Source organism: Falco biarmicus, chromosome 4 (assembly GCF_023638135.1).
Source record: "Falco biarmicus isolate bFalBia1 chromosome 4, bFalBia1.pri, whole genome shotgun sequence".
Taxonomy (NCBI): Eukaryota; Metazoa; Chordata; class Aves; order Falconiformes; family Falconidae; genus Falco; species Falco biarmicus.
In genome coordinates this window covers 100,219,351-100,507,708 of record NC_079291.1, presented here as the reverse complement: position 1 = coordinate 100,507,708, position 288,358 = coordinate 100,219,351, and the positions used below count along the sequence as shown (strand labels likewise).

General features: G+C 43.1%; 9 protein-coding genes and 2 long non-coding RNA genes across 15 annotated transcripts; 4 read left to right on the top strand and 7 right to left on the bottom strand.

Annotated features, from left to right (window-relative positions):
- Positions 1 to 60,412: 60,412 nt before the first annotated feature.
- Positions 60,413 to 74,442, bottom strand: KLF15 (KLF transcription factor 15). Of its 2 annotated transcripts, none has more exons than XM_056337215.1 (3): positions 74,081 to 74,442; positions 68,623 to 69,730; positions 60,413 to 62,496 (listed from the first exon to the last, which is right to left on the bottom strand). In XM_056337215.1, exons 2-3 carry the CDS (start codon positions 69,663 to 69,665, stop codon positions 62,328 to 62,330), a joined length of 1,212 nt encoding a protein of 403 aa, XP_056193190.1. In that variant the 5' UTR covers positions 69,666 to 69,730; positions 74,081 to 74,442; the 3' UTR covers positions 60,413 to 62,327. The 2 variants fall into 2 exon arrangements, with proteins under 2 accessions (XP_056193190.1, XP_056193192.1); XM_056337217.1 differs by lacking the exon at positions 74,081 to 74,442 and adding an exon at positions 71,837 to 72,591.
- Positions 74,443 to 74,983: 541 nt separating this feature from the next.
- On the bottom strand, positions 74,984 to 84,484 carry LOC130148703 (uncharacterized). Its single transcript, XR_008821626.1, has 2 exons — positions 76,239 to 84,484; positions 74,984 to 75,326 (listed from the first exon to the last, which is right to left on the bottom strand). It is a non-coding gene; the product is annotated as an uncharacterized LOC130148703 (long non-coding RNA).
- A 401-nt stretch (positions 84,485 to 84,885) lies between these two features.
- On the bottom strand, positions 84,886 to 94,071 carry LOC130148702 (uncharacterized). The gene is made up of 4 exons (XR_008821625.1): positions 93,626 to 94,071; positions 91,814 to 93,284; positions 87,920 to 88,021; positions 84,886 to 85,405 (listed from the first exon to the last, which is right to left on the bottom strand). It is a non-coding gene; the product is annotated as an uncharacterized LOC130148702 (long non-coding RNA).
- A 2,426-nt stretch (positions 94,072 to 96,497) lies between these two features.
- Positions 96,498 to 110,535, top strand: CFAP100 (cilia and flagella associated protein 100). 2 transcript variants are annotated; one of them, XM_056338689.1, is made up of 15 exons: positions 96,498 to 96,604; positions 98,637 to 98,846; positions 99,234 to 99,334; positions 100,712 to 100,901; positions 101,543 to 101,610; positions 102,266 to 102,429; positions 103,001 to 103,081; positions 103,645 to 103,817; positions 103,896 to 104,052; positions 105,539 to 105,587; positions 106,117 to 106,274; positions 107,096 to 107,231; positions 107,709 to 107,911; positions 109,430 to 109,523; positions 110,101 to 110,535. In XM_056338689.1, the coding sequence occupies exons 2-15, from the start codon at positions 98,741 to 98,743 to the stop codon at positions 110,212 to 110,214; spliced, it is 1,794 nt and encodes a 597-aa protein (XP_056194664.1). In that variant the 5' UTR covers positions 96,498 to 96,604; positions 98,637 to 98,740; the 3' UTR covers positions 110,215 to 110,535. The 2 variants fall into 2 exon arrangements, with proteins under 2 accessions (XP_056194664.1, XP_056194663.1); XM_056338688.1 differs by having other exon boundaries at positions 103,645 to 104,052.
- A 241-nt stretch (positions 110,536 to 110,776) lies between these two features.
- Positions 110,777 to 127,432, bottom strand: ZXDC (ZXD family zinc finger C). The gene is made up of 10 exons (XM_056334429.1): positions 122,514 to 127,432; positions 121,941 to 122,093; positions 120,891 to 120,969; positions 120,647 to 120,777; positions 119,501 to 119,671; positions 118,234 to 118,919; positions 117,412 to 117,496; positions 115,458 to 115,630; positions 114,063 to 114,164; positions 110,777 to 113,009 (listed from the first exon to the last, which is right to left on the bottom strand). Exons 1-10 carry the CDS (start codon positions 123,586 to 123,588, stop codon positions 112,923 to 112,925), a joined length of 2,742 nt encoding a protein of 913 aa, XP_056190404.1. The 5' UTR covers positions 123,589 to 127,432; the 3' UTR covers positions 110,777 to 112,922.
- Positions 127,433 to 127,750: 318 nt separating this feature from the next.
- Positions 127,751 to 172,876, bottom strand: UROC1 (urocanate hydratase 1). Its single transcript, XM_056334431.1, has 20 exons — positions 172,575 to 172,876; positions 164,059 to 164,189; positions 161,251 to 161,344; positions 160,072 to 160,131; positions 156,806 to 156,934; positions 156,064 to 156,125; positions 155,004 to 155,070; positions 154,276 to 154,419; positions 150,430 to 150,518; positions 149,885 to 149,947; positions 148,994 to 149,173; positions 147,444 to 147,541; positions 147,125 to 147,197; positions 145,664 to 145,785; positions 141,242 to 141,312; positions 140,179 to 140,277; positions 138,352 to 138,451; positions 135,384 to 135,465; positions 130,092 to 130,191; positions 127,751 to 127,993 (listed from the first exon to the last, which is right to left on the bottom strand). The coding sequence occupies exons 1-20, from the start codon at positions 172,698 to 172,700 to the stop codon at positions 127,853 to 127,855; spliced, it is 2,031 nt and encodes a 676-aa protein (XP_056190406.1). The 5' UTR covers positions 172,701 to 172,876; the 3' UTR covers positions 127,751 to 127,852.
- Positions 172,877 to 175,073: 2,197 nt separating this feature from the next.
- On the top strand, positions 175,074 to 231,053 carry LOC130148778 (netrin-4-like). Its single transcript, XM_056337737.1, has 10 exons — positions 175,074 to 176,338; positions 183,023 to 183,564; positions 196,733 to 196,996; positions 213,077 to 213,203; positions 213,733 to 213,921; positions 221,659 to 221,872; positions 222,644 to 222,780; positions 223,790 to 223,858; positions 224,609 to 224,779; positions 227,683 to 231,053. Exons 1-10 carry the CDS (start codon positions 176,272 to 176,274, stop codon positions 227,817 to 227,819), a joined length of 1,917 nt encoding a protein of 638 aa, XP_056193712.1. The 5' UTR covers positions 175,074 to 176,271; the 3' UTR covers positions 227,820 to 231,053.
- A 6,757-nt stretch (positions 231,054 to 237,810) lies between these two features.
- Positions 237,811 to 248,628, bottom strand: CHCHD4 (coiled-coil-helix-coiled-coil-helix domain containing 4). The gene is made up of 3 exons (XM_056334101.1): positions 248,457 to 248,628; positions 246,310 to 246,408; positions 237,811 to 238,964 (listed from the first exon to the last, which is right to left on the bottom strand). Exons 1-3 carry the CDS (start codon positions 248,476 to 248,478, stop codon positions 238,669 to 238,671), a joined length of 417 nt encoding a protein of 138 aa, XP_056190076.1. The 5' UTR covers positions 248,479 to 248,628; the 3' UTR covers positions 237,811 to 238,668.
- A 146-nt stretch (positions 248,629 to 248,774) lies between these two features.
- On the top strand, positions 248,775 to 265,828 carry TMEM43 (transmembrane protein 43). Its single transcript, XM_056334100.1, has 12 exons — positions 248,775 to 248,921; positions 249,688 to 249,837; positions 252,008 to 252,142; positions 252,859 to 252,953; positions 254,826 to 254,875; positions 258,152 to 258,221; positions 260,076 to 260,146; positions 260,312 to 260,433; positions 261,041 to 261,115; positions 261,191 to 261,292; positions 262,812 to 262,929; positions 263,912 to 265,828. Exons 1-12 carry the CDS (start codon positions 248,910 to 248,912, stop codon positions 264,112 to 264,114), a joined length of 1,203 nt encoding a protein of 400 aa, XP_056190075.1. The 5' UTR covers positions 248,775 to 248,909; the 3' UTR covers positions 264,115 to 265,828.
- A 1,287-nt stretch (positions 265,829 to 267,115) lies between these two features.
- Positions 267,116 to 280,041, bottom strand: XPC (XPC complex subunit, DNA damage recognition and repair factor). Of its 3 annotated transcripts, none has more exons than XM_056334096.1 (16): positions 279,886 to 280,040; positions 278,987 to 279,188; positions 277,960 to 278,087; positions 277,029 to 277,152; positions 276,088 to 276,172; positions 275,420 to 275,577; positions 275,098 to 275,218; positions 273,662 to 273,751; positions 272,278 to 273,213; positions 271,646 to 271,806; positions 271,299 to 271,380; positions 270,750 to 270,884; positions 270,095 to 270,264; positions 269,781 to 269,874; positions 269,138 to 269,227; positions 267,116 to 268,507 (listed from the first exon to the last, which is right to left on the bottom strand). In XM_056334096.1, the coding sequence occupies exons 1-16, from the start codon at positions 279,980 to 279,982 to the stop codon at positions 268,295 to 268,297; spliced, it is 2,886 nt and encodes a 961-aa protein (XP_056190071.1). In that variant the 5' UTR covers positions 279,983 to 280,040; the 3' UTR covers positions 267,116 to 268,294. The 3 variants fall into 3 exon arrangements, with proteins under 3 accessions (XP_056190071.1, XP_056190072.1, XP_056190074.1); XM_056334097.1 differs by having other exon boundaries at positions 278,987 to 279,185; positions 279,886 to 280,018; XM_056334099.1 differs by lacking the exons at positions 267,116 to 268,507; positions 269,138 to 269,227 and having other exon boundaries at positions 269,781 to 269,906; positions 279,886 to 280,041.
- Positions 280,036 to 283,105, top strand: LSM3 (LSM3 homolog, U6 small nuclear RNA and mRNA degradation associated). Its single transcript, XM_056334102.1, has 4 exons — positions 280,036 to 280,127; positions 281,019 to 281,129; positions 282,323 to 282,418; positions 282,714 to 283,105. Exons 1-4 carry the CDS (start codon positions 280,107 to 280,109, stop codon positions 282,792 to 282,794), a joined length of 309 nt encoding a protein of 102 aa, XP_056190077.1. The 5' UTR covers positions 280,036 to 280,106; the 3' UTR covers positions 282,795 to 283,105.
- The last annotated feature ends 5,253 nt before the right edge of the window (positions 283,106 to 288,358 follow it).

Here is a 288,358-nt window from a genome sequence, read left to right as displayed (position 1 = left end):
TTTTAAAGCAAAGTATGTATTCAGGACAGGGTTCTAGCAAATCCTTGCACTTAAAATTTATCCCCCCTTCCTGCCCCAAACTATTAATACCAACAGTCAAATGCTGAAGGACAAAAGAACACAGTTTGGCTTCAGTCAGACTGGTGAAAATCTGGAGCAACTCAGCTGAGGCCAGCATACTGAGATCAGAATTTGGCCCAGACTCAATAAACTAAGCCAAATTCATTACCACACTCTTTCCCTACATGTCTGCATATTAAAGAGCATGTTTTTAGGGCTTTTTCTCTTTTTTTTCTTCTTCTTAAGTGCACATTTCAGCCAGTCTAAAAGTACATTCTGTAATTGTGACAAAAATGCCAACTGACGTAAAGAAGCTCCACAAAGTTAATAATATTTTGCTTGGAAATGGGCGTAGATATGCATGCATTTTCTAATCCAATGTGCCTTGGCTCTGAGCTGTAGGAAACACCTTTCTGAGAAGCAAGAAAAGGGAAACTTTTCTCCCACACAGAAAGCTTCAGCAAAGATTTCAGCAATGACAATTATTTTTATCAACTTGGACATTTTATTTAGTGCCTAGACAAAGACAATTTAATCAAGATGTACAAACGAAAAGCAGACAGAAAAGAGAGCAGAAGATTTAGGCACATATATCAGTCCAACATGAAAACCTTTCTTCCTGACATCTTCTACTGTTATCAATTAAATACTTTGTATGTCCCAGCCCACTAAGTGTCAGAGCACTGGATGAAATAAAGTAGTTATCTGTCTGCCTCTGGTCTTCTCTCAAGAGAAGAAATTAAAAACTTGCCAAGTTCTTCTCCCACGTAAGCAAGTTCTTTGCTAGTCAGTCTTGGTCCATATTCATGAACATGGGCTGTAAAAAGCCTGGGCACTGCTCTGAACCCAAACGAAGCAAGGGGAAGGGGCCATACCTACACAGCTATGAATGCACACAGCAATGATGGAAGGGGATGGATGCCTTCATCCCTTCGCACCACCCATCCCTGTACAATGTGGCACGATCAGACTTTACAGTTTCAAGCACTAAGACAGCGCTATACCAGACAGTTATTTTGGATTCAGACAACAGCAACTAAAATCAGAATCCAGCTCCCACAGCCAATATACAGTTTTCTCAGCAGCAACAGAATCATTCAATTTGCTTCTCAAGAACAAGAGAGGTTATTTATTTCATTTTCTTTTGTGGTGCAACAAATTCTGGAGGGGGTGATTGGTATCTACAGCAGTGTCAGCTGAGGGAGCATTCTGGAGAACCTTCAGAAGAATCAGATTTATGGTCAGTTTGTCTTTTTTACTCTATTACTTCAGGTTTTCCCATTACCTCAAGGATTCACCCTCCTTATGCATACACCCTCAGGACACTCACATACCTCTCCTTCTATGCATACTCCATCCACACAATAGCTGTGGCCTGATCCACTGCTCCTGCCCACCTTCTCCCACGCATCTCCACATACCTCGCTTCCCTTCATCAGATCCCAGCCTGGACCTGCTAAGCTGCTGGAGTGGAAAAGAAGGGGCATCCACATCTGCCCAAGAAGGGAATTATATCTATGCCAGAGTACCATGGAGCACAGGTACAGACTGCCACCTTCAAGGTGTGAAGGAAATGGGTGGCAGGGGCACCAACCCATCTACCGTTCTTCAACCCCAGCAGCTGCGGAGGTGGAAGGAGATGGTACTATTTGCTGCAGCATGCTGTAATCCTCCCTTTGGCTTAGGCAAAGAAGTGATTTGCTGCTCAGTGCAGCTCCTGAACCACCTACCACTGAAGCCAGCAGTCAGCCCTAGTGTCACACTTGAGACCATTAGCCCAGCTCATGTGCATACCGAGGTGCATTTACACAGCTGTGGCCTCAAAGTCAGCACTGGTGACTTTTACATTCACTTTAAGGCTGCCAGATGTTCTCAAAGTGACTGTGGAGTAAATTAAGTCTGGGCTTAATAAAGCCTATTTATGCTGTCTCATTTAGCAATGCTTATATTTATGGGGATTTATTAGGCACTTAACTGCATGAAAGAGGAAAATATTTGCTTGTAATTTCAATTGCTCTGTATGGCACTGACTCAGTGGCCTCTGAAAGCACACAAATATTTTCCAATAGACAAAGAACTGGTTCAAACTGCTGCCCATTGGAAATGAGAGACTGAACACAAACAGATTTGATTCGTAAGCTTCCCCCCACACACAAAAAGAAAAAAAAAATTGAAAGGATCCAACTATTTTTTTACTGTAATGTGACAAAAGTCTTCAGTTTGGGTATCTACACAGTCCAGTGACTCCTTTAGTCCTCAAGGAGGAAGTGACTTAACTAGTGAAACACAGCATTAAGTTTGCTGCTGTAATAATCTCAAAAGTAAACCTCACGTGTTCATCATTTTGACTCCTACTGCTAACCAGCTTCAGTAAAGATTGAACCATTGATTTCTCACATGCAAGCATCTTCCAGACTGAATCCAGGTGTAAAACTATTAGCAAGTGACTTTTCTGTGTAGGACAAGTTCATATACATGTGCAGCCACATGAACAGGACCCAAAGAACTCTCAATAACAGAGAATAACTGGAAATCATAAACCCAAGCAATAGCTAAGTAACTCTACTCACTGTGTCAGATTAGTGACTAGGCTGAATAGGCAAAAAAAAGTAATCAATGGAGTCAAAGAAACTGACCACCTACATCAAGAACAAGATGTTTCATTATCATTAAGGCTCCTTGTTTCTTTGTCAACAGTGACTGCAGCAAGTTTACTCAACAATTGCTATTGGCTTTCCATTTTCAAGCTGGCCAAAAGCTTTTTAGCCCAGCTGCCAGCATGCTAATTTCACCTACTAATTATGTCAATAATTTTTTAGATTTTTCTTGCTTTGTACCTAGTTCTCCTAGGTACAACTCCCTTCTGAATACAGAACAGCCAAGGTACAAGCCAAAATGTCAAACTATTTGTAGGCCAGCATACTCACTTGTGTTTTCTCATCAAACATTACTCTTGGCCTTGAACTGGTATTTGCAGGCATTCATGCTGGATTATATCTCCTCCTCCACTCCCTGTATTTTTGTATGTTCCCCTCTCGATATACCTTGAAATTTTCAACTAAAGCCAATGAAACTCGGCCTAGACTCAAAGTCAGGCTTCATCCACTCTTTCAAGATAATCACTCTTAATCATTTGGGAGGGTGTGGAAAGGTGGGTGTTAACCATTTTGGTTTTGGGGAGTTTTGTTTGGGTTTGTTTTTGGTTTTTTTTTTAGATATTTTTCATTTACTTTGCTAGGTCTTTCAGACTTAAATTTACTGCCAATATAAGAATCATATACAAATTTACAAACCGATCAAAGTATGAAATGTTAAACTTTATTCAGAGACTATTCATTATATTATATCTGTGGGATCACAATACATGCAGAACTCTGGAAACTGATTGACAAGTGACTTGACCTTAGACAGACATAGAAAAAAAAATATTTGCAAATGAAAAGCCCTCAGAACTCCCTCAATTTTGACAGCCACAGTCAACCGCCTCATTTTCTCTCAGCATTTATTTTACACCTTAGTAAGCCATATTTCCTTTGCAGAGTGCAGTTTCTATACATGAAATACTCAGAGTGATTGATAGGATAAGCTGTTTCAGTTAATCATATCAGTGGGTTTAAATATAGAAATCAGATTTAGAGAAGTTATGAATAACTTGATACTCTGGGAATGAAGAAACTACAAAACAAAAACATTACTAGCATTACAGCTTACAGAATATTTAACAAGCTATATATTAACGCTGGCACCAGTATCTGCTGAACAGACTCTTATGTCCCCCTAGGAACGGATTTCTGTATCTGTTTGCTCTTAATACCACAGGGCATCTGTCCAAAACTCTGTATTAGGAAAACTGTGCACATTTTTGCATCCCTAAGAATTGTGAAAAATCTTCTATATGTCAAAAGTGTCCTTCCTGAACTATTTCAATCAGTTGCTTCCTGGTTTATTTTTAACAAAGGAATCTGATATTTCATTATGACCTTGCTCATCACATAATTGAGGCAAGCTGCCTCTTTCTTCTCCTGACTGTTTTCAGTGGGAAACAGGGTCTCTAAATCAACTTTTGTGTGAAAAAGTTGCTCATTAAAAACTAACATTTTTTTAAGGAAGCTTCTAGATTCAAGGCAAAAAAGTATTAGTTTTTCCTTTTTTGACAGAAGACAGAATTTCCTCTCCCCCCCAGTGGAAAATTTTCAAAATTTTCAGCAGCAATAACATCTTAACTCTGGATTGAGAGAGATCTTATTTCTCTGGAAATAGTTTTCTCAGAGGATTAAGTGTTTAGAACAAAACGAGAAATCATATTGAGAAAAAAACAGTGAAATTCTACAACACACAGCTTTCCACTTACTTCCATTTAAAACAAAGGCAGCGAGTTTCTTTTGTATAGTGGCATTTTCTGTTGAGAAATACTGCTTAAGGAAACAAAATTAGCTTCCCACCAAGTGACATACATTTAACATTTTCAATACAGAAAATATGAGAAGCTCAAATAGGACCTGCTTGATGAGTGATACAATTGTCCCTGCTCAGGAGCTTCTTTATGTCCAGTTTCTTCCCATAACTGCTGATTTGTCAGGTAGCACAATTACCAGGGAAGGAGAATGACATTAAGAGCCTGCAGGGACTGACACCTCTATACCAGGAGGTATACTGACTGCTAACCTGCTCCCACCAAAACAACATTATCTAGTGTTCACATTCATTTCTCACAGGGAAACCATTACCAGTAATACTTAAACCTCTTCTTGGGTTGCTATTATTCTTAGGCCAGTTCCTGAGCTGTATGATTTTTCTCTTACATTTATTATACATCAGCATATTAACATAAGATTTCCTGCATCATCCTTAGCATAATGTCAAGATTAAGCACTGCACACAACGGTGGGAGAAGACTTATATGTGGAGCATAAGGTTGGCACAACCCAAGTGTTTTACATATTGCCTTTTGATTTTAGAGGATTATCACCATGAGGAAGCCTCTTTCAGTTATGTATCATTTCTCCCCTTTAAGAGATTACAACAAACTGGGATCTTTACCATGGACTATGAATCATATAAAGTTATGCTACATTCTGGAAAGTCCTACTGTTAAAGGAGGAAAAAAAATGTCTGCCTTCACAGCATTGCAAATCTCACAATTTCATCTTGGAGCCTGTGATCAGCTCTCAGTCTTGTGATTACCAAAAGTTCCAGCTTCTTCTTCAGAAAGTCAAGTGTCTAGTTTCACTGTCCATAGAGAACAGCATAATCCTACGGTACCCTTAAATCCCAAATGGTTCAAAGACTAAGCCACAGGATGCAATATTTTTTGTGAGGAAAATAAACCCAAACAAACAAAAAACCAGACGACTTTTCACTGTACTTTGGTGTTAAAATCATTTACCATTGCTTTTCATGATTTGTGGATAATTTATCTTTCAAAAAAATGATTTTAGAAAACACATTTTGAAACATTGAAAGCTCTTCTGAATTACAAAAGCTACATTCTTTTTTTTTTTCTTACAGTTCTGCCACGGTTTTTCATTACTCAATGTTCCGATAGTCACAGCCAACAGTATTTAAGAAGGACTTAAAGCACTATTGAAAAAATTTAACTAATGTTCTTGAATATACATAAGAATGAAAGACTCATATTTTCACTTTTGGAACAGTCACTACATATAAACGCTAAGCTTTGTGTCACTAAGTTACAAGGAAGTCTTAATTTAAGATCTTGTATTACCTGGTAACTGTAGCTTTTTAGAAAAAAAATTGTTCCTTTATGAAAAAAGCAGCCTGCAGATGAAAAAAAGACTTATATGTCAAGTGGCATTTATTTCCTTCCCTTTTCTGACACCTCAAACTCAGATCATTGTTGTAAACTATACTTAGAGTTATTGGAATGGACTTACTCCTAATTGAGGAAATCATCACTGTGGATTTTACTGACCAGAAATGAAAAAAGCAGCCTTGAAGAGCATGATTGGGCTTCCTCTGCTCTAAGATCACGTAGACTTAGAAATTATCTTTTCATTTATACCCAGAAATTATCTTTTCATTTATATCCATTGTTTTGAAGATCAAATATTCTCTTAGACAATAATCTAAAGATCAGGGTTTTTTAAATAAATTCTTTACATGATTCACCTTACATTTATCTTAACAAAATTCTCTCTACAACACTTACAGCAAAAGGGACTAGAGCCTTACACTTAGCATATGTCCCAAATTGTCACTGTTTGAAGCTTAAGCGGCAGAAAGGATAAAATTCTCCTTTCCCTTTAAAAGAAGGCAAAACAACAAACTGACAGAATTAAGAGAATTCCCTGCAGCTGCTTTCATCTTGGAAAGTTCAGTAATTCAGATTCAGTTTAGTACCAAAAGTGATAGATAGGAACACTAGCAGTGTATAAAACTCTAAGAGCAATATTTTTGACGGTATTATACTAAATTAGACTGGAAAAAACCCCAAGTTCTGAACAGGTCTAGATAAAGCTAGAATTCCAGGCCTGATAAAAACACATACATGAAGCAAATTAGATTTTAGACATTGGCAACAAGTAGTCTAGTCTCAAAACTAGTTCAAGGGATGACTCAGTCAAATGTTATACAAAACCATCGGAGTTAAACTGCACAGATCAGCTGAAAAGCTTTACATTTACAGTAATGGTTTGTATGCATCTATGCCCTAACATTCTTTCTACAGTGCTCCCCCATGCAGAAACTCCTAACTTCAAAGCAAAGACTACTCCACCAGCTGAAAACAGAGGGGAAGTAAAAACAGGATTATGTAAATTTCCATCTGGGCAGGGGTCTGGGATTAGACACAGGGAGAGCACTCCAAAAGTCTGACTCTCTATCTGCTGATCTCATCGTTACAATTCCTCCCACCTACCTTCAAGATCTTGCCCTAAAAAACACCCCAAAACATAACGATGAGGTCATAGCCAAAATGTATGTTTATTTCAAAACTCTCAACACGGCCTTTACATAAACAGTTCCTGTAGACACTACTGGAAATTCCACTGTTACAACCAAGAAGGAAATGCCAATATTGGACTCTCCAGTATCACATCCAGCAACTTTCAGGGTCCTCAAAATGCCTTGCCCAACTTCTCAGGACAGAACTATCTTTATTTCCACATTCTGTAATGTTCTGAGATAGCCAAAATAATTAATTCCAACTCCTTGAGACAAGCACCTTATTTCAGAGACAAAAAAGCTCCAGCTCTGCTTTTGCAGCGATGCTAGAAGTGGCAAAGCCCCTTAAACATGAAGGAAGATGGGAAAGAGAAAGGACAGTTCAGAAGAGTATCACTGTCAGTTTAAAAGGGTTGCCACACAAACAAGTCACTTCATCTTGAAAAAGACAAAATTGCCAATTTTGACTTAGGTGGACGGGCCACCTTTACTTAACTTGGAAAAGGAACATGTATAACTATATATATATCTGTGTGTGTTTGATAAGTAGCCCCATGCCAGCTGTGGTGAAAGGTGAGGGGGTAAACAGCTTTACTGATCCAAACAATATGGTCATTTTCCTTTTTTCTTACTCATGGCCTACTGTGAAAGGAATGCAGCTGTCTGACATCCTAATGGGTTGGTTTGTTTTGCATCAGATAATTCTTCTTTTAAGCTTCACTACCTCCTTTGTGTTATTTGCACTGTCCAGGGTAACACACAAGGCTAGCAGGACTGAAACTCAACCAGCTCACTCTTTATAGCTATTCTGAGCTGCAGTGTAACAGCAGAGAGCACTCTAGCCCTACAGCCAACGTTAAATGTCCCCAAATCACCCAACATCAAAGTTCTTCCTTCTGCATGCCTTCCCCCAAGTTCAATGCTGCCGCACCTCAACCATCCTTGAAGTAGAGGTTTCAACCATCTACAGCATAAAGAACAGAAGAGATTCTCATTTCATACAATCACATCCAAAGCTCTGCTCTGCCAGAAGCACTGATCTTGTACCCCAAAATGGGGCAGGAGAGTAGAATCTCCTGAAGAGACAGGGACAGTCAAATAATTCCCACCTTGAAAACTTAAGCAGTTGAACCTAGCAGCCATGGCAAGTCCCAACACCTCTCTGCATCAGCCCTGGTTGTAATGAGGCCTACAGAGGCACTTTTATATTTAGTCACAGATTAAATTTGTAACAAGCTGAATGGTTGCCCTTTCGGCATAGTTCTGATTCAGTTTCACTCCCAGGTAAAACCATACTGTTTCATTCTGGTAAAACAATTCTTTTATGAGTAAGAAGCAGGTTTAAAAGGCATCTGCTTATGGGTTCCATGACTTCCAACCAGTTCAGTAGAAAACAGAATAGGGGCACCCTCTCAGGAACCAGAAGTTCTTCCCAAAGAATATCAGGTTTTAGTCAAACTGTTACTCAAAAGCATGTAATAGGGTTTTGTTTTAGTTCAGTTTTGGGTTCATAGTATCAGAAGCTTTAAAATGAGAGGTCAGACTGAAGCTGTGGTTCCACAGACATTTCCACCACAGTTGTCCCCTCCACTTCCCCAGGATCTGCTACCATATCTATGGCCCATCAAGATCAATCAGGTGAGGGGGATCCACAAGCATTAGATACACCAGCATCACGATGACTTCTTCACACTTCCCAAGCTGCTGAGCAGCGTGAACCAGTCTAAACAGCATAGCCACTGCAGGCAACCTGTATTCAGGAGAAAACAGCTCTGTAGGACCCCACACCCTGAATCCGGCATTATTTTCAGGACATGAATATATCAGCTGAGGAGCATGTACACTTTTTTTTTTTTTTTTAATACAACTGCTCTGCCTGTTGGTATTGTAGGTTGTTTATCCAGGCCAGATACAAGGAAGACCTGTGTCCTGAAGTCCCCAGGCACAGCACAGTAGAGGAATTAACCAGTAGCCACGAAGGCTGCTCAAGCATACTAATGCTCTAGCTGCTTGGAAGAACAGATCTGAGCAGGAACATCAAGCTCCTGGGTGTTCTAGCCCTATCTACAGGATGTTCTTCCTGCTTTTCTTCACTTCTTTTTTTTGTGGAAGGGCTACATTTGAAATACCATCCTTAGGCACACCTGATGTGTCAGAAAACTACCGCCATCACTTTGTTTCTGCTTCTCCCATATTTTTTATACCCGTGCACCAAACTCTGTACCCAGAAATCACTCCAACTCTTCCCTCCAAGCTAGAGCCAAAGGCAGCATCTGCCAACATGAGCATGCACATGGCAGTGGCAGACAATGTTGCAGCCCCTCTACTTTGCCCTTTAAAACACATCCAGGTTCCTGGGTTTCCCTACTCTTGGGACTCTGCATAAGACTTTTCCAGTTTTCTGTTTTTTGTTGTTTGTGTTTTTTAAAAAATAAAAAAAGGAGGGAGGAAGGGGGAAAAAAAAAAATCTTGCTCAGACTGCACCTTCATTGCTCCAGAAGTTACAGGCAGTTTGCCTGTCAGTACTAAAGCAAGCAAGGTCTGTCTTTCTAAACCTCTTACTTAGCATTAATTTCCTCTTGATCTAGCTCCTCCAGACCAAGACAGAAATAAAGAGTTTAAACTTCTTAAGTTTAAAGGGACAAGAAGTACTTCCTACCACCTTATGCTTGCCTCTATTTTTGCCCTTTTTGCTTAGCCCTGTAGCTGCATCTTATCCTGGCCTGAACCATCCTTCTTTTCTCTGCCCCCATTCCCTTTTACAGCTATTCCTGCATCAATCAGATTTCTCCTGAATAGCTTCCGTTAATCTGACAGCTCAGCAGGGACTAACCTCATCACTTCCTGCCTAAAGATAAATATCTGCCTCAGCATAAAACCTGAACAGAGAAGGAAGGGATGCTCTAAGTCAACAGCTATCTTCATAGCATTGAGGGGGTGGGGACAACAGAGGAAGAGAAAAAAAAACAACTCAAGCAGTATCTTTACTACCAAAACAACTGCTCTGCAATATGGACAAGAGGTCAATCATGTCTACCTATCCCCTGGACAACATCAGAACTGCTGCTGAATGTGGCACACAGGCTTTACTAAAGCCTAGTGTGGATCTTCGCTATTTAACTGTTTCAAATTTTTTCTTTTATTGACCATTATTATTCCATTTTACACTCTCAATAAGGCATCCAACCAGCTATCATGGCCTGAACAGTGATAATCTTGAAAGCTTACAAGCTTCATGTTAAGGGACAAAAAGCCAACACAGAAAACTTAACCTAGTACTTTCAAGTCTAGCAGAATAGGTTCATACCCTCATTTCTTTTTCAGCCCCTGCTCTTGATGCACTTTTCAGGAGGTCAGTTTACTGTGAATAGAAGCAGGAGGTGAGAAGACAACTGGGTTGTGAGTACTTTGTGGTGACAGCTTACCCTATTAAGCTGAGTCATACCACATCATATCACATCAGAGGTGCCACACAGCTCACACTTACATTCAACCTCAAGTTGTCAGCCTGAGGGTATCAAGAAAAAACAGAAGGAAGCCCAGATGTATTATGTTCAAATGATCACACCTTAAGGCACATCCAAGCCTGATACATGATTTGAGAATGGCAGGAGCAGATGCTGTAAAAACACATTTAAAGAACAACATGTAATTGTGATAGCTCATAACACCTTTCCTTCAACTGGCTGCATTTGCCATAAATCCTCCTGCTTTTTCATTCCCCTGGCAGGCAGTGGGAAGCCTTACCTTCCAATGGAGTATCTGTGCTATTAGCTACCCTCCACCAACTACTGGTCTCAAATGACAGTGATACCTGGAATAAGCACCCCATCAAGAAACTCAGAAGGTGGTTACTGATGTGTTTACAGAAACAGACACAGACTCCAGTGTCAAATGACAGAGCAGAAAGAGAAGCCAACTGCTTTGGTCCACTGGGAGCACGTGGCTAGTCACTGGGTAGCCAATGTTTCTGGGCTTGCTCCCTGACTTCAGTCTTTTCCTTTACACTCTATTCTCCCACCCAAACCCCTACTGATACTGAGAATGAGGCCAGCCTGGCCTAGGGAGACATGGCAGAAGCAAACCAGCAATGAACAGTGACATCCACAAACAGGGGTGGGCCTGTCTGTTTACAAGCAAAAGCTGAAAACAATCAAGACATACCATCACACACAGATGAGGTGTCACTGGTAGCAACCAAGCAGAGGTTTAGAGACTGGGGGACATCTAGTCCCCACCACAGCAGCCTCCAGTGGGCCCTGCCAGCCCACAGACACAGCTTGAGGCCAGTTCTTAAAATATGCATTTGCAAATGTCACACACGGGGGAAAACAGTGCCAGCTTCAAGTCTGTTTTAAGAACAGAGGAATGCAATTCTTTCTTCCTGTCATAGCTGGCTTCAATCTCTCCTTTCCAAGATCACATCCTAGAGGGAATAATCAGCATCTCCTATTGCTAGAAAAGATGCTCAGTCTTGGTTTCCTCTTGGCTGACTGTAATTCCAAGGAAGACCACTGCGAAATCTTATCGCATACCTAGCTGTGCATCAGAGATAACAACACCGACCACAGGGGAAATGCACACTGATACATCTTCTCATCAGCAACCTGATGATTTTGCTGACTGTTGAGCTGTACATGACCATTTGAAGGAGACTGTAGTCTTGCCCTGGGCTCAGATTCCCTCCTATCTCATTATTTCTCAAAGAAACCACAAAATACAACCTAATGCAGCAGCCTCCCAGAGAAATCAGGCAAATTCTGCCTATGGATTCCTGCCTTTGCTACAGAAAAGGCTGCATTTTTAAAAACTTATGGGTAACTGTCACGTTACCAATTGCAAATATAAAAATACAGCAAGGACCATGTACTGATTTATCACACAGTTAGTTTGGCTGGAAAGTTTACATCATAACTTCATCTTGGAAAAGCTGATGTGCCTTGTTACTCAGGAAAGGAGGTGTATCAACAATACTCTGAAGTCTACGGAGAAACTGTTTTAAGTACTCATTACCATTCTGTGCCTTTGAAATATCTCATTTTATGGTTGCACCAGGCCTGGGAAATGAGAAAGGGGGTAGAAATTCAACGGGACAGCCTCCTCCCTCTGTCATTAAACATACTGCAGCAGTAACACAGCACCGGGATGTATATTGGGGGTGGGAGGTGGGGGAGCGGCGAGTACAAAAGCTCTGCACACTACAAGAATCTGAATGTCAGTCAACTATAATGCAGGCTCATGAATGAGGCAGCCTTTGTGACCTGCTGCAACACCTTTTTCTCCTCCCTCGCACCATACTAAGCAGGGTAACCTCAGGAGGTAGGCAACAGAAAAAAAATCTGCTTCCTCCTTTAATATGCTCTCACATCAATTTCTATAATCTTTTCAGTCTCCCCTACCTCTTCTGTATGCAGTACATACATCTTTCTTTGGTTATCAAGAAATTCAAAGGAGCACTGAAGCAAGCCACATGACAACTGCAAACACATCAAAATTATGGAGTAGGAACCAGGAGCTAAACAATTTGACCTTAACAGTACTCATTTCAGAGGAGTGAGACAACTCTGAGGCAGACCCCTAAAAAGGCAGGTTAAGTAAACAATGGGCGTAATTTCGTAGCTGTTGGTTATATGTCAGCATTTGAATTCATTTGCCTGACAAAAGCCACTTACATACTACAGTGATCAAGCAAGGTCACAATGACATCTGGCCCTTTCAGAGTGGCTAGTTGCTCCTCTAACCCCTTCCTCACCGGGCTACTCACAACAGCTTTGGTTTCAGCCACTTTGATAATCAGCTATCTGAGCTACAGAGCTTCATATCCAAACAGAATCTGCCCTCAGGCTTTTAAAATACACCTGCAGCTGACTGAATGCAAGACTCTGACAATGTGCACTGTTGGAGCCTACTTTCATCAAGAGAAGCTGGGAAATGCAGACACACAAGGCAAATTGAATTCCAACCACAGATTTCAGCAGAAACCCAGTAGAGTTAGTTGTGTAATTTGCGACAAGTTCACTAACACATGAGAAAACAAAATAACAAAAACCTTCCTGGTTCATCTCCTAGTGCACACATTTCTTCAGAATTTGAGAGGCCAGAATTTGAAGGACACCAAACCTCTCTGCACTGAAGAGGTAATCTGGCATCTCTTTCTACAAAGCTGAGCCTTCAAACAGAATGAGGGATGGAAGGTACTGAATCAGGACACCCTGAAGTCAAGGGGACATCAGGGTGGTTGGTACCTCATGCAAGGCATGCATACCTGAGCAGGACAGGACTAGTTATGCAACTTCATTCCGCAGCATTCAAAACTAAGAGCAGAGCTTTATGCAGATGAACAAATATTTCAATTGCTTCTAACTTCACCTGTACTATACTTTCTCCTATCAGGCTTTTACCACTTTGGTTGCTTATAAACATCTCAGTTCACTAAGCCTAAAGATTTAATGTTTTGACCTTTGGGTCATACACAGAGACACTTTCCCACTGTGTTAACGTAAAGGTGCTTTTTCAGCGTGTTTTCCCACTTTGGCCTGCCTCAGAAATGGTATGCCGCCTCTCACATGAGACACTCTGGGAACAGCCAACAGGAGAACTATCCAGAAAATCTACATGGGAAAGACAGATGTTTATATGGAACAAGAACTACCACTAATCACAGCTATTACAGCACTGAAAGCTATCAGTACAAGTCCATGTTTAATGGAACAATATGTTAGGTACAAATCATCCTACAGTAAGATACCAAGGCTTGATCTGACCTAATTCCCAGAAGCTGTACTTTATTAACAAGTGTTATTAACTTCAGTGCAATTACTCACACAGACAAGGGTATCCACAGGCAAGTCCTGATTCAGCAACCTCTATAATATGACTATAGTTCTGGTATGTGGGTAGTCAGCATTATTTAGGATGACTCAGGTCACTCTAAATATAAGATACCCACTTTGTCTTATAGCTTTAGAGATTTTAAAACCATATGTAAAGTGATCTCACCATGTGCTGCTTTGCATCTTATTGCTCAATCAGGTATTGCTAAACAGGAATGTTAAGTAATCCATTGTATAGTACTACACAGTACTCCGTAGTACTACACAGTACATAGAACTCCACTATTATTCCAGCAGCAGTTTGCTATGCAGTTTCTGGTACAGGCAATAAATTCCTGTGTCCTGTATACTTCACATTTTAAGGGGTGCAAAGAAGAATGCATTGCATAATCAATGACAGATGTTAGACAGTAAGTTACTTTGATTCTTAGATGGTCAGAGAAGCTTCTGATGTTCAGCATGCAAAAGGCCACTACAGAACCATCCCTCTATCATTTAACTTCTTTATTACTGGCCAGTGACAGATCTGATAAAACTGAGATAATGTGATATGTAAAAGGAGGAGAGGGAAGATGCATGCAAGTCTGAACTGGGTCAAAGTCAGTTAGTGGAGTTAATTTATACCAGCCAAGATTTGGTCTTGTAATTGTGCACACAAAGTATTACTCAGAATATAACTCTCCTCAGATTAAGAATTCAGTTCTGGTGTTAAAACCTTCTTGCCATCAAGAAGGTCACGGTTTCAACCTTAGCAAGTCAGGGGAAGAAAGGGAAAAGATGCATGAGCCATAATTCTTCCTATTTCAGCTGCCTTTTTTTGGTATTTGAAAGTGTCTCAGATCTCATTGCCCCTTGACTGATTCCTTGTGTTGAGGTGGATGAGATAAATTAGCATTCCTGTGCTTCAGACACACCAAAGGTTTACTGTTGCAGCTATTCTGTGGGTATTAGAATCTGAAACATCTTCCTTTACCTAAAGCCAGTAATTGTTAAAGGAAGAGCCCAGAAGAATTCACTATGAAAGCAATCACCTAAAAGAGAATTATGCCTTCTGATGCATGCTGAAGTTCTGCATAAACTTGTCTGTTTCCTCTAGCTCTAAGGGAAATCCTTTGCTCCAAGCAGGATGCCAGCACCATGAGGAATCCCACCCCTCATCTGGCCATGGAGCTGTTACTCCTTAGCTGACTCAGACTCAGCAAGGAGACCTATGCAGTACAGAACACATTGCTCTTGCCACCGATCTACTTTTCCTTTGCATAAGAGCAGGAAGGTCTTTAGTGAATCGAAAGTGGCAGAAACCCCTGCGTAAGCTCCCATCAGTTGTGCTAGGCAGGAAGTAGGTAGCATATACCCTTGGGAGACAACAAGGATACAAGCCCATCCAGAAGAGACTTTATCTATCGCTTGGTATCTGTCACTTTTAAGAAGGGACCAGTCTGGATGGAATCCACTCCTGGATTCAAGTCTTATAACTCTTTGGCTAACAATCTGTACCTTACAGCAGGCTACAACACAGAACAAAATGCTACTAAAAAAAATGCAGGGTCTTCAAACAGAAGGCTAGTTCATTGAGAGTGCCAAACCCTGAGGTGTTTTCATCCATTTCCTAGACTCTACTACAAGAATTTGCTTTATTACCTCTTTGTATGGAATAAACACCCTAAATTTTCAGAATGAGGTGAAGTACCACCACTCCAAGTGACACTAAGTTCTGCAAACACTTTCATAAACTGCCTTTGCCACTGAAGACAGTCTTGCCCTTCAGGCCTGATGCCTTTTGCCTTCCCCCCAGCCCCCACCCCCATCCCAAGATGAGCTTTCTTAGCCTGGTTCATTTCAATAATCAGATTTACACTGAGGCCTTACAGACGGCCACACTGACACAACCCAGCAAGAATGCACTACAGGAGAGGAGTGGGCATTGCTTGGACTAGCTTTGCCAGCCAAACCCACATTCCTACAACACCTCTCAGGTGAGCTGAAGATCTATAGACTGTTGAGCTCCTTGCTCCACCCAAGACAATACAGTTCTTGCAAACCCAGGTTAAATTACATTCAAGTTGTATGTGGTCATTTTGCTTCTGAAGTACAAAAATCATACAATATACTCCCCTCCCATGTCCATGTGAAATTTACTCCTATACTAAACCCAGCTCAAAATCTTCCATCATTCAAAAGGGCCTAGACTTCCAAGCAGTGCAAAGACTTCAGTAGCAATACAAAGCATTGCACCTACTAAATTAGGATCCAACTTGGTTAACAATTCTCTTTAGACACAGTAGAAATACCATAGCTAAAAGCTAAGGAGGGAGACAGTTTGAGGAAGGTCATGCTGGAGTTTCCTACAATTAACGGGAAATTTCCCCATTTTATTTAGGAAAAAAAGCAGCAAGAGACAAACTATTTCATTATATGCATAAGGTGACTGGTAAGAATAGGTGCACTGAAAGGCAGACCATGCTGGGAAATACTTCACCTGCAGATCAGTACACAGATTTCAGATGAGACACATGCCAGATGCAACAGTATAGAACGCTGCCCATAGATGACAGTCCATGCTATCCCCTTAGTGATCCATAGGTCCACTATCTTGTCATGCTGGCGTTACAGTCTTGTGCTATACATACCTATATTAATTGAATTGGGCTATCTGATGAGTCCTTCTCTCACTGTCATATCCAGGAAGAACCAGAAAATTTCATCACCAGTGGTACAAGGGGGACAGATTAAGGGCAACTCCTACCAGGTTTCTCCTTGCCTTAAAAGAAAACATTACCTTTACTTGTCTCAGCCACTTAAGCATGTGCCTTTTATGTGCAACAGCCTTAGGTTTTAAAGACATGCACATAAAGGGCAGGGTACAGCACGCATGCAGGTTAGGGGGTAAAAGGAAAGCAGGCTGCAGAAAAAAAAACCCCAAACATCCCACACTAATCATCACCCAGTCCATGCTTTTGTGAAGATCTTTGTTATTTGAAAAGTAGCTAGCAAATCTTTTGAGCAAACAGTTTTTAGCCTGAAGAGATCACGGACTGTTTGCTGCCCTTTATTTGTGGGTGGATAGCATTGTTTCTTCTCCACAGCTGAATGACAATGTTTTTTGAGAAATGAATTACAAAATGGGAGAATTGCAAATACTTGTCTGAGCACAAATTGCTTTGTTTGCCTGAGAGGGAAGGTGTTTACATGAAGAACAATCACTCCCGTACAGACATCCCCAGAGACAACACAAATTCACAAACACAGTTGAGTTCCCACAGCAGCTCATGAGCGAGCGCGAGCACAAGCAGCTCACTGGCCTCCAGTGAGATTAATTGAGCACTTTCTCAGTGCTCATCTCCACCCAGAAGCTGGCACTCTCAGGCCTGCAGTAAATGATCCACCACCACCCATCTGTCTTGCTGTCGTCCCCATTAAATTAAGCATGTTTTATTTCTTACCATTTACCTCGCCTTTATGCGTCACTGGAAAACAGAAGTGTACTGTTTGGGAAAATTACTCTTCTATATAATTTGAAGACTTGTGGTTGGACATAACACATTATAAGGAAAGCAGATCCAAAGTGAGTGCTCCTACAAGAACTCCTTTCCATCACCCCAGGAATTGTAATTTGGCAATGCAGGCTGGGCTTTTATGTTGGCATCTTCCACAGTCCTGCATAGGGTCCCCTGACCCTCTCCTGCAACAGCTCCCCAGCTGCGGAGACACACGCCACATACTTTCATTGCCAAGATCTTGCACAATTTACTTGCAAGTCTTTAAGGCAGACTGCTGCCTGTTCTGGGCTCTGGCTGGAGAGAAAGGGAAAGTGAACGCTCCCATTTTAGCTTCAGATTATTTTAAATACATGATGACAGATGGTCTGCAGTGGGAAGGGCCTCTGGCTGGTTCTGCAGCATGAGTGCGCACAGGCACACACGCACGTAACTGCAGGAGATCGGAGAAGAGCTCAGCACATGTTCTTGCCCAGTCAGGTGACCCTGCTGCATCCTGAACAGCACTGACACGATGTGGGTGCCAAACCGGGCATCTCCTATCTCTAGGTCACAGGTTTCCACCATCAACACCGCACGTTAAAAACCTCACAGGAATCCATTTAACATGAAAGCAACTGAAAGCTCCCTCCCTTCTTGGTATTTGTCTCCTTGTCCTCGATGCCAATGCCTGGATTGCTGAAGAATAATGACATTTGCTGCCAGGCTCCAAGGAGAAGCAACGGACACTTCTAGTGGGGGTAACCATACTGTCTTTCTTCTGCAAGCTGTTATAGGACAATCTGAAGTGGATGTAAATCCCCAAATTTGGGAAAAGAAACTTTCACAAGCAGATCTAAATATCACAGTCACTCCCCTTTCCCAGAGAGGTCTGAGCTAGCTTTGTCACCTTTTCAACTGCCAGAGCGCACTGAAGTTTGCCATGTAAGTCTGTCTTCAAATCTCCACAGCATCAGTACCTTCCATAAGCACTAACTTCCTTTAAAATGCAAGACCACACAATTTGTCCAGTATTACTGGAGGCAAGCAGCAAACAAATCCAGTCATGACACCAAAAAGGTATATCATATTCTATCAAACAAGTGTCACACTTCAGCATGGCACTGTCTTAAAGATTTCCCACAGCTTGAGGATACTGTCACTTTAAGCCTATAATCACCTCCCTACCTGTTAGTCAGCAAAGAATATAGTTTGTCTCAAGAAATCTTGCTTGACACAGGACAAGGTCGAGGATCAGAGCAGGAATATGAATTGCTAGAAACCAGCATTTCTGAAAAAGGCTTGGACACCAGGCACTACACCAGGATGTTCCTGCTGAGAAGGTGTCTACTGGCAACAAACACTGATGACAAGATGGGTCTTTGTGGGTTATGCTCCTAACTCAAAAACTGTGAGCACTGCTCCCCATTGCCTACAGAGATAGCCAGGCACATCCAAATGTTATTTCACCAAGGTCTTAATACAGGCTGAATCACCCTGCAGGTACACAGTTAGCCCTCACCAATGAGTCAAGGAAGACCTGATGAGTAACAGATACCCAATTCCTGTAGCTAGTGATAAAACTGTCATCTTTGGAAGAGTAGTAATGAAGAATTCAGTCACTTGGAAATTGCAAAATAAAAGGAAAGAAATAGAATGCACAAAAATAAAGGAAAACATTCATTTTTTTCAATTTTCTAGTTTTTTTGAAGTATGACTTTCACTGTGATCTATGACTCCATATGCAATAGATTTTTAAAAAACAACAAAAAACAAAACACAAAAAGAGGCACCAAAAAAACCCCTTGATCGACACAACCCTGTACACTTCCAATCTACAAAACTGTACTGAAAGGCAGTCTTCTGTTTCAGAGCTTCATCCCAGATCCCCAAGCTTTCCTTCAGTTGTTTTCAGCTCCAGAAATATTTTGAGATATAGACCTTGAGCACAAAGTTCCTCTACACCCATGAAATCCATTTGTCAACTACACAAGACAGCCACATACATATTTTTCAAAACCTCTCACACTGCAGAATGACACTGGCTCCGTGTCTTTATAAATTTCCTTCAGACAGGACTCAGGAAGCCCCTTCATTAGACATCCAAAGTGTCCCCAAGAAACCCACTATTCTGCTGACATCGAAGATCTCTGTCCATAAACCCCCTACATACCAAGGGATGTTTGGACAAGACAGAGGCGATTACCTTGTCAAATTAGAAACTGATCCCATCCCCTGTCAAAAAAAACTATCACAACCTAAGGGTGAACCACTTCTGTTCTCCTTCCTTTTCTTCATTGCAAAAGGACTCCCAAGCAGATACAGCAAAGTGAATGCATTTCAAGAACAAATTCAAAGCACATACACTTCAGAGGGTTAAAAGCAAAAAGCACACACTCCCTGGGACATTCGGATTCCGTTCTCTCAGGCCCCAATTCCACAAACACACATGCCTGTGCTTAATTTTAGTACAGAAACCAGCAGGTTTCTGTAGCACACTGATGGAAACTAGGGTAAGGACACTCACATCTGCAGAATCAGGACCCAAGGCCATGGCCTCTCACTGGATTGCAGGCTGGGAAGTAAGTGCCTCCACAAGATGGAAGTCAGCTGAATAAGGTCACACAATTGGAGTAGAAACTGCAGAGAAAAAAAACACCTGTTGGTAAAGAGCAATGCCACAGTGGATAGAACTGCAAGACAGTTTAATTTGGTTCTCTACTTCAGGGGAAAAAAACCCTGTAGTCTGAAAAGCTTTCTGTTTCTACCTACATTCACCACTTAAACCTTTGACTTTTTTTGCTGTAACATGTACTAATTTATACCAACACTTGTTTAAGCCTCTAATCACACAAACAGGAACTAGGGAAGGACAAGCATTCAGATGGAGAACACAAACCCAAAGCATTCCTAATCTCAGCTCAGGTATTAGAGCAGCAACTTTATGCACATGCTGTGGCCACCTTCTCACTGTTGTAAGGCTGGAATCTATTCAGCTGCATCTTGCTTCCCTGAGACAGCCCTGCAAAAAGACTGTGTTTACAATCTGGGAGGCATCTGCTCAGCAATTAATAGCACAGCATTCATTTAGCAATATCTCCTTCCTCCACCCACTCAGCCTGGGCTAAGCTTTGATCACCTCAGTCTTAAGAAGTCATCAAGATGCAAACAAGTATTCAGAGGGGAACAAGTATCTACACCTTCCCTTATATGAATCATTACAACAGGGCCTCACCATGTTAAAGTGAGTCTCAGTAAAGATGTTTTCGTGACAGGTACCTTCCAAGAACATTGAATAGAACAGCTGACTGCAACGTAGTAGCCGGCTGCATAGCCTTTTGAAATGCATCAGTCTCACCTCAAGTGCCTGGCTGTTCGGTAGGTCAAGCATCATTAGTAGGCTCGCTATTGTCCAGCTGCTCCCTTCCCAGACAGCATGACTTACACAGCAGGATTTTTTGCTGCTTCATCACAACTTAAAAGTCTCATATCGCAAACTATCATCTATGCAACTTTTTAGAGTTTCACAATTTCAGTTGAATTGCTGGTCTTCCAGAAACCTGGTATAACATGTTCACAGATGGTCTACTTGGCATTTAAAGAGCCTTACTTTTTACATTGGTCAGATTTAGGAATTTGGCCTGCCCCAGGTAGCAGCTTATTTTATTAGTTTTCTATACTGGTATAGATATCAAGGACCTCAGTCATGAGCAGTCCTGCTGAGCAGGAGCTGGATAAATGCAGAACAAAAAGACATATCCTGCTTTTTACTCCACTTTAAAATAGATTTTTAGACATCTGACAACAAGATCTTTCTCTCTCATAAACTCATGGAGCAGCATCAAGAGAGATGGCCTGCAGAAATTAAGACCTTCCATGACACTCCCCAGAGGAAAGATTTAATAGATCAGTAAGCAGGCCTAGATCAAAGCAGTCAGTGGGACACTTCTAAAAAGGGGAAAAAAGGATGGTTCTGTGTGTTTTCTCCTCCCATTACTTAAAGAGAGAACACAAATTTCACTTACCGTATTCCTACCACACTCTGATTAATTTTTTTAATACAACCATTTTTTGCTCATAAGACCAAGCGCACACACACACAAAAAAATCTGAGTTACAACCTTCCCCTTCGGGCAATGACCTTACTTGTATTATTTCTGCACACACACACACTCCTGACAACTTTGTAGTTCCTCACAATTTCCAAAAAAAAGCTCAGAATATGCTGACTAACACCATTTTTGAGGACAGTAATAAGTGATCATACAGACAGCTGTGAGACATAACCTGGTCGAAGTATGAAATTGCAAGACCAGGAGAACAGAACTCATGTACATGCCTATAGCCAGGGCTGCACACACGCCCTTGCATGCTAGCTCTTACCGTCACACATACACACTTTTTGCATTTTTGCATCAGCTGTTGCTGCGGACCTCAAATCTAAAGAGCTGCAAAAGCTATTAAATGCCTAATCACCCATGATTAATCCAAATGGAGCTTTCCCATTCACAGGAACACTCCCTGCTTCTCAATTATGTCTCAACATGCTCTATAAATTGTGATGAAAGAAGACAAGAAATTTATCCTGAAGAAAGACAACAGGCTACTGGTGTTTTAATAAGCTTGTACATTCAGTTCTTCATGAGTGTAGCCTCCTATTACCTGTGGCGAGCCAAAACTGCTAACCAGTACACGCCTCTGGGGTAGTCCCTTTAGAGCTCTCAGAGCCCACGTTAACATGCCAAACACACAAAGGTTTAATTTCACACACAAAGGTATAATTTCTCTGTGTCCGTCTTACAGTCCGGTCTGCTACTTCCTTAAAGTGAGACCCCAGTTTTAACAACAGAGAAAGATCCACACAGAGAAAGATAACATTCTGGCAAGTTTGTAGCTACATCTGCCGTTCCTTGTGTAAGCCTTTCACATTTTAGAAATGCAAGTCATGTACTTGGGAGCCTATTCTCACCTGTGCGCTACAAGGGACAAAAGCCAAGTAGGCTTCTCTGCCTTAGGCTCTAGCTTCAGGGCACACGTCAGTGGAACTATTTCCTACAGGCTTGCTTACTCAAGGAAGAAGGTGGATGCAAGGTAAGGATTTTTCCAAATATTATTCCAGACAATTCACTTCTACAGCACCCAAAATTGTGCGCTGCAAATGTACCTTTTCTCACACAGATAGGAGTGAACATCCAGAGCAGGGAGAGGGAGCAGGGGGGGTGATGACAACAAAAAAACCCAAACCAAACAAAAAACCTAACCGGACACACACCAAGCTCTATTAAAGCTCTCACACTGAGACACCCAAAATCCCCAAATCATCAGTTCTAGCAAGAGGTCACACCCAGAATCCTTAGGTGACACTCCAAGTTCTTGCAGTGATTTCATGTGTGGTCTTGGTCACTCCTTGCCTCAGTTTCCCCAGTTACACAATCATTAGTTTAATTTTTATTTACTAACACTGATAGAATGTGGATAACAGTGGTTTTGGGGGCCTGTTTTCTTACTTTAATCTGACACACTGCCCATGATTTACTGCTTGGTTTTATGCAAAAGATCTGACTGGGGTTTTTTTTCAACTCCAGGAGCTCCAACCTTGGCTTGGGACATCCACTTCCACCACAAAATGCCCAGAAATTCTCTCCCCACCCTGAAATTTCATATGGAAGAACCAAGCCAGCTGCATCTGCCAAGTTGTGCTTCTATGATCACAAACTCAAAGTGAAATACAAGGAGATGCATAAACCCAATGGGGAGAAACAAAAGCAGCTCCAGAACTGTGCCTAAGCATTAGGCAACATATGCACATTGTAACTAAACCTTTCTTGTGACATCAGATATATTAGCAAACCTCTTCATACTTCAGTTCCAGCCAATGTAAATGCACCCCCCTACCTAAAATAAGTCAGCACAACAAAAGGAGGCACCACAAGTTTCCAGGTAAGTACAAACAAACAGGAAACTAATATGGGGAAAAACAAGCGTAGTCAAAAGAAAGAAACTGAAGGTCACAACAACACATGCCAGTTGCTCCAAATACGGATGGCTCAACCCAGTGCTCCAAATACACCTTCGGGAGCGTGCCGCTGTGCTGAGGGACGGGGAAAAGCGCGGGATCGTTTCGATTGAAAAAGACCTTTAAGATCATCGAGTCCAACCGTAAACCTAGTGCTACCAAACCCACCGCTTAGCATGTCCTTAAGGGCCACATCTACACGTCTTTTGAATACCTCCAGGGATGGTGACTTCAAAACTTCCCTAAGCAGCCTGTTCCATTGCTTGACAACCCTTTCTGTGAAGAAGCTTTTCCTAATACCTGATCTAAACCTCCCCTGGCACTAGAACACTTTCTCTCTGTGTTTCACCCATGGCTGTTAATTAACTCCCCACTGAGAGAAGCACTGGTCTCTCATCACTTTCTACAAGCAGGCTCTGGAGCTTGTGGAGAAATGAGAGCGCTCCCCAGGGATGAGACTGGGGTGGGCAGAAATTCAGAAACCCCTTTCTCCTTCTGGTAAACTGCAATGTGCCTTGGGATTTGTTTTCAAAATAGCGGGGTGTTTCAGAGATCACAGGGCTTGTACTTTTGCAGTACACAAGAAGCCAAGGGCTACTGTAAAACCGCCGCCCGCTGAGGTATAACATTAGTTTGGAAACCATGAGGCACTACGAGGCCAGAGCTGAACAGACAGGACTCCACGGTTCAGGTTCTTCAGGAGTAAAAAACCCTTCTGAAACCTGCACATGCTTAGTGCAGGTTTTATAATATCACACATCCATGAGTCACTGAACATTTTTACATCCTGCAGGTGCCCTGGCCATGCTAGCAAACCATCCCTTTACCTGTCGCTTGTATTCACAGCCATCTTTTCTGTGAGTGTGAAGATAAAAGAAAGCTTTTTCAAAAAGGGAGGTTAACCTGTCTCCTCAAACAAACCAAAGAAAACAGGTGACTAGAACTGTGAGTTTTCCTGATGCATCAGAACCATCATCCAGTTTCATGGGAAGGACCACAGAGATGGTAGAAGAATTTGACCTACGTGATTACACAGGGAAGAAGCCTAAGAAGCCTTGGTGTGCATCTGCTGTAAAGTCTATCCTCCTCTGTCAAAAAAGGGAGCTATAAGACAAATAAGACTTAATTCATTCCTCTCACACATGACTCCTTTAAAGTACCAAACCACTGCCCTAGATTAATAGAGTTTATTCAGTTTTCTTCACTGTTCACAGCTTGTCTTTAGAGCTGGTAAAGTCACTTGTCCTGTAACTTGACAGTAAAATTCACCAATACAATGCACACAAGCTAACAACTGGCTGCCAGATGGCAAGAAAGACATGTGATTTCTATTAACTTTATTGGATTTGAACCTGGAAGTTGAAGAGTCCCATATCTCACAGCCAGTCCTTGGCTGAGTCCATTCCCTGCTGCTCTCCTTTCTTTGAAGATTCAAATTTCATTCAGTGAGACACCTGTCTAGCCAAATACCACCTCCAGCCCTAGCTAAACTAAATCCAGCTATCCATGTGAATGATGAGCACGAACTTAACTATGCGAATCTCTGAAATACAGCATCTGAGCAGACACTTGGAGGTGATCTCTCCTACAAGTATAGCCAAGCCACCTGCACTGCAATGATACTTATATACCAGCACTATCTTCCAGAAAAAACACTTTAAATATAGTCATGATTTTAGACTCACAGCTAAGTGTAACTGCTCACGTCACTTTGCAGATTAAAAGCCCTGAGGCAAAAGTATGTTAAGCAACCTAGATCTATGGCGAACTTGGAACAAAACCCACTCTCTCTGCTTTATGGTGTTAAGCTGTAACTAGAAACACAAGCTTCCTTTATATTAGCAGCTCCTCTGCCCAGTGTCATTGAGAATAATGAGATAAAAACTGCAGCAACATAACTGAAATGGAAATTGGTTGGTAGTCCCTGATAAGATTGTCTTCATTGCAAGGTGATACTGCTTTGTTAGTTTGCAGCTGACACACAGAGAACTAGCAATAGCCTTGTGGTCTTGCATGAAGCCTCAGATGGATGCATTCCCATTTTTTCAGTTGAACATTTAATGTCATGCATTAACTTTCTACTCCGTCCAGCGGCGTCCTTCACAACCTGGGGCCTCAGGCAGCTGGCCTGAGAGCTCACCCTGGAACTGGAGATTTTGACAGGAAAGTTCTGTTAGATGTTACACCATAACTTTGTTTGAAGGGTGTGGAGGAAATGCTGTCCAACCTGTTAACTGCGTAAAAAGTCCTTTGAACTGTAGTTACCTGTTGGCACAGAGTTCAGTTAGGCAATCTTAATTGTTTGCATTTGATTATACATATAAAGAAAATGTGAAGCTGTGTCACTTTGAACTAAGACATTTTCAAAAAGATGTGGATAAACAGCTCAGGAACACTTATAGGTCTCTGCCAGGGGAAAAAACAGATGAGAGACACCACAGGACAACCCTTTACATTCATTATCTGGTTGTTCATCCATTCATACTGTCACCAACCTCCTCTTCAGTGCCAGTGGTTTTTGGTAGAGCATAAAGAAGAAAAGTCTTGAATGGACAAAATACAAAATCAGTAACCTCATATGGTGGCCCATTCTCATATTTGGACTAGGTTCTCCCACAGCATCTACATTTTGAGAAAGTGAAGGTTCGGCCTAGATCTGGATCCACATGCATACACGCAAAAAAGTCACAGCAATGGGCAGTTATCAAGGGGATTTATGGGACTGGGGGTACCATAAAAGCACACACAAAACCCAGAAAGTATTCTGGTTACCCAAAATACAGATGTCTTGCACTCCCTATGGCCATGCTCTCAAAGGGTATTTATTATGTGTTGTGGGGGTGTTAGTAATGGAGAGACTACCAGAGATACAGAAAGGCAGTTAGTTTTGTTCACGGAAGAAACACTGTGACTGTATTGCAGAGGAAAAATATAGTGATGACTAATAGAGGGAAGACAGAAAAGGAAGAAGATATTTAATGTCAAAGGGCTTCAACGCACATCCCAATTTTTAGCATCAGCCCTTTTTGGTTTACCCACATGTATATGGAACAATTCCTGGGTAGTGAGAGAGAAAATAAATGTAGTTCTGTAGGCTATATGCCAAAATATTCATGAGAGCTGTAGATGATTTATAGCTTACCAAAGACACTGAGATCAGCACTTGGACTATATTGGCTATTTTTCTATGACAAGGCACAGGTCTACATAATGCAAAGGGATTAGGGCCTAACCATCCGTTAGAGTCACTCATGGGACATCAGGTTTCTGATGCCAGGGAAAAAAGGTCCCATTTTCTGCCTCCTGGCTCTGCCCCATGAGCTGCAGTGTGTCATATGCACCACTAGTGTTTCAGCTTCTTTGCTTACAAAGCAGATGTTTGACAAGCACAGAGATAATTCCTTCAAGATCTGTAACAGCTGTGGCCAGCATTCAGATAAGAGGCCCTATATTTCTACAGCCACCCAGCCAAGGCCTTATGCAACTTGGTTAAATTGCCCTTTGAGACACTGCCTTGCCAGCTCGAGTAAGTGGCAGACACCTCTCTATGGGAGAAGAGAATCAGTCTTTTGTTAGACGTCAATTTGCTTTTCCTTTGGGCTCAAATTTTGAAACACTTTATTTTTCCCTCTGTATTGTTTTTGGGAGGTTTTCATAATGTGGAGTCTTCATCCATCCAAACACGAGCTGCTTCTGCCCCTGCCAGCCTTCAGTGCTTTGATATGGAGGCAGGTTAGCTCTGTTTCTGTAGGAACACAGAGCTTTCTTGAGTCCCATAGTGTTGAGTGGCCATTTTCATAACCCTTGCTCTGTGCAGGGCGCAGTCTACAGTTGATGTGTGGAGTTTAAAGGATTCTCTTTCTGGAGCTAAAATATTCTGTGAGCATTACTTAAGGAAGAGAGAAGAGAAACCAGGCTGAACTCAGCAGAATCCCTTGGGTACCCCTCAATAAACACAAGAGTGTCCCAAGACATTTTTGCACACAAAATGGAAAGGTATTTGAGGAGGTATGATAAAGAGGTATTCACACTGTGTGGATGCAAGCCACCTGCAGTTGCCTAACACTGACCTGGTGTTGTACCCACTTAAAAAAGCAAACCCAGTATCAAAAATTAGTGCCTTAGTCTCAACACCACTAGGTGATGCAGATGCAGCTCTTCCTGGCTTAAATATGTTTCTGCTATAGCCCATATCTATGGTGTCATCAAAACTTCTTGGTTCACTGAAATCCAGGCTTGGCACACCTGGCTCAGAATTTAAACACAGACCCTGCATAGCCCTGTACACAAAACACCAGGCAAGAGAAAATCTACCTGGCACATTTCATGTGTGGGTTTGGGATCCTAGAAGTAATAGAATATGTGCAGATAACATGGAAGACCTGACACCAAAGCAGCCAGAACTAATCCACTGACTTTTAAATTAGAAAGGCTTTAGAAGAAATGCAGGTGTAAGAAAACCTCCATATTGTCAGTGAGGAGCTGAGAATAAAACTGAGCTTCATCAGTCCAGACATGAATTTCCTCAGGGGTGATTACCCTGGGAGTGGCCATCACAAAGGCAGATCTAGGAAACAGAACAAACATGAGTGAAGTTCAAAACAGCACATGATCACTCTGCAAAACAGGAGTCATGAAAAGCCAAAGGAACTATTAACACTTCACCCTTCTATTGCACCTCCCTTTGGAGTACTTCATTGTGCTTCACCAAAGATGTGTCAGACTGTGATGCCTTTACTCATGCACCTTGCCATATAAGTGACCTCGTTTGATTTTATGGTTCGAAGCAGTATCTTAAGTACAAAGGGATCAGATTCTTGCCCTAGCTGATGCAGTGTCAGTCATTCTAGGATTGATTTTATTGATGAAAATGCTGAGTCAGAAATTACTGCCACTTTCTCTTGTCATTAGTCTTTATATCCAGAGTCCAATGTAACACCAGTTACAAATACAGAAGTTTGATAATCAAGGTACTAGTCAAGGAGAAAATGGAAAACTACCTGAGGTGTGAAGCACTGCTCTCAGCAGTTGCTGCACTGCATATGAAAGATTATTGAATGCATTAAAAGGTTTGAAGGGCTTTGACCTATTCTTACACCTGCTTTCTCAGATTCAGATGGGGGATCATCTTAGGTGCCTCCTTACATTCACGTGAAAGGTGACCGAAGACAGGTCCACTGAGGTGTGGGTAAGCTGAATCAGGAGTCTGTTCTGCTCTACATTTTGCCCTTACTGAAAGAAAGGTCACCTACAATGGCAATTCCACAGTGGGTATAATTGAATGATCGTCATAGCGTGGCATATTCCCATTATTGTTATAGTGATCCTAGTAAAAATATTCACAAGGCTTCTCCTGGCTGTAGCTGTCATTAACAAGGATTTCCTCTTGCAACGTACTGTGGTTCAGTTAAATAATTCCACTAAGGGACAGTGTCCATATAGCAATAGTATGCATGACATGATCCTGCAGATAGTCAACATTTAAAAGAAGTAAAAATGTCTTAGAAAGTTTTATGGTCATTTCACAATAGCGAGAAATGAAATTAGATTAGATGGGATTGGATTATTTTTGTTCTGGCCTATATTCTGGGGGATTTCTGGGGGCTTGAAATCACATTGTGAATCCGTTCTTCCAAGTGGGAAGAGCTGGAGCAGAATTTCCTAGAGCTTTTCTGTTGTTTTCCTCAACTCCCAGGTGCAAATTGTGTTGTTGATGCTTCCCCTTTGGCACCTTCCTCTGAATTTGCTTAAGGGAGTGTTTTGGGAGAGCCCTGTCAAGCTCTGGCCAGGCTCATTGAAGTAGGGACTGCCTGCGTGTCCCCTGCCTATACATCACCTTTACAGCTCAAAACTAGGGCTTCTCTGCTCTGCCATAATCCCAACAACATCACTGAATACTCACTAGACTCTTACTGACTTTGTGTCATGTTCAGGTGTTGACATACCCACTACTACCAGAGATGTCTCAGTAGGCTGGTGTGGGAATCAGATCCAGTTAAACATAGTACCTTCACGTTTCAGTCACTAGCCCACACTTTGAGTCAAAGTGAGCAAGGGGAATTGGGTTCTCTCATTTGTCTATGACACAGAGCAGCTAAAACCACAGCTGCCCAAGAAGATGAGGAAGAATGCTTTGAAGCACCAGTGCAGTCCTGGGAGCTGCTTCACAGCAAATACCTTCATTAAACTGTTGCTCATTAACCAAGTATTTCCATTTCTGGTGGTTCTCATTGCTTGGTTTTTAGCTTACTGATGTTTTTCAGAATGGTTAAGTTCTTCCCCTGTACAACTGCTCAACGTGGTCACAATTTTGAGACAAACTGTACTAGTCGAGGGTAGAACCTGGACTGCCATGCCAGAATTTTGCATTCGCAACTTTTCTGCAAGCAAATTTCTTTGGTTTAACCCTCAGGTCAGACATCTAGCTGATATATATAGAAATTACTTTCCATGGACCCAACTAAAATGAATCTGAGTGTCCAGTGAGAGGATTATTGTTTGCAACCGATTGCACTCAGAGTTGCAACACAGGGGAGAGTGTTTTTTTTGGTTTTTTCTCCCTTGTCGCCTTTGGAAATTTCACAACCTTCAGTTAGCCAGACTCAGAGTCTGAGCTGAGGATCTTGCAACACTGATTTATCAATGCCACTGAAAAACAAATCTGTACAGCGTCATTACTTTCATTGATCCACCAGGTTGGATCCAAGCTGATAGCAGCTCAGATGAGATCTCAGTAAAATAAAAATCAGACTTGTTGATTCAAATTGACATGGAATTGCAGCCTAGCAGCACATAAGCCTTCTGGTTAGCAAACAGACTGCATGGCCCAAGACTTGACTCAGTACGGACTCTGACAAAGTACAGGAAAGACAGGCACCTTCTGGGCTAGGGCTCTTCTGGTCCAAGACTTTCTCTTCAAAGTCACACCTCTACTCAGAGTAACCAAGCATCCAGCAGCCAGAAAACAACTGCATGTTGACAGGAACCACAGCATGCCTTCACACTGCCTGATCGACACAAGAGATCTGAACCTGGGGAACAGTTGCCTGATGTTGTCTCATGGGCAAGGGAGAATGTGCAGAAACGCTACATACGACAGCATTCTAGTACATATATTTAAAATAAACACACAAGCATATCTCACACCGACCCTCATGGACCCACAAATCTGGTAGCTGCAGAATGTTACGAGTCCAAAGGTGGGACTGTGTTCAAAATGAGGATCATCCCATGGCTGATCTGTGGTATTAACATGAAGACCCACAACAAACTTCAGGCTTAGAAGATCCCTAAGTTGCTCCTGGCTGTAACTGGAAGGACAGACTAGCTATATCCATTTCCTTTTCTCTCTCTGCAAGTAACCACTGCTGGCCACTATCAAGTGAGAGAAGCTAAGGCCCTGACCTCAGGCAGCATGGCTAATTTTAAGTTACAGTCTAGACTTGAGCCAGTGAATCAGAATTTCCTGAAATTCCTGATATTCCACATCAGGTGCTGTAGGTGTTTACCAGGCTGCAGCAATGAGTTTTCTTTTCATAACATATCTATGTGTGCCAGATTTTATAGGCAACTGTATTTTATAGTCAGTGTGCCTCAGGAATGAAGACTGTGCAGACATTACTGACTTTCCTTCTTGCTTCTCCAAATTTTGGATTTTCTCTATAATCCAACATTGATTTGCATTGGAACAGTCAATGGAGCCTAGAGTATCTACTGTTCTCACTTCATGGCAGTAGAGCTGCATACTTTGATATTTTCTCTCTCTGCAACTTCACCAACGACCCTTGCAATACTGACACAACACAACAGGATGTTGTGCGGGTGATCTGTACAGATGTGTGAGCGCGTTGCGCAAGTGGAGGATGCCTGGGGAACACTCTAAACACTCAGCCTGCTGCAGGTCTCCAGGCAAATGTATTTTCCAGCAGTATTGTGCCGAAACAGAGAATCATTATAGGCTTGGTCATGCCTGGGGCTGAGAGTTTGAGCCTGGATCTAAGAAAGGGCTTAAGCGTGTGAGTCTTTTTGGAGGACTGTTGCTAAAACTTAAGCATGCTTGTACATGTTCTTGTTGGAGCTAGACCAGAAAACTCAGCACCACAAAGCACAAAGACATGCCACTGCAGGGCAAAAATCTAGATAATGGGAATTTTTGCTGTTGACCACAATGTTATCAGAACAAGATTCAGTATCTGTCACCACCTAAGGGTTCTCCTGCTGCTGCAAGCAAGATCGGGGAGGTGGAAGCAGTGGCTGCAGCCTGTAAGAGAGATTTAGCAGCAGCTCCCCAGGAGCAGCCAGTGTCCTTCACACCATGTCACTCCCTCATAGCAGTAATAGCTCACATGGCCTTGCAGGACAGGGCAGCCATCAGACAGCCACTGCAGGAAACTGTCTACCTTGCTCCTACCAAAAGCCAAACCTGTGAACACTGTCTTCCACTCTTTCATTGGGTAGGTAACTAAGGATTTCCATTACATTTTATAGCACTTCATTCCATCACATCCATCATCTTCTTTGCTGAACAAGGCATGTCAGCAGCAGGTTTCACCCTTGCTCATCCTTCATACTCCATCTCATCCAAGACCAGAAACACCTTGAGAGGGCCAGGAACTATGCATGACTGCATCATCTAAAAAGGCAAAGTGCCTGAGGACGCCTTTGCCTTGAGGAGGCCAAAATGGCCCCATCCCAAGGAGAGAGATGCTAGGCTCCCGAGACCTGTAGGACACAGCCAGAAGAGGCACTGCAGACTTGGTATAGTGCAGGGTCTTTGAAAGCTATAGCACAAGGCCAGGGACACAGACGCCACTCACCCAGATAACTCCAAATAATCAAGGTTCATTGGTTCTGCTCTTGCCCAGTGAGAAGAGCTTTAGAAATGCTCTCATTGTTGCTTATGGTATATGGGACCTGGGGGCTGTTGGTTTTGTGTTTTCCTCTTTGTTTTCTTTTATGACGTGAATATAGTCCTCCCCACATACACTGTTGCCTGGATCTGTCCCATGGTATTGTTAGTATGTCACATGCAGGGTTATGACCACTTGTGACAGCACAAGCAAAAATAACCTTTCAGAAGATAAGAAAGCCACTGGAAGGACTGACATACCCAGAGGCAGGAATCCTGCTTCTGTGTGACATGTTCCATGTCAACAAGCCATTAAATTGGGTGAAAAATATGAGAAGAGTAAGGAACTCTGCGTCAAGCATTAGATTATCCTTTAGATCTCATCCCAGGCTCAACAGAGAGACAAAGGATCAGGGACGTCACATTGCCGTCATCTTCTTCATTCTGTATTCCTGTCGGGAGCAAGCAAGAACGTGAGGACTGACCTTTCCTAGAACTTCTTCCGCTTTTCCTGGAAATAAGTCTTCAGTCACATGACAGTGTTTTGCTTCTCTTTAGGAATTCCAGATCCGGAATGAGGCAGACAGTAAACAAGGAAACCTGATACCTCAAGGACAGGAGAGAGAGAACAAGATGTCCATAGACACACTGGAGTGTGTTCAAGCACTGCAATGTGTTCTGTGGTTTGTTTAAAAATGTGCCTGTCTCGGGGTGTACACACACACATATATACATACACTCCTACAGAGTACACACTATCATTTTTTATCCCACATCACTAAAAGCAGCCCAGAGAGAGTCAGTCATAAACAAAGTGAGGTTCTCCAGGACAGACACTGCTCTTTCAGCCCAGTCCTGACCACAGCCCTGTCTTTGTGTCTGCAGCTCTGTGGTTTCAAACTCAGTTATTTTCCAGCACAAGGCAGGGATTGCAGGGCCTTGTTTGTGGTTGCCAGCAGGTACATGAGCACCCACAAGCTGATACTCAATACCAACTGTCTTGGCTGGCTGGTTATTAAAACCTGACTGGCTTTTAAGGAACGTAGCTGACTGTGGCTGCTGGGCATGAGACACGGGGTGGGTGCTGGAGAGCAAAGGGAGGATTTTTCGAGCAAATAAGCAGCATAATTAAAAAAGAGGTGGGACAGATTCTTCAAAAGGCACAGGGAGAAAAATAATCTTTTTGATTCTTGACACAAGGAGAATGAGGGGTAGGGGCTGAACTGGTACACCACAGCACTGAGACCCTTGCCCGAAGGGAAAAAGAACCACAGGAGAAGCCTGAACCTTTACAGTATAGCATGCTCTTTCTCCTCAGAGTCAGATGCAGTTTGCAGTCCTATGCCAAACACTCACATGAACTCCAAAGAGCTGTTTAATACCAAGACGTTTTCAGTCTTAATTTTAAGCATTTACCTCTTATCAGAAAATTAGCCTTAAACCTAATACAGCTGGAAATCTGCCATAAATGGGGTCAAAAATGGTTTTTCTCCCTCCATTTATAATAGAAAACTTTTAGAGAGTTGGAGACAAACCTTTGCTATCAAATCCTTCCCAGGTGACTGAATTTGTTGCTATTTGCAAAACGTTGATCAAAGAGCCATGTTTGCTTAATTCTTTTTTGGAGGCACAACCCTGAGTGGTACTGTGAGAGGAACATACACAATCATAGCAACCAGGCCATTAATTAAAACCTTATAAAACCTCAGCTGAAGTTACTGGAAGGATTCCCATTGATCCATTAGATTTTGGATAAGGCTTGAAATACAGCAATTGAACTGAAAAGTGTGTAGAGACCTCTTCCCTCTCTTGCTGGATTTTTCCTGTTAGTGGTATTTTCCTTTGTGTGTCCAATGCCGTAGAGATCAATGATCAAATTCTCTGCCAGAAAGTTTTATTTTGTGTGTGGTCCCTGCAGCATTGATGCTAGGACTTGGTTCGAGCTGCCAGGTGCTGTCACCCTGTCTTCCTAGTGCTGTGGTATCTCCAAGGTCTTGCAATACTAACAGTCCTGCACAGTGACATAGGTATAGCATCATCTCACAGACTAAGGAAGGAGCCTTATTGCAAATTTTGCTGTATCCCTCTGAAATGGGCTGAGCTTTACTGGTTGATTTGGACAGTAACCTCAGGGCATTTAGCTGAACAAATTCTCATAAAACTTTTCTAATGCTGCACGTGGAGCTGCTGTCCAGAGCCATTCACAGAACCTTTCCTTGGTCTTCTCCATTGTTATACACTGATTTAGCCCAGAAAGAGCCAACACCAAAATAGTTGAGTGGCATAAATATTGAAACTATTGGAAAGGAAAAACTTCACTCATCTCAAAGACTATGGCAGTATATTCCCTTGGTTAGAGAGCTGCTGGGCACTCATTTTGTTCTAGCCCTGAGCTAAGCACCTGCAAAATAATTTTTCTGCTGTAGTGTTCCTTTCTGTAAAGTAGAACTAATTACTATTATTATATGTTACTAATATGAGTTGTACCCAGCCTAAGAGGCCTAATAAATACTGGAAAATGCATGAAAAAATACACATAGACTTGCAACACAATGTTAATACTCATCATATAATTGAAAACTTCACCTCCCTCACCAAATCCATGGGGCTATGGCGTTCCTGCTGTTCCCTCCTGCCTGAGTACAGCTACACAAACAAGTCACTGCAACTTTGCCATCCTGCAAGGAGCTGCCTGTCTGCAGCTGGATATATGTCAGTGTGCTTCCTTGGCCATGAAAACATGGGAAGCTGCTTTCTACCCTCTGCAGTGTCATAGCGGGCAGCTGGGCTGTTACTGGGGAGGAACAGACAAGCCAGAAATCAGCCCCGTTTTATCTCAGGCCAACTTGTCCTTGCAGCCATAGCCTGGAGCTGCTGCAAGACACTTCTGGGCCCAAGTTTTCATTTCTGGATCCTCTGGAGATAGTTCTAATGTTCTGAAATATCTCAGAGGAAGATTAGAAAAACAGCCAACAGTGATATCTTTTGCCAATCAGCAAAATTTTTTCCTGACAATCCACCAGTGTGTGAATGCCTGATGGTTTATATCCCTTCTGATACTTCCTCTCCTATCACTTAAAACTGTGAATTCTCTCATTAGTCATACTGCATGACTTCCAGCACATCACTTAATCTTTCTTCATCAAAATACCATTTAAACAAAGATTAACCTATCTGAAATGTGGCTGCTGTCGTCACTTCCCTCTGTGCTGTTTTTATTCGCTGCTCTATTTTTTGAGGTAGTCATGCCAGGTAGCTTTTGATGAGTAACATATTGTTCACATGTTGCTGTCATGTAGCCAACAAAGCCCTAAAGATGCCATTAGAAGTAACAATAAAGCCCATTGCACCTTACTGAAATAAGCTTTTCTGAGAGTGTGTGCCCTACCCCATCAGACCGCTCTTTTCCATACCATTCTCTCAGTCCCTCTTTGGAAAACATCCTGCTCACTTGTGCAAAAAGCAAGAACAACTACTCTAGATTTCACTTGAAGGAAGCATAATTTCTTATTCGGAGTCACTTTATGAATCATTAAAAACCTAATTGCAGATAAAAGTTGTTAGGGAGCATGCAGAACGTTCCTGCTGTAGCTACAGCCACTGTAGAGAGGCAAATTGTCACTATTTCAGTTAGTGTGAGTGCATGACCATTTCTGGCTAAGTAGTCATGCATGCACTGTAGAAGTTTGCAAGCATAAGCTAACTTATGCTAATGTTGCAAATATGTTTGCAAGTGAGTATGAGTACTCAGCTTCAGAAATCTGTTCTGTTGTCTTGCTGTGTAGAAGTGGCCAGCAAAATGCACTGTACGTGCAGCACAGATATCATTTGGATCATTGCTCAATGCCCACAGGGCCAGGGTTAATAAAGCAAAAGGGAAAAGAGCAACAAAGCACTGTTGATAACTGTATGTGCACCAGAGACCATTTTATTGGCTTTGTGGAGGAGCTTTGTATCATCTTAATTGCTCAATATTCAAAGCAATACTTGATACTGCTTATCCAGAGATCTACAGTTCCAACCAGAAAAATACATAGACTGACAGAAAGGGCAGTGTTGGGAAAGTCACAGCAGGAATTACAATGAAAAAGCATCTAGCCAAAGAAAAAAATCAGTGATCAAACGCTATGAGATAAAGGTTGGTCTAGGATCTGTAATAAAACTTAAACTTTGCATAGCGAGGGTGTAATTCTGGAAGGAATTAAGAGGTCTTCAATGTAATTTGAAGTGGGCTGCATATTATTCCTGTCACAAAGGTAGGAATCAAGGTTAAGAGTCTGCCCAGCGCCACATGGCAGAGGATATATATGAGGCAAATGTGGAGCCTAGTCATGCCTCCATATGATACCATTCCCTACCAGTTATAATCCTATATGGTGTTTAGCACCTCCTGTTTATACACTTCTGAGCATCCTCAAGTTCTTTGAGAAGGAGCTTGGAGCTGGTCTGGGATGGCCAGAAGTCATTACCAAACAAATAAAGACTCTCCTTGCTTAGAACAGTAAGTTCAAACATAATTTATGAGGGTATCTGCAGAGGAAGAACTTATAAGGGGAAGATTTTAGACAAGAGTACAAGAAGGAAAAGGAGACTGAATACCTGTCGTGTTTTGCTCATGGGAGAAGTAGAAGGAGGAACCTAAGAGAAGCATGGAGCTAGGGGTGCAGGATGAGACAAGACTAGAACAAGCAAAGCTGCAAATCAGTATCAATCATCTCTGAAGGGGAGGCCTGGGAGACCCCCACATCCCCTTGTTTACCACACAGAGAGGGATTTGGGGATCTGAACTAGAGGGGACAGAGGAAGGAGGAGGAAAGAGAGACACTTGCAAGCCAGATGCAGGCAACGTGCCCCAGAGTCAGGTCCAGCTGAGGGAAGGAGGGAACCTGGCCAACCTAGGACCCAGCTGTAATTTTAACAACCAGATGGCAGGCTCGATGCCCAGGCTGCAGGCAAGAGCCTGTATGTTTTCCTCCAACAGCTAGGTCACCTTTTTGTTTCTCACCCCACACTGACAAGCTCCACTTCAGCATGATTTGCTGCCATGGAGGCATAGAGAAACCAAGCCAGACACTGCCAGATCAGAGAGCTTTGAGATGGCCATACAGTTACGCTCGTGTTGATGGGAGAGCAGTTTGAGTCAGTCTTTTACAAAGTTTAAGAACCACAGGTCAGCATCTGCTTTCTGGTCTTCAGCTCTTGCTTCTTTGTAGTAAAGGCTCACAGAGGGTCTCAGCTTGGCTGTCCTGCCTAGGCTCCCTTGCCCGAGGGAGAGAGGGGGCAGGACCTGACATGGTTTGTTTTGCACATTTTAATCAGCAGAGCAATGCTACACAAGTATTCTTGTACATGCCAGAAAAAATCCTCCTACGCAGAGTTGTCAGTGATATTAAACAGAGTGAGAAGGCAAGGAAGCCCAACCTCATATGGGTTGGAGCTGCTATTTTCAGAGTCCGATCGAGAGCCCGAGGGCTGGACTCTGACTTAGGTTAAGACTTTCCTCTCAGTTCAGTTGGACGCAGTGAACAGGCTGTGCCCAGGGGATGAGGAGGTGAGAAGGTGATGGGACCTCCCTGCAGAACCTGTGGCTTTTTATGACAAGCAGTTAAAGGCTGGTGGTTTGCACAATTCCTTGAATGCACAAGTGCATGTCTTTCCTTTGATGAGTTATTTGTCCTTCTCAGCAGTGCTAGATTGTTATACCCCTACAGCCCCATGACTGATGATAATAAGATAATGCTGAGTTTGGACAGCTGGAAGCTTATAATTACTTCTTTTTAAAGTCTGTAGAGCATATATGTGTGTGTATACACACACAGATATATGTGTAGAACACTTATATATGTGTATAGATATATGTGGATGAAGCTGTGTCTCACCTGTTGATACCCTGTACATCCTCTTTAACGGGGAGAGAAAAACAATACTGAAAGACATTGAGTAAAAAAGACAGATTGGAGAGGCTTAACCCTACTCAAGTTGCCAACCAACAACCAAAGTCCTGTCGCCTTCAGTGGGGCGGTAAGACTGGTTGTGCTTTGGTACTGTGGTGATCTGTGCCTAAAACAGTCACAGATCGATAGATCCATATCCAAGTTTGGCTTTTAAACTCTTTTGGGCAAGAAGCTCTTTTCAATGTGGCTGTAGTAATATGAAACCCCTTGTGAGCTATTAGACTAAAACCATTACCACTGATAGCAATTACTGTAATGATCAGTAGCAAACTCCTCTGGCAAAAGGCAAGAAATAGCTGCACTCTCCCCCAAAATGGTAGTAGGGAATTGCCCAGAGGTACACCTAGTCATATTCTCCTGTCATTTACCCCACTGGAAGCAGGAAGAAATGCCAACAAAGCAAATGAACCACAGTCAGGTTGGTTATTCCCCAAGACCTGCACCTACCACCAAATCAGACTGAGGTGTGCTGGTGCACAAATGGAGCATGCCACGGGAAAAGTCTTACTCCCAGCAGCTTCCTAGGACTGCCGCAGTGAGCACAAGATTTCTTGCCTGCAGGTCTGATCCTACCCAACACAAGCAGTTTGAGCACAGGCTGCTAAAGATCCCCTTGCCTTGCATGGGCTCATGATCAAGTTGTAATTGCTCAGTTATTGCATCTGTTTGTATAATTAAAACCAGCTGTCTCTGTGCTAGCTCCCATCCAAGAAATAGCTGCGTAAATACATTTTTTACTGTTAATGTAAAGAACAATTTTGTGGCCTCTGCCCTAACTGGCCCTTCAAAAGTAGCACTGGTGTTTTAATTCCTTCCAAGTTCACACAAAAATGTAACCCCCAAAACAGTCAGTTCCTGTCCTTTCTTATTATCTAGCACAAGACCTGAGACATTTCCCACTTGTATGGATTTATTGCCTAGTAATTATAGTTTGTGAAATCCATTCACAGTAAAGTGCGTCCTGGATACTCCAGCTCTTCCTGGCAAACCAAATGTTTAACATGAGGGGTATAAAAATATAAGTAATCGTGTTTGAGTCACTTTTAGTACAACAGATTAGTTTGCAGGGTCTGGCAGTGTTTATAGCATAAATCACACTTTAGAGATGGGAAAATACTCCTAGATTATCTAGTTCAACTTTTTTGCAATTATGTATTCTCTTCTGCCTTCATCCAAACTTAATTTGAGAAATAACTCTATGTATAAGATTTCCACCACTTCCCTTTGGGATTATTCAACAACTTGACAGAAGTCTCTGTTAGGAAATATATCCTGACATTTAAATCTACAGTTTCCATTGCTCAGTTTAAGCTTTTCACTCCTAATGCTCAAACTTGAGTTAGCATGCCATTCCCTTCCCTTTCTTCAACCTTCACAGCCTCCAGATATTCGCAGCTGGTTCAAATGCCCTGTAGTCATCCACCATTTCTCCCAGCTAAACCATGTATTGGTATGGACAAGGACACTTCTACAGCTCTGCTAACCTCCAGGACAGGAATCATCCTACAGCTCTTGAACACGGTTTTGCCAGCAGGAGAGAAGAGAAAGAATTGCTAAGGACAGGTCAGCAGCCAAGCCAAACACAGGCACTCTCACACAAGGGAGCCATCTCCAATATTTTGAATTATTTCACTTCTAATAGGTGTTCCCCCACCCCCCCGGTAATAGTTCAATTACTTTAACTTAACCACTCCTCTGACAAGAAAACAGGAGCAACCAACTGTGACATGTTTGGAGCTAAAGGCTGCTTCTATTTGCTTGTGTACTTTTCTTTCCCACAAAAGTGCTTGGTATGTCACGGCCTCGACACTGAGCAAGGAGAGACCATGTGTATCAGGTACATAAAGTACATATTCCCCTCCTTGGCAGAAGTCCTGTGGCAGCAGCAGCTTAATGCACAGCTCAGCACCCTAACTTCTTCCTGCCCCCCCTGCTCTGTTTTGCACTTGATACACACAAGCTCTCTCCCCTCCTCTCACCCAGAGCCATTGTGGGGATATGAGAATTGGCGTGGTGGCCCTGCCTGAAGTCAGCTCAGAATTCCCACTGACTCCTCCAAGGCCAGGATTTCCCTTTAAATGACTGTTCTTCAGAAGCAGTGAAGGATTAAAACTGTGCCACATGAGTGCACTGGTTAAAATGGAAGTCTTGCTAACCAGTTACAAGGTCCAAAAAGAGTTACAGAAGGTCAAGTTTCTGGTTGTGAACCCTGTCAGCTGTTCCAGGACACTGCCTCGCTTGAGAGAACGTCCCTTGCCATCCATACACACCAATGCAAATTAAAGACCAAGATTTCCAAAGCTCAGGGTCTTGGAGGTACAAAATCTGTTTGCTTTTATGCTGATTGGGAATCAGATTCCTACCAGACTTCAGCCTAGGAAGGCATGATCCTCACTTCTCTGAACTTGGAGGAAAGCGATCTGGATTTGACAGTGTCCAGCATTGCTACAGCACCCACAACAAATCCGCTCAACACCATGACCCACACGGCTCCTGGAAGAGGTGCCAGGTCTTCTGAGAGCCACACACCACTCCCAGAGGAGAGCCATGCTGGGAGGTGTAGTCACTGCTTTGGTGGCCCATTTCTGTACAGGAGGATCAGGCACTGATGTGACACCAGGCTGCATTGCTCCGTCTGCATCACAGACTCTTTTGGCACAGAGGAGGCTGGCAGCACGGACATCAGGGAGGGACTGACATTATTGGAAAGAGAAGCGATGAAGGAAAGAATCCAAGGAAAACAGAAAATCTTTCCTCTCCTTTTCAGTCTCTCTTTTAGGAGTTGTATATCTACTATACATGCTCATACCAGCTGAATATAAAAAAAAAAAGGCAACTTAGGGTGCATATCAGGCAGTTAACTGTGTTGCTTTACACATGCAGAGATACCTTGCAGCAAGTACTGAACTGTTTCATTGCCAAAAACGTACTCATATTTTAAATTACTGCAGAACAGAGTATCTCTTTAAAAAGGTTTGAAATGAGCACTTGGGCCAAACTAGACAACCCCTGTGCCTCTTTTACCGAGGGCAAAGCTCCTGCATGATCATCTTGCAATGCACTGTAACCTGCAGCTGGGAGGAGAACAAACCCCTTCTCCTAGAGATGTCGTGTTTATAAAACAGCGATCTGCAGCAATGGCAAGACCAACACAATTGAAAATACCAGGTTCAGCTACTTCTGTGCCCACTTTCCCAGCGTGGAAATATCACCAACGGGACAAGGTTGGAGCATAGCTAGAGAAGCATTTGAGCCCTTCCTAGAAACCCCTGTTCCTGAGGTAATTCCCTTCTTAGTCCTCAAGACATCCCTCCAAGGAGGTGAAATGCTGCTTTCCCCACCTTAGCACCTAGGAAAGGGCCCAGGTGAGGCAGGGTGTAAGAAGTAGTATGATCACAGCATGCCACAGAGTCAATGTTCAGCTGAGCTCCTGCATACACCTCCCCTGCTGACAGCCTGCTGCAGAGCCAGTCCTGCCAGTGCAACACAAGCATGGGCATGTGCCAACACCCCCATTTTGAGCAAAGAAGACCCAGCCATACAAAGCTGTACAGGGCCAAGAGGTCTTCCATCGCGCCAGCAAGCCAAATGCCCTCGCATTACCTCCGCTCCTAACGTACGCTGGGCACACTGATCGTTACTCTGAACATACACCACAAAATGCCTCTGCAGTGGCAGGATCCCAAATGTATAGCATGGAAAGGTCTTAAGATGAAAAATTCTAGACTTGAGTGAACAACCATTCTGGATGCAAACCTGAATTCAGTGCAAAGTCAGAGTTTTTCTTGCTCAAAATTTCAAATTCATGACATCATTTGTAGCATGAATATGTCAGTCAAAAAGTCCGAAGCTTCCTGACAGACCCTGGCCCATTGCAACGTGCAGCTCTCTCCCGTGAGAGTGCAGTGTGAAGATCTACACTGTGTCCTGTCATCTCTGCAAGGTATTTCATCAGTCATCAGGCTGTTCTGCAACGTGCTTAACAGCAAAATTGTGTAAGCTCAAAGACAGTGAAGGCAAAGAGCAACTTTGGCAATCCCTGTGCAGGACAGCAAAGGTGGTGAAGGCTGAGAATGGTCCTACCGTTCAGTCACATTACAGGTGGTGATTAGATATTTGGAGAGGGTTTTGCAGGTGTTTGCAATCCTGAAACAAGGAAGCAAAGGCTCTGAAAGGAGATATATGTGATCATTTTATTGCATCAAGCTGGTTGACTAAATGCAGCAAACGGTGTAGTTTCATGTCTGTGGTTTCTCCCTTTGCTGGAGCTGATACTACAAGATAAAATAGTGGTTTATAATACCTTTATAAAAAAAAAAAAAAAAAAGGTAATCAGCACTAATTGTAGTCAATGCTCCTTTGCAAAACAACAGCCAAGGAAGGGAGCTGAGGGAATGAATTTAATCAGCTTCATTGACGTTTGGCCAGATTAGTACAACTGGAACTGGTCTCCTTAACACAAGAAAGTCTTGCAAACTCACCACCCAGACTGATCATGAGATCGGTCTTCATATTAGATCAGGGGAGAACAAAAAAACCCCAGCTAACACCAAACCACATTTGTCTTGCACTTCCACAAAGCTTTTTCCTGTTCTGATTGACACTGCAAAAACTGACAGTGCCTTCCTCCTGTCCAAGTATTTCAGTTAAACAATGCCATGTGCTTCTCACCGAGTTCTCTGGAAACTGATAAGTTAGTTCACTAGAACTTGAGATGGGGCCTTTGCATCCGTGATCTTCCTTTCAGTACCTCATGCCTTTTTAAAATTTCTTTTCTTTTTCAAGCCACTTTTCTAATTTGAGGGATATACACCAAAAGCCACAGTTCCCAGGATCAGAGGCAATGCATCCAGGAATCACTACATGCAAGCAACCTGTACAAAACATGCATGCTGCTCTGAATAGGAACTTGGGATGCACCTGGATTTATTTTTTTTTTTCTTCACATGTTGAATGCATGTGAGGATTATTCCAATGAAAGGTGCTGAAGCAGGGGAGACTGAAGTCCTGTATTGATCTCCCTAACAGGCAACAGCAATGCAATGTGCCCTGACCCTGACCCGCACGACCGGCTGCAGGGGCAGCCACTCTCTCCTGAGCACTGGGCCTCCCCATTGAGAAAGGCAGTACAGAGGGCAGGTAGTGTCACCGCTCTGATGACCAGGCAGAGGACGTTTGTCTGCTGGGTATATGCACCGATTCCCATCAGGAGATCATCATGTTTAACACTGCTAAATATCTCTGAAGTACTTTCTATGGCTCATAACCTAACATTACAACCTACAGAGGAAATCGGCAGAGCGGGTGATTTTTATGGAAGGGTGGTATTAGGGCTTGCCTCTGGCAATTTCTGCAGCAGCATCTTGCCTGCTCCAGGGATACTGGAGAGAACAATATCAGTTTTCCAATCGTAATGATGTAACTAGTCCACAGGAAACTTTACCTTCAGTAAAGGTGGAATATTAAATGCTGACTCAAAGGTTTGGTGATGAGGTACAATGTCTTTTTGCCTCTAGATAACTGGTGCTAATAATACAGATTTTATGATGATGGTTGCAAAGTCATGGTAGCCTGGGTAATTCCCAGGTGAAGTGAGCCCAGTTGTCCTCAGACAGGGCTTCAGGCAATGAAAACCCCAAAGCAGTTGCCTTTAGCCAGGCCTTGTGATCTCAACTTCAGGGCGAAGGCTTGGCAATCCTGGGACAAAGACTCACCTTCAAAGATGGCTCTTCCCTGTTGAGAAGCAAACCACGTTTCTGCTATCCTCCCAACATCACAGTAGTAAAAGGTGTTTTACAGGCAGTCTTGGAGACAAGATCCCTGTGATGAGAGCTTGCAGTCAAAACAAAAATCCAGAGAAATAATTTTTTCTCCTCTTGTGTTCTCTTATAAAGCAACTGGACTGCGCTGATTGGGGTCCTTTGGGATACTCTGCTGGAGTTGTCCTCAGAACTGACAGATAATACCAGGGCTTTGACTCTGCAAACTTTTGCCAGCAGCATCCTTTGGTCCTAGTAACATAATAATCAAACACCTCAAAAAGGGCTGTCAGAGACATTTGGATTCCCTTGTGGCTAATTATAGATTTTAAATCTGTAGAGGGAGCGGGTGTTTCCCCCATAAAAAAAAGTATAGTTGTATAATTCCACATCCTCTTGCTTTCTAATGTGACGCACATAGGGAATCTCGTACATCAACTACAAAGTGCGTATTGTTCTATGTCAGCAGATAAATAATTCACCATCTGAAGACTTGGAAGCTTTTCTTTTAGTTCAGGATTATTGTTCCACTTGATGCATGAAGTTGGCAGCTTTACTTTCTTCTTCTTCCTGAGAGAATTGGATCACTCTAAGACTTGAGTAGCTTCCAGGCTAATAGCTCACCAAGATATTTTTGTGTGCACACACGCATGCATTCCTATGGTAGGAGTTAGGTAGAGAGGTGATTTCATTTGTCTTTTATTTTCATTCATTCTTAACTATATACTTTTTTTAAAAACAAACAAACAGCAACCTATGATGTTGCAACTGTTGCCTCTTGAATTTCTTCCAGCCATCTTTAAAATCTATGATGCTCTATCAGCCAAAAGTTTCAAGGAAGGAGGAAAAGGCTGTGTTGCTGGTTGAGGGTTTGTTTGTTGTTGTTTTTTAAAGGCAAAAAGTATTGGAGTGAATTTGTATTAACACATGTCTGACCAGGGTATCACTATGTGGTCATGGCTGTCCTTTATGGCAGCCCATCCCTTGCTAGACTATTCTAGCAATCAAACACATTCTTTCTGGCAGGCATGAACTAGTCTTGTACCCAATTTTTCAAACCAAGAGGAAGTCCAGTTCTTTATCCAATAACCCCTTTCCTATTTTCCATTAGTGCAGAAAAAACAAAGATCAATACAGACCTCCATCAAGAGAGCGAATTCCTAATGCGATTATGCTTTTATTCTGGTATTCTTAATAGTAATTATAATTCTTTTGAAGAGGAATGTTTTTCATTGACTTCAGCAGGCTTTGGATGGAAAACAGTCTGGAGGTTTTTGTCTAAATGCTATTTTGACAGAAAATGCAGAGTCACTGAAATTGAAACAGTTCCTGGGAAGAGCTTTCACAGTGACAGCTCAGGAAAAATGCTGTTATCTCAGGTCCATGGTGTACTTTTAAGAACCAGAGCAGGAAGAGAAAACATGAAGTAGCAAAGCACTGTTGGCCAGGCCATCCACCCTGATACAGGAGACTCAGGTCTCAGGACACAGGAATCAGCTGTGGATTTAAACGTCTCATCTTCTCCAAGAGAATCCAAGTTACTGGGGCTTTAACTAGTTTCAATGGGCTGCTTCTGTTCTCCAGTTTGGGAGCTGTCAGTCCATCTCAGCATGGAGCAGGACTATTTTTGAAGATTTCAAGTGTTCTTCAGGACAGGAAAAAAACATTTCCTGCCAGCTGTACTTTAAATCAGGCCATAAAGCTTTACATTTAAAAACAATTGTGAAGCGTGACTCAAACAAGATGCCCTCAGGGCTGCACACTAAAGAAAACAGCAGCTTTGCCATCAGCTTTGATGAGCGCTTAGCTATACATCTGTAGCCCTACATTTCATTAAAATATTTATACTTCTGTAAGAGAGAGAGAGAGAGAGGACTCTACTTAGAAAGAAAAATGTGTGTCATGCTCACATGTGCATTCTGGACCTCTGCTTGTATCAGAAATGGAGGTGCAATTGCCCAGACATAGAAAGAATTCTTGTCCTTGGAAATTAGACAGAGCGAGAACTCAAACAGTGTTAAGATTTACGTTCAGAGAAGTAAACAGTACTGGGGAGGTTTCTACTGCAAAAACAACTAGCCAAAACCTGATCTGACATGAAATGGCATACCTACAGTGAATTCAACAAGGTGATATTGATGTATGCCAGCCAAGAAGTCATCCCAGAAAGTTTCTAAAATAGGATCAGCGTTCAGGGGAAATTCTGAATGCTTTGAGTCTGGGAGAGGTCTAAGAAGAAAGGACTTTCTAGCCAGAAGTTGTATTTGAAAGGGACAGAAAAGAAGCAGCTGAGACCTGGCAAGTACTGTGTACAAGCACATGCCGGAAGCGGGGCACAGATGAATACTGTCCTTCCAGAAGTCAGCTTATATCGCACCGCGGACGCTCCACTGGTACACGGCACATTGAGGGCATGCATCTTCACAGGCCACAATTATATCATGTGCAATGATAACTCAGCAAGAAGAACAAGCAAGTCTGCCTGCTTTCTTAAAACATCACATGAATTAACACATGTCAGAGAAGAACACAAAATCTAAGATTTGTTGGAGGGTTTTTTAGGGTTTTTTTTTTTTTACCACTGCACAAGAGCTGATGGATTGGGATGGGGTTGCACAAGGATTGCATTAAACCCTATGGCACATTTCCAAGCCTTGTTTGTCTGAACAATTGACTCTGAGCACAGACACTTATCAATAGAAGCCCAAGCAAATTTCAGAACAAGCTTTATTTTTTTTTTCTCCTGACTTAAACATCAAGGTCTTCCAGGGTTGCAGTTGCTGTAGCAACAGGAAGGAGCTCATTAAATGATCAACCTGAAGGCCAAAGCTATCAGAGTTGAAATGACCAAAAGTTAATATTTAACCTAAATTCTCTTATTTGTTTAAAAACATGCAGCTCACTTTGTATTAGCAGTTGCCTTGTGGACCTACTTCAGAAATAGCTGTGGAACCTCAAGACCACTGCAATTTTCATACATTTCCCAAATATTGTCTAGTTCCTTAGTGGGGCAGGCTCCAACAGCTGCCTCCTACTAGAAATCAGGCAACAACCTACTTAGGTAGAGAGCTATTTCCCCTGATCTTCTGTATCTGACAATCACTTAATATGCATGGGTTTTTTTAATGATTTCCACAGTCTAATGGCATTATACTTTTTTTTTTTTTTGTTTCAAGAGCTAAGGAGAACGAGCGTGATCCATTTTTAGCCTCATTAGATTCTGTCCTTTGGACAACTAATCCAGGAGAGAGTTGTGCTTTGCCTTGGGCCCAGCAGGCAGAACCAAATGGAAATAGATTGCTGCAGCAAGATTATATGACCCATCCCCTACTATTGCTTAAACATGTCTAGCCTCCCTCACTGCTGTTTCAAGTGTCTGGCAGGCCACTCTTTCCACAGCTTTCAATATTAACTGCTATTTTTCATCAATGAAATAGCATCTTGGACAGCCAGGAGGGACCCATTAACTGGGGCTACTTCACGCTTGTCCACCAGTAGAACAAGGACATACTAAGGAAGGACCTCATTTGGCCAGCTTCTACTTTAGTAACAAATCAACACATCTTCAGTACACGGATGCCAAAGGATTTAGGTAGACCACTGCTTTTGGTAGATTCTTGTGGCTATGATACGGCTACACTAGGTCCCACGTGTCTCTGACAACACCCTCCCAACTGAACATAGCTCTTAAAGAAGTGGTTTTCCTCCTGGCATTTTCATTACTTCCTACTACCAATCCTGGCTCAAAGAAGGGTTCCACCCGCCCTGGAAATATTCCTCTGCCTACAGTTTCTTTCTGCGAGATCTCATTGCAAGTAGTAGCTGCTGACACAAAATGTTTGGATGCAACCAGAAACTACTAGGATAGTAATTTGTCAAGTCTGTCCTGTCCTAACACAAAGGCAGAGTTTCTGTAGGAGAGATAGGGGATGGCAACTCTATTTCACAGGATTTCTCCAGGCTGTTCAAGGCTTTCAATACACAGAAGAAATGACAGTTCACTGCTATTTGTGAACTAATTAAACATCGTTTTGTGATTCTGATTAAACAACAGGAGATCCCAGGCAGAAAATGCAGGTCATGTGGCCAAATGCAGTGACATACACATCACTTCCCCTAGATATCAAACCCAGAGCAAAGACCATGCCAGTAATTCCAGCGTTCAGGTTTTGCACATTAATAGTCAGCATAATCACCATGTAAAATAAAGCTATGAAGCATGATTATGTTAACCAACAGCTTCATAACAACAATCTTTATTGCCCCTGCTGATGGAGTGGGGGAACCCAAAGCTTTATAAATATGTTAGAGGAGCCAGGCCTAGGTACAACTGCCTGTCACAGGCTCAGACCATTTTTAGTGTGAACCTAACATCTCCTTTGCACCAGTATAGCTGGAGGCAGTTAGATGGGAGGCTTTGTCTTAATCCAATGCAAGACTATTTGATTAATTGTAAGTATATATTATCCTTAATTGAACTGCTGGGTCTCTTGCAGAGCTAGAAAACAGCATAGAAAGACTAGAGACACCCACCCACACAGCCCCAGATTTGGCCACATGGCTTAACGTGTCCCAGTTAGACAGTACCTTACTTGGGCTTTTTGTTACCCTTTTGCCCTCGTTCAGCATGTTTCAGCTGACCCTATGAGTAAGCAGAAATAGTAGTGTGGCTGGCAGAGCCGTACACCACAGCTTACAAACAGGAATGGGAAGGCAAGGAAAGGAGCCATCGCGATGGAGGCATCCACTTGGAGTCTTTTTAGCTACTCTCACCTCACAGCACATGAATGACACTTATCATTGGGACACCCTCCTCTTCCCTTCCCAGAGACCCCATGCCAGGCCCTGGCATGCCCTAGGCACATTTTACCCCAGCTTCCTCCTTTACCCCCACATTACAGCTCTGCCAGTAAATAACCATGAATCCAACCAGGAAAGGTTTGCCTTGAATCACCTCTACATTGATGCTGTTGAAAGGACTGCTCTGCAAGTCAGTGAGATACTTCTGCAAGGGTAAAGATCAGAGCATGCACTGAGCCATCCAGAGGAGCAACCCTCCAAGCAGTAAACCCCCCAAAACATAATTAAAAAAAAAAAACAAACCACAACAAAGCTCAGCTTGGCTGTTGCGCTATCTCCTGGCTGCTTTCTGAATCCAGACTCCAAAGAGGAAGTGCACTTGGATTTATATGCATATGGTCAGCACAGAGAGAGGCTGGGAAGGATGCCTGCCTGTCCCTTCTCTCAAATACACACACCACCACCACCACCACCCCCCCTGTATGATCTAACTGCAATCTGCAGCTGTCAGAGAGTCATCTCTTTCTGTGCTTGGTAATCTGAGGCTCTGCAAGCAAGCGGTAGCTGCTCGCCTTGCCTGCCTTCCTAAGGCAACACTTGCTCAGCAAACACAAATATGTTTACTGTGGAAACTTTGTACTTGCCTTACTGCCTTCACTCTTTGCCAGGTGTTTTTCTTTTTATACCCACAGGAGACATAGAGCCATGTTCTAATATAGAAATATAGGTTCATGTCCATGTGTTTATTAATAAACAGGTGGGCAAATCTATTTGCCTACTGCCTCATTTGAGTGATTTATTTAGTTATTTTTAGGCCTGTTAGACATACAGACTCAAAGCAGCAACATCAGGAACAGGCTATTGTAATATAACGAAACTACATTCACAGACTGATTTTTCCAGAGGCGGGGGGTGGGGGGGGGGGCAGGGGGAGAGCGGCCAGAGGGGAAACAAATCAAAAAACAACCACGTAGCTATAAGGGCATCCAGCAACAGTCAGCCCTTTTTCCTCTCGCTAGTTTTAAGCTGGTGTCATTATTGTCTTCCATGATGTTGCCCTGGGGATAAGGCAGCAAGAAATTCAGTCACCAGGTAGACCAGAACTCAAAGGGCTGCAGTACAGAATCATGCCTAAGCATCCTGATAGCATTACTTAGAGCAGCATATTTTTGTACTTTTAATGGAAATATATATTTGTGCACACGTGTAAGAAATCATGTTTTTATAGTCTGATATACAAAAAGGAGCTTGAGATACTGCTTTCATAGCCCCAGCTTCAGGGGAGATTGGAAACAGACTGCATAGCCCCGTAAGGAACACAATGCAGAAGGGAACAAGAAGTTGGTGTCAGTGTAAGACAATGGACTACAGCCCCAGTATCTCCCCTTATTCCCCCCACGTGAAACCTGAGAGATGCTGGGCGTGCAGCCCAAACTAACCCTCACCCTACCGAGATCAGGCTGCTCAGGGATTCTCCCAGCCAAAAATCACCTGAAAGAAATACCAATATCACTCACAAGTGAAAGAAAATAAAATGCAAAACCTTCTTTCTTTAGGGGACTGCTTCCACTTCCTGAGAACGTAGTCTTACCTAGATCCATGGGGACACACCACAAGGAGGGGACCTAACACAGTACAGCCAGACAAGAGGCTGTGAGGTTGTGACAAGGTTCATGAGATAGGCCACTAAGCAAGAGCTCCTAAATAGTTATGGGTCAGTCAGGGTCCCCCCAAAAGGTTTTGCTCCAAGACTGTTCTTGCTGGTTCCTGGGCCCTGTCTTCTTCCAAAAATTACACAGGGCCTCCCCGAGGTGGCTGTCATGGGTTTCATATCCCTCTCGGGATGCAGGCACAGCTGAACAGGCACTTTCACTGTTCCTAGCATCCTCCTGCTACCCTGTTGCAATAAGCAGAGTTGATTGTCAACTTCAGCCAAATAAGCAAGCATAAATGCCAGTAAAAGAAAACATTGCATATGTCCCTCATCTGGAAATTATTTTTGTTTGTATTTATGTTCCCACGTGTTGTCAGGGTGATGTCTGGGCTCAAGCCCACGTGTGGAAAAATCTGGACTGTGCCCTGCACTAGGAAATGCTGTAGCTCAGAAGCTAAACTGTGTTTGCTCCTTGCTTCCCAAAAAACAGCCTGTATTCTTGCCTTTATGGTTAAGAGCACAGCCTCTTTTATCCAGAGAGGAGGAAAATAAAGAATTGACAAGAGGCGCTTTTTTTTTTTTTCACATTAGGACACTAGAGCAGGACGAAGTCCTCTCTTCTGTGCCAAGAGAAGAAAAACAACAGGTTCAGAAGGGAGCATGATCCCAAGTCATACTTTGAGGCACAGCTTAGGCCCAGCCATCTGAACTGAACCAGGGACCTATGCTACATTCCCCTGAGCAAGACCAAACACAACTGGAACCCTAAGCTCAGCCACCTCAGTTACAGAGGACCTCAGCTTCCTCCTAGCCAAGCACAATTCACCACCACCTGGGCTTAAACTCCAGCAAATATTCACTAATCACCAGCCTCAAGGCTCTTTCACCCCTGAATGAACCTTCCTTCCTGAAAAAAAAACAAAAAACAAAACAAACCCAAAACACAACCCAAAACACAACCCAAACCCAGCCCAACAGGGTCACTCACGTCAGTCATAGCCTCCCCAGCATACAACCTGCTGAAGGTTCATTCTTCAAAGCATCTTGCTGCACAAGCCAACTGCTCCTTGCTGTAGTCTCCCTCCATGATCATGCCCTGGAGGTGTCTGCACCTAAAACACCTTCCTAGCCAGCCACAAACACCCCATAACCATCCCACCCACCCTCCTAGAGCTCCTCCCCTTCTCCCCTTATGGGAGCCTGGAGGTGCCCTCCACTGAGACCTCTGATTAGCCCCAGACCCAGGTGAGACTCCCAGTTCCCTCCCAGATCAACCCAGCATGCAAAGTCATTAACCCTGAGTGGGAAGGCTGCTCGAGTACAAACAGAGTGAAGTTGGGGCTCTGACAAATTCAGAAAGACTTTTCACTGACAGAGCTAAGACCACCTGAGTGAGGGCCCCCCTTTTTTTTTTTTTCTTGGTCTTTGCACACAGAACCTGAACAGGAGAGGCTCCAAATCCACGTGCTGCTTATCAACCTGGCAGCCACAGGCTTGCAGATTAAACACGAGGCAGGACATCAAAAGTTGCAAGTCTTGTTTCCACCTCTGCCAAGGAGGTACGCCTCTGTCCTTGTGCCCATCAAAAAAATGAGAGGAGCTAATACCTCTCCACTGCCTCAACAGTACCGCTGACCAGAGAAAGCAAAGCATGGTGAAGAATGGCTGGGCTTAGAAATGACTAAGAATATGACCCTGAAGATCTAAACACCTTCTCTCTGCTACAGTTTTTCCTCTTTTTCCCTCATGATGGTTGCCATCCCTTTGCAACACTAATCAGAACAATTGTTCTGTTGTTACTGCCTCCACTTGAAGGCCCTAAAGACTGTTGCTGAGCCTTCACTTATCTGCAGTGTTGCACTTCCCCCGGAGTATGAAAATGGCCATCAAATGGTCTTCATGGGTGGAATCTGTGTGCTGATGCCAGGCAAGGGGAACGGCAAATGGCTTTTATCATATGGTTGCATTTAGAGGTTGCCGCCATGGGACTGTGACATGGATCTTTTCCAAAGACAAGCAGGGAATAGTGGACATTGACACATGAAAATGTCTACAGATGTGAAAGCAGTCTGTTCCAGTGAGCTATTCATGCTTTGGTCATAACAATCACATTTCTGGGGTTGCTGAAAAGTGAAGGAAAAGTGGACTCTGAAGAGAACTGACCACACAATTCTTGAAATTCACATTTGACACACACACACACAAAAAAAAGGCATAAAAATGTTTTAGAAAAACTGAAAGAATCTGGAATTCATTTGACAGAAGAGTTTTGACTGCTGCAAGACCTTGAACTAGAAGAAGAGAGAAGTGCCAACAGCAGAGACAACTGGGTTACGGAGAGCCCTCCACTGCCTTCACACCCCATTGTCCCAGGGCTCCTCTGTTAATGTAGACCCAGATGTGGCCTCATGAGGGGTCTTCAAGGACAAACTAAGAGAAGATTCCACTCCTTGTTCTCTCTGCATAGCTGCGTGACTGCAACAAGTCCCCAAACAGCACTTCACTGAAATAAACCCCCAGCTGGCTGCGATGTTTTGCACTTGAAACTTTGTCTTTAACATTAGCTCATCAATAGTCTTTCTGGTAAAATCATAATATCCTCAGTTCACAAGGGGAGCCTCCATGGAAAGAAAACAAGGCAGAAGGAGCATCACTTCGAAACACACAACACTGGCAGGTCCAGGCATTGCATAGCCACAGCAAGGGACCAATCCAGCAGCTCTGGGAACTGAACCAGCACAGCCAGCATCCCCAGTGACTGCTTGCCATTGCCATCATATTAGCCATTCTGCTGTCTCTCCTGCTCCCTTACTCTCTCAGATCTTCTGATGAACACTGTCAATTTTTTTCGAATGAAAAGAAATTATTTTTTTCTGGGCAGTCTCTAATGTGCTTTATTTGTCCTGCACATCTTGTTAACTGCCAGGCTATCTCTTGCTCTGCAAGTATACTGCATGTATGGTACAGAGACTCTGTTTGTGAGGTTTCTTTGTGGGTTCCATATACCTACTTAGTCACTATAAGGCAAGCAGAAACCTCTCTCTCAACAGCACATTGCTCTAGCTAGTGACTAGTTACTAGTTGATCCAATAAACTTCCTTGAAAGTAATAATTAGAACTTATCACAACAAAGAGAAGAGTTTATTAAATCCCACACAAATTATCTAGTTGCAGAAGTTGAATAAAAGATCAGAATAAACAGCAGAGATTACATTGGACTAGATCTTCTGTACTAACTTTCAAAACGGGCACTCTTACGCAACCTAAAATGTTTGTGTTAATAGGTAACAGCTAGTGCATCGGCAGCTGGTCATTTTCTTTAAAACAAATGTGTTTGAGAAAAGCAGAAGGTATCAAAGTTACAGAAGGAAAAGATTGTAGGTAGCTGTATAGGAAGGTACTGCAAGGTGCAAGTTGGATTTCAGTGCAAGGAAACTCCTGAGAGTGCTCATCGGCCTCCTTTTCATAACACCACAAGGGTAAAGTCTTAAGCACCATGGAAGTGCTTTATGGGGTGATAGTCAAGGGGGGGGTGGGGAAAGTCAACCTGAACTCCTTGCTACTTACTGTGGGAGCCAACATGGCCCCAACAGAAGATGAAGAACATGAACCCATCTGCAGAAGTCATCAAGGGCCATTGCAAGGCCTCAAAAAGTCACAAGCAGATACAGCCAAGTTATTCCCTACTGCTCCCTAGGTCCTGCAGCAGCTGCAAGGGCCACAGGACACCTACGCCAACATTACCGATGCTACATCAAGATGTACATTTGCCATTTCTCATGCTTGACCTCATGCAGGTCTTAAGCCTATCCAGAGGGCTAAAAAACATTCCAACTTCTCCCGCAGTGTGCTTCAATTAATTACATCTATACATCAGTGTGTATGCATCTCAAAATCATATCAAATGATTAAGCTGTGATCAATGCCTGGGTCTGAGATGGAATTGGTACATTTGGGTTTGCTCTGCAGCTCTGCCACAAGCTCCCCAAGAACTATTGGTCAAATCATTTAAATACTTTTTCTGACTTTGCACAATAAAGGTGACAACTACTCTTCAGGGGGCTTCAAAGGCTTAATTCCCCACTGAGAATCATGTTCTGCTCCCCAGCTGGAAGACAGTAGGGAAGTGGCAAATATTATTATTAATTTAGCACAGCTAATTTGTTTCACTGAGATTAGCATGAAAATGGAGGAGCAAAGTGAGGAAGGTAGCTCCAGCTCCTCCTGGATTCACAGTCTTCCACCCACCAGGGATCTGTCACAGGGTAACAGGTAACTCACATGAAGTCATCAGGACCAGTTCTAATTTGCTAATCATTCCTTTAGCCATGACACAGATTGATTTGCCTTAAACTTTCATGGGTGTCACTGATCTCACACACAAACCTGGACTATCTGCAAGGCAGTGCCGGTGATACTGGGTGAGGGGTAAGCACTCAGGCAACCGGGCAGTGCTTCGGAAGGGCTCTTGTGAGCTTTGGTGCCAAAGAAAATCCAAGCTGTCTTGAAGGCAAATGTGTTACAAATGTGTGTTTATCAGTTGTTGGAATACCCTGTGAGGAGACTAAAGGTCCCAGGTGGCAGGTAAATGAACACCCTCCAGTTGTGCCATTAATTCCTAGGAAGCAAGAGGGAGAGTTTACCAGCAAACTTGTCAGCTGTAACTAACTCAGTTTTCTGAGAGAAGACAGACTGCTCATCACCCTGTGCTCCCCTTCCAGCCAAAGCTGACCTTCCCCAGCAGCATCTACAACTTCCAGAAGGGACAAGCTCGTACCAGAGGCCATTTCCACATCAGCCGAGGCAGAGAGATCTCCCTTACAGCAAAGGGCTCCCCACCTCAGCCCTGCCCCAGGACGCCCACATCCACGTCTCGGCTCTGAGGTGCCACAGCGTCCTAGTCAGACCCGAGAACCGGCACAGCGGAGCTGGGGTCCAGCACAGGCGCCAGCCCATGGAACTGTTCGCTGCGGCACTGCTGCCTTCAGCGCAGCTCTGGTGTTTTTCCAGCCGCTCTGGCTTCAGGACGGCCATTCTGACATAACAATATTTCCAAGCTCTTTGCCCTCCCCAATGCATTATCTGCCACTAGGGACACCCACTCTAAATGAATCTAGCTCCAGCCAACTCTCTAAGGTCCAGGACATGTTGTCCATGGAAAAACAACACACACCAAAGAAACAAAAAGTGAGAGACTACCTGGCTGCTGTTTATAGACTTCTCAGAAAAAGTCAGCGATCAACAGCCAAACTTAAATGTTCACGTCACTCCTTCACTTATGGAAGGCGAGTTTACTAAATGCCTGGATGCTTTTCAGCCCAACAGCTCAACCGCTGTATTTGCAACTAAAATGTTGGAATAACTAGCAGGGCTTAAGCTGGTGCCCGCTGGACTCAATAGGAGACACAGATGCCAGAGGCTTTTTTAGATACAGAACAGTAATCCTTTGTACCTTTCTTTTTGAGGCTTGCTGGACTCCACCCTCAGTCACATGCGAAACAATTCCTGGATAGATGTTTCCACTAAAGATCTCAGGGTGTCTTGTAATGATTGAAATTCCCAGTATCTGGATCATATGAATAAATAATATTTCTGCTTTGGGAAGTGCTAAGGCTCACTCGAGGCCACTCCAAGAATCAGCTACGGAGTCAGGAGAAAAGCAGTAAAGGAAGGGGACCTGAGGGACCAACAGCAAGCAATCCCAGCCCCTTCTTTTTATGACCACCAACTGTCCAAGGCACAACTCTCTGACTATCATTCACTAAACCCCCTGCCATAAAGCTGCTGTTGCCCCAGAGCACTGGTACACCAGCTGCTCTGACGCCGGCTGCTAGCTCAGACCACCTTCCTACTGTGCAACAAGCAGAGCCCTTTCTGCACAAAGAGACTGTCAATTTATTTGTGCTGGAAAAGACTGAACAGCACCTGTTAGGCCATGACTTTCTTCAGTTTCTGTTTTCCTTCCTCTGCTCCCTTCCAGAAAACTATAGGCCGCATTCACTTCAATTTTCTCTCCCTTTCAGGATAGTTATGAATCCAACCTGAGCAGGGGAAGAATTACCAGATGTGCACCAGTGCAAGCAAGAGGAGAACTGGGTTTCCCAACAGTCACTTGTCATTCACGTATTTCACTCCCATTTTACCTAACACCTCAGCTTGCTTCACTCAGTGGAGATGTAAACACTGCCCTCTTCTCGTGATGGCCAGAGCCTTGTCAGGTGTTGCTCTAAACTGCAGGACACTTAAATATCGAGCTGAGGCTCAGTGGGCTGCTGGCCAAGACATACATGCTCCACAGGACAGGATGGGTCAGCTGATGAAAACTCTCTGCAACAGACTTCTCCAGGGGCTGAGATTCATCCAGCCTTAGCTTTCTAGGAGATCAAGCACTTACATGGGCTTTGAGTCAGCCTAACCACAAAACCATTAGAAAAATCATATTCGGGTAGGGAATGCAGCAAGAGATGGAAGGACATGGTCCAGCTCCAGCTGGAGGAAGACCTGCACTGAGCTGGCAGAGCAGGTTGAAGCTCAGACCTGTAAAACACTGAGCACTGAGGAACTACAATCCTCACCATATAGGATCACTTGACCAGAAGACTCAGGAAGTCCCATCCCTCTAGCTGTATGCAAACACTAGATGTTAAGACTAGAAGATTCTTCACAATATCTATTTTTCACACACCACACACCTTCAAACACCACCACCCCAAAAAAACCCACAAACAAAAAAAGGCAAGAACAAAACCAAAACCAGCAGGATAAGAGATTAAAAGCCACAAAACCACAGATATCCCAGAAGAAATGAGCAAGGGAAGCCAAGGACCTGCCAGGATCTGCAGTGGCTGCCTTAGCTGGGAATTTTTTTCCCCGAATAACTCATGGCGGTCACTGTCCTTGGCTTGTGCTGAAGTCAGTGGGAGCTTAGCACAGCTCATTCTTTAAAAGCAATGTCTCTGAATAACAAGCAAGCAAACCATGGCAATCACTGAACCGAGTGAATAACGGGTTTCATAGGTGCTGTCAAAAGGGGAGAACGAAAATCCCAGCTGGGTCCAAACAGCTTTCTATGTGTGCTGGCAGGTCCTTGGTATTTCTCCCAGACAGGGAGGGAAGGTCCACGCTGAGGGCCCATGGTATGCACATCCAGGCTTACATAACCTAAGGGGCCCGGGGTAATCATTAACACCGGCTTGTTGCCACTGGCGTTGTGCTGGAGTCACCTGGCTGTTTGGATTAAATGCATAGCGGCCATTTAGACAAGGAGAAGGCTCCTGAGTCAAGGATTTAAGTGGAAACAACCCTGCAGGGAGGGTGGGAAGCAGGTGACAGTTGTAAACATGGGGTCTAAACCCAAGCACTCCTCCAGGGAGCCAGATTTGCCACCTTTCATCACACCTCCCTGCTCAATGGGCTAGTTTGCTTTCCACAGGGGTGCAGCTCCCTGAGCTCCCCCCCGGCTGCCAGGAGAAAAAGCCGCTACATAACACAGGTCAGGGGAGCAGGACCCTTCTTAAGGAGTTTTACCTTGATGACTTGCAAGTGCAACACACCAGCAAGCGAGTTCTCGTTCCCCTCTCCTTGGCATCCTTTCCAAAAGTAGACATTGTAAGCGTAGCCTGACTTCATCTTGTGCCCAGTATTTACCTTTCCTTGCTTATCTAACATCTCACTTCTGTGTCCTATTACTCTTTGCCTTCTCTAACCTGCTGTGTGTTACTGATGTGCGGTCTGTGCCACTGTCTGCGGCAAAGGAGATTTGGGACTTCTCGGTTCTGTTCCTGTTTCCCCTCTGAGTCGCTCTGGGGTCTCGGACACATCACTCCACTGCTCTGTGTTTAGCCATGGGTCACAGAAGTCAGGTCATCTTAAAGAAATACCACTTTTATTCCTTATGTTTAGTCCTTACCTTGAGTAAGACCTTCCTAGCTGATGGCTCCTCACTTGCCATAAAACTATTCCTTCACCACTAGCTCTGATGAAGAGACCATAAACAGCCAGAAATTGCCAGTAAAACCTTTTAGAAGCATACAGAGATCCCACAAGTGTTAGGAATCAGATTGTGATCAAGTGAAGGCTCTAACACTGCACACGTCCACTCACACCTCAGAAACCAAATTACAGATGTTTAAGTCAGTAAGACTCAGGTATATGTATAACGATGCCATGCTGCGCTTTGCCGTGCAGAGTTGCTGAAGCAGGAACATAATTAACCTATCTACAGTTGTGGCATCAAAGCACTTAAATATATTTTTATCTTCAGGTGGGTAAAGAGTAATCAGGCTTAAGGCAAGGCCACATTTTTCTCATGAATCTGCAAGGCCCAGGCAGGCCAGTAATCCACATAAAGCAAATATCAAAATCTCTTTTGGAGATTTCTTCTTTTTTGTGACAAACCTCTAAAAACATCATTAATTTTCATGCAGAACTAAGTCTCCTTTCACAGCAAACATAACCTTACTCTTTTGAGCAAAATGTTTCAACTTGTACATAAACTTAAATTTCCTTACAGCTACTAGCCAGAAAAACCCACACAATCCACACTCAGAAATGATACTTAAAACAGAAAAGAAAAAAAAAACCAAAGGAAAAGTAAGTGTTTCATGGAAAATATTCCAGGCTAAAACATAGCTTAGATCTTAGATTTCTGCACTGGTGTGCTCCAACAGTAGGCATTGTACATAACTCCACTTTAGCTTTAAGTATTGCCTCTTGCAGAAAAAGAACAAGTTCTGCCCCACGTGTCTTGCAAGGCAAATTGCCCAACATTACAGCAATATCAGAACTCCAGATGAGATGGGGAGGAGGCAGAGAGGCTGGTTAAAATAAAGCAGCTGGTTTAATGCATGATGTCGACAGGGTGAGAACAGAAGGGAATCAAGAGATCCTCTTGGTGCAGGCTTGCTAATTAAAGCATGTACGCGACTAGCACTCTTAAAACAGCTGTCCTTAGGACTCTGGTCTTCAGGCTACATCTCAGAAGGCAACAACAACCTGGAGTGAACAGAACTTAGTCTGCCTCATCCCTTGGTCCTCTTGCCAGACTCATAGGGGGTCTTCGGGAAAAACAGTCAGGGGTCTGGAGAGCCCTGGCCCGTCAGCTGGCAGTTTTTGGTGGCTGTTCTTCAGGGAAAGACTTTAATCCCTAGGTGCCCATTAGTCTCAGAGTGATTCTTGCAGGGAGAAGATCTGGACCCACTGCACCATTGCTCCCATGGAGACTCAGAAGTGATTTCAACACCAGTAACGTTGATGGTTTCTTCTTCCAGTGGAGGCCAAGCAATCAAAAAGCACAGAGACATCCTGGTTTGCAGATTACAAGAGCATCACGTTCATGCCCCTGTTGTCGTGAATGGGAAGCAATGGCTGTTGCAAAGCAGGGTGTCCTCTCCTTGGGCCTGAGGCATGCTTCATACCACAGATCCTTCACATCACTCTTTCAGATGTGGGATTTACAGAAGAGCCAACTGAAGCGCCTTGGCACCAAAACCTCTGCCGTGCTGAGCCTTTCTTTTGCAATCTAATCCTGTGACTACTGGTCTTACTGCTTGCTCCTTCCATCCAAGCATCACACAAACGTAAATTAAGTCCCACAGTAGCACCATAATGCATTACTGTCCCCATTTTACAGGAAAGGGAACTGCAGCACATGGCAATTGAGTCGTTTGTCCTGGGTCACACAGTGAGTCACCGTCAGTCTCAAGCAGACTCTGAAGCCCTTCCTCCTTCACACTAACCACTCACCGGAGCTTGAATTTCCTCAAAACCTGCTTGCTCTAATTTATTAACCACAGTTTTACTGCAGCTGCAAACCTGTTCCACAGCAGTCAGAAACCACAGAAGGCACTCGGGTCCCAGCGCGGCTGACAGGCGAGGCATGAGGGCTCTGGCAAAGGGAGAGCTGAAACATCTCACACCTCCCAAGGACTTTGAGATGAGAAAAACTTCTGAGGGCAACTTCAAATCTGTTGCATCATCTCCCTGTTAGCCAGCATCTGAAAAGTTAAGGTTTGATTCACCTGAAAGGTGAATCAAAATTTCAAGCACTATTGTCCTGATTACAGAGCTTGCTACAAAGAAAATTAATGAATAATAATTTCAAGAAGGGATTTAAAATTTCCATTTTCATTTTATTGTCAAAGTAAATATATTTTTATGAAGAACAAAAGAAAATATACAGAATTGTAACTTATGTACACTGGCTTTATAGGTATTTTTGTTTCCAATTTACACAAATTTGATATGTTATTAAAAGATATTTTATATAGATATGCATCTATGTACAGTTTTATTTACATACATTCATAGGATGTGATATAAACCAGTCAATAGATGATAGTTCATTTATATTAATTTCTAGAGGACAAAAGGAATGCATTTGCTTTAGCTAGACCTGCTGTTCTTGCACAGTGCGGGCTCCTGCTCTGCCTAGCACTAGAATCGCAGTCTCCTATCTCCCATTTTGCCAACAAAAAGACAAACAGATGCCATCTGTGAACGGAAAGGAAATGCAACATCCATTATAAAATCGTTTCTAATTACTGAATTCTATTTTCTTCTAAAAGCTTCTTACAATCACCAGAGTTCAAGAGAAAAACAAAACAAGAAGAAACACAAACAAAATCACTTGCCTGCTACCATCTGATTATTTGAATTCCCTTCTTAGCCACCTACCACACAACTTTGTTTCTTTTGGCTACTGTTCTCACCCATTCGCCCACCCCAGCTGCATGGAGCTCTGACATGGCTGTCAGTAAGGGAGATTAACACTGAAGACCAGCCTTGGACAGAAGATCTCATGGTGCTGTCCCACCAATCCACAGTGCCTCCCACCCCCCCAGGTACAGGTACATCCTACAAGACCCTGCAGGCCAGCAGACAGAGACTTAAGCTCCAACCAGTGAGGCGTTGACTTGCAGCGGATGCTCAGGATGCTCGGTGCTCACCAGGACCACTGAGCACCTCCAGGGCTGGTACTCTGGTTTCTCCCCCAAGATCACACAAGACGGCAGGAGCAGAGACAAGAACAAAGCTCAGCCATTCTCACAAACATCTTCCTGCTGCTTTATATGCTAGACAACAGCTCTTCTACTAAAGACAGTGGATGCTGCAAACCAGTCAAAGGAAAGTAGCGTTTCCTTCGACACATGGGCATCCTTTCACCCCATGGCAGCACAGGACAGGAGAAGCATGCACACAGTACGTGCTCAGCCACACCAAAAGGCTCCACTCCAAGCCATTTCATCCAGCCTGAGCTTCCAGGTTTGCTTGGGATATGCCTTTGCTTAAATATATATATATGTATGTATGAATATATATACATAAATATTTATATATAGCCCTAGCCAAGGAAAAGGTAAATGTGAACCAGAGAAATCAGAGAGGCGCAGAGGTGCATTCCAGCCCTCTCCATGCCTTGCCTCCCCCTGTCCCCAGCTCCCACTGTTCCTCCTCCTATGGCCAGCCCCTACACATCCTTGGCTCAGGCAACCCAAAAACAAAGGAGTTGTTTTCGTTTCAAAAGGAATTTGCTGTTTCCAAACTGGACAAATAGAGCAGCTTAATAAAAACTCACAATGAATGGCCTGTACATGAGCAAAGCCCTCAGGAATGCCAGGGCTATAATTAACTAGCAGCAAGCAACTCTTACATTTTCCTGTGCAGCAGAAAACAGCTAAAAATAAAACACTGTAATTTCCAAAAGAAGCAGCAGCAAAGAAGGGAAAGATAGAAGGAAAGGCAAATAAGATCTTGGGGAGGGGAGGGGAGGTGGGCAGGGAAGAGAATGAAAGAGAAAAAAAAAGAGAGAGACAAAAAGAAAGAAGCACCCCCCTCCCCTGACCCAAAAAGAGCTTCATTCTCAAATAATTTTTAAAGGACATAGGACGCTCGGACATGGTGTTATCAAGTAACAGCATTGACTGTTCTGTGGAGACAAATAAATTATCACTAGAAACATAGTGAGCAAAGTGCTGTCATGGGCGGTCGTAGGATGGCTGGGCGGGAAGGGGAAAGAGGGACCCATCAGTTCATGGAGCGGACGGAGCGGTTGCTTCGTGGGAACCGATGCACCTTGACATGTTTGGACAAGTGGTCGCTTCGAGCAAACTTCTTCTCACAGACGGGACACTGATAGGGTTTCACCCCTGAGTGGGAGCGCCTGTGCCGGGACAGCTCATCTGACCTGGAGAACCTGCAAGACAAGAGAAGACTTTTCAGAGAAACGTTTTCTTACCTTGCCAAGTCTCTCACAGTGGGAAAAAAAGTCCCCTCAGGCCACTGGGACACTCCACTTGTGGCAAAGCCCAAACACACAAACTGAAAGGGACACGCAACGGGGCTAGGCTGGTCCCACCAGCAGCTGGCAGCAGTGATGGAAACACACGATTGTCAACCTCATCCCGTGTCAACTCTGGACTCACAGCAACATATGGAGGCAACGTTTGTACCAACCCTAAACCCAAAAACATGGATACAGATCAACAAAACCAGCACTGCTCTTGATCACCCTCCCAATCCCCTCCAAAGCCTGTCCCACAACTTCCCTCATGCAAATTCAAGCACGGACCCTTCTCAAACAGATAACAACCAATGTCCTGCAGGTGAGGTCTGCTCCAAGCTCCCACTGACACAACCACAATGGACATCCAGTAATTGCAACTAGTTTGACACAGACCCCAGACAACAGCCAGGCATAACTACCCAGAAGCTACATCACTTATCAGATCCCTCTGAAAAATTGGGTTTTGTATGTGGTCCTGCAGGCTAAATAAAGAGCTATTAACATCTCCGTACTAGAGATGCTCAACACGGTAACAGCTGAAATCCTGGTGGGCCCCAGTGGCCATCAGTACGGTTACTTCATGGGTAAACTGAAAACATGATTGAGCCTTTAATTACCAATATTGTCTCCCAGAGTCATTTCAATATAAGCTGTTTCCTACCTTCCATCTCCACAGAAAAATCCTCAAATAGCCCCTGTGAATCCCACAGGCTTTACTGAACTCAAATAAGCTAATCCTTTGGTCTTAACAGCAGGGCTGGCTCTATTTCCAGCTTGGATGTGACTGGGAGTCACAGGGTTAATTAATAATGTCACGCTAAAACAGCCCTGTCCAGATGGGTACAAAAAATTTGCTGCCTGACAAAGGGCAATTAAGTGTTTTGTTGCCAGAGCAGTAACAAAGAGTGGCATAGAAGGAGAGCTTGCAAGAAATGGTATCAGCTGTTTATTTACAATAAATAAATGAAGTCATGGGCACTAGCTGAATAAATGGGGGAAAGAACATGTAGGAAAATGTGCCCTTCTGGAGCAAAATATCACATCACCAAAGAGTGAATACGCTATTTTTATGAAAGGGGGAAAACAGGACTGCTGGGCTTCTATGAATAAGGCCTTCATGCAAGAAAAATAAGTTTCCACATAAAGGTTTTAATTAGCTCTGATCTACCGCTGCCAGTTGAAGAACAGGACACAGGCACTGGGAAAACTGGGAATGGTTTCTTCAGTTCCCACAGCTCTTCAGTCCAATGATGCTACCCAGAGAGCATTCAGCCAGCACAAAGCAGATGCAGACACTCACTGCTGGTAAGATACAGTGTGGACACATCTCTCCCAGGGGCATTTCTAGGACAGATTCCTTCACCCATTCTCTTGCTTTTCTCCCTTTCCTTGCTTTGGTGAGAGTCACATTGACCATTAAGACCAATGGCAGGTGCCCTAATGGAGCCATCAACCTGTTCCTTGTCTGGCATGCATCTTCTTCAAGGTTTCTCTTCACCCCTAGTACCTGCACATTGGCTTTCTTTAGCACCCCTGCTCCTTCCAGCCACAGCTTCCCAAAACCATAGTCTAGAGCTGGGAGCAGCAGGGCCAGGGATTTCTCCCCAGTCCTTAGCAGTGAGCTAGTCGCAGTGCTGCATCCCTGGAGGGATGCTCTTGTAGAGCAATGGATGAGTGGGCCTAAGCATCTTTCTGGAGAGGGCAGGATGTTGTCTGTGCAGACTGCCTCAGCGGGACTCAGTGCTGGACAAGGAACAGACCTGTTGCCAGTGGTGGCAACCACATCCAGCGAAACGAGGGAGCGAAGAGGGAAAAGCACCTCCGCAAAGAGCCATCTTCTCATATACAGGCTTATCACCCAAAGGAGTAAAACCAGATGTGGCCAGGTTGCCTTGTCCCATGTCCTTGGCCAGTAAAGTCACCATCTGCAGCAGAAGCGCAGCAGCACACGGCTAATCCTGCGCAAGAGCTCCACAAGTGCATTTTGATGGGAATTGCATGGATGATGAGGGAAAAAGAGGTACATGTCAGGACTAAGCAGCTCCACTCATACCCTGGGAGCTCGGATGAGTTCATCCAACAAAAATACACTCTGCCTCATAACTATGTCCTTAGCTGAAGAGGCAGGAATGTTGCAATACTGTTCCCCAGCAGTCACAGAAAGCTCGGCTTACAGAGCCTACAGAAATAAACCTTGAGCTGTCATGTTTACAAAAAAACAACGCAAAAAGGGACAAGGAAGCCAGGAGGATCTGGTGGTCTGGCTCTACAGTGAAATGAGAGTTGCAGCACGTTCTGGCACTGATACCACCCCACGAAAACATCAAATAATCCCCAGTGGAATGCCAAATTCAAAAGAAAAACGGTACCCCCAAGGAACGCCTCACCATCCCAAGTCACTGCCATTTCCAGGAGGATTCCTCCTTCAGAAAAGAAAGGTGGAAGGATCTGGGCAATCCCACAGCAACTAGAAGAGTCTCCTTCATCCTTCTATCTGGTGGGACCCCAAAGGACCTGTAATTCCACCTCCTTTGAAGGTAAATCATAGAGCTCCCTGATAATAGGATGTGTCCTGTGTCTCCCGGCCATGCAAGGACATTGCTATGTGGCTCAGAAAGGTCATTAGCTTCAGCCTGGTACTCCATGGTCCCTACCAAGGCCACCAGTCATTGAGACTAACTCAGGCTGTACTTCTCTGCAGTGGACAGGAGGCTCTGGACCCATCCTGCCCATCCCCAAAGCTCTGCTCCGGTAAGCCAGCACACCTCCTGCACATCTGCAAACCCCTTTGCACAGCACCAGCAAAAAAGGCCAAGGCGAGACACCTGCCCTGACCTGTCCCACACATGGTCCTCCCCACACTCACTCAGTCCCATACACGCTCCTGGCCACGCTCATTACAAGCCTTTAAACCCTCCCTGCCAAACCAGGCAGAGCTCGTATTGCATGCTGTCACCTGCAGAGCCAGCTGCAAGGAAAAACCTCCTGCCAGAAGATGTGGCAGGGCATTTAAACACGATTGCCTAATCCCCCAGGCCCTACAACAACTGCAGCTTTGTACGCTGCTGCACCAGGGGAGGGAAAACAAGAGGTGCTGGTCCATGCCATAGCACAGCTGCTGGGGACTGGCCCATGCTGCAACTCAGCTTTGGTCAGGGCTGTCCCAGCAGCAGCACTAAGCAGGGGCTGCGGTGTTCCAGAGGTATAAACTGGCATGACACGGATCAGCGCATTGACCGGTACAGCGGGCTATGGAACGCAACGGGTCACCAGCCATTTATGAATGCCTCTCTGCAGCCTGCTGAAAACAGCTCTTGCCCCCGGCCAAGGAAGGACACAAGCAAACAGGGTTCAGCCTTCTCCACGGAGGTGCCTGGGGCTCTCCAGCTGTCCTAGGGGCTTGGCAAAAGGGTTTGCCGCGTGCACACCCTTACCTTGATGCATTTAAAGCAAGCAACTTCACCATAGCAGGGCTGGCCAGAGGGCTGGGAAAGCTTTAACCCCCCACAGCTCAGCCACCTTGTGCTAGGCAACACTTTGTTTTTGAAATCACTATCTTCAGCGAGGTCTGATCTTGAGTGTCTTTGGTGAAAAAATAAATATGCAAGCGCCAGAATGCAGGGAAAGGAGGAGGAAAGCAGAACCCAGCAGTGTTTTAGTGCTTAAATTCATCTGAGGTTATATAAAACTGGGAGCAAACAGAGAGTCCAGATGCATTTGACTTAAGTCATGTGAGACCACAGCTCTTGCTGAACTTCTGGAAAAAGTAAACATGCTTTACTGATGAAAGGGGACTGAGCAATTCAGCGCTCAACTGGGTCTGGCCTTTGATGTGGGAGCAGCACGTAGGGGATGGGATGTGCAGCAATTTCAGCCCAGTGCTATGGACTGTCGTAAGCACAGGGAGCAGCTCCGCAAGCGCTGCCTCTCCTGCTGGCTATAAACCTGCCCCCTTGGAGCAGGGCCCTTCCAAAGTTTGGGGTGTTGGCGTTTGGGGTACCAGCCTGGGCTGGGAAATGCACAAGACACACTGCAAGAGAGTTTCAAAAGCCCTTCCAGCAGCTGTTTGTGGACAAGACAACACAGTCATCGTAGCTAAGGGGATTAATTTCTCATCCCTGTTGGGCTCCTCATCATTAAAATGTTGTGGCTGGCTGAGAGTGAAAGTTCAGTGTGCTCCTGGTTGTGGGATCTGCACTTCTCTTGGCCCACCTTACACCTGCATCCTGCTTTTGATCCACACCATTCACTGTAACGCTGAGAAAAAGGCAGGCACCCTGGTGTAAATTAAATCTCCATCCCTTACCACTCAATATTTTTCCAAATGTTCCCCTTGGTTTTGCAGCCAGGGAAACACCAGCTCTGTAATAAGGCAGAGCTGGAGAACGTCACGCACAGGCAACCCTTCAGGCTCCTGCTCTCGAGCCACAAAAGTCACTGGGAGTGTTGGTGCAAGTCTCAGCGCGGATCAGACAAACCTGCACATGCCACGTGCATTTGTCACAAAAATGAGAGTTTTGCTCACATCCCAGCGCAAGGAAAGCCAACACGACACCCACAGGCACATTCACTGGCAGGAGGCACATCTGCTGCCTGCACACACATACTCCTGCAACCAAACGAAAGGGAGCAAGTGCCTCCACCACAGGTCAGGAGCAAACCAGCAAGCAGCTTACGGGACCGGTCAGCCAGATAACATGGCTTTCATTTCAGCGCATCCTGCGCAGCAAGCCACTGAGCCCGGCTCATGAGAAGTGCCACCAGTACACAAGGAAAGAAAATCACCACCAGTTTGTCAAGCCACCAGAAACTGAAATGGGAAAGAAAACTACCGAAGAAATTAATAGTATTGATCTGCTCATTCATTCCAAGAAGCAAACTCCCAACTGGACCAGTTGGGGAGTAGAGGATTCAGCCTCGTTCTGACCTTTTCTCTCAAGCCAATCCATCCATCTCTAACTGCTGCATGTCTCACATGCTTGCATTTTTACACAACCCTCTCCTGTTACTTTTTACCTCATCTGTTCCCCATGGTCACAACCCATGTCCTCATTAGACACTGCTTGCTGAAGCTCTGCAGGATATTCTTTGAAAGAAATCTGCTTTAATTTAATACAAGGGAGTTAAAGTTTTGTTTTCTGCCATCGTAATAGTTTGTGGTGCAGGCAGGCAGGCAAGTAATGAAGCTAACTGGAAAGAGAGAAGGCGGCTTCCACTGAAGTTTCCTTAAAATAAGAAGTTGATGTTTTTAACAAAGTATTTTCAACTAGCATTGACAATTAAAAAAAATGTAAAAAAAAATAAATCAAGAGATACCCTCTGCAAAATATTTTGCTCAATCAGACCTGCAACCTTTCATTCAAGCAACACTTAACTCCACCTCAGCCTTCTGGTTATGTTGTTACATCTGACAGCTTTTTGCAGCTCCGAGTGGCACCCACGCATTTTTCTGAATCAACGCAGAGAATAAAACCCAGAGTCTGCTGGAGTGTCACTGCCAGCATTCCCAGAAGGAGTGGGATGGAGCACATTTTTACAAAACTGCACAGAATACTGCTTTTAACCACACTCACTTATCACAGCCCTTCCGTGATCGCATTTAGCCCCGTGCAGACGGAGCCACATGCAGCAGTTCTGCCCTAAACCGCCCAGTTCACTTACAGCCCTCAGCCACTACCAGCGGCAGCTGGTGTGTTGCAACCAAACCAATGTGAACGCAAGGTACTGCCTGCAGTAACAAGCTTAATCTGACCCTCTTGGAATGAAATACAAATTACAATGGACTACTTTTATTATATTTTTTTTTAAGACGCTAAAACAGCTGATGCCAGCAGGTGATGCTCTGCTATTTCATTTATCAAAGCCCCTGGATTACATAACAGGAAGAAAAAGGTCTTAATTCTCAAACCAACCAAACAAGCTTTGGAAACAGAAACAGTTTCTAAATCAGAGTGCAAACCTACTTGCTCGGCAAGTTAGGTCAAGTGACCAAAAAAGGGGAAAGAGGATTGGGCAGTGCTGCACCCCAATACTAACCTCCATCCGCAACCCGGCCACGTGCATGCAAAAGGCTTTTCTCCTGTATGCCTCCTCAGGTGGGCTTTCAAATGGCTGCTTTTTGTGTACATCTTGGTACAACCAGGAAAAGAACACTTGTGCATTTTAATGAGTTCTGCCGCAGGGTTCTTTTGAAATTTCTGACCCATGATGATTCCCGTCTGACCCTGGATCATGCCTCCTGGCCCAATTGGCTTGGCAGCGATGGGGACGGGAGCAATGCGGACAAATTTAGAGGACAAGTTCAAATTGGATGACTGAACTATCTGAGGCACAAGGGCAAATGTCTGTCCTTGGATGTTGACTAGCAGCTGTGCAATTTTAATGTTCTCTTGTGCTGGTCCTTGGGAACTGGGGCTCGTGTTGGACTCCTGTTTGACCTGTACAGGCTGAATCTGAAGCATAACTGGTATCCCATTCTCCAGGGCCATTCCTCCATTTGAAGCTTGGCCACCTTCCGTTGAGCTGTTCAACTGTTCATTTTTACTCTCTTTTAAAGTAGCACTGGGTAACATATGGTCCTTTTGCTGTAGTGAAGCAACAGAAACTTGGCTGCAAGCTCTCAAGTCCTTGGTCTCGCTTTTAGGTCTTTCTTTGAGCTCCAACTCCATGTTCTCCTCCAGAAACTCCTCAATTTCCTCAAGTGTGGGCTGAAATGGTCCTGAGTCTTCCATATCCACAGCAAACTCAGGCAACCTAAAGTACTCCTCTTTCACTATCGGCTGAAGTCTCCTTTTGTCCCACCATGACGCAGAGGTGTTCCCCAAAGATGCCTGGGACAATAAGTAATCTAAGATGCTGTCTTGACTTTCTGCGCTGGATGTGCTTCCATAGCTGGAGCTGAGAACCTGGGAGTCAGGGCTGGAACAAGAACAAAAGCTGGACGAGTCACTGTCATCTTCCGACAGGGGAGAGGGCAGCATTTGGTAGGACCTCAGCCCTGCTGTCATGTCCCCAAAGTACCCAAGAGAAGATCTGGTAGATGAAAAGGATTCATCAGTAGGCAGCAAGTGATCCACCATTCCTGGGCGATCTCTTAGGGGTATCCCAACAGCATATACCAGGCGGCGAAAGTTCAGGTGATAGCCTGAGTGTAGGAAAACAAAACAACAACAGTCAGAAGTTGGTTTAATCATTTATCTCCATGAACTAAAGCTCGTAAAGCCCTCTAGCTCACAGGAAAGTCCAAAGCTTCCCGTCTCGCTTAGCACACATGCTGCTACACGCTTTGATATGTCTGTACCACCCCCTAAGGACTGTCAGGGCTGAAGCATTTTGCAGGATTGCACCATGTATTTGCAGAAGAATTCTTTCAGAAATCACTTCCCAACTGTGCGGGCTCTAGATTTACAGCTCCCTTCCAGAATATTACTGGCAAGAGAAAATAAATTATGGGCTTTCACCTAACAGTGAAACCTAGAGCCAAAGAAGAGAATGGAGAGAAAAAATGAAGTGTTGAAACTTCTACCACCAAAAAACCCCACAAATAAAAAAAGCAGTTTATTGTTGGTGGCCATAAAATGCAAACCTTTTCCTTATCTTGTAGCTTTCCACAACCTTATTTTTAACTTCCTCAGCTCCACAAATACAGGCTAATCAGCATAATACAAGGATCAATCTATCAGGAGCCAAAAATATTTACTGTGCTTCAGCATTTACTAGGTGGATTTTCCCCTCCAGATGTAATGAATCTGTGCCAGTGTCATCATCACCTGCACTGCCCTTAATAAGGCTGGCTCTGCACTGAGCTAATTACCATGTCCTGGCAAGCCAGCTGGTGGCGGGGTTCACCTCACCACTCTGTACTCCTCTCTGGGTACAGAGGTCGAGGTAAACTGAACCTCACACCAGCTGCTAAACTGGGAGGGCTTGTACGGACCCCCTGGCATCCCAATCTGCCATGACCTACGGTGGGCAGCCACACTCCCCCGGTTTCCCCCACACACGTTGAGGCCGTGACCAGGTAGCATCCCGCAAGCCCTCACTCATGTGAGCCGTGATCCCGCTACAACCCCACAGAGGCACAGGGGCAAAACCCATCCTTCCCAGCGCTGCCCACCACAATGCTCTCTGACAGCAGCGACTGTCCTGTGCTTTCCCAGTCTGGAAGCCAACCAGACTTCCTAGAAAGGTTTCTGGGGAGGGGAAGGCAGGAGGGGGCATCTGTGTATTTGTTTTCTTTTTTCCTCGCTCCCAGAGGCAAAAAAAAAAAAAAAAAAAAAATTGCTTACAGATGGAGACTATGCCTCTTACAGAGCAAATGCAGAGACCTCCGGATGGAGCAAACACTGGCCCTCAGTCATTCGCTCAAGGTGACTGATTGAAAACAGAGCTGTATATGTGCATAATAAAACAACTCTTTCTGTGGAAGGTATGTGGACTGCAGAGATAGAAGTCATTTGATCAGCCTATGAGGTTTTGTGTGTGTGTGAATTAGGAGGCATGTGACCCAGCGCGAAGGAAATGCCAGTCAATCTTGTTACACGCTGTCATTTTCCACAGGCTCTGCCGCTGCGCTTTGGACGCTTTGCCATGAATAGTCAATAGCTCCCAGTTTTGTGCAAGGAAGGGGATGGCTGTTACTGCTATTGCAGGGCATCCTTGCTGCCTGATCTCCAAAATTTGCCCTGTCTTTGCCTTCTCTAGAGAAGAATCAAAAGGCATCTCCGTGCTCAGTGCTGCAGTGAACGCAGAGAGAGGTATTTTGCACAACACCCTTAAAGTGCTCCATCCCGTTGGCAGCATCTATTAATATTTCACAGGAAACAGGGGGAGGAAAAACAGTATTTCTTAAAGATACAGCTTCCTCCTTCATACGCACATGGAGGAAGTAGGGGCAGGTTGAAAGAAAGACTCAAAAGTGAGATTGCACATTTTCCTGGTATGCACGGCCCCGTCAGTCAGCTATGCCTCCGAACCCAATAATGAAATACCCACATGTGCCAAACGCGAGGAAGTTCAAACAGAGGTTAGTGGCTCTGTTTTGTGACCTTAGCCTATAATCATTTCTCTACAGTAAGAGTGAAGAGTCAGAAGAGCTGAACTATTTCTAACACACAGGACTTTTGGTTTTTTTAAATCTCTGTGTTGACAGAAAGTTACTTGAGCAGAAGTGCCGGAGCTGAGCTATTCCCAGTTTTGAAACAGAAAAAAACTTCCGAGAAGTTTGTATTGGCTTCCAGTAAGAGTTCACCCAAGCAGCTTGCTTCTCTCTTGCATCAAGAACTGGTGACTGCCTTGTGAAATGCGGGGCAGAAAGGAGGACTTGCCCTCAGACAGTGTCTGATCCTCCCTCCTATGTCTGCATTGTTCCAACATGAACTCCTGGAGAATGGTGCTGTGAGTGAAATCTGGACTGCAACGCGTTTCTTTCCTAAGAAAAGCTGGCGTGCTCTGCGTGCAGGGAAAAAGCGTGCAGAGAAAAAGTGTGCACCAAAAGCAGTTGGTAAAGTTCTTTTTTTAAAAAAAAAAAAAGTTCGATTTCTATAAATGCGTATGACAACTAGGATGCCACATATCAAAGCATCCATATATTTTACTGGGAACAGAAGTAAACCCTAAGTTGAATAAGGGCTTAAAGGAGGGCAAGGGGCAGGGAGGAGGATCAACAAGCCCTTGCAACTGCTGTGAGCAAGATACCTCCGCAGAAAGCAGCCAGCACGCTTATTTCCCCGTCTCTTTTGACAGGGAGCAATGTCACTCTGTGTAACCGGAGTAATTTTAAGAAGAGAGGGCACTGTCAGCGGCAAATAGATCCAGGCACATTATGGGCCAGATCCACTTTCCGCGCACTCTCAAAACTTGCAGAACAGCCAAGAAGATTCTGGGGAATGCCTGGAATGCAGCATCGGGCCCAGGCTATATTTTATCCTAAAGGCCAGACTAACAACCAAAAGACTTTCATCCCGACTTTGCCTGAAGACACAGCCAAAACCAGAAGATTAAAAAACAAAAACAAAAAAAAAAAAAAACCAGCCAGGGCTGTGCAAGCTATTAAAACTAACGATGCTGTTTACATAAAGCACTTTCATCTCCAGGAGCCTTGAAAACACGTTAGATATGTGAGCGGAGCTGAGCACCAGCCGCTTCTGGAGTGAAATCCAGCAGCTGCCACCAGCCCACGGCAGCACGATGGGCTCTGACTTTTAAGAGTTCCCTGGGTTGTTATGATGTCCTTTCTAGCAGAAACATGTTGTTTTGTTTTCAACCTGTCCTTCTCATCACTAGCAAAAAAAAAAAAAAAAAAAAAAGGACAAAAAACCCCAAACAAACCCAACTCCAAAACAGGGGGCATATTCTGACTCTGAATAATGTTCTAATGTTCAAATGTTCAGTCCTGGGAACCTGCTGAAAGGCCGGGACATACCTCCCAGCCTGTCATTTCTGGATGGCCAGCCCAGGACAACTAATCCCAGGGCACTATATGGGCTCAGATACGCCGACAGTCATTTCCTATGTATACTGCTATAGCTTTTTCTAGTTTACGACTAATCTCTTTAGGGTTTTCTCTTGTTCCCTAGAAGATTTTAAACCTGTTCAGGCTGACTCCTGCTCCACAGACAGAGCCATAAACCAGGCAGTGGATCAGGCCCAGCATTTCGAAGAAATTAAAAAGCCTAAAAATAATAATAATAATAATAGAAAGAAGCCAAGAGTCAGGAGGAAAGCCATTTGCTCTTATCCCTTCTGCAAGGTGGCTCCGCTGCTCCTGGGACACGGAGGGGGAACAGGGGCTGGGGGGAGCGTTTAGGGTCTCTTCGTTGTTTCCTTCCAAACCCACCGCCTCCGGGAAGCTGCGGAAACGTTCCCAAAGCCTTGTTTTCTGGAAACTGCTCCCCTCCACCCCCAAACTTTGGCTTTCACAAAAGGCAGCCCTTTATCTGCAGCGCTTGCGTCCACCCCCCCGGCAGCAAATTGCCCCCAAATAACGGGGGGGGGGGGGGGGGGGGGGGGGGGGGAGGGGCGGCAATTCCCACCCCAGCACAAGCACAACCAGGTTTCCACGGCTGCAAAGCATTTGCTTGTTTCTTTTTTGGTTTGTGGATTGTTGTGTTTTTTGCCATTTTGTGGTTTTGAAAATTATTAATTTTTTTAATTGTTTTCCTGCTCCCTCCATCCCTTTTCAGGGGGGTTTGGGGGCCTGAGCTCCCCCTGGCCGCCCCCCAGCGTGGTCCCCTGGTCGAGATGACCGGGAGTAACAATTCCCCCCCCCCCCCCCCAGCCTGTCACACCATGGCACGGCACAGCTCCAGCCTGGACACAGCCCCCCGGCCCTGCACCCCCCCGCTGCACCGCCGGGGGGGTGTGGGGGGGTTTAACCTCCCCCCTTGGTGTCCCAGGAGCAGCGGCACAGCCACCAGCAGCCTCCCCCCGGGTACCGGCACCGGGGCACCGCCGGCGGGACGCGCAAACCCCCGCGCCCCACGCACCCCCTTACCTGAACAAGCCGGGGAGGGGGGAGAAAAATGCCAAGAACGGTCTGAAGAGTGCGAAAACAACACTGAAAATGAAAATATATATATATATATATAAAAACCCAACAAGACGATACAACAAAAATAAGAATAAAAAGCAAAAATAATTACAGAAATTTAAAAAACAAATAAAACCGCAAAATTAAAAAAAAAAACCAAAAAAACCAAAAAAAAACCAAAAAACAAACCAAACAACAAAACGCAGAACCCCCACGACGGTCAGAAGCAGCCCCGGCGGCAGCAGGGAGCGCGGCGCGGCGGGCGCAGCTCCCCCGGGAGGCGGTCGGGCTGCGGAGCGGCCCCGCTCCCGTAGTACTATATCCCCCTCACATGACGGGCGCCCGGCGGCGGCGGGGGAGGCCGGGGAGAGGCTCGACCGCGTCCGCCGCCCCCATTGGCCCCGCCGCGGCGGGGGCCGGCCCGACACCGGCCTCAATGGGCGCCGCCGCCCCGCCCGGCGCGGCGAGGCACGGCCCCGGGGCGGTGCGGAGGGACAGCGCACGGGCGAGCCCCGGGGGGCGCCAGGCCCCGGGCCCGCGGAGGGTCTGGGGGGGCTGGAGGGGTGCAGTCCCTGGGGGGTGCAGTCCCTGGGGATGCAGCCTTTGGGGGGGCGACGGGGGTGCAGTCCCTGGGGGGGTGCAGTCCTTTGGGGGGGCAAGGGCGGTGCAGTCCCTGGGAGGATGCAGCCCCTTGCAGGGGCGAGGGGGTTGCAGTCCCTGAGGGGTGCAGTCCCATGCCCCTTCCCTTCTGCCACCCTCGCTCCCGCCCCTTGCCTGCCTGCCTGCTGGAGCTTGAGGGGGTCATTTCCAGCATGATAGAAAGTATTAGGGTGTGGGGTCGTCCCCAAGCGTTATTACAGTCAGTACTAGTTTTTCATATAAAATACATGTGCTGACTTTATATATATACATATATATGTACATACACACACACTCCAGTCATGCATGTTTGGCCTGGACCAGGTTGCGGTTTCACTCCTGCAGGCTGCAGCCCCACTGTGGAGGCTTCCCGGGGTGCCAGCTGCAGCAGCAGTGAGTTTTTCTCCTCGATCAGTGGTTTTTTAAATTCAGTTTTTCATTTTTCAGACCCTTGGGAAGGCACCATCTGGGATACCACAATGCAGTCTCATGACAACAGGTCTGTGCACCTTTTTGAGGGCTACACAGGGCAGAGCACCATCCGTTCCCTCCCACTGTGGGGCTTGCTGTCCTGCAGGAAAAATGATTATCCTCATTTTATGACTTTATGGGGAAACTGAGGCACAGAGGGTCAAACCAAACGTCTGTGGCAGAACCAAGCCGCGGACTCCTCTCTTTTCAGCTCCAGCTCAATGCCTTAAACTGACAAAGATGTCCTCCGCCTGCATTGCTTTGGAATTGCCAGTAACACGTTTCACGGTTTGGCAAATGTAAACCAGTCTCTTCCCAAGAGGACGCTCAGCCTTGCCAAGTCATGGCAGAAACGGCCCAGGGGCAGCGCAGAGGGGACCCCGCAGCTGCCTCACCCCGGTGGGTATCACCACAGGCCCCGGGGTGCTCAGAGCACTGCCCTCGTGCACAGACCTCGCTCGTCTTCCATGTTATCTCAGTGAATAATGCATAAATACATGCTCATCAAATTCCTAGATACTATATTTATACAAATACATCAGAGCCAAACTCTGCATTAGTGTAACTTCACTGAGGTAAAAAACATTACGTTGGTAAAAACGCTGGCCTTAAATATTTTTACCCAAAATAGATTTTTGGCAAACCTTGCCTTGCTGTTTTCTCTCAATTAAAATCCCTTTGTTCCCTGAGTAGGTGGAGTTTAGCTTATTGCAATGCAAAGGGCATGAGATTTAGATCCAGCTAAAATCCCGATTCCTCAAGGCTGAGCTTAAATGGAACTTAATTTGTTGGCTGTAGAGATATGAAATTCCCTTATGATGTTTATTACTGTGAAAACAACCAAAAGTTACAATCTGAATTTTGTCATTATTATAACCTACATATGATCGGGACACATTAGAGGTTTCTGTAAATGTTGGTTTTCCACATGCAAAAGACCATTTCTTTATATTTTAGCTACAGGAGTTCCCAACTTTCAATTGCTGGAGAGGTAGTGAAATTCCATATTTACCTTTTGTGGAAATTAAATAGGCGTGTGCCGCAGTTCTGCTTCTCAAGTTTCACCCATTTTACCAGGCCCACAACCTTCCTGCTTCCCGCTCGAGGCCGGGTGTGTTGCCCACTCGGAGCTGCAGGGCTGTGCCGTGAGCGGCTGCAGAAGCTAGCGGTGCGAGGGTGAGCCTTTTGCAGTGGGCTCAAGCAGATCCAAACACGAGCTGCTGCCGGAGGAGATGCCCAGCCACCTTTCTTTGTGCCTCCTCTGTGATGGAGGAGGGATCCGATGCTTTTGCACGTTCGAAGAACTCTGCGGAGCAACTTACCCATTCGATATACGGCAACAGTGATCACTGTGAGGTGAAATGCAATGGAATTAATCAGGCAAGTGTTAACTAAGACCTCTGTATTTCACCCTGAGATTTCCCTGGGAAAAATATTAAAAATGCAGGCAAGCAGCACGGAGTGCCTGGGAAGCGAGTCCAGAGCATCCAGGACGAGCCCCTGACCTGAGCTCACTATGGGACTAGCTCTGGATGCACCAACTTTTTGCATGTGTCCAGATGCCCTTGGCCGTGCACATGGGATCAGCTGTGCTGGGAAACTTCAGCAAAGCCCTTGTGCAAATGTTCAGTGACTATGCCTTAGGCATTTCTGGGTGTCCAGCACTCTTGTAGAAATTACTGCCCTGACCAGTCTACTGGAAATCAGGACACCCTGGACAAATATCCAAAGTCCTCTTCTTCTGCCCAGAGAAAATTTCTAGGCAGAGACAAAGGACACGTTAAAAACAAACAAACAGGATATACGATAGCACGAGTTCTGATATCTCACTTCAGCACAAACTCGCCATTGTACAACAGAGAATAATGAGAAAATATGCAGAAGTCACTGTCACTTGGAGCCCCAGACTGGGGTTGTCCTTGAGAAATACGTCCAACAGCTTCATCCTCTGCAGCATCTTTTCTGAGCAGAGATTGTATCTGAGAAATTTTCTTTCCCAGGACAATGACAAAGGGCCTCAAACCACAGTCCTGGGTTTGGGGTCTGCAGGCATGCTTTGGGGTTTAACCCCAAAATTAAGAATGACAAGCTACAGTGGCAGATGCCAGCCTCTGGGCTGACTCAGCCGCTTCTCCAACGCTCCGTGATATCTGAATGCACTTCTCAAGCTGTGAACTCATTTACTGATTAGTTCTTCAGAGCCCCACAACAGTGAAAGCAAATAGACACACATCTAAGTCTTGCTCAAGATTTTGGAAACACTACAAGCTTTTATTAACAGCAGGATAAATGCACAGATCTAGACAAATATAATGACTTCTGATTAATTTTAGCTGCCAGTTTTTCATGAAAACCAGAAATGACTGTTGGGCTGAGACAGGCTTTTAGGGTTGAGTTTTTGTGCAGTTGTGACCGATGTCTCACATCCTTCATTTGGTACTGCAGCAAAACTGAGCCCGCTATGATACACATTTGTCTTTCCCCCTGCCCCATCCTTTTTGTGCATCGCTAAGAGATTTCCTTCCCTCTGTTCATCTCCTCACCAAGTCCTTTCAAGATCTACTAGTGCTTCTGCCCCTCAATCTGCTTGGGGATTTTCCATTCCTCTTTTGCCACCTTTTGGGAGAAAACTTCAGTCAAACCGATTCCTCTACTCAGACCACCTTTTTAACATTCCTACAGCCCAGTCAAACACTGGGGCTAACGTAAAGTTAAGGTCCTTTTCACTGGCTTTTGTCTGATGGCTGTGTGTTAAAGATCCAGTCAGGAAAGGCAAATAAACCTTGGCATTCAAGCCTTTTAAAATCTCCCTGAGGATAATAATAGCACTGCATTATAAAGCAAAAAGAAACCGTAGGCTGAAGGTTGTTGCCACGTTGTTATGCCACGTAGCACAGACCCATTAAAGGTGGGAAAGGCAGCAAAAGGCTCGTCCCTGCTCGACAGTTTACACCTAAGAACTGTTTGGCTCTGCACACAGTTTGCCTTTCCATATGGGGCTGTACAGAGGCCGATTTTTCCTGCCTCAAATTTTCCCATCTTCTGTACGTAGTTTGCACAGCTTTCTGTTACAAATGACCTCTCGTTTTTGAGGAGACTGGAAGGGAAAGTGTCTGAACTTCACGGATGGGCAAAAAGAGGGATTGTCTGCACGGGGTAAGTGCTCTGCTATCTTTAGAGGTCACCTGTGGCATTTCTGCCCCAGCCCCTGCTATTCCCCATTTACTGCCACAGCAACCGATTAGCAAAGTGATGAACCAACTGGCCACTTGGCAAAACAAGGGTTAGTCAGGCTGAATTGATTATTTGCACATTTCCGTGTGATTTATGGATCGAGGCTGCTCTTTTCCAAAGAAAGAAGCAAAAATAATCAGGCAAAGAAAAAAGTTAAAAGGAAGTTCAAATTATACTTTGGGATTTATTTTTTTTTTAATTAGCCTCCTGCAGACGGATCCCTTCCATGTGCCACAAAGCTGATGGCCATGTCTGGCTGAGCTCCACTGGGCTGCGGCTTTCAGCACCAGAACAGTTACATGGACACAGAGGGAACAAAAAAGCCTGTCAGACTCTCCAGTAATGTTATGATCACTTTAACTTAGCAGTCCTTGACACCCGCAGATAAGGACTGCAAGTTCTCTCGGTACTACAGAAATATTGACACAAAGAATATGTTTATCCCTGACTGTGGTTCTGCAGGACAAGGTGGAAATGGCAACAGCAATCTCGGGACTTAATTTCTTTGGCCTTGCAAGGGCATCTGTGCTGCAGGGCCAACAGTTTATTGATTTTTTTTTTTTTCTTTCCTTCACTAGTTTGGAAATGATGTTGTTTTTTCAAGTCAGACTCATACGCCTAAGGGGAGATAAGTTGGAAGAAATTAATTTTAGGATCTTTTTATGTTAATACCTTTTGGACTATTAAAGGCAGGGGGAAGTTGGGGAGAGTTTCTGATTTTCACCCAAACTTTCTGTTCATTAAGACAGTGAGAGACAAAACATCAGGTGACTTTCTGGCTGGTGTCTCTCTAGGCCATCTCTAACCAGGTCCAGCTCCAACACTGGGTGGCCCTGCAGAACCCCTGCATTTTAATCTTCTGGCAAAAGCACTCCCGAGCAGAGCTGCACCTGCCAACATTATGAATGTCCAAGGGAATTAGACCACCTTCTGCAGGGATATGGGTGTGCTGAGTGTGTGACAGACACGTTGTCCCATCACTGCCTCCTCTGCTTAGTGGTGAGACGATGCAGAAGAGCTGGGGCTCAGCTGTTTAAACCCTGGTCCTGATGCTGCACGGAAGCCGATGCCTCCAACACGATACAGGAGGCTCACTGCAAGGGGTTCAAGAGCAAAGGGAAGAGCTTAGTCCAAGCTGTCACCCCTGAAAATGACTCAGGGGCAGGCAGGTCTGTAAATGTGACAAATCCCACTGACTCACTTCGAGGCGATTCAGCACTTGCCTCTGCTCATCCAAGTTTAGGGAAGCAAACTAGACTGGAAGATGTAGAGGAAGATCTGGGACATGACGAATGTTGGCTCCTCTTCAGTAGTGGATCTGCAATAAACTGTATTCCCCTGCCCTCTCCTGGAAGGAATACGCCAGAGCTGGGTGTGTTTGTGCAGGATTCTTCTGCTGAGCACTCCAGGGAAGTGGCTCAAGGTGGTCGAGAGGAGATAGTGGTTTTGAAGACAGTGTTTACAGGAACGAACAACTATGACCATGGTGCGTCCATCGTGCATTGCCAACACCACGTCTGCCAGAAACTGGCACACCTCTTGAGAACGGGAATGTTTTCAAGGAAGAGCTGCCTGCTTGTCTGGCCGTTTGCATTGTATTGGGAAACAGAGAGGGTGACCCAACCGATGGAATCCAGAGCCTCTTACTCACCTTAAATAGTAAGCACAGAGTCTACATGAAAGCACAGGTAACCTTCGCTCAGGTCACAGAGGAGCATCGCCCGGTCAGAAATGCAACATGTTGGCACCAACAGACAGTGTTCCTGGGGGGTACCAGTGCAGAATGAGCAAGTGGGACCCCATCACTCCACCAATGATATAGTGAGAGCCCAACAGGGAGGTTGACAATCTCTGTGGAGGTTATAGCGTAGAGGCAGTGCAAAAGTACATAGTCCTCAAAATCAGGAAGATCCAGGTCTGGAGGTCTGGTCCCAAACCTTCAGCTGTGATGTTACTGTTAAGCCCCCAGACACACAGTTCTGTGAATATGACCCATTTACATAGATTCATACCGGAATATATCGGATGATTTTGCAATGCTTCCTTCTTCTCCAGTCACGTGAATTACATTCTTTTTTCTAAACACCAAACATCCAAAGCAATACTAGTCCTGTTCTACAATGGGGACTAATTAGCAAATTGCTGCTGTTGAGATAATAATGGGAGCAACAAACCACAAAAATAAAGTGTAGAAACTCTACAAATGAGTGTATAGTTCAATAGTTACAGCATACGACTATGAATCAGGAGCTCTGGAAGGGCAGGACCAACCACACGTGCACTATATAACCTCAAAATGTCTCACATACTTGGAGTTTTCTTTGTAGTTGTATTTCATCTGGTCTTTGCAAACCCAGCAAAGAGGTATGCCAAGATCCTCCAACGTGTTGGGTAGGTGAATCACCTCCTTGCTGCTGGGGTGCTGCTCACCACAGAGGAAAATGAGACTGTATGTTGTAAACAGGCTGTGAACAAATACTGGGGGGGCATTATCTTTTAAAACTTGGCTATTTGCTCTGTCTTCATGACGTGGGAGTCACCGAAGACAACAGACACTACGTAATACCTTGACCAGCTCCACAACTGGTTTCTTTCCCTGCTTCACTTGAGTGTAAGTCCCACTTGCTGGGTTCGCAATACGTTCAGTGCATTTCTTTACCCTCCTCTTCACCCTCTTATCAAAGAGATGAACAGTTCCAGCTGCCTTCAAAAGCGAGAAGGTTCCTTTTTCCTGCTTCACTACAGGGATTAAGAACAACGTTTCTGTTCATCACAGAAATAAACGTTAAATGAAAGTTGAATTACATCGCTTCTGTGACTAATATTCTAGCTTGTTTTCTAAAGTTAATTCTTCATACACTTTTTTTTTCCCCCTCTTGTTCTGTCTTACATTTGTCCAGACTCCCGTGTTCCTGAGGGACTAATTACCCACTCAGCAGTTGCTCTGAAGTCCAATTCTAATAGTTGGCAAAACTCCGTTCTTCCGTGCAAGCTTTCAAAATAATGCCTCAATTTGTTTCAAATAGCACCACTCTCTGGAGCTTCTTCCCAATTTGCATCACCCCGGACTGAGATTTATTTCACTGCTGTTGAGACCTGACTGCTTTGCTTGTCACAAGGCAGATATACTCAGCAGAATAATTAAAAACAAATAAACAAACAATAAAACCTAAAACAAATTGATTGCTCGTTTTAAAAAAATTATTCATTGTGATGTAATCTTCTATTTTTTCATCTAATGAGTCCTTAGTAGCAATGTGAGCTATGAAGAAAACACTGATTCATACCTGGATTATTCTTTCTCAAAATACAGATGTGATCATAGCAAGTGTTTTCATTCACACCAGCTTTGGACTTGTCAAAAGGTTAGGGAAAAATCTAGTCATACATCCTGTGATGTAAATATGCACATTTTGTTATTCTGTAGGTGCTTGGGAGCAAAATACTCACCCCTACTGGAGTCAAAATTAATAACAGCAAGCTAAATTCACATTACAGGCATATATTTTTCTCCGTAAACACCACTTGAGAGGAAACCATGTCCTTTCCCAATTCTGAGGTAGATATATAGATAGAGATATATATATGGCCAGAAGCAGCTCACCTCATCTCCTCGCTCTTCAGTTTCTCCACCTGTTCCCTAAGGATAATAGATTCATACAATGGTTTGGTTTGGTTGGCTTTGGTTCTTCATAGTGAAGAATGTTTTCCCTATATCTAATCTAAATTTGCCCTTTTTCAGTTTAAAGCCATTACCATGTCCTTTTGTGGGGGGCCCCAGATAACTTTGACATTATGCAGTACTGGACAAACTGGTGTTCATAAAATGCACTTGGATTGTCTGGTAAAGAATATGTAGAAAAAAAGATGATGACAAAGCCTTTTTTTCTCAGGATACCTGAATTGTGCCAATGGCACAGGGAATATGGCAGCTCCTATGAGAAGAACCTGTAATCACTGAATGGGAAAGAACATCACATCTTATTTAATGATTTCATTCTTCCATAATCTCTACTTAATGACACGCTAATTCATTTTTTCCTAGAGAAAAGATGGCTTTAAACCTCTGCACATCACCCAGTATGTGACCAAGTGAACTTGGGATGTGTCTGCTGCAGAGGCATGGCACAGCAACTGCCCTTGGCTCTAAAGCTGATTTACCCCAACGCTTGTGCAACGTTTAGATCTGGACTTTTTTTTTTTTTTTTTTTTTCCTTAAGCTTGCATTTCATTGTGGTCAACCTGTGAACTAATGCAGGCAGCAGGGCTTTTCTAGATAGCACTACAGTTCCTGTCAATTAACAGGTATCAAGTCTCTTATTACAGTTAAGCACTGATCATGCAAACTGGTCAGAGTTAGCTGAAGTTCACTATTGTAATTCTCATTGGAATTCTTGCCTAAATACCACATCCCCTAAGGTAAATACTGACTAATTTCTGCCCTGCAAAGAGCCAAGTATTGTCATGCCAGCCTTTCATCTCAGAACCTCACTAGTGTGACCAGTCAAGAAAGCTAATTTTTTCTTTTACACCCAGAAAAATAGGTAATTACCACTATCAGAGAAGATGGGAAGGGTGTTGATTCTGGGATGCCAAGTTTTTCACTTTTAGCATGCAAAATCAATTGCAATCACAAGTGTAAGTTATTTGCTGATGGGACCCACAGCAACACCAGTACTAATCAGTTTTACTGGTGGGCTCAGCAGAGGCTAAAGAAATCAAGTACAAACCTGGTTCTTTATCAGAATTGATCCAGTAATTAAATATTTACTTTCAAGACTTGTCTCAGTTCTATTTCCAGCTCAAAATAACAAGTTTTTTTAAAGATACCTTACCGCTGCTCCTGCATGTTCAAAAACAATGTCTCCTATTTTTGTAAACCTAGCAATTTTTTTTAAATACAGTCTGCTACATCTTGTAGTTCCTTCGCTTAATGAGCCATCAAAAATGTTCCTGCTAACATTACAGACTCTTTTTTCCACTTTCCCCAGGGCATCCACCCCGTGTGGCAGCACCCTGGGAGCAGCTACTGAACGGCGCGGAGCTGCCTGGAGGCAAGGGCGCTGCGCACAACCACAGGCACGCTGGAACTCCTCCTGCTGGATTTACAGCTTGGAAAATCCCAGTATTTCCAAAATCAAAACTTGGGAGCTGTTCTTAATCTGTCAGCACCTTTGTAAGAAGAACCTAAGAACTGCCTGGGCATTTGTATAAAAATTGAAACTGTCCAACACTCCTTCCTTCCCCCTGACCTATGTGCAGGGCTGTCACCATGGGCCATAGCTTGGGCCAGCACACAGCTGGCCGAATCAAAAACATCATCTCACCAGTCTAGAGCTGGAATCAGCCCGCTTCAGGCTGGGTCCGGCAGATGTGAAATGTCAGCAGCTGCCTTACCAGTGGTAGGGCTGGCAAAGGGCCGGCGAGGCGCAGGCAATGCTTGTAACCATGCCAAGAGGTTGCAACGAATCCCGTCCTGCTGAGCAGCACCACGGCATTTCACAACTCCCCTGCCCCGCCGTAGCCTCTGGGGAGTGCAGCGGGCTGGGGTGCCTGGGGACACGGGGAAGTCAGTCTGTGCTGCCCCAGGGATGTGCTGTCCTCTTCCTTCCCTACAACACTGGGAAACCTTCCCTAGTGCAAACAGTCAGGTGTAGCAGTGTATTGGTCACCCTTATTTCACCGTGGCTGGCTGGGTGCAAGCTGAGGCTGCTGCTTTCACCGTCGCCGTTGCCTTCAGCAGAGCTCAGTAGCGAGTGTTCAAAACAGCTGCGTGTAGGGCACATGCTCCTGTTCGGTGCCACGGAGGTGAGCGCCAAAGCACAGCCAGCCATGTACTGCACCCTCCGTTGTGCCGCCTGCTGCAGCTCCGCGGTGAACGGCATTTCCCTGCATCCCAAGCATGGGAGAGGCTGTCAGTTCGCTGGAGTTTCATCTGCTCACAGGTCAACATCAGAAGATACTCCTTTTAAAAACAACTTCAATTTGCTTTCAGTGAAAGCCCTCCGGAAGGCTTTTTTTTTTTTTTTGCAGGGAAGAGCCAGATATGTAAGCAGATTTCCAACGCACAAAGCCACACGGGCCACCTGGGCTGCCATTTGGTCACCTATTAACTGGGCTGCGCGGGTCGAACCGGCAGCAGCCCCGCGACTCCAAGCGCAGCTGCAGCCGCTGCAGTGGCACGTCTCCAGGCCGGGCGGGCGCTGCCAGCACTGGGAAGAGGTACAGTATTGCAGCCTTTGACGTCATTCCAGTGGGATCAAGCTCAGACGTCTGTCCTGATCGGAGATTGCGCACGGCTCCCCCAGAGAACAGACATGTTGTGCAATGCCGAAACAGACTTTACTGAGGAATCAGGGATAGCTGTGCCTGACAGCAATCGCTCAGCACCACCAGGATCAGGCCTTCAGTGTGCAGAAACGGCAAGGGTTCAAAAAACTGTTTAATAATTCATCGTCAGGCAAAAATATTTTAGAACAGGGGGGACATCACCGCACAACAGCAAAATGATGGACAAAAGAGCAATCCGCCCTCACAAGTGGGGCTGTTTGCACAGGGTGGAGGAGAGGGTTTGGACAGTGCTTGGATTTTTCCATTTTGTTTGGGCACTGCCTAGTAAAAATGGGCCTGGGCAAGAGAAATAAGGGCTACAAAAATCCCAGGGATCATCAGTCAGCATGAGTGCATGGAGGTGTTTAAGTCTTCTCTGGGGTAAGAGAATCAAGGAAGGTTCATGGGGAAGCCAAGACAGTGATGGGAGGGAGAGGAATCGGGGCGCACAATGCCGAAGGGCTCCCAGACAGCCAAGGGAGCTGGCCACAGGCAGGGACAGTGAATGCCCCGAGGGCTCCCAGGAGGCTCAGCTGGCTGCCTGGGGCAAATGGTTCAACACCAGACTCAGATGTGGGATGTCACCTCCAAGGAGAATGCTGAGGGTTAGCATTTCTGTGGAGACAATAGAAAACAAACATTGGAGGGGCCACTGGGCTCAAAGATGGATCGAAGAATCGAGAGAGATGGAGACTTTGCAGAAAGGGCGTGAGAGTCTGCAGAAGTTTTCCCAGAAAGGCTGAGCTGAGCTGTTGGCAGAGCTGCAGCCTGCCGGGGCAGAGCCCGACCGTGTCCAGGCATCCCGGGTGAGGCTCAGCTGCAGCATGGGTTTTCTGGAAACAGGGGATAGGAAGGTGGCCCAGCCATCAGAGTCCAGTGGGTGAGATGAATCCTCATAAAAACACAAGCCAGCAGAAAAGCTTCAGCAACCCAGAACAAGAGGTGCAAAAAGGAATAAAAATGCTGGAAAAGTCACCTCAAGCAGAGGCTCCTGAACCGCACTGGAAGGCAGCCTCTGCGTGGGACAGGGCCAGCCTGAGGACTTGGAACTTCTCAACCCTCTTTTGGAGCCCACTGAGACCCAGATAGGAGACAAAAAATTTTGTCAGCTCAATTACTGCAGCCTCCTCCTCCCTCATCCCCACTTTCGAGAGGAGAATGTGCCAGGAGCTGCCTTTGGCTGCCTTCAAGTCCATGTGCCTGCTGAGGAGCCACATGGGCTGCTTCAAGGGGCTGTCTTGAGCAGTCGTACATTAATGGAGCTGCAGGATTTACCTTCTGGGGAGAGGTCAAGCTGTGACCCGCCATAAGCACAGCACAAAGTCCCAGGTCTAACGCAGCGTATGGGGAGTGGAAGGTGAATCAGGAAAACTGCTGCAGGTTTCATTGGGCTTATCCCAAAACAATGCTGCATATTTGAACAGGGAAACTTAGAACAACTTCAGAGACTTTCAGTTAGGAACTAGGCTCTGTTACTTCTACTGTAACAAAACATAAATATATTGTAGTGGTAAAACTCCTTGCCTCACCATTTAACAGTGTCAAAGGCAGAAAACGATTTACAATATGCTAGAAAAATTATCAAGAAAATAAACAAGAGTCTTTTAACTCGTCCTTGATAATGGTTTAGCCATAGGCCAGACTCAGAAAGCAAGGAAACTAAATATAAGGATAACAGAAATCTAAACGCCCTTATTTTACCAGACCCTTTCCCACAGCCACCACCGATCTGAACAGCCTCAACCAGCTCCACTGGATTTTATCTGGGAAGCTTAAAAAGCAGGAACTGGCAAAAGGGGCTGGATGTGAAGGACAGGCACCAGATTGCTTTCGCTTCAGGGTGCAGTCTAGGGAAATCGGGAGCAGTAACTTTAGCTCATGTAACACACACACATGCGTGGCAGGCCACTGGAGAGGGTACAGCGTGGCAAGTGTTTTCAGCCTGTTTTCCACACCAGGGTGGTGTCCTGCTGCTGCATCAAAAAGGTTCACGGTTAAACTAAGGCCGCCAATCTGAGCTCAAAGCAAAGCTGTTCCAAAAAGAGGTAATTTACCCTGGACATGCTGTTGCTAACAGGAAGAAAAGCCATGAGCAGGCAGTAAGCAGAGTCCCTGCTGAGCCAGCCAGGGCCCCTGCGCCCCACAGAGCTGCTGCTGCTGGGATGCCCGCTGCTCTGACACGGGGCTGATCAGCGGCTTTGCCAATATTGCACAACCCCTGGGGAGATGGGGTAAGAAGGGAAACCATTGCAGTGGGCACCTGAAAGCAACTGAACCTTTCAGCAGCAGAAACGGGTCTTGTCTGCATGCCTGGCTCAGCCTCCCAGCATTGCAAAATCCCTGCTCGTATCATATGCAGGTGGTAGGGTTTCTAATTTAGAAGCCGCATTGGAACAGGAACAGGAAAGTCATTCAAGTGTGATGGCTTAACCTGGCACAAGTCTGCATTCAGCAGAGGAGCATTGATGTCACGCCTGAAAGAAACTCCCTTCGGAGGCTCTGAGCGCCGCTGTCCCCATTTTCCACAGGGAGAAGTCTGGGGTCGGTGTACACCTCACATCTCTGGGGCGTACAGGTGGAGTTAACAACCACAAAGAACAACTCAAGAAGCAATCGAGAGACTTACCCCCAGCCCAAGTGCAGCAATGCTGATGCTCTCTCCAGAGAGCTCAGCTGCAAACACCGCTCTCAGGGGACCGCAAGGGAACAGCTGCCCCAGGGGAGCACCGTACCCAACACATGGGGGGGGGGGGGGCTGCCCTGCAGAGGTGGGGGCAGGCTGCAGAAGCTCTAGTAGGAGGTTTATCTCCTTTTGGAAGAAAATGAGCCGAGTCTGAACCAGAACATGGCTGAGAGGGAAAACAGGGTGGGCAGCAGACCACCGCAGACATGGAAAGCAGTGAAGTTGGGGTGGGCGCTGAGAAGGGGAGATGCTGGCAGAACATAGGAGGTAAATATCAGGAAACAAATTTCCACGAACTTCATCTCGTAACCCCTAAATGTCTAAAACTCAGACATCAGTCAGTGTGTGAGCCATTCACCTGTGGCTGTCAGTAGTCAACAAGACACATCCAGAAGGAAGACGGGCCCTGGGAGCTCAGCACGAGAATTGAGTCAGGAATGACTTACCTAAGCCACCAGCCTCAGGCTGGAGACAGGGGGAAGGGTTTTCCCACAGGCTGAAGGGATCCATGGGAAGCCAATGTCATTTAGTAATGACGGCACTCACACCTAGGAAGAGAAAGCAGCCAAATAAGGTGAAGTTACATTAACACTAGTATTGGCAGCATAGCTGAGAGAGAAAGCCCAGGGGAGGGAAAGCAGTTTTGGGACAGTGTCCTGGCTACCCAAAAGGGGCTGGGGACTGTAAGCATTTCAGGCATGATGAACTCAGCATCACAGGAAAGGACCCTTGCCCTGGCTTGGCAAAGAGGGTCACGTCTCAGAAACATCCACCTCCACCAATGTTAGCGTCTCTCAGGAGTTAATTCCACCTGTGAGCAATGATGGGGTAAGTGATCTGCAGGGTTTTTTCAGGTGATAGGCTGTTGAGTTAATAGCAAATACAGGCAGCTGCCTGCTGTGTTAAATGAACTTCATTCCATTTGCAAAACAACGTGAGCTCTGCTCACTGCTGCTCAGGTGTCTGCTGGCTGCATCTGTCAGGTCAAACTGTGTCGGAGGGATCTGACTCACTTCTTGCATCAGACCTGCAAGAAAATGAGTCAGGGACAATTTGAAATACCTTGATCAGCCCTCTAGGCTTCCACAGATCTCCTGCCTAAATTCATCTCTCTCTTGTAATCTCTTCAGGAGCCAAATCTGAGGCTCATTCAGTGCAAGTAAGGGGTGGGAAATGGCAGTAGTTATCACTCAAGGAGGGTTGGCAAAAGAAAAAGGGGTTAAGGGATACATACTGAGGAAGCAGTGAGGAGTTTGCACTGGGGGTTGCTGTCTTTGCTGCTCTTGTTCCACTGGAAGCTGCAGCACCTTGCATTTAGATGGGAGTGCTGATGTTCAGGAAAGCATCACAGGACAGATCCCAGCGAGGATCGCCAGGCTTATGATGGACTTGGTGAGCCCATTGAAGAAACAGGATCTGGTCCTGATGGAGAAGGAGGAAACTGGGGGTGTGGGAGTGAAGGAAGTAACAGGAGCTGGGGTGTGGTGTGGGAGTAAAGCGGTAGGAAAGGACCAGGGCTTGTAGTTGTGCCAAGGGAGCCTCTGCCTGTGACAGGAGCAGGAAGCGCAGGGAACAGTGGAAGAGCCTCATTACTCAAACAATGCCTTTGCCTGATCTCTTGGGGATGAATCGGAGCCTAGGACCAGACTGAGGAACTGCCAATCTGGAACAGACCGGTGGTGCCTGCAGACAGGTACCCAGCTTCCAGCAGAGGCCAGATTTGGATGCTTTAGAGGAAAATCTTCGATAGCATCCCAGTTCCAGGAAGAGTGCTGCACATTGAGTGTTTGCTCCTGTTGGGATAGCTATGGGACCACAGCAGGGCAGACAGGCTATTTATAAGCATATCAGATGTCAGCTGAGCTCTTTGCACTTTCTGTAGATCGTATATCAAGTCTAATGAGAAGGAACACAGACTGAGGAGAACAAAAGAGCACAGGTTAAAAAAGAGGTGTCCTCTTAATACAATACATACAGGGAAGAACAGCAGCTGGCCCTGTGCCCAGCACTGCTTACAAGGCCCCTGAAAGCTGACCAAGATCACTTTACTGACAACACTGTGAGAATGCTGGTTGAGAATGCTGGTCGTGATGATGGTCCTGCATTGTTAGACAGAGAATTATTTGCTCCTGAGAAAAAGGGATCCAAACCTATTCACAGATGTTTCATTATGCTCTCCTCTAAGGACATGCTCTGCCTAACGAAATAATAAGCCAGCTGAAGGGTTAACTCTTTCTCTCTCCAAACCTACTACGAGAGAGCTAAAATACAGATTTAAGCACAGACAAAAGATAATGGCTGTTCCAATTAATGTTCCAGCTAGCATCTGCTCTTTTTAATTAGTTGAAGTCTAGTTTTGTCTGGAGATAGAACCGCTGCGCAGAACTGTGCTGGCTCCTTTTCTGCTTAGCCGACTATTCTGATCTCGCTCGGTCTTTGGAAACTTCTCCGTTTCACAGAGGCCAGAGCCTATTGTGCACTGATACTTGGTACGTACCCACAGGCTGCGTATACGTTTCACTGCAACAGGCTTCAAATCTGTGTTTCCCACAGGAGGGAAAACTGACACAGGAAGATATTTTACAGATGTCCTCTCCTTGCCCCCAGACACATATCTGTGCATTGCTTCACTGATCGGCCACTCAGTTTGCTTCTGCAAACAGGCATTTTCATAGAGCAGATGCAAGTGGATGGAGGAGGGTTCCTCAGGACCTGTTAACCTCCCTGTCTTGCTCAAAACTCGCTGATCCTTCACCTCACTCCTTGTAACAAGACCTTTGAGGATCTTCATGTTTCAGTTACACACAGATGAATAATTTACAAGTCATAGTTGTTGCAATCAACGAGCCCTTCTGCTCTGTCCAAGCACTCAACAGGCTTTTCTTAAACTTCCCTCACTTTGCTAAAACCTCCACGACTTAAGCAGCATTCAAAAACCTTTAAAGATGAGGCTGATGAGGGAAGAGCAAGGGTGGCATATCACAGCAGCTGCAAACAGCACTCACAGCAAGTATTCCTCTTATCTCTGAGCAGGGCATTGACCTGTTGTACAAACTCCAGGCAGGAAAGCCACGGGGAAAGCAACCCCAGATGTAATATTTACCTAAAAGGAGACATTGCAGTGGCAAACAAGCTACAGGATCTGCTGACATCCTGGTGGGGAGAACAGCGGGCATTCACACAGGTGCAGGCAAAGAAATAGGAATGGGATGTGGAAACTTTCTAGCATTTCCAAGTAATAAAGTTGCCGTTGCGTGAGGAGCATGTTCATGCTGTCCATGACTCCAGCTAAACAGACACGACACGTGAATTTGGGGCTCATCCCACCAAAGACCTATTGCACAGCTTCAGCAGAGTCACTTTGTCACTGTGTGCACCAGTACTCCATACTTAAAATAGAGATGCAAATAGGCAGGTCCTGCAAGAAAACAGTCAGGCTGGCACCAAACATTCCTGAATCATTGCAGCTGTTACCTAGTGATGCCTCATCCTCTGGCAAGGGGAAGCGGATCCTATGAGCTACCCTGGGGATATGAGCCACACTTTTGGATCACAGATAATGGTTCCTGTACAAGCTTCTCTGGAGAAGAATATAGACAGGACTGAAACAGCTCAGGAGCAAAGTGAATAGCAGGGTTGTTTTTATCTTTAATCCATTCCACATGAGCAGAAAGAGTTTGGAGCTGGGAAGCATGTGCTTCCTCTTGCAGCTCTTAGAAATCAGCATGACCTATAACTGTGCTTTATGAATTCTTTTTGGACTGCTCCATACACCCCTGCCTGTTGAAGGGAATTTGTGTGCAGGGCTTGCAGGATCAGCCTGTTTCACCACCACAAAGCTGCAACTCCATTACCTCCCTAAGATCATCAAAGCAGAGGTTGCCACTGAAAGGGGCAATTTCACCTTTCCCCATCCTTCCTCAAGCCATCCCGGTGATGGTGATGAAAAGGATCTTTTCCTCAGGCAGGGTATTTTTTAGCTGGATCAGTTCCCATGCAGTCACAGCAGCTCTAGTTTTGCCACAAAGCCAGGGCCAGGAAAAAGGCTGGAACTGTGCCTTAAGAGCTTAATGCAAAATCATGAAGTTGCAACCTCAGGTTCCTGGGTCATTTGTCCCTGTGAATAGCCTGGATTTATAGCCCTGGTTAGGAAAGTCTCCTTGGGTGCAGCTTTGTGGCTCTCTTTACAATGGGCCAAGTGCAAATTCCTAGGTCCCCAAAGTACTGAGCTCTGAGGGAAGTCTGGAACTAGTTACACGTTTTCAGTTTGGGATCAGGACTAAATGATTATTCAGAACTGGCCTTGAAATTGCAACCACATAATTTATTTATATACTTACCAGAGCAAACCAGTGGGGTCACCCCACTGAGCCCAAGCTCAGCCTCCCAGATCTCATCCTCCATCGTCTGGAGAGTTTATGAAATCTCCATCCTTAGAGGTTTTCAAAACAGCTGGGCAAGGCATTGAGCAGCCTGATGCAACTTTGGAGTTAGCCCTGCTTTGAGCTGGAGGCTGGACTAGAGACCTCCAGAGGTCCCTCCCAAACGGTATTATTCTGTGATTCTGCCACCTTCTGCTGCATTTGCCTCAGGCTCCGCTACATCCCCACAAGGACTGATCCAGAAGTCAGGGAGCCCGAGTCAACTGACTCTTCATGGTGTTGGCTGCGTTAGCTCAGGAGCTAGAGCAAAGCGCAGAGCTCATCTGTGTGCAGTTGTCTGAGGACAGCACTGCTGACAGTCACTACAAGAAAAACTCCTCGCCACCACAGCACACACCAGAATAAGCTTTGCATTGCTGAAGAAACTGGCCCAGAGCTGGCAAGAATCCTGAAATTAAAACTGCAGAACATTTTCTCTTCTCAGCAGGAAAGAGTCTGCGTTCTCAGCAAGAGCGAATGTTACACACAAATCACTGTGCACTTGCTGCTCCTCGTCCTTTCACAGCACCCATGCTGGCCCACAGTAAAAGGATAGATGACAGGGGCTGTCCTGTCATTTCCACGTGGCCCTTCAGAGATTTCAGCAGCTTTCATTCACTAGATTGAGATCAGATCAGTTGAAAGAGTACCACAAATACATTTTGGATGAGAGAGCCCAGGCACGCAGTGGGGTCTGGGGATCCCTGGTAGGACACGAAGACCTGGGTGAGTCCCGCTCCACCAGCCTGCTTGCAAAGATGAGAGCTGAGCTCACGGGGCGTCTTGCACAGCCCCCTTCTGGGGACACTTCTTCAACCCAGAGGATGGGCCAGTGTGTCTTGGTGCTCTCCAAGCCTGGAGTCCTCACCTACAAGGTGAAAGAGGCACGGAAAAGCATGGGATGGGGTGGGACATGTGGGTCACCGAGCCAGATCCCCAGCCCGAGCAGTACAAGGTTGCTGCCATCTCGTGGCTGCTCTGGCCGTGCAAAGGTTACGGGACACATTCTTCCAGCTGGAAAACTTCGCATTGAGATACGTTCTTTCCTATAAGCAAGCTTCAGCTGGAGGGAGCAGGGGGTAAACAGCAGTGCCAGCGGTTAGATCCCATGGGACCACAGCACTTGGGTATCACAGCGTTGCTGGTCACAGGAGGTCTCCTCCTTACCTTCTCCACCATCTGCTCGCCCCTCTTCGGGGTGGCTCCATCCCAAGCCCTACTAATCCTTTTTTCTGCCAGGCCAGCATTTCCTTGTGCCATATAACCTAAGGAGACAGGAGACATCCCTGTTGCTGTCGCGAGGCCCTGGATTTGCTGTGCACATGCAGCTGTCAACGCCTGTGGCCATTCAGCCTGGTCTTTGTGACCATCTGGAGCCGGGAAGGCAGATCTGCAGGGAAACAAGAGATATGCTGGGATCAGAGGGGATGGGTATGGTCTCTAGTACTGTTTCTTTTGGCATTTTTCATTGAGCTGTGGTTCTAATGTAGGGATTTGTACTGTGGACAGAGTACAGACGGAGGAGAACCACACGGTCACTGTTTCTCCCCCTTTTAGCCTCTCTACGGAGCTCAGCAACATGCATAGACCTTGCAAGAAGTATGCGAGCAGCCATGTATTCCCCAGGGGATCTCCATAACCATCTTGAAGCTGCTTCCCCCCAGGCAAGAGAAAGGCAGGAGAACAGTGACCCAAAGAGACCCACCAGCAGAAAAACTTTTGACAGCTCACCAGGGACCGTTCTGAAGCCTTCAGCAGAGCTCTTGTAGGTGGTGCCCTGTGGACACTTGCTTGAGGATCCCTCCTCCTTCCTTGTGTCTAAGCCTGGGAATAGGCTCTGACTTCCCCTTCTCCCTCCTGGGATGCTCTGGCTTCTGCAGCCGTACAATTCACCGAGAAACAGAGGAACAAGAGTTCAAGAGAAAGAAAAAACTGCCAATCCATTTGGTATTTCTGTGGTGTTTGCTGGTAACTGCCAGGCTTTTCTCTTTTTGTGGTACATATTGTGGCTCACATCCCAGAAACTGAAATACTTAAATAAATGAGTCCCCTTGAGAAGCCTCTGGGCAATGGGGAGATGACTGCTCAGTGACCTGTGCAGCATCCTGGGTACACAGGGAGTTTCCCGTAATGATAAGACTACAAAGGAATATTTATTTATCTAGATACTTATTCAGCTTTCATCTCTGGCAGCATTTCTCAATCAGCCATTTCAAAATGTTTTGCCAGCACTAATTAACCCTCGCAGCACCTCTGTGGTAGGGATCAGCATCCACACATCACAAATGGGGTGACTGAATGGAGAAGACAAGTAACCCCTTCACATCACAAACTGGGTGACCAAACAGTGGAGAAGACAAGTAAGCCCTTAAAGAAAGGAATGAAGGGAGCAAAGAAATAACGGTACCCTGAAATCCCAATCCTGTCTCCTAACAAAACCACCCCCTACAAGTCCCTGCATCTGCAGACATCCTGCTCGAAATGTAAGCAGCAACCTGCCGTTTTTACCATGCAAACTGCCCGTCCTTCCCAGCTGTGCACCAAGAAAGCACCATCCAGATGTTTAATGAGGCCCAAAAATGTGGTGCCCTGAAGCAACATTACACAATCCAGAAATCCCTAAGGAGCTGCAGCACAGGCCAGCTGCACAGACTGGGCCACCAGGCAGATTTTCCCATGCTGTTGCATGTGCTCTTTATCTCATTCATTAACCAAGTTAATAGTGGCTAAGACTACACCCCAGATGTCCTTCTGGCCTTAAAAACTTGCTTGCCCTCAAGGAAATGCAATGCCTAAGTGGCTTATGGCACGTATGGGACGTGAACAATGAGCCAAAGCTATGAAGAGCTTGCACATTTCCAAGAATTCACAAAATAGATCTCTGCTTTTAAATAAGCTCTGTTCCGGTTCAGGAAAGTAAGTGTTTAGCAAGGATGGCACATAACAGAGCAACGGATATAATAAAAATGTATCATTCATTGATACAGGGATTATGCCAGACAGAGCCATTGCTGTTCAAAAGTCTTAGTTTTCTGTAATCTATTTCTGTGGTGTTACCACTGCAGCAAATTTGCAATTCTGTAAAAAACTGGTATTTATGAACAAAGACCATTTGATATTGTGCCTTTAGAAAAATACATCTTAAGCACAATTTATTCCTGAATTATTTTTTTGGTAATAGAAATTATTCTGTAGTCTCATTTTTTATACATACTCCCCAATACGTTTGGGAAATTTCCCAAAACATGCTAAAGATAGCACTATGGTTTTCTGCATCACTGCTAAAAATCAAAGCATTCATGTGCAGAATAAAGAGAAATTTCTTTCTGTATAAGCATTTTCCCTCTGTTGCCTCAATCCAGTCTCTTGATAATCAGCAACTACAGAAAAGAACTATAACAATCAAATGGGAGTTTGCACTTACAGAAAATCATGCTATTTATTACACGAGTTATTCAGATGGAGAAAGCTATTTGGAAACCTATCAGTAAAGGAAAGAAACTGCTATTTCAGAAAGCTGAAATTTTATTAATAGAGAGTCTAAAGAGTCTAGAGAAAAATATGATCCGTTTGGAACTGGTTTGATCTTCTCAGAAACAGGAAAGAGTAAATGTGGGGATTTAAGGATCTTTTCCTGCATTAAAAAACATTACTCTTTTCAGCTGATATTTTAGCAAACTATCTTTGGTACTTTTTATTTTGGAAGGTCATATTTGGGTTTCCATAGCACAGTTGACTTGGGGAACCTCCGGTAAGTGACAGTTCATTCACCCATACTACACATAGTCTCCAGACTGTAACTGTTCAGACTTTACCAGCAGAAAGACCAAGGCAGAGGCTATGAAATGACAAATTATGGTCATTTCCATGATGAGGGGCTCCAACTCCCATTTCCTCAACCCACCGCTTTGCTTGCAGAGATGGGGTTGAATACCCGATTCCCAGACCTATTACTTCTCTCCTGCACTGAATTTTGGTATTACATTTGTTGGTTGCCTGAAGTGGACTGAAATAACAAATAGAATCCAGCAGGCCATGGAGACCTCTCACACCATAGTTTTCTTTCTTTTTCATCCCAATGCCTGAACTCCAGCAAGCAGCTGGTTCAGGACACCCACCGGTGTGCCTGCTCCACAGCCAGGCAGGGGATTTTGCAAAGCCTCCCCGGGACGGCCAGACACTGGGAGGACCCGCCTGGCTCAGCCCCACTCCATCAGGGCTCGTCCCGGCCGCAGGGGACCCAGGGCTAAGGGCAGAAGGGAGTGATGCATCCCTCCATCCCCCCATTCCTCCATCCCTCCAGCCCTCCCTCCTCCATCCCTCCCTCCATCCTCCCTCCTTCTATCCTCCATCCTCCCTCCCTCCTCCATCCTTCATCACTCCTTCTATCCTCCCTCCCTCCATCACTCCCTCTCTCCATCCCTCCACCCTCCCTCCCTCCTCCATCCCTCCCTCTCTCCTCCATCTATCCCTTCCTCTATCCTCCCTCTCTCCATCCCTCCCCCCTCCATCCTCCCTCCCTACTCCATCCCTCCCCCCGCCCTCCCGCCCGGCTCCGCCCGGCAGCGGGACCGCGGGTTTCCATGGCAGCGCAAACAAGAGCCGGGCCGAGCCCGCAGTTGGGCCGAGCTGCACCACGGACGCGGCTGAGCACGGCCCCGGCCCCAGGGGCCCGCAGCCCCCGCAGAGGAGCCCGCCGGAGCTCTCCTGGTGAGCCAGCCAAGGGGTGAGGGCATAACGAGCCGCTCCGGCTCCGCTTTCGCCATCAGACGCTGTGCCTCGCCCGGCCAGCGGAGCCGCTGCGTGTGTCGCCGGGGAGTCACCCCCGCTGTCCCGTCCCGTCCCCCCCCACACACACACTCCGGGTGCCCGGGGGGTCCGCGCTTGGGCTGGGGGGTCCCGGGGAGCATCACGGCGCCAGTGCCCCGGGCGTACAAAGCCGGTTTCTTTGGCTGTGTAACTCCGCCGCTCTGCCTGCTCACTCCGCCACATCCTTTCCTGCGCAGCTGCCCGAGGGTAGCGAAAAGCACTAACAAACCTCTCGGTAAATTAAACCCATGAACGCCTTATCGACCGATTCACATGCTACTGGCCGTTAGGATGTAGCTGCTGAATTATTAAAATGTCAAGAGGCGGTGAAAGATGTGCCAAATGATTCTAGCAACAAAGCAATTTTTATTTGCATTATTGAGCTTAATAATTACAATTAGCCCAACTAGCACTTCTCTAGATTTAGGCATTATTTCTAAAGTGATGTGCAAACAATCTATTAAAAAAAAAATCCCAACAACCTCAAAGAAATAATACCTTAGAAAATGAATATTTATAAGTTAATTTTAGAAACAGATTCCTATACTTCCTTAAAATTGTACTATAAAGCACTTTTATCTCAGAGGGTTGCCGTGACAATTATTTTCCACATGCCAGTATCCTCTGCCTGGTCCTGCTTTTCAGCCCCATTCCCCATAGCAGGAATTTAAACGAATCACATGAACAAGACAACTTTTACGAGAACTGGTTTAGGTTACAGAAGTCAAGGTGTGCGCTAAGAGGGCTGAACCGCTGGATCTTTGCTGCTAGTGCTCTGCATATTTCACAAAATGTATTCAACTGAACACTGCAGGTGTTTGACTGCCTTCCTATCCCTGCCCTGATGGGGTTTGCTCCAAAACCCACATCATCATCAGGGGTTATGTTGTTCCAGGATGTAGATGAGGGACCCCTTGAGAAAAATATGCCATTAAGTTACACAGAGTTCAGAGAGGTGTGAAATCTAAGCAACCAGTCAAAGAGGCTTTTGGAAAAGGTACTTCAAGAACTGAAAATGAAAGAGAAAACATTTGGGATGTATTCAAACAGCCTAAATTCTACCTCAGCCTCTGTGTCTCATCAACAGTGAAAGTTTGATGCCTCCAAAGAATAAGATACTAATTGGGCAGCTGCAGGAGTGCAGCCAATAGGAAACACAAAGCACCAAAGACGTATGTGGAAATTAGGCCAGATGAGTTTAGCTCAAAATACATTAAAACTGGAGGCTGTTCAGAGTAAAAAAATGATGCTCTAAAATAGCCTTAAAACTAGTGCAAGCGGAAGAGGATATTTTCTGCTGTGTCTCATACCAGTGCAAATCAGGAATGGTCCCAGCAGCAGAACTGCGTCAATTGAACTAATACCTCACCGGACCCAGCTTGCTGCCTTTGTTGATTAAACGATAACTTTAACAATGCTCTATCTGTTCTTTGTAAGTGAGATCATTACAATTATGCCTTTTCCCCTAGGACCCATAGCAAAGACTACAAAAAGAGTCTTGATTCAAAGAAACCAAACCCCTAACTTTCAACTAAACGCTGTTTAGTTTGCCAGCCTAAAATTAAACAGTGGAGTTCCCTACAGCAAGTCTGTGCTGTTAAACAATCCTTCAGCCTTATTGCGAGAAACCCACAGTGCTGAAGTAATTGCTGGTAAGAGCTTTAGGGAGTAAAAATATTGCTTGTGAACCAGCAATAAGAGGATGAAAAAGTATGGGTGTGGATCAGGACTGGAGATGTGGGTGGAACAAGAAGCAAGGGAGCTGAGTTGCTTGTCATCTCCAAACTTTTGTCTTTGCTTTCCCAATCAGTGTGTGTGTAAGGATGACTGTGTTTTAGACAGCTTTCACACGAGCCAGGGTTGAACATCTCGAATATGGGGTCAGAACACAAATATTTTCCAGCTTACTGAAGCTTTTTGTTAATTCCTACAGACCCAAAAGGCTCAGTGGTTAAGATCCAGCAAGCCCTGAGGCCCATCACTGCTGTAAAACCTACTGCATCAGTGACTGACAGATCCCAGCTGATTGACTTGTCTATGGTCTTCCCTGGGCCAGGATCAAAGATGCCATCTCCACATAGAGAGTCAACACCTAGAAGTCTCTCTTCCAAATCTGGAACGCAAACCCAGCTTGTGCTGTCAGGTAAGGTCACAACGCTCCAGCAGCCTTTTGTTGTTAGGTCAAAGAGGTCTGTATTCAGACTTTTCGGCCCATGATCAGATGAGGCAGGTAAAACAGCTCCAGACTTACTAAATCCCCAGCTGAAATCCTGAGCTGATCAGCAGATACGATCAAGTGACATAAACAATACAGAGGTCTCAGTTATATCACTGGCTTCTTATAAACCAAATCCAGCTCCCCGCTCTTGATTCAGTGTTGTCAGACATCTGCAGCTGTGAGCACAGCTGCCCACCCTTCAGGCATGACGCAGCAGATCAGAGTCCCTTTGCAACGGGTCCTCATATTCTGCCTTGTGTCTTCTACACCCTCATCCTTTTTTTTTTTTTTTTTGTTTTTTCTTCTTTGCAGAAAGCCCAGAAGAGGATGAAGAAAACTCAATGAAAAATCCATTTACAATCCCTCCAGATATTCGCTCGATAAGGGAGGAGGAAAGAAGAAAGGTTAAGGCGGTATGTATACATGCTTTAGGCCAATGTATACACAAGCAGTTCACTAGGGGAGGCAACCAACGAATATAATACTAAAATTCAGTGCACAAGAGAAATGATAGCTGCCAAGTTCAGCTCAAGTTCCCCCAGATCAGCGTCAAGTCCACCAAAATCCATGACAAGCGATTAACTTTACCAAGAGCAGATCTGAGCACGGGCTTGCTGGTTGCTAGTGCAAAATCTGGATATTGTCTTTGTTTATTTAGTTCAGGGTAGATTGACCACTCATTCCTGTTCCTGGAGAATATACCTGCCAGTGCTGTTAGCACCGATTTCTACATAAAGCTTTGGTGTAAGATCTCTTGCTTTCCACTTCAAAAGGTTTGGCTTTCTGTTTGAGGAGCTGTGTTCCAACGTTCGATGTGACCAATGAAACGGATGCCTAGGAAAAAGGATGACATGAGTTTCATGCCTTCAGTTTCTCTCTATAAGATAGGGAATTACAACCCACCAGACTGAGGAACTAGTTCTCAGGAATGTCCCCCTCTCCTTATTTCTGCAGTGGACTTCCCTTAGGGCATGTAATCCAAAGGGGCTGGGAAGTCATGGGGAGGTTGTCACATCTCTGAGAGGACTGATTGTTGCATGTGGTTGCAGAAGCCAGGCAGTAGTGTGAAAGCAAGAGATCTTTGCTTCTAAATCACAAAAGGAGGGCTCCAAACAAGCTTAAGCAAACCTCCTCACCTCACAATGATGACTGATGTAGTCTGGTTTTCACTTGGGTTGAAGGTCACTATGGAAGTATGGGGAAGGACTTAGGAAGGAGTGCACTAAGGATGTCTGCTGAGTAATGTCCTCAGCCTAACTGAAGCTCAAACTGTGCAGAGGGCAACGAATGACACTTCAGCCCATGTGAAAGCATTGAGCATGAACAACCTGCTACTCTCCAGAAAGCTCTGGAGTGGGTTTGAATAGATCCCTTCGATCTGACCTTGAAGGTTTACACACTTTTGTGGAAGCTGGACTGAGTTGGTACTGAGCATGGGCTGTCCTGTTGCTCCCTTTTACTTGAAGGACGAATGTCTGAAAATTTGCATTCTCTCCCAGGAATAATCCAGGAAGGAAAAAATGAGGACACTGAGTAGGTACAAACTGGCACAGCTGGTGGCCGGATGCAGAATACAAATCAACAAACTAACGAGAACAAATGCTAAGAAATTGTTTCAGTTGCCTCAAGAGAAAGTATCATTGGGGTTAGTCAGATAAACCAGACAAACATGCATCAGCAGGGTATCAGTAGCCTGCAAATTTCTAGACTCTGAATAACAAATCACGTCTTAAAAAAACACAGCAAAAAAAGCACATAACCAAGCTGTCCACATAACTGACTTCTCATAGGAACGTGAAAGGATGAAGACCAGGAAAATCCATGAGAAAATTACTTACTCCACTAAAATAAAAGCAAAGCAAAAAGGGTTCAGGAAAGCTCTGCAAAAGGAGGAAGAGGAGGTCAGAAAACAAGTAACAAATGAAGAGAGACTGAAAACTCTTCAGCAGAGTCTTTCGTGGAAGATGGCCTTTAATAAAGGTAAGGAAGAGTTACTGTCTTTGTAGTGGTGCTGCTCAGTTGAGTAAGAGCCTAAAGCAAAAACCAAAGAGGGAATGGGAGTAGCAGGTAGCTCTAGCTGATGTCGGCGAGCTCCTGCAGACACAACAGTTCCCTGCTGCATCTTGCCAGCCTCTGGGTGGCTGGGTCATTTCCACCTCATGCATTTACACAGGGAGCACGCGCCACCCCCACCGCAGTAGCCTGGGTTCCACCATCCGCATGAAGTGGAGCTGGGAGCTCTTGGGATCAGCTGGGAGTCAGCTGAGAGTTTGCAGAATCTTGTGTCATGTGGACATTTCTACTAAGCTGACCTTAAAGTTGGATTTTAGCGGGTGTGGGTCTAAATGTTTTGCCTCTGACATGAGGAGTAGCTTTGCCATTAATGTCTAGAGGACATTGACCTTTGTAAGGACCAGATTCTCCACTCCATTCTACCTGGTTTTACTCCATGAAAGCCCATATGAAATTGATCCTAAACAAGGTCAAAACTATAATAAAATAATCAGTACTGCTGGCTCCAATGCTAATCACATTTATGCTCATGGCAGCCTATATATTCACTCTGTTTTGCCTTGGCCATATTTCCCCTCTAGTCTGATCAACTTTATATCCTGTTTCAGAGTACCCATTAGAAAAGGAGACCTTCCGTGACTACATAAATGACAGAAGAGAGATATTTTTACTAGAGGTACTTGGCTTTAAGAATGTTGCTTTATATTCATTTAACTACTCTTCCCTGTGTTGCTCTGTTTTGGGTTTTTTCCCCCTGAGATCCATTGCCTAGAGGTGATACCAACCAGACCTCATAAACTGATTGTCCAAGCACTATGTTAAAGACATTGACAGTCCATAGCCCAGCAATCCCCAGCCCAGAAAGGAAGGAACACAGGTTATTCGCACCATCCAGCAGCAGCCGTACAGCTGTTTAATTTGTGAGATGCACAGACATACCGATCTTTTGGCTCCTGGTGCCCTATACATAAATTCTAGCCGGGAGCCATTCTGGACTCAAAATAAGGGAGCTGTGCTGGAGCATCCTCGTTATTCACCTCTATTCTTGTGCTGTAACACGACTGAATGAGTCTTTGCTAGCCAGAGTTAATGCAGTGGTGGGACTTCTGGATTCTGTCTTTGATTTCACTGCTTCTTTGCTATGTCACTTCTGAAATGTCTCCTGGCCTCTATGTACCTAGTTTGCACTAAGACACATACCTCGGTTTGAAATCCTTACCCTCTCCGCCCACAGCTATAAGGTAATAAGGTAACCAAGAACAAAGCTAAACCAACACAGCTTTAAAACCAACCAACCGACGTGACCATGTTGCCTTTTGGGTTTGTTTCAGTATGCCATAGCAATAAAGCGGGATGAGATTCAAAGGATGGAGGACATAGCAAAGGACGAGGAAAGAAAACTGGAAAAGGCTGAATACTACCTGGAGAAGGATGCTGCCATGTTTGACGAGTTCCTGAAGGAGAACCATAAAAACTCTGTTCAAGCCCTGAAAATGTAATGGGAATTGAAGGAACCACCCGTTGAGCTCTTTTGCTTGACCCCCGGGGGTTTTGGCTAGCAGATGTTCTGTGCCTGAGTTTGCCCAGAGTTACAGCCCCGGTGGCAGTTTCTCCCCACACATTCAGTGAAAGAGAGGAAGGAGAATAGCTGGGGAATCCCCTCACTGCAAAAGCCCTTGATTTGGCTGCAACAAGGAACCTGCTGCTGACCCCACCGCTTCCCTTCTCACATCACCCTTACGAGAGGGAGATGCTTCTGCCCAGCCCCTCACAGCCGGAACAATTCCCTCAGGGGAGCGAGTTGAGCACCAAAAGGTATTACAAGGGCAGAGCAGCAACTGATGCTCATCAGCAGCCAAATTAGGGAGGCCTTAACCTGGAAGCGTGGCTGGGACCCCCTACTGTCCTTGCCTTCAGGCAGGAGCCAGGCTCACCTGGGATACATCTACAAGAGAGATTTCTAGTGCTCCCACACACACCTTTCTCTCCGTTTTATATGCACCTCAATCCACTACACACTTACTGCTAAATTGTTTTATAGCTTATGTTTATGGATTTTTCCCTAGAAACGAAAAAGAAACCACAACAAAGACAAAGAAAATAAGAGAGATCCAAATGATCACTTCCCAAATAGAGAACCTCCAAAGGTAACGGTTGCACACTATTGCTGTCGAGCCTTTAACAGCCCCTACCGTGCTATACCTTCAGCCCTTGGGGAAAACGGCAATCAGGGAAAAAGATTTCTAAAAATGTTCAATTTTAAGACTCAAAATGTTTCAGCTTTTGTTTTCCAGATGCTGTTTAAACCAACTCAACTAGTTGTTAATGATATTTTTGAAATTATGAATATTCCAAAATTAAATGCCTAGTCTCAGGTTAAAAACAAAACAAAACTAAGTAATGCACTTTAATGGGGAAAGATGAAAAAAATAATTTGTAATTCCAAGATTTCTCATTCATTTGCAAATAAAAATTCCCAGAGTAGCAAGCCCAGTGCCATAACAAGGGTCTGACCACAGAGATGTGACCAGACAGCTTCCATGTGAAGAACCACAGGGGCAGGTTCCCACTTGTCTTTGCATGTCCCAGGAGACATGTGCCCTCTTGTCCCTTCTCTGGGTGAAACTGAATATCAAGAGTTAGAAAGAACTTGTTCAAACAGGGGCTCTCCTCCCTGCTAACAAACTTTGTCCACTTCTCTCAAACCCAGTGATATTGCCAAGTTGAAGAATACCCTGCAGGAATACAGGACGTACAGGGACTTCCTCTATCAGCTGTCTCCAAAGGAGTGGCAGGAGAAACACAGAACAAAGGAAAAGGATTTGAAGGCAGCATCCAAAGCTACTGAAGAAAGCACCTTGCCTCCCACCACCGCAGAGCAGGGTGAGTGCCAGGGAAGGGCTGCCCCCTCCTCACTGGGATGGTCCCCCCGTCTCGGTGTACATCTCTTCTTGCCTCCAGGTCTGACAGCCAGGACAAATGCTGCCGCTCTCCATAGCGCTAGTTACATAGATGTGCCAAGTTCCCTGCTGTCTTCAGAAAGTCTGGATTTCAGGTCGTTACCTGAGATCAAGCCACAGCACAGAAATTTCCTGAAGCCTCTACTGACAAGGAAACTGTAAGTACAAGACACTGCAAACAACAGACTTAAGTAGTGTAGAAAGCACCCACCTGACTGGGAGCCAGTACAGCGGAAACCTCCTCACCACCTTCGCTGTGAGCATACTGAGCTCTGGTCTTACTGGAACAAATCAAAATACCAGCAGAAAGCCATCAGGTGTGCAAGTCAGTACCTACGTACCCACTCCAACAGAGCTCCATCCTCAAATCCTCTGCTGAGAGCCTGGCCCACAGAACCTGGGCCTTGAGGTAACCCCAGGAGGAACTGTAGACCTCGGGCGCATGTCCTGGAGCAAAGTTTCTGTGTGGCCTATTTGTGGCTAAGATGCTGGTTCCCACTGTGGGTCACAGCTGCCACGCAGATAGCTCCCTGCTGCTCTGTGATTAAAGAAAGTCCAAGGTCGCTGTAGACCACATTGCATTGAGCATCTACCCTCAGTAAGAGCCTTCAGGCGGTGGGTGCTGGGATGCAGGTGGCCACTGCTGTAATGCAGGCAGGGCCAGCCTGAGAAGAGGAGAGGCAGGCAGGAGCATGAGCAATGGCTTGGAAGAGCAAAGCGTGAGGATCTGGTGAGTCTCCTGATGGCTATCAATAGAGTCTGAAGTAAGCCATTGCTTGCAGGGCCATCTCCTCTGCCTTGGAGCATTGCAGGTGCCAGGTTCTCCCATGCAGGGCTGCCCCGTGCCACCCCTCATGAAGCCACTGCAGTTACTGGGCTGCTGCCACGTGGCAGGGACAATGCAGACATGAGTGTGGCTGGCACTAAGATGATACAAATGGAGGGGTTTTCCCCCCTCCGTGGCACAGGGTGACAGGTGCAAGTGAAGGTGATGAGCAGGTTCTGCTGCCAATATCTGTCAGGCACCTCTTGCCTTGCCCTTCCAGCTCTTGTGCTGGCTTGTCCCTGGGGCTGGCAAGGAAGGAAAAGGCTGCACTGCTGGGTAATGGTACGGGCTGCGCAGAGCAAGAAGCACTCAACAGTCTTTCTCCCAGGGCAGGTAAAAACTGCAGACTCTCGTGGTGGCTACACCATGTCATCTGGGGGCAATACCATGTCCTACACAGAGCACAAGGCTTTCTCTACACTTGCTGTGCTGCTGCCTGAGCCTTTTTAATAAGGCTTTTACCTCTGCCTTCTCATGGCCCAAGAGCCAAAGCCTCCCATCGAGTTTAAAGCCATTTGGATGAACACCCTTGTTTAGGGCTCACATGTCATGTCCCCACGCCGCTGGCCAGCAGAGCCCAGAGCAGCTCAAGGGGCAGCTTGCTTGGGGGCAAACACAGCCCCCACACTGCATGTTTGTGTGACCCCCGGCTCCTACTGACCCCCACGTAGCCCACGGCCACGGGCACCAAACGTGTGAATATGCAAGGGACTGTTCAGGGGCCAACAGCAAACGACAACAGTGTTCACAGCTCAGTAGCAAGGTCTCCTTGGAGCTGTCATTTCTCTAAGGGCCTGACACACAAATTGCTTTTTCAGAAGTCCACTGGAGGATGCAGAAAGCGAAACCTGCTCAGATGAAGATGAGGTCAGGAGTCTTGTGTTGATATAATTACACTTTCTGTTTGTCCCGTGTCATTTATTGATGTTACTAATTTCTCTAACCTTCTAACCATTCATTTTGGTACTGAGGAGTTACTGTAGCCACTAATTATAAATGCATGTTTATAAATTCGTAAACGTTCATGTTTTAGCAACATGTATTGTAAACAACTTAGTTTAACTTTCCAAAAAATGTACTATCTTCTCAAAGCTTGCCATCCCCCAGCCAGGTATGACATCATATAATGGGAGATTTTGAAATTCGTGAAGTTACTACGTCTGAAATTGAAGTTTTCCCACTCACAATTGTTTACACCGCTGTTTACTCCCCAAAACGCAACTTGGTTTGGGTGTGAGCTACTGAGGCTGAGTAAAGATGTGCACATGGCAGGAGGTGGGAGACATCTGCTCATGGGAGAGCAATTGAACAGCCAGGACTGGGTCACACCAGCTTCCATGTAGTTCAATGGAACAGAAGCTAGAGGAGAACAAAACCTCACTGCATGTGTTTTCAGCTCCAGGGGCCTGAGCTGTATTTTACTGATCCCCAACAACTGCTGTCTATTTTCGCGGAGATGGAGGAAGAGAACTTGTCTTTCATCCAAAATTCCAAGGAGATTGAGGAAAGTTTGGACAAGATCCAACACACTTTCATCACCACACATGAAAGCACGTAAGCGTGATCCCACAAGTGGTGGGAAGGGGTCCCTATGCCCCAGCTTTCAAACGCAGGTGACCCCTTTTCCCCACACTAGCACCTCACCATCAGGCTGCATGCTGCAGACCACGAGTAATGCTGTTCACACAGCACACAGCAAAGAGCCTCTGTCTCATACCTTAGAGCCCAGCTGCAGCCCATCGAACTCGGCATCTTGGGAGCTCCTAGGGAAGTGTCCCATCTATGTAATTTAGGAAAAAGGACTTCAGCTTGGGACTAGTTCCTTCGTCCTCAAGGCACAGGCTGGGGAACTAATGCATTTAGCATCCTGGAGGGGACATAAGCCTGAAATACTGTGTCATTCTCATAAAGAAAGATCAAAGGAAGAAAGAAGGCAGGTGCTGGAGTGATCCAGACTAGCACCTATTTCAACTCAGTGCAAACCCTTCCTAGAGGAAACCAGCAGGGAACCCAAGTGTAATTGCAATATAGTATTTCAATGACAGGCAGACACACGTATTCCCATTTGAAGTGTAGCTTATCCCCTTGCGAAAGTTTTTAAAGGTAATCTACTTCTCCAACTATCTTATTAAAAAAATCTTCCATGTTTAGCTGTGCTACATCTCCCTCCCCCCCACCACCAGCACAGTCACTATTATACCAGAAAAATCCCCAGTTCCCTCTGCTCCCAGAGCTGTGGGTCCAAGTTCCCCAGAAATGGCATGGTGTGACCTCCATCTGCCGGCAGCAGGGATGGTCCCAGGCCAGAGAGCAGCAAAGGAGTCGTGCGCTCCACAGATGCCCTTTTGAAATACCTCCTTTCCTTTCTGGCCTAGGGAGAAGAAGTTAGCAGAGCTGAAACAGCAGGTAGCTGCCCTCAAATCCTCCATCACCAAGGAAGAAGAGAAAATAGCAGAGCTGGAGCTCAAAGTTCGCCTCTTTTACCCACGAGAATCTGAAACTGATGTCCAGGTACCTCCTGAGATCAAGGCAAGGGGGGTCAGCATGCTTAGCAATGGTTCCTCTCCACAGCCATACCCATCCTGGGAAAAATGCAAACAGTGGGTTGCACTTGGGAGGGACCAGCACTATGTCTCAGCAATGGAGCTGGAGCAAGGGCAGGTTTGGAGCACCGCTGGGGCAGCAAACTGGGGCAAATGCATCTGCTCCATGCAGCTGGTATGAGGTGGGACCAGGGCTCGCTGAGGCAACCAGGCAAGCTGCAACCTGTCCCAGGCCACAGCAAAGCCAGGAAGGTGAGACCAGCAGCAGACTGGTGCAGTGCAGCCATCTATCCCAGACACTGGTACCAAGCAGGCTGGAAGAGAAGCAATTTGGTCTTGTGGAGGGAATTAAAGTGTACTGATCTCCACTGATTTTGTAGGATTGTTGTGGTTCTTCTGGGCAGAACCCAGCCATGCCTCTCACCATATCTCCTCTCATGTCTAGGACCAAATACTCACAAGCCTGAACAAGAAGGTGCTGGAAGTCTATTGCCACTGCACTGGAGAAAGCGAGGCAAACCTGCAGACACTGCAGATGCTAATGGTGATAGAAAAACAGCTCTATGATTTACTGGACAACCTGGAGAAAATCCCACCAGAAAAGTTAGAACAGGCTCAGAAAGCCAAAAAAAAGGAATGGAGGATAAGGTAAGACAAGACCCTCTTCTGGAAATGGGGCCTCTATTTTTAAACGTTGACAGGCAAAAGCAAAGCTGCTGAAAAAGCTAAATTTGTCAGACCAACCTGTGAAAATGTAACAGTAGATTGAAACCCATGTGACCTATCCATTCCATTTTACCTCTGTAAAAGTTTCGCATTCACAGTACTTGCATCTCCCCATCAGTGAGCAGCAGCCCACAGCTGCATTGGGAAAGACCCGAAAGCTACATTAGAAAAGGGCAAAATCTGGAATAATAATAATAAAAAATCCAAAAACAAAACCACAAACAAAACCAGATTCAATGGTGCAAATAATCATTTGTAAGATGACAATTTGCAGTAACAATATTTAACTGATTAATTACAAAATCTCTCCTCTGTAGTTAGTTAACACACTCAAATCTGACATGCCCTGGTATTTTGTCAGGCTTCAAGAAGTACATAAGGGCATTTGTCAACAACACCAGCTTTCAAATGGTTCTTCTACAAAATTCCCAAGTTGTATTATTAAATTAAATAGTAGTCAATTAACACAATTCCAAGATGACACACATTCCTTTTGGCTCAGCTACACACATGAAATTTCCCCTTCCAAATAGCAAAGGTGCAGCTGGACAGCTGTATCTGGCCTATCCTCCAGTGAATCAGATCCAGCAGATAAAAAAAAAAAGAAGAATAAAATAGGGTGAGGATTTAAAGCCAGAACAGTGACATTTCCTTCCCACTTACTCTTTCTCTTCATCTTTCTTCACCTTTGTAGTAGAAAGGGTGTGATGCTTTTTCCTAATGTCCTGTGAACAGTTTTGCACTCAACTTAAAAAATGAAATAAGACACACATCTATTCTACTCTGGGACAGAGGGGGAAGGAATCTGCCCCTCCCAAATAAAAAGCAAAACCAACCAACTGAAAAAAACACCTTCAAAGAGAATTTACAATTTTCCTGAAGATCACAAGGTTAAGAATTAATTTCCTCTCTGCTGCAACGTTCCATAGCTTGAGCCCATTTCTGTTCCAGCACTTCATTTCCATAGGAAATGGGAGCCATTTAACAGTACTGACCTCTACTGTGCCCACTTAGGTGAAGCACAGCTCCATGGATGCGAAACCCTCCTACTCACATCTGTGTATTGACAGGCTTGGTTGCACTGGTGAGAACTTAGACACAAGCATCATTCACCCACAAAGTGGTGAGCATCCTGGTCAGCTGTAGAGCATAAGTCACCTGCCGAAGGTGGTACAGAGCGTCTCTGGAACAGTGAACAACTGTCTGACATCTCCATTTGCAAAGGTTGACATGTTTTCTCCACCCCTCACTCCAGTGAGAGTGTTTCCCTCCTACCACCTTCACAGCAACAAAATCCAGCATCAGCTATACCCAAATCCCTGTGCTCTGGTAGTGTTAGGTGGAAGATGCAACTTTAGACGTTGATGCTGTGTGCCAAAAGCATAATCAGTGTAGCGGCACACTGCATTTAACCCATCCTTTATTTGCTCCCTTCAAAAGGCTCAGAGAGGAAAAGCTGAGGCAACAGAAGCAGCATCAGGAGGAAAAATTGCAAAGGATTCTGGACAGATCACAGGCAACTATTAAAAAGAAGGTAAGTGCAGTAATTCATCTCAACAGCCTGCTGCAGAGAGGCTGGGGGTACTTGAACATCAAGTTTTTAAGGGAAGAGTGTTACCAGGGGCCCTGCATAGCTGGGTGGGGGTGGCACCCGTACTCAGGTGTAGCCCAGTTTACAAGACTGATGCAACTTGAGCAACTGCTGGGAGGTCAGTTATACTGCAGGTTACGGCAGCTCAGTGTCCCTCCATCATCCCCCATCCTTCCATCTTGACCGCATGGTCCTTCCCATTACTTGCCAGTTTCCTCAGTAAGCTCATTTCCACTTGTTAACCCAGCGGTATTAAAAAAAGCATGAAAAACAGCAAACGAGGAACTGGGCAGCAGCAGCAAGACACTCCCACCACCAGCAGCAAGGCCCTAGATCAGCTCGGCCATACCATCAAACCATACCTTTTTTGGCACACCCTGCATTACGCCAAACGGAGCTTTGGCCCCCCCGGAGCAGGGCTCCTGGCAGGAGGCTCGCCGGCACCCAGCAGCCCTGGCTGCATGGTTCAGACACGCCACCCAGCACCGCACTGATGCACGTGCCTCTTCTTCCTCTGTAGAGCAACAGGAGGCTGGGGCCTCGTTCCAACCCCCCTGCCACAAAAGAGGAGAAAAACCACAGCCAAGAAGAAATGGATAAGGAGAAGGAAGAACACTTGTATTATTTCACTTGACAGCACAGACTTAACCACAGCATGTAGGGCTGATGCTGCTCTAAAAAGTTTTTCATAGATCTACGTTCCATTCATCTTTGTTCAGTTGATGAACCCACGGTACCATGAAATTCCCTTCTCCTACCCTAAGATCCCAGGGAAAGTTGCTGTGTCAGGCAACCCCTTTTCCCCCCTCATTGGTCTTTTGCCTAAGAAAATAAATTAAAATTCTCTTATTTTGCTTCTAAGGCTCCTGCTAGCAACGATGTTTTTCTCATTCAGTTTTTGATGCAAGTATCACTACCCCTACAAACCTGACTAGGGAGATCTATCGCAGTCCTGGGTAACAATGCACAACTAAACCAGGCACCTGCAGACATACCATAATCACAAATCTGATGAAGGACTACGAAAACCAAAGGCTACACCTTAATGCAAAGGATGAGTTTCATGATAGACTTCACCCCACTACTGTGGAAAAGGCACAACTGAAGGAAATACACAAGCTCTGCAGCAATCAAGCTGCTAACAATTAGTTTTATGTCAGATTCATCCATATAAAGAAAAATACCCAGTGACAAACTGACCATAAAAAAAAAAAAGCTTTATTAACCCTTTTGCACCAGCAGTTCTTCAGGTATCCATTGCCAGCAATGGAGTTCAAGCCAAGTGATCCAATTTTCGGCCCCAAGAGGTTAGCACTTTACATTCACTTACAAAGCTGAGTGAGGTACATTTTCAGAAGTAGAAAGATTTGGTTGCAAGTCCCATAAAAAGATGGAGTGTTCCTTGGCCATTTTAACAGATTAAGAACTGGTATGGTCCTTGGAAACAGAATAATGCAGGCATTGGGAGCTCGAGGTGTCTCAGCTTCCAGGGAGAGCACGGTGACCACTAGAGCAAGACCCAGTAGTCCCTTTAGTATGATTCCTCCTCAACCTTTCTACCTCTCAGGAGTGGACTCCGTGCTGCATTCACAGCCACCAGGTAGAAGATTTCATCTACTTGTTTGTTTGGTTTGGAAACCCAACCTGAGAGGGTTAACAGAGTCCCTGGATATAAGTCCCAGGAAGAGAGGAACAGAGACACCTCAATGCTCAGATAAGCTAAAGATAGAAAAATAAAACTGGTTCAACCAGAGGATATAATACTGCCTACAAATCAGGATCTGAAGTTGAATGTAACCTGTATGCTTTTTTTCTCCCCAAGTCTTCAACCAAAAAAGCATTTATCTGGACACATACATAGTTCAAAAGGCACAGGAAGTAAAAGCATTTCTGAATGACCTCGCATGAATTCAACATCAGTATAACTGTAAAATAAATAAATATGTGCAAGATTAGAAAGATCACAACGTTCTCCTGCATGACATATCTTATTTTGTAAAAAAATTACACATACGTGCATACACACACCTCATTGAGAATAAAAAAACAGTACATACACCCTTTTATCAAACTCCTATACATAATTTTATAGGCATTCAGTACATCACCATAAGAAACATTTAAATTACTACCTTAAACTGTAACCAAAGGGGATTTTTTTTTCCCTATACAACCCTATACTTACTTAGGTGTCTGCAATCCAGATAAGTACAGTACATACAACCTCTTCCCCTGCCCCCCAAGAGAAACTGCAGTTTTTCAGTGGGGTAAGTCTTCTATGTAACAATTCTTCTCCTCTTATAAAATACTCTGACAACTGCATATTCTGTAAACCAGCCGGAAGCTCCACGTGCATGTGACACTCAGGGATATCAATAAAGAACAGGTTTTAACAGTGTTCAATCGGGGGGGGGGGGGGGCGGGGAACCACCACCAAAAAACCCCAAACCCCAACCCAAAATAAAAAGGTAGTGGCCAGTTTACAGGTAACTTGGCAGCAGTTTATAGATGAGATAAAATCAAGGTGCTTAAATTTACGTGACGGTCAACATTCTTCCCAAAAAAGGGAACACAAAGATAAAACGAACCTCTCTCAGATGCTGTTGGAGTCTTAGCTAATCTCTTACAGTGAGTACAGTTCTATTGCAGTTTTCTTTTTCAAGTTTTGCTGGAAGAATTCAGCAAAGTATTTGGGATGCAGGAGCAAGGAAAGGGAGAAACTCAACATGAGCTACAAACTGATTCACAGCTAAGTTAACATTTAGAATCTAGCTTTCTAAAACAAAGATTTTAGAGCATCTCATTTTCATGGCATAGGACATTAATTTTGTTACATGTGACACTTTATTCCCGTTTTCTGCCGAAACAATTTGTGTGTGTGTGTGTGTATATAAACCACTTGCAAATTTTAGCTCTTAATTCCTTGATGCCACTGGCTCCAGCAGGAGACCAGTGGAAGGAAAGTTTTAACTGTCATAGGCAGGATTATAAATTTGTACTTGTTAGCTGTAGAATACTTGCTTTCCTGTGAAAACAGTAAATATTACCTCAGTTTGAAGTTTAATACAGTACTTCTCCCTGAAACAACACTGTACGGCAGTCTGCCCCAGTTTCTCCCACCACCAGGCAGACAGGGTATCTTACACAGGCACATCAAGTGGGATTTACATTTTTTAAGAAAAGCTTTCAGTTGCAACTGTCCTCAGCAAATTGCAAAGAGTGCAACTATAATCCAGTACTCCTAGTTTTCATATTTTCCTTGGAAAAAGACCCACACATTTATCTCACTCTGTCAAGACGTGATTGCCCAGTTTGTTTTCAAGTAACTGTTCTTAACAATGGTCATTCCAGATCCTGTAAATTTATTGTGCTTCCAGTGAACTGAGAGTTATCAGAACCTGCATCGTCTTCAGTAGAATTGTGTGGTTCCTGTTAAATCAAACAGAGAGCATGAAGAGTTCAGTGCTTTCACCTCTAGATGCCTTTAATGCTTATCAGTAAGATTACCTTGACACCGATCCAACATCAGAGAAATGTTTTGAATGGTTTAGAGGAAACCCAAAGCATTCCTGCTTTGGCGACCCACTCAAACAGTGCCGCTAGAGGGTTTTTTTGGAACACTTCAGATGAGCATTACTAATGGAGATACGTTTGAAATCACTATTTGCTTTTTCCTCTATTAACTCTCTACCACGGCCAACAATCCCAGTGCTCTTCTTGTATTTCTAGGTTTATCTCAGTAGGGTGCTCCTCCTAAACAGAAAAGCTTTATCTTCTATCCAGGAGAAGCACACTTGGCAAGAATAACGGCACTGCAGAGTTTATCAAAACTGAAGCCCCACAGGGTCAAGTAGAAAACGTGATCTATGTACACGTTATCATTCATTGCTGCTCAATTCTCAGCTGCTCCTGCTCACTAACATGCCATTTACCAGAACGGCAGGTAACAAAACATTTATGCAAGAAGCTGTATGAAGCTTTCTGCATTCACACACCGCTGACGCTCAGTAGTCAACGAGGGCAAGTACTGAAACCAGCAAGACTGTAGAAGCAAGCAGGCTTTTCAATCTAACTGCCATTCCCATACAGACGCTGCCCTGAAATCTAGGCTCAAGATTTTATTTCCCACTTCCTACCCTTCCTTAGCCTGTTACATATCCATTCCGATCCTCCTCCTCGGGCCACTTAATATCTGCAGGACAGGATCAGGATGGGGCACTTCAGTAATAAATGCGTAACATTTAGTTATTCATTACTCAGTAACAGAGGAAGAAAAACAACCACCTATGACATGCCAAAGGCTGGCAACATACACAAGGTAAACCTTGCAATGCAGCTCTCTGCTTACAACTTCTTGTAAGTGAAATTAAAACTCCCAATGGAAAACAACGTATTTTCATTCAGCAGAACACTCGTGTTCACAGTAAACTGCCTTCGCTTTCAAGCTAGGCAATAAAACACAACAGCTGTGATATGCTGTACCTGAAGTATGTGAACAGGTAAATCCACTGTAAGCTGAGAATGTGATGAGGAAGACTGAGAGCTCAGTTGAAAGGGCAGATCTCCTTCTCCTGGAGAATCATCCTGCGAATGCAGAAACATAATGCAATTGCAAGACCCCCAAGCACCTCAGCACAACATTGCAGATTTCACTCAGCCTCGCAATCTTAAAAGAAATAATAAATCTGATAAAGCTAATGCACTGTACTAGTAAGGCCTAGGCCCACAAAGATATGTGGAAAGCTAACTACCACTTAAATGTGAACCTAGTATAATAGGTTGTACGCTGAGCTACCATAATCAATTCGAAAAATTGCCAAGACCTGAAAAGGAAGGAACAGTTCATCTTCCAAGGTAACATTCAGAAATATGTGACAAGTTTCATCGCATTGTGTGAAGCTGGTAATTGAAACTTACAAACGTTTACACCCATCAGATGGAGAACTCTGCCCATAGCTTCCTCCATATCACACCTTGTTAGGAATAAAGCAGAAGAAGCTTCCCCTCTCTCTGGATACTATAGATATACACCTGGCCAAAAACTTATGACTTTTCATGCTCCACTAATCAGCTTACATCGATTACTAGGTATTTTTAATAAAAAAAAAATGTTAAGCTTTACTACAACAGTTTAGAGATATAACAGCTTAGGCTGAAACTCCATTTTGCAGGAATCTTTTCATTTCTGTCTCATTTACCTTGTAAATGAGAGAGAGGTGGAGTTATAGAAGAATTTGGGGAGCTGTCAATAAAGAAAAGGACGAAGAAAAAGTCAATACTCCCGTGCACTACCTAACACATGGTAGTAATCCTTTCCTTTTGCAAGAAAAATTACCCCATGCTTTGGGACAGGAACGTACCATCTGTTTTGCTGCTCTCATAACTGCCTGTCAAATGAGGCAATTCCTAAGCCCTTGAAGGATCACAACTCTCACATGCAAAATGTAAGTTTGCTAAAACTCTTAGTTCTACTGCAGCGCTTCCTGCATCAGCTGTATCCAGCCTAGGAAGCTGAACAGGACGTTGCCTACAGTTGCAGTGCCCATATGTTTCAGACTGGCCTGTGTATTATTACTAAATCAAATAAAACCATCTTACCCATTTCCACAGTGCATCTGTTTGGGCCCCAGCAGTTGTACGATTGAGGCAGCTCTGTTTTCGAGCATTTCTGTATCTCACTAAAGCCAGTTACATACAAACTTCCCCAGAAAGCATTTCTTGCGGGAAAATGCCCCAATGGACACGGTACATACTGCAGATCTCAAGATCCCATCTAGGGGCGGCAGCACCCAAGTTCAGAGTTAGTCAGATCCTTCCGTAACTGTGCCAGTTTGGGTAACAGAGGAGAGGAGTATGTGTTTCCTTCCCAGCTCTTACCTGAAGAAGCTGAATTTGCACATACTGGGCTCCAGTGGCAGGGTCCCTTATTGTCAGCCCTCCATTTGGCAGAACTATATTGCCACCCAGTCGACTGCCAGCAGTAGATGATGAGAAGTTGGTAGGGCTTACTTTACCACCCTTGCTTTTTCTCTGACCAGAGCCAGATGCCCCTAAAAGAGACCATTTTAGTATTTAGACGGTCAGAAGCAATTTGCCGAAGTTTTCTGCTAGTATTTTTCAATTTTATGCAGTTACCTATACTACACAGCAAATGCCTGGAACAGTGCAATATAATTAACCACCATCTGATAACTGCTAAAAGGCCAGACAGCAATCAGCTGATGAATTCCATCTGCTGACTGAGCATCTTTTTACATGAATACCATTAAAACCACATCACAAACTGCTAAGCTTAGGGCTCACCCCGGTGGTAGCACAGAAATTGCAGTGTATCTGTGGAGTTACAGAAAGGAATTAGGAAGTAGAATTGCATTTTCTATTTTTAATTTTGCAACGCATTTCCTGAGAAGTCTTGTACATAATTTTTCCAAACTGTATAAAGAGCATCGTAATGCTCATCTATTTCCAGAAAGATTTCAAGGACTGTTAGGTAGAATGGGCTACAGAAGTACAACTATGATAACGTTCAGCATTTTCCAGTTTAAAACAAGACAAGCCAGCTGCTTGTATCACAAGCTGAAAACCAAAACTCTAATCAAAATATACATAAGGATACCTTCTTTTCAACTGGTTCTTTTTGGTTTGTTTTTTAATTCTACAGTAAATAAAAGGTTTGGATAACTTCTTTTCAAACACTGAACTTCCCTCTACAGTGTTCATTCAACCCAGTTGAACCAATTCGAAATACAAAACTCTCTAGACCACTGAGAAGCACATACTAGCATTAAGACAACAGCTGGTGAAAGATGGACTACTGGGAGCAGAAATAGGGATTTTCTGAGGTTATTTTAGGAGACATGCGATTAAATGCCATTCTCTTTCTAAACTATGTCCAAAAGACATGTTTGATGATAAAAGAATAGTTGGAACTAGCTTCATAAAGCTGTTATCCTTCCATGCGATGATTCACTGATCCAGACAGAATTTATTCAGGTATGCCTTTTACAAATCCAGAAACATGACAGTGCTCAATTCAGAATCAGTCTCTTAACTCACCTTAAAAATTATGACCTTAATTTGCAGAGGTGGGAAGGTCTAACAGACAGCAAGGAAGAACTAAACATATATATCTACATATATATGATATTCCACCCCAGCCCCCAGGGTAGACACAACTCAAAGGCCTGAATCTGTGCAAGTCTAGCGAGCCATGGACCATATTTGATTTGACAAAGTAATGGTGCATGATTCACATCAGACAGCTCTGAGTCAAACTGCAGTTTAAGAGAAAGAGGACACATCTGAAATCATGACCTGAACTTCACACTCACAAGAACTCCCTACAAGGCTAAAATCTGACAGAGGTTTCAATATTTCTAGGTAACTAAGAAATAAACTCCTTAGCACTGCATACAGGCTGTTACTAAGTGAAACACAACAGCAAAACAAATCCAGCTGATGTTTTCATTGCCTGTACTGAGTAAAAGAGAATGCACTATGTAAGAACAAAAGCATAAACAACAGAAAGCAAAGCTACCTTAATTTTTTTTGTTTTATTAAGAAAATAAAAAGCAGATGAAGAGATGGAGAGATAGTGTCTTGTTAATAATCATGAAACATATGGTGCAGATTTCTTCGTAAACTTACTGTGAACATGGTATTCCACAGAATGTGATTATCCCCAGTAACAGATGGTACACCACATGCGTATTTTAACTAGCAATAAACTGGATGGGATACTTAAGAATACTCAGATACCTGCTCCCATTTCACTACCAAAGAACCTAAATAATTGTATTTAGTAAATTTAACAAAATCAATAGTTTCTCACCTGTGCTGCTCCCATTCCCTTTCTGTTTTCTTTTCTTGGCTAGCTGAATGGCTCTGTAGTCTGTTCTCGCAGAGCCACTGCTTTCCTAGCAAAAAAAGAGCAAGCCAAGAAATGCAAAGGTTTTTTTGAATGCAAGAGCAAACCAAAACAATGAACACAAACTAAAGAGTTCCCAGTTGCAGTTACCTTTTACACTGCAAACACCGAATTCTAGTTTCCCATGCTCCTCTTATTAGAGTTTCAATTAATTCCCTGTACATACTTAGTAACTGGAGCTCAACTCAAAAAGAAGTTAGCACTATATTTACAAGTTTTCAGATTTTAACAGGGTAAACATTTACTTTGCAACGTAAATAAAAAGTTAAGTCTCTAGTAGCACAGTAAATCAGAACAGGAAAGGTACTTAAACCAGGAATGAACATTGAGATGAAAATGTTTCGTGTACTCTCCCAGCCCAAATCCTTCCCTGGAATGAAATGCACAAGACATACCACATATTCTTGGGTATTCTTGTAAATTCCATTTAATTCTCAGTCAGATAGTCACTTACTTTTTTAATCCCTTCTTTTGAAGGGTTCTCCTTTAACTCTCCCCACCAGAACTCTAGTATTTCTTAAGAGAACTTATCACCACACTGCATCCACTTTGGACAACATGCTATTTCAACATAACATTCTACATCCTTCATCAAAAAAAGCCAAAACCCACGATGTGCAAAATTTGAGAGAAAGGTCTCCCTATAAGGTATATGTAGCAACATGTATCTCCCCAATCAGGGCATCGCAGTCATGTAGGGGTAAAATGAATATAGTTACTGCATACCAAAAATGAGCTGCCAGTCACTGTGCCAAGATCCATTTCTTTCTGTGCACTGTAGCTCCCTGGAGGGTTGGAGAAGACAAACTGTGTCACTACTTTGCTGCCCTCTTGTTGACCAACAACATCCGAGCTAGGAAGCAAATTCCGTTCAGCTTTAGTTGGCGTCAGTAACTCAGGCACATTGGTACCGCCGAGGCTACTAGAAGGAGTCAAAGTGGCTGTGTCGATTGTTAAATTATTGCTGGACGTCAAACCGTGCATATCTTGACTGGAATTCCTCACCGACAGAGATGCTAGTGAACCCAAGGCTTCTGCATTGACAGTCTGTACATCATCCAAATTTAAAGTGCTTTGCTGTAGAACTGTTGCACTGCTTCCCAGCAAGAGAGAACTGTCCAGGCCCTGCGGCATATCGCTGCTAGCCACCAGTATCAAGGGATCAACCGCCTGGCTTAAAGAACTGTTAGTGACAGGCAGGTTTCCCCCAAGCGTTGAGCCCACCGAAGCAACATCGATCGTGACAATTCCAGAATTGACTAGCGCCATGTCTGTTGCAATTCCAGAATTGTTACTAGACATGTTGGAGAACAGGGATACAAGGTCTATGTTGCTGAGATCGCTCTGTCCTGGACTAGTGAGTTCACTGCTGGGTGTGAGGGAGCTTGTTGCTTCCAGCTGAGTTAGGAGATCTGGAAGAGAAGGGTTTGGTTATAAGACAGCCCTTTCATCAGACCAATAGGGAGGGAAAACATGAATGATCAAAGGAGAACGCTTAAAACTCTGGATTCTCAGCCTGCTGAAAACACTTCCCAACTTCCCTGAAAGCAGATTTAAGGAAAAGCAGCTTAATGAAATAAGTTCACTCCTTTACTGAGAAACGTCAGTTACAAAAGCACTTGCCAAAATACTACACTAAGGCAGTCCAGACTAAGGCAGGTTGTAGAGGGGTGGAAAAAGGAGCGCAAAAAGGAGCAGGTTCAGTCCTTGCTCATATTTTACAGATGGCATGGAGAAGGACAAGCTCTACTTGATTCAAAAAAGCTGCAATTCCTCACAATTTCACACAGATCAAGCTCAAGTCTCACTTTCTGATATTTGTTAGAGGTCCCACTGAAAAATTTTTGGTAGGAAAACCAACTCCAGTCTCAGCAAAGATTCTACCGTTTGTTCAGTGGGGCTTAGATTTCAACATCAGTAAATACACATTTTCCTTAATAAAACACTTAGTTTTTCCATTGTAGTCCCCTATAATTTGAAACAAATACTTTACCTGGGCTGAAGTTATGCTGTTTGACCATGTGCGTCTTCATACTGTGTTTGGAAGTGAACAGTTTATTACAGCTGGATACAGGACAACGAGTCTTTAATGAGTCCACATCCTGAAGATGCTTTTTGGAGTGAATATAGAGACTACTCCGTGCTGAAAATTTTGCACAACAGCCTGAAAGAAGACATACAAGGCTTGGAAGTTTCACCTAATTCAATTTGATGTTCATATTTAGTGTCTTAACAAAACAAATCAGAGTCGCTCTGCAGAACTCTACCTGCTGTTTTGCAAGCACCTGTGCATACAATCACAGGCATAAGAAGCAAGCCAAATATATTTCCTCGTTTTACATCAAAGACACCTCAGTGGGCAGAATAGTTCAACAACCTGTTTCTGACAACAAGAAACTCTTAAGTCATCCCATGAAATGAGCCACCTTTCCCTGCTATGGCATCTTAAATGTAAAATCTTCATGACGACTGCTGGCAAAGCCATTAGAAGGAGAAACAATTGCCAAGTAGAGCTGCTCTACTTTATGAAACAGAATATTCCAGATCAGACCCTAAATCTTTGTTCCTGGAGTCCTAATGAAGCGATGGAGGTGGTGCTAAGAAACCCACAGAGCATCAGCAAGGCTCCTGCGTGACCACCACAACAAGTACCACTCACACAGCCATCCACCGTCCCAGCAGCAGAGACTACCGCAGCACAACTGCTCAACATTTGAGACGACATGTCACAAATAAAGTGTGTCACAGTAAAGTGTGGCCTTGAAGGTGTGTGACAGGGCCACTTTTCCCTACGCCTGATGAAACAAGTGAAAAAGCTGAGCTACAGGAAGTATCACAGATAGGATTTTCCAGAATAAAGTAGCCCCGTTCGTCATAAAGGGGAGAGGGGAAAAAACCAACAAGAAAACAATCAAGCTAGAGCATGAGCCAATGTTTCCTCCGCAATCTGTAAATTTGACAATAATAATTCATTCAGTTACAGTGTCTTCAGTTTAGTTTTACCTCCTTAAAATCTGTTAGAAGACTCACTCCAAATTGTCCCAATCCTGTTACAAGTTTGCATTTGGGGAAAACGCACACAGCTTTAGGCAATATACACACCAATTACCAGTTAACATATACAAGAGTGGAACAATACCTTCTACTGGACACTCAAATGGTTTTGTACCGAGGTGAGTTATACTGTGGCCTTTCAAGTGTTCTGCTCTTGTGAAGGACTTCCCACAGCCTTCTACTGGGCACATGAATCTCCTGTCATCTTCATGTTTCCTACAAGGGAAGGAAATTGCCATTGCCATGATTAAATCCACTGCTACTGTAGCACCAGAACTAAAACAAACAAACAGCAAGTGACTTGGGACAGTATACTCAGAAAAGGCTACCTTTTATGCCTCAGCAGCTTGGACATACTGGTGAAAGACCAGCCACAACCTTCAAAGTCGCAGATAAAAGGCCTTTCCCCTTAGGCAAAGAAAGGTTACATTAACAACCTAATATAGAAATACACATTGCTATTAGAAAATATCAAAAGCTGCTTAAATTGAATTACTTTAAGACAAGGAAGACTCAGCCACCTTGTCCTGCAATTCACTGCAGAGAACCGTGATGCCCCTTCCCTCTGGCACAATCTTTAAGCCTTCTTTAACTCAAGGCTATTGCATCTTTCCCCGGGCATCAGGGGGCACAGATAATTATCCATCCATCTCGTATTAATCTGAGCTATTTTGAAGGTGCTTCAAAACCAGTAACAGCATTATTCAAAATAGAAACACAATCGAAATGTGTTTTCCTCTTTTCATGACCTGGGACTGTATGTTGGTTAGAATCAATACAGGGAAGCCTACGAAGGCGGTTTCCATCACACCTATGAACTTTCACTTAGCAGAAGCAACACTTTAAAAAAAACACAAAACCCAAACCCCAAGCTGTAAAGCCATGAAACCAGGAAAACAGAGGACAGTAAAGAGTACACATCATTATCTTTAAAACTTTAAAAGGCTGGATTTCAGTTTAGTGGCAGTCCTTGCAAGCCTGGAGTACTTGCTTGAGTTGAAACCTATCCTCTTGCTGTTTGAAACCTTGGTACATACGTTCCATGTGTTCTGAGAGTCTTTTAGCCCTTTGTTTTGAGCAAGATTAGGATTTGTATAATATTCTAAATGCCTATGAACTCGGGAATAGAGCTGGGATAATTTTTTTGAACCGAGTTCACACGCCAAAAGCACGTCCGTAGCTACTTCGCATTTGGCAGGTTCGTCTGGCGGACTCCTACCCCCCAAAAGGCCACGCATCAAACGTTTTCACTGACTCCAAACGACTCGTGTCACCCTGCCTCCCTTCACGACTTCCAGTTTTTGCCAGCGAACTGAAGCATGCTCTCCACGCAGGACCTTCTGTGTACATCCCCAGACACACGTCACCCTCCCGAATACCTGTGTGACTCCTCATGTGGATTTTCAACCGGCAGGCTTTGTCGTACTGCTTGTTACAGCCCGGGAAGGAACAGGAGAACTGCTCCTGCTCCCTGAAGTGGGCTCGGTTGTGGGAGAACAAGGCGCTCACCGTGATAAAGGTCCTTTCGCAGCCTGGGGAGGGAAGGGGCACAGCGTGTCAGCCCGGCACAGAACCGCAGCGGGACGGCCGCGAGGGATCCCCCGATCCATCCAGGGTGCTACACCCCAGCCCAGGGAAAAACCCAACGGTGCCATCCCAACCTACGTTACTAACTCCCAGGGACAACCGTCCGGCCGAGGCGGGCGACCGGCGCGCACAGCGCGTCCCGGGGCTCAGCACCGGCACAAGGGCACGCGTGGGCCGGGCCCACTCCCCGGTGCCGGTGCCGGTGCCGGCCGGAGCGCGGCCCACCTCCAAGCCCGGGGGGCGACCCGGGGGTGCCGCGGGGAGGCAAAGCGAGCCGGGCCGCTGCGGAAAGCCCCTCTCGGCCGGGCGAGCGAGCCTGTGCACGGCGCGGGGAGGGAAGCGAGCCCCCGGGGGCGGCGGCTTACCGGGGAAGTCGCAGCGGTAGGGCCGCTCGGGCTCCAGGTGGCTGCGGCGGCGGTGGGCGGCGAGGCGGGCGGCGCTGGGGAAGCGCTGCCCGCACGCCTCGCACTTGTGCGCCGCCTCCTGCTCGTGGGCGCGGCTGTGGGCCCGCAGGTTGTAGACGGTGGTGAAGCGCTTGGCGCAGCCCGGCGCCGCGCAGGCGAAGGGCCGCAGCTTGTCGTGCGAGTGCAGGTGCCGCCGCAGCTTGTAGGCCGTGGCGAAGGACCAGGCGCAGCCCGGCACCGGGCAGCCGAAGGGCCGCGCCGCCGCCCCCCGCCCGTCCTCGCCGCCGCCGCCGTGCGCCGAGAGGCGGTGCAGGCGCAGCTGCTGCTTGCGGGGGAAGGCCTCGCCGCAGCGCGGCTCCGGGCAGGGGAAGGCCGGCGGGGAGCGCGGCCGCGGGCCGCACGGCGGCTCGGCGGCGGGCGGCGGCGGCGGGGCGGGCGGCGGCGGGGCGGCCCCCGCGGCCTGCTCGGCGCCGGGCCCCAGCGTCAGGACGCCGTTCTCGATGCGCACCACCAGGCTCTGGTTGTTGATGGTGATGGTCCCCGAGAAGGAGCCGTCCTCCGCGCTGCCGCCATCGCCGCCGGCGGCGGGGGGCAGCGGCGGAGGCGGCGGGGGAGGAGGTGGCGGCGGCGCCGAGCCGGGGGCCTCCTCGGGCGGCTCGGCGGGCGGCGGGCCGGGCTGGGCGCGCCCCGCTTCGCCGCCGCCCGGGCCGGCCTCGGCCGCGCCGCGCACCACGTTGAAGACGAGCAGGAGCCCGTCGTTGTCGGGCGCGGGCCCCGCCGGCGGCGCGCAGGGGCTGGGCGTCGGGCCGGCTCCGGGCTCCGGCTTCTCCTCCACCAGCAGCACCGGGAAGCTCACGTAGAGGCCCGACGCGGCGGTGCTGGCGGCGGAGGAGGAGGAGGCGGCCGTGGCGGCCGGTTCCCAGGCGGGCGGCGGCGGCGGGCGGCGCGGGGCGGCGGGCGGCGCGGCAGGGCCGCCATGTTGGGCGCCGGGCCGGGCCCGGGCCGCCTCCGCGGCGGGCAGCCCCTGCGTTTCCATCTTGGGGGTCCCTGTAGCAGCGGCTGAAACCGGAGCCGCGGGGCGGGGCCGGCGCGGGCCGGCGGGGAAACCCGGAGCGCGGCGTCACGGAGCGGGCCCGGCGCGGGAGGCGCCGCGGAAACCCGGAGCGCGGAGCCGGGCGGAGCGGAGCGGGGCTCCCGCGGGCAGGAGGGGCTGCCCCGGGGCCGCTCGCCCCTTCGGTGCAGCTCGATAGCCGCAGCGGCACGGCTGGAATCCGGCCGGTCTTTGGGGATTATCCCGGCATCCATCAATTCCTGCCGGCAGCCAGGAAAGCAGCGGTGCCAGAGCAGCTCCCAGCTTGCAGCCGCGTCCCGGGCGTTGCAATGGGTGGCTATTGGCAAAATATCCCCCGCACCTTCAGCGTGATGCAGCGGCCTTGAGCGACGGGAATTCCCAGCGGGAAGCACGGCCATGACGCTGCCCCTGCGCCGCCCGGGACAGCGGGACCGGGAGGGGGAAAAGGACAAACGGAGAAAAAGCGATGGGGGGTAGGAAAGAGGCGCTCAAATGACACGCTCTTGCTTGCTGGTCAGTTGAACCTATGCAAAAAAATGCTATCAATTCAGTGAATACTCAAAACCTTTTTTTTTTTTTTCTCCATTCCTGGCAAAACTTTCTTTGGGAGAACGTTCAGCTGCCTGCTGGCTCTCCAATACTTAAGGAAATGGGGAAATTACCCTGGATTTGCCACGGAAATGACACCGGTCCCCTCCAGCTGTGGGACCAAGAGGCAGTCCCAGCAGATGGTGCTGTGAGCCTTCCGCTGCTCTGCCGGCCGCTGAGCAATTCAGCATCAGCTCTAACAGCAGGAACGCTGCTGGCCAGGCGCTCCCAGCCACCGGGAAGCTTCTCGCCATCGAGCTGTAGGCGCACCCAGAGCTCCCCTGCGCACCTTCCCAGCCCTCTCTGCTGAGCCTGAAGTCCCTGGGTGCTTGAGCTCAGCCTCCTCCGAAACCCTCCTTACCGCAGCGCTGTCACTGCATGTGAGCCATTCCCATCCTTGGCTGCCCCTAGCCATCCTCACCTCCCCAGGGAGGTCTTTGCAGTACCTTCCTTCATGTTCCTAGGAAAAGAATGGAGTTTATTGCTTAATACATAGGTGTATCCCTGGTTGAAGGATGTTAAACCTGAAGGAGAGAATAATAAAAAAAAAATAATAAAAATAATCAAGCCACAAATCCCTTATGTTTGCCACAGCCTGGAGAGATTCAACAAGACCCTGTCTAGGAGAGCTAACAGCTCTCTCATGTCACAAGCTTTATACCTTTAAAATCCACTGTAGTTGCAGACGTATGGGTGTCATGCATTAATTATCCCTCACCATCAAGGTCTTCCCTCTATCTGCAACCAGGTGCAAGCTTTTCAGGGCAAGCGGCTGCATTTTGCAGAAAGCATTAAGACACCAAGATTCACGGGAAGGTTGCTTCAGCCTGTGGCAAGCCTGAGACTTCAATACAGAAATTCACTACCTCTGCGTCCGCTGTCTTAATCTGATCTGATGCCTACAGATGGATGGCTTGAAGACTGCTCTCCCTGCATTGGATGAGGCCGGCTACCTAAGAATGATATCAGCATCCCCACGGAACAACAGCCCGTTCACAATCCCAGCTTCTCTGCACACAAGTAGCAAACAGAGGCTCAGCAGAGCTCAGAAAGGGAATCTTCGCACCAGGCTTGTCCATGGTTTCTGTGTGCTGGAAACTGCCTGCTCTTTCATCCCAGGCAGCAACAGGTTACGTTCCCCTGTGCCCTCCCAAAGCTATCATAAACAACAGTCAGTTCATATTATTCACTTTATTATCTAAATTTCAACTAGTAGCTCTTCTATAGCGCTCACACACTCAGGTTCTATGTCTCCCTACATGTAGTTCAGAGTTACAAACTCCCAGGGATTTGAGCGGCATTAAACACAGGTATACTTGCAAGGTTATGCCCTCTGGTCAATAAAGCTATGAGATGAAGAAAAGATTCCTTTTTTGTCTGGGCTGTGAAGGTGAGCATGATGGCAGGTACCCCAGTACTAAACAACACAAAGGTGAAGAACTCATAATAAGTATTTCTTCAATATTTTGTCTCTGGTGGATTTTCAACTCAGAATTAAGACGAATCTATGAAGCAGCTCTACGTTCCTTAGTACAGTAAAGCCAGGGTATTTTCTGGTGGTTCCGCTTGACAAAACAGTACCTTAGTGCTTTTGGGCTGTGAAGACTAGCGTGGTTTTCTACAATGCCAAGACACTAACTTTGGACCTAGTCCAGTGTGGTTATTAATAATAGGTAATGCATAACATACGTCAAAGCAAAGGCTGTCAAATCTGGCTGACAACTACTCACATCTCAATCGTGTAACTTGGCAATGTGGGCGTTTTTTCCATAATCTAAAGCAACTCCGATCAACTGCAGATTGCACTTCACAGAAGGTTCAGTTAGAAGCAGATGCCAAACTCTCACTATTCATCTGGAGACATATACAGTACGTGAACAGGGTGAAGAACTGATTTGTGATTCAAAATAAACGGCTTCGTTTACTTGGCAGAGGCAATACAGAGCTGCAGGGTGTGCTCCCCTGGCGAGTGCCACGGGGTCTAGCAGTTGTATAGCGTCTTCAGGACCCACAGTTCTGAGGACTGTGGCTCATCACACCTCATCTGCAGCAGCCAAAGCAGGTTTATGGGTAGCCCCTTCCCAAGGGTAACAGATACAGCACCAAGGAGGCTGAGTGACGGGCCAGATCAAGCCCGATACCACATGCACACTGGGGGAAGGGACTGCTGACGCTCTGTGTTTGTGTCTGAATGAGGCCTGTACGCAAGGGCCATGCTTAGCGTGAGACATGATAGCTAAGAATTATTTTTGTACACACACACATAATATAGATGTGTATGTAAAACACATTTCTGTAAATATATATATATGTATCTGTCAATATGTGTGTGTATAGGGGCTTCAAAGTGAGCCTCAATTTTTGATTCAGCATCACAGCTGATTACAAAAAAATACTTCAGTGATTTAATGTTAATACAAATATAATAGTAGGTTCAGGTGCAAAATATGCATTCTTTCAGTTGCATCTAGGCACACCAGGTTGGTTCTATGCCTTCCTAACTCTTACTGGGAAGAAAGAAGACCAAAAAGACCATTCTATCTCTGTTTTACTTTATAATCACCTCTTGTGTGAAGGAAGCCCACACTGTCTGGTCTTTGGTACTTCAGTTTGTTTCATATCAGTGGTGGTTTAGGAGGAATTGTTCAGAAGGAAAGTCTACACGATCATTTTGTTACATTGCTTTACTAATTGCACCACTCACATCCAAATGGGTGAGTAGCCTTTTGTTTTTTCATCATAAAGCAGCAGCCAGCACTAAGGATCTAGATTTTCTGGAGGTTTCCATCCATTTAGAAGCTGCTCAAGCACAATGGGCTTCTACAGAAGAACAGTCATCACTGTGAGGCAGCAAAGCGCACACAGCATCAGATTCAGCAGAATGGCACCATCCCTGATGCAGAATTTGGCTCCCACTAATTTATCATGTGTTGTTCCATATTTTCCTGGCCTTGCTGTAAGATGTTTGAAAATGGTCTAGTACTTACTGCCCTCAGGCTTTTCCACCCACTTACCTGGCACTGCATTCTGTTCCTGCTTGTAGTAAAAACCTTGGGTGAGAATTTCAGGGAAAAACACATGCAGGCTCACTGTGCTTAACCAGTTAATGTCACTTTCAATTGTGATCACCAAGCACCTTTATGACATTATAGAAAAGCGTGAGTCTAGCACATGTGATATCAGTACATCCCCCACTAACCAAAGAATAAGTTTGTTTACACACTCATGGCTCTTTGCTGATAGCAGCAGACTGAATTAGAAAGAAGAGTTCCAATTTCCATTCCACATCTGAACTAGCAGGCCTAAGAATCTCCTTAATTTATGAATTATCAGCAATTATTGGATTTTTTTTTTCATTTATTTTTCAGGAGCAAAATTCCAGTTCCTTTCCTTACAATGAATAGCTTCTTATTGCAAACATTGTTCCAAATATGTTGGTGAAAAGACTGTTCCTGACACCGGTGGACCTGTCACACAGATGGATACAGATTTGCCCCATTAACAAGTTAAAGGGGAAAAAAAGAGCTCACATGGAACAGGCATTTGCAACGCTTTTATCATTTGGCCAGAGAGCAAAATAGGATATCAAGGAAACAACTTCAAATGTATCTGCAAGGACAACATTGCACTTTGAATATCACTAATATTTCATAGCTTCCTCCAAGATGTTCTCGTCCACCACCTTGTGAGGGAGAGTCACCTTCAACATGGGATTCTCTTTCATTGTCTGGCAGATGGTTTCATAAGCATAGCCATTACCTGACCAGCAACGTCTGGCGACCTGTCAGACCAGAAAATCAATGGGTATAAAAACCATACACTTCTCTTGCCACATCCGTCTTACACAATATTTGTGCAAATACTGGCACCCAATTTCACGACAATAAATCTTTCAACCCTCTGCCAGTTTCTAGTTTCCTTACTGGTTTTAGAAGTAATTTTTGTAATACCTGCTTGATTTTTATGAGTAGTATTTGGGTAGACTTCATACATTTTTACGTACAAACATAACATCAGACAGGTAACATTGGTAGAGCCAGGTACCTTATAAATTTTTCAAAATTCTCTCACTAAAAGTAATTGTGCACTCCATCCCAGGTCTGTAAAACTAGCACTTGCTTTAGATAACAGTATCATTTAAGCAATTCATGCTTTTGTAGTGGGATAAATATTTTAAAAGGAAAATGTCACTCAATGCATTTTCAAACCGTGAAATCAAGGAGCCAAATTCCCTGCCAGCATGTAAGGATGAAAATCTGTGGACAGCCAGGGAACTGGTAAACCCCTCTTCCAACAGCAAAGCTCTGAGTTTTGATCTGTGTACAAGCAAGATTCCTCAGATGAAAAAAAGGTAAAGATTTGGCACAAAGGAAGTATGTCCTTCCCTCTATTCAAGGCCTTACAAATCTGTTCTGAATTGCAGATCAGTCTGAAATATTCAGACTCAAAAGTGTTCAAGAAAGAAAATACTTAGGTTCCCATTTAGAAAAATATTTAAGCATATGATTAATGTAAGGCTGATAAGTTTCCAGAATCATAGCAATAACAGCTAGAAATGACTTTTCAAGTCAACAACTCAGTTTCACTTCCACTCACCTATGATTATTCCTGGCAGTATATTTTCAAGGGTATGCTCCAGTTTCTTTCCAGCCTTGTATATAACATAGGTAGCATTCTCAGGCTGTCCTTTTTCAACATGTGTGTGGAGGAGTGGGGCTTTCGCTTGCAATAAATCAGAGCAGCAAAAGATTTATTGGGTTTTTAATAGGCTGCCTCTGATACACAGTTTTTGTTACGGGTTTGTCTTCATTACTCTAATCTACAAATTAATATAACCATCCTCCTCCTCCTTCCTTAACAGTTCACTACTGTGTTATGTCAGATCTGGGACAGGCAATATGTGCAAATTGTTCCTCCTCCTTCTCTTCTACCCCCAGTGATGCTAGGTCTTAGGGGAAGAAAAAAAAAAGTCAAAGGTCTAAGGCAAGAAGGAATACTAAAAACCTCTTGAGCAGTAAAACAGAACAGACCACGTCAGCATTGGCAAGGAGCTCCCTCAATACATCAGCCTTGTGAGGCTGCATGACAAACATGACAAGTCTTGTCCTTTAAGTGAGCTGTGCATCACTATGTTCCGTTGATTTGGTTCCCTGCAATTATTGAATCAAAACCTCTCTGCCACTTCAGAGATGGGATCCTACTCTTAAACTGAAATAGGATCATCTGGACATTAACGGCATGCAAAAACTCTTAACGGCAACAAGGGCTGAATGAACTGGCACTTGCATGAGCCGGCATAAACCTTTCAAGGTACCTAGATCTAGAAGCCAGGAATAGACAAGACTAGAAGTTCATATCGTTGTCAGTTGTATTATGTAGGCAAATAACAATGCCAACATGTCTAACAATTACAGTAACCATGCTTCCTTTTCTGCTTAAAAATAACAAAACACAAAGCGAGACACGTGGAAATTATTGGGCTCCAATACGTTGTTAAGTCAGAAAGGGTCGTCCCAGCGCTTTACAGTAAGTTCCTTACCCAAGAATTATTTAGCCTATTTTATTGATTTGAAGTTGGTTGGAGTAAAAAAAACAACCAAACCAACTGACTCATTGACTCTAGGGGAAACAGGCTCCTAACCACCCACATAAGAAGCAGTGAACAGAATGAGTCACTTAGCCCAACAGGACTATTTCTGGGATACAAAAAGCCACATCCTAAATACTCTAAATACTGCCTGAGTGCTCACACTTCCCAGTCAGTTAAAAACAAACAAACAAACAAACAAGGACACTGAAACCCAAGGACCTAAACATAGTCCTGGAGGCAGGAAAATATTAAACATATATATTAAACATATATAATGAGTTGTACTTACTCCATTGGAAACATCCCAGCTGAGCATCATCTTAGCCCTTTTTTCAGCCTCCTTGGACCCATCCAAAACCAGGCCAAATCCCCCATTCATCACTTCCCCCCTAAAAAAAAGTAAGAGAATTAATACAAAATAATTTAAACCAATCCCACAAAATTCACAGGAGCTGTACTGCAAGAAGGACAAGAACATAGAAATGTGCTGAATAAGAGACTATCAGTGACCTTTTATACTTAAAAAAAAAAAAAAAAAAGGAATTTAGCAGGGCAAAAGCCTAGTTTTGCAACCCGCAGCAAACCTATTCCACATTCCTTATAACACCCAGCTAGCAGTCAGTATCTGCACCAAGCAGGGGTGCCAAAAATCAAGCTTGTGCTGCATCTCCTGAGGATTGCGTGCTGTACTGGCTCTAGGAACAGGTAAAGAAAGGGTAGCACTTCTGGGGGGCTGCAGGGGTACCTACCTCAGGGTATTTTTAAAGGTCAAGTGTTCATGTTTGCTACACTAGAGCCTGCCATATAGATAGGATCATGAGGAGGACTGTGCACTTACTGAAACACAGATGGATCTATTTATATTCTCTCAGGACAAATGTGAGGGTGTAAGTATTTTATTTAAATAGCATTAACCACCACTTAATGCACATCTGCCTCTATCATTTCAAAAAGAGTAATTCATTTTGTATGAGATACATAGATGTTTAAAGACATCAGTGCCAGCTTTCCAGGAAGCAGACTTACTGGCAGAAGAAGAACAGAAATATGTTAAAGCTAACAGATTATACTTGGGAGAAATACCAGTCTGGTTTTAAAAGGACAGGGAAAACACTCAGAGCAAAACATCTTGTCTGACTTCAGAGCCTGGCCTGCTCAAGTTCCTGTTTTGTTGCATGCGAGGAATAGTGGTGAATGCAGTTGGATAATAATCCATTGCTGTAAATCTATGAGAGTTCTGGCATTATAACCCTATATTGGCAATACCTGAGGGCCAGGGCACATCATACTGCAACACGTGGCGTGAGAGACTACTGATGGAGGTCCCTGGAGGCAGGCTGTTATAGTTAATAAGTCTACAAAATTTAGATAGAGTAACATCAGACATATCCATGAAACAGGAGTTAGGTGTTTTCCAGTCTAGGAAGCAATCATTTCTTACTGTATATTTTCCAGCGGTAACTCAAGCGCCTGAGGAAATGAGGCTACATTGGAGCCTCACGGACCTGAGATCTACTTCCTGAAACTAGAGCTCATATTTTCTCATTTTCAAGATAATGGTGTTACTTACATAACGTTAATTCCCTTTCACTAGTTATATATGCTACCCATCTGTGAAGTAGGACCCTATCACATAACTGAGCAAGGAACTTAGAGCTCCAGGTCATGGTACCACTCTGAATTCCCTTCACTTTACCATTATTAGATGTTTTTTTATTATTATTATTATTATAAATGCATCTTCTGTTGAAAATGCACAGTCTTCTTGAAACTGACAGGTCTCACAGCAGAATGTCAGTGAATGGATCTGAATGGATCTGTTTCTTACCCTTAACAGGGAAATTTGAAACAAAGTCATGTTTTCAATTGAGATGTTTGGATATTGTAAGCCCTGACTCTTCAAAATAAAATATTTCTTTTTGATTGACACTGTCAACACTTTTCAGCTTTGAATTTGATTCCCAGGATCTTTTTACTGTGTGAAATGTTTTATTAGGTCTGCTCTTAGTCTCATTTTGGGATGAAAACAAACATCCAAATATCTGCATTTCTTACAAATTCTACTTTTTTAATAGTTCATGTTGTTACTGTCTTCTCCAGAAGAGGGGACGAGACGGGATGACAACATTACAAAAGTAATTATATCTAGACCAGGGCCAGTTACTTCACCATACTCGGCTGCTTCTGTGTATAGAGACCAAATTAGCACTGTTCTCTACCATCAAAGTAGTAAGCTAGAGTACACTTATGAACCTCAGTGATGCCATTGCAATGTAATTGGGATCACAGCACGAGCACACCTCGAGACAGGCTATTGCAGTTATCAGACAATAAGAAAATCAGACCTCTAGACCAGTGCTTCATAAAGGTACTCTGTATGGGAAGATGATGTTCTTTCAGTGGCAACGATCCTGTATTTGCACAGCATCCCAAAGAGCATCCTTTGAAGCTTAGCCATGAACAGTGAGCGTCTGATCTCATTTGCACTCCATAAATTTAGAGCCTCTCCACTGATTTCCATGAAGTTACTCCAGGGTAAATCAGAATCTGTCCTACTGTCTAAAAATCACTCATAAATTAAATGCCAGTGTTTGTTAGGATAGATTGTCCAGCAAAACCTCTCACTTTTAAAGGGGAGCTCTCTACCTTCATTAGCATTGGGTCACATTTTCAGGTAATTAAAGAAACATGTGGCATTTTGACCTAAGCTACCTCCTATAATTTCCAGATGTCTTTTTCTAAGGTGATCAAAGAAAACAAGGCCTCTCTCACAAGCGAGATGTCACACTGTCAGCAGTGCAGTTCAATTCTTAAATTGCTTCTGCCTTTTTGTTACTACAGGTTACTCAGGCTCCACGCTAATACACATTCTCCTGCAAATAAACAGGCAGCAAGAAATTAATAACATTCATTTGCTGTAATTATAGTCAAGACTATGTTAATCTTAAGTCTCTCAAACAGCACATGTGATGCAGATTCCAGCTAAATAAATCCTGCTTTTTCTGTTTGTCCCACAAGGCTGTAGCACAGAAAAATCAAAGCAGGTAAAAGGCACTTCCCTAGTCTTGTAGGGAAGACCATGGCAGATGTGTCAGCAGCTCCAGGCCAGCCCCAGCCCAGCCTCTGCAGGGAGCACCAGCAGCTGAACGCCGTGCAATGGCCGTTTCTCAACTCCCTGAACCGAAACTTGCCAGCAACAACTTGATTTTTCTCCAATCACGTGCATATTTATTTATAAATATATATAAGCCTCCACATGCACTTTCACATTTCCAAGTCAGCTGATGACGAGAAAATTTTATCAGGCACATGGAGATTTCTTTGTGGCAAAGTCAGTTGAATTTGTAGCTCTCCACAGGAAACCAAAAACAGGGTCCTAAAACCTAAAGGCATCTATCTCTTCCAGGCAAAGAAAGTAATTTGTTAGGGCTGGGGGTTTGTTTTACTTCTTTTACTACCTTTAAACTATTCCTCTTTTTCTCCTTAGAAGGCAAAGGGGTGCCAGAGCTTTAACTAGCCAGGGCGGTGCCACCATTAGTTAAGGCAAACAGAGCCACCTGTCGTGCCGTGGCTTTCAGGGGCAACCCAGACCACAGCATCTAAGGACACAACATTGTTACCACATCTGAGTCTCAGCATGGTGGCTTATTAAGGCTCATGCAGAGACAGGCCTAATTTTCAGGCTCCGCATTCTTCGCTGAAGCACAGTAATTTAGTCACCGAGGGCTATGCCTGCTCCCGAGAACAAGCTGAGCTCCACAGTGACAAGCCACTAAGCAGCCATAGGAAATGTCACAATGGATAACCAAACCCTGTTTTCCCGTTGATACTTTGGTTTCAGTGAGTAGCCACATGCTAACGTTCTGATGCATTACATAAATGGCAGCACCTCTGCTCTGCCTTGGGGAAGAGCTTCTCTCTGATGATGTAACTCCATTTAAGAAACAACTAAAACAACATAACTGCAATTGCGGTGTGGTCAGTGCCTGTTTTCCAGAAGGGCAGCCTCACCATTCAGCCAATCTCTCTTTGAATTGCTCTGAGGGCTAGAAACATGCAGGAGGGATTTGCTGCCTTACAGGGGCCAGAGAGATTGGGAACATGACCGTTTGTATCCTTTGAATTAAGCACCATTGACGCACAGAACATTCGTGGCATAAGCAATTGTTTTAGCAATCCTAATAACTATCATTAAAATATTCCAAATATTTTGCACAACAGGTAGTGGAAAGTGGTTTTCTTTGCTTGTATTTCATAAGCAGGTATTTTAAAAGTTTAAACTCAGCTTAAGGCAATTCAGACAGAACCAATCTGCTACCTCCGGAGTCAGAGATGGAGATGACCAGTGTAAGAACATATTCTGGTATTTTCCATTCAGAGTTATGGAAGCTGTGAATAAAATTCTGGTCATGGTGGTTATTATCACTGAATCAGGAAAGGCAAGTTTTCATTCCATGTGTGTAAGCCTTCAGAAAGCTTTCTTATCCCATTTTCCAATGTTGCTCCCATGTACCTGCTATTTAACAGTTACTTCACTGAAATCAAAGGGATTAGAGTGCAGAAGAGGGAATTCTCCACCTGACTTGTAGGGGTGTTTTCTAGATTCAGCTCATCCGGACAAGTAACAATTCGGTATCACGCTTCTGAGGATAACATCTGCTACAAAATCTTTGGCTTGCTGTTGGCATATTCCAGAGCTGGATGGAACAGGGAAGTGGCAGGTTCACTACAGCATTCGGTAGAGGGTTTTTTGCCTGGTGCCCCTTTTGACTGGCGACACCACCCAATGAAGACATGACTGTAAATGGAGAGGCTTTGCTGGGCTATGCTGGAAAGAACAAACCAGAACTAAAGACTGTACAGTGTAGCCAGCCTCTTCTTTTCCCTACACCTCTGCCAATCCAGAGTAACCTTTTAGTGGCACATGAAGGAGACCTATTTCCCTCTCCATATATAATATTTTTTTCCATTCTGCTTCTCAGTTTAGGCATTTCTCTTGGTTCTTCACCATATGTGAAGGAGGTGTTTAATCCAGTCCTTACTTGGCTGTGGTCTTTTATCCTACCAGGCACAAGCAAGGGGAGAAAGACCGGGAGGTTTGCTGGCACCCGAGCTGCTTTGTATCAATAACCCCTCATTGCACTTTAGCACATAAGCATTTATATTGGGGTCCTAAGGTCACAGATTTAAATACAGCTTAAGGGGAGACCTAAACATAATCCATCCACTAACACTCTGGCTGTGCATGTGTGAAGACAACTTTGGAAGCAGGATCTGTTCAAAAAGACCACAGCAGACTGTCCTTGTTTGGCAAATTAAGTTCTTCAGACTGTGCTGTGGGCAATGTCCAAAACACTTTTTCTAGACATATGGGCATTAATTAGAAAAGACTTTACCTTATAAAACCTTTACCATACTTATAAAACATCCTTTCAGCCCTTGTTTCCAAATCCCATCCTTCCCATGATCATTGTACTATTCCAGTAATAGACATATCTTTTCTGCAGTTCTCCCCACACGCATACACAGCAGTGGTAATGGGATTCAAAGTCCAGCTTTAGAAACATAAATAAATTCTTACCAGCCAACTCCACCACCGTTGTGCAACGCGACCCAGGTCGCTCCTCTGAAAGCATCTCCTACAAAGTTTTGTACCGCCATGTCTAGGAGGAGAGGAAAGATGTTACGGGTCTGACACGCTGCAGTCATTTTTTTGTTGTGCTGCCCAGGACATCTTGATTCCGGCTGTGTGAAGGCAGGGTTAACTCACAGCTTCTCTCACAGATACACACTGAACATCTCATTCCTGAGAGGAACAGGCAAGAGATTTCCCTCCCGCTCTTTGCCCCTACACTGGAGGAAGCAAATGCTGGTTTCACACTGTGGTTTGTGAGGACTCTGGCGCTTTCTGCATTTGTCACCCATTTCAGGCAGCTGAAGAACCTACCGCTCCTCAGCTGGGAGAGACCTCCTCAGGGTGGAGAGGAATAGTCTCCTCTCCTTTGGGATGCCTCAGCCATGGAACAACAGGCTAGACGCATCCATGTGGAGGGTTTCAAAACGGGGACACACACACCTGGAAAACTACACACCTTGTGGCTCTAGAAGCCTGAAGTGTTTTCAGGTCAGACTGCAGAGTTCATTCAGCCCTGGGCAGAAAGCCAGCCTAAAGCCAAGGACTTGCATTTTGGAAACAGATTTGGGAGGAAGGTGATACAGGCCCCGATTCTCTGGACATGGGGGAATTTTACCCTGAACACAAACTGCTGAAATCACACAGGAGGTTTCTTTAGTTTTTTAAAAAAGAGGAAAAATAATTAGCAGGCAAATGTAGTTTGACTAATGTCAAATGCATGATTTCCACTTAAATTTTGACTAGAATTTTGTATATTCACTACAATTTGTGCTAAACCATATACTCAGAGAGGTGGAAAAAGGTACACAGAGAGGACAAAAATTTAAAGTTTTAAATGTAAATTTTTAAATTTAAAGGTAAAATGTACTGAAAATATTTGTCCAGATGTAATTCAGGACAGATTTAATATACCATTTGCTGTCCTTTTAACAGCAAAAATAAGAGACAAACCGTAATATCCCCACCAGCCACATTTGCAGACCCGTAGTTATGTGCCTGATGGAAAAAAAGAGTTTACTTGAGCACTAACCTATGTTAAACCCTGTCAAAAGCCCCATTATGGCATCTTTTATCTGGCATTATGTCACTTTAATAACCCAATTACCATAATTACAGTGCTGTCAAGAGGGAATGGGAGAGATCAAAATCCCCATATTCTAAAATGTACAGATTTCTTCCTCAGCCACCAGCGTGATAAGAGTGAAGACTGCACAAGGAGCACAGCAAGTGGACTAAAAAGTAATAACATGCTGCTCCTTGGCTTTAATAAAGGTCAGGAACTGTGCAAATGTCTGCGCTGAAATACACTTTGCAGAGCAATGATGACCTATGTTCGCCAAGGATCAGGCTGAGGTACTTACTGTAAAACAAAACGAGACATGGAAAGACTCTGCAAAAATCCTGTGTGCTACAGAGGAGCCAATTTCACATGAACCAGCTCAAATGTGGAGTCAAAACAACAGGGAAGAAGGGACAGAGGAAGACCTAAGGTATTCGTTCTTACCTCTCAAGGCTCATCTGGTAAAACAGTTAGGTCTGGTTTCAAAGACCTGACGCTGAAATCGGTGGCCAACAGGCTTTAGATAAGCCCTTGGAGAAGGCAAATGGTTCATGTAAATCACAAAATGCAGAGAAAACCTCACAGCATGATGAGCAATAGTGTTTAGCAAGACTTGTTTTTATGGCCCTCTTTTGCGGGCATCGCCTGATATTTACTTCTGTTGCTAAGACCTTTGGTGGAGACATCACCTTGGATTGCTGTTCTCGCTGCAGCTGCGCCGTTTTCTCACAGCTTGTCAGAACCAAACACTATTTGAGGCATCTATCCATCTGGCCTATTAGAACTAGCCAACATATTCAAAAAGTGTTGAAGTGAGACTGATAGACACAGCTAAAAGCCTCATTTCATCAGGAAATCCCGTTAAGATAGCAGGGAACTTTCCTCCTTAAAATCAAGCTATAATTTGGTTCTATTATGAATTCCCATAATGGAAGTAATTCAATATGCTCAGCTACCTCTGTCATAATTTCTCCTTCTGCAGCAGCTTGTATCCTCTAATCTCATACCACTTTGTGACTGTCAGTTCATGACATGTGGAAAGACTACTGGCCTAAAGCTATCATCATAATTTCCACTTTATGGATGGAAAATTGAGGAAGATTTAGGTTAAAAATTGCTTAGTGCTTCACTAATATTTTTTTTTTCAGGTCTCCAGTCGGATATTTCTTGGGTTTCTTTCTCAAAAGCATCCTTTCACAAACTTAAAAGGAGAGTCTGGTTAGCTCAGGTCAGGTGTGCGGAAATAAAAGCTCCATTTGTACAACAAACCTACATGATCTGCCCACAATCACATTGTGTGAGCAAGCAACAGGGCTTAGAGTCTAATCCAGAATGCCTGACTTCCATTCTTACACTTTTACTATTGAAGTATATTACCTTATGACCAGAAAAGTTCCTTTCAGAAACTCCAGATTGTTTTCTTCAGCCCTCAGGCAATGAAGTGAATGCAGCTGTGAATCTTTTTCCTTTAAGCAAAATACTATTATAGACCCGATTTTGATCTTGTGGATCCCAAGGAAATACAGCTGTAATACTGCTCTGATCATCTCTTTGAAACAGCGAGGTGCAAATTAAAATGAAACCGAAGATACACCCCTCTGAGACAGACTGCTCTCCCTGAATCTGGCGCACCTTCACTGAATTTTCAGCATTGCTCTGGACTTCTCCTATGGAACTAGCTCTATGTTCATGTGTGTATCACTGTAAAGTCCCACGAAGTTTCTCAGGAAATCTGATTAATTGGGATTAAAGGGTTAAACAAAAATATTTTTAAATGTTGCATAAAGAGCAATTTCTCTTTTAAAGCAATTTCCTTGTTTGCCTGGACAGACAGGCCTCAGCTGCTCTGCTGACCTGCGCAAAAGGCTGATCCATCATAAATGTTTGACGTTTCTCTGTAAGGACTGTCGGTCCCGCTCACATCATGGTGATCTCGGCTGAGGACTACTGGAGCCTGCAAAAAGCCAAGGACAAGAACACGGAATCCTTCACAGACTCTCAATGCTACCAAGGACCATCATCTGGCGAATTCAGCTCTGTCTTACGTCAGCTTTACCCCCTTCTCCTAAACCCCCTGAAACACCTTCTCTGCCCATTATTTGTTATAAAATGGTTGTTCACATACTGTTCATGAAAGTCACCATCTTTTCATAACTAAGAATAAGAGCTTGTTTTTATGCAGATGGCATCCTCGAAGGAGGGCAGGGAGAAGAGGGGAAGCAGTAAGGTTATTTCATCTGACCACTTTTTGCTGAAATTTCAAAGTATACAAAAATCTTCATTAGAAATAGTTCTTGTTTGCTGTTGAAAATGAAAACTAACAGTAAGAAGTTTTACATTTTTCATTCTTTTGGTAGACTTCAAGACTAAAATAAGTTAGCAATGAAAATCAGTGATTTCATATAGGTCAAACAAGCCAATTCTTGATCTGGAATTTAACTGACAGTACGAATCTAGATCAGCTTGCAGGTCTTCATGATCATATGCCATGCACAGGGTTTACATAAGAATAATTTGCTCTTGGCACAGTGTGGTCTGGAATTAGCTGGCTCTGATTTATGCTGTCAATGAATTAGAAAACCATTGAAAATACACATGAGCACCCAGCTTGCAAGAGGAGGAATGGAGATATGCAGAAACAAAAAAAGGACAGAACAAAATCCGAAGGGCCTGGGAGTGTGACCTTGTCAGTCATAGCTCCAAGGGAGTGCTCTGTCTGGTCAGGTTTATTTTTTGAGAGTAGCTTGCTGTGACGTTCATTTTGAATCCTGAGAAGGTCAACAGCATTTTAAGTATTCTAACAAACATTTTCTGTGTAAAAAAATCCCAGACCTTTCCTAGCTGGGATCTATTCTAAGTTTTACTTGAGTTTGCCCCTTCAAAAAGGGTAATTGTAATTCAGCTATAAAAAAAGATGGAGATGAATGAGTGACAATGCCTTGATCTGATGCTGCTGTACACACAGCAAGTAATGGGTGTAATTACAGAGTGGTGCCTTCAGGATTTTGGCTCCCTCCAGGATGTCACATTGTACCTCTACCTACAATACTCACAAGGAACTTTGAAAATCCCTATGCAATCTTGCCCATAGCATGTATTTTTACCAGCACATATGGTCAGTGGGATTTTACCCAGATGAGTGAGAGATTACTTATGCACTAGAGTGGCAGCGTCAAGGCTAACAGTTTTCTTCATTCACATATGCAATGCAAATGAAAATTGACTGCAGAGCTGACTGTAGCTATAATATGGCTGAAAGTGAGGATAGAGGGTAAGAAGCACTGGAGAGTGGCACAGTCCCTTGTCACTTTTAATGTCTGGGGCACTGCTAAGAAGTTACAGTCCCTGCCTTGAGTTTTCAGCAAATCACAGCATGGAATGTTGTGCTTGTAGATGCCCAAAAAGAAAAAAAAAAAAAAAAAAAAAAGATTCCCAACAAAAAGCAAAGCATGGCATATTTCAGAGAGTTTCTAAACCTGCCTCTCCTATTACATAGCGCAATACTGGTGACAGGCAGAGAGGAGGACTGAGCTCTAATACATGCTAACAGAATATTGGTCCCATGTAAATGGCAGGCACTTCTGCTCTCACTGGTTGAAGCTTTGTTCTTCCCCATCTGCCACCCCAGTCTCAGATATTAAACACAATTACTGGACCATATCAAGACAAAAAAAGGCAAACCTTAATCCTTCCTTCGGAGATTGCTCGATTAATAGCCACAGCTATAGACACACGACCCCTCTGATCAGAATATAAGATTCTAGCTTGAGACCCAACAACCTGGAAAACAAAAATGCTAGAGTGATAAGGTTCACTGTGCAACTTGCTTATCTTTAGGCCCCAGATAAATGGAGTCACAGGAGTGACCCCTTCCCTTCTGTAGGAGAAAGCACAGATTATTTCTTCATCAGCATCCAGAGAAAAAGAAATGAAAATCCCTCTCTGAACTGAGTTTTATCTACACTCACACAATCAGTGAGATGTATTTCTGTATTCAGCTGTTACTGTCCAATAAATCCCACTTTTTAAATCAACCTGATTACTAGGCTGTAATCCCCCTATCAACAAATCCCTTATCAACAGCTGAGAAGCAGAGGTTTGGAAACTGGCAATGGTGGGCTGGAAAGGAAGAGAAATACGGAGACAAAGAATGGCAAGGAACATCTGTCCTGCACAGCTATGCTCCTCTCCAACTTTAACCCCACAGATCAATCTGGCTCCCAGATAAGGAGAGTATGTGTGAGCCCTACAGTGTTACCGTTTAGCTGCACACTGAGAGCCTGCCCTAAAAGAAAAACAAAGGATGCTTCACTGGCATCCCACTTCCTGCAGTGCAAAAGGATGGCAGTTCTTTGGCCTCATCACCTGTTTTGAAAAGGGTACTGGGAACGGCAGGTGTGAAGAGGCTGGGCCAAAGCAATGCCAAGAGAGACAATTTGAATAGCATTCTGAAAGAAAGGTAGTTACAAATGAGGTAGAGGGTGAATCATTAGTGTGTTTCACTCCAGATACAACAAAAGTAGATATTGATGGATTGTTTGAACATTTCCAGATGAGCAAGTGAAAGGAAAAAATGCTTCAGCTCACCCTGAAACCCTTCTGTGTAGAGAAGTTTAAGTTATCAGCCCTGGGAGTTACAGCCAGTGTTTTCATTCATGCCCACTCCTGCTTTTCACTCCAGCAATCAACAACCGCACTCTGGACCAGGAGCAGTTGCACGTGGTGAAGGAGGTTGTGCACTTACCAAGCTGTGCCTGCCAGCTTCCCGAATCCAGCGGATGTTATCATGGTACTGCTGCTTCACAGATGTGCTCACTCCCAAGAGAAAGCAAGAAAAGAGGTTTTGAAAATGAATGCAATATGCTTTAAACTGAATTTATTTCATCTGACAGCACTAGGAAGTCAAATTCTACTCTTGGATACAAGCATGCATATAGGAAATGCTATATAGAATCCTCTGTGCAGGTGATGCAGTAATATGGCACCATATATTTAGAGGTACAAGTTGTCACCCAGGAGACAGCTGGAACTGCCCAATCTTCAGCAAACTAAATTAAACCTTGCAGTGTAGTTTACACGTACTGTTAATTTCTGGTCACCTGGCTTGCTGTCTACTCCTTTTCTGAGGCTTTGCTGAGTTAGTAGCTTTAGCAAACTCCCTGACATTGGGTACTAAAGTCCAGCCTTGCACCAGGTAGTAACTCCTTTGAGCCAGCCAGTAGAAATTCTCAGAAACAGCTGGCAATACATACTTGAGGATAAAGTTACACCAACGCTGGGATATAAATTTATAGCACAGCAGTTGCTCTGTACTAAATGGCCCACGTGAATGTGTTTATCCCAAGATAAAACTGAGGTACGTTGCCTTGCATTACTAAGCACAAACTGCACAGAAAAACTTAACATGGAGTAGCTAGTTTAGGTGTAAATCCACCCTACACCTTGCTTAGATATATATATTGTTAGCTAAGAAGAGAATTATACATAATGGTTTTATACTCTCCAGCTTCTCCTCTCATTTATATCTGTGCCGTTCCATCTCAATCAGCCAAACCAAAGAGGAGTAAGAATAAAGATACTTGAAGTGACAGACAGTGAAATGCAGCATATATCAGTCAGCTAAATATTGACCTCAGTACAATCAGCTCTCTCCAAAGGCACAGCACCATCTGTAGCAAATGAGCAACGAAAGGGAGAGGGGGTATGGAACAGGACAGAAACATCATCTTACTGTCTTAATTTTGGGGGCTTTTACAGTTACGCCTTTCCATGCAGGCTGAGTGTGAGCTCAAAGAGGTTACAGTGGCTGAAGAAGTTACTGCCTGTAGGCTCTTTCTGGATGGGGTAAGCTATGTCACGTTACCTTGTCCTGAGCGCCATGGTCAGCTGCCAGGGCTCAGCCTCAGCTGGCATGCGGCAACATGCTACGCCACAGTGACTGACCTGCTCATGCATCGGAGCTTCAAGTTATAAGCAGTTCTGTAGATGCCAAGATAGCATGTTCCCCAGCACTTTCCAGCGCTCACCCATTTTCAAGTCAAACCATAATGTACATATAATTTATGTTTGAAAGTCAGCCAAACTGGAGAAACGGCACTCTGCTAACTTGAAATTGTCCCTGATAACTAAGAAAAGTGTTTAGACTACTGTCTTTCTTTCCACTAGGCAATGTCAGCAGACATGCATAGTAAAACTAAAAAAAGGGAAGAGGAAAAGGCAAGATATTATATTTAATCTGAGTTAAACACATTGTTAAAGGGAAATGTAAAATATGCTTATTCCTGCAGAGGCAGACCTTCCGTACAGAAAGCTTTAATGATCCTAAAGCACTGACAGGTCTTTTTGGGGGCTGGCTCCAAGTGATAGCTTCTAAACTCTGCAATAAGGATTAACATGTCAGCTCTCAGCTTTGCAGGGAGTGAAAGATTAAACACTTGCTAGTCCTAGTAGGATTGTGCTGCCATTCACAAGCTTTAAGGAAGCATCTTCTAGAAGGTAACGTGTAGTATTCACGTGGGTTATTATAGATGTTTAAATAGAGTTTGCAAGAGTTACCTTTAGAAAAGCAAATAGAGAATGAGTGCCTTTCTATCACTTCTATAAGCTATATCAGAGAGTACTTCCCATATTTTATACTTCACAGTGCACAGACTTATAGAAAAGATCTTACTGTCTGTTAATTCTATAGAACATATCCAGAAGAGAAGCCAGATGAGAACACTGGCTACAAGGACATATCTCAACACAGCACGTTTGTCCCTCCCAGTCACCAATAAACAGTCATATTCTCTATCCTAAACTGTGGCGCATCCAAAGTCAGATTTCACCAGCTACCCCTGGGAATCCTCCCTTTTATTTAGTCTTACTTCCTGCAATCGAAAAAAATCTTACACCTCCTTCTAGAAAGACCTTAACTTTAGAGTAGTTCCATGTGTCTCATTTGCTAAACTGCTGCCTCCACCTCCCCAAACCAACTGGAATATGTTGTGGAGTCAGGCATGCTTCTGGTGTTTCATGGGCCTTTGTACTTGTTTAGCGTTTGAAAGATACTAGAAAGCATTGTGTACTCAGAGAAACAGTCCTCATCAACACAGAGATTGGCTGTCTTTGCTCTTGGGAGATTCGTGCAAAGGCATCTCTTGTGCAAAGGCTAACTTAAAAGCTCAGGTACCTTAGGAGTGGAAGCAGATAATAAAACTAAAAACTACATAGGACTTTTTCACAGTTTGTAAGGTTTAAGCACAAAAGTTCTTCTCCACGAAAGGAGAAGAATGGTTAACATTGGACTCAAGGCCAAGTCAAAAGTTTAGATGCAGAATGCAACAGACTTCAGAGTTTTCTCTCAGTCTTTGTAACAGATTCTTTTACGAAATTCAAAGGTAGTTTCAGATTTTAGATGTCTATGTGTGTGAGGATATCCAGACCCTGGAATCTGGTCCAAGCCCAGGTCCCATAGGAAGCAGACAGTGAGTGGAATACTCAAGAATATGAATCCACAAATGGCTCTTTATTTTCTGGCCAAATTCTGCTTTTATTTCTCTTTGAAATCCTATTCGTGTTGTCCTGCCAAATTCAGAAAATCCAGTAATAGCCTTGCCCTTTAGCCTGCTTTCACTTGTTGGGATTTTTAAACGTAATTTTTCATTTAAATTAAGAAGATACATGTGAAAGTTCAATGCTTTTTGTCTGTGGAAGACACTTCTCTCCGCAGCTTTACATTACCATCTATTTAAACAGCCACATACTGTTGTGTACACAGTAACTAATTCATTTCCTAGTCTTGCAATGCAAACCATCCAAAATTTCACCCTCCCTTCAATTAAGCCAAGGGACCAGGTTTAAAAACATGGAAGTTTCAATATCCATAGAACAGGGTAGGCACTTCTGGGTCATTGCATTAAAAACACATCATGCTCCGCTGCTATTTCTTGAAAATGACTCCTAAGGAAAGTTTAGGAGAATAGACGGGACCTTGCAGGGTCAGATCCACTCTATCAATAATTCACCTCTTGGGAGGAAGAGGAGGCTGAACACCAGCCTTACATTATAGGGAGGCAACAGTAGTTTTGTTTCAAATGAGGCATATCTGAATGTGGTATATCCTTTTCAGAAATACCACCCTAGATCCTTGCAATGCTAACTGTTCCAGAACAAATAGGACAGCATTCCATTTTTTCACACTTTGATTCATATTTCAATGATGTCTTTCATGAAAGAAGCAATAAATATTTCATATGCTCTCCTCCCCATAAAATGTGCTTTAAATTTCTGATCCATTTCCTTCTGATCCCCTCCTTGATTCTGAGAAGCACAAAGCTCCAAGCTCTGGAAAGAGAAGAGCTGAGGACTTCAGTCATAGGGGACAATGTCACTTGAGTCTTTGAGTCTGCTGTCCAGTTACTTGTAAAAGTAGACAAAAAGAGAAAGGAGTAGGGTCTTCCTCTGCAGCCTGGGAGATTTGGATTCATGTCTGCTGACACAAAATTAGCTTTGCCTCAGTTCCCGTTCACAAGCAGGGGATAACAGTAGCAGCCCACTTTCAGGGATACGGAAAGACAGGGTAATCCCCAGATACTAGAGTAGCATACCAGTAGTATTCCAGACTGGTTCCACCAGTGAGTAGAAGCAGCTGTCAATTTATTAACAAATATCAAAGAAGAAAGGCCTCCACATTGTAATCACAAATGGATGATGCTGGATGGAGCACCACAGCCGTGAACCCCAGGTTTCCTGCCACCGATCTGCTTGCTAGGCTCTTAAAATCCTCCTTAGGTTGCCATGCCTCATTCACCTGTGAGACCGGGGCAAAGCAATTTGACTCCTTTAAAAAACTCTTGGAGGCCTGTTGAAAGATACTGTTTGCCTTAGAGTTTCAAGGTGACGAAGTGCAGGAAAAATCTGTGGCAAATTAAAAGAAGCGTGCTCAGCCAAAATTGCAACAATGGCTTTGGGATCAATAACCTCTCTGCATGGTGTTTTTACTTTTTACCTACTGGTTACACTCCTTACAGGGGTTTGAGAACAGCAAGGTTTCCTGCCCACAGGGAACAGGCAAGAGACTGCTTTCTGTGTTTTCAGCCAAAAGTTAACACACATTTCACAACTCTCAGACTCCTTTTCTTCCCAAAAGCACCCCCAGTGATGGGGGCACGGGATGGTGCCTTACCTCCCTGACGTATAAAGTCTTCCAGCACAGACATGGCAATTGAGTCGGTGGTAGCAAGATCCTGTGGGTCACCTGAGGTACAAACCCAGCGGAATGGCCCAAATCCCAGGGAAAAAATGTCCCTGGGAAGAGAACATGTTTCATTAAGAGATAGTTGAAATTCTTTCCTTATTTATCCTGGCTGCTAGCAGTGCTTTTCTTTCATTAGCTGGAGACGGAAGAATTTGAAACATTTTCAATGAACTAATCTAAACAGAAACATCAAGGACCATTAATTGAGAAATTTAACAGTGCTGTTTCACACAGCCATTGACTGGTGTAAAAAAATACAGTCAGGCCAGAATTCTGATAGGAATGTCAGGGAGTTCAGTCAAACAAGTGCATCATCAGATGAATTGCAATTTTTCTTTTGTTTCATCAGATATACTCTCCCTGCTGCCTGGTCTTTCATCCTTAACCAAGGCTGAGTGCATCTACACTATCAGACAAGTGTAGATTTTGAACAAGTGCCTGAGTCCAGACTCATTTGCTGTCCACATTATTTACACATAATAGTAAGACACACTTCAGTTGAGTACCAGAAGAAGAGATCTCATCTGCTGGGTGCCTTACTCTATGTTCAAGCCCCTGTTCACATGGTATAGGCAAGTTAAGCGTGAGTCAGAGGCAAAACGTGTTACAAACCCAGTGTAAATCTGAAGAGATCTCCTCAGCTCTGCTTTCCCTACAAGCAGTACGCACAGGCTGGGTAGGAGGTACAGTCCTATTTCAGATGTGGTTTTAACTTCACTGTAGGCATAAGTTTTTATGATTTGGAATTGAGCTCTACTGCTCAAGGGACAAGCTCTTGGGTTTTTTAGCACCTAGAAGTGAAGTTGCATATAGTTATAGGCTGTGACTTGACTGTTCTGTTGAGTAGAACTGCTTAAGAAAAACTGATGCAACAAAAGATAAAATGCAGGTATTCATGTAAAGGAGTGAAGACTTTTGATTTGGCAATGTTTTAGCTTACTGTTCACACATCTGGCATCTGCTTTCCTAAGACCTTTTAATCCTGAAAAGGATAAAGCTTTACACCAAATTATCAAGACATGCCATGCCTTTCACAAAAAAGTATTAGCAAAACCTCTGCTGTCAGAGTTTACTTATGTTAATCACATATGTCTCTCCAGGTCTGACTCTTCTTTTCCTCTGCACACAGGAAGATGCAAGGAGTAACTCTAAGGAAGCCAACAGAAAATATGAGCATGATACTTACAGCCAAAATAACATTGTCCTAAACTAGACTGGGCATTACTCCAGAGTGGAGAAAAATAAGACTAACTCTGGCATAACACCTGCGAGATCAATGTTCCTACTGCTGTTGACTCCTTTTTGTAATTTATAGAGCACTGCAAGATCTGCACTAAGACGGAGTCACAAGGCACTTGAGTGCTTTATTCCAAACTCTCCCCAACATACCCCATGATGTGCTGAACATAGGAAGGATATCGAAATTCTGTTTTATTGCCTCCTCTTTTCTCAACATCAGCACCTATGAAAGAATTTTAATAGTCAGTGACTTGATGAAGAAAAACTATAAAATGCAAAACCAGAATGCACCCGGGTTCCCATGAAGGCTCTATCTCAGCCACAGAGAAGATCAGGGGTCTTACAGAAAGGGAGAGGCTGAAGAGTTGGCATAACACAGCGGCCAGCCTTATCCTACCAAAATGTACTGCTGGGAAGATGCATGCAGGATTGTCTTTGTTTCCACCTAACAACTCCAGAATCTACTCACCAGCCCTTTGAGCTTCCAAGAGAAAAGCATTGCCATAATCCCAAAAAAACATGCCCTTATCAGCTAGTTTGTTAATAGCAGCCACATGTCTCCTCAGACTGAAATAAAGAAGGAAACAGTTATTTTTGAGATTGATAAAATATCAAAAAGAAAAATACCATGAACTCACTAAAGACATGGGAGTAAGGGGAGACAGACATATCTGAAAGACCCCAGAGAAATCCAGACATAAACCCATACAACATCAATTGAGATGCTTTCAGTCTGTAGTACCTATTATCCCCAGATCTTGAAGTGATTTAAACTCATCAAGGGAACACCATTAGTCAGCAGAGAGAAGCCATGTCTTTCAGCAAAGAAACGCAGCCAGCTCTGAGAATGGAAGGTAATAACAAGAAACAGCCTACACAAAACTGCAAAACAGTATAAGAAGTTCACAGAGAAAGTGAGCGGACACAGAACCAGAAAGTGGCTGAACATCACTGTCCTGGCCTCTCCCCTATCCAAAACAGCTCAGTTTTCCCTTTGCCTCCAACAGTGGACCATACCCTTCTGTGATACCATTTCCACATAATATTATCTAGTTCCAGTCTCAATGCATAGTTGCATATGGAATTGTACATGCATAGGTGTAACCGCTTGGAACTCGAGAGATAAATCAATGCCTAACAAATTAAATCAGAATTTTTTTGGGGCTCACACCTAGATTGTCAGAAATTAGTCTCTCCCAGAAGTTTACCTTTCTGTTACCTTCGTCTTAAGAGTAGTATGATACAGAATTGGGAAACTGGAAAGGTCCTTACAGGTCCCTCATCCAAAGTCAAATAGATTATATGCCCATATTCCACCTTCTACTGGAAAAATGTCTCCAGCAGGAATGTTCAAGGTGAACAAATCCAGAGCAGGAGCCATAAAGTCTTGAAAGTACCAGCTGAGAAAAACAGTACAGCTTGTTCTGTTCCACAGTTCTTTATTTCTATATAAATTGTGACAAATTGCTTCCTTTATAATGCCCAATTCCAATTTCACTTGCAAAGTTGTAAATCAGGAGTAGCTCCCCAAAATCCAGATGCTGGATAGAACTTATATTTGCAGCAAGATGGGAGGATTGATTGGGGAAGATTTTCCGCTCCTCATATCCTTCTCTAAAAAACCGTTGGAAGCATGGTAGGTTAGATGGACTTCCTGGCTTTTTATGCTATATTCAGTGAACCTAAACCTACTGGTAGCCTATGTGAAATTGTACTTATTGTCCCAGATTTTTAAAACCTAATACAATGTAGGAACTTACAGAAGTGATGTAAATCATTAGTGTTCAGACCTCTGATCCTATATGCTACAGACTATAAAATGGCGGGTAAGTGATGTCTGCCAGATTCTGAGTGATAGCTGTGTAAGTACAAAGCTGGGAGTTATTAGTGCTGTAGCTTTACCCCAGATTTCTACTGAAATATCAAAGACCAGAAACTTCTTGCAAGAATGACAGAGATCCGATCACTTGCAGAGCAACTAAACAAAAGGTTAAAAACATGTATCACCAAAACATTTACCTCTCTTGTACCAGGGTCCGGTACTTCCCTGGATTTGTGGAAAGAAGCTGCTTTGCTTCCTCAAAGCCAAGCTGTACTGGATAGTACCCGCCACTGAATGGGTTATGACACGAAGTTTGGTCAGACCCCAGATCAACTAGCAGCTCTCCTGTTGTGTCCAACTCATATACTAGCCTTTCCCTGGGGAAGACAGTGAAAGGAGTGTTTGAACAGAAGCTGTCATTTCACATTCTAGCTCCTCTTTCAGGTGAAATTCTTCCATCCCAAGAGGTTGTTTATAAAGATATGCCCTTGGTGGGCTAAGTGTTTTAGCAGTCAGGAGATGGGAAACAACGGTGACGACAACGTAGGTGCAACTTTTATAATTCACATTTATCTGGGCAGGAATGGTGGTAGACGAGTCAGGTATCAGTATGACGTACCAGTCTCACTGGTCAGTATCAACCTTTTGTATATGGTGACAGTAAGATTTACTATTGGATAAAGCCTCAAGAGTGCAGGAATTTCTATCCATCATCTGATTATTTTTATTCAATCAGCACCTACTTCTATTCTTCACTGAAGTCAAAGACATTTCCTTGCCAACCAATTAGCATATGGTTAGAAGGAAAGGGATAAATTCTTCCTTCATCCAAGGAGGAATCTTAGGGATTTCTTTCCCTGAGAAATTAATTGTTCCGTAAGGAAAGGAGCAGGTGCACGGGAAAAAACTGGGAACTGGAGCACGTGGATGAAGACCCCTCTTTTGACAGTACAGTTTTTCATGAGCATGTAGAGTAATGAACTCAGCACTACATTTAATGCCTTTTCTCTTCCAAGGCTAGGAGCCAGTTCCAGGTTGACTAACAAGCAAGAGCATTAGTATATCCATTATCCACATATACTACTTACCATAGATCTACCACGTTCCCATGGTAACCCAAACTAAGGGCAATTTTATTCTTTCTTGCATCTCTAGAACAGATTAAAAAGATTAGCTGAGAAAATGCACCTCATGTAATTCCATCTTACAATGTACAAATCACATACAGAGTCAAACCCAGCAAAAAAGTCTATATGTGGTTTCCAACACTCATCAACAGATCTTTTAACCTTCATGTAAGTGTTAATCACTGGTTCCAGAAAGCTTGAGTGATGCTTCAAGAGTAACTTTAATTGTAATTGCTTTATGCATATTCATGGAACTGAATGAAGACACATTTAACATATATAAACAATATGAAGCATTGTTAGTGACTTGCAGTAAGCACTGGTAGTCACTAATAATGACTGCTGCTGTTTGGAAGGATGGATTCACATTCAAAAGCAGATTCAGCATAAGAAGAGGTGTCCTTCAACCACTTCTATATGCACACTAAAATGGCACAATGCAGAAAGATGTCAAGTGAGGATTGGGAAGCAGAGGGAGACTCACTGAATAATGCTACAAGTCATACCTAAGGCGAGCAATGCAATGGTCCAGGTTGTTAGAGATTTCCATCAGCCATCCCTGCTTGTAACGTTTCAAAAGTGCTGCTTCATCAACCTAAGAAAAATAGCACACATCTTAAAACTTCTGTTTCCCCTATGCAGTCACTTTTACCTTTAGTTTTTTCAATTAGCCTGCAAGAAAGAGTAGCAAATAGGTAAAGGGAATAGCCCTGCCTTGGTCTTAAGAACATAGAGTAATTGTTCAAATACTTATTTTTCACCTCTGATTTTTTTACACTTTGTTCTTTTTTACTCCAGGCTCAAAGCAGGAAAAAAAGACTTTCTGATACGTCACTTCTCAAAATATTTTACAAACCAAATATTATCATTAAAATTGTACAAGAGGTAAGAATAATTAACATTAGCAGAAAAATATTATTGTTTCTTTTCATGATTATATTGAAAAAAACAAAAGCCAAAATGTTTCCAATTTATTCTTCAAATTTAGCTATTTTCTGTGGAAAAAAAATTCTTTAATTAAGGAAATATTTTCTTTGATCAGCTCAGAGACAGACATCTCTGCAAGTTCCTTCAGGATGAAGCAACATTTTGCTGAATAAAATCCTCACTCTTGTTCTTCAACTACTGGTTGAAAATCTCAACCAAATATGGAAAAGAAGAGGAAAGCATTTTCTTGTCCCAGCTGGCTAATGCCTCTAAAAAATGGAATGGATCAAAACAAAACTATGCCTTTAATTCCCTCTTGTTTGAACTTTGAAGCTCCAAACAAGCTCAGTCCCAAATCTGCACCCTCTTCTGGGCTCAGCTTCTGTGTGTGTCAGTGTGTATATGCATAAAAGACAGCTGGATAAAAATATAAATGTATAGACAAACGGTGGAGACTTTGGCACAGGTTCCATATTAATGGTTCATTGTACAAACTTGCAAATCATTAATACTTTTATAATGAGCTATCAGTGGCATAAAGCAAGTGGCAAAATTAATTCAAGCCAATTTACTGTGGTAGTAGCGGATTTAAACACCCACAGTGGTGTGTGTGCATAAGAACACATCATGCATCTTGTAGTATTTCATTAAAGCATTTTTACTTCTTTATAATCCACCCCTGTCATTTTAATTCTATAATTTCTCATTAACAAAGTATTTATATGTAAATTAAATAAATTCTGTATTCAGGAGTCACTTGAACACCAGGAAACCTTTCTTTCCTAATTGTTCTTAGCATGAGAAACCTTCCATCATTTCCCACATCAGTAATAAAGCTATCCTTCCAAAACCCCAGATTATGATAATATCAGTGTCACTGCCAATGGAATTATTCAATAAAGTCAGGTGCCATGGGGAACAGCTTCTTTGGGAGTTATTTAAATCAGCACAGGCAGAAAGATATTAAATGGTCTGTATGAATTACAGGAATTGGATTCATTTAAATCTCAGCATAACACAGATCAGATCTATTTAGATTTGTTTCCACATCCTACGTATTTTACTTCAGCCCTCTCTGACAGTCTTAGTATTGCAGGCTTGTTAGCATACTCAAGAAAACTAGCTTCTTTGAACCACACTTTCAAAGATATGCTTGCTTTTGATCAACACCTCAGTAGTTTAAAAAATTGCACAGATGATGAGCTAATGTCACCTCCAGAGTAACCCTAGAGAGCTTAGCGCAGCTCAGAAGAGAGTCTAGCCCTCCACACAATTATTTCATAAAATCACAATCTGCTTCATGTCAAACAGAAGAGGTAAAATACTTGCACCATTAATCCCTTCTGTCTAAGCTTCGGAAGCCCTGGCTGACAAAATGACATCTCTTGCACAATTCATCAATTTGCATATTTGTCATTTGATGATATGTCATCAATTTGACATAAAAATGTCATTTGCATAAATAGTTCCTTAAATAAATAATATGTACATATATATAGCTATCCACATGTGCTCCTGAGACTCATTTCCGACAAGGATCATCTCACAGGAGATAAAAACCAGGCGATATTCAGTCTCCTGAATAAAATCATCTGCAGCCGTAGAGATGAAAAGGACAAAGGACTGCTGCGAATAGCATTCACTGGAATCTTTCCTTTGTATTTTAGCATTTGAAAGATCATGATGACAGAGTAGAAGTCTGAAAAAAAATAATTTATTCACTAATAACTTATTCAATAATAAATTGAATAAATATACTTCATCTGCAGGGAGTGCCTGATGAGATCTCAGATACATGTAAAAGTCATGTGTTAATAAAACCACTTTTGCACCATCTTTGTGAAACAGTTGAAATGCTAACCTTCCACAAATAAGGCCTGAGCTAGCCAGAGCAGGTCAGATTTACTGTGTGCCATGTGGGCAGTTTGACCCATTATGTTTTGAATTTTAATTATAATTACCATTGGTCAGATTGCAATATTCTTACGCTTTTCATTACAGCTAGTGACATGCCCACAGCAGAGGTTTGCCAGCTCATTCTCTCTATAAATGACTTTGGCTGAGAAAGCGAAAGCCCCGCTCCAGTCAGCTCTGACTGGAGTTGAGTTCTCAAAAGCCTCTCTTCCTCTGGAGCAGTAACAAGAGCTCATCACCTGCAGACAGTCAAAAGAGCACAATGCATTTTTGTCAGCCCTGTATCTGCTCCGCCAAGAATGTTTCCCCAGTGTATTGAGTTCAAAGGTAGTCATGAGGAAAGCAATGCATGGAAATGTTTATTGTTTCTCAACAGCCAATATCATTAAAGATATTCCCTACCATTTTCACAGAATTGCAGGGCAATATCTTCTGTTAAAAACTGTTGCAGTGTTTCTGCAGTCCATCTTTCTGTCTGATTTGTTAGAACAGAACATATGACCAGCATAATAGCTGAAAAATGCAGGTATTAGGAGAACCTAATGTTACTTTTTTATACAAAAATGTATTTCACTGAAAACTTAGAAACATATGCACTTACCAAAATTATGATGTTAGTGTTCTGCATTATATATTATAGCTAAGGATATCTGTAGATCCACTTGATCCTATCATACACTATTGCGATTGCTTGGACATTAACAGTCTTTGATTAACAGATCATTAGATTCTCTTTGTTTATGGGATGAAATAGCTGGGCTATTTTAACATATTTGGAGCAAAGAAACATTACGTCAGGCTGAAAGACTCTCTATAAAGAATATATGCTGCGGGTGAGCTTCAGGGTAAAGGGAAAACGGTAGTACAGAACTTCCCCCATCAGCATTCTCCCTTAGCAGAATTTACCTTCACTGTCTACAAACTGGGATTCTCATGTTTCTAATTAGCCTCACTGTCTTCATACTGAAGCCAACTTTAAAATTCCCAGTTTTACAAAATCCCATTGACTTAAAGAATCACAACACCAAGCAATTGTGTTAGTCCCAACCTTGATGAGTGAATCATACGAACATTTTTAGCGAGTACTTTCCATTACACCTGATAAGGGTACCTGAGGAAGTAGATTCATTACAATGTAACTAACAGCTTTTTAACACACTTTTTTTGGCAAAAGAGATGCAGTTCCCATAGGAATTGGCTGTGGAAGTTACACCCTTTCACACATGAAACGAGGGTAGCTCAAGCACTGAGAATGGCTCACCTGACAGCATCATTCTGCATTTTTTTGTGAGGCAGTCCTAACAAGTTACAGTCCATAGAGTCCCTTAGAGTCCTTAGAGTCCAACCCAGTGAAAACTGCTCAGCAATGGAAAGGACAGACAGACCTTAGAAAAGGGCATCTTTTTCTGAGTTTGCCTTGTCAGGGTTACTTGAGGAACATGTCAGATCAGGCGAACAAGAACAAGGGTTCTGAGTCAGCACATGAAGAATACAAGAAGGATTGCTCTCACCTCTGCGATGATCCCCACACACCCAGCAATGACTGCAGCCTTTGCTTGAGCCCCACTCATCCCTCCAAGACCAGAAGTAACAAACACCTTTCCAGACAGGTCTTCTGCCTTCAGGTAGCGACGGCCTGCGTTAACCACTGTGAGCTGTACACAACACAATATAGCAGTTATCAGGAGCTATTTTTCCTGGAGTTTCTGAAACGTAAAGATCTTCTGTCCCTTTTGCAAACAGAGTTCAAAACTTGGGGGTCATTGGGACCATGAAACTGTTTTAATCTTTTAAGAAGGAAACTTATTACAAAGTGATGCTATGAAACCATCTGTCCCAATTATGTTTATTTCTTTCCTACGACACAGAACAATCAGTGGTTCCCAACATACTGCTCTTGGGGTAGAGAGACTTATTCAGGATGGTTGCAAAAGACAACTATGGAAAACAGCTAAGAAAATATTTTTATCTAACATTTGGTCAATTCATACTTCACTTATTGTAGCTGGATATGAGCTCAGACTGAGACCTTGATATCAGATTCCTTTAGGTCTGTGTTCTGGATAAGATGCCATGGACTATCTGAGTGGAAGGACGCTAATTTTTTAAGAAGCAGGCAACAAGAATTTCTTTGGTATCCAGAATATCCTCTCACAGCAATCCAATCCACCCCAGGCACCAGCAGGAGATATCCTGCTCTAAAAAGTATCAACAAGTAGACCTTTGCCCAGTTTCTTACCACAGTCCCATGGACTATTCCTTGAGGCCCAATGTAGCAGTAGCTCCCTGCAGTCATCTGACCATACCTAGCAACAGCAATGAACACAACGATACCACGTTACTCAGACTGGAACGAATTCTGTATGTGTCTACATGTTTCCAGTACAACAACAACAAAAAAAAAGTATCTGTGCTTTGATTTGTTGTTAAAGATCTGCTATTATCTAATTTACAACTTAATAGGGTTTATTCATTAGCAAGGCACCAACATGTTTTCAGAGGACCATTTAGCTCATTAAATTGAGTTTAAAAATACATGGGTCAAAAAACTGAGTGTAAACTTGTCTTGGCATTTAGCATAGTGACTAGGACACAAGGACACTTTTTCACCTTGTTGGCACCTTTATGCCATTGGTTTTCAGTGGCACTCTTGCTTTAAATCACAGCTGCCTTTGAAGTTTTTAGCCCAAAATGGTTGTCAGCACTCCTATGAAATTCTCAGTAAAGTGGCAATGGATATTCTCTATTCATGCTCCTTCATTTCTTCCAGCTTCCTTATCTGTCCACACCCAACCCTCCAGTGGTTTTAACTTAGTCTTTCCATAGTACACAACAGAATAACAATCCTGTGCTTATCAACTAAATCAGCAGTAAAAAAGCAGGTTAAAATCGTTAAAAAACCCAGTGATAACTCTCTACTTTAGAGCTTTCTCTTGGTGTGAAGGAATGTTTCATAACTATTTTCTGTAGATTGCAAAACCACCACTGCAAAGTGGAACTAGCCAGCGCTATAAGTAGGTTATGATTAAGGCTTCAGGCTGTAATTCAGCCAAGCCCCACACATAAACCTAATATTAATTCCTAGCAGACCTCAATTACATCCTTATATGTGTGGCTGAACATAACTCAAACTCCTAAATAATTCCACTTAAGTGTGCATAATGCTTTGCAGCACCAGGACTTTATGCAGCACAGTTGAAACCCATTTGCATTAGGTATTTTAACCAACCACTGCTTGATGTCTGAATTACATTTTAGGTAAGTATTTGATAAATTTTATTAGTGAGATATCTTCTTACATTGTTACTCCCAAAGCAAACATCTTCTCATATTCATCTCTGGTGGAATAGTTGGGAATAACCTAAGAAAACAATCAAAGGAAAACCCACATAAGCAAATCAGAGATTTAAGCAGCTCTTTTTAATAGCCTACATTTCTCTAACTATGGTCACACACATAGAAAACCAGTGAAAAACAAGAGGAGTAGTTCAGGTGTTTTATTCCATGCATTCTAGTATTAGAAAAAAAAAAAAGTCTGTTCTTTCTGGCGGTGTGACTGCCATGCAAGTTTTAAGGAAAACAGTTCTCTAACCACAGAAGTAGCCTGCAGGGAGGTAGATATTGAATGGCTCAAAAGACTGGCAACGAATCAGTGTGTTCACTTGTCCAGCTTGCCTTCCAAGCAAAGCAGTCCAGATATCTGACCATCTGATTAATAATCATCTGTTTGCCTAATCGAGGGCTTTTAAATCTTCCAGACTGAGCCTAGCTGAACTGTTTTGGTCAAGAACACATACAGCGCAGGCTCAGTCAGAGCAGAAGTCATCTCATCAGGAGGGGACTGTGCCCTCCACCACTGCAGAACAGCACACTTGAAGTGAGAGCATCTGTACCGGAATAAATGCTGCAGAATTTTGGATCCCAGATTCTCCTGTGTGCTGTTGTAAGTTCAGGTAGTATAAATAAAATTTTAATTCAGCAAAACACTTGAAAACTAAACAGAAGAGGAGGAAAAAGAGGAAACAAGATGCTGATACCTACCATGCCATTAGTAATGATTAATCGAGGAGCATCCCAATGGCTGGGAAAGAGTCCCAGAGGATGTCCACTGTACATTACTAGTGTTTGCTCTTCAGTCATCTCTGACAAATAGTGCATTACCAACCAGAACTGAAAGGAAAAGCACAGAAACTGAGGGAATCTTTACATCTACATTTATGTTTCTTTGTGAAGCTGCTAAACTGAGTGTGAAGGCAGCTATGGAGATAATGAGGTGTATTCACATATGGAATAACAGCCAGAGCTCTCAACACATTCTTGCTTTTAATAAAGTCTGTTAAGAGATATCACTCAGCAGGAAACATAAATCACCAACTAGCAAAAGTCTGAATAAATTCCAGAATAATTTCTCCAGTACAAACCCCAGAAATCCTTCATTTTTAAAGCCATTCTAATTTTATCTTGAGGTCAGCCATTTGGATCTGGCACTTTTCTGGCAATCTTTCAAAAGGCAAGCTGCAAAATTTCCCTATAAAAGTGATTAAAATACCCATGCATAGTATTGATCCTAACCTGAAATGGGTAATTGAGCATCTTCTAGTGCTCATCATCTTTTCAACAAATGGATATTACAATGTGCACTTAAAAATGAAATAATTTTTGTTCTCAAAGAAAAAAAGTCCGCTTTCATTATACACAGTGAAAGAAGTCCTTGAGGCACCCAAGAGTATGCAAATAAATACATCTCAGCTTTGTGTGCATAATTCAGTAGTTACTCTTGATGTATGCCAAAAAATAGGCTTTGCTCATCTAAGCATAGATTTGACTCACGTCCATCATTGTGGATCACAAAGACCATTATATTCCACGGGACTTTTAGTATGTGACAGCTAGGCCTGAGGAGAGCTCTCCCATGCAATACTAGAATTCAGCAATAGCTTGAAGCTACAGGTTCTGTAGGGACACAAAGTTTTGAGAAAAAAATGGCACCACCGATCAAAGAGACAGCAGTATCAGTGACAAGTAAACAAAACCAGTTGTCACAGGCACTTCACCTCTGTGGTTGTGTCTTCGATCTCAATTAAAAATAGTACAGATTTGAAGCCAGCCATTTCTAACCCAGCTGATTTCCCAAGCTGCAAGTTAAGTTGAACAGCAAAGAGTTACTGGAGTTACTACCTTGCTTTTTACATTTTGGTTTTGTTTCATAAAAAAATCTTGAACAATCAAATTCTGGTCCTAGGACAGAACAGGTAACTAGCTGAACTCTCAACTCTTTAGTAGGCCAGGAAAAACATTGTTATAAAACTGGAAGCTGTAAGATAGATCTTTTTGCATTGAAAGGCACAACTAGTAAGAAGGAAGCAAAGGCCTTTCCTAGCTTAAGGAACAGTTCTGTTGTCTGCAGGCTTGTAAAGTTAGCTCTGGACATGGTTTGTTCTTTTAAAATCATTCAGAAGAAAGCACAGGTCTGTAGGGATGATATAAACCAAACTGAACCTTTTCACTAGGAATTTTGCAATGATAGATTTCCAAAAAAGCATGTTGTTTTCAAGCCACAAAGAGAACAAAATGTTCTGTCATAACTGAAACATTCATGTGATTGCTACCCTAAGTAAGCAAAAACAAAAAGGTTTTGTTTGTTCTGCTGTGAAACAACTGCAGGTCATAGCTCTGGCTTGGATAAGAGCAAGAGAAAAGAAAATAATTTTTTACTTTGGCAGCCCTTCTACTTCACCTTGCAGCCCAGCACCTGCCTAAGGGATGTCAGTCCAGTCAAGGCTGCTATATATTTCACATCAGAAATGCTGTAAAACTCATGTAAGTTAACAGGTATTAGTTAACTGGCATTTACTAATCAATACACAGAATAAAGAAATGGTGTGCATTGCCATGGTGCCTTTCTTTTAAAAGCAGTCAGAACAGTTTTACCTCAAAAGCTGCCTAAGACTTCCATTTAACTCCCATTTACCAGATTAGAAAATGAAAGCATGAGTTTTCTTTTAGCCACAAATGAAAAATCACAAACTGGGAGGAAAACCCAGGTCACTCAGTCCCATGTTACAGTGAGGAATCCATTCCTGTCCCTTAACTAGGAACTATATTTGCACATTAGTTTTGCTGTTTTTTTTTTTTTTTTAACAAGCAAGCCAGATTCAGATAAAACTAAAAGTTGTATACATTATCGTTTATGATAGAAGTTGGCTCCTTAAGCCAGCTTTTGCTTATGTAAGCTGCAGAATCAGAAACCAACATCTTCCCAGCCCTTTGGGAGTGATGCTGCCCTTCAGGGTGATGTAGCTTTTTACCTGTCATTTCTGCTCTGCACTGCAAAACTCAATACCACATCTCCACCTGTCCCCGCTCTGTGGCCTTGGGGCGTACCAGAGGCTGCAGGGATGATGTGGTTTTGGCATTTCAGAATAACCACCTTTATCCCTATCCATAGTTGCTCAGGATGGTTGTTCACTAAATGTTCCTCCTTCCACTACACACCTGTAAGAGCATTCAGACCCCAGAGAATATTTTTTTCTTGAGAGAATAAATTGAGCTCATACAAAACGTGTCACACATGTTGCTGATGCCAAAGGTCTCCTGAAAATGTTTCCTACGTGCTTTTCGCAGTACTTGGATTAAAGTAAGTGTATGTATTGCCATTTTTGGCTAAAGAAGAACAGAGATTATACAACTACACCTTAAACACCCCAGCTTCAATTTTAGACAGGCTTTTACCCACCTGCCATTTTTTTCAGAAGATCAGGGATAACATTGCTAGGCAACACAATAAAGTGCACTATGATCTGGCCAGCTAGCATGTAAATATTTACAGCTAATCTGATTTGCTTAGAAAAGGACTCGGGATTGCACTTTCTTAAATCAAAACCTTTTTTTTAGTCCACTAATTGTTTTGGAAAATGTTGCAAAAGTACCAGAAACAAGCAAGCAAAAGATAGACTTTTTTTGTTTCCTAGAATTCATTTTTACTCTAAAATTATCTGTGTAAAACAGACACATTCAAATGCATCAGAGAAAGACCAAGAACTGGCCTTTACACCATCAAACACAGTTTGGTATGTTTGTGGTATTATGTTTAGTATTTCTGTTGGGCTGCCTGTGCTCTCCTTACTAAATAAAGCTCTCCCATCTATGTCGTTCGTAACTGAGCATTCCTATATCCAGACAGGATGTTTTGGAGTATTTTGAGACAACGACTGCCAAGAATTATCACAAACTGCCTAAGCAGAATGTGCATGGGGGAGGGTAAAACTGGTTTCATGAAACAAGTTGCAAAAGCAGCAATGGCCTACCTGCGCCCAGTTGCTGAAGACCTGCCCATTTCCTCCGTAAGTGACAAGCTCCTGAGGAAACTGAAAAGAGAATTTAACCATAAGGCAAGCAATTTTCTGAAACATTTCATGCTATCTCCAAGCAATTTTTGTAATCTCAGTAATAAATCTCTTCTAAAGCATATAGCATCAACACTCTTTAGATTATTGAAATCAGAAAATACCATCCTAAAAGTGATAATTCAAGAATAAATTAAAAACCTTTTTCAAAATGAGGTGTTTGTAATTGTTATAATGGTATTTTGGATGCAGAATACTACAAAGTGATTGCTTAATTGCAGTTTCTGTATCAGACAGACATCCAATAAACTCCCTTAAAGAGCGACTGAGTGAGCTTATAGTTTGGTTGCCACTAGCCTTTAGCACTGGAAGAGTCTATGACCAGCAGGGCATAGCTGCATGGCCTCTCCCCTGCCATTTGCAAAAAGATACATTACACTGGGTAGTGCTTGTAAGGACAGACTCTGGTCCTGTAATCCTCTGGTCAATCGGTCCTCGAGGGACAAGCTTTCAAAGATACAGGAAGCATCAGCAATAATTTTTCAGCGTGAGTTGCAGGAGCAACGTACTAGGAGCTGAACTCTACCTGTCTCGCAGACAGCGACCAAGCTCCTGTATGCAGTGGGAACTGGAATGAGCCTTGCTAGTGTTGCTGGAGGCCTCAGAGGTCTGCATTAGGACCGGGACCCACTGTGCAGAATTCAGAACTGCACAGCAGGAAACTAAAGAACTTAATACAAAAGATGCCAAACCTTAGGAATCAAAATATAACCAAAAAGAAAAGCACAGAATCACATTCAGTCCCTTGCAGGCTTCGTCTCGGAGAAATGGATGTTCTAGGACATCACCCATAAGGAGGCTGCCTTGGCTCTTCAGACATTGGCCTGCTTGGCTAACACACACAGCAGCCAGCTCTACACATACAGGGGCTGGCAGGTACCCTGGGGCACAGGACCAGCAAAAGGCTTATCAACAACTAAAATTCTATTCAGTCCATGGAAGGAGGATCATCTGCACAAGGATTAATTTCCCCTATATGCCTCAATTCTTCAATTTTTATGTGAGCGCACGTACAGGAAGCAACATGCAGATTTGCTGCTGCCCTGTGAATCCAGGTTCCTTATTTTCACCGTACCTTACCTGAGCCACCGAGGGATCCAGATTATTCATGATCATCAACATAATGGCAGCAGCTGATTTGGTCTTGCAAGGGTATTCTGCTATGGGGTACGCTCTGAAACAGTAGTCACAAAAAATTAGAAGAGATACTCCGAATCACAGGGCAACCACAACAACATACCCCACAGAAATACCCCCATATGCCAACACATTCGTTTGGGTTGCAAGCTCTTATTCAGGAGGGAAGGGGAAATAAAGAAAAAAGGAGAAAAGTGCAGATCTGAAATTACATAAATAACTTCCCCAAAAAATCAGGTTTTAACTGTTATCAAAACTAAGCAAGGGGAAAAAACTATATTCAGCTTATTTGCTTACTTGTTAACCCCAATCAATTATAAATATGGTGGCCAAGAGCTCTCATTGCTTTTTAACTTCACTATTTTGGGAATCCTGGAACTGGCCTCTGTGACACGGTTGCCAGGCTAAGCAGCCAAGTCTTGCAGTGCCAAGGAAAACAGCATCAGTGGAAGTTGCCTTCAGGCCCATCAGCCCTTGTTATTTAAGATCCTACTAAGAAAAAACATCCAGCTTGAATTTCAGACCCAAAGAAGCTCTCAAAAACTGAACTAGTTTGGAGAATATGGGCCTTTTTACTGAATAAGATGCATTCCATCCACAAAGCTGAGAGGTAAGGTACACTCACAAAGGTATTCTGAGTCAGGTTTCCTAGCACTAACATGCTTCAGTGCTAACTGCCACAATCATCTCACATACCTTCTCTACCATCTGTTTGTCCTATCAAATTGCTCTAAAATTTCTGGTCTTAGATTTATACTGCAGCTCTGCAGGCAGGAACAGTTCCTTTGCTGTGTTTCCACAGGTCTTAATACAATTGTGCCGAGGTCTCCAAGGTATGATACCAAAAGGAAGTGCAACCATTGATCACGAGTTTTGCTCTTTGCCTTTCTGCAAGTAACAACTCCATTACAGATGCTGGAAACTCCTGAAGGTAGATAGGATCATTTGACATGGTTTCTAAATGATCTTCCTTTTATTGAACCATAGACATTCAATGGCTGGACTCTTGCTTTGTAGAGGGAAGACAGTTACACTGAAAAGGTTAGGCTAAAGAGTGCCAACTAAAAAAAAAAAAAATTGGACATCCGCTGACCAGTTCATGAGCCAAGATCTGGAATGTATATTCTACACACTTAGCAAATGGGCTCCTCCCATAATCATATGCATGTTATCCTAGCTTTTTACATCAGGATATTAAAATAAATGCCTTGTAGTCATTGCCAAATGAGGAGGGAAAGCATTTGAGTTTTTCCACAATACTTTATTAGTGTTTTCTGCTTTTTTAAGCTTGATGTGATAAAATAATAGGACTTCTGTGGAATTATACCAATTCATCAAGAGGTGATATTTCCACGTAATATTGCTCAGAACATAAGAAGCCCAGAGTTCAAATATCGGCTGAGTATGCTGGTACAGGAACATGGCTGTTAAATGGAACAGAACCAAGTTGGACTGTGCTCCCTGGGACATGCAGAACAAAACTCAAATACTACCAGACTACAGAGAACAAAAGGCACTTTCTTAATCTGAAACTGTAAGAATCTGTTGAGTGATGAGTGAAACGGTCACAAAGAAAAAAATATTCGAAGCTATCGAAGAGTCACTGATGCCAGTGATGGAAACAAGCTGGTGGACTGTCTCATGCAAGCCCACTTGGATGGTGCCCACATCTGTAGTTCAGGACTAGGGTTCTCTGAAGTCCAGCTCTGCAATATCTTTCAGACAGCCTTCCAGGTGTCCTTCCCTTAGCTGGATTTTGCAAGAGCTGACCCCAAACTAGTACGAACAGCACAGAAATATGGATATCTGTGGAAATCAGAGTGCTTTCTCATTGCTTGTTTTTTTTCAGATTTCTGTATAGACATTAACCAGGCCCCTGCTGGATGCAAAAAGGAATCAATCAGCCTAAAAAAAGCAGCTAGCCCCTGGCAGCCCTCTCTAAAACTGTTCTGCTCCACAAATATTAGCCCCATCAGCCCTAGAATGAAGTGATGCTCCAAGATCAACAGGCACAGCGTATTACAAACCAGGGTCAGATATAGGTTCCAATGCTGGAAATACATACCATCTTTCTTTTAAGCCCAGAAGGCCTTCTCTGCGAGACTGGGAAACAACCAGCCACTCACAGCAGTTCTCAAGCCATCCACTCATCTAATCTTACCTCTTGGTTCAGTTGAGACTTGACACGCAGCAGCTCTGGACTATTGCAAGTTTTTTGCCCAGGTTGCAATCAGAGGTCTCTGAGTAATGACTGGCCTCTAGAAACTAAGACTTGCCATGGGGCAGAGCATTTGGGATCTCTGTGTATGGTAAAGCTGGCATTATCAAGCACACAACTTTACACAGTCCTTTTCCTGTGTTGAGTGGTGCTGAGCTTTCCAGCAGTGAGACTGTCCTGGCCCTGCCACAGCCTATCCAGAAGGGTGCACACCGTCTGTCCTAATCCCATGGGACTGTCACGAGGACAGAAAACAGGATGAAAGCTGAGAATGAAGGGTCACTGTTATGCACCTTTATCAAAGCGTATACCAAAACATTCAGTATCCCTCGCTGGAAATGAAACCACTGCTACCTAGTGATACACAGAACATCCAATTTATTCAGCTGATGCACTTCATTAGTATGTTATGACATGACTTCTACAAGAGGTAAATTAGGACACAGCAATGCCATTATGTAAAGGTCAGTTCCACAGGTGAAAGCTGGTAAGGAAATGGCAGCCAAATACAACGTGAACCATCTAGTCCTTACCTCATCTCAATATCTGGAAAGAATCTGTACATATAGATATGGCCGTATAGCCTGAGTTCTTCACCAAATTCCGGTGCCAGCTTCTTCTGTATTTCAGGTGGGAAATAACGCAAGGCATTGCGCAAAGCCAGCTGCCAAAAAAACCCAAGAGAGACAAACTGAGGTAAAAGAGAAATGGAGGTGAGTGGTCCTGAACTTTAATCAGACTGAGCTGGAAGGTTGCCTAAGCTATCACAAGGGTGGTATAATTCAAAAGGCCAAGCTCACACCAGGGGAGCTCCATTCCTGCTTTCCTACTCAAGTATTTCTACCTGCATCTTTCCTTGTAGATTCAATTGCTGTACACATGTAACCCTCCCTGCCCCACCCCTCTGAATCTGCATGGAGAGACCATAGAGATTTGTTAAATAGTGCTCAATCCTATCAATATCAGACATGGACAAATTCCCTCTGACAGTGCTAGGGGGCACTGAACTACCAAGGAAAACATTGTTCAGAAATCCTTAGACTGAGACCCTGAACTCCTAGAGACACTGAAGACCATACTGTACTTCCCATTCAAAAAAGGGATCTTAGCCCTGAGTTCTGTGACATACTCCCAGATGAAGATGTTCTTGCGCTAAGTTTTATTAAAGATTCACTACATTTAGCATCTTAATGTTTTGCAGAGGGTGGTGGTTTACATTATTTTATTGATGCTACTTCCAAATTAGCTGAAGTGATTACTAGGCACCAAATTAAATTCTGCAGACGATGCTAAGTGGCTTATACTCCCTATTGCCTTCAAAGACATCACCCATGGTTTGCAAAGTACAGTATGTCCTTTTAGATGAAAGAAACCATAAATAAATCATTATCTTTAGTAACAGTCTGTTAAGTCATGTCTCTGTATTACATGTTCCGTTTCATTAAAACCATAATGAGAATAGAGAACTTGTAATCTTTAAAACGACAATTTCATACAAAGATGCTAAAAGATCTTGTCAGTTCCCTGACAAATGGTGACACTATCCAAACTACTTTTAGTTGAAGGGATTCACAAATCATATTGAACTTCACATCTTCATTACACTGATTTTTAATGGCTGTGGAAAGGATAAAAAGGGATCAAGCTTGTTTCCAAATCTGATCACAGTCTACAAAACAACCAGGAAAGCCCAGTTTTGGAGAGGGTTGGGTATAGCAAGAATTCCCCATGTTTGTGACGCTTGCCATTGGCACTTCAAAGAGTTATGGAAGCAGGTATTTTCTGGAGGAAGGGAAGGGCTGGGCTGTAGTACAGACATCTAGAACAAAGACAGGTAGATCCATCCAGTCTAGGTATCATCACCATCCATCCCAGTAAGAAGTCCTGAAAAGTTCTATAAAGCCCTCAGCTCGGTAATAAACATCCTCATTCAACACAACTATGGTCTGGCTCTTATGGATAGAGCTCTCCAGTCCCTTCATTTGAGCACGCTGGCCTTGCATACCTTAAACCACACAGAGAACAACATCTCTAAATCTAAAAACACCCCATATCAGGAGACATTTTTGTTGGCACACTTGCTACTGAACAGGCATATGGGTCAGACCCTTTCAGATCAGTGAAGCTATACTGATTTACACCAGCTGTGGATCAGACCAGTAAAATGCTACAAATCAGATTTGCCATTCCACACAGAGAATGACAAGGGGGGAAAACCTATTTACCAGACGGGAAAACGCAAATTCCATCTTCAAACACCATCTTATTCTTCTCCAATTAGATAAACAATCATTTTTCAAGTGATCATTATTAATAAATACAAAAATCCCAGCTATATCCACACCATGACAAAATATGTGGGGATTTTCAAAGTCAATCTCAGAGGCAAGCAGCTATCACAGTGGATTCTAGATATTAAGGAATTTCTAAAGTAAGAATAAAATCACCTACACCCCTAACAACAACAAAATTGAGAGGAAAACATTGCCACATTTGGCATTTTGGCTGCCTGTAAGAACTACCGAGAACTATCAAGGATGAGTGTTTTGCTTCCAATTTGGCAAGGCTCACTCATTCTTTGATCAATGTATTATTTATATTATAATGAAACTGATGGGCAAATATTTCTCTTAGCTCTAAAAATACAAGCAAGCAAAATCTGTTTGGATTTTCAAATAAATTCACTTAAACTGAGCCTCTATCCTATTAATGTTACACATTAGCAGAAGCCTGAATTTTGATGATGCAAACATTAATGAAACATGAACTTGGATATTACACGAAGGGTGGGAAGGACGCCTTGGATGCACAGACAATAGAGATCTTATAAAAGAGGACTAAGACTGTGGCTTGTTTAGCTTAACTGAACAAAGGTGACATTTGATTGCTGTCTCACTGCAGGATAAATGTCAAAGCAGGAAGGAGCTTCAAGGAAATGCTGAAAGAGGAATAACTAGCTGTGAATTAGCCATAAAAAAATGTAGTCTTGAAATTAGAAAAGTTTAAATATAAGAGATTCTGAAACAGTCTCTCAATAGGAGAGCTGAGGTGCTTAAAATTGCTTAGATGGAGCCTGACTGCTTTATGAAAGGGCAATTGCCATTTACATCAGGAAGAATTTTGCATATTTATTATTGAGTCATAAACTGAATAACCTAGAGAAAAGGACTCAAGAAGCAAATTCAAATAGGCTGATCATCATGCATCTGTGGAAAGGCAATACAAGGTCATTATTCCTTACATTTCATTAAAGCACCATATAAAACATTACTATAACCTTTAAGTAGGATGGATTTACCTATAACTGACACATTGCATTCTGAATATTAGACATTGTGCATTTGATATTTAGGTGTTCTTCCTGTTGGTAACTTCTACTGACAGAAGCTTAAGCTGCACATGCTCAGCACCTCTGAAAAAACAGATCCAGAAGTCATTGGTATCTTAGAGAAATAATCAATTGCATTTAGAAGCTTGAGCCTGAATAAGCTGCTTTAAAAAACCCACTCTGAATTTGCTGGGTTACTGGTTCAGTTCAGCTCAGTGCAATGCAAGCATAGGATACAAAGTCTTCCTCTTAGATATGCCAATTGGATCTAACGTTTGATTCTTGTGTTTAAGCTCAAGACACCCTAATAGTGACTGGTTTTTTAATTCACTGGCATTTATACAGTAAAACATGATCCTGCTGTTATTCAATCAAGATTCAGACCTTTCAATGTCCGAAGAACGTAGTTAAAAGAACCCATGAAATCCTCCTCCAATTGATTAGCAGTAAATATTTTTGTTGGGAGGTTCTCTTGAGAAATCAAGTATACTAGCCTCTTTGTTAATTGGTGTTTGTTGAAGAGCCAGCGCCTCTTCAGAAGGTATATCATTCATTTCCATTTTCTAATAAGATCAGAACTTCCAGTTTAAGGATCTTGAGACGCTCAAACACTCAGATTTGCAATCTCCCTGTTTACTGAGGTAAGGGAGGAATGAGGAAAGGAAGCTACTCCTTAACTCTACAAGAGTTTCTTTCTTAGTTCTGCCCCTTTTCCAGCGGAGCCATTGCTGCCTCCCACCTGTCATCTTCCACCAGATGATATCCAGGCCCAGAATTTTTGGTGGCACTATTCTCTAAACAGCAACATTTTCCTTTCATGTATTAGTCTTCCTAATAGGTCCCAGTTTAGATCAGCTCGGTCGGGAAGTAAACACGGTGATTTCTGACTGGCTATTCCTATAAATGCCCTACAGGCTATGAAAGATTAACCAAGTTCTTTATCATCCAGATGTTCCAAAACGTGAGGCAAGACATTGGCCTTTCCAATCCACATAATACCTTTTAGAAGGGGCCTCATTTATGGATGTGTAAAGCAACCATTAAGGTCAAGTGCTCCTCTGCTTCTCTAGAAAGTTGAAGAACTTCAGGTGCTACACGACTTCACAGGCTCTGGTTTTCAGCTCTCTGTACTAAAATGTCATGAAGCAGCAAGGCCACATGCTCCCTAAGGGACAGGGAGCCAAACAGAGCAATAGAGCCAACAGGACAGGCACCTCACCAGCCAGGGTCCAGCCTCATAGCACCACAGGGAGGTGAGCAGGGCAGCCCAGGGATTGCAGCCAGGTTCCACCAGGAGTCCAGGTCATCAGGCAGGATTGTGGTGATGTGCACATCTGGGGCCCAGCTAAGGATGTAGCTCAGGGTCAGGTCTGGAGATGGCTACCATAGAAAGACAGGGCCCAGAGATCACAAGGAAGATCCACAGTAGCAAGCCAGCCTACAGGTCGGAGACAAGATCAGTGAAGGCCACAGCTGGGCATAGGGACAGCCTCTGACAGGACAAGAGACAGACACATCTCCAACATAACTGAAACTGAAATCCTAGGCCTAAGCTTAAATGGAGCTCCTAAGCCTATGGGCAGAGGGCATGGGTGGAGACCTTAGGTGAAGCTCATCAAGGTCATCAAGGCCCATTACTGACCTCAGAGCCCTATGACAGAAACACAACTTTTTGCAGTTGATACTGCAATCAGGTGACAGATGATCATGCTGGGGTAGCAGGAAGACTGTAACATGACTTGGCTCTAAGATACATAAGGGAATCGCTGCCTGGATGAAGGCATACCATTTTCTTCTGATTCTGAGCAACACTGAGAAGTGCACAGTCCTCCCAAGGTGCTCCAGCTTTACCTGAATGTCAGTCAGGATTAAGCATGCAGCATCCTTGTTCTGCAAGGGACACACCACCATACCATAAGATTTTAAGGGTAGTTTCTCTGTAGTATTTTTACATTAAGATACAGATGCTCAGAAATGGAAAACTAGGTTTTCCCGAGCGGTGGAGGGAAGAGAGAGAATGTGGCTGCTTCAGGCCTCAGGCAAAGAATGCCAAAGGAAGAGAACTCAGGAAACATTTAAACAGAATCAGTTCTGAGAAATGGCTTGATTTATCCAAGAGGATTAAAGTTGGTACAACAGGAGAGTTATATATCTCTTCGGCAAGTCCCCAAACACACAGAACTTTGTAAATCTCCCTTAAAGGATTTCTATCAGAACCAGAAAAGGAGGCCCAAGAAAACAAAACACTGGCAGTGCTAAGTATTATTGTAGAAAGGGCTAAAACTGGTATGAAGGCATATGAAGAGAGGTACAAATCCTGAGAAAATCAGCAGAGCATTATTAACTTCACTTCTGTCAAAGCTTCCCCTGAGTGCTTCAATCAGAAAATGAACACAGTGTCATATATAAAGACAAGTCTCACAATATGCTCCGCATTACACACTATCAACAAAATCTGGAAGCCTGTCTTGAGACTTAAAAAACAACTTCTAGACAGACAACTTTTCTGTCTACATGCTTTTCTAAGCATGGTACACCTCTTAAAAAAAAGATATTTGACCTTTCAGATATAAAATAAATACCAGCTGAGCCTCTAACTCTGTTAAGAGTTTAAGGTGGAGGATTAAGGGTGAAATAAATCAGAAAGGCAGCTTTTAAACCTTTAAAAGTCTAATAAAAAAAACAACAAACTAGCATGACTTCTTATTGCATGTGGTAGGTAAGAAGGAGGGATGAATGGCAGTAGACTGGGGCCACAAACTCAGTCTACTGCCATCTTAGAATCATAGGACACCTTCCACTAGACCAGGTTGCTGAAAGCCCCATCTAGCCCGGCCTTGAACCCTTCCAGGGACGGTGCATCCACAGCTGCTCCAGGCAACCTGTTCTAGTGTCTCACCACCCTCACTGTAAATAATGTCTTTCTAATATCTAATCTCAATCTACCCTCTTTTAATTTAAAACCATTGCCCTTTGTCCTGTCACTACATGCCCTTGTAAAAAGTCTCTCTCCAGCTTTCTTGTAGGCTTCTTCAGGTACTGGAAGGTTGCTCTCTGGTCTTGCTGGAGCCTCCTCTTCTCCAAACTGAACAACCCCAACTCTCTCACCCTGGCTTCATAGGAGAGGTGCTCCAGCCCTCTGATCATCTTTGTGGCCTCCTCTGGACTCACTCCAACAGGTCCATGTCCTGCTTATGCTGCGGGTCCCAGAGGTGAACACAGTACTCTAGGTGGGGTCTCATGAGGGCAGAGGGGGAGAATCACCTCTCTCAACCTGCTGATCACGCTGCTTTTCATGCAGCCCAGGATATAGTTGGCTTTCTGGGCTGCAAGTACACATTGCTGGCTCATGTTGAACTTCTTGTCCACCAACGCCCCCAAGGCCTTCTCAGGGCTGCTCTCAATCAATTCTCTGCTCAGCCTGTGTTTGTGCTTGGGATTGCCCTGACCCATGTGCAGGACCTTGCACTTGGCCTTGTTGAACTTCATGAGGTTCACTTGAGTCTACCTCTGAAGCCTGTCCAGGTCCCTCTGGATGGCATCCCTTCCCTCCAGTGTGTTGACCACACCACACAGCTTGGTGTTGTTGGCAAACTTGCTGAGGGTGCACTTGATCCCACTGTCCATGTTGCAGACAAAGATGTTGAACAGTGCCGGTCCCAGTACAGACCCCTGAGGAATACCACTCATCACTGGTCTCCACTTGGACATTGAGCTGTTGACTACAATTCTTTAAGTGTGACCATCCAGCCAATTCTTTATCTGCTGAGTGGTCCACCCATCAAATCCATGTCTCTCCAGTTTAGAGACAAGGATGCTGTGCAGGACAGCGTCAAAAGCTTTGCAAGTCCAGGTAGATGACGGCAGTTCTTCTTCCCTGATCTATCAACACCGTAACTCTGTCATAGAAAGCCACCACATTTGTCAGGCATGACTTGTCCTTAGTGAATCCGTGCTGGCTGTCACCAACCACCTTATTTTCCATGTGCCTTAGCATAGTTTCCAGGAGGATCTGCTCCATGACCTTGCCAGGCACCAAGGTAAGACTGACTGGCCTTCAGTTTCCCAGGTCTTCCTTACTTCCCTTTTTAAAAATGGAGGTTATGTTTCCCCTTTTCCAGTCCATGGGACCTTCACCAAACTGCCACAACTTCTCAAATATGATGGATAGTGGCTTAGCCATTTCATCTGCCAGTTCCCTTTAGACTTCCAGATGCATCTCATAAGGTCCCAAGGACTTGTACACCTTCAGGTTCCTTAGATGGCCTCAAACCTGATCTTCTCCTACAACGGGTAGTTCTCCATTCTCCCAGTCCCTGTCTTTGCCTTCTGTGACTTAGGTGGTGTGGCTTGACCACTTGCCACAGTATCTTGCCGTACACCCTCCTTGCTGTCCTAAGGATCTTGAACTCCAAGATCACTCCTGCAACACTTACAGGAGGCAGCAAACTATTCCAGTTTCTATATAGGGAGTGAGGACTGTCATTACCTTTCTTTCCCCAGGTAAAGGGTAAGGTTTGGCATCCTTTTAGGAGATACCATCTCCTCTCCTGCAACATGGACTCCTTCATGCTTTAGCAGACTTCTCCTGGGGAAAAGGGATTTAGCAAAGGCAAGGAATAAAAAAGGGAGATGATCGGCAATGTTCTGACATGCAGTAAAGCTCACTCCCTACTGCTTTATCTTCACAGCCATCACCACAGACCTCTTCTGCATGCTTAGCCACACTTGCATATGTCTGAGCTGTCCCAGGCACAGACAGGATGCCTCAGCCACGAATGCTCCTGACATTGAAGTAAACCCTCATTAGACATATCACAGCTGTTCCTCTTTCTACCCTTTGACTAGGCTCTCCTCTGCTTGTGGAAGTGGACTTTGAAAGAATTTGGCTGCTGATGCCAGGGGGAAACTCCCACGAAGGCAAGGAGGTTGCATGCAACTTGTTAGTGGGGAAGGAACTTGTGTGTTCTGACTACAATGTCACATTTTAAGTGATGTTACATGTGATGAAGCACAGACTTTCAAACTAAGGAACCCACCTTATCCTCTCCCACACAAATTCCTAAGGATCTCCACCCACTGAGCATTACGTTCTGCTGCTTTTTAAAAATTTCTAACATGAAATAATGCAATGATTACTTTAGTGTGTACGTAGACTATTCAAACAAAGAGACAAAAAGAATTACACAACTAAGACAAATAATTAATTCCATTTCCTACAAACTTGCCTAAATTCCAGGATGTTCAGACTATTGGTTAAAATAAATTGTCTTTGGATCTTTTATGCAAATATACAGATGTGTAGCTTGTACCATGATGCTGATTCATCACATTTGATGTTTATTATATTTGAGGGGTTATCTTTCACTCCCATACATATGCAGTGGTTTTGCAACAGCATTCATAATTTCACCTCCAAGGAACAATGCTGGATTGACAGCATTGAAGTCTAATGCATCTTCTTTAGACATTTAAAGTCGTGGAAGCTGTTGTGCAGCAAATCTCCCTCATATCAACCTGCGTACCTCTGGGGGAGGAAGAAAGCAAGCACCAAGAATTTCCAGTACTTTGTCCCATTACCCACTGAAATTATAGCACCATGGAAACAATTTGCCACAAAGTTAGGTGCACATTCAGAAAAGCATTTGAGGCAATCAGGTCTGCTGCCCCAAGTTGCATTTAGCTGTAAAAGAAGTGAGGCCCTGTGAAACCCCATGTTACCTTTTTCTCCTGAGCAGTGAGATTAGGTGTTCTCACGGGTGCATGGGGTATTCCTTTCCTCTGACCTTTGTTTTCAGGCAAAGGGTAGAGAGGAAGGCCACGACAAATTTCCTTCAGGCTGGTCATAGCTGCTGGGGAAATAGGAGGAGGATGAAAGGCACGGCAAACTGAAGAAGTACAAGGAACAGGAAACAAAGGGTGCAGGCAAGCAAGATGCTAGCAATTCAGATGTACCACCACTCCGGGGTGATCTCGAAAAGCACAGACTGTCCTCTGACTTTTGCAAACAGCCTTGTCAAGCAGAGAGGCCAGGCAGCACAGGTGACACACCTCCCCGCTCTGTGCCATGCCATTGGCTCTTCCCTCCACCCCCAAAATGAATGATTCACAATTTTGCTGTTTATTCTCTGGGTGCTTTGTCAGCTGGTGCTGTGCTAAGCCACTAGAGCAAGCCCAGTCACTTTCCAAATCATCTGATTCCCCCAATGTCCTAGTGAGGGTCATGGTCTGGATGTCTGAGACCTCAAAGATTGTGCATTTACATTTCTATAGTTTACGATCTAACTACAGCTAACAATTATTATTTACATCACTATTCAGATAAGATGGGCATTTTCTGTTTGACACCTCTAGGTATAAACCGTTCCTCAGATCTCATCAATTCATCTCCTAGACAGCAGTGGTTGTCAATGATAACAGCAAAATTTTCCCTTTAGGTGTTAGCTCCTCTTAGCTCACTGGATGAATGGATTTTAGTACTATTAAAGTGGAAATGTACTCATTAGCACTGGTAGTGGTTTTCTCAAGACAAGCAGTAACTGCGAGGAAGAATTAAGGCTTTCAGTTCTAAGGCACTTTTATATCCCACAGTCAACAACAACTATAAAGTCTTACGGTACTGCCATCCAGACATCACAATATTATATAAATTAATGTACTTAATTTTGGTTGTCCACTTACAGTGCACATGAACATTGCTCTCCATTTTGAGTTGTTGTTTAAACTATACAAGAGCTTCTTGATCTTTATTACACCCATGGAACTACAACTCTTGGCCAAGGAATTTTCTCAAGCGCCATAGTTTAAAACCTGATGAAATTAACCGGGAGAAACATTTCAGTTAGGAATGAGCCTAAAACCTAGGAGTTAAAAAAATACTGCATTTTCCCACAAAGGCAGCAATCAACAAGCGATGACAAGAAAGCACAATTATTAAATTATAGCATCTCATTAATGTCACGTCAGTTTTAGCTCTAGGACATAATGCACATCCCCAGCTCCCACTGAAGATGCTTGAGTTGAAAGAACTCAGAACATCTCAGGGGAGCTGAGCGCACAGCAGACTCAAACTCTCTGAAGGATACTAACTGTCATTTATGGCAGGAGAATTTTGTTTTGTAATTATACAGTATTTTAGCTGTTTTCGAACAAAAAGCAAAGACAAAAAGAGGAGAGAAAAGCCTCCTTCCTGTCTGAAAATTTTCTATTGGGTTTTCTTATTAAAATATATACATAAAAGGAGAATAAGGGTCAAGTCAGAAAACTCTACCCCAAAACCTAGCTAAATAACCCTGCCTTACATAAGCATTTCCATGCCAAAGGGAAATAAATCTTTCCTTATTCTTTTTTGTATGACCCACATTCTCCAAATCCCTGTAAGGTCTGATCCTGCACACACATGGGCACAGGAAAAACCTCGTCTACATTTGGACTCCCACCGGACCTGCTTCCCTCTGTGACATCAAGCAGAAGTTAGTGGTGGTGTGCTGCTGTGAAAGCTGAAGAAAAAGAGAATGAAGCTGCAGGGGGAACTCACTCCCTGAATTAAAATTATTTCTAGGGCTGGGCACTTTCACCTCCGATCGCTATATGCCGGAGCCTCTCTGTGTCCCTGGGAGTTTGGTGTTGGAGTTACTTGAGCAAATCCAACTTCAGGGCCATGCCTGGTGTTGGCTGGGGCAGGCAGGGTGTCAGTGGTGCCAGAGCAGACACCTCGGCTTCCCTGGGAAGTCCCAAGTCCCCTCACTGCCTGCCTTGTCCCAGCTCATGTGTGACTGGGACATACATGTCATATATGATGCCTGGGACATGTCTATAATTATGTAAAGAAACCCGGTGTTTCTGCCCCTGTGAGCCATACCTAAGACCCCCAAAGCCCCCCTCCCGCTCTCCCCACGCCCTGGGGCTGCCTGGGGGGTGCCTGGGGGGGCTGCGCGCCGTGCCCCGCCGCAGGGCAGGTGCCATGTGCCGGGCGCCTGGCAGAGGGTGCTGCAAGGACAGCAGGCCGGCCGGCCGGGCTGCGCACCCCGCACCCGCACCCGCACCCGCAGACACGCACCCGCACGCACGGGCTCCTGGAGGAGAAGATGCGGCTGGAAAACAACGCCTGCATCGGAGCGCAACGAGGACCGAGCCCGGCCGACCAGGAGGTGCGGAACCGACACATCCTCCTCCTCCACCCTAAAAAAAAAAAAAAAAAAAAAAAAAAAAAAAAGCACATATAAAGAACAGGAAGAAGATCACATGTTATAATAATCCCCTTTGCAGCCAGACAGGACCGGAGAGGAGAGCTGCCCCGTTAGGACTAAGAGATGTGCTAGAGGCTCGAAGGGAGGCAGAGGCAAAACTTGAAGATAACTACCCAGCCCTCGGGAGGGAAGGAAGCCCCCAGCCCCAATCCTCGCTCCAGCAGGCGGGAGGAGGGATCCTCCACCCCACCTCACCCCCCTTTTCCCTGGGGATCGCGCCCCCCGCCCGGGAGCCTCCCCTGCCCCGGGCTGCGCTCCCCCCCCAGCCGCAGCCCCCGGTGGCGGGCGGCAGCCGCGGGCCGGCAGCAGGCGGCGGGGATCTCCCGGGCACCGCACCGAGCTGGCGGCGGGTTTGTTTTTCACTCTCATCCCCCGGCGCTCGCTGTGTGAAGCAAATCCCTCGGAGGTGGGGGAGAAGTGGCTTCCGTGACAGCGGAGGGAGGAGGGAAATCAAATAAAATAAAACAAACTAAAATAAAAAGAGAGAAGAGCCAAGAAAGCACTTGCTTCTCATCATCTCTCAGGGAGGAAAGCCAACTTTCTTCTTATGACCCTCTGCTGCAGGGAGCGAAGGGAGAGAAGGTACCGGGGCAGCCCTCCTAACAAAGCAGGGTGCCCGCAGCCCGCACCCCACCGCTACCCCGGGTAGCAGCAGGCTGCGGGAGGTGCGAGGGGGGGTAGGGAAGGTTGCCAGGGGGAAGCTAGGCACAGCCAAAACCAAGCTCCACCAAAAGCAAGGAGCAGAAACGAAAGTTTCGAAATAGCATCCAAACAACCCCAAAGGACCGGACTGAACAGAGCTCTCCGCGTCGCATCAGCCCCCGATGGTGCATTCGAGGGGCTGCGTCAGGGATGTGAACGTCCCCGGCCCGCTGCATGGAGAGGGGTAAAGACACAGAAAATCCTTGTTATTTATTTATTTATTGGAAGCAATGTACGGGTGACACCCAGAAGGCATCTCAGCCCTGAAAAAAAAAAAAAACCAACCCACCTCTGGACCCAAAAGAGAACAAGAAGAATGAGACAGCAGCCTTGACCCCTACACTGAGAGGAAGGTGAGCAGAAAGGAAGAAAGAAAGAAAATACAGAAAAGCCATGCAAGCACCAAACCTGTAGAATTACTGCAGCTCTTTTTTGCTTCACCGAGGACAGCTATTTTACTGACAGCCATGCAGCATAAAGGCATCATGCTGATTGTGTTCCTGGACTGTTTTATTTCTGGCCATGGGGAAGCAGGTAAGCAAAATAAATCAATATTGCCATTCTGAAACAATTTATCCTAAGGGTAGCAAGGGGAAATGGGATAGAAATCGGATCTGTTTGTTAAAAAAAATTATGTCAACAGCTTTATTTTAGATTGGATTTTTACAAGGAATCTGGGTTAGTCAATATATACAAATGCTTCTTATTCTCTGCAATACACAGCTTTATAGCTCAGTCCCCTCCCAAAGACTTATCATAGGATGTACAGTTTCATACATCCTTAAAAGAAAAAAGTGTATTATTTTTGCAAACGAAAGAAAAGTAAGAGAGAAAGAGGCAGATGGATTGAGATATGCTGGATATTTGTTCTGAGGATGAAACACTGCCTTCCTAGGCAGGACAAGAGTGAGACAACAACATCCTTGGACAGCAGCACTGTAGGAATCTGGATTATTCTCTGTTAACTTAATTTTGCATCATTAGAAGTCAGAGACACTGTTTAGGAATTACTATTTATCCAAGACGGTCAATTCATTCCGCGTATTCCCTGACTTAATAGTTAAAATGCAGTGGATGAGATTAAATTAGCATTAGAGAAAAAATGGATTAGGACAGAAAGAGAAGTTGATTAGTTGTGTGTGCATATGTGGGCGTAGAAATAAGCATATATAGGAATGATACAACTGTAATGGTATTTACATAGGGTCCTAAAATCACCTGGATTATGATGGAGACAAATTCCTTAAGGGTGAGGAAGCAAAGTATTAGATTTTTTTTTTTCTTTCTGCTGTAGTTTAACACAACCTTAAGTTTAACAGGGATGAATTACAAAGATCAGGTAAAAAAATAAAAATAATTATTGATAAAACAACAATACATCCTTGCTGACTTTTCCTTTGAGATACTGGCTTGGGATCTCTCTTTCTGTACAGGAAAGCCTACCAGTGGTTTAAATTTCACCTGTGTGCTCCGAGTATTAGGACAGGACCAATGCTCTTCATGCACTGATTTGAAAGTGAAGTGTTCAGCTCCCCTGCAACCTCCAGTAAAGTCAAAGGCAAATCAAATGGCTTCAGCTCAGATTACTCCCTATCTAGAACCTTTTTGATAACAGACATCAGATTTCCATAACTGGAAGAGATATTTTCTTAAAAACTGAAAACGGCTCATAAATTTACAATCCCCTCACTGACTCATTTGGGGAAAAGAATGTCTATCACAACATGACAGGGAATGAGTGGAGGGAGGACTTATGTCTTTAGTCCTCTTAATGCCTTATCTTGGGCATTCACTAGTTTCCCAGGCTAGGACTCTCCCTATAGGATACATATGTTGACACACAGCACATAAAGATTGCAGATATCTCATGTAAAGTTGCTGATACTCTCGAAGAAAGCAGCTTGTTATAAACTAGCCTAAATTTGCTCTGCATTGAATTCACAAAGTGAAAGTGAATCTTCAAAGAAATGCAGCCCACAGTTGACTGCTTGGAAAGTGAATTTGAGGTGAGGGAGTGTGTTCCGTATGAAGCTAAACACACTCAGAATAATGGTGTAAGACACAGTGAACAACAGCAAAATAATTGGATATTGAAGGTAGTGATGCTAAGGATTCAATTCAATGTCACTTTAAAGAAATGCACATGGCTTGGTCAAAAGGTTGCACAAACCATCAGCCCATGAGAGCACAAGGGTTCCCTGTTCATTCTGGTTTCTTTTTCTTTTTTCCCTCTTTTTTTTAGACGCAATATAAAAATCTCGAATTAACCTTGAAATTTTACAGGTCCTCTTACAGGCAGGGTCAGTACTGCTCAGACCAGGGTTAGTTGGGACAGTGCTCAGCCCATCTGTGTAGGACGATTTGGAAGTCTCAGCCTTTTCCTGAGCAGAGTGGTGTATAGGGAAGCGTGTTTTTGGCGCACTTTATTAGCCTTTATGGTAAATCCCTTTTTCAGCCCTACAGTTGATCCCTCCTGGTCAGAAGCGAAAGAAAGCGATGGGTCAGTTGTGTGGGGAGTGCAGTACTTGCCTTCTGCCACCGCTGGACAGAGAAGGGCTGTCAAGATGGGCTCCTTAGACCTTTAAGTATCATGCCGAGGGGGAAGGACCACAGTGGGTAGGCTGGAGGGGCCGCCTAGGTTTTACAGTGTGGGACGTGACCCTTGGGCGATCCTTCCCGCAGCCTCACGCGGGCGGGAGGGCGTTATTCCCCCCAACAAACTGCAGCGCTCTGAACCCCCTTGCCCAGGACCGGCAGCGCCGCGGGCTCCCGCTGCGGCGGCCGCGGGCCGGGCGCGCTCCCGGGGGCAGCCGGCCAAAAGGGGGCGGCCGGGGGGCGGCAGCGGCCGGTCCCCCCAGCCCGCCCCCCGGTCTCCTCCGGGCCGGGGTCGTTCCGCCCGTCTGCGGAGGAAGGTGCCGGTGGCGGAGCCCGCGGTTGCTCCAGGAGGGATGCGCGCAGGCGGCTGGCCGCAGCGGAGAGCCCGCACCCGGGATCTGCCTCTTCGGTCCCCAGTGGAGCCAGCCTGGTGTCCTGGCACTCAGAGCTTCACCTCCAGTGGCTCATTAATTCCAGGAATCAAAGCTATTTTATTATCGAAATACATCAGGCCACCCATAAATGGGTGAAGACTTGGCCCAACTCATCGCACGCTGGCCCCAAACAACCCAAAGGGTTCTATAGCACTCCCGTTGTCACCAGCATCAAGGGGTAAAGTTCCAGGTCTGATTAACAAAAACTTAAGCAACTAATGTCCCCAGGGTGGTTAGCTTTAGAAGAACATTGAAAAGTTTTTGGTTGTTAAGAAAAAAGTTAAACAGGTATAGAACAAGTGAAATCCAAGTTGGGCACGCACGCTGAGACTGCTCCACTGAAAACATAGCAGAAGATGTCCAAAGGTTTTAGAGTTTACGTGTTGCTCTGAACTGTGAATTTCGCTCTCCTGTTTCACTGTAGGAGACTACAACACACAAAATCATAGATTTGCATATGGAAAAGAAATAAAAATTCCAATTCAAATCACTCAGAAAATATTAGGCATCTTTCCAGTCACATCAGCAGGCTTTGATGGAGTTGCCATATTACCTTTCTCATGTTATCTATCCAGTGGAGTGTGAAAAATAACGCTAAAAAAATGAACGTGTTTTTAGTTAATGCCCACAATGTGCTGTTGCATTACAAGGCTCTGAAGTAAGAGATCTCTGTTTGAAATGGCGTCCAGGAATATCAGTAGTATGACCTCCCTCGAACTGTATGATTCCCTAATCATCAGATAACACCATTGTTATAACACGTGCTGGGCATGTGCCATTGACCTGCCACTTTGTGGCACAGCTCTGAGGGACCAGAAAACAAACAAATAAACTAATCATACCTTTTATGGAGCCAAGTCATCCTCCACGGAGCAAAAGCTAATCAACTTCATAATAACAGGCAGTGCCCATGCGCAATCAAACTGTTTAGTTCTTTATGAATTATTCAGTGGGTCCTCCTGGCAGTTGGGGTAAGTTGTTTGTTCGCCTGGCTGCTGTTTCTCTTCTGCAGCAGTCCCCTCTCGCTGTCCAGATCCAACATTTCATGTTGATTCCACAGAATCAGTGAGTGATGGGCAGGCTGCACTATCCTCGTGGCCAAGCAATGTTCTGCCAATTGATTTCTTTAAATGAAAAGCTTTTAATCGACTGCAGATTTTGTTTTCCAATCTCTCTCCTCTCAAACTCTGTTCTGCTAATCTGCATTTTGTTCTTCTCTCATTTTCTTAATGACACAGCAGTCCAGACAGGAACTGTTTATTGATGTTGCTGCATTAGCAGGCAGAGCAGATAAACCTTCTTGTGACTGTTGTTCAGGAGAACAACCATGGTTTTCTTCCTTTTGCAGGTTCAGATAAAAACAGCTTAAAAACTCAATATCAGACTAATAGCCCATTTATGGAAAAGATAAAAAGCAGCCATTTCCTTTAAAAAATGTTTCCTTTTTTACTTTCTCACATTCTCGTCTGCAAAGCTTCCCCTATATAACTCCTTAAATTTAGAACTCCAGCATCCCATTTCCTGTATGAAAGCTTCAGTGGTGTGATCCATCAATAAAGATGGACTTTCTTTTACTTATGTGGTATATTTATCCATTATACAACAGCATTTGTAACATGGACCCATTCTTAATCAAAACTAAGTAACCTGACTCTGTCAGAGCTAATGCTTGTTCAAAGCCCAGTTGTAAGAGCAGTCCCACTTAAATTCACTGGAGGTAAAGATGACACCTTTCTGCAGCACTGAGCAAAATCAGTTAATATCCAATCTACTTTAAACACAGAAATTGCTTTGTTTTCCTTATTATCAGTAACTTTTACCGAACAGCTTAGACATGAACATAAATGCAAAGACGTTCTTGAGGCATGCAGTTGTATGTAGCTCATTATATTTTTCCTGACCTGCAAGGATAGGTTTAACTTTATTTCGAGAATTCTGCATGATCCAGTGAAATTCACCCTCCAGAGCAGACAAAAATTTGGAATTTCAGATGCTGTGCAAAAAGGAGGAAGGTCTAAACAACTTCTGTGGAAACCCAAAGACTCACAGAAATTGCAAGGAACCTCCCAGATAAAATCTCTGGAGCTCCTAGTGTTCCCCTGTAACCACACTAGGCTCAGATGGAGTAAGATGGTCATGATCAGAAAGAAATTACATTGAAATGGTCATCAGGCAGTGAGGATGGTGTGAGGGCTTAGTGGAGGATCTCCAGAAGTGCTAAGAATACCTGCTCAGTTGAAGCGGGGGAGCAAAGAACAGAACTGATAGAGCCAAACATCCCTATCTTCTCTCCTTTCCTCTTCAGCTGACTTCTGCAAGTCCTCCTCTCTCATGAAGATTCACCTCTGTGCTGGCACAGGGTGTGGAGGTGGGACTGAGGGGGGGCAGCTTTTGTTCCTTTGATCCACGGACTCTTAGGTTCATTTGTAAGTCAGGCACTGCTGCCTTCTAAACTCTGCCAGTCTCCTAGGACTTCATTGGGATACTAAAAAAAATCCCGGCCAGCCTATTCCAGCCACTGGTAGGAGGCAACTTCCATCAGCAGGAAACCTACTGTGTCTCCAGACACCCCCTCTTTTGTTGAGGCGGCCGCCGCTTGTAAGGCAAACACACATTAAGTCCAAGTTCTTTTGAAGGTGGCTTCCACCTGTTCATAAGAGTAGTCAAGAGCATTTCTGGACAATCTGCTTCCTTGTTGTCTGAACTTGAAGACTACCTTACACTGTATGTAAGCTAAAATGGCACATGCCTTTGGTCAATGGGACTCAGTGGACATACAGCAACTTCATTTTGTGTCCTAATCCTAGGAAGCAAAATGCATGAGGTGTTTTCCAAAACAATGTCCATCTCTGACCTTTCTCTTCTGGCCTGTGCAGAAATGTCCCTAAGGAACTAAGGGCAGAAGCAACTCAGAGGCAAAACCATGCACACAGGACACATTTTTTCATCTGAAGGATTCCTTTTGGAAAGAAGGACATTAGATTCATCTGACTACATTTATGATTTGAGTATTTTTATAAGGCTGAACTAGAGAGTCTTTCATTTGGCTTAACTTCATTTTAAAACCATTTTTTCCTGAGGAAAGGCTGAATATAATAAACCAAGTAGGGATTTTAAAATTTGACCTAGAATGTTGAACTAATAGCTGGCCTTTGAACTGCTCTTAGATTACCCAGGGTTTATGGTCATCCTATGTTTCATTGGAAGGGTCATTTCCTGTAGGACTGAGATCCAGTCATCTGACTTGTGACCTCTTGGATTAGATTTATGACCTTCCAAGGTCAGTCTTTAACTCCTTCTAGACTGTTAAGTTGCAAAGAGGACATTGTAAGTCATTGGAAAAGCAGTTTTCTCCAGTATGGTAATACGGTTTTGGAACGACCTTTAATTCCAGTATCATAGGACACTACTGATTTCCAAACAATATTAAGACTTTGTAGTTATCCCTACCTTTTCTTAATTTAGAAATAGGTAGATACATACATTGAAGATAGCAAAAATTTGCCAGTATTGGCAAACTTGGCAGACAAAGTAATAGTCATCTACCTCCATGTCAAAGGTATTTAAACAAAAGTGAGACTTGATTTTCAGCTCTGCTAAGTACTGACAACTCCAGCTGATCTCAACAGAAGTAGAAGCTCAACACCCCTCAAAATTACACCAGTAATGCATAAGTATAGAGCAACATGCTTTCTGCACGTGTTTGTATGTGTAATTAGTGTCTGTACTTTGTTGGGCAGGAATCATCTCTTTTGTTAATGTTTCTACAGTGTGTAGTACAGTTTGACTTTTCTTTCTGGCAAGAATGAAAATAAATGCATTGAATAGATTCAGTCCTCAGATACAGAGTTTACTAGAGTGAAAGTTAAGAAAACACAAGATTTCTGTGGTTAAACATAAAATTCTATAGATTGATGCAACTGCATTTTCAAGAGAAAGTTAAGCGCCATAAGCTTGAATTTTGTAAAGACCTCAGTTTCTGAGTTAAGCACCAACACCAAGGACTAGATTTATTGAGAAATTCCCTTGTAGCTTTGTGTGAAAAGATGAAGTAGCTCTCCTTAGAAGGAGTCTTCTTTGATGTCAGTCCCCACATTAGTACTCCAAATATCTGCATGGTCACCTGTGTTACAGCCTGAGAACTATCTGTGAAATCCTACTTGTTGTGTTTCTTTTGCCTGTCTTTCAGATCCCATGAGGCTACGAGCCTTCCGCTGTAATGGCCGTTCTTGCAACCCTCCAGTGGGAAACCTTGCAACAGGGAGGACACCAGTCACTCTCACCACGTGTGGTCAGAACAGTACAGAACTGTACTGCTTCTACCCAGACCACAATCTCCTCCATCAAGTCTCCCATGGCTGTGGGCAGCCTCGCTGCACCAAATGCAATGCCAACCAGCCTGATAACTCCCATCTCCCTGCCGACATGACAGACGATTTCTTTGCAAACCCCACTTCGTGGTGGCAGTCTGCCCAAGGGGTACACAGGGAAGAAATCAGACTGGACTTCGAAACAGAATTCTACCTGACCCATGTCATCGCTGTGTTCAAGTCACCTCGCCCAGCCGCAATGGTGTTGGAAAGGTCCCAGGACTATGGGCAGACTTGGAGGCCCTACAAGTATTTCTCTGTCAACTGTACAGCGACTTTTGGGCTCCAGGATGATCTCATTGAGGAAGGCTCCATGTGCACTTCCAGGTATTCAGATGCAGTGCCCTGCACCAGAGGAGAGGTAAGCAATAACTGAGGTTTGGACTAAGTTTAATGTCAAACACCTGAAGACTGGCTGAAAATCAGCGAGTATACGCTCAGAGAGATACTGTGCATATAAATTATGAAAGGTAGCCCAACCCCAAAGGCTTTGTGTTAAGAAAATAATGGGGAAGAAGAAGAGAAATTATATATCAATGAAAATTAACGAAAAATCTTTAACAACTTTCTTTTATGACAGCTGCACAGGATAGGATTGACATTGCCTAATCTTACATTGCAGGTGCCAATAACCGAACTAGAATTCCAACAAAATAGATGTAGGGAAATACACATTTGTAAAGTCTGGTTTTCCTGCTTTAGGATGACATGAACTGCATGGTCTTTCTTTTTCTTCTCCATATAAAAAGTCTTAGATGATTGGATGACTTTTAAATACATCCTTCCCCTAAGTTTAATGTGACTTTTCTTGCTGGAGGTGACTGCTCTTATCATATCAAGCCATAGGCTTCGGAAACGAAACCGTTTAGATGCAGGAAGTGGAAGGGAGCAACCAGGTTTCACTATTCAACAGTGGGTATACCCTTCTTTGGTATAAATATTTGGTATAAATATTTGATTGTGCTATTAAACATATGTGGAAGGCTTTCTTCTAAAATATATGTGCAATTGCTCTGATAAATTCCTCTGACAAGAACATTAATGACTACTTAGTAATCAGATACGTAGTTTAGTCATAACCCTTTTCATTCATCAATCTTGAAACAGTCTAGATGGGAAAGACAGTAAATATCATTGGTATCATTTTATAGAGGAGACATAAAGGCACAAAGGAAGATTATAAGACCTTCCTATAGTCACAACAGAAGCTGGAGTGCCTTCACTTCCTTCTCTCTTCCTTAGAGAAGTCACAATCCTTTTGGTTTCCTTGTCTGGAAGTGATCATGCAGGTTTGGCAGTAAAACTTTGCTGCAAATTAAGCTCAGGTGTGACGTGAATGGTCCAGATAGGCTTCAAAAAACACAGTGCTTTCAGCAGAGTACTTCAAAATGCACTTGAAAAGAAAGAAATTAATGTACTATACCTGAGACACGGAAACAGCAGTAAGGAGAGACTGAGTTCATCTTTGTGCAACAGACTAGGAAAAACCTCTGCATATTACAAATCTGGAGCAGATCATCTGACTACTCAACTGTCTTGTTCTTGGAGTAGTAATTCTGCTGCTCAGTTAGCATGATATGTTTAAGCCAAATGTCTTCTGTAGAGAGATTACAGTTTGCTATATCAATACAGAATCCAAGCAACTAGTATAATTTTCCACTCTTGTGTGCCTCCCAATCAAAAATCTGGAAGTACTTTGCAAGATCCTTTAATGATCTTCAGCACACATATAATGGTCCTGTGGCCATTTCACAGAAGGGGAAAGGGCAGCAGAGAAAGGTGAAGTGTTTTGTGGTAAAACAGGACAATATTCTGGTTGAGTAAGGAACAGAATACAGGATCTGAGGCAAATGCCTTGGCCTTAAATGCAAAACAACTCTTCCTTCTCTAGTACAGTATCCCATATTGCCCTGCACTGTGTTGGCTTTTGTGCTTACTTAACCTTGGGGAATATCATGAAGACCATGTGTTGCTGCTACAACAAATCTGAGAAGTGGATGGCAGAAAATCAAATAATAAAACATTCATCCAACACAAGCCTTTGTGATTACAACTGTCAAAATCATTCTGTCAACTTGGGCAGCAGCTACATGGAAATGAGTATGTGTATGCTTAATCAATCTACACTGTGGTAGTAGATGCTAGAAAACAATATTAATAGCAAGAACAGTCATACATTTACAGGCCATACCTTTGCAGATCCCAAATAGTTCCATGGACTGTTACATGAATTGAATAAATACAGAGGTCACTTCCTCCACAGGATGGAGAGCTGAAGCTTTAAAGCAGCACACAGGAATCTCAGGGCAACGTAACAGTGAACAAGGCAAATACTGTTTCACAGCACATCCAGTCCAAAAGGATTCTGAAGTTCTGGACAGACTTTACGGAGACCTCTTAATCAATCCATAAAATGCCACTGTGACAAGGGTGCAAAAGCATCAGGCTTTTCAGGTCAGCAATATGACACAGCAGATTCTTTTGTGGCTGAAAATAAAGGAAGGCAGAGTGTAATTATTTAAAGTGATACCTGATCAGATTTGCCTGACACTGCTACTGTTGCTACAAGTCTCACAGGAGCTTTGCCCATGCATCTCAGAACTGCAGTTTTATACCTAGTGTCACAAATGTCACCAGGGCATCCCCTGAAAAACACTGACTCCCAACTGACTTGGAAGGAAGCTGACTGAATCCCCACCACTACTTTGTGCAGTATTCTCTGCTTCTTGTTCACCTCCACTCTGACCTATCCAATTACTGCTTCTGGCTAAGCTGAGAAGCTCACATCACAAGCTGACAACATTTCTGAAATGATCAAAAACGTTCCAACTTAAATGCTAATTAACGCTCTGAGATAAATGCCAGTTTTCTCTGCTGAAAGGGTTGAAGTCATTTCTACTGCATGACACTCAGGTTTTTCTTGGGTGTTGTCCCATTTATTTGGAGAAAAGACACAAATTCCTTTTTAACAGGGCACAAAAGGAATCAAAAAAAGAGATGGCTTTCTAAGAACACTTGGGTTTAAAACCCATGTGGGACACATCATAAAACAAGATTTCAGGTCAACTGGCTTCCAGAACTGAATAATGTAGGCACGATAGGACAAGGTAATAGAGCTGCAATAACTTAAATGCACCTGCATGTAACTTTACATACAACTGAGATGTATTTCCCTGAGTCAGCACACTCTGGTGGTCCTCCAAGACCACTGAAAGAGGCTTTTCCTGGAAGCAGGACAGGAAACTTGGCAGAAGAGAAACTTTTAGGAGACTAAAATGTAAGCAGAATACATTTGGGTGAGTGATGTGACAACATCACAACAGAATATAAAGTATCAGTAAGTCAGGATGTATCCCCTGTCTCTTGTAGATTATCCCTTATCTTTTACCTCTGACAGGTTCACACATCTCCATTCCATTTCAGATAAGGTACAGCTGAGACAGAAGGTGTCATGCACTCGGGAACAAGTCCTCTAGAAATGCAAGGAGATGGCTACCTAATGTCTCTTCTGCAGTTTTCTTTTACTCCAGCATTTACTAAATCCCTTACTCCTGTTCAGATCCAGAGTACTTCTGCAGCTAGAATCTATCTAGCTGAGATCCTAGGTCCCTCATCTTAACTATTCTGGCAATAAACTTGCTCTATTGATGATTTCTGGTCTAGGAGGCAGAGCAATTTATTCACTGCCAATTGCCTACACATCATTTGCTTCATGTGAAGTACCACAAAGTCAACACCTACTTTTATGCTTATGAACACTTGTCAGTGAAAATGCTCCACTAGCACGTCTTAAGTCCTGACCAGCCTACCAAGTACCCCGTGTTTCGCCTGTTGACTTCTATCACTATAAGAGATGATATATTAAACGGGAAACAAATGCTTCTAATCTTTATCCTATTCTTAAGGGAGAATGTTCTTAACTATTCTTAAGGGAGAATAATTACTGTTATGCTCATCAGCTTCAGTATGCCAACCTTCAACATAACATCATGAACTAAAACCAATCCCACCTTTTTAAGGTCTGTTCATCTACTGTAAGTGCATCTACAGGCAATGCTTGCATGGAGTCTTATGCATCAACTGAGACCTTTTTTACCTACTTGTCCATCCATCTGTTTTTCTAATTTAAAAACACTGTGCTGTATAGTCATGGGGCCTAAAATGAGCCTTCAGGTCAGCTAATGTAAATCAAAACTCTGGCCCAAACAAATGGAGAAATTACCACAACTTTGCATCACACATTAGTGTGACTTAGAGTTCAAACATCATATGGGGAAAACAGGAGCTGAAATGTTTCAACCTGTATCCTGACAGCATGTGCACTCAAGGATCTGAGAGATTAAGAGCACATTTTTAATAAACTGGAATATCAGGAAATGGAAACAAATGTTTTCCTCCATCGAAGATGATGTTTTCATGAAAGGAAGACATTAGCATGCAAAGTGGGTAGAACACTGACCTGCTTATAACCACCAGACCCAAAAGGAGACCATTCCCCTATTGGGTCTAGCTAGTGGAAGGGAGTTTCGAATCAAAGGCTGGTTCATTTATGTGAGTGTCTGTGTGACAGATGACACCAATGAAGTGTGATATAATAAACCCATTACTGGAATTCACTGGGGGCTGGAAGAATTGTGTATGCCTGAATTAAGTAACTGGTTTCTATGGCAACATGTTAAGTGTGCCTTGCACAGAAGACCTGTTCATTCTCCGTTTTGTATCCTGTGGTGACCTCTTTAGGGACAGAAGTCCCCAGCAGTGCCTTTTGTCAAAGACGAGTGGACTCGCTTTGTAGCTAAAGACTTTTAATCACTCTTCTAACACACTCTGAATGCCAGATCAAGACATGTTGTGATGGGATGCAGTTCTGTCTGCTTCAAAAGCCACCAGGTTGTTCAGACAGAAGCCACAGTCAACCCTACAGAAGTCCTTTTTCTCTGCACTGACACTGAAGACCTCTGCTGCCTTTCTCCATCTACAAGGACTCCCTGAGCAACAGCTATGGCAGAGGGGGACCACTTACACACAGACACCAAAACAGGCAAGGGACAGGGCTCTGTGTGGAATGTATATGATTGTGTACCAAGCATCTACATTTTTTTCTGTCTTTTCTCAGGCTTTTCTTTTACTGTATTCACGCCAAACCTTTTGATGAACAAAGAAGGATCCCCCCACACACACATACCTCATTAAGTGGCAACATCAATAATTCAAGAGGTCACCACTGAGGTTTCAGTGGCTTCTTAAAGGTCTGATCTCATATGGCAGTGGGGTCACTGAAAAGAAACATGCTTAGCACATCACAAATTTGAATTCCTAGTAGCTAAGATGCAAAGGCAGGGTCTTGCAGTGCAGTGAATTGTCCAACAGTCACCAGGACTGGCCTCTCAAAGTTCCATGATGCTCAGGTTATTCTGACTTCCAGCCGGAAAGGATTCCAGGAGGGATTAGTCACTAGTGAAGGTAAGTGCCTGAATGTTATGACTAGGGCTGTCTGTTCAGCATTTCATTTAACTTGAACTGTAGAGAAGATAGAATGCAGAGGCAAGTTGAGAGGAAGCAGTTAACACCAGCAGTGTAAACAAGCAGATAGCACTGCCAGGCCCGGCTTCCCTGGAGAAAGAATGAAGGGGCTCAAGGATTTGTCTCTGAAGAGAATTTGAACTGATGAGACCAGTCCAGCATTCTCATCCCTGGCAAGTGAACTTCAGGAGAGCACCAAGTGTCCTACTCTGACCTGGCTTGTAATGAGCTATTTCACAGACATTTTGAACTTCATAAACTGTCCAGAAAGACACAGTAGGGGTTTTTTTGAGCATTGCTTCTCCATTTCCTGAACACACAAGGCAGCAGGTATCAAATGATTTTTTTTTTCTTACCTTGTTCTACAAAACCTTAGTGTAATTGCAGCCATTAATTTTTTCCAAGTCTCAACTGTGAAAAAATATAAATCTTACAGATTCTTTGTAATTGTCAAACTCCAGGCAAAAGAACACCTAACTGTTTGCTCTACAGCTGTCCACATATCACTGTCATGGTGAGACTATACACTTAGCCAAGTCAGTTCATGTGTAAGATTTCAGCCAAGAGATGTACAAGAGATACAGAGATATAAGTGGCTCTCATAAGAAATGGATGCTCTCCCATGAGAATATGGCTTGGTTGACATTGGTTTACACTGACGGTGATGGGTTGTTTTAACTTTCCCTGACAATTCAGCAGAGTGAAATGAGTCTCCTCATTCTCAATCCAGTTCCCAGTTGGGCTGTCTGCATCACAGAACTGCTCGTGCTGCCCTTTGCCATTTCAGAGCAGGTATCATTCCTCATAATGAAAAAGGACACTGCACTTTCTGGGAGCTTGGAAATGTTCTCACATCCCCATGTAAGGTGGTGCTATGTAGAATGGAAGGAATTTTGTGCATTCCCTGTATACAGACAGCAAGCTGAAGGTTTTTGTGCCCAATAGTCTAGATTTTGTACTCCGACTACATTACCTGGCTTGATAGAAGATACTGCTTCTCCCTACAAACCTTGCCTTTCCATACAAATATAGATTTACATCTGCAAATAACCTGAACCTACAGAATACATTTTGTTTGAGGAAGAGAAAAAGTCTGCACGGCTCTTCAGATTTGTCTGCCTCTAACTTCAATTGTGCGGTCTTTGTCCATCATCATATTGGCAGCAATGCCTAAATATTAATATTGATGTCACACTGACTGGATTACTGGAATAACCTCAAAGCAAATGCAAACTGGGGGGATATTGACCCTTTCTGTTTCAGAAAACACAGAATGAATTCAAGTTGCTACTGCCTTGGCGGTAGCTGAGTTTACCCAGATCAGAGAAATTAAAAAAATCAAATGCAAATTATTTCTTTAACAAATTATTACATTCTATACTGGCTTCTAAGTTGTATTCTCTGGAAAGACAGAGAAGCAGTGGATCATGACTGAAAAACACTATTCCATGAATCGTCCGAATGGGCTTTCTAATAGCTAAGAGAATAGCTAGACTTTCTTTGTGCTCCAAAGAGTATTTCAAAACAGGAAAAAGACTACTTCTTAGTAGTAACTACTGTACCACAAGATGGAAGAATTAATTTTAGCCAAGGGGCTCCATCAAATAAATCAGAAGATATTTTCCACTGGGTAGGAAAAATTCTGAGACTATTGTTTACTATTCCTTTAAGAACAAAATCAACTCACATGAAAATCTCTTAATGAAGAGGATTTAGCACTGATGAGAGTTTTTATTGCAGCTTCCTTCTGATGGGCCTAGTGTAAGCACATAGACATGTCTGACCTCATTAACCTGACTGTGTGCAACATGATCAACATAGCTTAAAGATGATTTGTAATATCAAATTCTTGTTCTGCACAAGGATCTTCTTTTGTAGGAGGCCATGCATTGGCACTGCCCTCTGTTTATGACTCATATTCCTTGACCTTAGGCTATGAGCTTGCAAGGGGAAACCTTTGTTGTGTCCACATCTTTTCTGACTAATACTGGCTGGAAGATCAGGTTAAGAAAACAGAATTATCTGCATCAAGAATGGTGAAGCAAAACATATGGCAAGAAATCAAAAATTTGAGACACTGTCTCCGGAATGAAGATGATCTCTTGACTAGTGATAAAATATCACCCTTGTGAAGCTGTGCCAACTTGTGTACAGCTCAACCAATCCTCTAACAGTGACTACCATTTTTAGCTTTGCATACTTACAGCATTCTCCAAACGTCCTTGCTCTTAGAAAGGTCAGGAGAGGACAGGGTAGTGGCCATCTTTTTGAGGCGCAGCTGATTGACTTTTGAAAATGAGAATGACAAATATGCGCTTGATAGCAGATATGCAGATAAGCATGAATGTCCTACTCAGCATTCAGCTCCAGTGTCAGCTCCTGATTATAAGGGAAACTCAGGATCTAGGATGTATTTCCACAAAGGGTTGAGACTATAAAGGTGGTGAATACCCTCAGCTTCCACCCAGTTCAATGGAAGCTGAAAGATTTCTAGGGTGTCCTTTAGCAGATTTAACCACCATCAGATTTCCTTCTGCAGCTTTGTGTATGCTACTTTTATGAAAGCTGCACACTGATGTTTAGAGAAATGACTGGGACATTTCAGAGCAGTCTGTTACAGCAAAAAAATGAACAGAGCTTCCACAGAGCTTGATACTAGATAGATTTAATTACATGAGAAATAGTTTTACAGTGGCCATTATGGGAAGGCCTTTTCAGGGCTTGCATCTTAATTAAAAGAAAACACTTTTTCCTTACACTCTCTTCATATCTTTTACATGAATATAAAGGAAAACTGCAAATTTGTGTCGTATCTTTGAGAAATGAAGAAATAATCATATTTCTGCCTTTCTGCAAAAGGCAGAAGTCAAACATCTATCTGTATAGAAGGAATCTGCTTCATAGGCTTCAGAAACACACTGCTTGTGAAGTAAAAAAAAAAGGAACAAATAACAGTGAAAAGATGGAGTGTCTCTTCCTACAGCTCATGACTCTAGGAGTTCACCAATACTTAGATCCATTTCTAATCTAATCTTTAAAACATTTATGCAGAAATGGTTGAGACAGCCAAACTCCTATCTTTTATCTATTTTTATTGAAATTGCATGTATTGAAGATCCATCTCTAGGGATTCTCAGAGAATTTCACAGATATACATTTATTAATCTTCCTCCCATTCCATGAAGTATTTGAATAACTGCATCCTATTTTTACAAAAAGCAGGCAGGACATACAACAGACTTCTCCTATTCCTAATGAATTCACTGGCAAACCAGAACAGCATAAGGCTTAAGTTACTTGCTGAATGTCATACTGAACAATTGCGCTGGGGCTTTGGACAAATAGTCACATTCCCAACTTGGTATTTTGGTGACAGTGACATCTCTTCCTTTTTTACAGCAATAAAATTCTTCCCTGTAGCATATAAAATTATCAACCTATATGTGCAACCACCAATCTGTCTCCTAATTTAGCATTCATTTTTTTCTTAGGGAACCACAAACCGAAACACATTCATTTAAAATATAATCTTATATTTTTAGTACAGAAAAAAGTTTAGTGGTTTTGTTTGTGGGGTTTTTTTTAGGTAAACTATGCATTTCTGGGGAAAAAAATTAGAGCATGTAAGGTGAGATACCATATCTGTTTTAAGAATTCATCCCACTCTACAATTATTTGCATCAATACACATAGTAGACTAATAAGTATAACTTATGGTTTGTAACATATTGCTATTGACAGTAGGGCAATACATATGCTCTGGAAAATCTAATGACTGACACTTTAATGTGAGAAGAAACATCCAATCAAATATTAAAAATGAGCCAAGAGATGGTGATTACATTATACTCTCCCTTGTGCTCAAATGTTTTAACCACCAATATTTCAAGGAGAAAATGTCCTCCAGAAGGGAAGAGAGAGGGAAATTCCATCTTTCAGTTTTATGCATATATGAAATAATGTTGCTAATACTTATGCAATTACAAAATAAAACAGTGCTACCTGTGTGCAAAATGCAGCTCACCTAAACCTGCTTATATTGGCACAACATATCTGTTTTGACTCTGCTGATACAAAATGTCTTTGTTTAAAGTAAGTCCTCAATATCTTTGATTTTTACAAAGTTAAGCAAGGCTAATTCCTTAGTGGTTGTTGAATCCGAGAAGAACATATAAATTCCACTCCCAAAAGACTTCACTAGTGTTATGTCACCCAAATAATATCTTTAACACTTAACAAGTCTTGCCTTGGGAGGGATAAGGACAAACAAATCCAGTCTCACCACTGAGCTTATTCCAGACAGAAATGTGTCATGAATTAATCATACAAGCAAACTCTTGTACCTCAACTGGAATGGAATACTGGTTTTTCTTAAAAGGATGCCACAGTCCCTAATGGACATCCAAGCTATTAACATCTCTACTCACAAATAATGTTCAGAGTTCTAAGGGGATATGAAAAATGCCGAAGCAAGCTCCCTCGAGAGATTCAAGGCCAGAAATGAAAATATTTGCAAAACAATAAACCCACAGGGAATCCAACCTTTTTCCAAGCTGTCAAGCAAAGAAGCAAAAAACAATACAGCTTCGTGAAAGCAAATGGACCTATGCTGAGAGAAGAGCACCCAACAGCTGTTCTTTTGCCTAAAGAACTTAGTTCTATCTGGATGCCAATTAAGACATGGGGAGGATGGATAATTGACTGGAGATCCCAAAACATGAATCCATCTCTTTAAACTTATCATGCTGTATAGAAAATAGGTTTCTAGTAGCACAATGCAATACACAAGATTTCCTTCACAGTTAACATAGCACAATGCAAGACTATTGCCATCAAGCAGAAGTATAATGCCAGAGACACAGAGCGAAACAAAACACTTTGGCCACTATCTAGTAATTTCTTTCAGAGAGGCCCAGTAAAAAGTCTTGTTCTTCACCTCATTCACCCTTCCTCCCTGTCTCCTGTGAGGAGATCCATAGCTGTTCACAACTGGGATCTCTGGGGCACAGACACATTAAGCCTCTTGCTCAGCCTTGTATAAGGAGGTTAATATCAAACACTTAATAAAATTAAATACACTGATTGGTAGCTGATCTTTAGAACAATCAGAACAAATGACTTGTTAACAGTTCAAGTTACAGGCATTTTTGAATGCCCTGCTAAGCATTTTGTTAAGCACCAGCAAGTTCTTTGTTTAAAGGAGTAACTTCAAGAAGAAAGTACCACCAGAAGATGAATAAGCTGACTGGAAGTTTACCACAAGAAGTGAACTCAGAAAAACTTAAGCACTAGCTGGTAGAAAGGTAATCCCGGCAGGGGGAGATGGCACCCACTGACTCATTGACCACCTACTCAAGAAATGCACATACACACACACACACAAGACCAAAAGAGAAATACAAACTGAGCACATGGACTAATTAAGATAAGAAGTGAGAGAATTGCTTAACAAATAGAAAACTAAGTACTAAATGATGAGAAAAATATGTAACTGGCAACCAATGAAGGCTGATATCTTTGCTGAACTGTATAACTCGTGTAAAGTTTTGACAACTGGGGGGCTAGGCATTTGTGGGTTACCACCTAGCTCCCTACTTCGCACAAACTAGAATAAAAGAATAGAAATACCTCGACTGGGTGTGTGAATTCACACTGCACACCAGGCAATGAGCCCACATACGGGACAAGGACACTGGCAGATCTTGCAGAAGCTAATGACATATTGATTACTTTCCTACAGATGTCTTGTCCTGTAGCAAAGTACCTCTTGCATTTATGTTCTTCAGCCAGTGATCTGTTAGGTATCCACAGGAGAGCTATCCTGAAATGAGATACCATTTTTACTAAGCATATATATTAGAGAAGCCATAGACAAGAAAGCTAAGTGTGAGAATAGAGTTTATAAAAACCAGTGACTGAACAGACCACTTTACCCTTGGTTCCTCTGTTTTATGCCAATTTAGAACAGTTTCACAAGGACTTTAAACCATTAATATCCCAGTAGTTATTTCTGAACCCTGCTTTGAGATCTCTGAGCTTAGCAGGCTTGGCAAAACAATTGCATCCAGTTCACTGCCTTTGCCTTAGATTAATTGACTATGTGGGAGGAAGATGTGTGTGTCTGTACACAACCAGGTGCCCACGACTCTAAGAAACCACTGCACCTTGTGTGGTCCACAGGGGACTGGGACAAAGGAGAGAGAGTTCATAAAACTGGTTTTCACTAGAAAGATCAGACCATCCTGGATTAGGGGAACTGGGCAGAGGAGATTTGGTCTTTGTCCTGTGAATCCATCAGTAAGGGGAATGCTGGGCACCTGGACAAAACAGAATGGGCCATTTGCTTATGGTTCCATTGACTGGGGGAATGTAGACATTGGGGTGGAAAGGCCTGGGCTATTTTGTCATGGTTTCGTTGGTCAGGGGAATGTAGGCACCTGCATTGCACAGCCTGGGCAATCTGCCCATAGCTCTATCAAACAAGGAAATACGGGCACCTCTGATCTCACCAAACAGGGCTGTTTGCAGCTACTGTAAGTAGCTGACAGTATAAAAGAAGGGAATTAAAAGAAAAAAGAACAGAGCTAACCAAACAGAAAATGCTGTGGACAGGTGGGAAACGTACCACTTCCTTTCCTGTGGCACTGCCAGATGTAGCTCTGTACAAAGCCTGGCAGCTGATTCTGTTACTTTAATGGGGTTTTTCTCCCCATGTGCCATGAACATGCAACAGAATTATCTCCCAGGCATGTAGCACAACCTCTTTTCTGGCTTCTGCAAGCAACAAGGAGCAAAAGTATTTTACGTGCTTCAAGTATATTGATTGGTCAGTTCAGCAGAAAGAAAGAAAATGAAAACCAAAGTGCGAGAGAAGGAGGGAATCCCTATAGAAACAACACTTTCACTCTGCTAATGGAGTTAGTCAGACGCTGTCACCACTTGTAAAGCATGGCCAAAGAACCCTGAAGGTAAGCCCCTCTGCTGTGATGCAAAACTCAGCCAGAGGAGAAAACAACTCTCAAATTAGAGTTAGCATATCCATAGAGGACACCTAAGCCTGGAATGAATGCAACCAGCTCTCTAGTTCACTGGCACGGAATGTGGTGCAGCCCTCCATTATCAACCTCTCCCCAAGAGCAACAGAAACAAACACACTCTGAGAGATACAGAAGGGTAGAGCAGTCCACATGCCGAAATACATGTCCCTTTAGTCACTGTTAAACACTAAATTAGAGCTGTGATACTCAAAACCAAACTGTTGCTGCTCTGAAGAACTATCAAACAGCATAAAAGCTGTGACAAAAGAGTAACAACCTGCTGACTGCCAATAGGCATTAAGGCACCTTCTGTCCTGCAAGCCCGTTGCAGTGTAGATACTTCTCTCTTCCTAATGAATACACCAGCCGGCTTTGTTTGAAGACAGGGTTGTCTCGATGCTTACTCATCCTAAGCCAAGCCATGTTTTCTAACATATAGCTCAAGTGACCAAGCCAAAAGCCTGACCACAGTTTCCACTTCCTTCACAGATCCCCTTAGTGCCTTAGTGTACCTGACTCTAAAACTCCTGCTAAAGCCACGTTCCTAAAATGCTTTGAGAAATTTGGATGGCATTAATACTGCATTTATGTCAATAAACCTTGGATTTCTCTGAGTGACACTGTTGTCCCTTGGGTTAGAAACACAACCAGTGCTTGACAAGTTACCACACATTGGCTAAACTGCAAGAAGTGACTGGGGTCAGTAATCCCAGGGAGAGGTGTTTAAACTCAAGCATTTCCTATCTCACATCTGAGATGGGATGAAAGCAGGTACATAGACACTTGCTGTGCTTGGCCAGCTGGGGGTAATTCAGCTGTAATGTTCTGGCATCAGTCACAGCCCCACAACTGCTTATGCAGGGTCATCTGAATAGGAAATACTACTTTTTCATGAACATTTCCTTGGGATGTTTGATCTGTATGCAGAGTCCTATACCTATTCTTGGATGTGAATCTTCCGTCTTTCAGGTGATTTATCGTGCCTTAAGCCCGGCTAACAAGATTGAAGACCCCTATAGTCCTGAGGCTCAAGATCTCCTGAAACTCACCAACCTCCGCCTCCTTTTGTTAAAAAGACAGGAATGTCCATGCCATGGCTCGGGATTGGTAGAGAAACCCCAGAGATTTGCCCACTATGCTATTTATGATCTGATCATCCGGGGAAGCTGCTTTTGCAACGGGCACGCAGAGGAATGTGAGCCTGCCAACAGGACGGGAGTCACGGAGAATGTGGTGAGTTCTAGACATTCACTAACTTGCTGAACTTGTTACCTACTTGTGCTTTCTCAGCCTAACTGTACATTTTGTGGATGATCCTGTCCAAGGCTCCCTAAACCTACCTAAACCTACCTACCTTCCCCATTGGTGAAACCTAAACCATTCAGTCACTCTGGGAAAAGATTGTCTTTAACCCTTGCTGCAGTTCCGTATTAATTGCATTGCAAGAGATGGGTCCTTCTAAAAACTCTGGACCTCAAAATACTTACAAATTTAGAAGGGGCTTTGTAATTGGAACAGGTATCCAATCACAACTATATAGTGAATGAAATTTCCTACCTACCTATGTGCTTGCTCAGAACTGAACTAATCTTTTTGATGCAAAGACTACCCTAACCAGAATTTCAGCATCAGATCTTGAATCTCAGATTTTCTGAGTTTGTGAGACGTAACTGGTTCTGTCATACTTATGGTTTCAGCCTTTACTTTTAGGTTTTCAGTCTTCTGTGTTTTTATTACTTTCACTATACAGACAGCAGCGTTCAGGACATGAAAATAATTTCCACTCCCCCTTCTTTTACCCATTCATCTTAAAAAAAGTTAGATTTTCTTAAAAAAAGCCAGACCTTGTAGGAAAATTATTCTGTAGTGCTATGAATAGCTTCTCCCTGTTCAGTCTTATAACTGCATTTGACCCTGGATGTGCAGAAGGTGTGAGAGGAGTTGTGTTTGTACGCGTAGTCAGAAGTTGCGATTCAGGGCGAATGACTGCTGTCTCCTTTTTGATTTAGCTGCAAGTATTATATAAAAGAACTGTAATAACAGTCACAGGGAGATGAAGCTAACCAAATATCCAGGTACATCTAAACACATGTATCACAGACAGAATTCAAGCCACTTGAAACTAGTCAATGGCTCCAATGGTCCTGGAAGGCTTTCTGTCTCTTAATGGGTTTTGAAAACCAACCCCAAAACCCTTAGAACTTGAGTCCCTGGTGCACTCTGACATAACAGACTCAAGAAATACATCCTCAGCTAATTTCTGTCCCTTTAGATATATGGTACACTTGACATTTTGGTTTATTTTCTTATGGAATGTGTATACATTGTCTTCCTTTCAACTTTTCCAGGTTCAGAGGTAGGTATTATAAGATAATTAGGACTATATGAGTTTCACAACATTTGCAAAATCGTTTCTGAATCAGTTCCATCTGTGGTCTAAATCTAAGATTCAGCTACAGTATTCAAACACCAGGTGATATTATCAGATTCAGCTAACTATAAATATAAACTCACTTAATACATAACTATGTGGAGAAAAGCTGTTTGAAGAGTGCATCCTCCCTTCTGCATTCCGTTAAATATACACATAGTGAAACCAAATAGATGAATAACATGCTAAATGAATACAGCTGGTAGAAGAATAAACACTCTGCCCATCAGAAAAGGAAAAGAGAATATTGTGTATATTACTGCCATAACCATGTAACTATGACTGGTTATTTTTTTCCCCCACTAGTCACAAGGGAATAGAATCTTTTTGTGCCATCGATGACTTCATGGGGCAGAAGGTGAAACAGTTTTGATGCAATGCACTTCATGAGTGACTCTTGTCCCAGGAGACAAGAGGGTGGATGCATAACCTCATTTGCACAGGCACTAGCAAGTCTTTGCTTAAGCAGGGACTCAAATGCAGCAGTGAGAAAAGCCTTCCAGAGCTTTAACCACCTCTAGAATCCTAGATAAGGGCTGGAAAAGACCATAAGTGAGCTGGTCTGAGTCCTCACATAAAGGTATGATCAAGCACACCTAAGCCATCCATGCTTGTTGAACTGGTTTCTGAAAATCTCTGATGAAGAAGACCCAACAGCAACCCTCAGTAGCTCTTCCCATTTTGACATTTTGAAAGCTCTTCTTTAGTGCCTGCTTAAATAATTTCTGTTGCAAATTAAGATGATTCCTTCTCGTCCCCTCTCCCCCGGAGATCATGGAGAGCAGATGATCCTCATTCTGCAGATATGATTGGAAGGTTCTTACCTTATCCTTCCTTAGTTTTTGGGTTTTTGTACTAACCAGAGAAGTGTGGAAACTTAGGAGGTCAACATTTAAAATTCTACTCCCAGGTCATATTAGCCTGGAGTAAAGATGATCATGCTATTTTGCTCCTCTTTTCTCTGCTTTAGTCATTACACTCTAGCTCTTTCTCAAATACGCAGTGAAAATCCACTCGTGGAAGAGCCAGATTCCTGGATCCTTTTACATTTTATCTAATACTTACCAATGATGATATTGTAGTGGTGAAAGGCGAGTTCACATAGGCACAGACCTCAGGATTTGGTTTACATAGCTAGCATGAGGGAGTTTATACACGGTATAACTTTGTATCTTACAGCATGGTAATCTTCTTGCTTACATGCAGAAGGAAAAGGCCTTTGGTGGTGAGTGGTGAGGTGAACACCAATGAGACATTTTATCTCAGCCAAACTACATTGCAACAAAAATTTTTGTCATCTTGCAGTTTCTCGGCAGAGAGGGGAAGGTGCTGTAATTTCAGTCACATGGTGACTAAAACAGGACGGGGAAAAGAGATGTTAGAAACAAACACTGCATGTCCAGAAACAATCTGATTCATCCCACTGGCCACATCTAATATTTAATGAACACATGGGCAGAGCGAGTCTCAAGACACACAGTTTTTATGTGGCTAGTGTGGGTGATATCACAGCATGAAAGCAGAGCAGCTTCATGTTTCCTGGGCTGCTGTCAAGTAGTTAAATAAAATGCTGGAAAAACACAGACCTCCACAGAAAGGCTTAAGTAACAGGAGTTGCAGTCTTTAAGAGTTCAGAGTCCTTCTACAATGTATTGATTTTCTATACTTAAAAGCAAGTCCATTTAGAAAACAACCGTAATTGTTTGCCATGGGATAGGCCCAAAAACTGAGATCATTCTGCAGTTAGGTCTTGGAAGAGACATAGCTGTGCTAACTTGTAAGCCTGCTCTTCTTACTCTTAAAAGAAATTGGTTTGATTTGTAATACTTCTAACACTGCTAGACTGATACTATATGGAGGCTAAATAATGGAGAAAACTAAAGCAAATTTCTTGATACTTTTGAACTGGCATTTTTCAACACCATTTTAGAGGGACTAGATGATCTATGACTACTAGATGATCTGTCAATGATCAATTTATCTGTGGATCTGTCAGTTCAGTCATGACAACCCTTTCAGCTTCTGCCTTCTCCACCGAGGCTGCCAATAAGAAATGCAGCTGTATGAGAAGCAGTGTCACAGATGCTGCAGTGTTGTAGAAATGAACGGATACAAGAAAACTGCAAATTGTAAAACTGACCTCCAAATGGTACATCACTCCTCGTAGCTTGAAATCCTAGATAGATTCACACATATTCTCTCTGGCCAAAAGTCATTTGTGAAAATACTGAGTACAGCAAGATTCAAAGTAGACTTCCATAGGATCCAATGGAAATGTCCTTTGACTTCTTATTTTGGCAGTAAACAAGTAATAATTACTCTTTCAGTGTGCCTTGTTTTCGTTTTTTTTTTAACAAGCCATGCATCCATCTCAACACAATTTATCTAGATCACACTTCCTTTATTAACTACTGAGAATATCATGTCAGACAGCAGAAAAACTTCGAGAAATTAAGATGGGAGCTGTAAGCAACAGGCAAGAAACTTCTGGAGAAACATACCTTGAATCTGGGGTTTGTTGCCATTGACAGTGATGTCTTCTGTTTTCTATTCCCTGTCCTCAGACAAAAAACCCAAACAAACAAACGAAAAAACCAAACAGACACAGAGATGTCATACCCAACTTAAATAACTTCTTATCACAGCTAAGGACAAAATTCTTCTTTTTGTATTTCATGGCCTGCATTATTCAAATAAGTAGGTCCTTTGTCAGTGAGGGAAATTATTGAGACTGCATTTTCCCCAGAAACTACAGAGAAGCATTTTCTTTTAAATGGAGAGCATTAAGATGCCCTATAAGGGAAACAGCTGCCAGGACCTAGCCACCTGAATACATCTAGTTTTCTTCTACCATTGGATGCAATGGAATGTAATCCTGTTCCAGGTATTGCTGTTGCAGGATGCACAAAGTTATGTGTTGCTCTACAGTAAATTATTTCTTTATTAAGCTCCCACAAAGTTAGCAAGAGCTGTCAGGTTTAGGATCTGCTTTGATGACACATTTTAGCTGAGTTCAGGGGTGCTTCCAGAACAAAGTTTACAAAGCAGAAAGCACACATGGGCAGAACACAGAATCTAGATCAAAGTCCTTTCTGTTTGCCAAACATTTCACAGTTCTCTTTCTAGTTCATGAGAAGTAAGTATAGACAGAGGAAAGCAAATATGGATCAAAATGTTTTTGTACAAAGCATTAGGGCTTTTTTCCTTGTTGATTATTGGTACCTACACTGCCAGGAAATTCTTACAAGTGGCCTTGGATGTTTCTTTTGCTTCTTTATCCTGTTTGCAGAGACAAACTAGACTCCCTGTGGGTTTGATCCTCCACAATGAAGCAAATGGAAAGTTTTCCACTTACTTCAAAGGGAACAGGATCTGGTCCTAAGTAAGATTCCTTGTTTGGCATAATGGAGGTTACATAAGGTAAAACTTGTTTTTCTGCAGTGATTTTCTAGGTGACTTGGCTGAGTATCACTTGCAAATATTACCTCCTCTTCAGGTATCTTGCGCAGTTCTACTGATAATCCCCAGCTAAGTTTTCATGTTATCTGATGCAAGCTGTGCCAGTCTGTATGATGTCCAGCACTCTAAGATGAAGGAGGTGCTCTCTGTTGTAGCTGGCAATTCAAAGTAGGTTTTGTTTAAGAAAAAGTTACCCTGTGTACATCAGCTATGTGAGCAGCATCAAGAACATTAAAAAATAAATAAATTACAAGAGCTTCTAGATCATATCAGAATAAATTCTAGAAACAGAACCCTGTGCTGGTATTTTTCCAAAAATAAAACTGAATATGGACTTTAAATTCTGTTCATAATGACCTGAAAACAAAGAAGGTCATATAAATTACAGAGCAATGGGTAGTCATGAGTTACATGAACTACATGAAAAGAAAGTGCTGTTGCTGACACCTTTGCTACCCACAGCGGACCAAACCCTTTCAGAGAACATGCAGGTGGATGAGAAAGTTTCAGACATTTGTGTTCAGGGATGACAAAGAACCTGACAGGGAAGCATCATGGAAAGGTTCTCTTTAATTTTAGTGGATAGTTTTAGTGAGTTCCTAGTTTCCTAGGGCAAGATGTGCTTCAAAACTGTGACTCTAAATGATAGTTAAGTTCTCAAACAATTACTTAGATAAAAGTTGGAAAAGGATATTCAGACTTGTCTTGTAGGTCACATCCAGAAGATCCTATTTCATCACATTCTCACAAAAGTCATCAGAAACCTTAACTGAAGAATACCTAAGTAAATCTAAAAAAGAGCTTTCCTATACATGCTAAGCTTCTCTCGATGTTTCAGAGTGACTGTGAGGAAGACTGGCACATTAAAGTAATGCCTCTATTACTGCCAGGAGTTGGTTCTTGGTCAGTCCAAAAATCAACACCCCTGTCCTTCTGAGTTGTTAAAAATTGGGATCCAAGAGAAAATATGGTACATAGTCCCCCTTTATTTTAGGTGTACTGTATCCTCCAAATTCAAGTACACCTCTGGGTTGGTGTCTGGGGTGTTTCCTTTCAAAAAATGTATTAATTCTGGTAAGGTTTCTTATAGTTTTGACTCAGATGCTACATCAGATATCTCCTAGAATCGCACAAAACTTGCAGTAGTGCTCCTAATGAAAAAGTTTTAAAGGTTTGAGTACTGTTCGATACAGACTTAAGCTCTGTAATCTGGGTTCATCTCCACAGTTTTTGTGAACATTTCTGATTTTGCTGGCTTTTCAGCACTAGACTCAAACTTTAACAAGATTGTCCTCCCCTCCCAAGAGAATCCGCACTACTTTGCATTACAGCCATTTCAGCTGGAACAGCAGGGACACATGTAAGCAGCAGTTCACCTAGTTCTGAACTGACATTCTGGTAAAGTTCAGGTGATGTTAGGTCTAAAATAGTTCCAGGGACCATTCCTAGGTAGTTTAGAGGCAGGTTCTGCCCATCCCCTGCCTTTTCACTTAGCACTGTCTGCTGAAGTGCAGGCAAGAGCAGGAGTATTTGTGTGCTGGGTGCAGCCTCATCCACCTGCAGTGGCCAAGATGCTCCTTATTAGGGGGAACATACCCTGCCTCCTTGTTGAGCTCTGAAATTAAATTAGTTGTTGAGTGCTATTTCATCTTATGAAAGATGGCTAATTTGGCTACTTTGGTGTACCCTGACAATATACCATGGCATACTGCATCTTCAATTTCCTTGTTGCACATAGGGTATGTGGGCTGTGCTTCCTCCCTCTTCTGATGATAATCAGTGTGTTTAACATGATATCCATGCAGGTTCCCCACGAGCTCTACCGAGAACCTGTGGTTTGCAGCCAGAGCATCTGGCATTCATACCATCAACATGATGTTTTGAGTACCTATGGTTTAGAGAATAACAATTTTGTTGGTATGATCCATATAGTGGTTCAGTCAGCTGGAATTCTGCAATTATAAAGTCAACAAGTTTTCCCTACATTTTATTATCTTTGTGGAAATATCTTTTACTACTACTGAAGGCTAAATCAGAAAAACATGCCTATTCAGGACTGGCATTTAAACACATGCCTAATTGTTTTCCTAAATCAGGGCTCAGTGTTGATCCACCCATGCAGACACTCAACTGTAGGGAACCGCCTCTTGCTTTATGGGATGGGGTAGAAAACAACTTCTGACATTATTAGATTTAAACAGAACTTTTCTTAAAAGCAATGGCTACGGGTGAGCCATTTAAATGTAATTTAATTTTATTGCTTAACTGATGTCATTAATAGTGTTTTTTGTTGTTTTAATCACTTAAGTGATGTTCTCTGCTACTTTCGTATCTGTGAAAGAACTGTAATAACCCTGCTAGTAGAAACATTTGATGGGAAACACTTGTAAATGTATTTTAGGGGTGGTAAAATAAGCCTTATAGTTCTTGTAAGGATTGCTTTTCACATTAAAGCTACAAGAATCTATGTGTGTGTGTCGAAGACAGAAAAATAATTGCTTCACCTCACAGCTATCAGCTGCCACTTGCTACCAATACCTCTCTGATGTCCCATAGTACAGCAAATTTCTGAGGTTCTTTTGTTTAAGCTCCACACAACATATACTGTTCTGTCTCTAAGTAGAATTTGACACAGCTACCAACACTAAGAAGTTGCTGTGAATGTGACAACCATAGGAGCTGCTGTGTTTGGCCTCATACATTAAGTCCTTGTGCTTTTAAGTTCCCTTGGAACTGAGTAGACTGCTGTGTTGTTTCTGTCCTCAGCTCACCTACATGTTACTAGAACAAAAGTTTTCAGTCTTTTACCAAGGCTTTTCCAGACCTTCCAGCCAGTTCACTCATCCCCAATAAATCTCCCAGTAATTTAAGCAAATCTTTCTGGAGTTGTACCTTGTGGATACCTGGAGTTTGCATTTTAACACATTGGCAGCAGGTGCACACAAAACATGGAGCAATTTTGCACAGGATTATAAACAAATTCCATATTACTCAGTGCAAAAATTGCAAAATCCTACATATATTTCCTTGCCTGGCTTCACTCACTGTGCTGAAGGGTCCTGGGGATTAGCTTTGCACCCTTTAGGCATTTAGAATCCTTTCTTTGCTGTGCACAAGTTCTCTGCTAAATCACAGGCTTTCTAGCCCTTTTTCTCTCTTCTCAGATTCCTTCTAAATTTGGCTGGCCTTGTGCCTTTTTCAGCCCTGCCCTTTCCCCACTCTCCAAGCTGCAGCCATCTGCAGAGAAGTTGTAGAAAGCTATTTTTCTCTTGGCTTCATCTATGCCATTACTCAACATAATTTCACTTCAATGGGAGCTATGCATGCTGCCAAGTTCACTCAATAGAGGTAAAAAATCAGAGAAAAGCTCACAGGCCCACTTTGGGAGTGGATTTTCAATCACACACCCCTAGAGCCACTGCGGATTAACCAGCAGAAACCCAGCTAAGTCGAGACAGTTGCTGGAGTTAGCCAGACTTATTACAAAGTAAACGACGGAATTATTTTGCCTGTTGAATGAACAGGTCATGTCCAAACTTCTCTGAACTGTTCAGTGTGTGCTAACCCACTATGCCTAACCCGTAAATCCAGCAATCCTTGTCCGTATATCAGAATTTAGAGCTTCTCCCAGTTCCTCCTCCCCTGAAAACTAATTCTGGGTCTTTTTACAGCAAAGGTTGGTAGTCAGGCCAGACTGTTCAGTGGCATCAGGAACAAAGCCTCAAACAAGACCAAACTCACTTATGCCATTCACTTTCAGGAGGCTTGAACAGTGGTATTTACTCATTACGTTGTGATTCAGGCATTCACCTATTAAAATACAGAGCCTCACTCCCCTTCCTGCTTCCTCCATTCTTAAGACACTCACCAAGAGCTGGTGACCTGTTGTAACTCAGGGGTTGCACTTCAGCATGACTTGTATGCAGTCTGTTACAGATTGATAATGGAGTTGTTGGCACTGTAGGTAAAAACAAGAGGACAGCTTAGCCCAAAAATGAATAAAAATCAAGCCAGCATTCAGAAAGAAAAACAATAGGAAACCAGAGTGAAATGTGGGCTAAAGGCACAGCCAGGTGTGTGTGTAAAACTCATGGAGGTGAATTCAGGCAGAGGATGGAGTTGTGTCTTGAAACTGTCACAGGCTGAGTTATATTCCCTCACACGTAGCATTAATTTTGTATCTTTTCTGGTCTATTTATCCTGTTCTTTTACTGTTCAAAAGGTCTTAGTGATGCTAGTCTGCATATTCAACTAAACACTATCACTGATTTTTCTTCACCATTACCTATGCAGTGAATTTGGAACCAGTGGCAGCTCATTCACTCACTGCTGTGGAGATGAAAACCTGTATGGGCTCAGGTGGCTTTGCCACAAGTGTCCAAGCTCTACTAACCCCTGCCAAGTTCCCTCAGACTTAATTTACCAAAGTGACCAAGTACAAGCCAGAAATTCAGTTCCCTCAGAAAACACCCATATGTGTACTAGTTTTTAGATGCATATACTTACTAGACCTTTTCCCAGAAACCAGCAAGTGCATAGGAAAATAATGGCTTTTTTCATTCCTGACTAGAGCAGGAATCTAAACTGTCAAGCTACTCGTAGCCAGCACTCTGATATGTGACTTACTCCCAAGCCACCCATTCTTTTAGATCTTTGTGAATTTGAAGAAGATGACAGAATTTTTTAATTTGGCATCTTAAAAGTCATATGTGCTCTCCTCAGGACCTGATATTGAAGGATTTATTATAAATTTGCATGGATACATCTCTTCATTTGGAGAGACAACAGAGCCCATTTGAACTGTAAGAGAAACAAAGAGGAACAGCAGGCACTGTTTTGTATTTAACTACTTAAAATAACCCAGAAAGAGCAATTTTACTAAAAGCAGGTAAGGGACTAGCCTCTGATGTCACTGCGAACTGCTGTATCCAAAATTTCTCTGGTGACATTACAAACTGAATACAGAGCCCAAAGACAAACATTTTCTCCGTATCAGCAACAGTTGCTCTGTTCTGGAAGGCTTCCAAATTTAACCTTCATTCATTAGGAAAAAAGCCCCAAAACAGACTGAGAATAGCTCAGGAGAAAGAGCAACAACCACAACATTTACTGAAAGCACAAAAGGTAAAAGAAATGAAATAGGCAGACAGAAAACAGGAGGCTTCAGGTATTATACAAAGCCAAACAGACTTTAAAAAAATCAAGAAATTGTGGGACAAACAGGTGGAAAATTTCCATTCACTCTTTCAGCTGTGGATCAGAATTCAGGTGAAGCAACTTTGCGCAGTCAAAGGTGAATAAGTATCATGTAATTTCTTGGAACCATTGTACAGAAGCAGGTTATGGTTCTACACTATTAGCTATAAATCAACCAGAAGTTACTGAGCTCCATGGAAAAACTAATGGATTAAATTCATGGATTAGTGTAGCAGGTCAAGCTAAATGATTGAAACTGATCACCCTGGCATTAAAACCCATGAAGCTATAACCTCCTCTATGTCCTGCTTCAAAGCTCCTCAGGTGGTGGACGTACAAATCAAAGCCTTTGGCAGCAATACCAGACTGTAACAGCACGACTGTACTGTGAGGCAGATGAGGGAATTAATCCAGATTAAGAATACTAGTGCCAAGGAAAAAAAAAAGTGGGTTTAAATTTTTTTTTTTAACATAGTTTAGCTTCACAGGCCAATTTACACATGACTAAGGGTGTGATCCAGAAGGTGATAGCATAGAAAGAAGTAGTAAAGAAAGCAGTAATGTCTCAAATCGAGATAACCCCCAAAGACTTTACATCATGAAACCACAGCCTGAGAACATAGCTGCTATAGCAAAATAAAAAACAGAGCTTGCTTTCAAGCGGCCATTAAAGCTAATATGATGGTGATTGAGAGTATAGAATAACATTTTTCTCCTTTCCTGGACTAATAACACTGCAAGTATGTCAGCCTATAAACTTCTACCCTTTGCAAAAGCTGATTAGAAAACTGGAAGATTGATACAGCCAGAGTATCAGTATTCAAAGCAACAGTTTTCATCTTTCAAAGTTCATAGCATGCGTTAGTGACATGAGTAACCTGGGCTGAATGCACTCAGAAAGCAGAGCTGCAAGAAAATAAACTATTGCAGTTATGCACATAGTACTTCAGACAGCTTTTATGAAATGGGGAGGTTGATATGATCACACAGTCTGCCTGCCTGCCAGTGCATCTATTTCTATGATCCATTCCCCACAATAGCTTTGGAAGGCACCATCCAGTTTCAAAAAAATTTGTCAGAGCAACTGAACTCTCAGTGATGCTCCAATGAATGGGAAAGATCCTTGGAGACAACTAGAGCTATCACAGTAATCAGGAGAAGCAGATGAAGGGAGACGTCATAAAAATAAATTCCGTAATGTTTTTGAAGTACCCGATTATTGCAGCAATGAGCACTGTGGAAAAGCCCATAGAGGCCTAAATACTTTTGTATCTAGGGATCAGTATATATTGAGTGATACAGCATCACATATAGAACATTGAGGATAAAATGAAATACTGAGGATAAAGCAAAACAGAGATGTGCGAGAGAAATCCCTGGATCTCAGTCTTTCTCCCACTGTACCAATACATTTATATGTATTCATATAAATACATGTCATAAACTAATCAGGCTTTGGCTGAAAACTGGCTAGGTTTCCTAATTGATGGTATGAATCTCATGTAAGCCTCTGTTTCTCACACCTTGCTTTCAAGCTCTGACCACCTGGATTGCCAGCTCCAAATCTAGAAAGCTGAAGTATTTTTCTCCTCAGATGCCTCCTAGTAGTCAGATACCCTAAAGCTTCCAATGGCATTAATCCAGTGGCAATCAAAGTACTGTTATCAGGGTCCTGAAGACACTAAAAGGACTTTAACAGCCCTGACCAGCCCCACCTGGGACTCCTGCCCATGCTTTCTGTCCGTTGGCCTGAGAGCTCCATTTAAGCTCAGCCCTGGGCTACCGCTCCTTGTCTGAGCTATGCTGTAGGATGTGCTGTCTGTATCCCTGCCTCTGGCCCTGCTTCCTGGGTGGACCCCAAGCCTATGCTGTAGTAGCTTCCCTCCTGGTGGACCCCCCACACCATGTGGTGTTGTTGGTCTTTCATTCTGCCTCCTGGATGGACTCTGAACCCATGTTGTGAGCTTGTTTCTGGGCCTGTCTCTTGCTGCTCCTGAATTCCCCCTGGTCTATCCTCTTGGTGTCAATGGGCTGTGGTACCACCTCCCTGCGCTGCCCACTCTGCTCAGGATGGTGCCCCCTCTGTAAGGGCACAGCCTGTGCTGTGGTAACATTCAGCTTATAGCTCCTCAACCTTTAAAGAGCAACTGCTCCTTGCTGTTCTGTGATAATTAATCATCATTACCTCCTTGTAACTCTCACCCTGCTTTCTAGGGCATACAAAAATATCAGTGTGGTTCCCCTAAATCTGTACTTCTCTGACTATTTCCTTTACCCTGGCAAGATCAACTTCATGTTCCTGTGAGATCCATTGTATTCTGAAGTCTTGCATTTAGTACAGAGCACAATCTTCTAGTATTCTGGACCCACACTTTAGAGTTGTGAACTTATTTCAGCGGTGAACTATAAGTCAGTGACATGCCTGTTCTTTGTGTTGGTGTTAAGTGTGACCCGCACATTCTCCCTTCCCTAAGCAGATATCCCATTTCTTATTTTATCTGACGGCTTCCTGTATTTCTTTCCTGGACTTGGGTCTCTCCTATCGCTTCCTCTCTAACAGAACAAATTGTCTTGTTACTTTCAGCCACCCGACCTACCCTTATTCCATGCTTAAGTGTAACAGGCCTTCTCCACAGCTCGGTTTCTCCTGCATTAACCAGGTTTTCTGCGATGACCACACACTTTTCTTGTGTGTGTTCTGCTTGAGTTGTTTGTCTCTGCTCTCTTGTCCTATCCAACTCCTTTCTGTACTTTGTCACCTCATGTTGCACTTTCTTCCTTAGCTGTTTTCACCTGCGCATGCTAAGAGATTAGTCTCTGTGGAAAAAAAAAAATCTTCCATGAGATACTCATCCACAGATAACGTGTGGCAGACTTGCTTTCTCTTCCGTTATCCTTTACCTTTGCCGCAATACCCATCAATTCTCTTTTTCTTGTTCTTGAACGTATATAAAAAATTAGTCTTCAGACCTAACACTTTCTAAAAAATGCTCCATGCTAGCTCCACTCTTTACTCCTGGCTGCTCAGTGGCTCTCCTGGCTGCTTGGCTTTTCAACCCTTTTGTCTAAGCTAGTCATCCTTCCACATATATCTGGTAAGCCGTTCAATAGCAGGGATCACAGGCAGGAAGCTTCCTTTACGCCTCCGTCCTGCTCACAACATGCCATTCCTAGGCAGCCTCCACAACCTACAGCTTGCAATGAACCAGTGGGCAGTGGGGAAACCGACACATCTACTTGCCTCCAAAGAACAACTGGATTCTTCCTTTCTCACTGAATTTTCCTCTTTACTTTCTGAATAATTGTTCTTGAGTGTTCACACCATCTGTGCCGTGCACTGTAAGCACAGGGTCCTTTGGAATAATGAATATTTGATCATGCCATTCAAGGTTAAGACAAGACTGCATGGTTTAATGCTGCCATTTCCCAACTGTATAATCTTGGCATTTTTTTAATGTAATTTTTTAATACAGTGAATGCACAGTTTGTGTATATGTCTAACACCCACAACGGGCCAAGTTACAAATTTTGCATTGAAATACATTAGCATTTTCCTAAGAAGTGACTGGATTCAAGATTTTGGTTCTGATATGGTTTGGAATGAGTTGTAAAGTTCAGACAGTCTGGAGTTTGGAGACGTGAAAATCTATGGTTCTAGGTCAGACTCATTTTACCTCTTCTTATTCCTGCTCCTTTTCTCTGTTCTATGGCTTCTGAAAATCAGTCACTGTGTCCATGGGGGGAACTTATAAGCCTGAAGAGCCAAACCCAAACAGGGAGAAGCCCGACACTGTTGCTTGTTAGTATTTTTGCCTTTGTCTCTGTAATTTGTCGTCCTTTTTAGCGCTTTGAACATGGATGACTTTCTGGTACAAAGGTCTGGAGAGGCATCACATAATGTGCTACATGCTGTATCCTCCTGAGGTTTACTGGTGCTGAGCTCTAACAGAAATGCATACCCTGAAGTCTGTGCTCAGTCTTCCGTGAGGAGGCAGCCAACCGCTCTGTGCGGCAGCAAATCTGCCAGCTGGCCATAGAGGGGCGATGGCATCAGCTGCAGCCTATCCCCTTTGCTAGCTACATGACATATCTGGTCTGGGAGGATTAGAAACCAGGGGAGCGGAGAGCAAATTGCTGCAGGGAGATGAGTTTGGGGGCAGGGGAGCACATTCACGCAACTGCTCTTTTGAACATTTCTCTCTTGATCCCAAGCTACCTGCTACGTGAGATGGGGGAAGGGAGGGCTGCAGAGGGAGAGCCGGACTTTCAGTAAAGACTATGGAGAAACATAACTCACATTAGCAGTGAGATTAAAGGATTAGATTCAATTCACACCCCAGTCAAAATGAAATTTCAGCCTCTGCTTTTTGTGTGACATGCAGTGGGCCAGAGCTGTGGCAGTGGCTGCAGAGCTTAGTGACCTCAACAGTACAGAGGGCTCCAGTCCCCGATTCCTGTGCATTTCCTGCTCTAAGTGTCTCCTTGCACGTGAAATACGTACCACTAGCAGCTTCTCTTGTGATGAGTGTAGAACACGACCTACAGTACTTTTCCCTTTCACCCACTCCCTATGCTGAAAATTCCCTCCAATAACTTCTCTAGGAAACACTTTCTCTGAGGCATTGCAAACAGATACTGGAATCCTATTTCTTAACTAAAAACAATCAAACAAAAAAACAAAACCCAACAACCAAACAAACCCAAACCCCAAGCCCACAACATAAAAAGCCTCCTGTAAAGCATTTCTTGGATGTGGCTTGATATTCCAGAATCTTGTACACCAGATCACAGTCTGTAGTGGAACTGGCGATTATATTCCTGGTGCCTGAAATTACTTGAGAACAGAACCAGTTTCAATAGTAACTTTGTTTGAAGGCTGGACTAGTTCAGTTTCCAAGGTCAGGTTTCTGGTATGAATACATGATTCCAAAACTCACATATATTAGAATATTTCTATGATTAAAAATCAATATTGTATTCCAATGAAGGCAGGTAAGTACAGAGGAAGCAAATTCTTTTTTCTAATAATTTTTCAAGGAAATAGTCACAGAGAGAATTCTACTATTCAGCCAGTTTCAGCCAAGACTTTTTACACTTCTTTGTTTCCCCTTGAATATTTTGTAAACTGTTGTTTCCTAGCTTAGGTGGGTTTATGTGCTTAGTGCTTGTAGATCAGCCCTATTCTTCAGCCATGACAGCTTTTGCTCATTGTTTGTTGAACATCTTCCAATTTCTCATTTATCTGGTAATAAGATGTGCAAAACTGAACACAGCATTGCAGGTACAATTACCTATCCACTTAGTTACGGTGCTCTTGGTTACACAGCCCAAAATGTTACTGAGCTTTTTCTGCTTACCTATTTCATATATATACATACATAATACATATATATATATATATATACATATATATACTTATTCATATGGCAGCCCATGGCAAGAGGGATTGGAACTAGGTGGTCTTTTAGGTCCCTTCCAACCCCAACCATTCTGTGACTCTATATGTAAGTTTGTAGGTTGGTGCCTACTGTACCTAAGTCTCCTGAAACATCAGTGCTTTCCTCCCACAAAATGCGTTGTTTGGATTGTTTTTCTGTGGATATACTGGTTGGTATTTTTCCAGCTTTAATGTTTTTTGCTGCATTTTTAATTGTGCTAGGAGGTTCAGGGTTACTTGCTTTTTCTCTAACAATTTATAATTTAGTAATTCATGGTGATTTCATTGCCCTGTATTTACTCTCTCTTCCAGACCACTGTTAATGTCAAATACAACAGGGTCCAGCATCCTCTGTTAGACTGTGCGCTCCTGTGACTCAGCTCTAGCCAAGAGTGTACTGGGGACTACGTGGAGGGGACTGCCTGCTCAGGCTCTTTGCATGCTCTTGCCCTGAACTTGTAAATTAAAATAAGTTGTGTTAGCTTACCCAATTTAAATAGCCTAGAGGCTGTTCATCAGTGTAGTAGTAAAATCACCAGCTGGAGACTTAAAAAGAAATTGTTGCCACATGCATTTAAACTGGAAGATAGAGGAAAAAGCTAGTTCATTAGTGACTGTGTGGAGAGATAAAGATACACATTCAAGCTCCAGGCAGGCTCTCTGGGTTTCCTTAGAGTGTCAGGCAGCTCTGTGGGAGTTGTGCAGGTGTCTCACCTCCTCATGAGGATGTTGGGCAGTCCACTGTGTTCTTGCTTGTAGCCATTTGAACGTATTCTCTTTCCCCTGACAGGTCCACGAGAAGTGTGTGTGTAGACACAACACAGCAGGGGACCACTGTGAGAAATGTGCACCACTATACAACGATCAGCCTTGGAAGCCAGGAGATGGAAAAACAGGGGCGCCAAATGAATGCAGAAGTAAGTGGGAGGGAGTTTACTGATCCAGGCTGTCAGGATGAGCACTCACCGTGCCAGCAGGAAAAGTTCCCCTCCAAAGAAGTCTTCCCCTAACAAGACTTCTGTCAATTTACACTAATGGTGCCATTACAGAAGCTGGGGATAAGTTGCTGGTCACTGAAGGAAAACTTCAGTATGCATGTTGTTTTACTGCAGCTGACCCATTGTGGCTATTGGGAAGTGGAATTTACAAGGCAGAAATCTGTTCTTCATGCAGCTATGTCCCCTCATATTTTGGCATGCCAGGGTTTTGTACAGGACTTTTGTACAGGGTTTTGTACTGGTACCATCAGATCAGTTTGTCTTACTGTCAGAATACCACACAGTTCACAGCCACCCAAGCTTCTCAGACTCCGCTGGGACTCTTACTCTGTGTTGCAACTTCTAGTTTTTATGAAAATCAAGGATTGCAGGCAGGTGAAATGTGTTACATTCAATAGTGTTGCTGTGTCTATTGTAAAAGCCTGAAATGTATTCTGTTTCCCACCAGAGTGTCGCTGTCACAACCACGCTGACAGCTGCCATTTTGATCTGAGTGTTTGGCTGGCATCAGGAAAGCGCAGTGGTGGAGTCTGCGACAACTGCAAGCATAACACAGAGGGACATCGATGCCAAAGGTGCAAACCGGGCTATTACCGAGATAGAGGGAAACCCATGTCTTCTGCAGAGGTCTGCAAACGTAAGTGACTATTGTTACGTGTGGTAAAGACGAATGGTGGAAGAATCATTAAAAGATGATTAAAAGCAAGAAATCAATAACTCCTATAGAAGTAACTTACGAGTATTACTGTCCTTTCTTTGCATCCTTTTCCTAAACTGCAGTTTTCTGATGAAAGATCATCACCTTGATTTTCTGTGTCTATTTCTCCCTCTAGTATCCCACTTTGTTGTTGTTGTTGTTGTGATAACTGCTACAGTTCTTCAAATGCATTGCATTCTGGGGAAAGGTATATTCTTCTTGTGCTTGCATTTAAAATAATGTGGTTCCTTTCTTCTTGAGGCACATTTTATTTAGCTGGGTTTTTTCTGCATCTCTTAAGACTGTGCCTATGTGTAAGCTACTGTTAAATTCCATTTGACTGTGCAACATCTGTGCATGTAAATATATACCATAATGGCTGCAGGAGGTGTAGGAAGCACGGGACCATGCATATGCACTTGGGAACAAATAGCTCAGAGCTCACTCAGACTAATCTCTTGATTCTACAGCTGTATTATGGGGTGCTCTGTCCAAATTAATTGCCTCATTAACACTTCAGCAGGATGTGTTAGGAAGTAACTCAGGCATAGAGGCACTAATGGTTGTACGCAGAGGGTGTGCAACCTCTGGATCAAGGTAGTTTGCACCTAGCTAGTCTGGAACACAGCCCAAATCTCCCTTACTTAGTATAAACATTTCCTGAGTATCCTGCCAGGCTTCACACATCTGATTCCATCTGGCATCTATTTGGGAGGTTGCTATTTCCAACTATATACATCATTTCATGCCTCCCTTTGGATAGTTTTACTTCCCCATAGCTCAGACATCAGTTACCAGCACAGAGAACTTCACCCTCTGTCACCTATATTCATGCCCACTGGCATCGTGTGTTTTTGAAGCTTCCTTGACCCTTTGATGTTCTCCATCAACACTGCTCGTAAACACCCAGGTTACAGATAGTTCTCCCTCTAGAACTGTATGGCCTATGATATTGCTTAAACTTTCTGTGCACAACACATCCTATGTTTCTGCTCATTTGTATTCCTTCCACTGGATCTTAGTGCCAGCACAGACTGCTTCCACATGACTCCTTCTTTTTGATTTCACAATGTTCATCACAGAACACTGATTAGCAGACAGGGCTGGGGGTGAGCTTAGCTAACTCACCCTGTATCCCATAGTGTTCTATGGTAGCCCCTTTCTAGTCCTGTTTCTACTCTGAGCAGATTTGCTACAGGGAAATATTGTAATGAGAATAAGTTTTTGTGCCAGAAGATTAGTTTTCGGTCTCATGGTACCTGAAAGAATCTGTGTATGAACTCTTGTATTTAACAGCACGGTGATGGTGTAGTACCTAATATCATGTGTAATATTAGATAACCACTAAAGTCAAGGAGCACCGGAGAGCAGTGAAGAGGAAAAAACATTGTTTGAAAATACAGCCTATCTGTGTGGAAACCCTAGAACAGTCTGCCTGGATGAAATCGGACCTTGACCCTACCTCTGCCTCTTTTGTCTGGTCTGGTTACAGGCCCCTCAGTACCCCTTGCCAATATTCTGCATAGCTAAAGAAAAACTGTTCAGAAATTTACCTTGTTGAAAGAGCTTTATTCCTACTGTGCCAGTCAAGCACAATAATGTTCTTTTCACCTGGGAGCACGCTGCTGCTAGCAGAAGGCCCCCAAATGCAATCGTTTCCACTCTGACTTGCATGCTTAGACCTAGATAGATGCCACCCCACTTTAGCCACCTGAAAATGAGTCTTTTCTAGGCTCCCTGTACAGTCAGTGGAGAAACAGGGAGACCTCTAGGGAATGATTTATTGCAGTCTAACGTAGATGCCCGAGATAGACGAGCTGAATTGCCTTCTAGAGGGTATCTATTTCTCTTCCTTGACTTCAGAGGTATTCTGGACCGCTAGCCTACACTAGAGTTTCTGTTGGTTGAGATGGATCTAACAAGTTTGATTCAGCATTATTGCACATCGGTAAGCATGACCCTACCTGTGCATGATTCAAGTCAAAGGGACTTTCGCACACAGTTAAAGGTATGCGTGAACGCTTGCCATATCAAGATACAAGGAAAAGGGTAGTGCGTTTCACTCTAGAGACCCTCAGCTTTTACAGCAGACTGATGTGTGCGTGATATTTGTACCTGTGTGGGAATAGAAGGGACAGAGTTAAGAGAAACCTGGGAGGGAGTGGCTGATCTGTGCCTTTTTTATTTAAGGTGAGGAGAAGTCCCACAATGACATTTGACGAAATACCTCACTAGGGTAGTGTTTTGTATGATGAAAGAACTGACCCCCAAACATGTCCCCATGTGGTCTGCAGGCAGTGTGTAAGTGTGCACACCACATTATGCTGTATCTCTGCAGAGAATTTTCAGGGAACGTTTCACTACTTTGGTTATTATCAGTGAGAGCAAACCCAGAAATACCAGTGCAGACAGGCAGAGTTGTTTTGGTTAGAACAGACTCAGTTTACAGAGGGAAGAATTCACCTCCAGGACTATCACCAGCTCCTTATGCCTGGAGCTGGTATTAAACTGAAAGGATGAAGATGGAGGCCCACTTCTCTATCCTTCAGGTTGCAAAACTTGCATTGCTATTACACTTAATCTGGTGTGGTCTAAGTAAATTGTTCAGGTTGTGACCCTAAAAACAACTCTGGTGACTCAGTAAAAAACAGTTACTGTTTTGAGTACTGCTCATAAGTAAGAAATTAGACAATCAGACCATCAGGTACATTTCTCGCATACCTCAACCTGTGATCATAAATTGAAGAGCTGCCACTTCTGGATTAACATGTTTGTGAGGATTTAAATGGACCAACTCCAAGGCATCATCTCACTTTGAGGAAGCCATGCAAACAGTGCCAGACTAACACTAAATGAGAAACCCACCTGGGCAAATGCTGAAAAGCAGTAATACACTGCAAACAGCAAACGGAATGGATGATTTTGGTGGAAGCAACCTGGTCCTCAGCTTCCCATTTTGAACTCAGAGAAAAAAACAAAAACCCTCAATGGGAGATCAAAACTTGACCCTTATGTACAGTAGATACTGAGCTGGGAAAGGAAATCTGATGAAAAAGCTGAATGAAATGCTGTGCTAATCCCTTTGAGAAAGCACGCTTGAAGAGTGCTCTGCCATCCAGAGCAAAGTCTAGGTTCAGCTGTGACATCCCCCTCAGGCTCCCAGAAAGCTAACAGGACACTGCCCAGGCCCAGAAAGAGTCTTTAAGCATTAGTCATAATAATGAACAGCATTCTCTCTTAATCACTGCTAGGAGAAAAAAGTTGTGTAACAATTGGATGTCCTGGCACTATCCAAACCACCCTTTGCTGACCCTCCAATGTGAGACTGCAAAGACATTCCCCTGAAAAAAAAAATCTGTTGAAATTTGACATGTAAGTGTGAATCTGCTATTCCTTTTTGCCTGCAAAGGTAACCTGCCTCTGATCCCTCTGCTTCTCCTGTTCCTAGCAGCTGGGGATGAACGAGAGCCAAGTCATGTGCAGAGCTTTGTTTTGACACTGCTTAGTAGTTCTATATTTAAAAAAAAAGGAAGGCATTAAAAGAGCCCCAGAGCAAGGCACACACCTGCCTGTTATTGGGGATGACAACACAGGATTAAGTAGTTTGGATATAGACTTGTATGGGAGCTTTGACTCGGAAGCCTAATTGTTTCCTAACCAATGGTTAGAAAAGCTGCTGTATCCTTGGCTCTTTCCTGTGGCTTATTTGGAGGCTTAAGGGATCCTTCTGAAACGGCACCATCTTTTGTACTCACCCTCTGCTTAGCTTAAAAAATAATGCAGGCATGTAGACCCATTAAAAGGGTCTCCAGGAAAACAAGCTTTTTTACTCTAAGCACAAGGGTTGAAAATTAAAATGTGCCCAGATGCACATGCACACACACACACATGCACACACACTCTGAAAAGCTCTGCTTCTCATCCTTTTATTTCTGAGCAGAGGGAGTGAACTTTTAATTGTAATATCACAAAGGCCTGATCACATCTTGGTTCAAAGTCTGTCTTAATCAGCCCTGACCACACACACAGCTGTCTATCTTATTTCCTTCATTTAAGAAACATCACTGAGTCAATCCCCACATCTGATATGCTTTAAAAATTGCCTTGATTTGGTCATATGTTCCAAAGATGCACAAGTATATATTTCGGATTCAAAAGGCTTTGTTTGATTTTTCATTTTGCCTGTCTTTCATCAAATAGCCAGTCTGCTCATAGCTTTATCTTATACAGTATTATTAGACAGAAGTTCAAGGCAAGACACCTCAAAGTCCACCAAATTACTTGGAGGACTTATATTTTCCTGTAAGTTGGGACCATATTGCTACAACCAATATTATATTTTACATCTGTGTCTAATTACATGGGAAAGACAGCTGTGCTGAACGCAGACAGATTTACCAAGGACTTCAGTGGAGACTGCTCTATGAATTATTCATTTTTCATTATTCCTTGTCTTCTCCTTTTTACAGTAGTTTCTGACAAAACAAACTTAGTATAGGAGTGAGACTAAAAGGCAAGAGGATGCTTTGTGATACTTCATGACTGATAGCAAATTCTAAAGTACAATAACGAAATTTTTCATTACACTGCTGTCCAAGAGAGAGCCCAAATAAACCAGCCATCTCTGAGCCAGAACTGTCTGCACACCGTCCCTAACATAATTGATGATGCCTTTGACAAACAAGGCCATTGTCACGTCGGCTGGTGTTTTGTTAGACAGGGAGGCAGATGGAGAGAAAACTAGGGTTTGCCAAGAGAAAAGAAGCAAAAATCAGCAGGGAAAGATGCTGTGTTGTCAAATGCTGGGAAATGTAAAAGGGTGAGGTTTTGGAAACTTGCTTTTATGTTTCTTTAATTGTGAGGCTTATCTGCAAATCTGTGGTACTATTAAACAGATAAAACCCAGTCATCAACAGCTGCCCCTCCAGCATGTGACATGTGGGCTCTTATTTTGGGAGTTACCTTAGATGCACAACTGGGATTTTGGCCGTAATAGTCTGGAAACCAGACAATGTACACACCCAAGCTGAAATGCTAAACAAACACAGACTGAGTAAAGCATTCGCAAGCCACTTGTATAACTCATCTGAAAGTGTTGTACTTGTATTGCTTTCTGATCAACCAGAAGCTGTCCCATTTTCTAATTGTGGAATATGCCCCCCAGGTCATTTGGGAACATTAGTTTTCCTGAACAGTAGCCCCAAAATGGAAGGAAAAAAAAAAAAAAAAGGCACTTTTTTCCTACCTCCTCATCACCTTCTGTCAATGCTGTCTGTCATTGTCCTGTACCAGTTCCCCTTAGGGATAGGATGGGAGAAGGTCTCATCTTCCTGAATCAGTTGGTGATAGGTAATCTAACGATGCTAATGATTTACCCATCTGTTATGTGACCTTAACTGACAAAGCCTGAAAACCAGAAATACGATGGGAATAAAGACAGACAGACAGACCCAGAAGTTGCAGAAATAGAAGAAATCTACAGTGAAAACTCCACAGGTAGATCCCACATACAGAGATATTACAGTGAAATCAGAAACCTGGATTCAAGCCAACCCAGCTGTTGGCAACCTCTTACTTCTTGTGGCTCAGACCTGTCTGCAAGTAAAGGAAGCATGTGTTTCCCCTTCTTATCCCCAAATCTATGACGTCCATTTTTTCCAGTGACGGACAGAAGTGTCTCCTCTTTTAGGGTGATGTAGTCAGCTCTGCAAAATTCTGGTCAAAAATAATTCAAGTTGAGCAGCAACAAATCAGAACTTGCCTTTGAAACTGTCAGTGCTAATGAGCACTTCATTGTTACACCTGCTCTCCAGACCTGACAGCAAAATCCCTGGGTTTGCTCCCAAAGTCAAGACTGCTTTGTGGCAAACAGGCAAGCCTGCTGCCATCCGCCAACCAGCTCATTGTGTTGAGTACATTGCCCATGACAGCACGCTTATTTTCAGTCCTTAGGCTATTGTGCTAGTGTCCCTTGAAAACAACGGACTGAGATCTTTCTACAGCAGAGTGTAAAAATATTATTAAAAATACTGGCATAAAGAACACAGGGCATGGTGGAAAAAATAACTATAGTAAGCAGATCATAAGAGAAATGTCTCCTAAACAAAATTGCTCACTCTTTTTCTTGTACTATTTTCAAAAGATACTTTATTTTCTTGAGCATCAAATATGAGGTTGCAGATGAAAGTGAATCTATCCCTGCTACACTTAACCGCCTTTATAGTCACATACTTGCCCCCTCCCCTTGTAAAATGATGTGTGGAATCAGAGTGTTCATTTGGTCTCTTATCTGTGAGCTCATGAAGAAAACTAGTTTCATTAGAAGCAATGATGGGCAAACTTCAAAAGCTTTGGCGATCATGTTTGGTTCAGATAAGCATCCAAAAGGCTGGCTCCCAATCCAGGCTATCTAAACACCTTGGGTGTCCAGCATTTAACTGAAAATCTCTGTTAAAGCAGGTCTTAGCCACAAGATTTTTATTTCTGCCCTCTTCCAGATGGGTGAAGTAGTGACGCATTTCCTTTTCAGTCTCTGCTACAACCAAAAGCCAGGGCATGCTGCTTTGTTAATACAAAAAAGAGATGATATATGAAGGCCTGGAGCTCAGCTCAGTTCTCATTTTCATCAAACATGTTTGAATACTAGAAATGAGTGGGTATGTTTATTGCTTTCATTTTACCTCTGCAGAGCTGTTGGTGTAAGGCTTGACCATGTCTGCTAGCCTCCACCCTGATGGAGAGGAGTCAACTGTGTTGGCTTTGCACCACTACCTGTATACTACTTTCCACCTCTTTCCCTGATGCTGTCACACTGGGAATGCGCTGTGGTGTGGGATTATGAATTTATTGTCTGTGAAGGCAGAGTTGCCCACAGAAGCTGTAATTGTCTGTTTTACTGCCAAGTTGCCCTGAGTTGCTACACTGGTGTTAAATGGGCAACAGCATTAGAAAGATCTGGGGATTTTTCCTTCTACTTGCTCATCTCCAGCTACATGTAAAGTAAGTTTAGTGAGTTTAGAGATCTTCTCTCATTCTGTCTGCCTTCCTTGTAAAAAATCTGCTCATGTATTTGTACAAAAAATTTTATCAGCTTCCTTACACATTTACAGTACTGCATGGTAAGACCTGTCCTTTACAACTTGCACTGAAACAAATTTGTGGACTTTTTGGAGGCAGAAATTGAAAAGATGTTTCAGATAATCTGAACCACCTGCATAAGCTGCATCTAGCCCCAGAGGAAACAGTAGTTTTGTGATCTCTGTGTTCCACGGTAAAGACAACATAGGCAACAGCTATCATTTTTTTACCTTGTTCATGCTAGTGAATTTTTTTGCAAAACACTTTAAAATGGAATCACCTGTAAGCCCCTTTGAAAATAAACACACAGTGGAGGCTTTCTGCTACCACTTCAAAACCCTGTATGACCAAGATTTGTGTAGTTAGAAGAACTAACTTTCACACATTTCCCAGTTGCACTTGTTTTGCTGTACTTAATGAGTAAAAAAGAAACAAAAGTAATACTGCAAATGTAGGCTGACAATGCAATGTTTACCAGTTCTGACTTAAAAATACCGAGCGTAAGAAGAGGGCACGAGTTTATCAGCCTTGCAAAAATGTCACTTAACGAGATGAGCCCTGGGCACATAACCTCAGTCACCTCTTACCGTATCTCCATAGCTTGCACCTGCCAGCCAATGGGTTCAGCCAACGCAACTTTCAGCAGAAGCTGGCGATGCCACCCCAAGACAGGATTCTGCTACTGCAAGCCGGGTGTGGCGGGCCCCAACTGCGATAGATGTCTCATGGGCTACTGGGGCTTTGGAGAAAATGGCTGTCGCCCTTGTGACTGTGCCAGAGACTGCGACCAGCATACCGGAAACTGTGTCAATGGGTAAAGAAGCCCTCCTTTGGGTTCGCTTTGAGATGGGATTCTGTGAAATGAAACAAAGATTAACTGAAATACTGCAGCAGTTGTTGGAGGATGCTGGAGGGTGCACAATCATTTGAAAAGGTGGCTGTAAATCATAAAAGGTTTCTTGGATTCCATTTGGTGGCTGGCACACTTTTAAGTTCATTATATTATCCAAGGCAATCTTGAAATGATGACTTTTTGCAATAATAATAGGCAACTCCACAACCCTGTGGAAAGTACGTACAGCATCTTTAAACACACCTGTTTGCCCTGGAAATAGATGGAAGAGTCTGGAGAGCTTGCCTCTCATCTGTGCCCAGGGTAAAATGAATTACAAGGTCTCCTTCTTGTTTCTAGAGAGCAGGCATCTGCATCCCAAACAGGCACGAGTCAGTACAGAAATCCTATGATTTGCTGAGCAACTGTAGTTTTATGGGTCCTGCAGGTGTCCTCAGTTCCTAGTGACATCAAGTGGTCACTAACTTTGAGTTACTTAATTCAGTAAAAACAAACAAAAGCAAAAAAGGCCTAATACATAGTTACTTTAAAAAATGCTGTCAGCACTGGTCAAGGCCTAAATAAAAGCCTAGATCTTGTGATCTCTCTATACGGCATGAAGTCTTGCTCTTAATTTGCACTCCCAACCTGAAGAGAGCAAGCTCATGTCTGGATACAGCCACATACTACAAACACCTGCCTCCCACCCATCTCATGTCCTAACCAAGTCTTCTGGTTTATGTGTCCCCCCAGCTATGAAAACGAGCCATTCTTTAACATCCCCATCGGGGGACGAATCCCTGACCTTGTGCAAATGCCAACCAACGAGAGTGAAGAGGAGTGGAAATGGAATGACCACGAGCAGGGATTTTCTGCACTGAGGCACCCAGGTACAGCCCAGAGCCTGGGAACGTTTAGTCATTTCCCTCAATGCCAGTTCTTTCTTCTCTCCACCCCGACTTAAATTCCCCCACACTTCTCTAGCTTGTCTGTCCCCCATCTGCTGGCAACATCTGCTAACCTGAACTATATAGGTTATCATTACACTTACATTGTTATTTTCCAAACCAACTCTACTATCCAACTTCGGTTTTGGAAATTGGTAAGTCATGCATAAGATTGTATGGAAAACACACTCTCCTTTTGTTGTCGTAATTGCGGTCATAATGCTTATGATTTTATACAGCTCCTTCTTATACGTTCAATTGCTGTTCAGAACTTCAGATGCTATTTGTAAAAATATCGTGCCAGCCGTAACTGAAATGCACCACCCCCGGGGGTGGAATGCAAGTGATTTTGAGAGTAAGATACTCCTCATGGCACAGCAGCTCATGAGAGAAAGTGAAGTATACTGTATCCAGCTGAAGTTAAAATGTAAGTAGGCTTACAGAATGAGGTGGAGCCTTTAATACTTAAACAGTTCTCAGTTTATGCCATGTATGAAGGTCAGCACTTACCAGCACCAACATCTTTGTAAGACCCAGAGGTAACAGTCCATACCTTGAGTCTCCTGAGAGGGCTGTTACCCTAACACCAGCAAGGATCAGCATTTCTTAGCTTATGGGATTGAACAAGGGTATTATTACTTACATGATTTACACCTGGATCTGATTCTTACAAATCTCTTTATTAGTATCAGTTTATTAACTGTACAATAGACCCCATGAGGGCTGCATTTTACTTGACAGTACTGATCAGATTTCAGAACAATTATTGTGTCATCTAACAAGAACCAGATTTGCAAATAACTGAGATCACTCTCAAACTTACTCTTAAAATCCATCCAGATTATGGGAGATACATTCATATAACTTTATAACTGAGTATCATTTGCTTTTCTTTTCCCTCTCATGTCCTGGCTCTTCTCCAACTCTTTGTGTTCGGCGGTTCACCTGCTAGAAAAGTGTGTGTGCAAAGAAAAGGTGCTTGGAAGCGTCACTGACTTCTGCCAAATGAAATATGCTTATGGTAAGTGGGTAACATGCCCTCAAGGTATGATAATTTCACAATGTTCTTTCTATACATGTTATTAGCTGACAGCTATGAAAAATGACAGGACTGGCTAAGTCATGAAATAAGAGGTAGGGTTTCTTCTGCATTTTTTGTCTAGTGACATGCCCAACTTCTGATCAGGACTGATCAGGCAACCAGATGTTGGGCTGCAAAACAAAAATTATTTTTCTGGTTTGTTGTGCAATCATGGAATTCTAGCCATGTGACATGCCTGCAGTCTGATGGGAAGCTTCCTGACTTCCTTCCTGTAGAGCAGACAGTCCCTTCCCCCAGGACAACGTTTTTGAAAGGCCAGTGTTAAAGCTCAACACAAGTTGTCAAACCGCAAAATATAAAGCCTAGAATCAGTGTACTTAAAATCAGGCTGTTAGCTGATCTGTTTTTTCCACCCTTCCTATGCATACGTACACGTGCTTTCCTATGATTTCCAAGCATTTGACATCAGTCCATTAAGAAGTAGTTGCTAAATAACATGGTGAAAGGTCCAGTCAACCACTTCAATAGAAATATCTAGGCTTTTCTTCTTTAAATTTATTTAGAAGAACCACGACTTAAGTGGACAAGCATTGGAATACACTTTCTGTACAAATGCAGTGGTTTTGCATGTCTCTTTTCAAGGTGTTAGAATTCTACCTTTTAGCAGCATAAAACAAAGTTCATGTAGAAATTCATCATTTCTCCCTATCTTGGGATGTTTTCTGGCAGTGATAAAAGCAAGAATCCTATCGGCTCATGACAAAGGGAGCCACGCAGAAGTTGTTGTGAAAGTGAAGAAGGTCCTGAAATCAGGCAAAGTGAAAATTGCTCGGAGCAACAGAAGCATTTACCCAGAATCCTGGACCAACAGGGGATGTACATGTCCCATTCTCAATCCTGGTAAGGACAAAATGCTTACCAGCTCTCTTCCTTCCCCTGCACACAGCAGTGACAATTAGTTACGAACATTAGCCGTGGCTGCTCAACACTTCCCATCAGTCACCAAACAGGGAGTCAATTGACAGCTGCAGTAAAAAACATTTCTTTATCAGAGAACAGTGTTACCAAAAAACCCAAACCTCCTGGAAATGTTTTACTTTCAGTGACTCTGTCTGATCTTCCAGAGTGTTTGTGGCTAGATGAATGTTTGTGAGAGGGGTAAAAACCAATCCCTATATTTTTATGTCCAAAGAGTTTTCTTATGTATTCTCACATCATACTTTACTTCTTTTTGGAAAACCTAGAAATTATTATGTAAATCTGGGAAAGTGGAGGGTATCTAACTTCTTCTGTGCCTTTGTAATTGTTTCAAATAATGAAAAGTCTTTCTTCTTTCTCCTACTATAAATTCTAGTGCGTTCAATGGTTTGTTTCATCAAAGCCTAAAGCTGACAACTTGCAGCATATTGGAAACCAATCATGGGTGGAGAACATAAACCCAAATTAATTTAATTTCAAAGCAAGTAAGACAGGAAAAATCTTTAATAATTAGAAAAATAATCTTTTAAGTAAAGCCCCTCTTTTTACAGCCAGTTGAGGATAGGTCTCTAGGTTTGCTCCCTAACCACATTATATGAGAATGATCCATGTTTGTTTACTTTTAATTATGGGAATCTCCCTGAACCAGTGGAGCAGGGAAGCAGGGTGGTAGAAAGCAGTAACTTTCTCCCCAGCTCTGCTGCAGGCAGAAACATCACACCATAGACTGCAAAGGTCCATACTCGTGCTGAGTAATGTTATCAGTGGCCGAGCAGATACATTCCTCAATTCAACTTTCCCTATTCCTGCCTTTCCTGCAATAAAACAGTGGAACACAGAGAGAAATATGTTTCCTTGCACAACAGCTGTTGTATCTGGGTAAATCTTGGAATCCTGCAAATTTGAGCCCAAACTCTGTTTTTTCAAGTGGAATCACAGAATCATTTAGGTTGGAAAAGACCTTCAAGCTCATCAAGTCCAACTCCAACCTAACATTGCAAAGTCTTCTACTAAACCATGTCCCCAAGTGCCTAAGTATAGTAGATACTAGGTGTCTGACAGATTTTGATTACTCACAGCTTTTCATCATATCACTGTAAATTCCAAACCTTTGGGACTACGTCCTGGGATTAAATCCCAGGAAAACAAAGCCTTTGGGTGTCGTTAGGGTGACTGGTAGTGTATGCTGAGGATCATGCTTCATTATTCAACCATACACCACAGAAAATGGTGACTTATTGTTGTAAAAGCAGCACCTGATTGAAAAATTGCCCCATTTTTTCCCTCTGAATAGATTAAAAATGTATTCACTAAGTGAAAGAAATTCCTTGTGCTTCACTTAAAATGTAACCTAACCTTAAAGTTCTCAGTTGAAATTAGCCACATACAAGAGACAGCTGTTTTAGGAAACATTGTCAAATCAAACCCTGTATGAATTTTTCCTTTATGGCAAAATAACCTGTACTGTTTCAGAAACAAATTTTGTCTTCCATTATCTGTATCAAGCGAAAGACTGTAACTGAACTTGCACTGAAGTGTAATATGGACCCCGAGTTCTCTTTTTGGGGGTAGCTGTTGAATTTGCACATAAAATTTTGGCTTAATGTAGTCCAAATGAACAAGGTGTTTTCCTTTAACTCCAGCGCACAGTTGTGCATATTTATCAGTGCTCTGTATGAAACTGTGGGAGCTCTGAATGAGACGTGAAAAAAACATATGATGAGAATACATTTGATCCCATACAGATATTTGAAGAGGTAAAATATCACAGGACATTTTTCTCCTTTATACCTCTCTAGCTTTACACTGTATCTCTTTAGAAACATACAGCTGAAGACATACAGCTCAAATGTAGATGCTAGAGGTACAGAGGTTATGCCATTGCCTCTTGATATAAATTAAAGCTATGGAAAGGTCCCAACCATTGCAGTTCTGCAGATGTCAGTGTATTACTTGGCTAAACCCTTACCCTAAGATCACAGTATGCCTTGACTCGTGATGGAAACTTTATACTTTTTTTTGCTCTTGGGGCTTCTACCTTTACCCTCCTTTCTATACAAGCATTAGCAGTTACTTCTGAGCACACAACTTTCAAGGAGGGCAGTAGTGACAGAAGGGCACAAAGACGTAAGTAGCAGCCACTAGATCCCTGCACAACTGCGTACTGAACCTCACACATAACTTGCCCTGGATGCCTGTTTCTCTAAATTCTGACCAATGAGGGCATTTTACTTACTACAGTTAATACAAAGAGTGCTTATTCATCTAAGGCAATGACATGACTTAATCTGTAGTACTTGTTTCTTGTCTCCACGACACTTTTTTGCTCACAGACCTCTTTTATGAGGCCCTGCATTTTAAGGTTATAATCTAGGAAGTTTGGCTTACTATTTTCATATATAATACCGCCTTCCACATCAGACTGAATTCTGCTAATTCATCATACCTATACAAGCCAGGAGTAATGCTGCTGAAGCACAAGGAGTTACAATGGTTTAAAAAGGTCACACAGATTAGACTCAAACCTGGCCATACGCACATGGAGGTGTTGAATTTGTAAGTGGTAAGGCCACTGGAACCAAATCAATTTGTAGTTGTAATTCCTGAGCATAATCATATGACAACGTTTAACCTGTGTGCCCGGGAGTCAGCACTGACAATATGCATGTGCAAGTATGTAGACCTGTAAGATGGCACATGCATAAACTGGATGAAGCTGGCTAAGGTGCTACATGTCAGATCCTCATGAAATAGAGAAAATCACATTTAGTTCTGTTTTCTTCTATTTATTGACTGAAGTTTTTTTTAATCTCTTTTCAAACTAGGTACTGACTATCTTATAGCAGGCCAGGAGGACTCTAGGACCAGCAAACTCCTTGTGAACATGAACAGTCTGGTGAAACCCTGGAAAGCATATTTGGGAAAACAAGTATCAGATATTCTTCGAACTGGATGCAAATAATTTCTGCTTCAGAAGTTACAGTGCTGAACTTTGCCTTTTAGTAACATTGCAGTGAAAGGTGTAGTTAGTTCACACATTTCCATTCAACATGCTCCTAGCTGAAGTGATGAAAGCAGACTTACCATCCTTTTTCCTTTCATGTGCTTAGACAAGAAAATTTGGACACGACTACTTTTTTTCAAAAAAATGCACAGTCTTCTCATAAAAATAACTTGTGCATCACACATAGGTTACATGTCAATTCTTAATTTGAGCCTGACTCGACACACCCAGAGAATCATTTTACAAGGCAAAACTAAAGATATGGATTAGCATTTCCATACTTCAGGTCAGAGTCCGATATCAATATGTATAAGCTGCTTACATAATGCATTCATTACTTGGGTGTAGTTTTCTTATAAGTGACCAACCACTAAAGGCAGCAATTTCTTTCAGTTTTACAAGTGGCACAATACTAAACAAGCATGTCAAACAATATTTATTTAAAAGAACTCAGATTGTCATAATTGTAGTCTGATGTTAAATCAAATTAACAGGTTGCTTTGTAGAAGGCAGTATTATCCCATTGCTGAACAGAGACAAACTAATGTGGATTCTCTTGGGACAAGGTCCTTTATAGACGTACATTGCTATCATCAATGCTTAGCACCGAGGTCTGCTGCAGAAGCCACCTTGGCTCGAACTTGATTCCAAATCCAGCCCTTGCTCTCTATGGTCATTTTGCTCTTTGCCGTAGTACTTTAGTCTGTAAGACCCCAAAGGTTTCACAGTGATTACCACTTAAAAAGGCTTAATGCTAGGAGAGTGCCAAAACGTGGGGAACTGGCAGCTGCTCTGATGTTGAGATTGTAACACTGCAAAAGCTATAAGGCAGAAGCAGGAGGAGGTAAATGGATTGGCTGGACTGTGTATTAAATGAGGTAGCTATAGATCCTGAGACAGCAACCTGGCTATTTGTACTGTGCTCAAGACCACTGGCATTTGATTGCACTTAGTGCTTTCACTCTGCTTTATGTCTCTTGGTTACACTTCAGGTTAAGATTCTGAAGCTCAGCTTCCTCCCATTGGGTCTGAGGATATTTTTTCCCTCCACAGAAGTATAGGAGTGCTAACATCTGCACTCTAGGTAAAAATAGTTCTGCCCTGCAAAAGCATTTTTTCTAAATCAGTTTTATCCTACCCTATAGTAATTAAGAGGTAGCTACTTAAACCATTCCCTAATACAGTATTTTGAAGGAAATTTTAGTTGAAGACCTGCATCACCTGTTTAAGGACTCACAATCAAATGAAGCTTGTTGGAGCACATTCCCTCTTTTAAGAAAAGCAGAAATTATAATGAATCAGTCTATTCTTTCAGAGGATTAAAGAGAAAAAGCATGCTTACATGCTACTTTTGCGTATTTCTATTCCGTGTCTGTAATTTTTTAATGCGCTCAGGAAAGAGGAAATATCATTTAGCACTGTTTGACTGGCGCATGGAGTAGCTAGAAAGACTTAATACTAATGCAGCAAGATGGAAGTCCCAATCTACACCTTAGCCTTAGGCCATCAGTTTTTTCTCTTTATCACTGGGAACCTGAAAAAACCAGCTTCTTTCATTCTGTTTGTTGCTTTTTTCCTTATAACTTCATATTGGTTGCAGAGCAGAAAATCCTCAGCTCATCTGGAAATAGATGACAGGCAGATATTTACAAAATAAAACCCCCACTTTTTTCCCCAACAGTGCATAAACAGTGTTTCTTCCTCCCCTCCCCCCTTTTCAGAAAGTCTCCCCTCTTCCATTGCCATTGCTTTGCCTCTTTCACTTCATTATTTATTTGTTACCACCTAAAGTGGTATCCAACAATGTGGCATCTCCGACAAGCCACTTAATTAATGCAATAAAACACTTTTTAACCAAGGAATTTGGCTTAATTTGAGATGTCAGCTTACAGGAATTAACAGCGTAGCAACTGCTTTCTTTACTGTCTCCAGAAATAGTCTCACAACAAAAAGATTGATTAGTTCTTTTTCAAATATCAATAAAAATGAAGATGTGTGCATGAGTTTACAGTGTTCTCAAAGGGCCTCTCAGAATAAATGAAAATCAAATGTAGGTTTAGAACCAAGCTAAGCAACATGCTTTTCAACAGAGGCCATTTTACCTGCAGGGGATCTTACTGAATGATTATTATACTCCATTTTGGTTCATAGTCAGTACCATATTAAAGCAAACTCCCATGTTCTACTTTTTGTGCCAGATTGGTGATTTTGTGGGGGAGGATAACATCTGCATATTTCCTTCCTGTGGATGAAATTTATTTTTTAACATGGTCATCTACAAGCATCTTTAGCTACTACTAGTAGAAATACTATTTGGAATAAGAATATTGATACCCTAGTGTGTTCTCCTGGGGACTACCACAATACAGTGATTAATGACTACCAAATGCAAAGGTATCTGAAATGTGTGATATATTGATGACTTCAGAAAAAAAGTGTAAAGCAAGTGGAGTGCAGGAATCCAAAAATATTCAGCTAATTTCATCTCTCCTCCTAATTTCCCATTGTTTTTCAATCTCGTAATTTACTTGCTGATACCTCTATAGCTAAGTCTACTTCATTCTCTCCATAAGTTAGAAACATTGCACATTTTGTTCCAACTACTAGCTTGTATTTAATGGTTTTGGTCTACAGAGTATCAGGTATTCTATAAGCATGGAATTTAATTGGAAAGTGAAAAATGAAAGCACAATAGGGCAAGTCAACACAGAAAGTTGATGGTCTCACTATTTCTGCTGACCAGGTACCTCTGAGTTCAAAGAGAAGAAAAATAAAAGAATAAAGTTCCAACTCACACAAAGCTACCATGTGCAATCTCTTTGTTCTACAGCGCTACGCTGCAGGTAGCCTGTCTGAAAACAAGTATCTAAATAGAAATGAACTGCATAGATCAAGTTTGAACAGCTATGGATTAAAGAAGAGATAAGAAAGTTGAGACTGATCACCATGAGATTTTGGAAAGAAACAAAGTCATTTTCTTGTGTACTGGTACCTGAAATGAAGATGAGCATGAAGCAGTGCAAGATGACAACAGTCGTCCTAGTAGAAGCTGTTACATATTCCTCAACACAAGCAAACAAGTCCATACATAATAAATTAAAAGAACTACCATAGAAGGTATGGTACTCCTGTACCAAAAAAGGAATTGTTTTGTAGGCCTGTGTACAATATCACATACCTTATGATCCTCTCTGTGATTGAGTATTCTTTGTATTACTGTGCCACCTAAGACACAAGCATGGAAAAAGGGATGTATTTGCCCAATACAGAAGTGGCTGGACAGCTTCTTCTAGCATGTCTAAAATGGGACCTGTCTTTAAAACGGCCACATGAACAATCCTACAGCATCCAAACAGACATCTCACAAGCAGTAGCAACTACATACCAAAAAGTAGCAATGATGTACCACTTTGAAATGCTGAATAAGGATGAAATAAAAGCCTTTACTCACAAGAAAGCAAGTCTGGAAGGCTATGGAAAATTTATAATAGAGCAGGTAATACTTTGAAGCAGAAGCACAGGTAACCTTTCACAGCAGCACACTCTGGATTGCTGAAGGTCAAAGCAGCTCTCAACAACTGTGCAGCATGTGTACCCCTGAATACGCGATCATTCTGGCAACCTGGACCCTTAAAGCATCAAAGCAGTTGGATAAATGGCCTTTGTGAGTGCTGAGCCCAAACTCCACTGTAACAACATATTGCTACTAATGCTTATCCAGCTTCTACTCTCAGCAAGCAGCTAAGAAGGAAAAACGTACCTGTGCACAGCCTTTGTGCTCTGCTCTTCTGAGAGTGGCTCACTGCTATAAAGAATAAGTTTTCTCTGTAGCATTTACCATGTCTCATATTTTTTCCATGCTTCTTGATGTAAGCTTAATTTGATCTAATTCACATGATGTGCTTCCTCAAGTCCCCCAAACCTGGAAAAGTTAGTGTGCTATCTGTTACGTGTTGTAGCACTTTTTTTTTTGTACTTAACTTCAATTAAAAATACTCAAGACACTTATATTGATGTGAGGTTTGGGATCTATTTTTAAAATTTTAAACCATGCAATCCTCAAACCACATGCATGTTAGTTCTTCTGAAGTTAATAAGCCACAAACATTCCACCCATCAGGTTCTTGCTTTGATAGTGTCAGCACTGAGTCAGGCAAATGGAGAAAAGCATTTAGCTAATAAGGCAACCATGATACATGTTATTTTTCTAGCAAGCAGCTTACCAAAGCACATTTGGTATGAGAACTTGTACAGGTTAAAAACACAAACCAGGTACAGTTAATTTATGTAAGTGGCATGTTAATTCAGTAACTGATCAAAACCCAATCCTTCGAAAATCTTACATGTAGGTATTTGCATGTGCTTAATTCCCATAAGACATACATACATGAAGTTTTACTGGTCTGAGATCTAAAAGAACAAAAAACTAAAACCAAAAAAGCACAATACTTCACAGGTTCTAAACCCGCTCCTTTACACAGAGTTGATTTGTGGGATGCAAGGCATGAAAATAGAAACACATGACAGGTAGGCAGAAGATGCTCTACTTATAAATGCTCAGAACTTAGGCAGATAGAAGCCTGCTCTTGTCGGGCTCCGTATTTAAAATCAAGTCAGTGTGTTACAAAGACTTACCCTTGCAACTCTACATTACAGTTGCACTTACTCTTCAGGGTACTGTACAATTTCTTACCTTACCTGTAAACTTCTGTTGGGAAAACTGTACCTCTAAGACCCAGTCCTCATTCTTCACATATTAATGACAATAAATTTTGCCATCATTCTTTCTTCTTGTGGCTTAGTGATGAGAAACACTTAGTGATATACCACTTTCATATGCACAGGTCTGAGTCTTAAAACAGAATTTTGATACAGGAGGCTGTCCCTGTTTTTGTAGTTTAACTTCAGCTGGCATCTAAGCACCACACAGCAGCTCATTCACTGCCCCCCACCCCTCTCAGCAGGATGCGGAAAAGAATTGGGAAAAAGGTAAAACTCGAGGGTTGAGATAAGAATGATTTAATAATTGAAACAGAATAATAATAGCAGCAACACCACCACTACCACCTACACAACTGTAATGAAAAGGGGAGAGAAAAGAGAAAGTCCATAAAAGAAGGTTTGAAGGGAAAAACCAAAGCCATCCAAGTGATGCATAATACAATTGCCCACCACCTGCTGAACAATGCCCAGCCAGTCCCTGAGCAGGGATCAGCAGGCCCGGCCAGTTCCCCCCACTTGATATACTCAGTATAATTTTCTATGGTATGGAATATCCCTTTGGCTAGTTCAGGTCAGCTGTCCTGGCTGTGTCCCCTCCCAATTGCTTGTGCCTCTCCAGCTCTCTCGCTAGCAGGCCCTAAGAAACTGAAAAGTCCCTGACTTAGTATAAACATTACTTAACAACAACTGAAAAGAACCGTGTGGTATCAACATTATTCTCATACTAAATCCAAAACACAGCATTGCATCAGCTAAGAAGAAAATTAACTCTATCCCAGTTGAAACCAGGACACCTATATATTGCTACTAGGTAGGAGCTTTATGTCAGGGGTAGTGCTTTCATGACAAGTAACATAGACCAACGTACAGTACAAGTTTTGCTAGCCCAGATTCTCAGGCCCTTGTAAAAAACAAAAAACCCAAAAAACCCCCAAAACCTAACATCTTACTGTTTCATGCCCTGAGAACCTCATGCTCTAGTTATGAATTCACCGCCAAATTACCTAGTTTGACATTTTAAATAACTTCACACTGATCCATGAACCATATTAGGTACTATCTTGCATTAGCAGGAAAGAATTATAACATACTTTTAACTGGTGTTAAAAGTCTGCTGCACTTCACTCTTCCTCTACTGGGTGGGTCTTCTCTCCAGTATTCAGTATCACTAACAATACAAACAGGGGTTAAAAGCAGTTGAGAAACAACTGCAGTCAGGCTGGTGCTGTGGAACGAAATGAAGTTATGTCCAATGAATAGGGCTGATTAAGAATAAATAACAAACTGCTGGTAGCTTCTCTACATTGTCCCACACTAACACCACTAGAATTTTAATGAGAAGTAAAACAAGAGTCTAAGCAGCGTATAATATCCTTTTTTCTTCCCTAGGAATAAGAAATAGGTTCTACCTATTTAGGTAACAACTTTGCTCAAAGAGATTAATTGACATGTGATCAGATAAGTGCCTTAGATGAACAGGAGACATTGCTGTAAGGTTTAACAAGGACATTCTCAATAAGAACTGCATAGGATATAGATCTTGTTTCCAACACAGCCCTGCCAGATCCCCAGATCTAAGGATCCCTAGAATGAACTGCAAGATAAACATCTCCCTCTAGACACTGCTAAGTACATTCCTGTCGCAGGGAAGGAGAGGGGGGAGCAGGGGGGAAAAGGGCATTTTTGCACTTGAAGCAAGGTCATATCTGTAAGAAATTTACTAAACAAAGTTTAAGTTAGGTCTTTGAAATGGAGGTAGACTGTACTACAGAGAAAAGCAGAAAAAGTCAATGAGTAATTTTTAAACACATTCTGCCATTTTATCTAATTTTAACCACTTTTCAGTAGTTAACAAAATATATTCTAAAATACAGTTAAAACAATCTCCTATAAGAGACAAGTTTTACAGACAATCTCTATCTGCATCAGATGTGACACATGCTCCACTGATCCAAATTTAAGTTGACCGCAGGAACAACCCCATCCTAAAAAGAAAGTTATCACAAGTTGTATATGAATTTGTGGCCTGCATCGTGCAGGGTTCCAGCCAGCTGTAAACAGCCCTACCCAGCCTTCAAAACTACAGCCTGTTTCACCGCTGTGTTAACTCCAGAATGACAAGGGTGTGCAACAACTGAATAATAATGATTAAAATGGAAAACTGAAATATTACATCGTAAGATTGTACACGGCAGTATTTCAGAAGCAGTGATAAAAGCCTGTAGGATGAATACAATTAAAACCTACCTCTTTTTATTCTAAAAACTAAATGGATAAAATCCAACTGGGATTATACCTGCACTTAACTGTTCAGGCCAAGTAATTTGTATTAAAACCATATTCTATTTGTATTAAAACTACATCTAGAAGTGCTTCATGCCTTGTTAACAGTTCCTTTTGCTAAACTCTAATCAACATTTAATTACACTCCACACAAGTTTTTATAGGACAGAGATCAACCAAAAGGCATATAATTAAATCAAGAGCAATAATTTCATTACAATCTTTCCTTCTCCTCACCAATGACTACTTTTGACTTAAAGAAAAGCACCTGATACACCATGCATAAAAATTACTACAAAATGACGCCACTCAAGCAATTTCTTAAAAACATTTGAATCTACTACTCACCCCAAGAATCAGTAGCTCACTGATGGCAGCCAGAGAACCAAGACATTATTTATGCAGATGGTAAGAAACACATTTGAACAACACAGCAATATGCAGCTCTAAGTTTTGTAATCCAGACAATAAAGATGCAACTTTTACTATCTGCTTATTTCACAAGCATTGCCAGGGATCATTTTATCATCTTTATTCCATATTAAAATAACCACTGATTTATTTTAGATTTAAAATGTGTGCATGCAACTGTAAGAGGAAAATCATGTAAACAAAGCAATGCCGGGAAACATAATAGAAACAAGGAGTTACATTATCTATTGAAACAGAACAAGGTCTTAAAATAAAAAGACTAGTCAGGATGAGTTTGGTACAATGCTCTGGGTGATGCTCTGATTGTGTTGAAAAAGGAATGTACTCTAAATAATTAGAAAAGATAAGGTGGGCACCTGAAGGAGATAAGGAGACCATCAAGTCAGGAAATCATTGAACAAAGAAAATTGAAAGGTCTACTCCACCTAGACCCCACCTATTGTGAATGGAATGATTAGGTGTCAAAATCAAATGAGTATGTATGTAAAGATGTTGTGTAACCTCTCACAAAAACTGTATAAAATACCTGACTTTTCACTGAAAACTTTGGGGCTAGTTTGTCCGGTGTGAATCGGCTAACTCCCCAACATTGCACGAAATAAATACCTTTTGCTGCTTAAGGACAAAATTGGGTCTCTGAGCAGTTACTCTGTGCCGTTTTGGCATCACTATAGACAACTGCATTGGTTTACATAGCAAAAAATGATATTCCAGACAATTTATTTTTCCCCCTGTTCATGTAGAGTTAAAAACAAGTCTATCACTAGAGATGGGAAATAAATTATGTAAATTCTGTGATATTTTCAAGGGATATATAATGGTCAAGAAAGATGAGCTGGCAGTGGGGAGGCAATCAGTCAAAAATAGAACAGGCCGGCACTTACAGCAGGAGGAAAGACACCTGATTATTTTTTTTTTTTAGTGCAAGTTATATCACTTCCATATTTAAGGGATTATCCAGAATGCAAATACAGTGAAGTTGTAACAGTTACACTAGTTTCTAATTTGACAAGGATAGGAGGAAAAGAGTGATAACTTCCACAAAGACCTCTTTAGAATTAGAGCTATGACTTCCTTCCTCAAAACACCTGAAACACATTACATAATGTTTTCCCCAGTTCCTGATGTAAGGCCCTTATACATACTCCGAATTTTTACTGGATCTAGCACAACACGTTATCAGGCCGCTGCAGAGTCAGAAAGAAGCAACTCTATCCTAAACACAGCTTCAAATTTGTTAAATGCTGCAAGTTCCCTTTGTCAGTATTAAGTTCAGGTCCCTAGTTACTGTACGACCAGGATGCTTGCATTTTGTATTTTGTACACAGATACTATAAATACTGTAACAGTACAAATACTGTTAAAAACCTGTAGAGCATGGAGGCAACGTGGGAAAGAAAAGCAGAGCAGAAAAAAAAAAAAAAGGTGGCAAATCACCCTTAGAACAGAGCACCCCTTCACAAACAACTCTTGCTTCTTCACAAATAATGCATTAGATTTCCATTTGAACAACCAAAAGCTTGGGTACATGCGATTTTTTTTATTTATTTGGTGCCCACTGTTTATCTGATTACCTAAGATTCCATTTTCACGGTCCAACTGCCTAAGTGCCAAGGTTTATCACTGCTGCTTTTGTGCCCATTTACTCAGGTTAACTTGGCATTTGTCTTCCTATGTCTGAGGCAGACTGAGAAGCTCTGTCACACCATTTCTCTTAAAAGCAAAGAGATGCTGAGAGTACCTGCTACCCATGCCCTCAGAACTGAGTAGTTGTCAGCTGCTTAATTGGTTACTACTATTTTTTGAGCATCCAACAGCTGTACTGAAATATAAACAGCTCAAACACACCATAAAATTTAAGGAAAATTCCCCTCAAACATTTGGAAGCGACACTAGTAACACTGAAATAACTTAGGCAAACAAGACATCAGGATGTTATGTGGAAGCAATGTTGCTGAGCACTCAAGACTGCTGCCCACAAGAGACGGCAAATGTTTCAATATTACTAGATCTTCAGGGCTGCATTACTGCTACTACAACTTCTTATGCTTTGCTTAAGTTAACACACACATAAGGAGAGGGGGAAAAAAACCCCACCACCACAACAACAAAACTCACTCTGCAATGAACAGTTACTGAAGCCACAGGTACAATTTGGTTCTCACAGCTTACATTTTGCTAGGGAAGAAAACCAAGCAGCATTCCCTTACCCACAGGTATTAAACCTCAAGTAATTTTCAAATATTTTAATGACTGTTCAGATCCTCTGTAGTGCCAATTCATGATCCAGTCTAATATCGCTACTGAAAATGCTTTACTTTTTTTATGTCTTCCTGTCTGGAGCTGGGCAGAAACCAATTGGACAAGAATAAAAATCTGGCAAGCTGGTGCAACTGATCTTCACAAGCCACAAGTTGATTCAAAGTCTACTTATGACACAGAAAAGTTCTCTCAAATCCAAGCAGTGTTAACAAAAAACCACACCAAGCCACAAAGACACAGGAGCTTTCAATGAAGGTAAAAAGTATTTGCTTTTTAATATGCACTTAAGTCACAGTATCGGTTTTGAGATCATTATACGAGGTAACATTTTCATTGTATTCACAAAGTATTTTTACAAGAGCCTGTCTATACACCGAAGGAGCACGTACTAAATAAAGGAACCCAAAACTTGTGGTTTCAGAGCAAAAATAAAGTCAGTGACCAACATTCTTTCCATTCATCTTTATCAATGGTTGCACAACACACTGTAAAAGCCATCAGAATAAATAAATGAAATCAAAGGAGATACGCATTTCAGCATTTTTCTGCCTGTCCTCACCTGATGTCAGTAGTAAAATGCAACCATAATCTAATAAAACCATTTGAAATTATTTTACAAATTCTAGACATAGATAATTTTCAGTGTCCTGTATCACTCTGGAAAAAAAAATAAGGTAAAACCATCATTTAATGCGATTTCTATTAATAGAACAGAATACATTAAAAAAGAGCAGCTACTGATCAGAACATAATGAAATGAAGGCAGACCTGGTGTGCTAGTGGGATTTTAGTTGAAAGCTATGTATTTAGACATTATTCATGTCAAATCTGAAGGAGAACTTTAGTAAAAAATAGCTGTTAAAAGTATGAACTTTCTGATAGCAGGTTACATAGTACTCCATTACGCACACATAACTCCTGGTTTTTACCAGTATTTATTTGCAAGGCTCTAGCACTGAGATTTCTCCTTCAGCAACAGATTATTTACTATGATACAGCATATAGAACAATGGTGAAGCATTTCTTGACAACTCAGAAGACAGACATACTGCAAAAGTCCATGTCTCTGAAAATGAGAAATGGAGACAACAGCCTCCTTGCATCTTCATTAGCTAGATCCCTTCTCCTCTTTGGCAGCAGAAGCCTCCATAGGAGTAGCTTCCAAATCTTTGCTTGACTTCTCTTCTTCTTCATTTTCATCCTCTTGAGGGTAAAGATCTGGATATTTTTGCATGCATTCCTGCATGGCACGGAATTGGTCCACACAGTCTGATCCCTTTATTTCTTCTGTACTATAGTGGAAACAAGAAAAGGCTGACTTGAACTGTTCCCCACAGGGACCACTAGCCATTCCACCCAGACATGGGCAATTCCAATTGATATCTCCATTGGGCAATATCAAACCTGAACAAACAAGAGAGAAGAAAAGTTAAAGCACTCCTTCCAAAAAACTGATTTTATTTAGTGAAAGCTGCTATGTTGCAGGTGTAAGCTGAAGTACTAACAATGCCATATTAGTTCTGTAGCTTCAAGTGTACTAAAATGCCTTTTACTTCCTGGCCGGTCTGTTTCCATCTCTGATGTGTATGATTCTTTACTGGCCACAAGTGAGATTAGTTCTATATCCATGCCTGAATTAAGTCGTTTTCCCTAAACTACAGACCGCTACAAATATTCTAAGGAAACTGCAAAACAGAGCAAAGTCAAGTCAATCCACTTGCCAGATTCTGTTGGGGAACAAGCAAGCCTTAGAATAGTGTCATACAAGTCACAAGAATTTAATTCCAGTATTAAGACTGGAAGTCTTTTAAATCAAGTTGGATGGATGCATTTTTCTTCATTTTAAATGAACTCTGGAATATTAACCCAAAGCTTTCCCCCTTAAAATGTGAACTGGGAAACAAGAATTACAAAAAATGAAAGTCAGTTTGTAAGACAGATTAATTCACTGTACGGGATCTGGCTGAGCCCCACAGCAGCCCTCAGAGTGCCGTGCTCATATTGGTAGCTAGAAAGGTGGTGATAACACACCAATGTTTTCACTCCTGCTGAGCAGTGCTCCGCAGCATCAAGGCTGTCTCTCCAACCTCCTCCCTGCCTAGTTGGCTGGGAGTGAGCAAGACCTTGGGAGGGGACACAGCCAGGACAACTGACCCTTAAGTGATCAATGGGATATTCCAGACCATATGACATATGCTTAGATATAAAAGCTAAGAGAAAGGAGGAAGGGAGGGCATTTGTTATTTATGATGCTTGTCTTCTGGAGCAACCACTATGTGTACTGTGTGTGTGCACTATGTGTATGTGTACTTCCTGGGAAGTGGCCAAACATCACCTGCTGATGGGAAGTAGAGAACAACATCTTCTGTTTTCCTTCTCTTCCATGCATGCAACTTTTGCTATTGCTTCATTAAACTGCCTTTATCTTGACCCACAAGTCTGGATTTTTTTCCACCTTATTTTCTCCCCCTTTGTTCTGCTGAAGAGGGGAGTGATAGAGTGGCTCGATGCGCATCTGGCATCCAGCCAAGGTCAGGCCACCACAGACCACAAGGAGTAGTGAGAGCCAGGTTGACTGGTTCTCAGAAACAAAACTGCACTTTGGATCACAAGTGAAAGAGTTAGGTCTCATTTTAGACTCTGAACTGGAATAGCTGTAAGCTTCTGCTCTGGAACAGTTAAAGTCATCACAGAAATACTTCAGTGATGGAGTAGCAAGGTGAAAATTTAAATAGGTGTATGTTCCTTGAGACATCAACTGATACGCACAATGAATTTTAAGCAGCAAGCTAGAGAATTAATCTCTAAGTTTTAGAAAACCTTTTGAACAGGCAGTTATAAAAATGTAATATAACAGACTTAGTCATGTGGGCTTCTAGAATCCCTAATATATTGCTCTCAAGCAATACAACTCCATTCCCTTTCTCTGTTTTACATAAACATACATGTAGTTATGTTCAGCTGCAAAGAACAAGAGAAATACTGTACTGTGATTCAAGCTGGTTTCTGCTCCACTTCAACAGTTTGCTCTCTGCGTCTCCTAGCTGACTTCCCTAACTTCATGTCCATGTTGAGTTTCCACAGAAGCTAACAGCATGTGCATAAACCTGAAGTTTAACTACTTTCCCTTTAGAAGCAGGTATGAAAATACCATTGTCAAAAAACAGTTGCATTAATTCTGATCCAAACATGAAATTCTATTTAGGGGTTGATGTAACTTGATGTTACCTAAAATACTCCCACATAATTCAGTAAGTATTTATCATCTTTGTCCTGTGGGACCATGAAGTTCCAGATGTACGTTTCACTCCCACAAGCAACTCCTTAGGCACTAGGCCACAACACCATGAATCTTACGTACTGGTACAGCAAAAGCAGCTCAGTCATATTTATTGCTATATTAAAAAGAATGAAAGGAAAATTTTCTGATTTGCAATTTATCCACAATGTGCTCTAAAACAGTCAATACAGTTCAGCAGAAAAATAGAGTAAAATCTCAGTGTTGAACAGTCTCCTTTTCATTATAGAAAGCAACAGCTGCCTTGGCATAATATAGTCAACTACAGTAATACTGTAATTTTTTCATAGATCATGTTTTATTTGGCAAGATAGTTCTGTAAAATATCTGTAATCACTGTACTGAGAAGATATACCTAGCACAGTGCATCAGCATCTCTATCTGCCTACAAGAAAAGCAGAACTTCTGAGACAAGGAGATGGATGGCTGGTGCCAGATTCCTTGTTGCCAACGATGACATAAAGCAGAAAGATGTTGAACATACAGAATAGAAGAAATATAGCTTGCTTTGCAAACTAGATTTTAAAGTCCTATATGCTTCCTCAATAACATCAATAGGTCATTTTAAACAGTCATTTTTTCTAATACTTAAAAAAACCCAAACACATGAAGAGTTTTGAGATGTTCCTGAAGACACCACAGCAATATTACTTGTAAAATAATTCTCTTAAAATAAAGCGTTCCTTTTAGAACCAGAACTGCCTTGTAAGCATGCAAATGTTAACCATGTAAGTTATCCCATAAACAGTACTTTCTTGTACATCACATGAGCATTGATTTGCACCTATGTGATCAATGAAATAGCATCAGTTTTACATGTTATATGCATAGAAACAATGCTTAAAAAAACCACAAAACCACAAATAAGGCAAACACTTCCTGATAATTAAAGAAAGCACGCTTCAATGAGTAAGTGTATCAGCTAGCTTAGAACACAATAAAAGTGGAACCAGATTTCATCCATCACTCTTCCTAAATTGTAAATCTGCAATAGATATGATTACTACTTTTGATTAAAACCAAATTAAAACTTACTTCAAATGCAGTCTGAACCTCACTGATACAGTGAATCATAATCTACTTCAGCCTGCACTTGGGGAAGAAAAAAATAACCCTGTTTACATCACAGCAGATCAAGGCTTGTGTTAGCAATTAACTGCTGGCATGACACAATCTCTTAGCTCATGGGATCTGTTAATATCGTCCATGAAGGCAGGCCCATCTGCATTTATGTCAACACTTGTCTTTGTACTTGCCATAATGAAGTCCCACTGTTGTTCTGAGAAAAGGTTCTTCCCTGTTACATGACAAACATTCCAATAGCAACTTTCACATATAACAATAACGATTCACAATGTAAGATGACATACACATAGGAAACAGGACTGGAAGGGGTATCACCAGTAAAAAAAAAAAAAAGAAAAAGAAAAAGAGTACTGTACATCTGATCACTCATCAAGTTCTTTCTTAAAAGAATTAGGGGGTTTGCTTCATCATTCCTCTGTGGAAACCATTTTGAAACTGTGTTTAAAATAAGAGGACAGGAACAAGTCTGGACAAAGAGAAGGGAGAGGACAGCAACAACCTGTGTTTGAGCTGCAATTCCATAAGAGCACTTTCAGCCAACTATCACAGCTGTAACTCATAAAAATTACTTTTCGTACATAAAACTCACCAGTGCCTTCTTCATATAAGCCTAATAAAATAAAAAACTATTCTGATGGGAGCAAAGATCTCAAGGAAAATGAGAGATCTTTCACATTCTTTCTTTCATCTGCAACACATAAGAGCAGAAACAAGCTCTACAGTGAGAATACTATTTCTAAATGCTGCAAATGAATTCCTAATTTGTTTCTGTCAGCCACAGCTGTTAAAAGGCACATACAGTGAACCTTGAAATACACTGCAATATGAAATGCTAACTTGAACCTACCCTGGTTTGTCTGCATTCCCATTTCACTTGGCTTCATTTCTTTCACTGTTTTTGGCTTGAAGTGAGCCATTAACATTTTGCCTACCAAACTCTCGCAACTGATAAACAAAATAAATTAATAATTAAATCTCATAAGTGATAGAAATAAAGAAGAATATACAACTTTATTTTCTCCCAAGGAAATCAGAGCACAAGTCTTCCTGAGTTACTGACTAAAGTAGACTGCTCAAAAACTGTTAATGTCTGAAGCAAAATAAGGACTACTCAAAAATACTGAATTACACTGTTTATCTTAAATATTAAAAGGGCCCCTACAAAAACCCAAAACTTTAAATAAAAGTTTCCGCTGTATTAGAAAACAATCCAGATGACGGCATTTCTATTCAATAAATTTATTCTTTCCCAGATATGACTGTTCTGTGTGTAGCACAGCAGAAGAGATGGAAAGAGTCATTACACTTAATTATGCTACAGAAGTTGGAACACTGTATACCAAGTCTTCTAAGCAGAAGCTAAATTAGAAAAGCCTGCATCTTACTTTATGTAAAACCCTTTCTAATTTTCTTTTAAATAAAAACCACATGAGCCAGAGCTTCTGCACTTCAACATATACCCATGTCTTTCCTGCCCACAAATTTCACTCCCATTAGATGCAGCTACATTCTGTGACATGACAATTGTTTCTGTTTTGATCTGATGCACTGTAGCCCAATGCTTAAGTGAGTTTTCAGAGAACCTTAAAACATAGTAGTAGCTTATCACATGCTAAAGAAAAAAAAAATCACAAAAAAAATCCAACCCAAACTTATTAACAGTATTTAAACAGTTTACAGAGCTTCTCATTTTGAATCACACTGGCACACATTTTCACTGTAAGGCACCCCTGACATAACCAGGTTCTGCCTTTCTCTGTTTACTTCCTTGCTTTATAGTTCAGGAAGCAAGTGGTCTAACATGCTGTAAATACAGAATTGCTAGGAAAAAAAACGCATCACCTCTCCTCCTCACCATGGACTTTCCATATCCAGCAAAATACACCTGAGAAGAACCAATTAATATGGCATTTAAACAAGGAGAAAGTGGCTCTTTTAATTATGGCTAGTTTATTAGTCAAATACAGGCACAAGACTATACACTTGTGGTATACCTACAACCAGAAAAAGAAAATTTGGGGTGGAGCATGAGATGGAAGGAAGAGAATCCCCTCTTTAGAGGTACCAAGAGAACTGTTTTCCATGTTAACACTCCAAGGCTTTATTAGTATAGCTACATTGTTACTAGTCATATCGTTTATGCTAGATCAGAGATAGGCTCCCCTCCCTCTCAAAAGGCATCAAATACAGATGATTAGTTATAGGAGCAATATGCATCCACACGTCGTTGCTAGATAGCCACCTTTTACTAGCAGAATATTTAATCACCAGCAAAGACCATGAAAGATTGTAAGGAGGAATACAAGAACTTTAAACAACCACATGTAACATCACTACACATTGCATACGTGAACTTAGCTAAACAGCAAATCATTTTGTTTAGCTGTACACCATGTAAGGTGACAACAGTGCAGCAAACGATAAAAACTCCATGGGTTTATATGTTCTCCAGATATGATATCTGGAAAAAGTCCCTTTGCTTTATTTTGCAAGCAGTCTCCAGTTTTTCAGAAAAAAACAGAAAACCATAGCCCACAGAAAAAGAATGAGGAACTTAATTCTACCTTCTGATCATTAGAGGCTGTTAACTTTTCACTCAACAGACCAAATAGTGAATTCTGAATTTGCCTCAGACAGGAGTTAAAAACTGTTGATTTTGTTTCTCTTCCACATAGCATATCGACAGGAGCCAATATTCTTAAAAATGAGCTCTCCTCAGACACTGTTTTCCACCTAAGGATGAACTACTTTTCATGAATCATTTGTAGGTTCTACCTTTCATCCTGGTGAAGACAGTCACAGATACAAGTGCCAAGTAGATTTTATTGCCTGTCGGCATCTCTGTTTGAAATCTTTAGGGGCTGGTGACAAATCCCAAAGCACAGATTGTTTCCACCAAATAGGAGGTTTGGATATTGAGTCTTAGCCAGCAAAATATGAGGTAGAAGAATTCCTGACAGATACTAAACTGCACCTTTTAAACACCTTTCTGAAACTGAAACCCTCTCATCATTCTCATTTGTGTAATCATAAGACTGAACAGACTCATCACTGCTGACAAGGAAAACCTTTAGATATATCTACTGACTACATATAGGTGAAATGAAGCGAGGATAAGCAGCTAAATGCAAAATAATTTCAACAACCCTATGTATGAAAAAAGTTATTTTAATAACACAGGAAGACACAGTTCAAATGAAACTACACACCGTATCAGCTAACAAAGCAACCCCGTGTGCTCCAGCTGCTAAAATGTGCTTAAATACTGCCCTCTAAAGGTCACAGAGCCACTGGCTTAACTTTCAACAAAATTTCAAAGAGTGAAGCGTTTACTTCAATCTCAGCGTAGTTGAAAGCAATGAGATCACCTCACACAAAGTGAAGGGGCTAAAAGACTGTAAGCATAAATGCAATTAAAAAAATAACACAAATTCACAGATGTTCAAGAAAATTTATTAAGCCAGGGCAAAATTTATTTGATCATCATGATCGGAAGATTATGTCATTTACCCATTAGAAACAACCTAAAACATGTTCTGTGCAGCAGAATCTTACTATTAATAAATTATTAATATTGTTATTAATAAAACAATATTACAAGTCTCGACCTCAGAAATATTCTGCTCTCTTAAATCTCCATTTTCAGTTTAGGTCTACTTCACGTAAGAAATGTAACCTTCGCTGAAAACTTTCACTTACATCTTTTCAAGACAAGATAGGTACAGTTGAAAACTAAGTAATCGGAACTTTCCTGTCATGCACCAAAGATATTACTACTAGTTACTGATTATATTGCTACTAGTATAATACAGGATTCATCAGATAGAATTTCTATTAAATCACATAGAGATCACCAAATTAAACAGTTTCAGCTGCACACAGGCCAGTGAGCAACTCACATCAATGACAGCATACGTTAACACTTCAGCTACTCTGAAAACTGCAAGTTGCCATTTAAAACAGTGAAAAAAACAATCATGATTTTCACTGGTTAAGCTCTAATACTGTTAAAAGAAGAAAGGAAGGAAAAGTTTTTTCCCACATATCTCTGGCTACTAACCAAAACTATAAGCCATCAACTGATGTATTTGAACAGGCCACTTTGAAAGATCAGTAAAAGTGCAGGAAAAAAACCACCATAAGGAAAACATGTAACTTTGTATGTCCTAATTTGAAAGCTAAAACTACTAAGAGTTTGGGTGTTTATCTACCAAATAACTAGCTGCCCTCAATCTTGAAAAATGGATGAATAATTTGTTCCCACTTCATACAACATTTGTTTTCTGTTTTGGTTTTTTAAGATTGTTAGAATATGATATAATCGATGCATTGCTCATTACTTCTGTTCTTCTGCTTACTACTGACCTTGTTCTTCATAAGGGTCGTCTGGGTCATCTGCAACCAGCTCAGCACTGCTTGGTGTCTCATGGTCCTCCTTGGTTGCAAATATAATTCTGTCTTTCCCTAACATATAAGGGAGAACAAGCAAAAGTTCAGAGAAAGCTGAGACAGGAGTCATTTACAAAGCTACCAAACACCACAAGGTAATGGGATATTCAACATGATGCATTAATATTAATACTGAACGAATCCTGTTGTACTTAGCAATCACCTTCAATTAGAACAGTTGTTGGTTCAGAAGAACACATACAAATTGAAATTCTAGTCTCCTGAAGTTCTAATTTTCACAGCAACATACTGTAATGGCTGCAGATCACAGTACAGTTCATTGAACTGTGAAGTTAAAAAGCTGTTTCAAAACAAGCTCAAACTACTCTGTTACCAGGGCTAACCCAGATGAAGGGGTTAGGCAAAAAAAAAAAAAAAAAAGGAAAAGTGAAAGAAAAACTATAGTAAATTAAAGCGTTCAACGGTATACTTATTAAATACAATACTCTTCATTAAAAACTAGTGTAAAATTTTACAGTAATTATCTGACTTATACTCAAAAGCACCTTAACAATGTAGAACCAACAATGCTGAGGGGTGCTACAATATTATCAAGGATAGAAAAAACTTCCTGCTCTTGTGCCACTCTTGATTTAACAAAGTTCTGTAGCAGGGTGGGGGGAGGCTTAGCTGGAAACCTGAGCAGAGTTCTCTAACAACTCTGTAGAACTATAAAAAAAATAGATGCTCTGATGCAGATGCATGCAAAAAAGAACAGCTAGCTGAAACTTTTCTGAACGCACAACTGAGTATTCATTGGGTGGAAAAAAAAAAAGTAAGTTCCTAAAGAACTTACTTTAATTCATAAAAGCCACTACAGTGTGACTTGGCATATTAGGAACTAGTATCTTTTTGCCCTCGATGTGACCTCAACCAGCAGATTATTTAGTAGCTTCCTTTATTCTGCTCCATAACCAATCCGCATTTAAACATGTCTGCGAAATAAATAAATGTAAACCCTTTTTAAAAGGGAATCAGTTTTCTGTCAACTGCATCGTACTCCGACAAACTTTGTAATGTAGAATGTCTAGTCATTTCTCATATAAAAGGAATTAAAAACATACGAACTCTAGCCCCTGTCACTGCAATTTTGTAGGATGCCATAAGACAACTTACAGATCTTGAAAAGATCCAAAATGTTAAAATAAGGAAATAACATTAAAAACATAGAGCAAAGAGGTCTGTAGGCTATGACTACCTCAGTTTATAATCAGTACGTCAAAGTCTGTAACTTCCAAATGGCATTCAGACCTACAGAACGTCTTTTCTCTGGCATAAAATTTTATATTTAGTCATTTTACATTACTTAAGGGGTGGGTGGGTGGGGGAGGAATACAGCCGCCTGGATACGAAGTGGTGAAGTCTCCTAAGTACAAACCATACAAGATAATACCTCGTACAGATACGGAACCTTAAAGCTCGCACTCTACCCGCCCTATATCTCTACCGTTTTTTCCTTAAAAAGGGAAAAAGGACCCACCTCTGACCAGCTAAGACGGTAGAAATTTAGCCCCTGCAGAAGGGCCCCGTTCCACGCCGGACAGGCAGCACGCCGGCACGCCTCGGCTGCTCCACACCAAAACCCGCTGAGGTAAAACACGAGCCCCGAGGTGCCCACACGCTTAGCTCCGGCCATGTCGCGGGGTTGCGCAAACCACGGGCCGCAGGGCGGCACCTTCCCGCCCCCCGCTGTCTGCCGCCGCGACGCGTGTCCCGCACACCGCCTCGCCCCGGGGCGCGCCGCAGCCCTGCGGGGCCCCGCCAGCCCGCAGCGGCGTCCGCAGCGCAGGCCGCCCCCCCGGGGACCCTGGGCGCCCTCTCCCGCCCCACGGCTTCCCGCCTTCCGTGAGGAGAAAGGTCGGAGGCGGGAGGCGAGGCAGCGCTCCCCACGCCGCCGCACACCGCCCGCGGGCGCCCTTCGCCTCTCCGCTCCTCGCAGGCTGCGCTTCCCCTTCGCGGGCTGAGGGGAGCGGGCAGCCGCCCCGCCTCGCCCCCAGCCGCCTCAGGGCGAGCCCCCCCGGCCTTCCCCGCCGGCGTGACATTGGGAGGACACCCGAGCGCACCTTCTTGCCTGCAGTAGGACATGGCGGAGCCGCCCGGTGCCTTCCCCGGCAGCGCGCGCGCAGACCGGCCCCACCGCGCCCTCCGCTCCTCCGGCAGAACAGAGCAGAGCACAGCCGCAGCAGCGGGCAGCGGTGAGCTGCTCCACGCTATGACCTCCCGCCTCCGGAAGGACCTTCCCAGCCCGCCGGCGCCGCTGACGCACCTCCTGCCGCCCGCGGCGCGGAGCAGACAGCAGGCCGCTCCCTCAGCGCGGCCGCGGCACTGCCTACACTTCCCGGCCTGCCCCGCGCCCCGCGCGGCTTAGGCGGGAACTACGCGTCCCGGCATGCACTGCAGGGGCGGGAGGGCCGGCTGAGCCCTGAGGAGGAGGGCGCGGCTGCGGGCGGCTCTCGGTGCGCGGCTTTCCGTGCCCGACTCTTACGGCTTCTTTGGGGTGGCACCCGGCGATCAGGATGTCGAGGAATGTAAGTGCTGCTCGGACCCGTCCTGTCGTTGTTCCGCGCTGCGTGTGGTGGTCCTCCGGGTCGGTCCGCTCCCGCTCTGGCCGCTCCCCCGAGGTGGCCTGCCTTTGGCGAGGGGCCCTGTGCAGTGGAGGGGCCGCTGTCAAATCCCTCCTGGCATCACCAGATGAGCCAAAGAGAAGCCTCACCTCCTGTGTCGGCTGCACGTGCTGATCTTGTTGCACCTTGGTTGTCCCCCACAGCCAGCGTATATGGAGATAAACCCCTGGGCTTTCGTGCTTTAATGTGGCAGTGGCTAGGACAACAATAGCAGCTTTGATTTAAGCTATTTCTTTTTGTTGCTCAAGATGTAGTTATTTTAAAGCATGCAGGCACTTTTCCACTGGTGAGGTAAAATGTAACTTGCTATTTATAGCTATGTTTTAGCTGGTCTGGAATTCGGGAGTATTACTCAGTTTGTCATGGCCTGAATGCAGGGTGTGGACACCAAATAGGGAACCTAGAGACAGTGTGAAGAAAGCTTGAAGGGATGTGTTGAACCACTATAATAGGAATACTTTTTTTCCATCAGGATTAAGTTTTATTTATTAACTGTATTTCTGGTATCAAAAGTGTGGTAAGGCACTTAATAAGTGTGGGAAAGTTTTGGTCCAAGGCAGAAAGTGTTACCCTGTAGAGCAGCAGTATTAACAAAGCTAAAAGACTTATTTTGAAACAGAACGCCTTCCCCTTTCACACCAGTATTGCACTTTTGGTTTATCCCCAACAGTTCTCTGACACAGGCAGCAGAAAAGAACATGTTAAAATCACAAGTGAGTCCAAACCAGGATTCCTGGAGAGGCTCAGCGAGACTTCTGGAGGCATGTTGATGGGACTTGTGACATTTCTTCTGTCTTTCTACCTTCTTTTTACCAATGAAGTAAGTAAAATGCTGTCAGTGTTTGTACAGCTTTAAAGTGTCACAGCTGAGGTGACATTCAACTACTTTTGCATGTATAGCCTTACTAAAATGGTCCTGTTAAAGCTTTATTTCTTCATCCATGAGAAGAGGACGTTATGTCTGGAGAGCCTAGTGCTTATGCTTGGGGTATAACAGAAGAGTGAAATCACAGGGCCGCAGACAGTATTTCTGTACCCCCTGAGTGTTGTAGAGACAGTTACAGTGCGTGATGAGAGGTAAGATCCAAAACGTGTAAGTTCATGCAGAAACAGGCTGTAGTATTATTGAAAAAGGATTATATGAGCCAGTCTTCTCTCTTTGCTTGGGACAACATAAGGTCCTCATTTCTAGTGTTGTTATAATTGCATTAAATGAATTCATACTCCAGGTTGCAAAATTGAGGGTGTTACTGATTCGCAGTGTTACTTTATATCTTGATTTTAGATTTTAAAAAAATAATTAAAGTAAGCAGGGAATCCTGACACCCTACCATTGCAAGCATACATGCTTTTGGCAGTTCTGGAGTAGGGGAGCAGAATTCTGTGAATTTTCATGTAAGACTTCCTTTTATATTTCTACAAGAGAAAAAAGAACTACTCTCAATTTTGGTGACTTTGCAGGGAAAGCACACCATAACATGATGGTAAGGTAAGGAAAACTTCTGCCAAGTAGTTATGTGGGGCTGTGGAAAAAGTACCATAACTGGCATAATTTTTGCAGTTATTCATAAGCAATGAACCAGATAAGAAGTGAAGAGCAATAACTTTGGACCTTTGTAGGAATAATCTATGTATGTTTGAGGAGCTCAGTCAGTGTTAATGGTCCTGCTGCATGGCTTAAGAAGCAATGCCCCAGACTGTGTCAGACAGATAGTGAGCAGAGAAGTGCAAGTGTGTTTTGAGAATATGCCTTGAGGCTGAACATACAACTTTTCCTTGTCTTCAGATCACCTGTGTTATGGATTAACCCCAGCCAGCAACTAAGTACCAAGCATCCACTTGCTCACTCCTCTCCTGCACGTGGGTGGGAAGGAGAATTGGGAAAATGGTAGAACCTGAGGGTTGAGATAAGAACAATATAATAATTGAAATAAAATAAAAATAATAATTAAAATAATAATATAATGAGAGAGAAGGGAGAGGAATTAAACCCAAAGCAAAGGGAAAAAACAAGTGATGCACAATACAATTGCTTTTCACCTGCTGGCCAATGCCCAGCCAGTCCCCAAGCAGCGATCAGCAGGCCCTGGCCAGTTCTCCCCAGTTTATGTATCGTGGGGGGCTGACCTTGGCTTGATGCTAGGTGTCCACCAAGCCACTCTTATCACGCCTCCTCAGCAGAACAAAGAGGGAGAAAATAAGATGGAAAACAAACCAACTTGTGGGTCAAGATAATGCAAAGGAAAACAAAAGGTGTTATTCTCTACTTCCCATCAGCACTTCCCAGGAAGCAGGGCTTCAGTACACATAGTGGTTGCTCCAGAAGACAAACATCATAAATAACAAATGCCCTCCCTTCCTCCTTTCTCTTAGCTTTTATATCTAAGCATATGTCATATGGTCTGGAATATCCCATTGGTCACTTAAGGGTCAGTTGTCCTGGCTGTGTCCCCTCCCAAGGTCTTGCTCACTCCCAGCCAACTGGGCAGGGAGGAGGTTGGAGAGACAGCCTTGATGCTGCGGAGCACTGCTCAGCAGGAGTGAAAACATTGGTGTGTTATCACCACCTTTCTAGCTACCAAGATGAGCACGGCACTCTGAGGGCTGCTGTGGGGCTCAGCCAGACTGAATACATATACTGAGCATGACATTCTATGGTATGGATATCCCTTTGGCTAGTTCAGGTCAGCTGTCCTGGCTGTGTCCCCTCCGATTTCTTGTGCCTCTCCAGCCTTCTCACTGGCAGGCCCTAAGAAACTGAAAAGTCCCTGACTTAGTATAAACATTACTTAACAACAACTGAAAAGAACCGTGTGGTATCACCATTATTCTCATACTAAATCCAAAACACAGCACTGTACCAGCTACTGAGAAGAAAAATTAACTCTGTCCCAGCTGACAGGAGGACAACTTGTCTGCAAACCTTTTTCCCAAAATACTGCTGTGCTGTTGATTCTCCACTAATTGATTTTTGCTTTTCTTGGTTGCAGGGACGAGCTTTAAGGACAGCCAAATCTCTTGATGAGGGACTTTCTCTTGTGATCCCCCTTGATAGCATCCACAGTGTGTCTCAGCAGAATGAAGGGAGACTGGTGCACTTAGCTGGTGCTCTGAGTACATCTAAGGTAAATAAAATCTTGGCAGATAGGAATATTTCAAACTTGGACGGAAGGAAAAGTCTTTGCCAATTAAAATTATATATGATATCCAGGAAAAGACATGTAGCTTCTTTCCTTCTCAATAAATATTGCTGGCTACCACCCAAGCTTTGGTTCTTGGCCTGGAAGCTGAGAAATGCTGTACGGCCTTGTACTCCCAGCTCCCAAGAAACATGCTACCTCTAGCTGTGTTTACCCCCCCATTGCCTTTGGTGGATAATTTCAATTCCCCTTTGATAGGGAACCTGTTGTATATTCATGGTGCTGTAAAGTCTTCAGGCTCTTGCAGTACAGAGGCTCTGCAAGTTCTGACTTTTCAGTAATGATGATGTTTTCCGTGGTCAGCCTGCATTGCAGAAGGTAACACAGCAGGGTAGCTTTCAGCAAAATAATATATCCCCCTGGTTTAAACTCTTAAGGCTGCATGCCATTAGCCAGCATTTCTGTTTTTATTCTTCACTGTGGCAATAATTTTTGATGATGATTCTTTAGATCAGATTTATCAGTGATATAAAGAGATGCTCCTTTTTGTCTTTCATAACATACTGTATTCAACTGTGTGTAACATAGTACTAACTACATACAGTGAGGTATGTAAATGTGTTTGATAATAAAAGTACAATATTTGAGTTTGAGAGGTACAGCATTTATACTGACTTTTATTTTCTTCAATTTTCACATAGCCTTTGTTTGATCCCAGCTATGGGCTCTCCATCCAGGCTGTCAAACTTAAGCGTAATGTGGAAATGTACCAGTGGGTAGAATATGAAGAGTCCACGTAAGTGAAAGTGATCTTCAAAAGTTGTTTATAAAGCTGTTTTATTAACAGAATCCTATCACAATATTTTTTTCTCTCCACACCCAAAGGAAAAAAACCAACTTTTTATGGCTGGAGAATTCTAGAGCTCTTGACTTTTTTTAGAGAATCACTTTTCATTTCCTTGGAGGTGTCAGGTTTTGTAGATGGTCAATGCTGCACAACTTGCATCGGATAAAATTTGGGTAACATCCAAGGCCTTTTATCAAATGTTTCCACTTCCTGATTTTGTATAGCTTCATATGGGGTTTCTTAGCCTCCATGCTGCAGCTTTGGGTTTTTTTCATTAGTATTGTCTAATGCTGGGCCACCTCAGACCCCATTAATCTATTTTCTGTCATATGTTGTCAACAGAATTCAAAGATCTTTACCAATTTCTGAAAGAGAAAAAAAAAAGAGAAAACACTCACGTTTTCCCCAAAGACTCAGCCAATTTCTATGCTTTCTAGTGTTCCTAAAGCTTCTTTTATTTATTGATGTACTTTCTGTTCATCAGGGTTTCTGTAACTCTATCCCTATTATACTCCCTGCCTGCTAGTTGATTACCAGAATCAAAACCATTGCCCCAGACTACTTGGTCCTGAGTTTTTTTCAAGTAAAACTGTATAATTCTCTTTTTCCCTGCATCTGCTAAGCCTTTCTTGCTGCTATTCTCTAAAACTTGAGCATGCACCCTCAAGCCAATTTTTTCCCTCTGCCCTCAAAAAGGAAATATAAAAAGATTTTTGCTGAATCCAGAAACTTCATCCTATTTTCCCTTGGCTTTCTTCCATAATGGCAATGATTTACTTGTTGGTGGTTTTTTGGTTGGTTGTTTTTATTTAAATCTCCTGAAGGGGTCTTAATTTTTTTTTCAAAAGTGAATCCAACAATTTGAATTATGAATTCCAGTATCAACTCTGATAAATCCATTGATCCAAAACTGCCCGTTTGATACCTACAATCTAGCAAACACTATAATATTTCAAATCGATTAAAAAACCTGGTTGTATCCAATTGAATCTAGAAATCAGATTCTTTTTGCAGACTTGTGGACACATGAGACTTTTTGGCGTGTGGCTATGAGGGAAATCTCTTAATTTCTTTGGTACTTAATACATGTGCAAATGGAAGTACTTAATTAAACCAAGACATGATTTCTCAATTTTTAGAAGACTCTGCTACCCCTTATCCTTAATAATCAAAAGCCAACACTGTAGCTGTGAAAGTAAACTACAAATTTTAGTTGGTTGAGAGACAGTCAAATTCGTTTATGATAGGCAATATTGTATGTGCCTTTTCAAGGGGATTTACAAAACGAATTAGATGTTACTACTCTGCTGGTAGTTGCAAGCACAAGAGGGAAAATGTTTCATTTACTAATAATAATTCAGAGAGTAGTATAAAAGTTATTAGCTATTATGTCAGTCTGACTCCACAGAACTTGCATTTCAAATGTCTTTTGTGTCATACAGGCGTAAAAAAGAAAAAAAAAAGACATTGTGAAGGTGTGAAAAATAACTTATCAGTTTTAACACACTTATAGTGCAGCATCTGTAAAAGACACTGATTTAGGTCAGCTTGTCTCACTGTCTAATACTGCTTATTCCTTATTGATGTAGTCAACACCTTTTTGGCAACATGGGAATAAAAGGGTTGTGGCTGTTTAGCATTTGTGTGTAGTTGTCTCATACAGAGAAACTATGTCCTCAGAACAGGTAGTTCAGAGAGTTGTAAAGGTAAGTTTGCGTTGCTTGTGACCCATCTGTGCATTTCGTTTGTAAAGTGTATTCTGCCCTGAGCAGGGGTGTGTGTGTACTGTTCTGGTTTTCATCCCACCCCTTTTCTCTGCAGGGAATATGAAGAGAATGGTGAGATTAAGAAAGAGACAAAGTATTCGTATAGTAAGTTGATCAACAGAAACACCCTTTTTTTTTTTAATGAATGTACCTTTGGACTTTTGTATGTGTGTATTCAGATTTTTGTTGTAAACGCTGTATTTTCTTCTTGGAAAAGAAAGTGAAGAAATAAGCAAAAATTCTGTTTCCTAAACAAATGGCAGGACCTCCTTTCTTGAGGTAACTGAGGTGAAAGGAGGTGTGCTGTTAGCAAACACCTACTACAGAAAATCTAAGTCTTGTCTTGGAACTCCCAGAGGTTCAGAGCAGCATCCAGGGATGGGATGTTCCAGATACAGGGCCTGTAAGGTCCTCAGTACAGGAGATGGGCAGAGGTGGGAGTGTTACCAAAGCTGATTACTCTTCAGAAGTGGAGTAAATAGGGCATATGTCAGGTATGAGCAGAAGCGAACAGACAGGGAAGAACAGTGTAGCTCCAGCCTGTAGGATAGACTGATGAGAATCTGTTTAGATGTTGATACCAGCTAATGAAAACCACCAGCACCTTCTGATGTGCACTGTGGCTTTTGCCAAATGCTTTTTTGGCAGGGGTAGAACTGAGAGCATTATTGTGATCTACCCAGTGGCAGAAAAATATTCTGAGTCATTGTGTATCTGGAGATTGGTCTCTGTGCTTCATTTATCTCTGATTAAAGCACGTGGGCATGCAGCATGGGCGTGCAGCAGTTTCTGGGTGTGATCATAACAGTACCCCAGCTCAGTGAAGCATGGGATCCTGCAGCATGGAGATACGTAAGGAGCAAAGCTAGTGGTTGTGAGCTGTGAAAAAACCTTATGGTGGCAGGGACCAAAAAGAAATGCCATTTAAAAGAACAGCTGCCCTCTCAATATTGGTGGATTCTGTCCAGTAAAAGTCTGTGCGTTATTAGTTGTGGTGGGTTAGCCTTGGCTGGCAGCTGCTTGCTTACTCTCCCCCTCAGCAGAACTGGGGAAGAGATTGGGAAGAACAGGAATGAGAGAGCTTGTGGGTTGAAATAAAGGTAGGGAGATTGCACACCAATTACCACTGTGGGCAAAACTGACTCGACTTAGGGAAAATTAACTTAATTTGTTGTCAATTAAAATAAGTAATTACTGGTTCAGGTGTTGGCAGAACACGTTTGCTCTCACTTTTTCCCAGTCTCAACTTGAGAATCCTCTCACCCTTGTTATTGCCACAGGTTACACTCCGTCCCTTTAGTGGGGCAGCGAGTGGTGCAGAGAGTGGGAGCAGGTTTCTCTCTGCCACTTTTTCCTTCTCACACTTTTCCCCTGCTCCGGCATGGACTCTTCCCATGCTGCAGTGAGTATCTGCTCTGCTGTGGAGCACTTCCTTCTCCTCCTATGACTTTAGTGTTCCCTCTGTAGTTTCTTACTCGTTTTCGTTCCCTCCCTTCCCCATTTGGTGTTTTCTGCCCTTTCTTTAAAATGTTTTCACAGAAGTGCACCAAACTTCAGTGATGGGCTCAGCTGCGGCCTGTGGTGGGTCTGTTGCAGAGCCAACTGTGTCCAACACAGGGCAGCCTCTGACCTCTTCCCACAGAGACCACCCCTGCAGCACCCCACCACCACCAAAATCTTGCCATGTACCCAATACACTAGAATATCACTTTGTAGTGGTTTGATCTTGGCTGGACGCCCAGGTGCCCACCAAAACCACTCTTATCACTCCCTTCCTCAACTGGACAGGGGACAGAAAATATAACTAAAAGCTTGTGGTTCAAGATAAGGATAGGGAGATCACTCAGCAATTACTGAATCAGCTTGGGGAAATTAGTTTAATTTATTACCATTCAAATCAGAGTAGGATAATGAGAACTAAACTCAAAACTTAAAACACCTTCCTCCCAGCCCTCCCTTCTTCCTGGGCTCAGCTTCACTCCCAAGTACCTCCCTCCCAACAGGCGATGGGGGATACGGTCAGTTCATCACATGTTGTCGCTGCTGCTCCTTCCTCCTCACACTCTTCCCGCTGCTGCAACATGGAGTCCCTCCCACGGGAAACAGATCTCCATGAACTTCTCCAACGTGAGTCCTTCCCACAGACTGCAGTTCTTCATGAACTGCTCCAGCATGGCCCCCTCCCATGGATGCAGTCCTTCAGGAACAGGCTGCTGTAGTGTGGGTCCCCCATGGGGTTACAACTTCTGCCAGCAACCCTGTTTCAGTGTGGGCTTCCATGGGTCCCAGCCTCCTTCAGGCATCCACCTGCTCCAGCATGGGGTCCTCCCCAGGCTGCAGGTGGAGATGTGCTCCACCACGAACCTCCATGGGCTGAGGGGAACAGCCTGCCTCACCATGGGCTTTACCACAGGCTACAGGGTAATTTCTGCTCCAGTGCCTGGCACACCTCCTCCCCGCCCTTCTGCACTGACCTTGGTGTCTGCAGAGTTGTTACTCTCACGTATTCTCACTCCTGTCTTCTGCTGCAATTTGTTGCACAGATTTAATTTTCCCCTTCTTGAATACATTGTCCGAGAGGCACTACCACTGCTGCCAATTAGCTCGGCCTTGGCTAGTAGCAGGTCTGTCTTGGAGCCAGCTGGCATTGGCTCCATCGGGCATAGGGGAAGCTTCTGACATCTTGTCACAGAAGCCACCCCTGTAGCCCCCCTGCTACCAAAACCTTGCCACACAAAGCCACTCTACTCTTAAAATGATTCCCCACTCCCTCTACTGTTTAACCAAACTCCATTTCCTTCCTCTCTACTGCTTCATGGAAATAGAACAAGCTGTATTTAATAAGGAAGGTGCTCAAGAAAGGGACTCTAGGTTTGTGGGATTTATAAAGAACCTAGTAGAGTCTGTTCTGGGCATGTGGGAAGGCTGCTGTAGCCCAGACAAAGGCAGCATTATGCATTTTTGACAATGGCACATACAGCTACCATCTCTATCTGTTGCTTGACTGCACTGAAACTTGCTAATTCTAGCAGAAGTTGCAGCCTTTCCTCACAAAACCAGGTTATTCCCAAAGACTGGATTGAGGAATCAAAACCTGATCATGGAAGATGCCAACAGCAAAGCTCCCACTGTGCAAAGCTGAGTTACAGTTTTATCCCTGGAATCCCTTTTTTGTTCCTAAATCTTGCTATTCCTTGTTAATATGCTAGGAGGATGGATTTAGGTATCAATACAGACTATCACGTACATACTTTGATGTAAACAGTATTACTAAAAGTGTAACTTCAAACTGATTAATTGGTCGAGAGGTGTCTTCAGTAACTAAGATCTGAGTGGCAATTCTTCCTGTCTTTTCCTCAAGTTTCTTATCGTTTTCTTTAGATACTGAGTGGAAATCGGAAGTTGTGAACAGCAGAAACTTTGATCGAGAAATTGGACACAAAAACCCTAGGTAATTTACCACCTGACACAGTCCTCCTAGATTCTATCACTGTATCCGATCAGAGACAAGACGAAAGCCAAATGACTAATCTTCATGCCAAATGACTAATCTTCATGACAGAGTGAAGTAGATGGAAACTGTTGGTCTTTTGGTAGTTGGGAGAACTAAAGCATAGAGAAATTAGAGAACAGTTCAAAGCTCCCTGATGGAACCAGAATTACACTATCCATCAGCAATGGCTGGACATCAGGCTATTATTATATTACTCCTGGACCATGTAGTCTCCAAGTAGGAGAACATGAATGGGTTCCTGACTGTTACTGTCTGTTAGTGCAGTCCATTACTAATTCTTTCTTCTATTACAAGCACAGGGTTAGAATAGCAGACATCCCATGAGCTTGTCACACCACTTGCATGCTGCTTTTTCTAAGCTAGCACGGATGAGCTCACAGGCTTATTTGTGGCAATCACCCATATATAATTTGTTTATGTATCTCTCATCTGCAGTATTTCAGTTACACTATGTGCCATTTTTAATGCTAAGTTTTAGCTTTACTGTCATTCTCACAGAACCTGCTTAGTTCCTTAGGTTGCAGGATGCCATCTGGGAAAAAAACATTATGTGTGAGTGAAAAATACAGCTGGAGAGACAGTAAGACTAGGATACCAATAAAAGTTTGAACTTCCCAAAATCTTCAGACCTGTATTTTGGTTCTGTGGGCTTATTCAAATACACTGCTCTTTATTTGGAAGTACTACTTAAGGAGGGAAAGCAAAGATCTGTGTGTTTTTGATTGTAAGTCCCAACTAGGAGACTTGTTTAGATGAGAAGCAATGGGAAAAAAAAGATGCACAAATAATACACCTGCTTTGTCTCCTCCCCATGCACACTTTTTTGTCAATGAAAATTCTCCAAGCCTTCCCCAATAAATACAAATCTCCAACTGAGAGTAAAAAACATTTTTGATTCAGTGCTATCGCAGTACATAATTTAAAAAGTGTTGCAGCTAAGAACATTTCATCTGAGTGTATTGGTACAAACCAAGGAAACTGAGCATAACTGTGGTGGATCCTTGTGTGAGACAGCACGGTGTATGCAGATGTGCTGAAATTTAGAATTCATGCCTAGCAGTAATGAGATTCTATTTTAAGTATGTACTATATGTCTTCTTCCTTCCATCCATCTATCTTATCTTTTTATGCGACTTAGACATTTGTGAAAATAAAATATGTTGTTTACTGCCAGGGAGATTCTAGTAGTACTACTTATGAGAATGAAGTCAGGTTACAGACTGTAAGTAAAGGATTCCTGAGTCTGGAATTTGATTAACTTGGGCATGATGTAGAAGTACCATTATATGGAGAAGGTTTATGATCTAGGTTTCTTAATTTAGTAGGTAAAATGTAGCAGTTGACAGCAGAAACTAAATAAATGCAGACTAGAAATAAAGTGCATTTATGAGTGTAGTTAAATGTCGCAGGGATTCATCTAGGAACTTGATTAATTCATTGTCGCTCAAAACCTCTATATCACCACTGACCAGCTTCCTAAGAGCTGAACTCCATTCCAGCCCATTATAGGTTCAGTGCAGAAAAAACTAGTAAAATCTCATGGTGTGAATGAAAGGTCAGGCCAGGGGATGAGACAGTCATATCATGTCTTAACTTATTTTAATGGCTCCAACACTATCAAGTCTGGACAGTTTCTTGATGGATTTGTTTTCACATAGTGACAGCCATTTAGCTCTTTGAGTTTCTCCTGATATTTGACGTAGTACCTTTTATGTACTCTGTATTACATACTGCAAATCAAGAGTTTGATCATAATTCTGGGACTAATCAGGGACTCTCTCTGTTCCTCAGTGCAATGGCTGTGGAGTCTTTCACTGCTGTTTCTCCTAACGTCCAGGTTGGCAGCTTTGTTCTTTCCAAGGGTAAGGATTGCTTTGTACTGGCTCTGTGCCTGCTGTTGCATCAGCAGTGGACTTTGGTTCTTTCCACAATGGCAGTCATGTCAAGTGACAATCAGGAAGCCAGCCAGCAAACTGGCTGATCCAAATTAGACACCAAACTTGGTATTGATTCTTTATTCTGCTTAGGTATTGTGGATAAAATTGATGACTTCAAGCAGTTGAGCTTGTCACACCTTGAGGATCCACATGCTGATGTTACCCGAGGAGGGGATTACTTTTACCACAGCGAGAACCCCAGGCGTCCAGAAGTAAGATGAGAAAGATAAACCAAAGCAGTAATTACTATCATGTGAAAAAGAAAGTAGGGGCATGTGCCATTTCTATTTAAATTTTTAGAAATGGGACTGCAGACCATCACATGGGATGACACCCTTAGTACAGTCCTTCAGCATGAGTGCCTCTCTTGCAGGAAGCTTCTGATCCTGCTTCTTTGTCCCGTTTTCTTGAGTCTGCCATGCTTTTAAATGGAGACACAGGATGGCGCTGGGAGGTGGGTTCTCCCTCTACCTTGCCGTACTGAACTGAGTAGAGTGAAATAGGTTGTTGTCAGCTTGCCCTCCTGTGCCAAAAGAAGAAATGGCAAGGGGTGAACAAAGGATCTCATCGGTGTTAATGTGCTTCTGCAGCTAAATCAGAGGAGCTATTGCAAAACAGCATTTGATCTGTTATGTTTCAGTTATCAACTAGGCCTGAAAAAGGTACATCTTGGAAATCATTCTGGGTATCCTCTGGCTTGACATAAACGTTCAGAGAAAGTGTTGATACATAAAGAGTGTTCCCATGCAGAGTTGTCCTTCCTGTGATTCTTCTTTGTAAAGAAATCTTTCTTAACTTCCAATGTTCTCTTGTTTATAGGTAGGAGACCTTCGTGTCTCGTTCTTCTATGCAGGTCTGAGTGGAGATGACCCCCATTTGGGCTCCGCTGATAAGGTGAGTCCTCAGCTGTTTCTGTATTTTGCATACTCTTTGTCCCAGCTGAGTATCCAATATATATTTTCTTCCAAGGTGACTGTGATTGCTCGCCAGCGAGGTGATCAGCTGGTTCCATATCATACCAAGTCTGGAGATATCCTGCAGATTCTGTACCCTGGGGATCTCTCTGTGGAGGTGAGATACCACACTGTACTAGTGAGGGGTTAAAATTTGAGATGGTTGGGCAGAAGTAACAGGGGAGTAAGCTCACAGTCTCCTTCATACCTGCTCTGGAGGAGATACTTGATGTAAACATTGGCTTTTCTCTCTCCTTTTTCTAGGGCAATGCGTTGTAGCCTGTGTTTGCCTTCCAGGTTTCTGCATGTTCTTTGTGTTGCAGCAAAATGCCATGCTTCACCCACTAGCAGTAAATAATTTGGCTATGGTTATCCCTGATGGTTTTCTTAATTTTAAAAAGGAACCATGGCTAAAGTAGCTATATATTTATTTTTTTTAAATCCCCTTGTATTGCTGATGAATGTCCTTTGCTTTAAAGGCTGTTTCCGTGCCTTCTCATTTTGCTTTTATGTGCTCTTTGGTAAGTTTCCCACTTGCACATGCAAGCACGTGCTTTTGAAAAGGTTGTGTGTAAAAATAGTAAAAATCAGGCTTTAATTAAACAAACCGTAGGAGCTATCCTCTTCAGCTTCTAGTAACAGAAGTTTAGGCTTGTCTGAAATGTTTACTGCTATTCTGGCTGAGAAAGAACCTTCAGGCAGAGCCTTATGCTCCAATAAATCCTGCGTGCTCCAGCAATTTGGTGATTCATGTACTCCTTTAAGTAGGTTCATTTCCATTAGTGATTGTTTCATGCCCTGTTGCAAAAATCCAAGATGTCAAGAATTCACAGGAGCTCCCAAAAGCAGTTGGAAAGACTTTTGAGTTCAGAGGCAGTAGCCGTAGGATCAGCTCTCTGCTGTGAGCTCTGAGTCTTCGTCAGGTGGAATTTTAGATCACTGGAAATTAACTGACTACAAATGAATAATTCATAAAGTATTTGTATGTACAAGTAATCGATCAGTCATACGTGTCTTTTCCCATTAAGTGTTTTATTACGTCTGAACCATCTTCATGTGTATGTTTTAGAGAGCCAGAGGGGCACACAACCCATTTTGAAAAAATCTTACTTGGAATTCTTGCAAATAGATGTTTTGCTTTGCTTGATGAAATACACACATAGCTTTTATCTCTTCTTCCCTGCATACTCTTTGCTTTCTTTCATATACCTTTCCTTCAGCCATCACTGGATACTGTTGCCTTTTCTCTCTTCCTCCAAGCATAGTGAAGTCAGATTGTTCCTCCTTTATTACATTTGCTTATTAGTGCCTTATGTTTCTACAGTAATGTTGAATATATCCATTGGCAGCGAAACCTGTGTGCTTTCTGCCTGTGGTTATAATGTCAAACAGTGCTTGCTTAACTGTTTTAATTTAGAAAAATGCTGGTTTCCCCTGTGCTGCACTTTGAAATCTATTGTAGTGTGCTGCAAAACAGCGCATAAAAGGCTGTGCAGAATGAGCTGCAACATACCTTTTATGAGAGAATTTGTACTTCTAAAATGCTGTGAGCCCTGATTTGCCTATAATACACTGGAATCAAGAGGTTCTTGAAAGAAATTGAGAAACAGGCTGTATGTCATGGTGTTTGTTTTCAGGAAGTGTTTCAGAAAGAGCATGAGAGTAACACCATGAAGACCTGGGCTCTCCGTGCAGCAGGCTGGCTGTCAATGTTTGTAGGCATCAGTCTAATGACCCGAATCTTTTACACTTTAGGTAAGTTTTTTACAGAAAGGTAAAATTATTTAGAAATAGGATCATAATCCTTAGACAGTCTTCTCTTGTTCACATAAGCAATTAATCAATTTGGAGGTTGGGAGGAATCTGGTTTGAACTCAGATTGGATCGGAAAGTCACTGTAGGCAACTGCAGGTAAACAGGATCCCAGAACCAGATCGTTGCTTTGTGAACATTAAAAAACAGTATGCAAATATCTGTTGCCAGTCTCAGAAGATCCCAGCCTAGTGTTTACCAAAATCAGAAGCCAAAGCACATGTTGGGCTGGTTCTTTCATGTTTAATTCAAGGTGCTGCAATCCAACTACTTTCTATATCCATACAAAAGTGGTCCCCCCAGCAGGTATTAATGAGCAGTTGTACAGTAATATGTCTTTGTGTATGGTTATTCTACACTACTATGAACAAACAGCAAAGAAAGTTTTGCTTTATCCTTTTAATGTAGGAAAATGTTGGAATAAAAACTTACAGAAAGCGGGACAGTGCCTCAAACTTGTATAAACTTCAGACATCAAAGCTATCATTAGCTTTGTAGCTGCGAACGCTTGTTGTTTTTTTTTATTATTTATCCATAAACATACTGTTATCTGTAAGATGTATTGTTGCCAGGAATTAATTTTTACGCTAGCGTATTGTATCAGTTGCCCTAGGCTTGTTCCATAGCTGCAAGGCTATCAGTCTACTCTGCCTCTCAAGCCTTTGACAAGTCTTCAGACTTAATTTTGGATTACTTCCTGTCTGAAGTGATGAGGATACCAGTGCCCTATATATTTAGCAGTTGCTTAATTATCAAATGCCTTGAGGATACTCTGTTGAAATGCCTTGTCCAGTGCTCTTGATAAATAATTTGAGTCTGTCGTTTGATTGCAATAGTCAGTGTGCAAATCCAAGGCGTGAATAAGACTTCCTTTTAAACTATCATCTTATCAACTACTTAATCACTTGTTTAATTGTTTCTGCAGTGGACTGGTTTCCTGTTGTGAGAGATCTGGTTAACATTGGATTAAAAGCATTTGCCTTCTGCGTAGCCAGTTCGCTGTCACTGCTGACCATCTCCATCGGCTGGCTCTTCTACCGCCCTCTCTGGGCGTTGCTGATCGGGTTGCTCTCTGTAGTTCCAATTGTGGTTGCAAAATCTCGTGTTCCACCAAAGAAGCAGCAGTGAGGAGGTGGTTGGGTTTTGTGCTGAATCCTGGTTAGACACTTTTCCAGTGCATTTCTGTCCTGGTTGCTGCAGCATGCTTACAGCGTCCCACAGTTCAGCAGTATGCACCAAGAGTTGGGGAGGGGGCTTGAATGTGATCATTGATACACAGTATCCACGGAAAATATGACTATAGGATGCTGTTTGTAGGAAGCCACTGACACTGACTTGGGGAAAAAAGCCTTTTGGAATGTCTGTATTGATTATAAGTTAGTGAACAAGCAGATCTGTACCTTTTACCACTTACTAATTCCCCCTGATCTGAGAACTGGCAAGTCCTCACTGACAGGTGGGGCAAGGTGGAGAAGGTTTCAGCTTCATTACATGGACCGCGATTAGATAGCCTTAGGAAATGCGTGTGTGTACCTGTCTCTGACAAACCCTCCCGCTGCTGCCTTTTCTTCTGTGTACAGTCACGTACTCTTCTTTGGCTGATGCGTTTGGAAGTGTGTGTGTGTTCAAAGGAAAACCACAACGTAGTCAGCTGTCACACAATACACAAGATGTTTGCTTTTGGACTCGGGATTTTCAAAGTAACTTTTGGAATACTGAGCGGCCAGGTTAGCAGTGCTCTCTGGTACAGCGGATTTGTCAAAGCATTGATTTCCTCCAACTTTTTAAGTCTCTGAAGTTGTTCTTGGTTAAGCATCCAAAATGGTAATGTGGACTATACCATCACATAACTATTTCAAAAGTTTAATTTCAAATTGCACTTATTTAAGGGGATACTTAGAGGTCACTAACCTTTAAAAATCAACCTGCTGTTTTGAAAAAAAACTTAACTTCTATAATTGAATGTATATTCTTTAAAATATTTGGGGTTTGTTTTCTGTGTATACTGTTTCTTTCTTGAATTTCATCTAGTGAGGACAATGAACATACTCCATGAAATCAAATAATGAAAACATTTTTGTGTGATTAGATTTCGTAGATGTTAGCCTAAATTTTGAGCTTTTTACCATGTTAGAGGAATGCCTTCTTGCAGTATTGTGATGACTCAGGTTTCTGTATTTGTGCTGTAACCAGTACTTGAGATTAGATACTGTCTTGTGCTGTTCCTGAGTCTCTCTCCACCTAGGTAAGAGTCTGGCTTCCAGATGTGCCCTCCCTATGCTACGGTGGGTTTTCTTCTGCAAGTATACACAGTTCAGTACAAAAATAATGTCTTAATTTATGAAATTCAGTTATGACTGTCAGAAGAAATGTGTTCCCTGTACCAAAGGAACTTAACATGAACATTCATAGGCACAAACGTTTGCTACAAAGGGTACTGGAAATAGAAATCTGAGTTATAAGTATTTTGAGTAGTACCTACTTTATTAGCCTTAATTATTTTCATTCTTCTGATATTTGAATGTTGTCAATTCAGTCTCATGGCTCGGTTCTGCTGGTAAAAGCAGTAGTAATCAGTGAAAGGTTATAGGAGGTGTAAGTGGTCTCATGCATGCAGCTGACATGAGTTAACGATACTGTGCAGGCTGCCCACTGCTCGCTAACACCAGCTTCAGCTCCATCAGTTAAGAATTGCACTCCACTGGGGAGAAAAGCAGGTGTCAGACTGCTCTTTCACCAGTGAGGCAGGAACCTAACCAGCATTACCATGTTAGAGATGAGGATACAGTTTTCTACACAAGTGCTGAGCTTTTGTATATTTAATAAAATACGATTTTCAAAAGGTTGGTCTGTAGGCTTCTTTTTTATTACATTTAAGTATTGCATGTTTCATATCCAGGTGCATGGACAATTAGTTTGTAGCTTCCACATGAACTAGTTTTGTTTTCGGTGGGGTAAATGCACAGCTGGGTTGTGTTTATCCTGCAAACATTTTCCCATTTTGGGAAGCAAGTTCTATTAACAGCACAGCTGCTACCTGTTCTAGATACCCGTGGGATGAAAGGCTGGTTCCAGCCTGCCGTGGACTTACTGCCCATTACTGACTGCTTAAGCAATAGTAACTTTCTTGCCTCCGTAAGATTATTTGAAAAATACAATGGTTCAACCTGCCTGGATACAGACTTCTGTATTTTTTAAAGAGACTGGGGTTTACTGTGCAGCCAACAGCTTAAAATGCTTCTGTCTTGCTTCTGTCTTCCATACTGGTGTGTGCAGGAATGATGCAGAAGCAACAGGCTCCTGTCACGGAGAACATGCTGTTCTGCCGCCCAGGTGTGCTGTGGAGCCAGGGCTCCCCTCAGTTACACGTAGTTTCTATAGGAACAACTGAAGCAGCATTGCATTTCTCTTATTTCCTTACCAAAATCTGAAAGGCCATGTACCTGATTGTCAATCACCTTCCCTTCCTGCTCTGTCTCACTTAAAGCACCTTTACTCTCGTGTCGCATGCCCAGGTTAGGAGAGCTCGCTGCCTGTGTAGCCGAGAGGTACCATCCTGCCAGCTGAAGATGTTACCGTCCCTTTCCCTGCTGGCTATAAATAGTCACTAGACTCACTCACTGCTTGGTGTCACCTGTGCCGTGTTCCCCCATCAGGCAGTACCGAGCCGCTTTGGTAGGGCTGGCACCAGCTCCCAGTTTAAGTGGATGAAAAATTACCAAATACCAGCAGGAGCTCGACCTGCTCCCTGATCATCGTTCCAGATGCTTATCTCGGGGTGCACCCCACACCAGCACTGCCCGCTGCTGCAGGAACCACATCCCCGGTGCCCGCTGCAGCTTTACCCAGTTCATGCAAAATTTGGAATTTTTCTTGAAGCCTTATATACAGGTCACAGATCTACTTTATTTATTTATAGTTTGGTAGCAAAACCTAAAAACTGAGAATGAAGACCATTAACATCAAAAGAATTCACAAGCAGCCAGTTCTGGGACATCCTGGGACCCAATCTGTGACTGCTGGAAGTACCATGCTGCATTCTCACCCTTGTACGAGAGTCCTTCCAGGGAAACAGAGCTAATTACGGAAGAACGAGCTGGCTGGAGGGGAAGTGTAACGGACAACATCCTCTTTCTCCATACTTTATTCTGTTCTACAAATACAGTACAAAAATAGATTTTTCTGAACATAATTAAATGTAAGCCATTTTCTTGCATTTCAATCTTTCCTCTGTGACAATGTCCAGTAATGACTAAACTGTCATTCCCTTGTATTTCTGAAGAGACAGTGTAATTTAGTTCTAAAAATACTACAAAAGACAGATCAGCATTTCTGCGACAAAACTGCAGGAAAAGTTTGTGTAGATTTAACATTCCTCTCTCAACAGTTTTTAAATGGGGAACATTTACAAGAACCTTCTGGTTTCGGTGAATTTCCTTCTTGACAATGACACTCAGCCAGTTGTACATGTTTGGCTCCAGAACATATCCACATGGTCTTGATAGAACAAAACTGCAACAAGTCTATATTTAAATTACTTAAGACATACTGAACCCTAAGTGTGAAATGAGGACAGGGCTCCTCCCTTCTGATGCACAAGGTTTCTGAAAGTAAAGGAAGAGGGTAGGCAGAAACACCAAAACTGAGTTTTCACAAAAGACAGGTATTCTTTAGAAAGTACATTTTCAAATTCTTCCAAATCTTGACTGCATGTTTCATTACACCTTGGAAGTATTCTCCCTTCTGCAATGATGGGACAGGTAGTAAGACCAGAACTCCACCTCACCGCCAGTTTGGGTACGGTATGAATCCAAGAGGTCGTTTGTAGTCCCCTGACCTGCTCACCACAGGCTACTACACAGCAGCTGCATGCTTTAGTTCTGAGCAAGCAGGAAAAAATGGAAAGGAGAAAAATGGGCAAAGATAGTGCTAATGAAAGGAATGTGTCAGAAAACAGAAGTGTTAGTGCTGAGCGATACAAAAGAGAGCAAACTCCAACAGAAAGGCGAGTTTTTTCCAACAGAAAGAAAACAGAATTATTAGTGCTGAGTGATACGAGAGCAAAAAACCTCCAAACACAAAGTGATCTCAGAAGGTGCAACTGCACATCTGCTTCTCGTAAGGCTGAGGATAAAAGGATGAATGGAATTTCCTGCGATAGCAGAAGAAACATCTTGATACTCAATTAGGCTGCTCCCTCATAGCTCAGAAACACAAGTGCACTAGAAGACCAAGTCCTTAACTTGCAAAGGATACTTTTGTTGTGACTATTCTTGCATCTAAAGCGGCAAAGAAAAGCTTGTTCTGATCACAGTTTCTCAAAAGGGAACAACTGTGCTGCTTCTCCTTTCTTTTCTCGCTTGCTCTTTCTGGCTGTCTTCTCTTCTTTTTCTTTCTCTAACCAGCGATTCTGGGGCCAAGAAATGGCCACGTTCCCTACTGCAGTCTCTGAACTTGGACCTCCTTCTTCATCAGAAGAGAATGCTGCTCCTGTCTCTGTCTCGGGTGCTGACGGCTCAGTCTGGAAAACACAGGTGTGGAAATTGAAAAATTGCTCTAGAAATCACGTAACTACCCCTTTCCAAAAGGGCTTGTCTTCCATCACAGTGACACTTAATGACATCAGGAAAGTTGGTGGCTCTCGTTAGGGCTTCTCACCCAAAACAGTGTGTTTCTATTCCTGGATGTCAAGCATTCTTTCAAGAGAAGCAAAATATTTTTGATGACGGAAGAACAGAAACAAACCTCTGCTAAAAAGATCATGCTTCTCACCTTTGTCAATGGGGAAAATACACCTGACTGTGTAACAAAAAGCAGCCCACTCTCATCCTGTAAGCTACATGCTTGGCTTGGAGGAATAAATTGAGGAAGGGGGTATGTCAAAACAGAAAGTAGTACCAAAAACCTGATGCTTGAGGCAACACTGATCTCTTGTTCAACAACAATGAATCTTTCATAGACATGACCACATCGAATTTCTGGTGTAATTCTCTCTCCTAGTTGCTAGTCACATGCAAGATTTTTCAGTAGCTGCACTCTGGAAGTTCTACCCTCTACAGCTGGACACGTAACACATTGGAAAGACTGGGAAAGTCTCTTGGTACAGAAATACCATCCTGAAAAAGAAATCACTAACAGAAATACAGAATACCTTGATGGAGTAGCGTTGCTTCAGTCTCTCTCTGATGAGAAGTCCTTTTGTCAGCAGCTTCCAATTCCCCAGAGCTCTTTTCTCACGCTTCTGTGCAGGATTGTTATTGAAAAGAGAAAAAATTACTGTTCTAAGTTTCAATGTATTTATGCCCACAGAAAATGGAAGTTTGAAGATTTTAAACTGCCATTAAAAGAACCCGTGCCAACTTAAATGTGTCACATTAAAAGATATACATGCCAGTAGGATTCCCGAGTAAAATATACTGGTGTCCAATTATCTGCTAAATACATCCATTACTGTCACTTTCTAATGTGCACCCTGCCTGTAAATTACACCAGAACCACCTCCAAAACTTTTAGCTTCCTATATTTATTCCTCATTTTTGTTTCCCAGCAGCCATAGAGAACTGTTGCAGAGTATGCACCATTTCAGACACTGCTACACACCTGTGCTGCACCCCTGTACTGCAGGCCAGACAGCAAACCCCAAATGGGGCATCTGGGGGACACAACTCGCCCCTCACGGTCACAGAGCTCTCTGCCTGGGGCTTACACAGCCCACCCTTGCTTCGACTGTCCACAGTTTCAATGAAACTGACTTAATAAACATACCAATAAGGAAGCTCCAAAATAATTCTCACCTCCTTCTCCTTCTTCTCTATTTCTGCTTGTTCATTCTCCCAGGCGGCAATAAGGACCTCTTTATACTCCTCACAGACAACGTAGCCATCGGTACTAGGAAGGAGAACACAATCCTCTGTCAGCTACTAGAAGAAAAAAGAAAGGGAGCAAATGCCTGCTGACCCAGCCAAACCAAAAGCTACCGAATACTGACAGAACTGTCTGTCTCATAGGGTCTAAGTGTGTAACTCGTCACATGTACTCCTTAACACAGGGTATTCAACTTCTGCAGGACATCAAAATCTGTCAGCTGCAATGAAGCAGCTTTACGTACACGGGGTGCGAGTAGCCGCCATGAAAATCAAATCCAGTGATGGCTTGAGCACAGTCAATGTCCAGCTTCCGCGCCAATCTGTTCAGATTTGGGAGTCTCAGCTGCACACAGCCAACGGGTAACATGGATGGCAGGAAAAGATAGACATTTCCATATTCATTCCGAGGAACCTGTTATTGCAAAAGTAAAGAGAAATGGTGACACTCCTGCTCTCTGGAGAGAGGTGAAAATTCCTGCCACAACTCAGGGACCCTCCGTTCCTTCTGACCTGACACATTCCACTCCAGTATTCAATTAATATTCACATGACAAGGCACTAGATTTTAGCTGCATGGTTATCTCCCAGCTATGTCCTCTGCCCAGGCCTTGTTACTCAGGTTGTAATGCAGAGAATCAGCAAAACTAACATGGGCTAGGAAAATTGGATCAATGAAATTATGAAGTTAATAGTCTGCACTGCTAGCACTTGTACTCAGGAAAAGAAAGGCCTCATTTTGACCATTTACTCCTGGGTAGTTACCTCTGAAGTCTTAATCCCGAATCCAGATGTTACTGACTGATCTCATCTCTCAAACATGCAACTTCTGGAAAAATAAAGCCCACAGCTCCATACAAAACACTTCCTTTAACACCAGGCCTCTGCCTTCCTAGCTACCTTTCCATCCACTGCTACAGGTGGCTGATACTCCTCAGTCTGCCAGCGACCAAACAGCGCCAGGTCCTCTTTGTCCCTGTTTGCAGGCTCTGCAAGGCGTGCCTTCCTCGCCTGGTTGGAATATCCTTTCACCATCTGTGCAAATACAATGACCAAGCCTGTTAACACTACAGTAAGTTCCAGCAATTTCAGACTTTCCTAGGACATCAAAGACGACTGTCAGACAAGAAATGCCTATTTCCTAGCTTAAATGATAACCCATGGCACCTGTGTGCAACAGGGAGCCAGATCCAATGCCAGGCTGCCGTTGAAGATGGAAGGGTGCAGTTCTGCCAGATACTCTTGGGGTAGGAACAAGAAAGACCTGGGTTTGGGGTAGTACATAGCAACTATAGGCACAGTAGGTGAAGAGATTCACAGTGCAGCTACCATAAGCTATGCAAGCAAGTGAAAACTCTGCATCTGCTGACAAAAGGCAAAAAACAAAACAGAATTGATCTTGGACTTTAGAAAACAGATGTGTCACACAGGAGGAAGTCAAACTCTTACCTTGTAAGGCACTTCTCCAATCCTCACCACTCGAGCTTGCTTCAGCCAAGTGTCCTTGGAGTGCAGCGTGTGTACGCAGTCTCTAAAAAGTCCAGAAGGAAGCAACTATAAACGTTTTGAAGTGTCTCCATAGGAGACTTCTAAACTGTTATTCAGATGTTAGGAATGGCAGAAAAGCTGTATCTAAGTGATATGCAAATGCTGTCTGAGTGGCTAAATGTCTCACGCTGCCTACGCAGGTGGCCTGAGAATACTGCTGATACCATCAAGGTCCTCACAAAAATTAGCTCTTGAATTTGTTACAAAGATCACAGTCGCACATGACTGGCAACATGTGTGCGACTCACCTGGAGTAGACAGCCTCTCCCCTGCAGTACCCTAGGATAGCAGCTGACTCAGGATAGATCGCCTGGTATTTCAAGAGGTGCCTCTTCAGTGCATAAAGAGGGTGGTTTTTGTACTCTCCAATCGCTGTTGGTAGAGGCTGATCTTGAAGCTTAACTTGAAACTGTAAGAATTACACAAAGAAAAGTGATTTCACAATTGTCTTGCACTACCCTTTGTAAGAAAATGACTACGGTACAGGTCAAAGGAAAAAAACCCAGAAACTTAATTGGATGAGCCAACAGATCAAAGCACTCTTGTGCAAGTAAGTACTTAAAACTTGTACCCAGATCTATGCATTTTAAAGACTCTCTCGAAGAAGGGTAATGCTAAACTGCACAGAAACCACACTGGTAAGTTGCCAGCATGGGTTGTCCAGTGCTTTTGCGACGGAAATTTCTCTGAACAGCCTCTATTTGTTATTATTTTAACCTATCATTGTATATTCCCTTTAAAACATAATCAATCTGAACATTTCAAGCTCAAATACAAACCTCCTTTCTCATGGAAAGATTCCTAATGATTTTTTCCCAAATGAGAATCCAAGGACTGGACTCCTGGCACTAAATGTCCTCAATAACCTATTGCCATTTACCTCTTTTTCTTCCTTCTTGTCTCTTTCCACATAGGGGCTTTTGTATGGCTGCAGCGTGTCTTCCCACCACTCAGGGTCCACACGGTTCTTCCTTGTTGCAGTCATCCACACAGGGTCATATCTTTGTGTCACATCCCTGACACTCCCATCATTGTCAAATCCCACAATGTAGAAAAGTGGCTTTGTGGCATATGTGAAGCACAGCTGTGGCTGATCAACGTTGCCATGAACACAGTCTACACACACCCACTTGTCCTCACGTTCAAGGAAAACCTCCAGCCACTGGTCTGTGCCCATCACTTTCCTTACCTCCTGCTGTCCATCATCCTCATCACTAGAAATTATTTTGTTTCTCTTTCTCTGTGCAGGAGGCAAGGCTGGAGCTGTACTTTTTGCCGGCCTAGGCTCAGGTCCACATGAATTTTTGGACAGCTTTGATTCTGAAGTCTCAGTTTTGGGGCTTTTTATAGCCGTTACCTTTGACTTCTGGGAGCCCAGTGAGCTCCTCCACCTTTTAGAGACAGTTTCAAAATCCTCATCAGAGAGATCACTCTCCTCCTCTGAAACCTCAAAGTCTGAACCACTGCCCTCATCACTTCCACTCTCTTCTTTGTAACACACTTTGGAGGCCACTCGTCTCCGGCGGTTGTTCTTGGGCCTCACTGGCCCATCTTTTTCCACTAAACTGCTCTCCCCATTACCAGATTCCTTCTGTTCCTGGCTGCCTGTAGTCAACTTCGATTTGTGTATCCTTTTGGTCTGAACAGTTTTGAGTTTCTTTGGCTCCTTGTTGTCTTTTTCGCTCTCTGAGGACTTCTCATCATGCTTGGCTTTTTTGCAGGGGCATTTTTTTGCCACAGCTTTGGGTGTTGTGGCAGAGCTCTCCTGCCCCTCAGAGGTACCACTGACAGACTGGCTCTTGGATGAGCTTTTTCCCTGCAAAGAAACAGGCTAGGTCACTTTTATCACCATGGCTAAGAATGTGTTAAAAAAAAAAAGAAAAAAAGACTGAAATCAGCACAAGGTGCATGAGACCAAAGGTTAGCAGGCATGGTCAATCTGCACGTCTTAGGGACTTGAAAATTTCAGACAAATGGCTCAAGAGAGGTGCACTCAAGCAGCAAGTGTTTGGTGTCTAAGTTTTAAAGAAATTTAAAACCACTAAAGCATAAGAAGTCTTGCTGAAACATGCAAAACAGGAGGTTTTTTTTAAAGAAGAAACTAAAAATTAAGGCTTTGCATCTTCTGCGCTATAGACAGAACATCATCATCACTGTGGTTCATGCAGTGATTCACTGCAAGCTACAACAGCCACAAAGCTTTTTGAATCCTACTCTCTAAACCAGTGACCTATTCTTTATTCCACACACCAAACAGAAACTACCTTTGCTCTTGTTTCCTTGAGAGGAACGGGTTGAAAAGACAGCACAAGGCGACACAGAAGCTGTAACGCTCGCAGAATAATTAAAAATATCTGCAAAAGAGAAAATAAAGCACGTTTAACCTTTTTTCAAGGTATATAAAACAAAACCTCTTGAAACTCTTTTACAGTCTGGGTTCTGTCACAAATAATTTTCATTCCTACCTTTTACCCAGTTGCTATAGTATTAAAGCACAGTCTTCTCTGGTCGTATCTACTTTACTACTGTGACAGGGGAACTGCTGTTAACTCACAGATGAGGAACCAATTCCTAAAGAGCCTAAATGACCTGTCCTGCTGGAGCAGACACATTAAGACAAACAAATCTGATCTATCCTATCAGGCTCTCATTCTTGATGAAAACTGAGTAAGATGGTTCTAAATCGTGCCTCCCAAAGGTGGTGAAAGCCAACGACATACCATCAGCTGAAGCCAGCAGAAACACAAGCCATTCAGAGAATGTCATTACAGTCACAACTGAGCGGTCAGCAGCTGCAAGCTGGCAACCACCTTCCTGCATGGGATTCAAGCGAAGCTGCCTGAGCAAGGCTTGCTTTGTCTTTTCCTCCTGTCCCAGCAAGTGACATCTCTGCACTTCTACAGAAAGATTACAAAGCCACCACAACTGCTTCCTGCTTTGCAGCAGAAAAGCTGCAACATCCCATTTTATCAGCAACAGCATAAAGCTGCAAGCCACGCACCTGCAAAGCAGCAGCTTGTTTCTGCTCTTTCAAATGTCCCGTCAAGCTGATCTCCTGTGTTTCCCCCTCCCCTCAGCTGTTTTACCAAAATCTGTGACTCGAAGCAACTGACTCCACTTCTTCCGTTAATCCAATTACACCACAAAATGACTGTAAATTGGAAGTTCTTTTGAAGCCTTGGCCTTGTGCTGCTCTAAAGCAAAGCTCAATTTCTTTGCCCTTCAGTGGTGACTCATGGCAACAAACTACCAACCCTCAACTCCAAGATCTGTAAAGAGTTTCTCTGGCTGCAAGTAACCCCAAAAATTCTTCACTCAAACTAATAATTCAGAAGAAACCTATTAAGCGGGTTTTCTTTGACCTACAGTGCTAATAAAGCAACACAAAGAAGCCAAAGCATACTTAGAAACAAGTGGCTCTATACACTACACAAAGCCATCCACGGCAGAACACAGAGTGCACAGTGACACCAACCAGAACTAGAGGCTCCAGTTAGGCACAGTTCAAATTAAATAATTTAATCACAGGACTCCAGATAAAAATACAACAAAACGAAAAACCCACAGAATCATTTAAGTCACCAATTTGTTTTCTCCAAATCCATCCCTCAAACGCCACTTTGTGTATGACCTGACAGCATTACAGCACTGATTTGGCATCCAAACTCGGCAACCAACCCTGCACTTCCCAGTCACTTACATGAACCAACTCCTCATCATCCCGTGCAGCATAGATGGCAAAGCGCCTCTCCAAAGTTGACTGAAGGGGCTCTCCTTTTCCAGTGGAAAGCTCATCGTTGACAGTGAAGGTTCCAACAAACCTGAAATATGAGACACCTACTTATGGTCTAGTGTTTGTGACTATATTCTTAAACTTCATAACTGACCCCTTCCTTCTGCAAAAACAAGCAGCTCTCACCCTTGTATTTAAAATTAGAAAAATCACTAATTACATTTACCCCTCTCCCTGAACCCTGGCTCTACATTCTACATGATAGCACTATTAGGAGAGAGTGTTTTACCATTTCACCAAGTTGGAAAGGTAGAGAAGGTCCACTTGGCCTGCAGGCACTTTTGTGAAGTGGGTGGGGATGATGGATAGACCAATAGCATGAAGATCTGGCTGGCTGCAGATCCTGTTTCTATAGAAACCATTTGCTAATAAACACAAGAGGTGAACCTGAGAGAAAAAAGTTTCTATAGTGAGTTCACAAGAGATTTTCTTTGCTGGAACTATTGTCCACGGTAGAGATGAGGAAGGCTTTACTGCTCCTTGTAACAGAAACAGGCAGCAATGAAGCCTTCCAAGCATACACAGGGTGGACACAGGGCTGTCTCCAGATCACACCAGAAGACAGCAAAGCCCTGCAGTCCCTGTCAGTGTTTTCCACTCTATATGACTGACAGTTTAACCCAGACAGAATGAGCAGATACTCACTTAGCGGAGAAATATACACCCTACTCACATGTGCTTTGAGTTCAAATTCTACTAATGCAGTCACTGATGTTTCTAACTTACAGTTTAGGAGAAGTCTATAATGACCATTTTTCAGTCCTACAGCCTTTTTATTTTCTTACTTTTAGCCATGCCCCCACATTATTTGATGAAAATTAGTTTCTTCTTCATTATGAATCAGTTCAGACATCTTTATGCTCAATTTTTCTGCTGCCACGGTTCTGTGACTAATACCTTATGTGTGTCCTCACGAACCTCCTTGCTGAAACGTTTCATCATTCTCCGAAGATACATCTCAAACTCAGCTTTCCTTTTTTCTCTGCATAAGATTACAAGAGAAATGGATGTTGTGGATCTTCTATGGCCCTGCTTTTCTAGATTCCTGAACTGGATCAGTTCACAAAAAGAATCCACCCCACAGAATCTTCTGTGCATGCTTAATAAAAATTTAGTTACTGGCTATATGAATAGGCATGCAGGATGCATATGACTAATAAACTGCAAACTCCACATACCCGATATACCATATACCACATACTCCATATAGCATACTGAGAGCTTGGTATATTCAGATGCCCTAAATCCTACCTAACTTTATGTGCCTACAGTTTCCCACCAGACAGCTTTGGATAGCTCCATTCTAAAACTCAAAATTCACTGTCTGAATTGTTTGACTTTCAGATTACTGCTAGCATTCCATTCAGATTCCTGGAAAGAATGGTTTTCTCTTCATGGATGAAGTCTTTCACTTAGAGACAACAGATACTCTGGTTGTTTTGTTATGAAGGGCTGGCCTGCAACACTGCCCACCCTGCAACAGCATGAGACATTATCAGGCCTTCAGCCACCACACAAAGAAAGCTCTCCTTGGTATAATGCTCTCTGATGCTCTGTCCCTGGTTTGCAAACGTAGGTATTAAAGCACAATGAAGTTACATGCTTTGTTTTCAAGGGATCTGAAAAGCCTCCATTCCCACCAACCTCCACTGAAGATTTCTGATAAAACTGTCAGCATGTAAACTGTTCTCCAACCCACTGCCTTGCATCGCTCCAACTCAACAGCATGCACAAAGTAGGGATTTCCACCCAGAACAGTGCAACTCAGTGACAGTCAAGACTTAGCATATTTTTAACTTCATCCTTCAATGGCCCTTTACTGGCTTCCCTGTCCTTACCTCCTCTCTCTTTTCTTCATCTGCTCTGGAGTTTCAATCTCTATCTCGACAGGATTGCTTGGCAGCACCACTGCCGGAAGAACAGGATCTTCTTCTAACTTAGCTGTGGCAGGTTCCTGGAGTTCTGGAAAAATATGATAAGTAAACATGAAATAGATGTGCCAGGGAGGTCTGACAATGGGATAAGAACCTACCTATTCCTCCTCAAGTGTTTGAACAACCTACAAACCGAACATCCCCAACAGTTACCAGCTCTTGGATGTTCCATAGCACTGTGTGCTCAATTGTTTCTAGTAACTGTGCGATGCCAGTCACCTGCTGTTGAGGAATCAGCTAAGCACAGTCTAATGGCAAGTGACTGTTGCAGGCAAACTCAATCAGCAGCAAAGTGAATGAAGCAGATGTGACTTGAAAGGTACTTGTAGAGTAGCAAAGAAAAAAACTGACAGCTGTTCACTTTAGAAGGTATAAATCTGTAGCAACAAAATAGGAAGTTATGAACATCATGATTCCTATCACAGTTTGTTGATGGCCACCTAATCTAGCAGCTCAGTTGGTTTCATCTCCACTCCTCTTTACTAAGAAGTTGCAGTTTTGAATCTTCAAACCGACTCACTCTTAGCTGCTACAAACACCTGAAAAACTGCTTCCTGCACAGTAGCATAATTTTAACGTGAGCCAACAAATATTCAAATTCAAGGCACTACCACCAGGTCAGGAGCTGTCTGGCTTTTTTCTGCTTTGGAACCATTCTAAAAGCATTGTGACATACGAGCTTTTAAAAATACAGATATGCACATGGAGCATGCTTTAGGTGCACAGAGTATATACATTTACCTGAATCCAAATGAGAAATGATTCAAAAATCAAATTTTAAAAAAGGTATGCAAGGATAGTTACTCCTTAAAATGAATAAACATGCAACTGTTACCCTCTACATCCTCCCATTCATCTTCACTTTCATCATCATCATCACCAGTATTGTCTTCACCCATCTCTTTTTTAACAGGGGATTCTCTCTTCAACTTCATCTCCTTCTGAGTGGGCTTCAGCAAATCACTGTTAAAGTTATCAAAATGTCATTAGCATCAGGAAATGTAGGTGCTTGTTTATTTAAGAGAAATAGAGAAAGAACACCCTAAAAATGGGGAAATCAATAAAGCATGACCTCTGCATCAGTAACAACAGATTATTTGACAATTAAACTACAGATAACTTCTTTGTAAAGCAAACTGACTTTGTCATAAATAACCAGGGGCACAATGGAGCAACATTTTTTCAGTGCAAACTTCAGTTCAGATTCTGCAAGGATGTTTAGGAAGATGCCTGAACCTACAAAAGACCCCATCCTTTAGAACAGCTTGTATAAATAGATCCTTAGAGAAATGGTTTGACTGAAATCATTTGTTCTCACTGAACCTTCAAAGTGTACTGATATTCAAACTGTTTGTTTCACTACACTAATACCCAAGGCTCTGGCTGGCCAGTGAAATGAAAGCAACCAGTTTAATTTCTTTTTATTAATTAATTTGCTACAGCAATCTACACAGGTAGACCATGCTGATATTATACTCAGATTTCAAAAAATACCACAGAATGATATGTTACAACATTTTTGTTCATCCGTTTACATCCAAACCTCTGGCCAACACTTCCACTCATGCTGGATTCCGTAACACTTCCCTAGTCCTATGTCAAAACTGTAACAAATGAAATAAAATTTTACATTTAAGCCATTGAATTTGAAAAGGCTCACATATTTGCTTCCCATGCAATCTTCCTCAGGACTGACTCTGCAGTGAATAAGATAGTACTTCTGTCCAGCTATGTGATACATATGTACTAAATTAGACAGCCAGCCTAAAACAAACTGCTCAAACGCATATATACAGCCCCGGGCCCTAAACAAATAACACTAAGAGAAAGCTCCTATTGACCTGAATGATACGTAAACTTACCTGCACATTTCTTCTTTTTTAGGATTCCTTTTATTTCTAGTATATTTTTTATCTTCTTTTATTAGAGATTTTGCCCCTTTTTGTTTTGAAGGCTTATTTGCTGAGTTGGAAACTCCAGTATCACAACCGTCTTCCTTCCTGCTAGCCAAAGCTTTTGAGTCATTATTCTTTACACCGGGCGTTTTATCTTCAAAATCATCTGCTGCGACAGAAGAGAGGAAGGTACCTTAAAAGAATGAAGTTTCATCTCCATGGCAATCAGAAACAATACCTCCACGGGCTTCATCAGGGCCAGTTCCAGAAGAAAGTGAGCACTGGTAGTGAGGAGCACGGCATTGCTTTGGGTAAGTAGGTAAGAATCCAACAATGAGATGTAAGGAAAATACTCATCATAATGTAACGCACAAGAAGCACATAAAGATTCCGATGGTCCTACCGACGGGGCCAGTTGAAAAACAAGCACCGCACTGGTCAGCCACAATAAATTATTGTTTTGTAAAGCTGCTCTGGGGAAGTTCTCCGAGGGCCCGGGGCCCGCACGTGAGGCCGGGCCCGGCGGGGGGTGCGCGGCCCCGCCACGGCTGAGGTGAGACCAACCCCCGGCCCCCCCCCCCGCGGCTCCGGGCCTTGCCCAGCGCCCCCCGGCGGAGCGCGGCCCGTGTCGCCCACGGGTCTATCCCCGTCCCCGTGTGCCCCCCGTCTCACCCTCCGGCGCTGCGGAGGACGGGCACCCCCCGCCCCAGCCCCTTCCCTCACGGGGCTGCCGCAGCGCCGCGCTAAGGGCGAGTGGCCCCCGCTGCCCCCGCCCCTCCCGAAGCACCAGACACCTGGGGCGGCCCCGAGCCCCGGCAATGGCGCAGCGCCCGGCCCGGCCCACCACAGCCGCCCCCCGCACTCACCCTCCTCCGCCGGCTCGTCCCGCGGCGCCCCCAGCCCCCCGCGGCGCCTCTTGCTGGCAGGCGCGGGCCGGGGCGCCGCTCTGCGCTTGGGGGCCATGGCGCGGCCCCGGCGGCGGGCAGGCGGCTGCCCCCGCTTCGCCCCCGCCCCGCGCCCCCCCCGCCAGAGGGGAAGGGGAGGGGCCATAAAGTCTCGCGGGAGAGCGCGGGAGGCGGTTTGAAAGATGGCGGATGAGGTGGACCAGGTGAGGAGCTCTCGCTTTCCCTCAGGGCGGGAGGCGGTGGTCGGGTCCGCGCTCCTGCCTTCCCCTAGCGGGCCTGGGGGAGTCTCCTTGGCTGGAGGGGCGGGGGGGCAGGGCAGGCTTCGGGCTGCCCGGCTGGTGCTGGCCGTACCCCGCGGCAGAGCCCCCCGCTCGGGCAGCCTTGTGAGGCGCAGCCCTGCGGGGCAGCGCTCTGTGTGGAGTGAGACCCCCTCACGGCCCGGGGCCCTGTGCGCCTCGCCTCAGGCACGTCTCCCACGGGAGCTGCCGAGAAAAAAAACCCAAACACTTATGGCGCTGCCTCGCTGAGAAGGAATTAGGTAGTACGCTGCGGGATAAACACAAAAATGTTCACGCGTTTTAGCTGTGATCCTAGAAGTTTGGCTTTACCACACGCGAGGGACCTCAGGGCAGTGTGCGTTCAGGTTTCTCGCCTGCCCTGGGGCCTGGCCTGGCTGCTGTGTGGCTGGGCCAGGCCTCAGGGAGAGCTGTGTGTTTGGGGCAGCGTGTCACCCAGTTAACTGGTCTGTGCTGACAAACATGTCAGCCTGTGTTTGGTGCTGGTTCGTGCAGAGTAGGCTTTGTGCAGCAGTATGGGTGATGGTTGCTGGTAAGGAATATAGTTTATACAACTGTATGTGTGAGGCTTGATTTCTGCAAACTAAACTGAAGTCTTAACTTGTTTTGCTCAGGCTGGTGAGCATCTGTAGAGTAGTAGTATCAGCCGTGCTCGGGTTCATCGGGATGTGAAGGAATGGGTTGGACTAATTGCATCTGTGTTCTTACCTGTTTGTTTTCTTTGTCTCACAAACACAGAGAAATGGAAAAGTTCATAGGCTTCTGTACAAATAACTTTCATAAATTTATTTTTTTTAGCAACAAACAACAAATACTGTAGAGGAGCCACTTGATCTCATCAGACTCAGTCTAGATGAGCGTATCTATGTCAAAATGAGGAATGACAGAGAGCTCAGAGGCAGACTACATGTAAGTAAAACTTTCAAAACACCACCATGCTTATCTAGCTAAGCACTGGGCAGTCTTTTTTTCATGTACAACAGTCTATTACACAAGGTTACCTATAATATTCCATTGGTTGTTAAAAAAAATGAGATTAAACCCACATGAAATTGTAACATGGTTAAAAGTGCAGAAGTGGTTAAAGGTAAGTTAAAGATGATTTTAGTTACAAGGCCTAAAACCTTTCTTGTATCACAAGTGTAATGTGATTGGTAGAAAAATCTAATTTATTCAGTACTGTCTGCTATTAAATGTTTCTTTAGCGAGCAAAGAGATACATTTTGTTGTTATCTCCTGAAAGATACCAAGCAATTCATTCCATTGTTTTTGGCTTCCATTTCTGTGTGTCTAAAATAAGGAACGATGCTGCAGGCCTCTTCTCATGAAGTATCCTGAGGTTTCTTTAAGATGGAATTAAGAATGAGATTATAGTCATCAAACAAGTATCTCTTAAGGCACACCCTATGAGGATATGATGGGATATGTACTCTGCTGGATTCTCTGCAAATCTCCTTGTCTAAGTGCTTTCTTCTGAGAGTGATATCTCTCTTGATGAGACAGATTTTTTCTTTCTATTAAGCCTGCCATCCTCTTTGAGTACTGTACTGTGTTTGGGAAGAGAACCAGTTGCCCTGTGTGTTGATTGAGCCTCAACGCCTTTGGGAACACAAAGATGAGGAGAGATCCATGAGGCACATGTGTAGCTTGCGATGTGCTTTTATAAGGTTTTTGGAACATGTGCTTATTTGAAACTTTTGTAGCATTGTATGAATTACAGCTTTCATATTCTTTCCGTTGGCCCCAGGCAATCAGTTCCAGGAGGCTGGACTGGCAGCAGAGTATGTGTAGCTGGTTTAATGTTAATAAAGTGTGTCTGTCTCTGCGTTTTTACATGTGTTCTCACTGAATGCTTCAGAGCTGTTTCCTGGAGGAGCGAGCAGTCCAGTAAATATGTTTTCCTTCTTTTTAATGCTGCAGGTACCAATTTGTTCATGTTTGTTTAGAATTATAACTGATAACTGCTTTATTTTGACATAGTGGCATGTTTTTGTCAAGATCAGGCTAAATTAATTGTGTCTGAAAGTCTTGCTAAAATTCTCATTTTAATAAGCTCATATTTGAATTTTGGAAGAAATAATGAACTGACTTCATTCCTACAGGCATATGATCAGCACTTAAATATGATTTTGGGTGATGTGGAAGAAACTGTAACTACAATAGAGATTGATGAAGAAACCTATGAAGAGATTTATAAAGTAAGGACTTAGTGTATTTATCCCCATAAAAAACTTTTAAAACTGAACTATATTATACTGTTGAAGTAGTTTATTGCTGACTGCTATTTGAATCAAGATGTGACAGAAGTTTTGGGCAAGACTGAGTGTTGGTTGTATTGATCTCTTCAGCATGCCAAAATGTTTTATGTTTAAGCTTATATTTGTTGGAGTTGTTTCTGGTGTTTTGCTATGATTGAATTTTGTCATATGTTTAGCAGATATGTTTTGTAAACTATGCTTTTGTAAATGTAAACTTTCCTTTCTTTCTTCATAGTCTACCAAGAGGAATATTCCGATGCTCTTTGTCAGAGGTGATGGTGTTGTGCTTGTAGCTCCACCATTGAGGGTTGGTTGAAGCAACAAAGGATTTAACCTTGTTGGAAAGTTTCAGGCTTTTGGACAATGGTTTGTGTTTCAATTATGTGTCTCAAAATTCTGTACGTGTTTTTTATAGGATGTTTTTCTCTGTTCATTTGGGAATGGGAGGGATGGGGAATGAGTTTGTCTTGCAGAAGGTACATGTAGTCAATTGAAGCAGTGTAAACAAATGTAACTGTTGTAAATTGGCAGTCATGTCACATCAGGAAAAGAATCCTTCGGGTTTTTTGATCTTCACAATAACACTGTCTTAATTTTTTGTTTTAAATAAATTCGGTTTATCTTTCAGTTTTGACTTGTCCTGTTTTTATGTTGGAGACATTCTTACGTTCTATAGAACTAGTGCTATATTAAGTTGTAGTATGTAGCCTCACTTTCTGAGAAAACAGTAACTTCTGTGTTAATTTCTGTCCTTACTAATACCAGAGTCTTACAGATTGATGTTTGGGGGGGCAGTGATTCATGCTACACAAATCTACAGTGCTATAATTTATGGCTTTTTTGTGTTCAAATTCTTGCATATGCTTGTAGCAGGGAAATAATGTATGTATATGCATTTTCCACTTAAGATATGCGAAGAAGATGGGCTTCTTTACAATGTCTTCAGATTTTTTTGTGGCTTTGTTTACAGAGCTGTGGTTTGCAAGGCTGTAAGTAGAGACCGAGGATGTTGCCTTGCATGCTGCTTAGTTGCCTGCTGCATGTATTCACTTCCCACTGTCTGTAGCCTGTTTCAGTTCTTGAATACAGTAAATTCTCCTGAATGCTTAAGATGCTCATTAGTATCTGCAGTGAAGGTGTGCTAGAACCCTGAACAAAGCTCTTTTTTAAAAAACATTTTCTTGGGCCCACCCTGTTTGCAATTTATTCTCCTTCTTGTATAAAAAAAAAAGGCACTCACGCTATGAAATGTTTTAATACATATGTTTGAAAGGCATATAAGAGATGTTGGGAATGTCCCAGTGTGAACCTACAAAGCTTGACTTGTGACTTAGTAATCTCAATTTGTCTAAGTTCTTTGGCATTCTCTGTAGGGTTAGCAAAAGTAGCTTGCTCTGGCACTTTCTCCTACAATTAAAATCTTCATAGCTTAGTCTATGGCTTGTGACAGTGATGAGGAATGCAAGGTCTGCCTTGGTAAGCTCCAAGCCAGGTGGTTCTTAAAGGATACTAACTTCTTTTGGCAGTAAAAATACATACATTCAGAAGATGAGTGTATACTTAATGCTTTTTGAAATAAGGAAAACGGGGACTGATACAAAAGCTGCTCTGGCTTCTAGGTGGCATCTATACTTTGTTCTCATGCAATGTCCTCTAGTGCTAGGACAATAGGCATGATAGCCGAAGCTGAGAAACTACTGAGAATTAGTGTATTTGTAGCAATCGTAGTATTAAATTTTTAATCACATGGAGACTTGCTACCGTATTCCTTGCACTTTTTTCTCAAAGGACGAATTGTTCCACTTGTACACACATGCAAGAATTTGTTATCTTAAACCTCTGTACGATGCTGTTTTCATGTGTAGGTCCCTTGTATGCAAATGAAAGAAGAAAGCATCTGTACAACTTAATGTAAACATTATTTGAATGAAGACCAGGTATGCAGTGGCTTTGTAGCAGTCTTCCCTCACTATACCATCCTGGTGTGAAGTTGGTCTGGACTAGGATGAAAACAGCTTTATAAGATTCCTATCTCATCTCCTCCTAGCATGCTGTCTCTGCAAGAGTTAGCTCAGCAAGCATCAGCTCCTGTTCCATGTGTACACAACCCCTCTTGTTGGAAGAAAGCTAGTGATGCTACAAGCCTTCCCCTTCTGGAAGGGGTACAAGGATGACTGCAGTGAGATCCTTTTTAGTCTGTTATCTTCTGCCGCTCTAGAAGACCAAAATAAATCCTCGGGGAGAGAGAGTAAGAATATGTGAATGCAGTGATAGTCCTCCAGTTCCTAGCTATCAGCACATCTGGGAAAGAAGAGAATGTGTTTCGCAGAACCTGAGGAATTTCTTTTCCATTAACTAGAGTACCTCTTTTTCGAAGTCTGGTAAGCCCCTTGCTGTGTATTGTTATGGTCTGTCACCGGCTGAGCATGTGTTCTCTGAAGAAGTACTTCTGGTTTTGGCTTTGGTTAGGGTTTGGTTTTGAACTTGCTGCCTGTCACTTACATGTGTGACAGACAATGTTGGTTTGGTTGTATTAAGAGACAGCAGACTATACATTTACCTTGCCATCTTGTCTACTCCTACTAGTCCTTCAGTTTTCTCTTTTCCAAGTTGCAAAGAGATTTTCTATTTAATCAATTTTTGATGAAAGCTGCTCCATTCCTTTTTGTACTATATGATTTTTGTACTGGATGACTGCCATGATACATGAAGTATTGGTACATCAGGAACTTCTGCCTTGCTAAAATTTAGAATTATTATCTGTTAATAACACTTGCTAAGCTCTCTGAGAATGGTAATAGAGATGTGAGGTTTACATATCCTTTACTTGAGCCATGCTTGCCAGCATAACACATTTATCTGTATATCCACTATTTCTATATTACATACAATCAGCAGTTTAAAGGGGTCACCTCACCTACATGTCTCTCCTAAATCCCTGTAGAACTCTTAAATAGTCTCATTTGTCACCACCTGCTTCTTTTGAAGTTTTAAGTGAGAGATTACACATGGTGATCGCTAGCATAATAAATGTCTAATTGATTTCCTGGGTATTTACTGTCTGGTTATAAAGATGTTATGGTTTATGTTGCTGAAGTGTCCAGTAGCATCTTTTACCCACCCTCCAGTTTGAAATGGACTCTGCAGAGTGGGAGCCAGTCTAAGCTCCTGTATGATGAGTGTTGATTTAAAAAAAAAAAAAAAAAATTAAAAAACCTCTTCTGCAGTCTTGTCTGTCTTACTGTTCTTTTCTATTCTTTGATCATCTGTTTGCTGTACTAACCCTGTGTCAAGATTCCTGCTCCTGATGTGTTTGAAGAAGTATTTATTGTTAATTTTCCTCAAATAATTTTTCAATATTTCTCAAATGCCTTTTCATATTGTCATATGTTTTTAGCCTGCCAGAATTAATACTACTCAGCTTCTTGAAGCTTTCCTTTTTATTTCTAGTAGCTCTTTATAGACAGTAGTAGCCTTTCCAGTAGCCTTCTGGTAGTTCTTAGCTTTTGGGCTGCATCTTTTTCATAGGTGGCAGAGTAATTTCTCAGTTTCTTGTCTTTAAAGAATTTCTGTCCTGCCTGCAAACATTTGATTCTTGGCAGCTCTTTTTAAACAAGGTTTTTATTATGAAATTTCCTTTTTCAGAAGTTCTGGTATAGTTGAACCTCTGATGTCTTACTGATTTTGTGAGAATGCTAGCTTCCTGTGGAGTTTCTGTGTGGACTCATTGTGAAATTAATTTTTGACTCCCTACCTCGTATAGGACACTAGATGGTGCTGCATTTCCTCGAATTCAAGCTTGGTTGGCTTTGCCTGACTGATGTATGTAGCCTGTGTCAACAGGCCCTGTAGTTGCACAATTAGTCATTTGTTTTTAATTAGGATGGCACTTGCTGACAGTTTTAAATTAACTCTGCTGCTCACCCATAAGTAAAGATCAAAATATGTTTTAATGTTTATGTAGGCACAGACCAAGCCCCCAGAAGAGTTAAAGTAAAACAGTATGTGTGCCTTGCATCGTCAGATTTCAAAATGCATGAACTCTGGACTAGCAGCTTTGCTAGTAGCGTTAGCTGAAGAATTAGGCTGTATAGAATAAATTGTGGTTAACCGCTTTGCTGCTAAGCACTGCTTGGAGAAGAACAGCACATTGCTGTGTGTGGTGTACAAGGCAGCTTCTGCACCCAGCGATTCCAGTGCTAGTTGCGTGGCTGTCCAATAACTTCACTGGAGAACTTCACTGTAGTTAAAATTCAGCAGGGGGAAGAGCCTGCACTTTTGAATGTATGTACATCAGACTCCCCAAGTGACAAATATTGCAGTTTATTTCAAATCACCAACACTGCTGCTTTTTTTTTGAACACACAGGGATAGATTTCGATCTAGCTTATGTATGCAAACAGGATAGAATTTTGTTCTAGGTCATGTAGGGTTTGGGTATGTTTGTTTAAAGTTGAAAGAGATTACATTATGTGTTTAATTCCTATTCCCCAGTACAAGACAAACTCAGGATTTGGATAATAGGTTATAGTAAGACTTGAGCAGTGTGAGCAACAGCAGATTAGTGCAGGGGCTCAGGGCTGGAAAAGCAGAACAGCATGGATCATGTTGGGAGTTCTGCAACAATACCATCTCCTCCTGCTGCTTCTGTTCTTGTTCTGTAGGCATTGGAAATCTGTAATTTGAAATATTTGAGAAGGAAGCTTGTTAGCCCTCAGAATTCTTATTAGAACCGTAGCACTGGGAGAGGAGCTGGTTCAGTGCAAGATGACAAACGTTGTGTATTGTTTTTTGGGCTGATGATGACATATACAGAAAATCCCATCAGGCTTATTAAGGTTTAAGGCATTCATGCCAAGATCATTGATGGGCTGAATACATCATTACTGAGGGTGTAGGACTTTCATGTTTCTAAACAGGAAACTGCTTTCATATACTAAACAAAAAGAATGGAAAAGAAAAATAGAAAGTTCTACAGAAAATTTAAGTACAGTGTCCAAGCCAGCCTTTTTTTTGGGGGGGGGGGGGGGGGAGGGGGAAGAATGGGTGGAAGGAAGAGAATAGATGATGTGGGTTGGAGCGGAAAACAAGAACCACTGACGGAAAAAGATGTTGTCAGAAACCCTGTTTATGAGTGAATTTTTTTCATTGTTACCCAAATTAGTTTGAATGGAAGAGAGGCCCACTCCCAAATTCTGGAAACTTAGGCCAAAAAAGCCTACTTAGTTTTACAATGGCATTTGATTGGTTTATGATGTGACTGCCTGCAACAGCAAGGGACTAGGCAGGCTGACTGTGTGGGTGAAAAAACTATTGCAGAAAACACTGCGTAAACCTTTGGAAAGGTTGGGTAATGACTGATCATGAAGGGGGGGAGTTAGCAATGTTTTCCTCTGTATGGTACATGGCAAAGATGGAGATGTACTTACTCAAGGTGCACATGGAAGTCTTTGAAGAGAACAGAATATTCTGATGTAAGCATGTTTTGTGAATTAGAAAGATATTATTTGATCCACAGTATGTACGGTGTTCCTTAGTCTTACATGTTTTTGTATTCTGAAAGTAACAGATAGTATAGACCTTAAATGGAAAAGATAAATTTTCTTATTTGTGACAATAATGAAGTATTCATGTGGCAACATAAAATAGTTCTTGAAAACTTGTATAGTTCCAGAAATTTCAGTAAGCCTTATCTGTGTTAATATATTTAGATCATAAAATATATTTAATACCTGGGTAATTGATGCATTTCCAGTTTCTCTTTGGTTTTAATGGAGAAAACCGCTCTAGGTTTTTAGAACCATTTTTTAAATTGTCTGATAAAGACCTGTGCTTTATGCATCTGTGTTGGCTGAACATGATGCTCTCTGATCACAGTCT

Bases quoted from the DNA above. Each gene is read 5' to 3' on its own strand.
- KLF15 (XM_056337215.1), bottom strand. From the start codon at position 69,665: ATGGTGGATCACTTGCTGCCTACTGATGAATCCTTTTCATCTACCAGA. The intron at 62,497-68,622 runs GTTAGTATTGGG...CTTGTCTTGCAG, and splicing joins TGGCCGGGTTGCGGATGGAG to GTTCTCCAGGTCAGATGAGC.
- CFAP100 (XM_056338688.1), top strand. From the start codon at position 98,741: ATGGTCTTCCCTGGGCCAGGATCAAAGATGCCATCTCCACATAGAGAG. The intron at 98,847-99,233 runs GTAAGGTCACAA...TCTTCTTTGCAG, and splicing joins AACCCAGCTTGTGCTGTCAG to AAAGCCCAGAAGAGGATGAA. The intron at 103,082-103,644 runs GTAACGGTTGCA...TCTCAAACCCAG, and splicing joins CAAATAGAGAACCTCCAAAG to TGATATTGCCAAGTTGAAGA.
- ZXDC (XM_056334429.1), bottom strand. From the start codon at position 123,588: ATGGAAACGCAGGGGCTGCCCGCCGCGGAGGCGGCCCGGGCCCGGCCC. The intron at 115,631-117,411 runs GTGAGAAACTAT...GGTCTCTTTTAG, and splicing joins AGGGAATGGGAGCAGCACAG to GGGCATCTGGCTCTGGTCAG. The intron at 114,165-115,457 runs GTAAGAGCTGGG...CTGCATTCGCAG, and splicing joins TGCAAATTCAGCTTCTTCAG to GATGATTCTCCAGGAGAAGG.
- UROC1 (XM_056334431.1), bottom strand. From the start codon at position 172,700: ATGACCAGCCTGAAGGAAATTTGTCGTGGCCTTCCTCTCTACCCTTTG. The intron at 149,174-149,884 runs GTAAGTAGTATA...TGTCTTCCCCAG, and splicing joins GGGAACGTGGTAGATCTATG to GGAAAGGCTAGTATATGAGT. The intron at 140,278-141,241 runs GTAAGTGCACAA...TTTGTTTTCCAG, and splicing joins AAGCTGGCAGGCACAGCTTG to GTTGTTGGGTCTCAAGCTAG.
- LOC130148778 (XM_056337737.1), top strand. From the start codon at position 176,272: ATGCAGCATAAAGGCATCATGCTGATTGTGTTCCTGGACTGTTTTATT. The intron at 221,873-222,643 runs GTAAAGAAGCCC...GTGTCCCCCCAG, and splicing joins ACCGGAAACTGTGTCAATGG to CTATGAAAACGAGCCATTCT. The intron at 222,781-223,789 runs GTACAGCCCAGA...TTCACCTGCTAG, and splicing joins TTCTGCACTGAGGCACCCAG to AAAAGTGTGTGTGCAAAGAA.
- CHCHD4 (XM_056334101.1), bottom strand. From the start codon at position 248,478: ATGTCCTACTGCAGGCAAGAAG. The intron at 246,409-248,456 runs GTGCGCTCGGGT...CTTATATGTTAG, and splicing joins GTCCTACTGCAGGCAAGAAG to GGAAAGACAGAATTATATTT. The intron at 238,965-246,309 runs GTCAGTAGTAAG...TTGTTTGTTCAG, and splicing joins CGACCCTTATGAAGAACAAG to GTTTGATATTGCCCAATGGA.
- TMEM43 (XM_056334100.1), top strand. The intron at 252,143-252,858 runs GTAAATAAAATC...ATTTTCACATAG, and splicing joins GTGCTCTGAGTACATCTAAG to CCTTTGTTTGATCCCAGCTA. The intron at 262,930-263,911 runs GTAAGTTTTTTA...TTGTTTCTGCAG, and splicing joins CCGAATCTTTTACACTTTAG to TGGACTGGTTTCCTGTTGTG.
- XPC (XM_056334096.1), bottom strand. From the start codon at position 279,982: ATGGCCCCCAAGCGCAGAGCGGCGCCCCGGCCCGCGCCTGCCAGCAAG. The intron at 275,578-276,087 runs GTATTAGTCACA...TTTTTCTCTCAG, and splicing joins TTCGTGAGGACACACATAAG to GTTCACCTCTTGTGTTTATT. The intron at 275,219-275,419 runs GTAAAACACTCT...CTCATATTTCAG, and splicing joins CTTTCCAACTTGGTGAAATG to GTTTGTTGGAACCTTCACTG.
- LSM3 (XM_056334102.1), top strand. From the start codon at position 280,107: ATGGCGGATGAGGTGGACCAG. The intron at 280,128-281,018 runs GTGAGGAGCTCT...TATTTTTTTTAG, and splicing joins TGGCGGATGAGGTGGACCAG to CAACAAACAACAAATACTGT. The intron at 282,419-282,713 runs GTAAGGACTTAG...CTTTCTTCATAG, and splicing joins CCTATGAAGAGATTTATAAA to TCTACCAAGAGGAATATTCC.